General features: G+C 46.2%; 1 protein-coding gene across 6 annotated transcripts; it reads right to left on the bottom strand.

The window, feature by feature from the left end:
* Positions 1 to 10,247: 10,247 nt before the first annotated feature.
* MAP2K4 (mitogen-activated protein kinase kinase 4) lies at positions 10,248 to 223,404 on the bottom strand. Of its 6 annotated transcripts, XM_014598221.3 has the most exons (14): positions 223,230 to 223,404; positions 177,995 to 178,027; positions 123,703 to 123,805; positions 105,249 to 105,363; positions 93,966 to 94,006; positions 86,958 to 87,132; positions 75,035 to 75,154; positions 54,394 to 54,513; positions 47,427 to 47,478; positions 44,028 to 44,155; positions 21,578 to 21,655; positions 19,802 to 19,950; positions 14,648 to 14,693; positions 10,248 to 13,393 (listed from the first exon to the last, which is right to left on the bottom strand). In XM_014598221.3, exons 1-14 carry the CDS (start codon positions 223,327 to 223,329, stop codon positions 13,280 to 13,282), a joined length of 1,374 nt encoding a protein of 457 aa, XP_014453707.1. In that variant the 5' UTR covers positions 223,330 to 223,404; the 3' UTR covers positions 10,248 to 13,279. The 6 variants fall into 6 exon arrangements, with proteins under 6 accessions (XP_014453707.1, XP_019337402.1, XP_014453716.1 ...); XM_019481857.2 differs by lacking the exon at positions 105,249 to 105,363 and having other exon boundaries at positions 93,966 to 94,058; positions 223,230 to 223,403; XM_014598230.3 differs by lacking the exon at positions 177,995 to 178,027 and having other exon boundaries at positions 223,230 to 223,403.
* Between the last annotated feature and the right edge of the window lie 18,880 nt (positions 223,405 to 242,284).

Raw genomic sequence — 242,284 nt, 5'->3', positions numbered from 1 at the left:
TACACTTCCCTCTCTTTCGGGGCTCCGTCTTTGGAAGCTCCCTCTTCTCCCTTCAGTGAAAGGCATCCGCTGAAAAATCTCTCACCCGTTCCGCCCGCCTGGTGGTAAGCGATACACGCCTCCAGTTCCATAAAGTTTTCTACTTGGCGTTTTCCACTGCACCAAGGGCAGTTCTTAACTAATTCTAGCTCCAGCGTGCCTTCCCCTGATCCCATCCTCGTTGCCATGTGCGGGCCAGGAGCGGTCCGAGGCCCTTGTGGGGGGGTTTTCGCGCAGCGGGCTGTGGCCAGCAGCCCGGACACTCCGGGTCGGGGAAGGCAGGCGGCACGCTAGAATTAGGCACAGACGCTTAGTGGTTGATTTAAGATTATTTTACTTACACCGAAGATGGTCGCGGTGCAGGCAGGAAAACTTGCTTGAGTTGCAGTTACAGACAGAAAAGAAGAGAGGCGGACTAGAGTTCCTTCCTGTGAACCTTCTAGCCCAATCCAGTTGAGAGCTCTAAACCGCGAGCCCGTAGTGTCAACTGAAGAAAGTACTCGAAGCAAAGAGCTCTGAATAGACTCACACGAAGTTTGCTAGGCTCCGTGGAACTTGTGCGCAGGGAAGGGTACGTCGAGGGATCAGGCGGCGACGGGGAGAGGCGAGAGGCTGATCAGACCCCTATAGCCTTCTTGAGATACACGCTGGGTCCGATAGGCTCTGCAGCGCTTAGAGATCTTCACGAGATGTGAGGTTCTCCTCCTCCCGATAGTCGTGGAGTTCTCCAACTTGGGCGGAAACCACTCAAGTCTCTTATACGGCTAGCAAGCCAATCGCTAGCCGCCACGTGGGAATAATTTAGAACTGGCCAATAGTGGGACGCAAATTTGAATACAAATGGCGGGAACTCCTTGCACTGTGCATTTCTCTTTTGCAACTAAGAAATGCACCCTGCAAAGAAAGCTACGAGTGGCGGGAAATAATTTAGCAGTGCCGAAGCGCACACAAACAAAAATCACACCCTTGGGTTGTGACGGGGCCTAATGCTTGCTAGCCTGCTGGCTACTGCAGAGAGCCGGCAGATGGGCAATTTCCCCAGCCATGCCGTCTCTTCAGCTTCCAACCAGCTGGGGAGGCAGCATAGGGGGAAACCTTCCACATGGGACCCCCAGCCGAGGTCTCTCTGGCACTGGAGAAGGGGGGGAAGTCCCCAGTGGGGCATTTCTCCCCTTCTCTGCCATGTCTGGAGCTGGTTTCCCTAGCCATGCCCCCTTCTCAGTCCAGGTGAGCTGAGGAAGCGGTGTGGGGGGGACCCCACCTCCCACCCTGCACCAGGCCCCCAGCCAGGGTCTCCATAGTGAGACGGTAAGGAGGGGAAGGAGAAGCCCCAAGCGGGGCTGTGAGCACAGTATTATTTCTAAGTCAATTATAGGGAGAAAAATTTTCGATTCAGAGTTTCTCCTATGTTTTACTCATCTACCACGACTTGATGGGTGTTTATTTTGGAAAAGAACACCCATCCCACTCTGTGTTGTGGTTGCAGTTGGAAATTAATCTCTCTATTTACTCTCTTAGTGCATCTCTGTGACCAGAGATCAGCTCACTTCACAATAGGTAACATGGTTCAGGGCATTTATGTACACATCTTATTTATAGTTTCATCGCCACACTTCAAACCCAGTAAGAAACACCAATTTCTTACTAGTGTATGCTATTGGGCTTTCCTCTTTCTGTACTTTTTGGAACAATACTGTTCCCATGGCACACCCTGATGCATCAGTTTGTAAGAAAAATGGCTCCTGAAATTTAGGCATATATAGAACGGGTTCCTTACAAAGTGAACTTTTAACCTCCTCAAGAGTTTTCACTGCTTGATCCAACCATCTTAATTGCCTGGGCTTACCCTTCGTCATATTGGTGAAGGGTGTCATGATTTCGGAAAAGTTTCTAACAAGTCTCCGATAATAGTTAGCAAAACCTAGGAAGTTAGCTGCCTCAGGGTCTTGGGTATTTTGTATCCCCTTATTGCCTCTACTTTGTCCGCTAGTGGCCATCACCTATTATACTCTCTAAGTCTATTTCTTCCTTCTCCTCTACACTCAGCCCTTGCCCTTGAAGCTTCACTCCCACCAAAACCTCTTCCACTTGCTGCATATAATCACAGGTACTCAGTTCTCCCATCGCCTTCGCTACAACTTCCTGTAAGTGGTGCCAACCTGTCCCCAAAAGCATCAGGCAGGGCAGAGACTTGGCTAATCCTACCACAATTTCTTCCATTCATTTTAACACTGTCAGCTGTAATCTCCTTCTCTGATATGTGTATGAGGCTCCATGTATACAGACCATGTCTTTGGACATTCCCAACTCTCCCATAGGAGGCGAAATTAAATCCGATCTTAACATGGTTTGTGTACATCCTGAATCAACGATAGTGGGTACTATTGTATATCCCATTTTCACCTCTACTATGGGTTTGCCCTTGCACTCTGGTCCTTTATGTTTCTCAAAACTGCAATACATTTGCTCTTCGTGTGGGAAATCATAGACCCATTCCCTCACGCCTTTCTTATTGTAGTATCTTGCTATGTGGCCTCTCTCTCCACATCTAAAACAAATCACTTCTTGTGAGTCCCAACTCTTCATTCCCTATTGTTCATTCTCCCCACTTCATTCCTCCAACCCTTACAGCAATTCTCTTGTCTCCCTAGTGACCCCACATTCCCCATAGTCTTCGGCTACTCTTAATGCCCCCTTTCCCTTTCTGTCTCTGTCTGCAAAGCTTCATTCCTCAGTCTAGCTGCAGATCCCTTCCCAATTCAACTTAACTCACAATCTTCGACTATCCCAGGATGCTGTGCAACCCTGGACTGTGCTCTGTTCTCCAGCAGAACAGGGCAGCCCCTCCCCCAGCTGTAGTATCCCCGGCAGCCCAGACCCCGGCGGATTCCCTTGGCCCTGCCACCTCCTCTGCTGGGGGAATGGGCCTGGTGTCCAAATCCTTTCTGTAGTAGAGGGCCCAAAACTGAACACAGTACTCCAAGTGTGGCCTCACCAGTGCCGAATAGAGGGGAAGAATCACTTCCCTCAATCTGTTAGCAATGCTGCTACAAATGCAGACCAGTGTGTTGTTAGCTTTCTTCAGAACAAGGGCACTCTATTAGCTCCTAATTCAGCTTATTGTCCATTGTAACCCCAGGGTCCTTTCCTGCAGAGTTTCTGCTTAGCCAGACAACCCCCAGCCTGTACCAGTGCATGGGATTGCTCCTTCATAAGTGCAGGACTTTGCACTTCTCCTTATTGAACCTCATGAGATTTCCTTTGGTCCAATCCTTCAATTTGTCAAGGTCTCTCTGAATCCTAGCTCTACCCTATCTACTACTCCCCCCAGCTTGATGTCATCTGCAAACTTGCTGAGGGGGCATTCCATCCCATCTTCTGGGTCATTAATAAAGATATTGAACAAAAATGATACCAGGACTGAACCCTGGGAGACTGCTTGATACTGGCTACCTACTTGACATAGAACAATTATTCCCCTCTGAGCCCGGCAATCCAGCCAGTTTTTTATCCACCTTACAATCCATTCATCCAGCCCATATTTCCTTAGCTTGCTTTTGAGAATGTTATGGAAGACTGTATCAAAAGCCTTGCTAAAGTGTCACATCCACTGCTCTTCCTGCATCCACAGAGCCAGTCATCTAATCATAGAAGGCAGTGAGGTTGGTCAGGCATGACTTGCCCTTGATGAATCCATGCTGACTGTTCCTAATTACCTTCTTCTCCGACTGCTTAGGAATGGATTCTTTGAGGACCTGCTGCATGATTTTTCCAGGGTTTGAGGCGAGGCTGACCAGTGTGTAGTTCCCTGGATCTTCCTTCTTCCCTTTTTAAAGATGGGCACTATATGTGCCCTTTTCCAATCATCTAGGACCTCTCCCAACCACCATGGGGTTTTAGAGATAATTGCCTACAGCTCTGCAATCACATCAGCCAACTCCCTCAGCACCTTTGGGTGTATCACATCCAGCCATATGGATTTGTGCACATCAAACTTTTCTAAGTAGTCCCTAACCTGTTCTTTTGCTATTGTTGGCTGCACACCTCTCCAAACCATGCTGCTGGGTACAGTAGCCTGAGAGGTGACCTTGCCTGGGAAGACTGAGGTGAAAAAGGCATTGAATACTTCAGCCCTTTCTACATCATCTTTCACTATGCTGTGTCCTGCATTCAGTAAGGGACCAACAATTTCCCTGATCGTCCTCTTCTTGGTGATATACTTGTAGAAACCCTTCTTACCCTTCATGTCCCTTGCTAGCTACAGCTCCAATTGTGCTTTGGCCTTTCATCCCTGCATGCCCAAGCAATACTCTTATACTCCTCCCTAGTTGTTTGTCCAAGCTGCTACTTCTTGTAGGCTTCCTATTTGTGTTTTACCTCACTGAAGAGTTCTCTGCTAAGCCATGCTGGTCTTCTACCATACTTGCTAGTCTTCCTGTACATTGGGATGGTTCATTCCTACAAACATAGTAAGATTTCTTTAAAGTATAACCAGCTCTCCTGGACTCCTTTCCCCTCTCAGATTGGCCTCCTAGGGGATCCTGCTCATCAGCTCCCTGAGGGAGTTCAAGTCTACTTTTCTGAAGTCCAGGGTCCTTACTCTTCTGCTCTCCTTCCTTTCCTCAGGATCCTGAACTCAATCATCTCATGGTCAGTGATCCCCAAGCTGCCATCCACTACTACATTCTTCACCAATTCTTCCTGGTTTGTGAACAGTTCTCCAAAAAAATACATTCTCCAAAAACTTCCTGGATTGCCTGTGCTCTATTGTCCTCCCAGCCGATGTCAGGGTGATTGAAGTCCCCCATGAGAACCAGGGCCCATGATCCAGAATCTTGCACTAGCTGTTTGAAGAAAGCCTCATAAACTTCATCCTTCTGGTCTGGTGGTCTATAGCAGATCCCCACCACCATGTCACCCTTGTTGCCCTCCCCTCTGACCTGAACCCAGAGACGTTCAACAGACCTATCTCCAGTTTCATAATACAGCTCCAAGCAATCATACAGCTCTTTTACATAAAGCACAACTCCTCTTCTTTTCCCCTGCCTGTCTTTCCCCAACAGTTTACACCCATCCATGACAGTGCTCCAGTCATGTGAGCTATCCTACCAAATATCTGTTATTCCAATCATGTCATAGTTTTGGGACTGCAGTACGATGGCCAGAACCAAAGGGGTTAATGAGGAACTTATAGCAAAAAAAAGGATCTGCTTTTTGAAAGTATCTGGTAAAAGCACATAATAAATATTGGCTCGGACAAGGCTTACAAAACTGTTTCCCACAGACGCATCCTGTCTGTCAGAATCATAACTGTAACGTTATATTTAATTGTTCATACCAGTCATAAGACTAACGTAAGTTTCAAAAAGCAGAACTAAAAAATAAAACTGCAAACTTAGCTGATTTAATAAATTTTTGCTTAAAGGTCAGTAAGATTGACAAACCTAACCACAAGGTATAATTAATGCATTTAAAAAAAAATTCCAAGTGGGTTGAATTTAGGCAGGGAAAAATGCTAATCTCAGACCCCAAAGTGATGTGGTATAATTTGCTTATTAGGTAAACCCAAGCTTAGGCACTAACCTATTATAATAATTTTGAATACCTTTTAACCCCATAGGGTAACAGCTGTAGGGTAAGATTGTGAGTGGCTCTAAAGCCAACAGATTAGCATAGGACAGGATATAAAGGAACACGCACATCAGGTGACCAGTAGGAAGGAGAGAACAAAATGGTCATTGCTGTTCTAAGCCCAGACCCCAGACTCCCAGTGTGAGTGAGGATCAGATCCTGACTGAGGGATCTTCCCCGGTGCTCCCTCCGACAGCATGGATTGGGGATGCCTGATTGCGCTGAATCAACTTGACATGTATCTGACACTGAGGGACTATCAATAAGTTGCTAAACAAGTGGGAACTCTTTGTCAATTTGTCTGTCTGTTTTTATTATTACTGTCAATTTTTAACTTTTATTGTTATGTTGTCTATTTATTAGCTTAACCTTTTTATTAACTGTTATACATGCAAACTATATTTTTTGCTGCTTAAACATATTTTTGTTGCTATAAGTAAAATTTATCTTTACTGTTATAAGTGAAAATTGTCCTTGCTCCATTCCCAACTCCACCTCCTCGATCCTGAACCAAATAGCCCAGTGGCTGATAGAGTTGCAGCACTCAGTCAGCCTGCAACTAAATTGATACACTCACAGTGCCCAGCTGGCCTGTGACACTGCGGTAGGACTTCCGATTCCTCTTTCTCCTTTGTTAGGTTCCACCTGCTTCCCAACTCACCTCAGGACTTTGTTCTCCTTCCCCTGGTGAACTTAGTTTAAAGCTCTTCTCACGAGGTTAGAAAGCCTGTCTGTGAAGATGCTCCTCCCTCTCTTTGACAGGTGGATCTCATCTCTTCCTAGCAATTATTCTTCTTGGAATAACATGCTGTAGTCAAAGAAACCAACACTCTGCTGGTGACATCACTTGCACAGCCATGCATTGCTCTGTAGGATGCATCTGCTCTTGCCCAGGCCCTTTCCTTTGATTGGAAGGATTGAGGAGAACACCACCTGAGCCACTGTGCCCTTCCACCTTTTGCACCCAAAGCCCTCTGGTCACTTTTTATCTGCTCAGGGTCACCCCTGGCAATATCATTGGTGCGCACAGGAATGAGTAGCATGGGGTTCCACCTTCCTGGAAATCCATGCCCTCTTCCTTCTCTAGCGCTGCCTTTGGCAGTCCTTCCTCTGTAGTCCTAGAGGTCTCCTTCAGCATCAAATCTAGGAAGCCCTCATGGTGGATACTTTGGAAATTTACCAGCCCCTCCTGTAGCTCTCTTGCCTGCTCCCTGAGGGACAGCACCAGGAGGCACCACTCACATCACAGGCACTCCCCTACCTGGCAGTCACTTGAAGAAACCTGCAAGCCACAGTCCCAACACCAGAACCTGGGTGGAAGCCTCAATGGTGAGCGGTCCTGCCTGGAAAGACACCTTACAAGTGCAAGCAGAGGAAGAGCTAGCAGTGGCAGTGGCTCTGGCATTGTGACATCCTTCAGCCAATTCTCTGGGACTCTTAATCCACCCCCTCTGTCTTCCTGCCTCTTTCCAAGCAGACCTTCCCTAGCAAACTCCCCTTTGGTCCCAAAAGGTTCCTTTTGCCCTGCTTCCACTCACCAAGCTTACAGTGAAGGAAGATGAGAGAGTTTCCAGGCAAACTCCCTAGTGAAATCTACTTAGGCAAGGGGCTTAAATATTGGTCTAACTGATGAGTTTTGGCTACTTAAAATAAATGTATGTAGGTTAGCTACTCTTAATTAAAAGAAGAGCTTACCTTAAGGGCTCCCCTGTAAAGAGCAGGGGTGGCAAACTGACTTATGAACTCCAGCAAGCTGACCTGTTTGCTCACTCAGGGCCAAGGGTGCAGCATTTGGATAATCTCAGCCTGGGCCCATGTAGTCCCCTGACTCCAAGACCCTGGAAGGGCTCCATTTGGTTTTCATCCCTCTATGACATGGAGTACCCCCAAGCAACGCACCTCTGGTCCTTGTATCACCTGTTAGCCACACCCAAACCTCTGGTCTTCTGAATTTCCAGCTCCCAGTCCTCCGTCCAATGGCTCCCTCCAGCTTCCCCAGATGTCTGGGCTGACTGGGTCCCCTGCCTTATCAGCCTGGGCTTTCTGGAATTCTTCCCTCCCTACAGATCAGGGCCAGACTGTCCCTCTAGCTCTGCAGCTAGGCTTTAAGTATACTGGGCTCCACCCCTTTCCTGTCACCTGTCCTCTGACTGATTGAGAGGGTTCTGCTCAGCCCATTACTTATCCTGCTTTGGTCTACTGCAGTCTGCCTAGTTGTCTTAGCTCCCTATCTGCTTACAAGACTACCTCTATGGCTTATTGCAGTGCATCTTGTCTCAGGTAGCTGGCTGCAGCTCTGTAACTCTTTTCTGTATCTTCCCTGGTACAGCTGCCTATATCACATTGCTGCCTTCTAATATTGCCCTCCTAGTCTGTAGGTAGCAGGGGTTAGGGGACCTTGCTATAGAGAATAAACAAGATGAGGTGGAAACTACAGCCTGTGAAAACAACTATGATCTGATTGGTATCCCAGGACACATCTACATGACGCCATATGGTGATGTTGCTACGGTGTTGTGCTTTAGTCCTTCCTTTTGGAGGGCATAGCCCCCACTCCCAGCACCTTCCATCACCGGCTCGGAGTGCAGTGCGGTGCAGCCTCAGCCCCACTCGCCCCATGCAGATCCAAAGGCACATGCCCCCCCCCATGCCCTCCTGGACTGGTAGCGAGAGCAGTAGTGAAAGCCACTGGATGAGCTGTTCCTGGACTGGTGATGCGCAGCGCCAGGAGCCGTCCCTCACTCTCCCCACCCCAGTCAGGCAGCTTTTGCCCCATCCCTTGTCCCGGCCCCAGCCCCAATTCCTCCCTTGCTGTGGGGGCATTGATCTGCCCCCTTCCCTCCTCCTCACAACAGACTTACCAACTGGAGGCAGCTGTGTCAAGTATGGCAAAGGAACCAATCCCCCTTTTATAACATTGCTCCTATTGGAAAATTGGTTCCAACTTACAACGTTTTGACTTAAGACGTAGTTTTCAGGAACCAATTGCATTGCAAATCTGAGAACTGCCTGTATTTCCAACAGCACTATGCAAATAGAGCTTGTGGAAAGAGAAGCATCTGTGATATCTGGTAAGAGCTAGAAAGCACAGAAGATAGGTCTGCAGGAAGTTTCTCAATTGATTAGAAATCTCCCAATATGGTAGCAAATATGTAAAATGAGTCTTGGAGCAGGGCTGGCAATTTAGCATTTGACACAGGCTTTAATCAAGTTTACAGTTAAAATCATTAGAATGAACCCCTGTGCCAAAGCGCACTCTTGCTTATGCCCAAGTAAATTGGGTCTAATTCTGGAAACATTAGTAGAGTTACATCAGTGTAATCCTAAAGTAAATGAGATTAGGATTGGGTCACTAAACATCAGAGGAATGCATTGTTTCACTGGGAAGTATTCATGGTTGCTATCAAGTGGGTCTTTAATTACAACAGACTGTTATATATCTGGTTTAGGCCAATGTGCAGGTTGGGACTGAATGGAAGCCCTTCTATCTAGTTATAACTAGAAACACTAAAGTCATACTCCTAGGCCAGGAGTTTTCAACCTTTTTTAAGGAGTGTATCCCCCCTTCTAGGTACACTCCTGGTGGAGAGGGGGGGTGGCGGCAGTAGCAGCCAGACGCAGAGTGGGGGTTGCACACAGCTGCAGCAGCGTGCAGCGGTGGACGGCAGCCACGATCGCCACATGCAAACTCCCCCCCACCACATCCGGCTGGCTGGGCAGCCTGCAAAGGGGAGCTGTTGCCCTCCCCCCCGCCTCCCCTCCCAGCCCTGCTCCTGAGAACCGGCAGCGCAGGGTGGTGGGTGGCGGTGCTCCACCCCCGCCCACCCATGCGTACCCCCTAGCTCTTTTCCAAGTACCCCCCGGGTACACATACCGCTGGTTGACAACCCCTGCCCTAAGCATTGGGCTGCATGGCCAAGCCTGAGCAGGGGGTAACTTAGTGAATAAAACTGTGGGATCATTGGACAAGCTGTGGAGGGAAGAGGCAAAAGCCACAACAAGGAAGCAGGAAGCAAGAGAAGTAGCAGATGGTATGGTCCTGTGAGGAAGCAGAGACACGGTTCTTTGGGTACAAAACACTTGAGGGGTTCTGAACAAACAAAATGCCTACTGGTGTTTGTTTCTGTTGCACTATAAGAAATAAGACTATATTCTTTATAAACATCATTTCTTCCTTCAAATGTAACCAACTCTACACAGCCCTGAATATTGGTTTACTGCTCAGGCTACTGTTATGTCCCTCAGCATGGCCTTTACCATTTGCCATTCTCAATAGCATATGCAGTACCTAAAGAGAGTAAATTGTCTGGCCTATGCAGCAGAGAGTTTCTTCAAGGAGCCACGTGCTTTAAAGTCCACCTGAGCACCTGCTATTGCAGGAAGTGGAGGAAGACAGCAGTCTTCCCCACACCCTTTTATTTTTACTCAAGAGCAACACATCAAGAAACAAATGCCGCATGACTCCTGGTGGATGTCCCCAGGATCTGGTTATATGAAGGGGATGGAATTTGTGTACTTCAACAGATTTTATTGAATTTTCCCATTGTGTTTGACCTTACAAAATAAAAATAACAAGGTCACAGTCGCATCCTAGTTTTATTACAACTGACCTGCAGGCAAAAGAATAGAACTATTACATAAACACTCTGATTCCATGTATAATATCTTAAATAGAAGAAGTCAAACTAGAATATAGGATAAAATATTCTGAAGCTCTTTGAAGCAGTTATGTTACTGAGCTCCATTTTACAGACAATAAGGCAACATCCCTGCACATCAGCTTTTTGATAATTTTTATACATTTTTCTATGGTACAAGAAAAAAAATAACCAGAGCTCACAATGTACAGTTCTTATACTATTTTCACAGCTTCTGAACACTATACACCTTTTTAATAAAGATACATTGTAATAAATGCTGCACCCTTAATAGTTTATAATAATCTATGATTAATACACTAGATCTGCTTTTCTGTACAGCCATCTACACCACAGCACATTCTGAACCTGGCTTTGACATCAGGAACTCAAAGCTTCTAATTTCCATTTCCCACCAACAGAATGGAAACTCAATTATACCGCTGAAGACAATAGAATGGGGCCAGGGTGCAGGAACAGCAAAACTTAAATCAGGTGTGAATGAGGGGAATAGGAAGGCAACAGCTGTTTGCAGAAGAAGGCTTTGGATATAATGAATCACCAAGTCAACAGCTGTAAATGTCCAGGTCTGAGGGACTGAGGAAGAATTACTGCATTAGTCACATTTTGTCATGAACATGATGCCAGGGTGGCAGCATCAGATGATTCAGCACATATTGTTCTCCAGGTGTTTTGAATAGATAATACTTTCAAATTATCTTAATAACTGCAACTGTAGGAATCAAATTCATTAGTTAAGAGAATCTGACTTTGTCCTTGCTGGCCTAGACAGACAAAGCTTTTATGCCCCATGAAGGTCTGGCTACAAATGACAAAAACAGGGCTTTCTGGGATACAATACATTGTAGGCCAAAGCCCATGGGGTCCTAAGAACACTAATTTCCTATCACTTTTGGTGTCAGTTGAGAGAACTCGGTGCCTGATAGGATCAGGCCTAGCATGTTTGGCTGTGAATGCTCTGTAGCGTCAAATGGCAATTGTGTAGGATAAGTAGGAACAAAGTGAGTACCTCAAGCCTACACACAAGTAGAGCACTGTAGAATCTGGAAAAGTGCCATGAGCATATAGCAACAGCATAGAGCCCCTGTTTGACCACCAGGTTTGCTTCACCCCTTCTCAGCTCAGATGTTATAATATAGTGTAGGGCCCTTGCACCATACCCAGTGCTCTCTGTATTGTCACAGCCTTTGTGTTTGGTAGAAATTGTGGGAAACTTTCTACACAATGTAATTAGTGCAGCAGCATTTCCCTTTCCATTGGGTTTCTAACCCGCTGGGATTTGTTTTCTAAATTTTTCAGAATTATCTCTGAAAATGGAACATTCAGTTTCTGACAAAGCCCCAGCTACTTACTATGAGACTAAGCCAACCAAGTAAACACTACCAAATGGAAACCAGAAATCACTTTGCAGGTCCCCACAAGCTCCAGTTTGTCAGTCTTTGGAAGATATCTAAAAATAGATTATTTAAAAAAAAGCTAAATGTTTCACTGAAAAACTATGTTTGAACAAGTCCAAATTAATGGTATCTGATCAGCTCTAAAGTTCATGTCAGCCAGAAGAGTACATCTTGAATGGTTTTTCTAGGACAAGCTAAAGGTCAGTCAGAAACCACAGATACTTTCTAATGTCCTGGGTACCCAGACTACCATCATGCACCAGAACAATTCAAGTGCAATATGGACCATGATACAACAATCAGGACTGTTCAAGGATCACAAAATAGGCTGAAATTACATACAAAAAATGAAATATTAGACAAACAAATGAGAACATCCTATGTGCAGCAATGAAATTTACCACAATGAGATAGATCCAAGGTAAGGGGTAGGAGGCAGAGGATCCCACCATCCTCATCAGGGGGGATAGAATCAAACACACTGAGATTTGGTCTAGTCTGATCACAGGCAGTGCTGCTAGGCCAGAATTGGTTGCCCATAAGAAAGCAGAGATACTGAACTTTGGATAAAAGGGGTTATGAATGTTTTTCAGTCGATAAACATTGACTGAAAAATTGTGAGTGATTCAACTGTGTCTTATCAAAAACAGCTGTAGATTTTGCACACTGCACTTACGGAAGTAAAAGCAAAGCCATTGTGCAGCTATAAATCAGGTCACAAGCAGACTAAATTCAATTGAGTAGTTTAATAATTCTTCAAGTCAAGGTTTTATCTTATCATGTAACAATTTACAGGACACCTAGTTATAATGAAGAGTGGATGGCTTGGTAAAGGAGAGAAGAATACATTATGTCCCATCTTTGAATATTTTAATGTTAGCCTCTTTCAATGCAACATATTTTTGGTAAAGACATATTCACTATATTTAACATGATCTCTCTTTAAACAGGAAGTTCAGCTGAACACACTGTCCCCAGAAAATACACTGTGACTGTAAAGCAACAGAATTTCATAGCAGTAAATCTATTGCACTTTGTGAAGAATAAAATCCTCCTTTGCCTTTTAACTCCAGAAGGCAAAGCATCGCGTTGGTTATGCAAGTTCTTCTCTCTCCAAGCAAAGTCTCTATGTTCAGAGAGACAATGCCTAACTTGTGTTTGTTTTTATTATTACTTAAACAATAATTGGAAGAATTTGAGAGAAAAATCTTTCCAGTAGCTGCTGAGAAGCCTCTGAGTTTCGAGTCTAGAAAGGAATTTTAGGTGCTATCCAATCATGGTCAACAAATAAATGTACTTATTTCCACATTTCATGAATATGTCCACAAAAGAGCAAGATGAGGTCTCTCTTTGACCAACACTAACACTGTGTGATCAGGTATTACAGGGATGCACTTTATATGTGACAATAATATACAGACATGATGGAAATAACACCAATATTATTGCACATGGTGTCTGGGCGAGCATTAAAAACACTGCAATATGTGATGAAAATTCTTTACAGCTTGTTTCCTCTCAGCCCTTTTTCTAGAGTTTGATGTAGCAGCAATATCAATCGACATACATTGGAGAGCTGGGAGTTGTGGGCATTTGATCCAGGATTTTACAAACATAGCATGCAACATCCACTGTACGCTCTTCATACATCAGAATGAAGGGATGTTTCTGCAAGCCAGAAAGGAAACAAGGTTAACTTACATTTTTATGCTACTGAGAGCTTGCCAATAAACATGGCCAAAGCATATGTCACATGCATGCTCAGCACCACATTAAGGTGGCTAAAATGCCTTGTTTTGGGGAGCTGGAATGTGCAGAGTGGAAGCAAATGAGTGGGACACATTTTGCTGTTTTGTCTAGGCAAAACCAACTGACAGACAACAACTTCCTCTGGGTCTCCCAAAGAACATGCTCATGTTTGCACTTTAGTGCCCAATACCTGGGCAGAGTGCTGAAAGCACTGTGGAGATTTAATAAGTGGCAAAGTTTGCCAGCCAACTGACCTAGCTTGCTGAGTGCAGTGGTCTGAGAGGAGTGAAGGCAAAGAGGGGTAACAATGACACATTTCTGTCCATGCCTCTGCATCGACTTATGAGTTTGGTTAGCTGATGTGCTGTCATGTAACAATTCTGTGTGTTTTAATATGACAAACCTGAAAGGGGAGCTTTTCTGCCTCTAATGCTCCTGTATGTGTTTCATGCTTAGAGAAGCTGTTTGGCTTGATTACTCTCTGGGGTTCTTACACTGAGGGGAAATCTATGTGATTTTTACTGAACAGAAGTTCCGGACACTCCAGCTCTTTTATGAATTGACCTGCTGAGCTCAGCTTTTCTAAGCACCATTTTAACTTGCACCTTAATATTTGTTTGCCAATTAATAATTCAGGTCCTGACTCAGCAAGGCTATAAACACAAGCCTTCTCTGACATGTGCCCCATCCCTCAAACTTTAACTACAACTGGTAAAGCTAGGCATGTGCTAAAAATACCTGGCTGAATCACACCTTTCAGTCCCTTCAAGCTTGCTCCAGAAGTGTCAGGGATGGAGGGAGTCATTGCCACAGAAGGTTATGTCCTGGATGGAGATGGAACCTGGAAGCCATCTTGTGTTCCCAGGTAAAAGGAGGAAATCCCTGCCACTGCTAGGGGAGCTGTGAGCTTGTATTGCGCAGCTTCTCAAAAGCTGCTGTGAAAACTGAAGTCGCCAGTTATGGAATGTTAATTCCATCCGGGGGCAGTGATGGCTCAAAGGGTGTGTTGCCCAGTGAAGCACACACTGCATTGGCCACTTGAGAAAACAGGAGTTTCAAACCCAGATCTGCAGTTTTAATTCCATTGTGTCCAATATCACACAATTACAATTGCTGCAGCGTGTTCCCCACCATCCAACCCACCTCTGGTGCCCAACCATGCTCCATACTCACCAGAAGCTCTTTATACTTTGGCCTTTTAGACTCGTCCTTTGTAAGGCTAAAGAAATCAGAAAGATAATTAGGAAAAGGCAGATATGTAAAAAGTGGTCCAAAGAAATTAAATGTTAGCTTTGTATGGGACAAGAAACAGAAAATCACTGTAGCGGAGCTAGGGCCCAGGGTCTGCCAAGCTGTACTGGTGGTCCCATTCACAATCCAACTCTCATTTGGAGTCCAGGAATTTGGCTCCTGGGGAAAAAGACAGGATATTTTCATGATCTGTAGTGCTGCATGAATCTTCCTTCCTTTGCAATGTGGGTGAAGTGTGTTGGGCTTGGGATAACTCCCAGGATTGTTGTTTGCCGGAGAAGGAAGATTTTGCTTCCTAATTTGTGCAGCACATGTTGATGTGTCCTAGGGCTCAGATCCAGGGACCTGTGTCCCTGAACAGTTGTACCTATCAGATTCTCAGGCCTGAAGTTACTATTCTGTTCTATGGTTCATTTTTCTTGGGTTAGAGGAAAAAAAGTGGAGGGAAGGAGGTATGGAGAAGGAAGTATGCAAGTGGATGCTGTCAGGTGGGCTTTGCTCATGGTTATTTTACAAACGGGGAGAGGGGGACTGATGCACTTTAGAGCACAACCATTCTTCCAATCCAGCTGGAAACAGAAGGAAATAGTGATACAGCCTCCCTGGGCTTCTTATACAAGCTGTAAAGCTTGAATGGCTCAAATCACCCTTATGTGCTCTCTCTAGCCCTGGTTAACGTGGATTGACTCACCCCCATGCATCTTCCCTTTACATCCCTCCCCTGCCAACAGTCTGATACAGAGCAGTCCCAGCTGGATAAAAAGGCAGATGGGCACAAAAGCCATCATTTTTGGGGAGCTGGTTGTTCAGACTCTCACGGCACCAGCCAAATTACATATACGCCAAGAGGGCTTGAAAGAATCCTGGGGAAAAGGGACTACACAAAGCAATAGCACTTGAACACATGCCCTGCCACAGAAAGGGTTAATGAGGTCAAGGGAGCTACATACAAAAAAAGAGTACAGTACTTGGGAGGGGTAGGAAGCAAGTGGGAGCAAAAGAGACCCTACGACCAAAGATGCACACTGTCCAGCAGCACATGAGCTGAAGGCTAACAGACTGATGTCTAGGGAAAGTGAACAAGTGTCTCATCTCAATAAAACCCCTTCAATAACCAAACTGCTTGGAACCGGCAGGTGGCAGCAAAATCCCCAGGAAAGCAAAGCAGAGCATCTGCCATAGCAGAATGAGGGAGGATGTGTGCTAGGAAGTGTGGCTACAACAGTGCCATGAACGGGGAATAGAGACAGCTCTGAGGATGAGGAGAGGGTAGAAAACCTCATCAAGGATACCCTATAGTGCTGTGTGACGCTTTGGTAGCTGATTTGATTTGGAGGAGATTTGGCAGTGATTCGGCGGCTGAATCACCAAATCCAAATTGAATCAGGAGACCCATGAAAATGTCCGAATCGAATCGGAAGCTTCTGAATTGATTCGGAGGGGTTCGGCCATAGACTATACAGGCAGTCCTGGACAACACTGGACACAGCTGCCTCCAGCTGGTAAGTCTGTTGTGGTGGGCGGAGGAGGGAGGGAAGGGGCAGATCAATGCCCCCACAGCGAGGGAGGGATTGGGGCTTGGACAAGCTGCCCAGCGGGGGCGGGGCCCGAGATTTGGAGAGGGGGGCTCCTGCCACTGCGTGCTACTGGTCCAGGAGCTGCTCTTCTGGTGGCTCCTCTGGTGGCTCCAACTGCTGGCCCAGGAGGCCATGAGAGCACGCGTGTGCCCCCGGATCTGCGTTGGGTGGGCTGGACCAGGCTGTGCTCCAGGTTAGCCCCAGCCACCTGCTGCTGGGCTGTGCTCCACAGGGCAGGCAGATCTAGGGTTGCGCTCTGGGCAGCAAGCCCCTGCTGCTGGGCTGCACTCTGCAGGGTAGGCAAAGCCAGGGCTGTGGTCCAGGAGGCTAGCCCCAGTCACCTGCTGCCGGGCTGCACTCCAGGGGGCAGGTAGAGTCAGGGCTGTGCTTTGGGCAGCTAGCCCCAGCCGCAGCTAGGAGCACAGCCCTGGCTCTACCCAACCGGCAGAACACAGCCCAGCAGCAGGGGCTTGCAAACCAGAGCGCAGCCCTGGCTCCACCCACTCTGCAGAGCGCAGCCCGGCAGCAGGGGCTTGCTACCCAGAGTGCACCCCTGGCTCCCCCCACCCCATGGAGCGCAGCTTGGCCCAGTATAGCCTAAGGCCAAATCTCTGAATTGGTGCTGAATCTCCAAATCCAAATTGGGACAGTGATTTGAATCACCGAATCAAATCACTGTCCCTCTGCATCGGCTGAATCCAAATCCAATACTTGCTGCTTCACACAGGCCTAATACCCTGCATATGTCTTCCTGTGTAGTGAGTTAAAGGATTGCCAAGAAACAAAATGTACTTCACATGCATTAAAAGCTAGTGTGGACCCCACAGCTATAAATACAGCATTAAAGATGGTATATCCTTATGTTAAAGCTCCTGCTGAGGACAGTGTGTCCTAGCTGCTCAGGGAAAGGACTCTCTTTTGGGTCCTGGATTAGGTTAGACTATGAATTGTGGAGACCCTAGCAGAGCTCAAGCTGAACCATCTAGATCAGTAACCACAAGCATCAGAGCTTGGCAAATAAATGCTTTAAGGACAAGGTAGGCAGGTATGGCCAGGAACTGAAATCACTCAGTACCTTTCCTCTCACAAAGCTATGCTTCTCTGGCTCTTTTCTAATTCTCCCATACATGTGTGTCCCTGCAGCTTGCAGATTGTAACCACGACTAGAGAAAGAGAGGAGGAACTGCAGAGGGTTGTTCAGGTGGGAGAGAACTTTGGGTACACATGGCATCCAGGTGTGAGGGTAGTCTATCAGGCCAATTCATCTTTTGTTTCTATTTCAGTATTTTGTACCTGGAAGATACAGTCTGGGAGGGACTGCTTTCACTGCATGATACACTTACACACGTCTTTCTCCCGATTACAGCAAAAGGAGGGAAACTGCACAGCAGGGTGGGGTTTTAAGGTTTTATGGCCTTTCTAAGTAAGATACATGAAATAATGTTGGTACCCAGGTTGATATTTCTTGACTTCCAATTGAAGCTTTTAAGGTAGTAAAAATATAATAATGTACCATATCTAATTACTTCTCACCTTAGCTTGAATTCCAGGCACAAAACATGAATTTCATTCAGTGAGATGGGCATTGCGCTGGGAGAGTAGGGACCCTACATTCTCAGCTCTGCTCCTACCTCCACTGCTATCCAGACCAGAAGTATAACTAATAGGGATAACCAGGACAGCAGCCCTGAGTGCTGCCTTTGTTGGGAGGGGTCTGATCACACCACCATAGTTGGCAGCAGCCGTTGATGACCCATGCATTGCGACTGGCCTGGTACATCTCTCATCCAGACATTTTATCTAGTGACTATTTCATGAAAAGAAAAGAAACACCACTAGGAGTAGACCTTCCCTTCCAGGGAAGTACTTAGTTGACTAAGTAACTGAGTCAGGTTCCTTCTGGCCTGCTCTTCTCCTGCCCCTGCATTTCTTCCCCTTTTGGTTGCCCAGTGAGCTAGCTGCAATAGAAAGAGAAAAAGGTACTTCTGACCCTGCCTAGCCCTTGGTCTGGTGATTGAGGCATTAGACTAATAAGTATCAAACATGAGTTCAAACCCTCTTGGTCCTGGGCAAGTGTCTTAACCACTCAGCTATTAGATTAAAAGGAGGGAAGAACCTCTTGACCACACTTTCAGGGATATGCGTGCAATTAGGCATCTATCTGAGCCAAAAAAGACTGCTATAGTGCATACGCACCACAGTGCATATGCTATAAGTAGCACTTAGATGCCTTTAAGAGAAAAAGGGTTTAAACCATACTCTACTCAAAAGAAAAAAAACTAATATTTCAAATGTCTTATTTTTTATAGTGAAAGGTTATGGTATGAGGAAAATCAGTGGAACTAGAAGAGAACTAAATAACACGGAAGAAGAAATCAGTTGCTCTATGTCCCTTTGGTACACTGTCATGGATCTTGACTAGAGCTGGTTGAAAGTTTCACATTTTCATTATGTGGAATTTTTTTTTTGTGGAATTCTGGGGAAAAAAGCATTCCTGCTCTGAACCTCAGCTCTGCTCCCTGCTCTGTGGCAGGAAGTCTGCTCCCTGCTCTGTGGCATTTCCAGCCAGAGTCATCAGGACTCAAAGGATTTCTGCTGCAGAGTTGGGAGTCAAGTCCTGTCTAATGAGGGTATCTCTCAGTTCCTGAGGCTTGATATGGAAACTGGAAGCCCTGAAGGCTGTGATATGTGACATTTCACCAGGTGGGGCTGCCCTGCAGCTGCAAATTCTGGAAGCTTTGACTCTCCAGTAGACAACTAGGTGAGCTCACAGGAAACAGTAGTGCTGATGGAAATCTTCTGATGTTCTATTACATCTGACAAAACTATATTTCTATAAACTATTTCAGGTTCAATGAGCTACAATTTGCTGAAGAAAAACTGCTTTTTAGAGAATTCCCAGCCAGTTCTAGTCCTGATCCCACCCTGCATACCAACTGATTGCTTTGGAGCCCAATGGTTGTCAGACAGACAGACTGATCACCAAAAGGCCTGGACCCAACCCTGCCAGATGGGCAGACTGATCTTTGTAATACAGAAAGACTACAAAGGATCTCAACTCCCACTGTGAACAAAGATTGACTCCCACCTGCCCATTAATACCCCCTGCAGAAAAACAGATGCTCCTGGGCCCTGCCTTAACCATGCAGACAGATATGCTATTTACCTGGGCCCCTGACCCAAGTCATGCAGACTTACTGCCATGGGTAATATCCTGCCTTCCCTAAATAAAAACTATTATGAATCTTCTCCCTATTGCTTCCTAGAAAGAAAGTCCCATAGGCCTACCTTCCACCCTTCTGCCTGGATATAGATTGTCATGGATCATTCTTTGGTCTTCCAAAGACAGAATGCAAGGGGAATTTACTCTAATATTGCAGGCCTAAAACACTCCATGTACATAAAATTGATTTGGAAAGATTAGGCATGTAACTCTTGCTAGCTCTATAATATTAACATAGCTAGCCAATTGCAAATGTTTCAAGTAGGAAACACTTACCACAAGTTGACAAAGTTGATGAAACTTGGGGAGAATTCCCTTTCCTCTGAGTTACTCAGCTGTGGTGGGTCTCCTTTTACTACTTGTGTCAGCTGATCAAATACACTATTCCATTTGGGATATGGGAATCGCCCTGTGGCCAACTCATACTGGAAAGAGACAGCAACAATGCCAGATGGGTAAGAATAAGTAATACAAAGGATCTGTTTAATCAGGAAAGGACAATTTATGCATCATCCTTGAAAATGTACAAAGCAAGGGTGAGTTAATTCTTCAGCTCCTTACTCCCTTCCACAAACCTGAGTTTTTAGACCAAAATCCTATTTCATGTTTGCGTACCTATGTGATGTTTAATTAGTTGCATAAGTGCAACTTTTGGTACTTACACAGATTTTAGATTCTGTTTCCCTCTGTGACAGCATAGTATCATACAGGTACCTGAGCAACAGCCCAAAACAAAACAGAGGAGAAAGGGGAGATCCTCCTGTATTTTAATCCATGAGTCTACTGGTTAGGCATTTGCTAAGAATAATGCTATCAGGATTTAAAAACCCCTAACCCAGAGGGAATTTAAACCAGAACCTCCCACTTAACAGCTAAATACTCTAGTCGTCAGGCCAAGGGCTGGGCACTGCTCACAGCACCCTCCCTGTGAAGCTGGTTCACTCAGCAGCCAAAAGGGAAACTGTGGGGCCAGGAGAAGTGAAAGCCAGAGGAAATGTGACTTAGTAAAGTGGACATTATCCTGGAAGGTGGGGGTGGGACTCTGGCTTCTATACCCAGTGACTTCTGCAGCTTGCCTTTAATATTTGCTGGATAAAATGAGTAAAAAGCAGTGGGATGGCTTTTGCTCCACTGGAAGTGGAGGCCAGAGCCAGAGTTCTGGGAGTAATGCTTGTATCCAGGCAATCCTATTCTACCACTGTGTGGCTATAGTGGAGTCTTCTGAGCATGCTCACAGGGGAAGTCCAGGGCAAGTAGAGCTAGAGAAGTGGGAACAGAGTTTAAAATCTGTGTAAGTGCTGAAAATGACACTTATGTGGCTACGTAAGTAAGGTGCATGCATGCACTGAGGCCTATAAAGGTGAAATAAGATTCCCCCCCTTAGTGTCCTAGAGTCCCTGTGCAACACTGATATTTTCCTTTGGGAGAATGAAGGAATGAACATTTCAAACATTGAGGGGAAGAGAGCATGTTAGCAGTAGCTCCTTATATAGACACTTCCAAAATTTTTTCTATTTGCTTTTAACTATTCACTCCTCAACTCCCCAGCCTAAGAATAAAAGAGTTTTCCAAAGATATCAGTGCAGGCATGTAGCAGTGCCAAAGTTAGAAAGGGACCAGTGTCTAGGATTTGTTGCAGGATTTGTTAAAGTCCGCCTGAAGCTGGGACTGTGAATATGTTATTCATGCAGCCCTGGTGCCATGGCTCCCTAGTATATCATACTCAGCATTCTCTACACGTGAATTTTTAAAGAGAAAAGTCCTTCAAAATCCATGCTCTTTCTGCTGATCATTTTTAGGCTGCAAGACATTACTTTTGATCCACAGATCTACATTATAAGGAACTGAATTCTTTAGTCTTCTGTAGGTGTCTATTTACATCTTGGTGTGTAAATGGGCTCTAAAGCTCCCACTCACAGCAAAGGGGGTTGAATTTTGCTATAATGCATTCACTTCGGAAACATGGCCTACTCTATTACCTTGTAAAGTGAAGCCCTATGATACCTGATAGGAAGCCTTGTTTCACAGAACATCATAACACCACTCACATACCAATGTAATTCCCAAACTCCAGACATCTGAGCGGACATCGTAGCCTTGCCTTGATGCACTGGGGTCTATCCTTTCAGGCTGAAACAGGAAGAGGAAGCATAGTCAAACAATATCCAGCAAAAGGAGTAGGAAAAACACTTCTGCAAATATCTTTATGTTTGCTAGTACCCATGGGGAGTGGGCTAAAGCATCCCTAGAGGTAGTCTTTATGACAGATGTCCAAGCACCCTGAGAGCTAGGCTCCAAGTTGACACGGAAACCAAATTTTTAATGGGGTTTGGTCCTTTCTTGCTGTTAAGGGTTATTATTAATTTTCTATTTTTTTCTACGTCAGAAATCTTGTGTTGCTACTCATTTTCTATTTTGTTTTTCTGTGTCAGAAATCTTGTGTATACAAAGTCTTGCCTTCTCTATTTTTCAAGAACTTCTTAGAGAAATAGAGAACCAGAAGGAGAATGTTCTTATCCCTCAGCAATGCAGGGGAGTGGGGGACAGGAAGGGAATCCCCAGCACAGCCCCTCTCTGCCAACTGTTGAGTATTTAGAGTGAAATGGATATTTTCAGAAAAAAAACAACAAATGAAGGGTTTTAAATAAAGTTCTTCTCTCTCAGTTACTCAAGCCTCATTTCCCAGACAACTGTCAGATCACAAAGCAATTAGTCCTCCATTCACCCAAAAAAGTCTTCCAAAAAAAAACCAGAGTACAGATGGGACCAGACTTATTCATGAGCAGAATCACACATCCAGAGAAAAGAAATACATACAAACCTGTTATTGATCTTTGCATATCACCTTAATGAAAAACCCCTGGCTGTGATTTTTAATATATAATTTTATTGAGTTATTTGAAAGAAAGAGCCCTTACCTAGATTCCACCACAAGCAAAAGACTGGGAATCATTTCCACCTGAACAGTGATAGGTCTGACTTACATATTTATTATTTACAAATTGAAACATCAGAGAAACTAGATCAAAGAATCTGTCTGCAAAAGGAAGACAAGGTATAGATCTCAGGATACAGAAGTGGGAGCAGACCTAAAAGGTATCGCTGTATAGTCAACGCATGTCTAGATACCAAGGGCTTGTTCTACAGCTACTGCGGTTGTTATGAAACTTCCTGTTAGCTTCAAAGAACCTAAACAAAGAAGCACTCAAATTTGAGCCATGTTTGGAAATACAGGCTTTGATCCACCTGTGTGCAAGTTTCCCTTGCTGCAAAATGAAGAAAAAAAATCAGTCATAATTTTTTTGTGAAGATTCATTGTGTAATATGCTCAAAATGAAGTTATTTGAAATAACTATTTTTAATCTCTACTTTGCACACCTAAGCATTAGTTTCTTTCTCTAGAATAACAAACTATAGGAACTGTTTTGTTTCTCCTTGTTTAGATGCTTTTGAAGGTATTGGGTCTCCAAGAGATTTACAGACTGAAGGTGCTCTGAAGCAGCCCAATGAAGCTGGGACACATCCTGGCATGCTGACCCATTCATTTGGTGACATTTGTTTATCATAGAATCATAGAAGTAGGGTCAGAAGGGACCTTGTAGATCTTCAAGTCCGACCCCCTGCCTGGGCAGGAGAGAAACTGGGCTCAAGTGACCCCAGCCAGGTAGGTATCGAGCCACTTCTTAAAGACCCCCGGGGTAGGAGCCAGCACCACTTCCCTTGGAAGTTGGTTCCAGATCCTAGCCGCCCTAACTGTGAAGTAGTTCTTACGGATGTCTAATCTAAACCTACTCTCCAACAACTTGTGGCCGTTATTCCTTGTTATCCCAGAGGGCGCTAGGGGAAACAAGGTCTCCCCCAAACCCTTCTGGTCCCCCCTAGTGAGTTTATAGACAGTCACAAGGTGCCCCCTCAGCCTTCTCTTGTGAAGGCTGAACAGGTTCAGGTCCCATAGCTTCTCACTGTAGGGTCTGCCTTGCTGTCCCTGGATCATGCAGGCGGCCCTCCTCTGGACCCTCTCAATGTTGTCCACATCCCTCTTGAAGTGTGGTGCCCAGAACTGGACACAGTACTCCAGCTGTGGACTGACCAGTGTTGCATAGAGGGGGAGGATCACCTCCTTGGCCCTACTAAAGATGCACCTGTGGATGCACGATAAGGTCCGGTTAGCACTGCCAACCATGACCTTGCACTGTTGGCCCATGTTCATTTTGGAGTCAATGATGACTCCAAGATCCCTTTCTGCCTCCATGCTCTCAAGAAGGGAGCTTCCCATCTTATAAGTGTGCTGCTGGTTACTACTGCCCAAGTGCAGCACCCTGCACTTGTCAATATTGAAACGCATCCTGTTTTTGTTAGCCCACCCCTGCAACCTATCCAGGTCTTTCTGCAGCCTTTCCCTCCCTACTAGCATCCCACCTCACCCGAAATTTTGGTATCATGAGCAAATTTAAACAGGTTGCTTTTCACCCCGTCGTCCAAATTGCTGATAAAGAAATTGAACAGCGCGGGCCCAAGGACCGAGCCCTGGGGGACTCCACTGCCCACTTCCCCCCAGGTCAAATATGACCCGTCCACCACCACCCTCTGAGTACGACCCTTCAGACAATTTGCAATCCATCTGACCGTGTAGGCATCGATGCCACAGTCACCTAGTTTTTTAATGAGGATGGGGTGGGAGACAGCGTCAAAGGCCTTGCTGAAGTCCAGAAAGACTACATCCACGGCAACACCTGCATCCAATGCTTTTCTGAGCTGATCGTAAAAGGCAATCAGGTTGGTTTGACATGACCTGCCCCTAATGAAACCGTGCTGGTTGCCCTTGAGCATCATCCCCGATGCCGGCCCATCACAGATGTGCTCCTTGATGATCTTCTCAAAGAGTTTCCCCAGGATTGAGGTAAGACTGACAGGCCTATAGTTGCCCTGGTCCTCCCTCCTCCCTTTTTTAAAGATGGGGACCACATTGGCTACCTTCCAAACATCTGGCACCTGGCCCGAGCACCATGAGCGCTTGTAAAGCCGTGCCAAGGGCCCTGCAATGACCCCTGCTAGCTCCCTCAACACCCTGGGGTAGAGAGCATCTGGACCTGCTGACTTGAACACGTCCAGCCCCTCCAGAAGCACTCTAACCCAGTCCTCCTCAACCTTAGGTCTTGAGGCGTTCCCCTCGAGTCCGTCTTGAAACACGGTGGGGGAGTCCCGGTCCCTGCACAAGAAAACGGAGGTGAAGAATTTGTTAAAGAGGTCTGCTTTCTCCTCTGGCACAACCACCAGATTGCCCAGCGCATCTTGCAGGGGCCCCACATTTCCGGGTGCCTTCTTCATCCTCCCTATGTATTTGAAAAAGGACTTTTTATTATCTTTGATCTTGGATGCTAGTCCTAGCTCTATGTCCGCCTTAGCTTTCCTAACAGCCCCTCTACAGGCCCGAGCGGTGGAGGTATACTCCTCTTTGGAGACAGCCCCCCCCTTCCACCGGGTGTACGCCGCCTTTTTGGCAACCAGGCATTCCTGGACGTCCTTGGTGAGCCAGGGGGGCTTTTGGGCACTCCTGCCCCCTTGCTTCTTGTTGGGATCGTCACCCCTTGGGCCCTGAGTATCATCTCCTTAAGGAACAACGACTTATCTTGGGCACTGAGTTCCCCTGCCCTCGAGAACCCCAGCACCTCTCCCACCAATCTCAACTCATTGAAGTTGGCCCTCTTGAAGTCTAGGGCTACCGCCTTGCTGCAGGCCCTTGTCACCCTGCGCTGGATGATGAATTCCAGCAAGCGATGATCGCTATCACCCAGGTGGTCAAGGACCTGGAGCCCCCTTACCAGATCATCGCCTGTGGCCAGGACCAGGTCCAACAGGGCATTTCCTCTGGTGGGACTGTGCACCTCCTGGGTTAAGTGGAGGTCCTGTATCTCTGCCAGGAACCTCCTGGAACAGTTCGACCTGGCTGACTGCTCCTCCCAGCAGATGTCCGGGTAATTTAGGTCACCCACGATAACTACATCCCCTGCCTTAAGTGCCTCTGCAAGCTGGCCTGAAAATTCCCGGTCCAGCTCCTCCCCTTGGTTGGGGGGTCTGTAGCAGACCCCCACCGTTACATCCCTCTCCCCACGACCCCCTTGTATCTTGACCCAGAGCACTTCAGCTTGTCCCTCCCGACCCCATTTTGCTGGCAGAGGATGTGTATTGCTCTTTGACATAGAGCTCCACACCCCCTCCCTTCCTTCCTTCTCTATCCCACCTGTAGAGTCTATAGACCCTAATGCTATCTGCCCAGTTGTGGGATGAATCCCACCATGTTTCTGTAAGCCCTACTATGTCTGGGTTTGAACTGGCTATTCTGAGGGTGAGTTCCTTCTGTTTGTTTCCCATACTACGAGCCTATAAGGCACCTGTTATCCAAACCTGATACATAACATACTTATTCAGATAACACTGGTAGAGAAAAAAATGTAAATGGTATTACTTTGCTCAATGTGACGTGGTATTCAAAGCTCATGAGCCAATAAAGAGGAGATGCAAACTTGACAGACTCATTCTTGCGATGTTTGGGCTGGCTGTCAGGTCTGGATGTATGCTTAAAAGGAAAGAAGCCCAGTAGTTGACTTCTGGAGGGTATGGGTGCCTTCAGTGAATATATGGAGGAAAGAGAAAGTCAAGATATCCTAGGCTCATTGTAAGAAGGGTCCCTAAACCCTGTGATTTTAAAGAGAAAAGACAATAGCTAACTGAGGGCCAGCTGAGAGAAATAGGCAGCCAAAAAGATAAAAAGAGTAATAGCTCCAAAGCTCCAGGCCACTTACCTGAACCAAGCTGGTAAAAGGGCTGCAGGGCTGGACTACAGAAAGTGTGTTAAAGTGCAGTTGCAACAGAGATGAGCATGCTGCCAAAACTAGGCAAATGAGTAGATTGGACATTAGGAAGAACTTCTTCACAGTTAGAGTGGCCAGGGTCTGGAACAGGCTCCCAAGGGAGGTGGTGCTCTCCCCTACCCTGGCGGTCTTCAAGAGGAGGTTAGATGAGCATCTAGCTGGGGTCATCTAGACCCAGCACTCTTTCCTGCTTATGCAGGGGGTCGGACTCGATGATCTATTGAGGTCCCTTCCGATCCTAACATCTATGAATCTATGAGTACCCTCTGCTACTGAGTGTACAGCCAAACAGCAGAATGACAGGGCTGCAAGGCATTACGGAGGGCAGCTTACAAAGAAGCTGGCTTGGCCACAAGGTGGCGCAGAGAATGCTTGATTAGAAGAATCTGGCTACAGGGCTGTGAATCTGCTTACTGAGAGGCAGGTGGCTGAGAAACAAGCCTGTAGATTCATTAATGGGAAACCCATGTGCCTAGCTCTGAGACGCAGGGATCAGGTGACTGGAAGGGAATGCAGCTAGTAGGTATCTAGGCGTGGCTTCAGGGCTAGGGAGTCACTCTGCACCTGAGTTATGGGAAGAAATGCTCCCTGAAGAGAGAAATTAATAGAGTAATAAGATACCCCAGATAGGCCAACTGTTAGGGCCTACTTTTTACACAAGCAATCTGTGGGCTAAGCCCACTCAGAAACTGCAAGTCCCTCCCTGTTTCTGAAGAAGGGGCTCTAAGTGTATAACAAGTGATTTCATGGGACAAAAAATGTGAAAACAGAGATGGGAGCGATGATCATATGTTCATAACAAGTGCTCCAAGGGGGGACATTGAGCAGACCATACTGGCTAATGCCCACTGGCCCTCAAACAAATCCAAGGAGACAGTGGACGCTGCCCAGTGAAACTCTGCCCAGAGACATGCATGGATGAGAGACAGGAAGACAGCCTCACAGTCACCAGTGGTCTCTGCAGCCCTAGCCTCCTTCCTGGTCAGATAGATGGCAAGCTTGACTACAGCCAGAAGGAGGCTGACCAGGAGGACCTGGGATTTGGTGGGGCCATGGACGAGGAATGCATAAACAAAAAGATGCAGGGAGTAGTGAAGCCAGAAACTCAGCAAGAAGTTCTTGAGGAGGTGGTGAAGGGTTTGCAGCCTGGATCACTCAAGATGGGCATGTACCAGGATCTCCCTCTGCTGACAGAAGAGGCAGGTGTCGGGGGTATTCATAAAGTGCACCAGATACATGTGCAAGGCAATGGCTCCATGGAGTCATTGCTAGCTGAGGTCCCCAGTGGCTTATGGGATGAAGGTAGAATACAGGCTGACTCACCAGGGATGCTCAGCCTCACTATGGGTGTCCTGTCACTTGGTGTCTGGGTGGGATGTGAGGACAAGTTGGTGGAGTGTGCAGTCCATGAACATGTAGAGCTGGTGGCAATGGGCTATATGAAAGCAGACTGTTTTTTTATCCCCTCGCCTGCTGATGTGGTACAGTGGGACCTATTGAGGCACAGGCCCCATGACCAAGCTCCAGGGGGTGCTGGGAGTTACCGTAGGTGGGGTCTGCCCTTATGCAGGGCCTGTTGGATGTAGGTGAGGGCAGTTTCTGCCAGGGAAGCCTTGACCTCCTGGAGTAAGTGGCAGGGCATGCACACTGTGGGCAGCTCCATTAACTGAGCCAGTGCAGAAGGATCTGCCCACCCCTGCCTGGAATAGTCCAGGAGGTACTTGATATGAATGATGTTGGCCAGGATCATCCTCCAGCACACCAAGGGAACCCCAGCTGCCAGCACCACCACCTGTGGATTTTTCAGCATGGCCTTGGCTAGGAGGTCTGTGCCCTGGGCAACCGCGTCTGGGGACCTGGAGGCAAAGATGACATTCCATGCCCTGCGGAGGTATTGGTAGAACTGGGGTCTCATGTGGGGAGGCCTTGCATGTAGAAAAGCTGTTGATCATATCAGAACCCTCAAAGGCAGTAGAGGAAGGCATGTCCTACTAGGCACCACGCCACCTGGTTATTGATACGGTAAGGTAGCCTCTGTAGGACTTGAAGGTGGAAGGTGTGAATCTGGCTGTAGAGGCAGACCAGACCCTGCTCACACTTGCACAAGGAGGGGCTCAGGACACTTCCAAAGACTCAGTGTTGTCTTGGCTGGAAGAAGCCCTCTGCTCATCTCTAGAGACTGGCTAGAAGATACATGGTCACAGGCAGCATCTTGAAGTGGTGCCCGAGCATGGACAGAATGAGCTGGTTGATGAGCAGCACCCTCCCATGGAGGGAGAGGCAAAGCAGCAGCCCTGCCCATGTCTGCAGCCAGTCAAACACCCTGACCTCCCACTGGTGCCAGTTCCCTGATGGGGAGGGGTGACTGGGAGACCAGGTACAGCAGTGAGTCCGTACTCCAGCAGATGCCCTGGGGCACAGGTGGGAGCAAGCCCACCTGCCACCTACTGTCAGGCCTGAGCTTGTCCCAGATAACACAGGCAGAAGAGCCTGATGATTAGATGAACTGGCAGGACTCCACCTGCACCAGGCCACTCACATCCTAGACAAGGAGCACATAATTGGCATATGTCAAAGGGACCGTTTATGGCTTGGTCCTGGAGCACCAGGCCTGCTGTCTGCTTGAGGGCAATGTCATAGAGCTAGCCTGATAGAGGACAGCCTTGACATACTCCTCACCTAAATGGGATGGGCTCCATCAGTCTCCTGTTGACCGTAACCAGATACTCTGAGGAGGCATACAGCACTTGGAGGATGCCCACAAAGCAAGGAACAAAACTGAATGCCCTCAGTGTGCTGGTGAAGTACCCCTGAGCTATCCTGTTAAACGCCTTCTCCAGGTTGAGGGACATGAGGACAAATGACAGGTCATCCCTAAGAGCAAGCTCAAGGAGGTCCTGGACCAAGTACATGTTGTCAAAAATGGTTCATTCCAGCACCGTGTAGGGCACACATCTGCCAGCATGGACTTCAGGAGCAGTAAAATGACCTTTGCTACAACCTTGTAGTCCATGCACAGGAGGGAGACTGGGCACCAGTTCCTTAGGTTGTGGTGGTGATGTCAAGAATGCTGTCCCATTTCTTGGGCAGGAAAGTCAGCACAGACCTTCCCTGTCCTCTTTGGACTTGGCCCAGAAAGCAGTAAGGTCTGGGCTGAGGATGTCCCAGAAGGAACAGTAGAGCTCTATGGACAGCCCATCATGCCCGGGGCCTTGTTGGTGGAAATCAGGTGGGACTGGAATCCAAGAGCTCAGACAGGATGAGAGGACTCTCCAGCCAATCCCAGTCTGTGGCAGGCCCTCCCACAGAACCTGGTGGGCCTCAGCATTTGTCAGATTTGGTGAAAAGAGTGCTGCATTAGAAAGCCTTTGCCCTTGCATGCAGCTCACCAGGATCCAGTAAGGGGGTTCTGTCCTCTGCCAGGAGGCAAGTGATGTGTTTCTTGGTACCTTCTTCTCCAGAGCCTAGAAGAAGTGGGAACCATGGTTCATCTCCCGGAGCTGGATCCACAATCATATAAACATGCCATGAGTGCAACAGTCATCCAGAGCCTAGAGCCTTTTCTGCTTCTCCCAACACTTTCCGCAGAAGGATAGGTTGTCCAGGTTGGTGGCCAGGTGCCTCTCCAGCTCCAACACTTCCCTCTTGAGCTGCTGCTTGGCCTCCTCCTTCTGCCGGGTGTGCCCTTGGGTGAAACCAGGCAAAAGACATGGGCATGCACCTTCCTCATGTCCCACCACCTCCACACTGAGGGAAAGGTCTGCTGCTGCTTGTGCCAGGCCAGCCAGAAATCCTGGAAGGCTGCCACAAAGCCCAAGTCTTCCAGCAGGCTGCTTGTTAAAGTGTCAGTACACTGGCCCCAGGTGCTTGGGTAGCAGAGTGACCCAAGCATAGACAAGGTGGTGGTTGCTTAAGAGAGCCAGCCTGATGCCAGGGGTATGAGCTTGGGTGGTTTTCACTGTGGAGACATAGATCTTGGCCAACACCAGGAGTGGTGCATCTGATGTTCATCCATCCTGACAAAAGTGAACAGGGTGTGTTATTAGGATGGCAGGCATGCCAAATATTCATCAGGGAGTGGTCAGAGATGACCTCCCTGAGGACATCTGTGGTGGCTGGGCTCCACTCCCTGCCCATGCAGCGCTGTGTTTCTAGGGCAATGTTAAGGTCCCCATCAAGGACCAGGTACATGTGAGGGCTAAGGATACTAAGATAGGCAGCTGCTTGCCAGTCCAGGACATCCCTGAGCCCTGCACAGGGGTGTAGCATGTTCAGGAGAAGCCCCTGTACCTAGAGATGGAGCAAGCTGAGTCCAGTCAGGAAGAATATCACCTTGGTAGACTGGAACAGATCAAGGCAGCCCCGTGATGCAGAGCACCCAAGGCTTATTTTGGTACTCTGAGGGCAGACTTCCAAATCCATATTAGATTCATTTATCATCAAAAAGAATGGCAAGCCAGGAAAAAGCAGTAGGATGGGAGACCAGAGTGGGTGGGGCAGGATCAGTGCAGTCACCAGCGAGTGCTGTGCCCACTCTCAGAGGTGGATCCTGCCATATCCATAAACACTCCTATGCCTCCCAAGAGGCATGAGACCATCACAGAAACAAAATTTCACTTTAGCTTCTTAACAGCCAGAATGATGTAAGCTGCTTTAATCTGTTCTAAGATATCAGCCTTTTCTACTGTTTTTATTTCTCTTCTATGAATCCATTTTGTCACTGTACTTTGCTAATGAGATACCAAATACTAAACAAAGTATTCCAAAAGCAGTTGTAGCACAGGTAAGAAAGTTCTTTTGCTGATTCTCTTTGTATCTCCAGAGAGCTGTTTTTGTCAGGCAGAAGGTAGAGCAAGGTGGGAGTTTAGAGACTAAAGGGTTCAGAGTTAGCCTGAAATAGGTTGTTGCATACAAAAGCTCATGTCTTTCTGAACCATTGGTCCTAAAGTTGCCAGTCTGTCCTGCCTTCTGCCTTTCTATATCCAGATTCTAAAATGGAAAGAGAACAACAGAGCAAGTAAAAGCACAAAGAGGGTTCTTGGTGAACACTTGGTCCCTACACAAATTTATTTATTAGGAAAGGAAGGAACTAACAGATAAAGAACATCTAAGACCTAAAAAACGTATTATTTGCATACAGAGGAGATGTTGGCAGAGTAGTGTCCCAACGCCCACATGTTCCAGCAAATAAAAAAAACAGCATTCCAAAGAAAGAAGCAAAAATGCTTAACAAATTGCTGCTGATGCATTGAAGACAGTCTGATATGGAAAACATTGAGGGCCAGAGTCTATTCAACCCATTAGGCACAAAAGTGGATTTAGGCTTCTAAGTGTAATTCTATTCTACTGTGAGTCCCTAAAAAAAATGTGCAAAGAGTAGGTGGGTCTGCCTTCTTCTTACAGTACTTTCCCCACCTTTTTCTCAGTCTTAAGGGTCAGTTGATGGTGTTTTACAAAAGCAAATGCAACAATCGATTTTTCAGGGAATTGAACAGGCGGAACAGAATCATATTAACATGCCTAAGTCCACTTAGACACCCAATAGGTAAATAGAATCCGACTCAAAATGTTTCTTTTATAAAGGATAGGCAAGAAGGGTATATAACAGGCAGCATTCTATTTCCCTTTGGACGCTTGAAAGGCAGTTTCCTAGCGTCATACCTGGACATTTTTGGCCCTGCCGCTATAGTGTGATTACATGTGTAATCCAGCCATAGATTCAAAGACATCTCACTTAGGAGTGATGGTTATGCATTTAAGATATCTTATAGGAACATGCAATCCTAAAAGCACACACTCTTGATTTTTTTAGTAGTTAAACTATCAAGGAATGTTACACTGCACTGCACTCACTGGAAGCTCAACAATCTTTTTACTTGACTTAAAATGGTATAACAAACTCTCCTCTCTAACTAATCCATCAGTATTTTGAAACAAAAGAAAATAAATGGAAATAGGAGAGTAGGAAGAATCATTAGAAATCTCTGAAATGTACTGATACCAAAGCAGGAGTAGAGCTGTAAGTGAATAAAATAATTTTAAACCTCTAACTTCCTTATATGGGAAGAGAGAAGCAGGAAATGCAAGCTGTCAGCTCCTCTGAGATACTCCTCAGGGAGATACACAGCACATGGTTGAAGAACATATCAATTGAAATTTAGGGACTTTGCTGCTGATGTTGGATGACCAGATAAAAGTAAAGTCCTACATGCTGAGAACTATAGTCTTGCAGGCCACAGCTGCTTCAAGAGCTGTTGCATGTCCACCTGTAGAATTATTTGCATCAAACCTGGCTTGCAATTCAATTCTAAACTGAACTAGCATGAATTATTACAAGAACTCTCTTCTGTTCCAACACAGACTGGGTACAAGCCTGATTCAACAAGCTGGCATGCTAGCTATGCTATTATATTGCTTCTTTTTGTTGTTGTTTAGGAGATTATTAGAACAAAAGTCTTAAAAATCTGCTATGGGGATTACTCATTTAACATGACTTTACCACTTGAATCATTGCATCATTCAAAGAGTTTCAAGCCAGCTCCTGTAGAAAAGCATTTATCATTGTCCAAATAAGTCAGCTGTCTAAAAGGATTCCAAAATGAAGTGACAGATTGGAAGGGGAATGATATTCCACAGATGCAAACTGAAGGATTATGCAACATGTAAGAAACCACTTTGAGAACCCTGAATAACTATTTCTGGAAATTATATTCAGCAAAGTACTGTAAGAAAGTACCATCACACATGCTTTTCAAAATATAGCAATCTATAGTGTTGTATTGCTATTAAATGTATAATAATATATTGTTATATTAATATATAATACAATCTGTGATTAGGAACAGTCAGCATGGATTCACCAAGGGCAAGTCACGCCTAATCAAGCTAATTGCCTTCTATGATGAGATGACTGGCTTGGTGGATGCGGGGAGACCAGTGGATGTGCTTTACCTTGACCTTAGCAAGGCTTTTGATGTGGTCTCCCACAACTTTCTCACAAGTAAGCTAAGGAGGTACAGGTTGGATGAATGGACTGTAAGATGGACAGAAAACTGGGTGGATCATTGGGTTAAGAGGGTAGTAGTTAATGGCTCAGTGTTTAGTTGACATCTTTGTAGCTTATTCCTTTTTATCATGCCATTAATTGAATGAACATGTGGCCAGGTAACCACTTAAGGAATGATTAACTGGTTAATCACACCTTAAATTTAACATGTTAAACATTAAATTTAACAGGGATTTGGTGGTAGGGGTGCTACAGACCCCCACACCAAGGGGAAGAAATAGATTCGGGGCTCCTGAGGCAGCTTTCAGAGACCATAAAAGCTAAGGAGGCGGTAGTCATGGGGGACCTAAACTACCCAGACATCTGCTGGGAGACGCAGACGGCAAAGTCCCACCGTTCACGCAGGTTTCTAACCTGTGTACAGGACCTCCACCTGACACAGGAGGTACACGGTCCCACTAGGGGGAATGCCTTACTGGATCTGGTATTGGCAACAGGGGATGACATGGTAGGGGACCTACAGATCGGTAGCCATCTGGGGGACAGCGATCACCTAATAATAGAATTCTTCATAAAACGTCAAGTGGGTAAGGTAACTAGTAGGGTGAAAGTACTAGACTTTAGGAAAGCTGATTTCAATGAACTCAGGTGATTAGTCAAGGACGCACTGCAGAGTAGGAGTCTTGAAGTGATGGGAGCCCAAGAAGGCTGGCTGTGCCTTAAGGAAATGATCCTTCGGGCACAAAGCAAGACGATCCCGATGCGAGGAAAAAGAGGGAAAGGGGCCAGGAGGCTTCCTTGGCTGACCAGAGAAATCCAGGGCAGCCTAAGGGCCAAAAGGGGAGCACATAAAAAGTGGAAACAGGTAGAGATCACCAAAGACGAATATACCTCCTCTGCTCGCGCTTGTAGGGAGGCAGTTAGACGGGCCAAAGCTACCATGGAGCTGAGGATGGCATCCCAAGTAAAGGACAACAAGAAATTGTTTTTTAGATATATAGGGAGTAAAAGGAAGGCCCAGGGAGGAATAGGATCCCTGCTAAATGGGCAGAAACAATTGGTGACGGACAGGGGGGACAAGGCTGAACTCCTCAACGAGTTCTTTGCCTCAGTGTTCCTAAGCGAGGGGCATGACAAGGCTCTCACTGGGATTGTAGAGAGGCAGCAGCAAGGCGCCAGACTTCCATGCATAGACCCTGAGATGGTGCAGAGGCACTTGGAAGAACTGGATGCCTTTAAGTCGGCAGGCCCAGATGAGCTCCATCCGAAGGTACTGAAGGCACTGGCCGACATCAGTACACAGCCACTGGCGGGAATATTTGAATGCTCGTGGCGCACAGGCCAAGTCCTGGATGACTGGAAAAGGGCCAATGTGGTCCCCATTTTCAAGAAGGGGAGGAAGGAGGACCCAGGCAACTATAGGCCAGTCAGTCTCACCTCCATCCTTGGCAAAATCTTTGAAAAAATTATCAAGGCTCACATTTGCGAGAGCCCGGCAGGACAAATTATGCTGAGGGGAAACCAGCACGGGTTCGTAGCAGGCAGATCGTGCCTGACTAATCTAGTCTCTTTTTATGACCAGGTTAAGAAACGCCTGGACACAGGAGTAGGGGTGGATGTCATATACTTAGACTTCAGGAAGGCCTTTGATACGGTATCCCACCCCATACTGGTGAACAAGTTAAGAGGCTGTGACTTGGATGACTACACAGTCCGGTGGGTGGCGAATTGGCTAGAGGGTCACACCCAGAGAGTCGTGGTGGACGGGTCGGTTTCGACCTGGAAGGGTGTGGGCAGTGGGGTCCCGTAGGGCTCGGTCCTTGGACTGATACTCTTCAATGTCTTCATCAGCGACTTGGACGAGGGAGTGAAATGTACTCTGTCCAAGTTTGCAGATGACACAAAGCTATGGGGAGAAGTGGACACATTGGAGGGCAGGGAACAACTACAAGCAGACCTGGATAGGTTGGACAAGTGGGCAGAAAACAACAGAATGCAGTTCAACAAGGAGAAATGCAAAGTGCTGCACCTAGGGAGGAAAAATGTCCAGCACACCTACAGCCTAGGAAATGACCTGCTGGGTGGCACAGAGGTGGAAAGGGATCGTGGAGTCCTAGTGGACTCCAAGATGAACATGAGTCGGCAGTGTGACAAAGCCATCAGAAAAGCCAATGGCACTTTATCGTGCATCAGCAGATGCATGACGAATAGATCCAAGGAGGTGATACTTCCCCTCTATCGGGCACTGGTCAGACCGCAGTTGGAGTACTGCGTGCAATTCTGGGCACCGCACTTCAAGAGGGATGTGGATAACCTGGAGAGAGTCCAGAGAAGGGCCACTCGCATGGTTAAGGGCTTGCAGACCAAGCCCTTTGAGGAGAGACTAGAGAACCTGGACCTTTTCAGCCTCCGCAAGAGAAGGTTGAGAGGCGACCTATAAGTTCATCACGGGGGCACAGAAGGGAATTGGTGAGGTTTTATTCACCAAGGCGCCCCCGGGGGTTACAAGAAATAATGGCCACAAGCTAGCAGAGAGCAGATTTAGATTGGACATTAGGAAGAACTTCTTCACAGTTCGAGTGGCCAAGGTCTGGAACAGGCTCCCAAGGGAGGTGGTGCTCTCCCCTAACCTGGGGGTCTTCAAGAGGAGGTTAGATAAGCATCTAGCTGGGGTCATCTAGACCCAGCACTCTTTCCTGCCTATGCAGGAGGTCGGACTCGATGATATATTGAGGTCCCTTCTGACCCTAGTATCTATGAACCTATGAATCTATGTAGATGGGGCCTATGACTAAGAAGAAACCTCTCCCTTGGCATGAGATTCTATCAATGACCATTCTGGAGTTTCATGCAGCATCTTACGAGGTACCTGTTCCTAATCACATATAGAGACAGAATACTGTACCAAAAGGTCCCTGGTATTGTTTGCTGCAGGGAGTCAGTTTGTTTTAGGGGGTAAAGTACTAGGGAGAACTGTATTCTGCTCTTGGCCTTGCTCTTGGCCTCTGCTAGACTACCTTGGACAAATAACCACTTCTCCTCCTCTGTGCTTCTGTTTTCCCATCTTTAAAATGAGAACAGTTATTCTAACCTCTTCTGTAAAGTCCTTTCAACCTGAAAGATAAAAAATGGTATATAAAGGGCTAAACTACTGAAGTTTAACCCTACATACAGAGAGAAAGCATGCAGGTAGTTACTACAGAAAAGCTAACATCCAGTAAATCCCTGCCCTCTTTTTCCCTGCAGTAAATACCCTCAGAGATGGAACATTATTATAAAAATTCTTATATGAAATTGTACTGTTCTTAGCTATTCTACCCCAACAACTGCTCCTTGATTTCCTGCTTCTATGTAGGTCAGCAATGAGTTTTACTGGTGCAGAGTGATTATCAGCAGAGATAACATTTCTGAAAATGGTCTCTCCTCCCCTACCATTTTCTTCACATATTTACTTTAAGAGGATTCTTCATTTAAAAACTTGTCCAACAGAATTTTTTAGGAGACTGCCTTCTGTTTACATTGGAATACTGTTCCTTGAAGGGTGCGCTTCTGGAGGAGTCTGAATGAAAAGGTCTAGACTTCTATGGTAGGAGAATCCAGGCAAAATAATGAAATAGCTGATATGGAACTCTAATAACTGAAGGATGTGCCAGTCACCTTAGTTTAATGAAAAACTGTTTTTGTTACATGATGGTTGTTTGAGGAGTTCTAGTCTAGTTAACAAAGGTGCCTGTGCTGATTTGATATACCTTGACTTGGTCCTGCATAGCATTCTGATTAAAGAAGACAGTATATCTTGTGTCAGATGGATTAGAAAGTAGCTAATTGATAGATTTTAAAATGTAAATGGTCTTGGGAAATCTCTATCCAGTAAGAAGATGAGTATTTACAGTGCAATCTTTTCTGGGCCCAGTGCTATTCAAAATCTTTAGGAGTGATACTGATATCAGTGCCTCTATGGGCATAAGAGCAGCAGGAAATTGGTAGAGTATGCAGACCTGACTCTGCCACATTATCTCATGTCATCTATAAACAATCTTTGACAGGGGAACCTGCAGGGCTGACACAGAGTGGTACCTGCCTTGGTATCTGCTGAGCAGAGAATCCACCTGCTTGAGCCTTACAGCCCTTTGTAGCCAATGGTTCCAGTACAGTTCACCCCACATTGCATAGGCAACAGAGGTAAGCTGCTTTGTGTAGGAGGCCAAGCTGCTGGGAATTTTGATTAATTTAAATCAGAATTGTCAAAGATATGGCCTGTAGGCCACATGCAGCCTGCAGAGTTGTATCATCTGGTCTCTTGTGCTGCCCATGTATCTTAAGTGGACCCACAATCATGTGCGGTGCACCAGATAGCCCTGTACTCTGCATGTGCTACCCACCCCAGCTGCTCCAGAACCATGCGGTGCCTGCTCCAGTGTGTATCCACTCCATGCTGTATCCAACATGTGACCTGAAGCAGCAACAAGCTAAGGAGGTTTGTTGATGAGGCCCTAAGGGGCCATGACTCAACATGGAGCAATCCTGAAAGCAAAAAGGGATGACCATCCCATCTCAGATGAAAGGTAGCAAAAGGACACAGAAACCCCTTTGGCTCAGCAGAGAACTTGTGGACCTCCTACTTCTAAAAAGAAAGGCTTATAAAGGATGGAAGAGAGGAATCACTACAAAGGAAGAGTATTCTGGACTGGTCTGCACCTGTAGGGAGCAAACCAGGAAAGCCAAGGCTGCAGTCGAACTCCAGCTGGCTACACATATCAAGGACAATAAAAAGCCCTTTTTCAGATATGTGGGGAGTTGGAAGAAAAGCAAGGGTAACACTGGACCCCTGCTAAACCAAATGGGACAACTGTCAACCAACACCCAGTAAAAAGTATTTTGGTAATCTGCTTAATAGGTACTTTGTGCTGGTTTTTCACCAGCCCAAAGGGACCGCCCTGCCTAGCATGACGTGGGAAGGCCAGGGTGCAGGTGAATTTATACCCAGCATCAGTGTAGACCTTGTAAAGGAACATCTTGAGAGGCTGGACATCTTCAAGTCACTTGGTCCTGACAGCTTGCACCCCAGAGTATTTAAGGAGCTGGCAGGCATCATAATCCAGCCAATGGCAAGGATATTTGAGCACTTGTAGTGCTCAGGTGAAGTAACCGAAGCTTGGAAGCAGGCCAATGCGGTGCCCATTCTCAAGAAAGGGAGGAAAGTAGATCCGGGGAACTACAGGGCAATCAGTTTGACCTCAATCCCTGGAAAGATTTTGGAAGAAATTATTAAAGAGACCATTCTAGACAAGCTGGCTGATGGCAACATCCTGGGGGACAGCCATCATGGGTTTGTTGCAGGTAGGCCTTGCCTGACCAATCTCATTTCCTTCTATGACCAGGTGACATATCATCTGGACAAGGGAGAAGAGACTGGCGTCATATATCTGGACTTTTAAAAAGCCTTTTGATCTGGTGTCCCGTGAGCTCCTCATGGAAAAACTGGCTAACTGCGTGCGGCCTTGGCTACATCACAGTCCGATGGCTGGGGAATTGGCTCCGAGGTCGTACCCAGAGAGTGGTAGTCGATGGAAGTGAATCATCATGGCACTCCATGACCAGTGGTGTCTCCCAAGGCTCTGTCCTTGGACCCATACTCTTCAACGTCTTTATTAATGATATGGACACTAGTGTCAGAAGCAGACTGGCCAAGTTTGTCAATGGCACCAAACTTTGGGGTAGAGTATCCACACCTGAGGATAGGCTGGTGATCAAGGCTGACCTTGATAGGCTTAGAAAATGGGCAGATAAAAAACTGATGACATTCAATACAGATAAATGCAAGGTACTCCACCTCGCTGGGGAAAAAAAAAACGCATCACGCTTATAGGCTTGGCAGTGCACCATAGCCGAAAGGGACTTTGGGGTTATGATTGACCACAAGATGAACATGAGCCACCAATGTGATGTTGCAGCTGGTAAAGTGAACAAAACTCTGGCTTGCATCCATAGATGTTTCTCAAGCAAATTTCAGAATGTCATCCTCCCGCTGTACTTAGCCTTGGTGAGGCCACAGCTGGAGTACTGCATCCAATTTTGGGCTCCACAATTCAAGAAGGATGTGGAGAGGCTTTACAGTCCAGAGGAGAGCCACGCACATGATCAGAGGGCATGAGAACAGGCCTTATGAAGAGAGGCTAAGAGTCATGGGACTCTTCAGCCTGAAAAAACGCAGGCTCGGGGTGACCTGATGGCAGCCCTATAAGTATATAAGGGGTGGGCATCAGGATCTGGGGGAACGCCTGTTCACCAGAGCGCCCCAAGGGATGCCAAGGTCCAACAGACAAACTCCTCCAAGACCGTTTTAGGTTGGACATAAGGACAAACTTATATACTGTCCGAGCCCCCAAGGCCTGGAATAGACTCCCTCCAGAGGTGGTGCAAGCACCTACTCTGGACACTTTTAAGAAACGTTTGGACACTTATCTTGCTGAGATCCTTTGACCCCAGCTGACTTCCTGCCCCTGGGCAGGGGGCCAGACTCAGTGAAATTCCGAGGTCCCTTCCAGCCCTAATGTCTATGAAATCTATGAAAATCTATTAAATCAGGCACCACATGCACTGGATCCAGCATGGAGAAGATGTGCTAGAGTGGGTGCTACATGCAGCAGTCCTGGAGCAGCCAGAGCAGATGCTGTACTCAGTGCAGTCCTGGACTGGCCGGTTTGGGACTGTGCTATTTGCAGCACCCACTCATTGGAAGCACTGTGTATGGATGTGGCACCTACTCTGCCTGCTGCGGCAGTATTCACTGGATCCATCATGAAACGGATGCTCAATGGAACAGGCACCACATGCAGCATGGTTCCAGAGTGACCAGTCCAGGGCACATGCTGGATCTGACATGCAGGACTGATCTGTGGCCCTGAGCCAACCCATGGACTGGCCCCATGTTACTCTTCTGGCCCACAGGACCAGACAAATTTGCCACCCCTGATCTAAATGGGCAAGATGGAAAAGTCATTCTTGTCTCTCCCACAGAAAGAGAAAAATGGGGTTACTGAAACAGACACAACCTCACTGCCTGCAGTGGAAGCTGTTCAGCATATTCAGTGATGTAATGAGCTAACTTTAGAGAGGAAAAGTCCTACACTGGCTTAACCTCATAGACATTTTTAGCTTATGAATGAGTAAGGAGAGGTATGTTCCCAGCTGAAACCACTGAAGTATGTGAATGACATCACCAGCATGCCTTTGATAGAAGGGGTTTGTTCAGAGCTCAGGCATCTCTGAGTTATTTGCTATGCTGCTTATGTCTGACTCATGGAACCATGCCATGTTGCACTGACTGTCTCCTCCTAAAGCTATTGCACATGCATCTTTGTTTCTCTAGAAAATCTGTTACTTAATCATAAAACTATTACTGTCTGCCAAACTTTTGAGAGAAAAACAACTGTCATAATTCAAAAGCCTTTGAGAGGATTTTAACTGCATGTAGTTTGATCCAGAAACAGTCTAACTGTTTAGTTAAATGACTGAGCCTCATGAGAACTAGGGCACAAGATCAGAAATATAGAGCTGGTGAATATCAAATGTAGCCTTGCTGCTACTCAGTCTGTATGAAGGGTTCACACAGCTCAGACATTCATGCAGTCTCTTTCACACACACTCAAGCAAAGTCAGGAGAAGCACACAGTATAGGGGCTTTATTATTATTTGTTTAGGCTTTCTCCCTTTCAGTACATGCTCTAAATCTAACACAACATTCGATTTTTTTAATAGTGACAGGATTTTCAAATGGCCAGGAAAACTGGCTCCAGGACTGTGTTTTTTCTTGCTGGGAGAAAAATGAGTTCAAGGTAGCAAGCTAGCTTTATCTCACTGCAGTGTCCAAGTGCTGCCTTCACTCCCACTAGTGATGCAAACTAACTGGAAAAGTAAAGTCCATGCAAAAAGCCAGAGATGGAAGTTCCAAATCCAAAAAGTCAGCTCTTTATCAAAAACCTCTAGCCAGTCTGCTTCCACTCACACTATTTCAATTGCCTCTTAGTTGCAAGAATTCCTCTGCATATCACTTGCCCTTGGTGACTTTGCAACAAGCAAAAGCATCTGAAATCAGATGTCAGTGATGCTCTCTCTTAACACAGCACAATCATGGCAATCCCTTGTAATCAAGGATAACTGTCTTCCATGACTGCCTTATCTGTGGGTCCAGAGATGGCTGACAAAGCCAAACTGGGATCAACATGTTCTATTGCAACTTGGGCATGTGCAGGGCGGGTGGCTCTGGATTCTTGGTTCAGTCAGTGATACGCTGTTCCTGTTGCTCCCACTTTTCCATCTCCTGTTGTCATTGCGAGATTTCAAAGTACTGACATCCTTGCAGTAAACTCTTCCTTTATTTGGGCAGACGTGGGTGACAGTCACCTATGAGCTGATGTTGATGTTGCATTTTTTCAAGTTGGCCTTGAGGACATCCTTAAAGGGCTTTCTCTTCCCACCCCTTGAGCATACACCTTGACTGAGCTAGGAGAATAATTTGAGAGTCTGAAGTCAGACATCCAGATGTGGCTGGCCCAGCAAAGTTGATATCAGATGATCATTGCCTTGATCATCATCTCAACACAAGCATGACAATTGAATCAGGCTATCAATAAATTGTGCTTGATAAAGGATTGACATAGGATTGGTACACTGGAATTAAGAAAATCAATTCTTTCTTCCTTTTAATCTTGTGGGGCATGGTGGTAGAACAGTTCAGACATCTTGCTATGGCTCTGGTTAGGCCGCAGCTGGAGTACTGTGTCCAGTTCTGGGCGCCACACTTCAGCAGGGATGTGGACAGCATTGAGAGGGTCCAAAGGAGGGCCACTCACATGATCCGGGGACAGCAGGGCAGACCCTATGAGGAGAGGCTACGGGACCTGAACCTGCTCAGCCTTCAGAAGAGAAGACTGAGAGGGGACCTGGTGGCCATCTATAAACTTACTAGAGGGGACCAGTGGGGAATGGGAGAGACCTTGTTCCCCCGAGCGCCTCCCGGAGTAACAAGGAATAACGGCCATAAGTTGTTAGAGAGTAGGTTCAGACTAGGCATTAAAAGGCACTACTTCACAGTCAGGGCGGCTAGGATCTGGAACCAACTTCCAAGGGAAGTAGCGCTGGATCCTACCTTGGAGGTCTTTAAGAGGAGGATTAAAGATTACCTAGCAGGGGTCATTTAAGCCCAGTTTTCTCTCCTGCCCAGGGCAGAGGATTGGACTAGAAGATCTGCAAGGTCCCTTCCAACCCTACATCTATGAATCTATGAATTCATGCCCTGTTCTAGATCTGCATCAAACGCTGCCCACAGGTGGTCCAGCTATAAATGGGTATCGGTCATTCAGACACAGGAATCAAAGGCAGCTTGATGCGATGCTGGTTATTTGCTCCCTTCCTTGTGTGCCAGTGGCTAAGAAACTGGTATTCCTTATAAGAAGGAAAGGCTAAGCTGGCATATTATTTAGGCTAGGGTTTGGTAACTGAAAATCCACAGGCTGGATCCAGCCTGCAAAGCCCAAATACTGGTGGCATCTCAGAAGAGCAATAATTATGTATGAAAACCAGACCCAAGAGCCATAACTCAGAAAAAAATGTGGACTGAGATTTTTCAAGAAAATCAGCAAATGGAAAACATGCCTAAGCCTAGAACCAGACATCACCTTTGTGCCAACATAAACATTTTTATGGAAGCACGAAGGCAAGCAAACAGATGTCCATGCACCTTGCTACATCGCAAATGTTCAAAATGTGGGGCCATGACAGGTGGTATGATTCTATACTACTATTTTACAGCAGATCTCTGTTATGCTTTAAAGTGGGAGAACACAGGCAGCCCAGAGCTGCCTGCATTCTCCAGCCTCCCCAGACAGGCACTCCTGGGACTTTCGGGGCCCAAAGCTGAGCACCTCAGGAATTCCCATTCCTGGGGCACACCCAGAATGCTGTCTCACAGGATCAGGCTTCAGCTCCTGGGAGTAGCAGGGGCCTGACCCTGTGGGACAATAGACAATGTCAATGAAGTGAGACAGCTATGCCGGGACACATCCTGGTACAGCTGATCCGCTTCACTTGATGACATCTGTTTATACCCTAAATCTCTCTGACTACTTTGAAAATCACAATCATGGCCTTAAGCTGTGAAGAAGATAAGCAGAGCTCCAATGTTTCAGAAATTACTGCACAGAAACTGAGTGATTTCTTCTCTGTTGCTTTTGGCTCCCAGGCGTATGTATTCCTGACGTAAATTATAACACAATTTGGAAACATGGTGTCAGGATGAGTGAAATTCTGTCCCCCACAGGAACTGCAACACTGGCAGCAGCGGTGTAACCTTTGCTTCTGTTACCTACTGCTGAAGGGAGTTCAGTTTTCATGGCCTGTTTTATCCAAACTGATCCCACCAGTGATCTCTATTGTTCTTGTATTTTATTTTTAGGAGCTGGACATGTGCTCTGAGGAAATGGACTGATACCTTCAACTTAGCTAAGAATGTGGAAATCCCTTTTGATCTGGGCCAAATCTGAACCTGTGAGCTAGAGGGTGAATCATTCCATACTCCATGCCACACACAGCCCATTTGAGAGGACTGCTAATTCCTACTTACTGCCATGTATGGTCTGCACCCAGCATCTCTTGTTTTGGCAATGGAGTCGACGAGCTGTCCACTAATGCCAAAGTCACAAAGTTTAATATTCCCATTTCTGTCCAGAAGAATATTGGAAGGTTTAATATCTGTGAAAGAGAGAAATTTAAATAAGTACATAATGGCTGAAGGCTTCCACTCCAAAAGTCAGTATTGTTGCATAGTAAGAGACATCAGAAATCAGTGCCAAAATTCAATACTGTGTTACCTCTGAAGTATGTGCAATCAGTAGCAGGGGACCCAGAGAGATGCCTCTACCTACAGGATCATGTGGGGTGCTCTGCAGACCTGATTTTCCTTTTATATCCACCACTGGAAAGCTTTTCCAGTTTTTCAATTTTTATAAAAATATGAGGGTTCTGCCCACAGATGTCTAAAATATTCCCTATAAACATCTCCTGACAAAGAATGTCTTACATTTGAAAGCTTATCTAATTTTGGATCAAGTGTGTGGGTGGGATAATAAAAGATATCACTCACAAAAATCATTGCCTCTCATGAAATAGTCCATGAAATTTGGATTTGATCAGATGTGTTTCAGAGCTGGTGTGTTACAGACAGGGAGCATAGACTTGTCTTTCAGCAGTATGTAGAGTTTCTCTCTTCTTGCCTATCTAACACACATCAGAAAACCTATCAGAGGCAAGCAGCAGGTGGTTCTTACCCCAACGTAGCCAGCTAAAGTCATTGCTATACCCCCTCCAAAGCGGTGGTTTGCTACATATCACTAGCACAGTGGTTGCTTGTAAAATTCAAAGCTAAAAAGGCATGTCAAAATTGAGGCTTCTTCCATTCTGTTAGTAACACATTAATTAACAGTCTCACTTAGCTGCTCAATGCCTAAGTAAAAATCCTCATCAACTGCAATTCAGCTGCTAAAAATTTAGCATTTAAGCAAATAAAAAATGAAATGAAACCTTTAAAACATTAGAAATCCTGAATATACAGAATTTAAGAATTCTTAACAGCTCACCAACTCTGACAATTCAAGTGTGTCATGACACAATTAGTAACTCAGACAATAATAACTCTGTTTCCACAGCACTATACAAAGACGACAGAGAAACCACAGCAACCTGATCTATTCATTACACCGGCTGCTCTCATCAGAGACAATCATTAAAATGTTTAAAAGTGACTACACAGAATCAGCCATATGCAGCCTTAACAGAGCAATATCAGTTCCAAAGCAGACACACAACAAACTGAGGGCATGCATGTTAGCATTCTGCAATATTTTATCTATTAGTCAGATGACACAAGAAAATGACACACCTAACTATAGAAACCTCCTAGCTATCACTAGGGTATTATGATATTTAACTTACAAAAGAAAAGCACAGATTAGTGGGGTTATGAAGCACCACATCATACTAACTACTGGGCTAGGGACACAGATTACACATAAACCAGTTTAAGTGATCAGAAACTGGTTTAAACCTGTAACAGAACATAAGTTCAATGCACATAAACCAGTTTCAAAATGGCCAAAACTGATTTAAGATATACCTGGTTGAATGTAGTATCAGACTTAACTGATCTGGGTCAAACCAGTTTATGGACCTTCTGTCCTAGACCCCTTCCTGATTTAAGTTCATAGATTCATAGATGTTAGGGTCGGAAGGGACCTTAATAGATCATCAAGTCCGACCCCCTGCATAAGCAGGAAAGAGTGCTGGGTCTAGATGACCCCAGCTAGATACTCGTCTAACCTCCTCTTGAAGACCGCCAGGGTAGGGGAGAGCACCACCTCCCTTGGGAGCCCGTTCCAGACCTTGGCCACTCGAACTGTGAAGAAGTTCTTCCTAATGTCCAGTCTAAATCTGCTCTCTGCTAGCTTGTGGCCATTGTTTCTTGTAACCCCCGGGGGCGCCTTGGTGAATAAATCCTCACCAATTCCCTTCTGTGCCCCCGTGATGAACTTATAGGCAGCCACAAGTTAAACCAGAGTTCCACAGCATCCCAGCATGCTCTGCAGCCCTGGGCTTGGCTGTGTTTCTGTTCCAGAGAACAAGGCTGGCCCTGCCCCTCTGCTCTCTAGCCCAGGGTGGGGACGTGGCCAGACACCAGCTGGCATGGTCCCCTGAGGCAAAGGGAGCAGGGAAAGGGTTTATTTCCCCCCTCCCCTCTTCCAACTGGGGGACTGCACCTGAGGTCTACCTGGCCAGGGTGGAAGCAGCCAGTCAGGCATTCACCCCCTTCCTCACTTCAGCAGCAGGGGTGGGGGCATGGCCAGAGCTGGCCGCCAGGGCACTGCTATCTGACCGCCTCACCTGCAGCTGTGAGGCTGGGGCTGTGGGCCTGAGCCAGGCCGGCCCACAGGCGCTGCTGAGGGTGGACGCACAAGGGACGGGCCCTTAGTTTGGGCTGCGGGGTATGGGTGGCTGGCCAAACAGCAGGCTGCCCAGACCAGCTCGGAGGCATTGTCAGGTCTGGAGCCTAGCAGCTGCCTGTTGCAGGGACCCAGAGCCCCCACCACACCTGTCCTGTGCAGCATCTGCTGGCTGCAGCCACATCACAGGCTGTGCACTGGCTGGGGCCAGTGGGGCTCTTTTGCCTCTCTCACCTCCTGCTCTCACCTCCAGTGGGTGGAAGCTTTAGCTCTGCAGCTTTTGCCCACACAGAGCTCGGCTCCAGCTCTGGACGCTTTCCACCCTACACCCCCCACAGGGGCTGCTCATTGCACTGGGTGGGCAGAAAGCAGCTGGAGCAATAGCACTCCAGGTGGTGATGGTAGCGGGTAGCTTTAGCCTGGTGGCCTCTGCTCAGACCAGGGCTAAAGCTTGGAGTGGCAGGGGCAGGAGTGGAAATGGGAGGGTGAGGAGCCGCTGGAGGTGAGGGGAAGCTGCACGCTGGCTGGGCTTGGCTCCTCTCACCTCCAGCTGTGGCTACTGCTCCTGCCCCACTGTGCAGTGCCGCTATGGGCAGGTGGAAGCTTTAGATCAGTGGCTTCTGCCCAGTGCCTGGAACTTGCTCTAGCTCTGGCTGCCCTCTGCCCACCTGGCGTGATAAGCAGCTCCTGCAGGTGGGGTGAGGGAAAATAGCCAAAGCTGGAGTGGCACAGGTAGCCTCTCTGTATGGCATGCAGCAGATAAGGGAGGAGGCAGGCATCACAGCAGCAGGCAAGGCAAGAAGAATTCATTTTTTGAACTTTAGATGTTAAAATAACATGGAAATCTTTGAAAACAATGTGTAAACAAATATTGTGAACAAACATATTTACAGGCTTTATTTATATAACTAATCTATTAATGGCATACAATTTATACTTCTACTTAAAATAGGATCTACATGTGCATTTCTGATTTTTTTTTGTAGGGAAAAATTGTTGATTCTCAGAAGAGAAAGATTTAAACTTACCTCTGTGAATTATTTTCAAGTTTTCTTTTAAGTGGTTTAGTGCTTTCACAGTCTAAAAGAAAAGAAGAAGGTTATGGACCAACTGCATAGTTGTGATAGACACTATTTGAATGCAATAGATTCTTCTTTTGATCTGTTTTTTTTTCAATGAACGTTGCTTTAAAACAAAAACAAAAAATAACCCCAATTTTTATGTACACAGGGAAAGTGAAACAGAAGAGTAAAGTGTTATAATTTATCAGGACCCAAGCCATTAACTATTGAAAAGATTAAACTATAATTATCTTAATAGCTAACTCATGGCCCAGCTTGGCCAGTGTTCAATTTATGTTGAAGATTATTAATGACCACATCATTCCACTGATCATTTCAGTGGAACTAATAGATGAGTAAGGGACTACAGAACACAAAAAAGATACAAGTCAGCAGAAGCCAATGGGAGTTTTGTCACTGATTTCATGGATGGAAAGACATCAACAGAAAATTTTTAAATGACTGAAAATTAGTAATATTTTCTCACTTAGTTGTTTGCTGAATAGATTATCAAAATGATGTCCCCAAATTTGTATTAAAAATATGTTAACAGTATATAGCTGTTATACTGTTAAGCACTCAACGGATGATGTGATCAATAAAGTACAACAGTTCTCTGAAGAATGATTCTTACAAATGGCCCTTTTTTTACTTGTCAAAACATTTGCCTCCCAAAAAGGAGAGAATTAGATCTCCAGACTCTAAGAACCAAAATATGCTTTAATGCATTTTACTCCCAATTAATCCTGCAGAGCCTGCACAGTGCAGAGCAGGCAAGATAGTGTCTCTTCCTTCTTGTGTGTCTTTAAAAATATTATTTTCCAAAATTTCCATCAGACTGATGCATTTCTCTCTAAGCTATGGAGCTGCACAGCTGTTTGCTAGGTTAAAATCTGGCCTAAACAAATCTGATTTGTGCATAAAAAAGGAAGAATCCAGTTTGATTCTCAAGTGAAAGCTCATTTATAGTGATAGTAGCCAGGGAAAAAAATATCCTGTGTGTTCTTGGTACGTTCACTTTAAGTATTTGACACCAATACATATACATTATTTTCTCTACTGTTCATGGGGACTTTACCACAGCAGTAGGGAAAAGGAAAAAAAAATGACGATTATAAGATCAGGTAAATCAGCATGGGGTTTAGCCTCAGGCATAATGTCTGAGCTACTTCTAATCTATTTTTTAAATTGTTTACATGTCTGCATACTGATGCAGCCAAGGTAATGACCTGGTAAGTTATCTTTTCTCTAAGAGGTACACTTTTTAAAGCTTAATCAGAAGCCACTTACTAAGCAATTTCTTTTCAACTAGTATCACCTGATTCCTGAAGTGCAACTCCACTTCACATTCCATTCCTAACATAACTGAAAACTTGGGTAGCCTACATCATGAAACTTTCTTAATAGCCTCTGTTTTTAACCAAACTCAGTGTCCATGTTACTAGAGTTTATGGGTAATTTTGATGGCTAAGGTTTTTGAAAAATGTGTGCCTGAAGTTTTGATCCTAAGCCATATTTAGGCATCCAGATAAATGGCCTAATTTTCCAAAGTGTTGAGTACCTGAAGTGGAATTCTGTTATCCTTTGTGTACCTAAATGACAGTTTTCCAACCACAAAAATGGCACTTAGACACAGTTTACAGACATATATGCATATATAATTATATTGCCCATACTGGGTAGGCTATGGACTGGCTGGGCATCTATGCATCTATATAAGCAGGTACACAGGCATAAGTCCCAGAAAAAATGGTGGAAGAGAATCACCATATATCCACATTTTAGCCCCAATAACTGAGTGGTTAAGGGACTTGCCTAGGACATGGAGTTCCCCCACACCCAGAAGGGACTTGAACCTACAACTCTCACTTCCCAGCACTATGCTCTGACCATCAAAGCAAAGGGCAGATATTAATGCTGTCCCAGGGTTGCCAAATGTCCTTAAAAACAGGCTAAAAACTCTTGTCCATATAGTCCATAAAAAATTCAGTCATCCATAAAAAAAAACTAACAAAGGAACTGGTAGCTTGGTTGAAGATCCCTCATCAGAAAGAAACTGGAGATCAGTTTGATGAACTGATAAGCCTGGTGTCTAAGCAGAAGCACAGTACCCTATAGGGAGCTCATGGGAGCCTGAATAGTCCCCTCCCACAGAGCAATCTGCTGCTGCATGTCAGACCATGGTTTCAGACCTGAAGCTTTGGCCTGACCAGTACAGCTACTCATCTTGGTCTGCCATCCTACAGCTGGCCATTCAGGATAATCAAGGCTGTTCTGAGGCTTCCAGAAGAGTCTAACCCAGGGGTGGGCAAAAGGCGGCCCGTGGGTCGGATGCGGCCAGCCAGGCCATTCCATCCAGCTCATGGGACCCCAAAAAATTTTAGAAAATTAATATTTATCTGCCCCTGGCTGCCTGTCATGCGGCCCTCGAAGGCTCACCAAAACTCAGTAAGCGGCCCTCCGCCCAAAATTGCCTGCCCCAGTCTAACCCTCTCACTAGCACAAGAATGGCTTGACAGGGTCAGCTAACCCTCTACTCCTCCATATAAACTCCAGACCCAGAACAGAAAGTGTCTAGGCAACAGGACTCAACTTGATCCTCTGTTCTTTGCCCAATCTCCCATCTTTTCAGTGTAGCTTGCTCTCTGACTGTACTTTCTGCCTGATCTCCTGGCTTCTTGATTTGGTCCATAGCCAGGGTTCTGCTCACTTCTTGTGACCCTAGTTGGCACCTCAATCCCTGAGTGGCCCCAGATCTGGCAACCCACAACGTCCCTATCTATGCCTGTTTGTAACACTGCTCGCCTCACAGGTAGGCAGACAGTTGTGCTTCTTTGGGGGCTCGTGCTGGGATGGTGGGATGGGGCTGGTGGTGATAAGGTTTAGGGTAGGCTAGAGGTAGCATGGAATTGGGTATGGTTGGAAGCATCAGGGTGTGGGGAGAGTAGAGGATCCCTGGGGTGAAGGCAGCATGATATGAAATCACTGCTATTATCAAACAGTGTTTCTGACCCAAGATTTGTTTTTAACTGATAATCTGTAAACTTTTTACTGACAACCAAACTTTTTTACTATGGTTGATGGGTGATGTGGTAGATGATTGTCCAAGGCTGGCATAAGGGTTACATGTATATTAAGTAAAACATATGTCAACAAAAACATTTGACTGTCAGTAAAAAAAAAAATGTCTTGAGCTAGCAACCCTGTACAGTCTCCTCTTTAGATTCTATTCTGATATTGAGATACTTTCGAGTTGAGCAGCATGCTTCTTACCAAGTGACACTTGCTCTAGGTTGTTTGCTTCCTACTAGCCCTCTTCTGGCTGCCCTGGGAGCCAGTATTTAAAGCAAGCACTTTTGGGGCTAAAAAATGGAGGCACCTTTCTTCTGCTGCTTCTCCATCCATGCCTCTAACCCTGTTCACTAGTCACGATTTCTTGTCCAGTTACAATTTTTTAAATTGCGCACAAACATGGGGTGTGTATATGTGGCTGCACAGGCTACTAACATGCACAGTATACATATGGATGTTTATGTATCTACACTGCAGAGATAATAAAACAGCAAACTACGTATGAGTGCCAAAAAGGCCACTTAGGTGGCTGGAAAACTGTTATTTAGATCAGTGTTTCCCAACCTTTTCCAGCCCACACTTACATTAATAAAAATTGTCTGCAGCACACCTGTTAAGGCATTCCCCATCCTCAAACCCATTGTAGCACATTGTAGCTCACTGCCATGGCAAAATTCCGTGGCACATCTGTTCATTTCTGATGACACACTTTTGTGCCATGGGACACTGGTTGGGAAACACTGTTTTAGATACCCAAAGTGTAATAGAATGGCCCCACAGAGGATCCCAATCATTTAAAATCTTAAACCATGTAGATACATGTCAAGAATTATTATTGGCACACATCAAGGATTGAAAAGTGCAATATTAATGTTCTATTAGGATTATTTTAAATGTTGTTTCCAGGTTTGTTTGTTTTTTGTAAGAGAAAAGATGACAGAAAAGAAAATACTACAATATTAAATTATCCAGTCAATGTCCGAAATCCTTTGCAGCTCACCTTATGGGGAAGTACTTCCCCATGAGCTTCAGGGCCCAGATGCTTTTATTTTATAACACAGTGAATGAAGCAAGTTTTGCATTTAATTAACAGACTTATGATTTTCCTAACTGTGCTGCTGACATAAGCACATATTTATGGGCAATAAAGCTAAAACACTAAAAACATATAAACTGTAATGCATATATTTCACGTTCAGTTCTCTGGGACTTATAACTTGGTCAAACCTACACCAATTTCGACCAGAATATTCAAAGACACATTCTTTCACAAGGGTTATTTCTCTGTCAAACTTCAGATTTCCATTTTCCTTCAGAGTTGCAAAATTTGTTTTAAGAAAATGTTTTCACTCTCCTGGAGGGTTGGAGTTCTTTTAGGAGAAGTAGGCATTGTTTTTAAGAAATTGCTTTTGGACAGAGACCAGATCTGAACAATTGCTGCTCCAAATGTGAAGTTTTGGAAAGATAACAATTATTTAGAACAAGGATTAACCAGTTCAAAATCCTTCACATCTCAGCTCTCCTATTACAAATGATGTTATAGACACAGCGGGTACATCTACATGAGTGCCTGATTGTGCAGTTGTTACTGTGCAGTCATTTAGCATTTGTTTTAGCAAGTACTAAAAGTCTTAACAGTAACTGCTGTTACTGCGCAGTCCCAGTGGTGAATGGGTCATTTGCAATCCTACTGCACAGTAGCAATTAACTACTGTACAGCAATGAGCTACTGTACTTGTTGCTACTGTGCAGTAGTGTTGGCATCACGGTTTGTGACCACTGATGCTACGTTGCTATAGCAATGGGCTATGTTGCAATAGTTCATCACTACAAAGACATATCATCTCCTGTAGATGCACCCAGTGAAAATGTGGCACTGTCCTACAGTGAGTTGGGGGAATGTATGTTTTATATTTGGTGAGAAAGCAGGTGCAGCCATCTAAGAGTTGTCATGGAGGGCTGGACAGCCTGTTTGTGTATGGCTTTTCTTATCAGTAAAGAAGGCTCTTGCAGAAGAGGGATTTCAATTCTTAGACCTTTGTTAAAACCAAAATAACTTGTTCTCCTTTCAGGCTGTCAAGGGTTTACCCTTGAGTGGGTGCATCTACACATGGCCCCCCATGGCACAGTTGTTACTGCGCTGTCATTTAGTATTTGCTTTAGGAAGTACTAAATGATGGCACAGTAACTGCGCCATCCTGCCAGCGCACGGTTATTTTTACCAGCTCCATTGATATAGTGGAACACTGTAGCAAGGTAGCTTGTCACTACAGCGAAGTTGTGTTGACATCACAGTTTCTGCCTGCTGATGCTACATCACTGTAATGATGAGCTACATTGCCATAGTGCTTCGCCACAGCAACGTAGTGTCACGTGTAGACACACTCAGTCTGGAGGTAATTAAACACATCTGAGAAACCCAATCTAAAACAAATGCAAACCACTAGCATGTCTTCCTTCCCAATGAAGCACCAGGTTTTATAGACTATTACATGGTAACAAGAGAATGACAATAAGTTTTATATGCCCACCTTTCCCTTGCTGTACATAAACAGTTCTAGTTCAGTTTTCAAACTCGGTTTCCTAAGGCTTAACCCCTAACCCTGTGGTACACAAGAGAGGATGTTTTTCTGAACCCAGTTAATCACGTAAGTGTTCATTTACGTAACTCAAACATACCTATCTTTTGGAACTCACATTTAAGAATTGTCCGCTTAATTGCTGGAGGGGGAGAAAGATTTACTTAGAATGAGTAATTTATCTGAAACGTCAAAGGGTCCAGTGCTGACAGCCACAGAGGCAGCAGGTTACAGTTCATCTGCTTTTTGACAAACAGATGTTAGCACTAGAGGTGGACGAGAAGGGGGCATACTGGTGTTCCAGCTCCCTGGTTGGAGCATTACACACATGCCTCAAAGGCCCTCTCTCCAGCCAGGGGGCAAGAGGGTTGTTTCTTGGGTTTCCACATCCCCAGAGAAGCCCAATCATTGACAGCTGCCCTCTCCCCTGCTAGGTAAAGCAGCAGCTGCCAAAGACAGTCCCTTGCCTTGCAGGGGTAGCAAGAGTGAGGAGGACTGCTTTCTTCTCTCCTCTGCCCCTCTCTTGCCAGGTGTGTAAGAAGGTGTGTAAGGAGATGGGGTGGGGGTTACCTGCTGGGGCTCTCCTGACTTGAATGGCAGCTGCTGCTATTTCTTTTGCTCGCTCCTAGGAACATGACTTTGGGCTGCCGTCCTTGAGGTGCAGGCAGCAGTTCGAGCTTCTGGAAGCTGCTTCTGGTGCTCCCCTTTGCCCCCCACCCCCAGAAGCATGACTGTACCTCCCACAGCAAAGCCTTTGCATCCTTCCACCCTCCTTTCCCTCCAAATGCACCACTAGGCACAGCACTTCCCCTGCTAAGTTGCGCCAACTTGGTTCCATGCCTGTCAGGAGAAAAACTCCTGGGGGAAGGGGACCAAACTGGTGCCCCCTCCAAATCAGTGCCTGAGGCTAGTGCTCTGTTTGCCCCAGCCAAGTTATGCTACTGCCACCCATGGGCATTTCTGATGCCTGAACAGTCCCAGAATTCCCTAGAACTGTTAAAGGGGCAATGAAAATGGGCTCCACCACTTGAGCAGTCTCAGATTGTAACAGGCTGCTAAAGTGGTATAAGGAAGCCAGCCCCAAAGATTATTAAATACATCTGCATTAGATAATAAACCCATGTGTAAGGAAATAGGTCTTGAGCATAGTAAAACAATGGTATAATATTAGAAAGTATGAATCAACCAATTCATTCATTATCAGGGGGAAATGATCCCCAAAAAATCATATGCAAAACATTTAAGTTATCTTTAAAATGTTATAAAATAATTAAAATACTTACAGCTAAAGTGATTTTGCCTAAGATTTCTTCTGGAATAACGTCATCTAATACACTATATACATATTTGTAAAATTTATCAAACGAGGTAGACATGAGCTCCATACAGATCCAACAGTCACCCTAAAAAAAATGAATATCTGTTACTGTCCAGCTGAAGTACTGCACAAGAAAATGTGCTAAATGCAGAAAGGACTTTCATATTTGATCAAGCCTATGAGCCATCAGCATGCATTATCCTCCAAAGACACTCAGTTTGGCAGGGTTCAAGCCATATGGAAGAGTGGGCCCTTGGATGCACATACTAGCGCATCCAAAGAAATTAAAGGATTTTTTTCTCAAGTCATGACAATCTGTTTCTCCTAGAAAAGAGGGAGAATTATCAGCATGGGAGACATCTCATCCCTTTCTGTGACAGTGGATCCCAAGTAAAAAAAGAAAGAAAGATAATAGTTGCTAAAATCCAAATCAGAGCTACTGTTCATAATTTACGTCCTTTTATTGAAAAGCTATAAAAGGAAAAAAACCCAACAAATTACACTGACCAATATCCAGATAAAACTAAACTCTGAGTTAAAGTAAACTTTACTGAGAGACTACCATCCCTTCTTTTCAAATTGTGCCTCCCCCTTAACACTTTGGCATGTACACAGACCTGTGGGAGCCAAATGCTGAGCCTCTTGAAATGTTATCTACAAATAATTTCATTTTTTCATATATATCCATCATATCCAATATAGCAGGAACTGCACAATGTAATCATAACTGTATAACAGGAGAGTGTCTAATAAAATGAAGCATTTTATGAAGTCATAATTAAACATTTAAGTAAACTTAAAATCTACATGTATTTATGTAAAACTGATGGCAACTTGACTATAGTGATTAAATTAGCTCTTTACTTATATTAAAACCAAAATCAACTATAACTCAGGCCAAACTAAGGGCTACTGTATCTTAGTTCATGATTAAGATTTGAGCTGCTCATGGTAGACTGGGATACCCTAAAAGGGCATACTTTCATTATCAGAAATACAATCATAATTTAGTGTCAGTTTTTTTCTCAAGAGACACACTGCATACTTGATCCTCAACATGTTGCAACATAATTATTCCTTTAAGCATCTATACGCAAAATGTCAAATGTAGGGGTTGCGAGCTGAGATGACTAGCTTGACATTCTCAGTCTGACTACCACCTAGAAGACATATGGTAAAGGTTAGTACAAGAAAAGTGCAAATTTATGTCTGTTTCTAGGAAGAACAGCTGATAATATAGGTTGCATGCAGCTCAGAATTAGAAGGTGTGTAGAGAAGACTTCATAATATAAGATTTTGTTCATTGGTAAGTGTTGTGTATTAATGTTTCAAATAAGTGTTGTGATGTGAGAAGGCTATGACCCTTTTTTTCCGATTCAGATCCGGCAACCATTGTCAATGTGCTTGTAAACTTAAGGCTAGATGACTGCAATGTGCTCCATGTTGGGTTACCCTTGAGGACTATCTGTTGCAGATGGCACAGAATGTGGCAGCCCACTTTCTGCCTGGGGTTGGTGGCTGGGAACATATTACTTCAGTGCTTCAGAATCTACACTGGCTCCTAATAATCTAGTCACAATTCAAGGTCTTGACCCATAAAACCCTAATGTTGTTGGTTTATATAAATCAGGTGAAATTTGAATCACAGGTGATTATAAGCAGGGAGCTTTGTTTTCCATTCGCTAAGGAAAAACATGGATTTTCTCTTTTAAAGGAGAAAATCACAGATTTTCCTCTTTAAAGGAGAAAAATGTGGGAAATTATGGGTTCTCCCTTGCAGGCTGGCAGGGGGCTGCAGGGAGCAGGACTCAGGAGGTACCATGTGCATGTGTGTACACGCACATGCATGTGGCAGCTAGGCAGCGATTGAGAGCAGCTCCTGCAGCTCCCTCCAGGTAAGTCTATGGGGGCAGAGGGGAGAGGGCACAGGTGCTGCGTTGGGGAGGGAGGAGGCACAGGCCACAAGGCATTGGGGTGGGGGAGCACAGGAGATGTGACAGTGCAGCACAGGTGATGCAGTGTGGGGGGTGGGGACGGGACAGGGTGACAATGAGATGTGGCAGGGAGGCACAAGACTTCTGTGCCCACAGCAGGGCATGGGGCTGCAACCAGGCCAGACTACATCTGGACAAGCTGCCTCTGCGACCCAGCAGGCAGGACTTGGCGCAGGAGGGAGAGTTGCACTGCCATGGCCACCGAGGTCAGGGTCAGCAGTGGTGGCGCAGAATTATGTCCTCCACGGCTGCTGGGTGGACAGGGGGCACCTCACCTTGGTGACCATGTCAGTGTAGTGCTTCCTCCTTGTGCTGTAACCTGCCCATTGGGCTGCAGAGGTGGCTCCTCTGGAACTGGTCCGCCCTGTGTCCTGCCAGATTGCCTGTGCCCTCCCCATCCCCCACATGTGGCCTGTGCCCCCTCTGCCCCCCCTCCCCCTCCCCCCAGCACATTGCCTGTACCCCCACGTCACCGTAAAATTCAAAACTGCCACTATTAGGACCTGGAGAATGGCTGTTAGGAAATTTAATGCTACAGTATCAGGTGACATTAGATAAAACATGGGTTTCCTGAGGAAAATGAGGCTTTTTTAAAAATTGAGAAAATAATATTATTATATCCATCCTAGATGCCAACAAGCTCATATTAAAAAAGCAGAAATTGAACTGGGAGACTGGAAATGTTAGAGTTGTAGTCACAGAGAAGTAGGGCTAGAAGGGACTCCAGTGCTCATCCAGTCCAACTCCCTGCCTAAGGCAGGATCATCCCTATCTAAACCATCCCATACAACCATAATCAACTCTACATTAGACTACCCTCAGCCCTGATGCAACACAGACCCAGCACCCTAACCTGCCACATGTAAAACAGAGGAACCACAGCAGCCAATGTTCTGCTTCTATAAAATGCTGACAATATATGCTCAAGGGTAGAGGGTCCTGCCTCTTGCAACAAAGGAAGGCAACACCCCCTACAGTCCATACCAATCTGACAATGGGGCTAAATTTCTTACTGACTTCAAATATGACAAACTGAAATCTTTATCTCTTGGGTCCATCTAATAATAAGTGTGAAACAACTGTGGCTAAGTAACACTTTGTAATATTCCACAAACAGATCTATGTGAATTTGGGCAAGACTTTTCCACATGTTCTGCATGTCTGACAAATATGAACAATTTAGTAATCTAAACTGTTGTGAATTCCTTCATCCCTACAGCTTTGAGGTGGCCTTTTAACTGATCAAAGTCTGAGGCTAAGATTTTCAAATCTACCTATAAAAACTCAAAAACCCAGAAGCAGAAACTGTTGGGAATATCTGCAGAATAGAGTTCAGTGTGGGCAAACTTAAGCAGTTTCTCTGTCTATAACTTCTGATGAGCTCAACACTGTGTTGGCTATACTACCACTTAGTTCTTAGGCTCTAGTTTAAAACATTGTGTAAGTGTTTCTACAGACTATAGACATATCTAAAAAAATAAAGTTACTCATCAGTAACTGGAGTTCCTCACAGTGTATTATCCATATACACAATCATCTCTGGGTGTCTTGCACCCCTAAATTTCAGAGTTCTTGCTTTAGCAGTCCCTATAGTGTGTACTCTAGCCCCAATCCCCCCATGATGGCTGGGAAGAATGGGGGAATGAATGGAATGGGAAGAATGGAAGCAGGGTAGAATGAGAATGTGTATATGGTCAATACATCTCAAAGAACTCCTGCTACTGCTAAGTACCTTCATTTACTTCTCCAAACAATGATTACAAATTATTTCCTATAAACATATACACAACCTAGTAGGTTATTCCAAAGTAGTGCCCAAATACTGGAGGTGGGTCTCAGAGTCCCCTAAGGTAGCATTTCCCAAACTGTGGGGCATGCCTCCCTGGGAAAGTGAGAAAGGTTCCTAGGGAAGGTGTGTGTGAATCACAATGACAATCAGTAGCCACTACTTTAGCCACTGTCACAACCCCTTACCTTAGTAGTTACTATTTCTTCCTCTCACCACCACTTCCCATCAACAACAGGAATCAACAGCAATCGGCAGTAGGGGCTGTGGCAGAACGCCACTTCTGTTTCTCCCCAAAAACTCTGCTCTGTGACAATTTGGTTAGGATGGGCCCAGCAGAGGATACACACCTTACCTTATCTCTTTAGGTAACCTGAGCTGGATACATTCTTGAGGGAGGGGGGAAACCTGCTCCCTCTGCCTACGTGAATAGTATCACATACCTAGGTGAGGGGCTTGGGCACCCTGATGGGCTAGAGACTGCCAGTCTGCCTAGCAACCAGTGATGCATTTCAAATTGGTTGGCTGACAGCCAACAGGTGCTGGCCTCCATTGGACCAGGAAAATGAGCTCATAAGGGCTATATAAGTTAAGGACTGCCCAGGAGGAAGGGGCAGCAGCTATGAGGAAAAATCAGAGAGAGAGGAGCTGGACCATCTGAAACTTGCTCTCTCTCTCAAAACTCATGATCAAGGAACTGCCTGCCTCCAGAGGGAATCTCCACCTGCCTCTGGATAACACTTGAGTAACTACCTGAGATCTAACTAGATATATAGCTTGCAGTAACTCAGATGCGTGATCAAAGACTACTCCAGCCACCTTGTTTCCTCTATGGGATTTCTCTGATACTACTCAACTCTGTACCCTATTCCAACCCCACTCCTTGTAAGCAATACAGTTCTCCTTTGTACCTAGTGTGGGAGACTTATTGGGAGTGGGTCTAGATTATGCCTTGGGGTCCCCTTGGTTCGGATGACTAAGGGAGACCACTACTTGTGCTTCCAACTGAGGGAAGAACCCCAAGTTCTTGAAGTGAGTCAAGTACCCTCAAGGGCTACTAGACCTGTGTTTCCCAGGGGGCACAGAGCCAGAATCAAGCCCATCCCTGGGTGGTGGCAGCTCTAAACCCAGGCTAGCGGGTGTGCTCCAGGAAAGGGGTCAGCCAGACGTAAGACACCCCCAGGGAGGCACTCAGAGCCTGGAAGGTGGTCGGGCACAGTGAGGAGGGTGGCTCAACGCAGGAGCACCCTCTACTGGCCCACTACAGGGGCAATCAAAGGCAGCAGCTGAAGTAGGGAGGTGCAAGACTGCCTGACTTTACTACAGTGAGATGTAAACTCCCAAGATTTGGGGAACACTTCTCTAGGGGAATAACTAGTTAGGACTACTCTACAAAGTGCAGAATACTGGAGGTATGAATGGAACTCTGGGTGGCAGCTCTGGAGGCCTGTCTCTGCTTCAAGTAGGTTTTTGCATGAGGGAGACAATGCTTCTAGTGAGTATAATGTGGCTCTGGAATTGTTCAAGGTGAATGACATCTCATTTGTTTTAGAGCAGACAAGCTCCATGTCCTCAGAAGAATGCTCCTCAGTTGCTGATCAGAGTCCTTTAGGGAGACCTGAGCATCAAACCACCGACAACAGTACACTGCCATTGCCAACATCACATGGATAATTAAAAGAGCAAAAGTGTCCTCAGCCACATAAATCAAAGCAGGACAAGGAGGGAAAAAGCAGGACACTATACAATGAAGATAGGGGTGAAGACCAAAGATAACCTTACAACCCAGGTACGGAATACAGACAGTCCTCGGACTTACGACACAAATGGTTCCTGAAAATCATGTCTTAAGTCGAAACACTGTAACTCGGAACCAATTTTCCCATAGGAAGCACTGTTATAAATAGGGGATTGGTTCCTGAACCAAGGCCCAACACCCTGTTTTCACCAAAAATAACCAAGAAGTTTGTACTCAGTCAATTATAGATGTGCAATATAGCTACATTAATGCTATATGTAAATAGCAATCATATTGATTTGGAAGGACTTCTTTGGTGACTTGCTGGACTTTTTGAAGGGCTCTTGGTTGGACTTTTTGAACGGTTCTTGGCTGGAGTCTTCTCAGGATTCTTGGCTGCAGGTTTTTCTGGAGTCTTGAACCTGTTCGCTGGCATGGAGTCGCATCAGATCAAGCGTTGTAAAGTTGAAACTGACGTCATAAAGTTGAAACAGGGTGTCAATTTATAAACGTTGTAAGTGCGAAACGTTGTAACTCAAAACGTTGTAAGTCGAGGACTGCCTGTAAATAGTTTGCCTCAGTCCTCAATAACAATGTAATTGAGGACAATGATAACGTACCAAATGTCAATGAGGATAGTGTTATGAAAATTACTATGTCTGAGTTGTAGATTAATTAAGAACCCAGATACTGAAAAAAACAGCATATGAAATAGCAATCTTTTTGTCTGACTAAATAATAATACATCAATTCAGGGACAGCGCCTCTGACAGGAGAATAGCAAAAGTGACAGGCTTACTAGTTTGACTTCAATATTTTACAAGATCTTGGAACACATATTGAAGGAATAAAATGATCAGGGATATGGAAGTAAACAGAAAATGGGACAAAACACATCGTTTTATCCAGGGAAGACTGTGTCAGACCAATCTTACAACAGGAAAACTGTTTTTTTAGACAAAAGCAATGCAATGGACCTGACCTATCTAGATTTAAGCAAAGCTCTTCTCAGCCAGACTGGTTGACCTGCTCCACTGGGCTTTAAACTAAGTCCGCTGGGGGATGGGGGGACTACCGCCACTGCTGGCCCACTGAGCAACCCTTGCAAAGCCAGCAGGCCGAGGCACTTAAGGGAGCCCACCCCTGCCCTAGCCCTGGTACAATCTGTGGTCAAGACAAGAGCCCCCAAGGGGACACTTGTCTGCCTGTACACAAATGCCAGGCGGTTGGGGAATAAGCAGGAGGAACTCGTCCTCCTGCTTAACACAAATAATTACGATGTCATAGAGATAACGGAGACCTGGTGGGACTCCACCCATGACTGGACCACAGGTATAGATGGCTATACCCTGTACAGGAAAGATCAAGTAGACAAAAGGGGCGGGAGTGTAGCTCTATATGTTAAGGAAAGCTACATGTCCCTGCAAGCTGATATTGGTGACCAGGGTGGATGACTGGAGGCCCTCTGGGTTAAAATCCATGGGGAACATGGCACAGGGGACATAACGGTGGAAGTCTGCTACAGACCTCTCACCCAAATTCAAGAGCTTGACCAGGAGTTTGCCCGGGAATTGGCTGAGGCATGCATACGCCAGGACCATGGTTGTCATGGGAGACTTCAACTACCCAGACATCTCGTGGGAGGATCACTCAGCAAAATCTGAGCGGTCGCAAAGCTTCCTATCATGCATGGATGACCTCTACCTGACTCAAGAAGTCTACGGGCCAACGAGAGGTAAAGCGCTGCTCGACCTGGTACTGGCAACTGGGGATGACCTAATCGGTGACCTAGTGATTGATGGGAAGCTGGGTGACAGTGACCACGAGCTGATCACCTTCACCATTAAGTTCATCACGGGGGCACAGAGGGGAATTGGTGAGGTTTTATTCACCAAGGCGCCCCTGGGGGTTACAAGAAATAATGGCTATAAGCTAGCAGACAGCAGATTTAGACTGGACATTAGGAAGAACTTCTTCACAGTTAGAGTGGCCAGGGTCTGGAACGGGCTCCCAAGGGAGGTGGTGCCCTCCCCTACCCTGGGGGTCTTCAAGAGGAGGTTGGATATGCATCTAGCTGGGGTCATCTAGACCCAGCACTCTTTCCTGCCTATGCAGGGGGTCGGACTCGATGATCTATTGAGGTGCCTTCCGACTCTAACATCTATGAATCTATGTGTCACAACCAAATTAATCAGTGCCCATGTCACTAACAAGTGATGCACACAGCAGTCAATTAAGGGTTAAAGAAATCTCTGTCCAGAAGTTCCTGGGAAAAAAAAAAAATCCAAGCAAGAAACTTAAATTTATGCCCACATCACAACCAAGAAATGAAACTTAGGCGTGATTTATGATTGGTCAGAATAAAACGGGATAGCCCTGTCATAAATCCCTGCAATTGGTCAAGAAGCAAGCTCAGACCCCTCTCACGTATCAGACAGACCTGACCCACTACCTTGTAACCTGATAGCAACCTGAGAGCACAAAGAACTGCTGCTTGCCAGATAATTAAGGATTCCACATAGCAGTCCATCATTGGACACCTCCGTTAGTTACCTCTGTCTATAAATAGTTTAACAACTTCCGCCTAAATTGAAGACCTCTGAACACAAGCATCAGAGTAAATTGGTGACTTGATCAATCATCAATCTCTTCCCGTCAACGCGGCTCCCAGACGTACCCCCAACCCTCCTGCAGGCCCGTGCGGTCGTTTACGGTATCTCGTTTGTCATATTCACGGTCGATTATAATCTAAGCCATGCTCAAATGTAAACAACGCAAGTCTTCTGCCTGCGTCGTACTTCACTATACGGGCGACGTAAGTAAACAATCTCCTGTAACCAACACGTGTCTATGCCTGGTTAATTTCACCCCATCCATCACTACCCGCCTGTTGAGGCAAAAGGTTTATGGCCCGGCTCCGGGAGTCAGCAAGCAGCTGACCGGCCGCTGCTCTGATTCCCGACACTATGAACCATCTGCCGTAAAGCTGGCAAGTCAATCAGCAACACTGAAGTCCTTGACTTCAGGACAGCTGACTTTGACAAGCTCAGGAGGCTTGTCAGTGAGACCCTAAGGGACCACAACTCAAAGGGGAGGGGAGTTCAGGAAGGTTGGTTGCTCCTCAAAGGTGCAATCCTCAATGCACAAACTAATTCTATTCTATCTCAGAGGAAAGGCAGCAAGAGGGCACAGCAGCCCCCCTGGCTCTCCAGGGATCTAGCAGACCTCCTGAGGCTAAAAAGAAAGGCCTACAAAGGATGGAGGATGGGATTCACCTCCAAGGAGGAATATTCTGCACTAGTCCAGTGCTGCAGGGAGCAAACCAGGAAAGCCAAGGCTGCAACTGAACTCCAACTAGCTTCAAGTATCAAGGACAATGAAAAGTCCTTTTTCAGATATGTGGGGAGCCAGAGGAAAAGCAAGGGCAACACTGGACCCCCTGCTAAACCAGATGGGACAACTGACAACTGACATTCATGAAAAATCCAACCTATTAAATAGGTACTTTGCGTCGGTCTTTCACCAGTCCCATGGGACGCCCATGCCCACTATGGGACAGGGAGGTCCAGGTGAGGGAGATCCCCTGCCCTCCATCAATGCTGACCTCATGAAGGAACACCTTGAGAAGCTGGATACCTTCATGTCAGCTGGCCCTGCCAATCTACACCCCAGGGTACTCAAGGAGCTGGCTAGCATCATAGCTCAGCCCCTGGCACAGATCTTTGAGAACTCCTGGCGCTCTGGTGTAGCGCCCGAAGACTGGAAGAAGGCCAATGTGGTGCCTATCTTCAAGAAAGGGAGGAAAGTGGATCCGGCTAACTACAGGCCCATCAGCCTGGCCTCTATCCCAGGGAAGGTCTTAGAAAAGTTTATTAAAGAGGCCATCCTTAATGGACTGGCCAACACCAACATCCTGAGGGATCACCAGCACGGGTTTGTTGTGGGTAGGTCTTGCTTGACCAATCTCATTTCCTTCTACGACCAGGTGACCTATCACCTGGACAAGGGAGAAGAGATTGATGTCATACATCTTGACTTCAAAAAAGCCTTCAATCTGGTATCCCATGATCACCTCTTGGCGAAACTGGCCAGTTGTGGCCTTGGGTCCACCACAATCTGCTGTCTGGGAAATTGGCTCTGTGGTCAGACCCAGAGGGTGGTGGTTGATGGAAGTCAATCATCATGGTGCCCTGTGACCAGTAGGGTCCCCCAAGGCTCTGTCCTTGGACCCATATTGTTGAACGTCTTCATTAATGCTGTGGACATTGGAGTCATAAGCGGACTGGCCAAGTTCGCCGATGACATCAAACTTTGGGGAAAAACATCCACACCTGAAGACAGGAGGGCGATCCAGGCTGACCTGGACAGGCAAATGGGCGGACGAGAACCTGATGGTGTTTAACACTGAAAAATGCAAGGTTCTCCACCTTGGGAGGAAAAACCTGCAGCATACTTACAGGCTTGGCAGTTCTACGCTGGCTAGCACTACAGAAGAAAGAGACTTGGGGGTCATCATTGACCATAAGATGAACATGAGCCTTCAATGCGATGCTGTGGCTACTAAAGCGACCAAAACGCTGGCTTGCATCCATAGATGCTTCTCAAGCAAATCCCAGGACGTCATTCTCCCCTTGTACTCGGCCTTGGTGAGGCCGCAGCTGGAGTACTGCGTCCAGTTTTGGGCCCCACAATTCAAAAAGGATGTGGAAAAGCTTGAGAGAGTCCAGAGAAGAGACACACGCATGATTAGAGGTCAGGAAAACAGACCTTATGACAACAGGCTGAGAGCTATGGGGCTCTTTAGCCTGGAAAAGTGCAGGCTCAGGGGTGATCTGATGGCCACCTATAAGTTTATCAGCCACCTATAAGTTTATCAGTTAAGGGGTGACCACCAGTATCTGGGGGAATGTTTGTTCACCAGAGTGCACCAAGGGATGACGAGGTTGACTGGTTATAAACTACTGCAAGACCATTTCAGGCTGGACATAAGGAAGAATTTCTTTACTGTCCGAGTCCCCAAGGTCTGGAATAGCCTGCCATCGGAGGTGGTTCAAGCACGTACATTGAAAACCTTCAAGAGAAAATTGGATGCTTATCTTGCAGGGATCCTATGACTCCAGCTGACTTCCTGCCCCTCGGGCGGGGGGCTGGACTTGATGATCTTCCGAGGTCCCTTCCAGCCCTAATGTCTATGAAATCTATGAAATTTAGTTGACCAAAATGTTGAGAGGGGAGATGATTATATTTTATTAATGCATTTGTGACATGTATATCAGATAGGGAAGAGCATTTTAATTTTAAAATCAGTAGTGGGACAAGTCTGAATGGCTACAAGCTGGTTAAAATTAACAAACTGTTAAAAGTAACAATTAAGGGAGGTATTTGGTAACTGCTAGCTAGGAGGCAAGAGTGTACCCAGGCCTTAACACCAGATGTTACTTACAGAGATCTTTATGGAGAGAGGATAATGGTGACAGAGTCAAGAACATATACTCTCTGCAACTTTCCTGAAATTTGCCTATCTCTGTCTAAATAACAGCTGTGGTTTGAAATGCACGATGGGAGAAGTCTGCCAAAAGACAGTCTTCACACTGCTGCTAAGACTCTGACTGGAAAGGATAGCTATAAATGGAAGCAATATTTTTTTGCTTCTCTCCTCTTTGATGGACAAATGAAATATTAAATATTATAAAATGTAAGCAGTTTTCCTCTTTCACTTTTCACCTTAGAAGTACAAGGAATATATAGTTTGGTGCCTACTGGGTTTGCTGGAGGATCTTGGGGACAAATATCAAGATGTGTGGGAGCTTTCATATCCTAATGAAAGGTGTGAAGGAACTGAAGCATTTATGAAGAAGCCACCTCTCTAATGTGTTCATTAGGAAATTGGGTCAGGTGGATGCTGAAATTCCATTTAGTTTTTAACAGTCCAGCTGAAAATCCCTCCCTCTCATGTGCTCATAGTTCTATCTCTTCTAGTGCTGTCATTTTCTGTCTCTACACACAACACAGAAATACTGATTCAAGCAACCTTGTTGCATCACTGGTAGAATACCACTGCTGTGGATGAGAGCTATAGCGGAGCATGGTGGGACTAGGTACAGAGGAGGCGTACTCCTGTGTGTGTAGGTTACAGGGGAAGGGATGAGGCTAGGTGAAATTAAGAGGGCTAGTTTTTCCCTCATTGTCACAGTTGATGGGGGAAGGGGGTGCAATGGGACTGAGGATATACATTAGTTGTAAAAGATCCTAAATAATCTGTTCCATTACTGTTGCCTTATGGAACTGTGCGACACTTCAGTAGCTGATTCGATTTGGAGGAGATTTGGCCCAATTCACGGACTGAATCTCCAAATCCAAATCGAATTCAGAGACCAAGTAAAAGCTCTGAATTGATTCAAAGCATCCGAATTGATTCAGAAAACCTTTGGCCGATTCGGAGATTCAGCCATAGGCTAAACAGGCAGCTGACAGCTGTTTCCAGCTGGAAAATCTGTTAGGGTTGGAGGAGCGGGGAGGGAAGCAGTGTGGGGGAGGGAGGGATTGGAGCTGGTTCTGGGACAAGCTGCCCAGCCAGGGTGGGAGGTGCAGGAAGCGGGCACGGCAGCACTGGGAGCAGGGGCTCTGCCCTGCTGCTGCTTGCTAAGCCAGAGTGGGGGGTGGAGGGGAAGCGAGTGTGGCTCACTCCAGGTAGAAGAGGGCAAGTGGCAGCAGGGCAAGTGGCCCCCTCTCCCAGTGCCACTGCGCTTGCATCCTGCATCCCTCCACACCAGCTGGCAAGCGGCGACAGGGCAGAGCCCCTGCTCCCAGTGCTGATGCGGGCACAGCAGTGCTGATAGTGAGGGCTATGCCCTGCTGTCACCCAGACCGAGCCGTGCTTGCATTGCACCTCCCCACCCCCGTGTGCCAAGCGGAAGCAGGGCATAGCTCCCACGGCTCCCCCCACCAGGGCAGAGGCAGACACAGCTGGAGGAGCCATGGGAGAAGCCCCCATTGCTGCCCTGCCTGGCCCCATCCCTCGCCCGTCCCAGCCTCGGGCACTTTAAAAAACCCCCGCACTCACCAGCTCTGGCAGTGCCAATCTGGGGCCTCTGAAGGCTCATGGCAGAGCCCCTCCCCCCCCAAAGCATGGGGCAGTGAAGGGAAGCAGGGTCCACCCCCCCCATGCTTGGCACCCGCACGGCAGCTGCCCCATGGCACAGGTGCAGCACGGCTTGGCAGGGTGCTGCACACTATCTGGGAGCTCGGGCGGCTCCACATGTCAGCCAGAGCCTGGCAGCGCTCAGCCCAAATGGCCCCAGGTCCCAGGCAGTGTGCAGTGCCCTGCTGAGTCATGCTGTACCCGTGTCATGGGGCAGCTGCCGCGGGGGTACCAGGCGGCAGGGGGGGTGATCACCGCTGCCCCATGCTGAATGGGGGAGCTCTTCCATGAGCCCTCAGGGGCCCCAATTGCCACTCCTGCAGCCAGTGAGTATGGGGATTTTTTTTTTTTTAATTGCTGGGATGCTGAGGTCAGGCGGGGCATCCATCAGGAGCAGGGCTAGGTGGGGTGGGGGAGATCGGAGAGCAGGGGCTGTGCAGGCGGGCTTTGTCACCTGGCCCCAGAGCCCCCACAGCCCCTGCTACTGCCGGTGAGTTCGAGGTTTGTTTGTTTGTTTTTTGATTCCTGGACAGCTGGGGCCGGGTGGGGGGACCATCAGGGTGAGGCCAGGAGGAAGGAGTGATCAGAGAGTGGGGGCTCTACCATGAGTGCCCAGAGGCCCCAATCACCACTGCTGCAGCTGGGACTAAGCTGGGACTGGGGCTCAGCAGAGCAGCCATGGGGGGTTTTCTCACAGCTCCCCCAGCCTGGGGAGAGGCGGGCTCAGCTGGAGGAGCCACGGGAGAACCTGCTGCTGCCTGGCTGTGCCTGCCTCTCCCCAGCCCATCCGAATCACCGAATCTCTCCGAATCAGCACTGAATCTTCCAAAGCTGATTCAGCTGAATCGATTCAGGATAGCGATCCGAATCTCTGAATTGAATCACTGTCCTCCAAATCAGCCGAATCCGAATTGAATACTTCCCTATTCACGCAGGCCTATGCCTTACAATAATCTTAAGTACACAGTATAATGGCAATGGTAGCCTTAAGGGTCAAGAGAGCACAACCATAACAATCTGTTTAAAGATGGGGTCTGGGTCCACAACAGCCTGAATGAGTGAGCCACATAAGCTTGTTTCATCTTTAAGCCTGCTGGAGGATGACACAGCCAGCCTCGTGAAATGGCAGAGTGCAGCTGAGTTCAGTTTGGTATTTGTGCAACTGGAAATATGAATCAAAATATCATGCTGATTACTGAAGATTTAGAAGTGGCAGGCACACAAAAATAGCAAGACAGTGCCTTAGCCAGAGACCTGTATACAAATCAGTTGGTAAGTTGCTTAGATAACTTTCTGAATTACAGTCATGCTTAGGATGCTTCTACTGAAATGAAGGCCCTACTGTGCTCAGAGCTTGTAACACCTGAATGATAAAGATGTAAAGGTTCACTTGTCCATAAATTTTAAATAGATGAGACAGACAGAACACAGGAAAAAAAGGCATTGTTCTCCTAATTTTACAGATGAACTACTGAGGCCCAGGAAATTAACTAAATTGACCAAAGTCACACAGGAAGACTTTACAAAACCAGGAAATGAACCTACCTTTATTTTTTTGTCACTTAAAATAAATACCTTAACCAGTAACTACTCTTTTGCCTGGACAGCTTTGTGGTACTGCCCCTTATACTTGTCCACTGACTACCTGTAGTGTTAGATATCTTGCAAGAGGAAAACAATTATTAAGTTGCTTGTCTTCCCCTCCAGGCATACAGGGATGAGTTAGAGTGGTGAATGAACACAGTCAAGCCTCTATCCCTACTGTGTCAATCTAAGCCAGGAACAGTCAGGAACAATCTGCACTAGCAAAAGGGCTACGGCAGACTGCTTTTCTTCTAGAGATGGGGCAGCAGTGACCAGGTGGTGGCAGAAAACAGGGTAGATATGCCTTGTATAACTAAATAAGATATAGAGAGAGCATAAACTTTCATGAACTCAAGCTCACTTCATGAGATACTGTGAAAGGACAAGCATACTACAGCGTATAAAGTAGAGTGAGTAATTTGAATACAAAAGGTAGGAAGCGAGGAGGAAGGGAAGTGGGGAAGGAGAGTAGCAAAAAAGAAAAGAACCCATAGGAATGAAGGGATAACAAAAGCTTATCCCAGTAATAAGATAACGATTTGCAGTCCCTGTTTAAACCATACTTAACACAGTCCAGTCTACGGATGATTTCTTGTTCTGCCACTTTCTGTTCAAACTGTTTTTTAAAATTTTGCTATCTGAGAACAGCAGTCCTGAGGTCAGCAATGGAGTTTTCCAGGGAGGTTAAAGTGTTCTACCACAGGCCTTTGTTTCTTTCTGCAGCTGATGTCAGATCAGTGTTCATTCATTCTTACACAAAGAGATCACCCCATCTGTCTGAAGCAGACAGCAGAGGGGCACTGTAAGCCAGTGATGGCACACACAGCCTGACCATAAGGAACATCTGGGACTTCTAGAACACTGCTTCCCTCCTGCCCCCCACTCACCCAAGTTAGTGGCACTGTGGCAGACAGAGGTGCCTGCTTAGCCACCTGTCTGGTGTGCCAGGCTGCTCTGCCTCCTCACCAGACTGAACCCTGTACCCCTGCATTTTAACTCTCACCAGCTGGCTGAGACCGGCCTCCGAAATCTGGGACTGTCCTGGCTAAACCAGGATGTATGGTCACGCTAGGCATATATGTCACAGATAGAGTTGCAGGTGAATGAATTTAGGATGTTATACTCCTTGTTATCTGGTCCATTGATCATGTGGTCTGTATTGATGTGGAGACACAGCAAGCATTCAGGTCCATTGCAAGGTCTGGTGCCTCAGTGAGGATGGGAGTTGGTCTGTTGCTTGACAGATGCCATTTGAGGTTGGCAGGCAGTCTGTAAACAAGGAAAGGTTTGTCCCTGCTGGTTACCTTGAGATGGTCATCCTTTTCTAGTAGGGACTGGAGGTCATTAATGATGTCTCTAAGGTGTTCAAGCTGTGGGCTGTAGGTGATGACCAAAGGGATTCTGTTGTTCTTGTCCCAGGACTGGTACTGTAGCAAGTTGGAGTAAGGTCTAAGTCTGGTTTTGTTGATTTGAATGGTTATGGTTTTCGGATTATACTGTAACTGTAGGATTCCTTGCTCCAGAGCCTTAAGGTGTTTATCCTGGTTACTGGGATCAAAGGACATAAAACTGTAACATAGTGCTTGGCTGTAGACAATGGATCTAGTTGAGTGCTTGAGATGAAAGTTGGTGGTGTGTAGGGTAGCTCTTGTGGTCAGTTGGTTTCCAATACAATGTGGTGGTGATGTGGACACTGCAAAACTATACTGTAGTGTCTAGGAAATGAATCTGCTGCGTTGAATATTCCAGAGTCAGTTTGATGGCGGAGTGAAAATTGTAAAAGTCCTAGTGATTTTTTTTCGAGAGATTCCATTCCATGTGTCCATATTATGAAGATGTCATCAATGGACCTGGACCTGAGGTATATCAGGGGTATTGAGAGGGCAGGTTAAGAGGAGATGGACTTCAAAGTTTGTCATTCATATGTTGGCATACTGGGGGGCAATGTATGTGCCCATGGCAGTGCCATTCATTTGCAGACATAGAGTCCTCAAATCTGAAACAGTTGTGTGTGAGGACAACACAGGAGAGCATAATGGAAACAGAAGTTCTCTCATTAGGGATAATGTTTTTTATGGTTTATAATCCATCCTCATGGCAGATATTTGTAACAGAGATGTGACATCCATGGTAGCTAATATGGTGAGTGGAAGCTTATCACTGGAGCCCAGTTTCTTTAAAGAAATCTGTGATTTTTTCAAATAGCTGACATTCAGTGACAAATCTGATTCCCACCCTCCCTTTGTGCTGATGGGCCTGTGTGATTACTGTCCAGTCTTGTTTTGCATTGTTGAATTCTATCTATTGTTTTGACAGGAGATCCCATCTCCAGTTTTCTCCTAACCTGAATATAGCGTCAGAGCTCCATACATGCTGGACTACCTTCTCAGTGTTTTTTTGTGCACATTACAGGCTGGATGACAGGTACAAAACCTTCTTGCTGTCTCACTCTGCTCAGATCTAAAGACAGCAGTACATTCCTCAAAGACAAAGAGTCCATCAAAACTGCTGGAAGGAGCACTACCAAAGGCTCCTGAACTGAGAATCAACAATAACTGATGAAACCAATGAATCCATCCCACAGTATCCAATAAGATAAGCACTTACCAGACCACCAACCTTGGAAGATGTCCACCGGGGAATAAGACAGATGAAGAACAACAAAGCATTTGGCCCTGACAGCATACCAGCTGAGGTCTTCAAAGTTGGTGGGGGAACTATGGTCAACAAGTGCCAACACTATTTCTTAAAATCTGGAACACTGAGGAAATTCCCAATGACCTAAGGAATGCTAATACTGTCACCATTTTTAAAAAAGGAGGTAAATCTGACTCTGGAAACTATCGAGGTGTTGCACAGGTCCTCTCCATTGCTGGGAAGATCCTCAATCAGATTCTGTGGAAATGAATGTTCCCTCTTGCCATAGAAATCCTTCCTGAGTCTCAATGTGGCTTCAGACCATCCAGATGTGCCATGGACACGATCTTTGTGGTCTGGCAGATCCAGGAAAAATGCTAAGAACAACACCACGGACTGTGTATGGCCTTTATTGATTTGACCAAAGCTTTTGACTCTGTTAACTGTGAGGCTCTATGGAAGATCTTATCGAAGTTTGGCTTCCCTGGGAAATTTATCACCATGCTAAGACCCCTTCATGACCAGATGACTGTCTCCATCCTATGCAGTGCCTTCGCTATAGAGCCCTTTTGCCATTTGAACTGGTGTCAAGCAGGGCTATGTGATTGCACCTATTCTACTTCCCATCTTTCCTGTGGTCATCAAGATGCTTATCCCTGACCATCTGCCACATGGCATCGAGTACAGGAGGGCTGGGAACCTTTTCAACCTTTCCTGCTTCCATGCCAAAAGCAAAGTTACATCAGGCTCAATTGTGGAAATTCAGTACGCTGATGATTCTGCTGTCATTATACATTCTGTGAAAGACCTGTAAATGGCCCTTAATTGCTTCTCTCAAGCATACCAGTGCTCAGGACTGACTTTTAACATTGAAAAAACAAAGATGCTTCACCAGCCTGCTCTGGACCAATCAACTCCCCCTAGCAGAGATCCTCATTGATGGACAGGAGCTAAAGAATGTTAAACACTTTGCATACCTTGACAAAGAAGGTCAACATTGATGAGGAGATTCAGTATAGGGCTCAATGTGCCAGCTTTGCCTTTGGAAGACTGTATCATTGTGGGTTCAACTATCACAACATCAGGACTTGAACAAGGCTCCTATTATATAAGGCTGTGGTAACCCCAACTTTTATCTATGGGTATGAAGCTTGGGTGACCTATAGGGACCACCTGAAAAGCCTGGAACACCTTCACCAGTGCTACCTCCAGAAGATCCTTGGCATAAAATGGGAGGATCATTGCACAAATGCAGAGGTTTCACTGATGCTACACTACCATCATGGAAGCATTGATTATTTAACATCAGCTGTGGTGGACAAGGCATTGTGTGTGCATGCCTGATGTACATTTATCAAAACAATTGCTACAGTCCCAACTCAACCAAAGACAAAGGACACGCGGGGACCAAAGAAAACGCTTCAAGGACATCCACAAGGTGAACAGTAAGACATGTAGCACTGATACCATAAATTGGGAAAAACTATCCTGGGACAGGGCTACACGGCCTTTTGGGAGAAAGTATATCTTAATTTGAGGAAAACAGTCTCACCCTAGAGGCAGAAAAACAAAAGAAAGTAGGGCTGCGCTGATAGAGATTTGGGAGGCCAGCACCGATAGCCAAATTTAAGGAGGCATGTCAGCTGATATCGATCCGATTTCCAATACAGCTGAGTGCAGCTGGTAAGTTTGTTGCGGTGGAAGGGGAGGGAGGAGGGAAGGGGCATGGTGGGGCAGGTCAAGGCCCCTGAAGTGGGGGAGGGAGTGGGGCAGGTGGGCAGGGTGGTGTGGGGTGGAGCTGTGGATTGCCCAGGGGGTGTGGGGAGTGGCTCCCTCCGCTGCGCACACCTCGGGAGACCACGGGGTGGGGTACCCCTGGATTTGTGCAGAGCGGGGCAGGCTGCAGCTGTAAGCTCTTCCCAGCAGGGGCTGGGCTGTGCTTGGGGCAGGCAGCAACGGCACTGGGAGGGGGACTATGGGAAGGGGGCTGTAGCCACCCCAAATTTCGCTGTAGCCCCCCATAGGCCCCGCTCCCTGCATTGCCACCACCCACCTCTCAGTCCCAGCCCTCCCCCACCATGCCAGGAAGAGCCAAGTTCAGCCCCTGGCCCCAGCCCACAGCTGCAGCCAACCCTGTCCGTGCCCCTGAGCAGATCCGGGGGCACCCCCCACATCCACCATGTCCTCTTAGGGTGCATGTAGTAGTGAGAGCTGCCCCCTCTCCCTGTGCCCCCTGGATAAGCCATGGCTCCATTCCATGCCTGCCCTACCCCAGCTGGTCAGCATCTGCCTCAGCCCCTGCCCCACTCCCTCTCTCACTGAAGGGGGAAATGATCTGTCCCCCCATTCCCTTTCCCTCCCCTTCCATCAAAACTGACTTATCAGCTGCACACAGCTCTCCATGCTGTTGGGCTGTGCTTCTCGCTGCCTACGTGCTGTGCTGCGGCTGCGTGCATGCATGTGCATTTATCAGCCAAATGATCGGCCACATCGGGGTGCTTTTCGATACAATCAATTTTCTTTATATCGGTGCCAATCCAGTATCAGACCAATGTATCAGTGCACCTCTAGCAGAAACAGAAGGAAATAAAACAAGACTGAGAAATCCATGGTCCAGTCCTCCCTTTAACCACCACATGTGGTGTCTGCCAGAGTCTTTAACTCTTGGATCAGCCTTCTTAGCCATCTATGGAATCATCTACAACCCTTTACTTGACCCGTGAGTAATCATCCTCAACCATGAGGAAGCGCCACCACCTCTGTTGCTGCTGCTGCCAGTCTGGGTTGCCCTAGCACTTGGTGATATATGAAGATGTTACAAAGAAACCCTTTTACATTTTTTGTCCTTGTCTACACTGGGAAATTATGTTTTATTTAAACATGTGTATAATTGTAAACACTTAATGTAGACAAGGCCACGTGATATTGAATAACATGTCGCCTGGTTATGCTTAACACTATGGTCTCCACTAGAGTTATCTACAACCAGCTGATATAACATTAAACCCAGCAGGCCTTCTCTACAAGAGTGTTAATTTATTATTAGCACTGCTAATCACCACCCAATCTGTGCAAAACTCTGACCGGACCTAGTGCTATCAGAGCCTTGAGGTACAAACACCCAGAACAATGAAAGGGACTTGTTCAGCAGTCCATGGCATAGCCATGCTGCAACATGTATGCCAGGTAGCTGTAACAGAAACTCTACCCCTTGGGGTACCACTTGCCCCTTGTTGCAAGTGTCTCCAGGGATTCTGCAACCCCAACCTGTCCCAGCAGAGGGCAGTATATGCAGGCTATAACCTTTTTAAGAGCTAAAAGCTAAATCATATTTGACAGTTCCTGTTGTAAAAATTTGAACTTCACATAAAGTATTTCCAGAGAGAAAAATTTAAAAAAAAGCCTGAGTGCTTTACTTTAGAAACTGCCACAAATCCTAGAGGTGAGTAGAAGGAAAAGATAGTAGGAGGACAGGAATGAACACAAGACAGGTCTTATGAATGAACATAACAACAAATATATGCACATGCACACACATACACACATATGCATGTGTACATATGAGCAATTACACATCAGAGTTTCTTCCCTTTAATTATAACTGAAGACACAGAAAACCTGCAGTAAATTAACTCCCTCTTACTATAAATTAGATATTGCCATGAAATATTTTTCCTGTGTAAAGTAAACCCTCTAATACAAATAAAACAAGGTCTAAGTTCCCACCTCTCTGAAGAGTGCTCCATAAAATTGAACAATATATGGGCAGTCACTGCTTCGCATCACTACATCCAAGTCCATCAGAAGCTGTTTCTGTTCTTTTTCATCCACCGTTGACCGAATTCTCTGAAAGAGTAAAAGTGGCAGACGTTTTATTGCTAATCCACTGAGACTGTATCATCATAATTTAATTCTGAAGAACCCTGTCAGTGCTCCAGACACTATGCTAGACCCAGATTCTTACAGACATGGAAACAACATACTCTAAAAAAAAATCAGACCTTGATTTCACATGACACTAGTAAATAAAAAGTACTAAATACATGTAGTTCAGATTAAGAAATCCTTGGCTAAACTTTACTTTAACAAACTCCAGCATTATTGGTGGAGATTCATAAAAACAGGTGAAGAAAATGAAATAATAGATTTTCCTTACTCTCCTTAAAAGCTACAGCAAAATAGTATTTGGGGTTGCTTTCAGAGCTCTATATAGTGAGTTAGCTCCACACCTTCCATTCATGTTAGGGATGAACACAGCTCTGAAATTTAATTGTTAAATATTATATTTACATTTTATAAGAAAGGAATTTAAAAAGAATAGCCACCAGGATGTGCCTATGTACTACAGGACTTAGAAACAGTCAGTACTTTATACCATAAAGCAAAAATCAAAGCCCTAAATTCATGCCTTGCCTGACAGAAATCTGTCTAGTAAGATATCTGCTAAGTTGAATTTTAAACATTACAACCTTCCAAAACTGTCTTTCAGAATATTTTTTTCATGCTTGGTCTTTAATTGAAGATAATATTTTGTTTTTTCAAAGTTTCAGCAAAAATAGCTCAGCTGCTTTGCAGCATGAGAATGGTGGGAGAGACACTTACCATTAAAAACAAATTCTAACAAAATCCTGAACATTGTTTTATAAAAGCAGGCATATAGCTGAAATGGTTGATGTGAAAGATGTAACTTGACATAGAAATAACTTTCAAAGGGCTTATCTACATGTGCTATTAGTGTGCATGAATAAATTACAAGCTTATTGCTCCAGAGTTTATTGCTTCCTGGTGCTGAATTCACACATGCACCCAGGAGCACAGCACATTGAGCCAAGTTGGAGCAGCCCCAGCTGGCAAGGGGCCCAGAGGGTCAGCCTGCAAGTCCGGGGCTGCACCTCTCCAGCTCAATGTGCTACAGAGGGGCTGGCTAGGGCACAAAGGTGCTTTAATATGGGACTAGCCAGCAGGCAGCCCCTGTGCTGAAGCACCCTCGTGCCCCAGCCACCTGGGGCAGTGTCTACATGTGTACTGCTGCAGAGTAAAAAACTCCACAGCAGGAAAGTACTTGTATTTACAAATACTAACCTTTTTGAGGAGTTAATCTACTCTGGCCTACTAGGGGCACACAGGTAGACGTGCGATGTTTACCGTGCAGCTAATTAGTCAAATGAGTGAACAGCTCATGTAGACATGCCCAGAGGGGAGCAATGTACTTCCCACATCCTAAAGGAAACTGGTTTGGCAAATTAAAGAATTTTTTAAACAACAAACTGAGCTTCACTGTAGATATTATATTACTGTGATTATTAAACAGACAATACAGTAAAATACCAGTAGTTTTTCCTATAAGCTTACAGGCATATTTAGCATCTTGCAGTAACTAAAATTATTTTCCTGAATTGCATGAAGGAAAAGCTGTGCTGATGACTACAAGGAAAATATAAAGTATATTGGTGCTAGAAAAATTATCAAAACACAAGAGTGTTTCAGAAACTAATGGCAAAATGGCTGGCCATGCTGGCTATATGAATGTCTGCAAAAAAGTGGGAAATTACAGTGGGGAACACTGATGGCAGCATTATTGAGTGCACTCATTGTTTACAAAGTCTTGCAGTCCAGTAAATGATCATTACACACAAAATGGTTTTATGTTGACATTACCATTACTTTTTGAAACACCGTTGTACAATATAAAGAAGAGATTTTATAATGTAAAGAGTTAAAATCAGAAATTTCAGGACCCATTCTGCCAATGGATATTGGATAATAATACAGAAGGGGGAAAAAAAGCATTCCAAGATGCCATATATGTATGTATTAGGTTGTGGAAAAACCTGTGTCATGTTAGTGCCTAATCTTGCCAATACTACTTAGCATAGTACTCATGGGCATATATACACATGGAATTAATGCGCAATAATAAACCCCGGAGCTTACTGCTCTGGACTTTTTTGCTTCTGGGTGTCCCGTTTGAACGTGCACCCTGAAACAAAAAACTCCAGAGCATGTTGCTCCAGAGTTTATTCATGCGCAACTTGTAGAGACTGGTCAGAGCAGCCTGGGATGGCAGGAGACCCGGGGCAGGGGGGGTCAGCCTGCCAGACCAGGACTACTCTGATCAGACTCTATATGCTACAGAGCCACTGGCTTAGGCACAAGGGTGCTTCAGTATGGGGGCTGTCTGTTGGTTAGACCTGCACTGAAGTACCCTGTGTCCCAACCAGCGGGGACAGCTTCTACATGTGTGCTGCTGCACACAAAGTCAACCCCAGGAGGGTGCTGTGCCCAGGGCAAAGCAGCCTGTGTGAGGCCCCCTTCCCTGTCCCACAGCACACTTACGCCAGGGAGTGAAAGCCCTGGCACACTGGACGCGGAGGGACAGGTGGCAGCCGGAACAGACAAAGAGCCACCCAACCTGTCGGGTGGGTGAGCTAAACTACACCCGTGGTTTCTCCGCCCAGCTCTGCAGGTCACCTCAAAGCGCAGGGCACTGGGCAGTTGCCCCGATTTGCCCCCCACCCCAGGGGCAGCCCTGGCTGCACATGAAAAAACTCTGCAGCAGGGTAGTACTTGTATTTTAAGCATATGTATACATCAAGACATTTACTGCGCAGTTATTTAGTCAACTGAGCAGTAAACATCTCGTGTAGATGAGTCCAGTGCTATTTAGAAAACTGCCATTAGCAGTGACACCATTCGTGTGACAAAATAGTATGCCAAGTATTAAGAGTATGCTTTCAGGATTGGGCCCTTCTCTTGTATTATTTGAAAAACCACATATGATCACATACTTGAATATTATTTCTGGATGATATATACACACAAGGGAGCAGGTGCATCTGCATGGTTGTTCTTACCTTTGGAATTCCCTGATATTTTGAGTGCTTCACCATTCACTCTTAATGTTCTAGTAATTTACATTTCAGCCTAGAACAATAATCATTGCACTTAAATAGAATGTTTCCTGCCCAAAAGATCCTACAGTAATCTGCAAATCTTACAAGCTACTTGCACAGCACAGACAGAAAACACATCACCCACCTCTCCAATGCAACTGACTGGGTAGAAGACAATCATTGTGGGCAGAAAAAATGGATGGCTCATGGGCTCAGTAATAAAGCTACAGAGCTTTTCACCTCTAGGTCACTGGTTCAAAGTTATCTGATGGTAGTTTGGTGTATGTGAAAGTAGTTTTGGGTGCTTGTTCAATTCTTGTCAAATGCACACATAAAAAAAGCACAGCTACCACTGATAATATCCTAATCACTTTTGGGCTCTCTCCAAAGATGCCATGGTCGGAGGTAGTGTAATGTTTCTCTCCCAGCAAAGATGAAGCACACTGACAGGTGATGGAGCTTTGAAGGCATTTGTACCACCTCTGCTCTGACTTCTAGCTCAGGTGTGAAAAAGGATCTTGGTGTGTAAGGATATCAATGCAACAGCTGTTGGGAATACCAAGTGTATACCAAGCTCTGCATGGGCAACTTCACAATTCAATGAACTATTTTTGAAAACAGTGTCATGCCTTTGGTCTGTGTCTACCTGGAATACTTCACAAAACAGATGAACAGTAGCAATTCTGAAATGAGCTTTTCTCCAGCCTGCAACCTTGACATCGGCCTTACCTCCTAAGCCTTCTTTTCTGCCTAATCTCCTTTCCAGAGCACTCCTTCCACTCCACATTTGGTGAAACCCTCATCCATCACTACTTCTTCATTCACTTTCAGTACTAGAATGGTCTGCTCTGTGGCTTCATTTATATTCCTTACTCCAGTCTACACAGACTGCTGCTACATGTCCTTCCCCTCATGGAACAATCTGTAGCTGCATCATCCTGTTACCAAGCAAAATTCTTGAATTCTATTAATTTCTGGATCCTAATAAAAACATCTCTTCAAGTTTTTATGATCTCTCATGGATTCTCTTTAGATTTCTTTCTCTCTCTCTCTCTCTTGCCTGCAGGAAGCAAGATCTGCCCGGCCAATTTCAGGCTGAGCCAAGCCAAGATGGTGACCCTGAAAAGCCACAGAAACCTGCTAGTAGGGGCCGGATCCAGTGATGCCCTCCAACTCTTCTGCTTCTTGGTCTGGGGGTGGATTGCATATGAGTTTGGGCACCTCATCTTACAACAGAATGTGGACCAGTTTGTGTCATGCTAAACCATTAACAGAGCACTGGAAAGTGGGAGATGGACAGTTAGTCCTAAATGTGTAACCCCATGAAGAAGGGGTTTCAATTTCTGGTGATATGAGTGTTTCCATTACCAAGAAATGATTCATGTTCAATCCTGGGAGGGCTATGCACTTTCACTCTTTTGCTTTTAATATTTTTATAGTAAAATTTTAAAAGTAAAAAATGTGTCTCTTTCTTGCACAAATGCACACATATGCATGTGTACACAATCTGGTGCTAGCCTCCTCATCTCTCTGCACAATCTCCTCACTGCTATTGCAATAATCTCCTCCTTGCACCTCCTGCCATGCCTGTTTCTGTGCCTTGTACTTCAGGCTTCAGCCAAAAGCACTTAAGGATACATTTTGTAAAACAAGATACTATTACAATAATAAACTGAAATGAAAATTGAGACTAAGAGCAAATCACTTTTCCAAATACAATTTCCCCAGGGAGGGAGGAAAGGACAGAGTGTAGGGTACAGGTTTCTGTTATAGTAGCAAACTCCTTCAAGCAAACAGAAGAGGTACAAGAACATCATGGAAGCCAGCATGGAATTCTCAACTAATGCAACCTCAAGGTGTTGAAAGAAAGACATGATGTAGTCCTGTAGAAGATTGCTAAAGACTGAGGATACATGACCCCAAGACTGGAAAAAGAGAACCTACATTTTGCACAGCTGCAAGCTTATAGAGGAGCATGGCCAGAAAAAGAGGGCTTTATTTAGAGTATGTTACTCTGCCATATCCCAGTGACCGTAACAAAGACAAGGAAACTATTGGGTCAGAGTCTTGAGTGAACAGTTTTCCTCACCCAAACAACATGTGAGGAATGAAAGGAGATGCTGCTACCTAATATTCAGTGTGCAAGTGCAACATGCAGTAGCATCTAATCTGGAAAGAATTCTACCCTCTCATCACCCCTATAATGCAAGAAGTGGAGTGGAGAGAAGTCACAAGAAAATCCCACAGCCTTAGCATGCCATTTGGGACCATAATGACATAAAAAATCCAGTTCAATGCAGAGTCCCAGCACGTACAGCATATTCTCTTGCACTTTTGGCACTTGGCCAGTAAGTCCAGTGGTACGGGGGAAAAAATCTTTATAACAGTAAATTTAAGGAAAGTTTCATTTTAACACTTTCCTGCTTGCCTTCATCTGAATCAGTCACTTTGCAGAGAACTTCTGACAGTACTTCCAGTGGCACACTGCCGCAGACAAACTCAGGACAATAACCACTTATATCAAAGCAGGAGTCCCCAGAATACTCTAATGCAGTATCAACAGAGGTCAGCTACCTCATGTGGCACAGATAGGTCTCAGCACTAAAGAGGTAATAACTGAGAAGCAGAAGTCCAGAAAGAAGGAACTTCACCCAGTCTTAACATACAAATTAAAATATTTAACTGTGCTGAATAGCAAACAATAAATAGAGCTGCATTTTCCAATTAATCAAAAGCAAACACACTACAGGTTTCCCTCGATTTATGCAGGTTCTTTATATGAGACTTCACTCTTATGCGATGAGCTTATTTAGACCCATAAATCGTTATATGCGAGGTAAATTCACTCTTATGCGAGGAGCAGAGGTGAGTGGGGACAAGCGGAGGCCAGGCACAGGGGGCAGGTGGAGCACGGTGCAGCCCAGCGATTGCAAGCAGCTGGCACCAGCCACTCCCGGGGCCGCTGCAGCCGGGGCTGGGCTGAGTGCCGCTCTGTTCCCTCTGCTTTGCTGCCTTGTACTACCCTGGGAGCGGCACCCCTCCCCTAGTCCCAGCCTCACTCCCTCTGTCCCTCACCGCCATGGGAACCTATCCATATTTGTTACATTTTAAAGTGGGTTTGCTTTACGGGAATTTGATTTATGCAGTGTTCTCCGGGAACGCATGCAACACATAAATTGAAGGAAACCTGTAAACTGAAGGAAAACCTGTGCTATTCTGGCCTTCTACAGCCACCTCAGCTAACAATGGAGACAAAGATCATAAAAACGCTCACACCAAGGTAGTGCATGATTGCAAGGATCTGAAGTGCCATCAGCTCACCAGTCATACTGGGCCTGCCTTTTAGGACTGGGGTGCACTGTGATGCCTTCAATCAATCCATAAAACTACTGGGCGAGCAGAATCCTTGACATAACTTGCTGCTTCCAGAGCTAAGATTTACTTATCGACACATTATTTTTTCTTGATCCACTACAACTGAACTCTATTGTCTCAACTTCCAAGCATAAAGACTCTACCCCATCTTTATTTTTTACTCTACTTTCAAAGTAGTGCCCGTAGGGAGAGCTGGTCAGAGAACTGACTCCTAACACCCAGCCAAGCTGAGAAGTAAAACTATAAACAGTGGTTAATAAACATTACCTAAAGCTAACCATCCCCATGCAGGACTGCTTATTTATGTTTTATACAAAAGTGGAAATAAATGTTTACAGCAAAGCTGGATCCTAATATAAGTAAATAACAAGATTTCTTTATCTTCCTGTAGGAATGCTCTACATCATATAAAAGGAAAGATCAAGATATTTCCTCTAAATGTGGATTTTAATACAATATTGGTGACATCTTGGGTAAGGTCTCACTTAAGAGAAGGAAAACTTACTGATAGATAAGTAAATATTTGGGAGGCACTCAACATAGAAACCAGTTTCTACAAATGGGAAGAAAACTTAAAGCAACTGTTTATAGGTTGGAGGACAGCATAAATAGACAGAAGACCAGGTAGTTATTACACAAAATTGCATGAATGGTACATTTTGCTGCTCTGCACAGGAAATGGCTACATGCCTGAGTGAGCATTTACTGAAGGAGAGTAATCTTTTATGAACAATTTGTAGGCCGAGAAGCTACTGAATTAGTCCATTTGAAAAACATAGATGTTGATGCCTTGCACCCCTTCTTAGATTTCTCAAACAATCCAGAAACAGCCTCGGATCTTCTTCAAGAATTAATCTGTATAAACACATATTAGATAGCCTGACCTCATCTAAAGTATACACGACTCTCCTAGTTGGGGAAGGACACACGACGAAAGAAAATAAACAGAACAGTGCAAGTGATCAGTAGTGAAGGACAGAAAATTCTAGTGGGACCTGAGAATCAACTTATCCAGGGAAAAACTACACTTTAAAGAGGTCCTCCAACTTCTAACAGGGAGTTTTGGGGGGGCTTGTTTTGTTTTGTTCTGTTTACCAAAGAAGAAGTTTGGGAGATTTCTTGAAGTCTATCTCATTCTTCCAGTTTCTTGACAGGGTCTCTTGACCCTGATGAAGAACTACCAAAAGAACTACCAAATATGATGCTGCCAAAAACAACTAAAAAGGAAACTGCACCAAGCCACTTAACACCAAGGCTTAAAGCTAAAAAGAATCCCAGTATATCCCTTGCTGGGATAGCATTTCTTTTCCTTTCAGGACTGCCATGAATATCAGTTACTCTAAATCTTAAGGAAAGCTCAAACTTGTAGATATTTTTTAAGCAGGAAAGCCATGAGGTCTCCTAAAAAGTTATGCTCCAGAAGATAAAATCTCTGGATCTCAAGGGTTGGGAAGTTTAAGGATTCTGGAATAATAGCTTCTCTTACTCCAGAAAGTTCAAGGATGCTGAACTGACAGGTTTAAGAATCCAAGAGAATATGCATTCCTGACCCCTCACTTCTATTAACTGCTCAAAGACATAGTTTTCATTTGCATGTTTCAAATTGGCACCTGCTTAGTCTGTTGACCTGTAGATTGTTTGTTAGCTCAAATATAGGTTATTTTAAGTATTATATGCCATATGTTGTGAGCAACTCAAAGCAGACAGATCTTAATGAGGGTTTGAGAAATATCTTTATTATTGTAGTGTTTATTTACAATACACAACTTCCTGTTCCAGTTTCATTCAGTATTTTTAACCTGTGCTTCTTTATTTCAGTACAAGAGTACAGGTATTTCACAGAGGCTCTTCTCTTGATTTCACACTAATAGCAACCAATCCAAAATCAAACGTAAGGGTACAGAGATCAATTTTCTTACCTGCATGTAAAGTCAAAGAACTTACTCCATCAACCTGTCTGAGACAACCATTTAAGTTGAATTAAATGAGGCCTATCTTAGCTCCGTCAGTGATATAGAAGATCAACTGGTTCCCAACTCTGGCAAGTCCAGTGACTGACTGGATGTTCTGTGACATACAGAGGTTTATAAGCACTATGGAAAAGCTACTACCTCCAGTCAGTGTCACACAATGTAAATGGAGACCCTGGAGGGCAAGTACTTGAGGTGATCTTAGAATAAATACAAATTTTAAGTTCTTTGGACTAGAATCAAGAGAATCCCATACAGACAGACCAGATCCTAAGGCATCCTTCTAAAAATAGCTGATGAAACCTCTAAAGAAGATCTAAGGAACTTGAACAGTCAGAAAGATCAGAATTCAAAGATACCTCTTGTAGGGCTGGTCTATCAACAAGTCACCTAAGAACTTCGGATCATAGACTGGCTATAAGAAATCCCACGGGCTTATGAAAAACAAAGAACAAAAGACAAAGTCAAAAGGCACTGCCTGAAATTGTAAATGCAGCAAAGTGCAAGTAGCACTGATGACACAGGCAAATGAACACATAAGGATGGATTTCTTTTTAGGAAAACAAGAAGTTGAATTCTGCCAGAAAGGCCTGGAATCCATACACAAATGAATGTTGAACCCCACTACTCATCTTGGTCAGAACCAGTACTGTACAAGATTTATTTTCTTCCCTTTCTGGCTGGCCTACCACACCAGATAAATATCCAGGAAGAGAGTTTTGTTTCTAGTTAAATGAGATTTGCAGTGTTGTCTTTTACTGTTTACTGATTAAAAGGAGGGAGAGAAACCTAAATCTCTCTGATCATTCTGGAAAACCATTTGCTGGTAGTGTATTTTCTTTTTATTTGTTTTGGAAAGCTTGCAAGCTTTGGAAGAAAATTCTGCTTTAAGGGGGGAAATCTAGAGAACCCACACGTGTCTTTTTCATTTGACTTTCTTTTTCTTACCCTTTTTCCTCCGACATGCTCTTCTTCCTTTTTCCCCTCCACCCTCCTTTTATTTTGGTCACCATACACTAAAGTGTCATGGAGGTCTCCCTGCACTTACATCACTGGCACCGCCTGGTAGCACACCATGGAACCTACCAAGCTATTTAGCTTCACTATGGTACAAATAACTGCTTCCATGGCAGCTTCTTTCCTGCTGCCCCGCTCTTTGACCTACTTTTGAAGAAAGAAGGGGATGATACAGAATGAGGAGAAGAAAAGGATCACAGCTGGGCATCACATACATATGCCTGGAGATTAAGAGAGAAGAGGCCTAGGGGAATTTTTCTATCCTTGCACAGAGGCAAGACACTGGGAGTTCAAGGTGAGACAGTACCATCAGCAAGCAGTACAATGTAGGCTAGAGAGGGGGAGTGGAAGAGAGAGAGAGAAAGGAATCTTGGAAGGTGAAGAGGGTAAATATAATCAAAGCAGATCACAGAGCACCCACAGGTGAGACTGGGGTGGAGCTGGGCCAAAGCAATTATAACCCAGTCTGCGCAAAGAGCCACAGAAATCAGAGAAAGGGGCCACATCTAGTACATCTTTTCAGCAGCTAGTTCAGGATCAGTTTGTCCTTAAAACACCCCAAGGGACTATGCCAGTCAGACTACCAGCCCCATGCTGGGGTAAAACTTTCAGTCTGAGAAATCACAGACATTATTCCACCCACATTTTTCTTTGCTTAATTTAATCCTTTTTATATCCCCTTGGACCCTGTCTCCCTGCTGTTCCTCCCCTTCCAATATGTGTAAACAGACTCCCTGACTCCTAAAAACTCACCCAAGAAAATAGTACTTCTGGTTAAACTCTGCATGCCCAAGGGAAAAGGTATGCCAAGAGGACAGCAGGCAGAACCTGAGACCCAGAGAGGGGTAAGGGGTAGCAGCTGGCAGTCAAGACCTGCAGGACAGCAGCCAAGACCCACAGGGGAACTATTTTTCCTTTTATATGTTAAGTTTCAATCACTAAAAAAACACAGAAAACTTTCTTCTAAAAAGTTGGACCCAGTCCATCTTCCACATGCAGGGAATGTCAGCATAATGCCTCACTGCCAGGCTGGTGGCAGAGGATTTTGGTACATATCCTCCAACTAAGCCCAAGGACAAAGAGTGGCTTGCAGAACACTACAGTTGCTTCTTCCATCTCCTATTCATTGGGCTTTCTGAGGCTGGGAGTGTTGGAGCAGCAGCAAGCCCTGTCCAGGCTCTGTTCCACTATGTCCCTTCAAATAACTCAGGATGGCCCAAACAGCCATCCCTTTGCTGTCAGAAGGTCACCCGGTATCTAGGGACGTCAGAAGAAAGCTTCTGAGGACTCTAGGGGCATCTAGCTCTACCTGTGAAAAGCACAGACAAATCTGAATCAGTTTAGCTTCATCACCGTCTCTGCAGTATGGAATGATTGTCAGCATCAGAGCCTTCACAAATTAGCCCTAACCTCTGCAAAGCCTCTAATGTGGGAGTTCAGAGAGTATCCCAAAGAAAGACAACAGAATAGGTTTACAAGGGTGACACATGGTCCTAGGGAGTTCAGAGCTCACTTCTCCTCCACTGAAGGTAGTAGAGCATGCATCACTATTTTGTATTTATAACTAGAGATAAAAGTCTGATGTCATTATCCAGCCACCAACAAAAAACAGTGTACGCTAAGCCTTCAAAGTGAAACTCCATCAGTCACCTTTACTCAACTGGGCAGTTAGTGTTCCTTCCAAAACCCTCAACAAGTACCTCTGTCATGGCAAAGTCAAAGATTTATTTAGATTACACCAAGTTAGGAAAATGAGATTTACTTTTTTAAGTGAATTTGTTGCTCGTGTAAGGTATCAAATAGATAGTACAGGAAACTGACAACCTGCCCTCCACAAAACTAGTTCAGCCTGGGTAGCACAATGCAAGGTATTCTGTACTAATAAATCACTACAAGAGTCACAGCAGTTTACTTTCTAAAACATACCCACTCTGCTCCTGTTTCCTTCCGGTGAGGTTGTCTATAACTGAGCCATTGGCATGTACCCAGTAGGAAACAGTCTCAAAACACTATCTCATTTTACAAAGGACACCAAACAACCATTGGATGTTAATATGTGCTTACAACTGACCTAGGCTGGATGTGAACCAGTGACCTAGAGGTGAAAAGCTTCATATCCCATTACGAGTCTCCAGAGTCATCCGAGCCCCCCAAATCAGTTGATTCCTAAGAGAAAGAGTCAGTTTTTAAAGGGCACAAGCAAGTTAAAAAAGCTTCACAAATCACTTGACATATATGCCCATTATACACTGTAATTTCAGCAAAAGCAGCCTTTATACTAGCAAGAAATAGAACAGAACAGTAGATGAGTGATAGATGGATGAACATTAATTCTCCATCATGCTTCCTTCTTTAATGGATTGAAGTACAAACATAATTATGGGCATCACCTACTTTAACTGCCATAATTTGCCCACTTGGTTTGTGGACCATTTTGTTGACAGAACCATAAGCGCCTCGTCCAATTTCTCCAAGGTCTTTCAAGTCCTCTGCAGTAAAATCCCAATGTTGTTCAGGGGAAATCTTCAATTTTCCTGATGATTCAATGCTGTGTGTTCTCAGTCTCTCTCTGTCAAAAATATTGGGAAGCAATTTTTCCACATTTTAAATAGTTTGTAACTTTCTCTTTTCAGCAGCACTTGATTAAACATTAGAAGAGAGGGGTTCATATAGACTACAGCAACAATGATTCCAAGGTGGACTCTGGTTAGGAGTGCAAGATTGAGGGATATACTAGATTGAAAATTAAATACATTAGCTCACAGCTTCACATTACTTTAAGTTTTCTCAGCTGCGGTATAAGGCTCAATATATCTCTTATATTAGAGTCATTCTAATCACTCTCCTACACAGTTACTTTCTACTTTTGCACAAAAATGCAATAGGCTCATAGATGGACTCAGAATAGCATGCAGAATCAACAGTTTGAAGAGTACTTCCCAGGCCCTTATATACAAGGCTACATGTGCCATTTCCACTTCTCTGCAGTGAATGCAGCATTACACTCTATAGTGACTGACTGTATTACTTGTACTGGCCATGACACACAGGGATTTTAGCAGGAGTTTTATGGAGACCATATTGATCTTAATGAAAATTTGTAATTTATTTCAAATATGGCATAAATGTCTTCCTTCAGTTGAAAAAAATGCATGAAGAGCCATTAATTTCTTTTACATTTATAAAATACAAATTAATCATAACTCAAGAAACTACCAGCCCACAAGCTTCTTGAAAAGTAATTCCTGACAAAGTGCCTCATCCCGGAGTCCGTGGGCACAGATTGCTCCCACTAACCTCAACAGGAGCGTCTCTGTGTAAGGAGTATAGTGGTATCTATGGTTTAGAGTAGAAAAGTAACAGATTTCCACGGTTATTTTAAGGTGCTTCCTATTACTTATTCCTATGTATTTTCAACACTTTTTTCCTACTAAATAACAGTGCTTACCTTAAAAAATCTGTGAAAGTTTCCAGTGAATCTCATACATTAATCGTTGATTAGCACTTGTTTTGTCATAAACTATGCTAGGGACTGGGCTCCTGCTTTAAGTAGCATTAATAAAAAGCCAGCTCTCACTGGGTACATCTACACATGCAATTAAGGCAAAGCAATAAACTCCGGAGCACTTTGAGCCAGTGTGTGCTGCTCCTAGGCACAGTGTCTACACAAGCACCCGGGACCACAGCACTTTCAATCAGGGCAGAGCAGGCCCAGGCGGGTAGCAGGCATGGGGTAGGTTAGCCCTAGGCTCCGGGCAGCAGCATCAGGGCTGGCTGGGGCATAAGAGTGCCAAAAGCATGGAGCTGTATGGCTAGGTGGCAGGCAGCCCCCACACTTTAGCACACTTGTGCCCCACCCACCCTGTCACCATCTACACGTGCATTTCATTGCACTTAGTTACTCTGCCATAAAATAGTACTGTCCCTGACAGGACTATCTTACAGCAGAGTTAATTAATTTACTGCACCCTAATATCGGCACACATGTAGATGAAGCTGCTTTACTGCGGAGCTAATTAGTCAAATCCACACTAAAACACACATGTAGATGCACCTATTGAGAGGCATCAGCATCATGGATTTATTAAACCACCGTTATTTGTATAAACCACATAAGCAAGGGATTTTCTGTCAAACTAATCGCTAATCATATTTGTTTCATTTGGGCATATGACAAAGCAACTGACATTTCCAGCATTTGGTCAAATGAACAATAACAAGGACTAGACATCTGATCAGACATTTAAAATGTCTTGTTACCAGCCAAAGGAGCCAATATATTACACTTTATTCCAGTTTATGCTGATAAATACAAGAGGATGCCATCAGCCAGCAGCAGCAAATGACACCTTGTCTGATATTATAATGGGCCTAATCCTAAACTCTTTTAGGTTTCACTGGAATTTTAGACTTTTAAAGGCAGAGGTATCCTCCATTAGGCACACAAAAGCCTGCAAGAAGCAGAAGTGTTCTTCATTATTCAGCATTCCTCAATTCCTGTGTGTTTAATCCCACAACTAAAATAGCTGCATTAATTTAGTTTTGGATAGAATTAAATTAACAATAAGCAAGGAATGGAATCAAGGAAATAGAAGAAAAGAGGCATTTTTTTTTTTTAAAAGAGCAACTAAAACTAAGAATAGAATAGAAAGCCCTCTGACTTTGCCCACTGCCTTTACTGAATATAAAAGGCAGTCCACCTAGACAGCAGAGTGACAATAATAAGTTCCTGCCTTGCTGGTTTCACATTTTGACTTATCAGTAATCAGAAAATAGTTCCACTTTTTCTGGAAGAAGCTAGTAGGGGTGAACCACTGCTCAGAAAGGGCATTAAAACATAGCATCTCCTGCATACTCTTCTTAGCCAGAGTAACAAAAAGAGAGGTTGATAAATAGCCATCCAGGGCAATGAAGAGAAAACCTGTTGATGGAAACTCATGCTGGACTAGATGATCTCATAAGGTCCATTTGAGACCTACTTTCCTAGGATCTTATATTGTCGCTGCAACATGGGGGAGTAGAGCTGGTCAGAAACATCCCATGGAAATGTCTCAATTTCACCAAATTTTGTTTCAGAGGGAGGGAAGAAAGAAGGCATTTGAATGAGGCTGAAGAATTCATCATCATCATTTTCTGAACAAAATGTTTTGATTTTTCATTTCAAAAGGCCTTTTCATGTTGATTTCTTTTACTTTAATTCATAAAAGTACTAAACATGCAGAAACAGAACTATTCCACCAACCCAAAATGAATTTTTAAATGTTGTTGCATAGAAAATTTGAGGGGGGGAGGTCCATTCCAAAACATAAAATATAAATAAAACTCACAGAATTTCCTGTGAAAAAGAAAATCCTTTTCTTTTCTAGACCTTATCTGAATGTTAACTCAATCTGCAGGGCAGAAAACTAAGAGAAAGGATGAAGGTACAGTCCAGGCTCTGCCTGTCTTCCTACAGATGGGAAGTCCAATGTACTGAATCTGGTGTAAATCTGGAGCATGAATCCCAAAAGAATAGGTTCTGGTCATAAATACTAACACTACTCATACAAGTTTCATTACATTGTTGCTTGATTTAATTTCCTTTTTCATTAAAAAATATATTCTCAGTTGCCATCAGAGCTTCAGTCACCTTTCCAAATGTCCACATGAAATGGTCATTTGGCTAAAAAAGTTTCATAAAGATTATTTTAATTTAGGCAAAGTGATAGAAGACAATGTTGAAGTTTTCCTGTGAGAAGCACAGAGTGATTTATGTAAGTTTTTATAGCTGAATTTCTTAAAGAGAAAGATAATGTAGGACTTTCCTACATTAGGGATTTCTACATGGGTGAATCTGCACAAGAGTGCAAATCTCAAGCATCAGTGAGCGCTCTGCACTGGTATAAAACTAAGTTCAGTCATACCAGTGTAAATCCCATCAGCACCATGCATTTATGGGTTGGTTTGCAATGATATAGCTACACCAGTGAAAAAAACCCTAACACAGACAAGCCCAAATTAGACTGAACATATTTAAATGTTGCCTTAAGGAATTAGATTGCTGAACAGTAAAAGAGCAACTCTGGAGTACGATACTCAGATAAAGTGAGAAATAGTTAATGCCCAGTTCCTGCGTCCTTGCTCCTGTGTGCCAATCAGAGTTCAATCATTCACAATTAGTACTAAATTAGTCTTCTCTTACCCTTTTTCCCTTTTGTTTTCTGATTATGCAAATCAAAGTTATCTAAGGCTAAGAATGTAGGTACAAAGCCATTTCATCTGCAGGACATATGTATTTTAGAACAACAAGAAGCATCCAAGGAATAACCCAAAACCACTTGGTGGGGGGGTTTTAAGGTTAAATAGCATACACTAACAGCAATATAACTTTTAATATATATACAAGTGGAGCTTGATTAATATTCTCATCCTCAAACAATTTAAAGATGGAGTTTTCAAAGGGCCGTCAGGATTTTGGTGTCCAACTACCATTGACCTCTCTGGGATTTGAACTTTTAATTTCCTTCAGTATCCTTGAATATCCCAGGTGAGAATGTTGAACCAAAAATTATTAGAGATGTCTAAATCCCATGGGGCTTGAACAGATGATGAGGCTGATACTTTATGTAACCACTATTATATCTGGAAAACACCAATATATGGGTCTTATAACAGACAGTTGCTTATAATGGCAGCTATATTGCAGGAAGTAGGAACATCAAGTAAGATAATTATTCTTTCTTTCTAAAGAAAGAAAAATGGTTGCGTATCCAGGTTGGCAGCAGACCCACAGAATATTTAAATCTGGTACCACAACTAGGCCAAGGACAATGCCACCCAAATTCAGGATGTGAAGCTGCTAATAAGTTTGGCAAGCCAGATTCTTACAAGGAAGCTCGTATCTACACAGCACACAAGATGTCAAAAGCCTAACCACAAAGATATTTGGGTTTTAGATATGATAATTGTTGCTTTATTATTCACTGTTATATTTTTTTCTTTAATCCCTACTATTAGCACCCTGTCCATAGGGATATTAATGCTTTAAAAACTTTTCACATGAAAAAAGTCCTGTGGGGGCAAAAAGAAAGATGGTAGAAAATTTCAAGCAAAACTTAGCCATTAGGAATAAGACCCTATGTAACAGATCAAGACCAGAAGAAAAAATAGCTAGGCAAACTGTCTACATCTTCAATGATCTACTTTGTGTCCTTTAGCTAAGTGGTGCTTGCGAATTTCAGAGGAAAAGGGACTCAGCACTACAGTGGGTATATAAAACACAGATTGTGCATTGTTTGAGAATTCATCATACAAACTGTACTTTACAAACAGGACTAATCTAAGATCTATGAGGAAGTCACTCTTTAAGGCTTCCACTTGCAATGATATTACTAAAAATATATTCCAAATTTACTTGTTCCAAACCTTGGTAAAAAGATACTGTACAAAATAGCATATGAGAAGCCATTTTGTGATGAACAGGCTGGTAAGTCAAATAAATGACGAAGGTAAATTCATAGAAAAAAAAGGCTTTCATGCCAAGATCTCTGGCTTAATAAGGACTTTTGTATTGTTTACCATTCCAAAATAAAATTAGGTTTATGATTTGGCTAACAAATCTAGATCATTTATTTGAACAGTGCAAAATTTCCTTAGGCTTTTTGTTTAATTGTGGTCTTTATAAAATAATCTGTATAAGTGGAAGCTAACCAACATTAATAAAACAGTAACCCTATTTTACATTTCACAGAAGGGGGGTGGACTTTTTAGCAGCAAAGTTGCAATAATTTCTAGTGGTTTTAAAGTATCAGCTCCCTGACAAAATTTTGACAGAATCCCAAAAAAATTTCTCCCTTGCAATAACCAGGCTAACAAAATAATAGGAATTTCTGTTCAAGGTATAATACCTCTTATTTGCTATTTGTACATCTTTCTGACATTTATTCTCATCATCTGTTTTTAATACATTCAGCATCCCTCAACCAGTAAATCTCAAAAACAAAAGCCCATTTCTTTCTTCATCAAGAAATGACAGAAGCTCCATTTAGGCTGATTTTGGCTTTTGATAGTCTTAACAAATTTTCAAAGACATTTCTGCAATGCCCAGGTAACGGTGCAGAATGTCACAGCTCTCAGAGCCTGATCCAAACACTCATTCACAGCCAAGAAATGTTTCCAACCAACTTCAGCAGGGTTGGATAAAGCCTTTAGAAGTTCCAACATTTTCTTTTGACAGACAGAATCATTCTTTATGTACTAAAGGATTATTATAAAGAGGAAGGTGATCAATTGTTTTCTGTGTCCACAGAGGACAGAACAAGAAGTAATAGCCTTAGACTGGAACAAGGAAGATTTAAATTAAGTATTAGCAAGAACTTCTAATTATGAAAGTTGTTAAGCACTGGAGCATATTACCTAGAGCAGTGGTTCCTCCTTAGAGTTGAGGCACCTCTCAGAAAATGTCAGCTGTTAGTTTTCTCTCTTTTTTTGACTATGCAAAAAAAATAACAGAACAATTCTTCTGTTGCAAAGAACTTAGAAAGACTACAACAGGTCAGAATGTTTCTAACACTACAACTTCCTATTTGAAATCGACGAGTTTATCTTGTGAATCATGTGTGCAGACCTAACAGTGCTAACATTGCATGGAACCTGACAAAGGATCTTATGGCACCTCAGGGTGCTGCAGCACCCTGGGTGAGAATCACTGACCTAGAGATATGATATCTTCTTCATTAGAAGCTTTCAAGAGCCAGTTAGAGAATCATTTGGCTGGGGCAGTTTAAGCAGGAAATGCCTGCCTTGGGAAGGGGGCTGTGCTACATGACATTCTTGGGTCTCTTCCAGTCCTACTTTTCTACTCTATGAATGAATGCTCCAATTCTATAATTTTGCCCTCAAATTTATGCCAGGGTAATTTAGATTCAGACCAACCCTGTCCAAAATAATGGAGTCCTTCTGATCTGTTACTCTGGCCCCAGGCATAAATCCCTAGACCACCACACTCATCTTTGTTTGAAGGGGACCATGCAGCCAGATCCATTCACCCAACCTATCAGGGATAGATATTTTAGGCTTTTGTTTTGATTCAAACTTTATGGAGTAATGTCAAAATCTTTGAGTTAGTAATTTTAACAGCCCTTCTAAAAAGGCAGACTGTTTTCTGAAAAACATACTTCCTCAGCCAGTGCCAGATATCAGTGAGAGAACAGGAAACAGTGACATGAGCACATCATTAAGTATAAACATCAGAATATATTTTAAATAATTTTTAAAACCAGTATTAAAATGTAGTATCATTATTACTATACAGAAATAACTCATGGAATGACTGCATCACTGAGAAAAATTCTGTTAGTTCATAGATGCCATTTTTGCTGATATGGAAATATTTGACAATGGCTAACAGACAGTTAAGCTTACTGTAGCCTGCTGGAAAGTTTCTGGATGAGGTCCGCTTCTCTCTTGAAAGTGAACGGGACAATGTGATTACTACTCAGTGTTGCTTGTGTATCACTTCAGCCAGGAAAGAGTTGTGAAAATGACAGGAAAACATGGTGCTGTTATCATATGACACAATAATGTATAACACAATACTCATCTAGACACACTGTCTGTGGAGTGGCTAGCATAAGAAATTAGTTCACTTTATTTTTAAGCCTATCTAATACACCCCCCTTAAAAGGGAGCAATGCACTAGAATTACTCTTAATGCATCATATTATGTGCGTTTTGTTTTCTTAGAGCAGTGGACATTTTATTTTCAATTGTAATATTATTATAAATACCAATCATTGAAATCAAATCTACTAACCAAAATAACTACATTAACACCACCTTACAGCCTTATGGCAGAGATTTACCATATGATCATCATCATTTATTTTCCTCTTGTGCTTTGAAAAAGGAGAATTTCTTACCTTAAAAACTACTGGCTTGGATCCACCCAGCTAGAACTGGTAGTCATTCCAATTTAGACCTGTCAGTGAAGGTAGGTCAGCCCATCCCCTACTGAATAATGCTGTAAATCTTGAGAGCACTACATTCTTTCCTTTTATTTTCAGACCTCCGCGGCTAACAGAGGAACCAAAGGTTGGCTACTAATCCGTATAGCGTGACTTGTTCGAAAATAAAAATAAGGCTCTGAATATACATTTCTCATATACATTTCTGGTGAGAAACTTTTCTTTCCTATGGCTAGGTTCCATTATTTAAGAATGGATGGGCTCTGGCTAGTAGAACCCCTTTTAAAGCATTTTGGGAAGATAGACAAAAAATGATCATTCAAATAGTTCTGCTTACAAGCATAGCAACCATGAAAAATGATGTTGAGAAACAGCTGCATGACTGCACAACTCATTCTTTGCAAACAACTCAAGAACTAGAACTCCTTATGCTAAACATCATCATTATATTCGTCATATACAATTTCTCTATTATGATTGTTCTTAAAGCCATTTTGCTAATGTAAACCTTGCACTTTGTTAATATTGTTAAGAGAAACAATTACCAGATGCAGAGTTAAATGCTGGGAAACTTAAAAGCCTTTCTGACCTCTAGATTGTTTTAGTCTTTTAAAGTGTGTGGGGGACAAATTCTGGTACTGATGTGATTAATTCTGAAATTCACTGCAACTTTAAAGGGACACCTAGTCATGAAAGGAACACCTTTGTATCTATTTCAGGCAAGGATGCATCTGAAATACAGGAATCATCCCACTAGAGCAGTGATTCTCAACCAGGGTGTTACGCTATGACAGTCTTTGAAGGGTGCTGCAGAAAGAGAGGAGATAGGCAAGATAAGTTTGAGGGGATGACTGTAGGCTCTTCCCTTCCAGCTGCTTGTCTTCCCACAACTCACTTCACTGTAGGCTCTTCCCTGCCAGCTGCTCTTCTACCTTCCCCCAACCCCTCCGTAAGGAGATATGTACTATAACAAATAAATTAGTTTTTGATGGGGTAACAATTCACAAAATTTATGCAGGGTGCCTCAAGTCTATAAAGGTTGAGAACCACTGTCATCATCAGCAGTCCTTCAGTACAAGAAGGACAGACTTCCAATAGATAGAGAAGCCACTAGTGAGTCCTTAGGTGACTGAGGAAGCCGATATGTGACCCACGTGTTTGGCTGCCAACATAGCAAATAGTTCTGGGAGGAAGGACTAGACCCTGGTAACATTGGGTTACAGCTCTTTTCCTTTATCTCTGTCATCTATATACTTTCATAGTGAGATGGGTTTGCTAGAAATGACCATACAGAATGCCACTGGGGATGACTCAGTGCTCAAGTCTCCCAGGTATCGATGTTAATATTTCATTTCTTCATATTAGCTTTCAAAGTGACCTGGAATCTCTTTTGCCCGCCTCTAGAGCAGTGACCATCAGTGAGTTGGGGGTTCAGGACCTGCTTGGGATTTGGTTGTCAGGCATCCTTATGACATGTCTTGTCCAATGAAGATTGTGCTGCATAAACATGGCTTCAAGGCTGATAGTGCTTGCTGGAGTCAAAATGCTGGTCCTTCAGTCCTTCCAGTTGATATGGAGGATTTTCCAAACATATCAGTGATGGTAACATCCCAAAGCTTTCAGGTGTTTCTGATATATTGTCCAGGTTTCATACCCATACACCAGAGTAGGAATGACAACAACTTCGTAGACAATAAGCTTGGTTTGGTTTCTGATGTCATAATCAAAGACTCGATTTTGGAGATGTCCAAATGCAGCACTGGCAGATTTTATCCAGTGTTGAATATTGTCATCTAGGTTTACTGTTTGGGACTGGTGCCTATTCAGGTAGCGGAAATGCTCAACATTCTCCTAAGATTGAGCTCTAATTGTAATACAAAGAGGAACAGCTAGATAGTTTGGGCTAGAAAGCTGACAGAAAGTCCAAGCATTTCGTACGCTTCACGGAAACAGCAAAGAGTGACCTAAAACTCTTCAAATCAGTGGGCACATGTGACAACTGTCAGCATAATGAAGATCAGTTATGCAGATCTTGGTTATCTTGGATTTGGAATGTAACTAATATTAAAGTGATTCCTGTCTGTGCAATACTAGATGCTGACTCCAGATGGAAGTCTATCAGCAACGAGATGCAGAATAGCTACAATATAGATGGAAAAGAGTGCTGGTGCAACCACACACCCTTGCTTGACTTGAGTTCTAATAGTGAAAGGGTGCGTTTCCAAGCCATTGCTTAAGATGGTTGCCAGGCAGCTGCTCTCAGGAAGAAGTGTGGTAATGGTAACAAATTTTGACAAGTAACTAAATCTTAACAGGATCTTCCAGAGGGCCTCTATGCTGATTGAAGAAAAGACCTTAGGCCAATAAAAGCCATGTCAAAGATCTTGGTTTTGCTCCTGGCATTTCTCCTGCAGCTGCCTAGCAATTCTTTTGTACCCCTGAGTGATCTAAAACCACACTGGGACTTGGGTATAATCTCCTCATTAAGGAAAGTGAGTTTATTAAGGAGATTGCAGGCAAGGATCTTCCTAGCTATGAACAGGAGTACCATAATATGGTAATTGCTGCAAAAGAATTCTCTTTTCTTGAATATGGTAATGATTCTGGCCTCTCTCAAGTCACAGAAAATCTGTTCATGTTTCCAGATTTTCATAATAGTGACACGTAGTTGAAGAGAGAGATTTTTCCCACCCTGCTTATAAATTTCAGCTAATATTCCTTCAGGCTCACATGCTTTGTTGTTCTTCATCTGCTTAATAGCTTTCAAGGCCTCTTGGTTCTACAAGGCAGTCCTTAATAGGGTGTTGTTATATGGTTTCCACAGTATTGTCTTTATCCAAAACCTCTTGCAAGTGCTCCTTCCACTGTGGGTTGATGGTGAAGTGCTGTTCCATCTGTTGAGAGCAAATTCAGGCCTGGATCATGAAACTCTATGTTAAGTAGGTCAGCAGATGACCTCTACCGGACCCACCCTCTGCAGAGTGATGTCAGCTACCTGCAAAGGCCCTGAATAGAGTGCTGTGTGCACACCTGCGTGCTGAGTGCAGAGCCTTGTGAGTGGAGTGCACTACCTGTATAAAACCTCATTTTGATTGACGGCTCCATGTGTGTGACTGGGCACACTTGAGCTTGGTGTGTGTGAAGGTGCGTATGTGAGTGTGAGGAGGGGAAGAAGTGACAGGAAGGATATGATAGATTGGATGAAGTGAGTGATTGGGTGAAAGGCGGAACACGAGCGGGACCACAGCGTGGAGCGGAGATTCCTCTCATCGCCGGGGTTCATCCATCGCTGAGGCTGCCTTGAGTCAGGAAGGAGTCGGCTCACTGACAACTCCCTGTCAGTTGCACGACAGTGCTATGGTAGCGGCTCCCCTTGTTCCGGTGTAAGTATCGCCCCTCCTAGGTGGGATTGGATCCAGGCTACCACTGTCCTGAAACCCTGTAAGCGACCAGTAACCCACACAGAAGTAGGCAGGCTTTGGGTACTGGGGCAAAGGGGAGACAGAGCTGAACGCTGGCGGAGCCTTCAATAAATGAATCTTTCTTTGAATCTCTGCTCTTCGACAAAGCTCGGATTCACAGAATTTTCACTGTGTGTGTTTATACTTTGTAGTTAACTTTACTGTTGTTTCCAAAGTGTGTTAATTAATAAACCGTTTTATTCATGTACCGTAAGCAGTTCTCTTTGTGATTATTAATTTTAAATCAGCGATAGATATGGACAGGGCGAAGACCCACCATACCTTTCTGGGGAGAGATCCAAGAGGAAGGAGCTGTTTGGGCCTGCTTTATAAATTGGTTTAAAAGAGTGACCACCCCCTGCCCCCACCCCTGCCACATCCTTGGATCTCAGAGGGATGGCTCAGTGTGTGCTTGGCCCATAGATAACTCTGGTTGTGCTGAAGAAACCATGGAGGCAGTGGCTGTTGACAGCCTTTTGAATTTCTTTTGCTTTGTCCTTCTTCTTTTGCTCTCTAATTTTCTTTTGGGTCTCAGCTTAAATGTGGTGATAAGTGTGTTGCTTCTTTTTGGAGCGGATGTCATTCTTGCCAAGGTCTGAAGACTCTCTTTATTCTGTCAGTGAAAGCTTGTATTTCCCTATTGTTCACCTCAAACCATTTCTGATGTTTGTTTGTGGAGACGCCTAGCGATTCTTCACACACCTCACAGATACCTTTCTTGAGGCTCTCCCAGTAGTCAGCACGGATCCTGGTTTTCTTTGATTTAAAAAAATCCCCAATTTTTGGTGAAAAAAAAGTAACCCCAAATCCACATTTTCCTGTGATTTAAATGAAACAAGACTAATCTATAGATAGATAGATAGATATAGTGGTGTTTCATTTTAATCACAAAAATATGGACTTGAGCTTACTTGTTGTTTAACTGAAAATTGGGATTTTTTTTTTTAAATCAGAGAAAAGCAGGATCCCTGGTAATCAGTGGTATTGAGATGTTAGAGAGTTTCTCACCGAGACACTTCTGGAGATGATTACTTTTAGCAGGGTCTTTCTAGCACTTGATATTGAATCTCCTCCTTGGTAGCTTCTTTGGTTTACATCATTTGGGGCAACAAAAATGAACATGATGGAACATATCACATGATGACCTGTCCAGCAGTTATCTACACTGGTTACAGCTCTGGTGATACAGACACTGCACATTCTAGGCACACCCTATGACACAGTCAATCAGGTGTCAGTGTTTTGAGCGGGGGTGCATCCATGATGTCTTCCATATGTTGCCTGGGAGAAATAAGAAGTTTGTGATTATTCTGAACACTTGTTCAGAAGAGTACCGTTGGACTCTTTCCCCACTCCACCCCCCCCCCCCCACACACACACTCCTGCCTGCAACATGTCAAGGTTTTTTTTTTAAGCCTTTCCCAGAGGCACTGGGTTTTGACAGCAGCCAAAGCTAGCGATTTTGACCAAGGTGTGCCAATGCTCCTGCTAGAACATAAACCCAGAGGTTCCTGGCTAGAAGGTCTTGTCCCTCTACTCAGGGTCAGATCAACCACTGTATCTGGGGTCAGGAAGGAATTGGTACAATGGTCAGACTGGTACTGACTCTGGGGTTTTTGGCTTCCTCTGTTGGGGTGGGGAGGCAAGGCATGGCCCTCTTCCTGGGATCTTTTGAGTGTATATTAACAACCTTTACAGCAGCAGAGCATTGGTCATCGTGGTCCTCCTGCTTTACCTTTGGCAGATTAAGATGTTATGTCTTGTGTTGTGTCAGTGCTGACTATGTAGTTTTGCTAAGAGATTAGACTGGAGTTTTCTAGGATGGACTGGATAGGGATAATCCTACCTCAGGCAGTGGGTTGGATTAGATGACCTATGGAGGTCCATTCCAGCCCTACTTCTCTATGATTATATGATTTCTTACACCTTCTTTTCCATAGCTCAGAGTCCCTATCCACTCTAGCATTGAAATCACCGAGAAGTATTCTCTTATCTTCTTTGGGGACAGAAAGCAGGACTTGATCAAGTTTACAATATAATTTTTCTTTGTTTCTAGACACTGATGACTGTTGCATGTGGTCTGTTGGTCAGTTAAAAATGAAACATCATGAGACTCTCATTGATCCACCTGGATATTCTACCATCTGAGTAATAATCTTGGTCGTGATAGCAAAGCCATTGCTGTGGATATGTCTGTGTTTTTTGGCTTTTCTTTTCCAAAGAAATGTTCAGCCACCACCATGCTCTGTGACTTGTCCCTCTGCTGTGTGTCTTCTCACTAAGTGCAGCCATATGAAATCATGCAAGTTTTCTGCACATAAGTGCTGTCATTGGGTGAAGGGCAATGGGGGCAGGTGCCATTCAGGTGCAATGGGCATTGGAAGCAAGTGCTGTTCTTGGGCAAGTGGTAGGTGCCAGTGGTTACTGGGAGCTCCTAGTCATGGACCTACATGGAGGTAATGATTATATGATAGTCATTTTGTAATTGGAATGGAGAGAGATGTGATATCCGGCAGCTGCAGTCATAACTGAACACACCTACTTAGGATCCACTCTGCTCACCCCACATGGGGAAGCAGCTAGAAAAGGTGCCCTAAACATAGCCTGTCTCATTTCACCTGACTGGAAAAATGTGTCCAATGAGATCACTCCATCTGCAGTCCAAATCAAGTAATGAAGTTTGCAACCTGGAATGTTTGCAGCCTGATGGACAACCTTAACAGTGACCAACTGGGGTAAAAAACAGCACTGCGAAGGATATGTCTATCAAAAAACATCATGACCCAAGAAGAGGCACAGCAAAATTAAATGGATTAACTAGAACATTCTGCCACAACACAAAACAGGATACACATTTTGAAAGCACCCTTCACATAACAGACAAATAGATTCTCCCAGGACAATAGAGGTGATGATTAAATGTACCAGGGCTCAACCCCCAAGTCTACTGCTATTGTGAAATAACTGTGCTGCATAATCTTCATTTACATTTAGTCAAATTACATTTGGCTAAGCAGTTAAAGCAGTAGTTCTCAATCTTTTTAGATTTAAGGCACCTCTTGGAAAATGCCAGGTCACAGTTTTCATTTGTTTTTTAACTACAGAAAAATAATAGGACAATTTTTCTGTTACAAAAAAACTCTGACCACAACAGGACAGAATGCTTTTAACACTACATATTCCTGTTAGAAATCTCTGAGTTTATAATGTCAATCATGTTTGCACACCTAACAATGTTAACATTGCATGTCACCCTGTGACAGCCTTGAAAGAATCTCTGGTCACCCTGGTTGAGAATCACTAAGTTAAAGGAAGGTTTTTTGGAAAAAGATTAACTCCTACTAGAAAAATCACTTTTTCTTTCTTCATTTGTAAGGGATAGACATCCATTTAGAATGTTAGATAGAATGAATATACTCACTGGAGTACAAAGGACCCCTTTTCCTTCAGAACGATGGCAATTCCCCTAAACAAGGGATCCTAGCATGGTAATTAGAAGGTATGTTTGTGATCTTCCTTATATTTGATGCTGACTGCTTGTCACAAAAGGAAAATGAACTGTCCGGTACTATTTCCATTATTCTAGACATTTTCCAAAGGAGAGACTAGATCTCTAGGCCAAAAAACAAAAAATCTATTCAATTCCTTAAGTGTTTGATATCTATGTGCTGCTTTATTATGGCAGTGGAGCTTCTTTACATAGCATTTCTTGATGAATCCCGATACAATTGTAGATTGTTCTGGGTAAGTGCCATCCATAGAGCCTGGACGTTCTCCATATGAAGTGAAATGACATTTATGCAAAGGAGAGAAAATGCTGATAATGTCAGATTGCAAGGTTGAATCAGTCTTTGAAAGTGCATTTTTTCCTCCTCTTATCCATTTTCTGATGCTTAGTAAAAGTTCCAGGAGACATGACAAAGAAACAGTCCATCAGTTCTGAAGCAGGGAATCAGAGAATTCAAAACTGCTCTCAGTAATGAGGCAAAAAAATGCAAGCTTCTGTTCAGCTAATAAGAGAGGACTTTAACACCCAAAGATCAATGCATTTGCTTCCTATTTTGAAGAAATGCAGCAGGGTCCTGAATATCTAGAATATCTATGACAAATGTTTATGTTTAAAAAAATGTCTAAAAATGTTAAAGAGGAATTTCATCAAGTAACATGATTCACTAGCCTTTCATCTCTGAGGCCCTGGGTTTAAGCCCATCTTAGGTCATAAATGTGCTACCTTTGGGATCCATACTTTATCCTTCTTTGACATTTTTCCACATCACAACGAAATCATAGCAAAAAAGAAATGCCTGCTGTTGACCGTCTCATATCAAGTAAGGCCAAGCAATGAAGGCAAACGCAGGTCGTAACTGAGGAAACTGTTAATGCTGTATAGCTAGGCTTCCAAGATACCCACTTTTAACCAGTGCTATTAGTTTCAAGCTTAAAAACATTATTATTGCATTTACTCAAATCCAACACTATTTTTTAATCCATTGAACATGAGGGGGAGGGGAAGGGAACAAAAAAAAATCTTGGATTTAAGCACCAGTTCAGGCCAGGTGGCTGTTGTGGTTTTGGCTCTGACCCTGGGATGAAGCCAGAGCCACAGTTGCAACTGCTACCTGCAGTCCAGCCATGGTGTCAGTGGGTGTGGACTCAGCAGCAGTGACACATTGTGGATCTGAGATCAGTGGCGTGGGTCAGGGATCAGGCGGCAGGCCAGGTCTCAGTCCAGGTCCAAGGAGGAAGAAGGGGGATAGGCGAGGGGGGGAGAGGGGGAGGCGCGTGGGGTAGTCACTGTAGGTTAGGGCAAGGGCTCCCAGGGCAGCAGAGGGGCTGGGGGGAAAGGGGAAGCAGTCAAGCTTCTTGCCTCCCTGCCACCTGCCCCTCCCCCACCACTGCTTTCCCTACCACAATGGGGGGGAAGAGGGGGAGGGGGACAACAAATTTAAGATAATGAAATTCTCTATGTGAAAAAATATAACAAATTATAATTTTCCACATATAAAATATAGTTACGGGGGGGGTCATCTTAAATTCAAAGTCATCTTAGATTTGGACATGATAGCATTCACCCAATGTGTGTTTACTGCTAAAGATAAACAACTGCATAAACTCAGCCACTGTTATATACTGGGACAAAGTTGAACCCACTGGAAGCAGATTAGGTATACAGTTCTTGGTCATAAAAGAACATCCATCACTTTTGAGAGCAAATAGATCCATTTTGATTGGTTCTAATAGCATCATTAAAGAAAGCTCAAAGGCAAAAACACTTTATGCTTTCTCTACCATGTGTGAAGCAACAGTTTTTTTTCATGGCCCAGAATAGTTTGCCAGGAGACAAAAGGTAAAGAAAGCTGTAAACAGTTAATTTGTACTGTAATTAAATAAGTGGACTTAAATGTTATTTAAAATGCAACATGAATAGAGCTGCATTAATACATTATATATTTTTGCTCCTAATCTTTCAGTTAGGGAACTCATGACTACAGAAAGGAGGGACAGCTTGAAGTTGATTGTGTCCTAAGAGAGCCGCCATTCATTCCTTTTTCATCCGTGGTTCTGATCATTGCTTCCAAAGTATCCACAGCAGCACCTTATTTGTGGTTTATACAGCAAACACAAAGAAATGAACGCACCAGATGTGCGGAATTAACAAGCAGCATACAGAACCACCTGGATTTATCAGCCATTTACCAAAAGGAGATCTTTATATCCAGCCATGAAACTTATCACATAACACTTCCACTCTTTAAGAAAAATGAAAGAAGGAAAACTTTTCAAACTTTTATACTACAACACAATCCATTACAATGTCATCAGCCTCTCCAACTACACTCTCATCCCACTGAGGTATCTGTTTCCACTATGCAACCCAATAGATGCAGCTGTATGGAGACCCCGAGGCATTTTCCTACCACCTAAGACTAAGGAAATATATCCAGCACACAGAGCTGTACAATAATCCCGACCTCTACACAGGGGAGAAGGACAACTCCTGGACACCACCTGAGGACTGCAGCCTGACTGGATCTGTACATAAAATGTTTCCACCCCCACGCCAATTCTGAGATTGCCAAAAAACAACGCTTATGTTATAACTTCAGTCCTGTGGAATGGAGAGCCACATTTGGCCTTAAAAACAACCCTGATCATAGAATGGGCTGGTTACGGGGTGCACTGTAGTCACAGACAAAACAACATACATACAGGAGTTGGGAGACAACTTTACAGCATGGAGTTTCACAAACTCCTGACTAAAGACACAGAGGGAAAATACCAGAGGGAATTACACAACCTCTTAAAGACATTACCTCTGGAAATCACAGAATAGGATTGATCCTTCCACCTCATAGGAATCCAGACCAGGAGACTTTTACTTATTAGTATTACTGCTAAAGATAAACAACCACGCAGATTCAGCCACTGTTATATACTGGGACAAAGTTGAAGCCACAGGTATCAGATTTTTTGGAGTCTCAGATCAGCACAGGCTCCCTATGCTTGAAGAAGGGTGATTGCACCTGAAAGCTTCCTAAGAACTTTTTCCAACAACTCAGTTGGCCTAATAAAAGATATCACATCTACTCAAGGAACCTTGCCTGGTTTCAGATTAGGTATATGGTTCTTGAAAAGACCATCACTTTTGAGCTGGCAACTGAGGATGCCCCACTGTCTCTGGCATTGGTACTATCATGGAGGGAGTTTACAGCTGCATTGACTCTGTCCCATTCAGACAATGCCACTAGAGCTGCCATTTTTTGAAGAACACCACAATTTTCCTACATAAATTAGGCTCTATTGACAAGCTTCCAGCAAATACCATATTACTATATTTACCTGAATCCAAGACAACTTTGAATTTAAGACAAATCTCCCATTAATTCGATTCTATACAGGGAAAATTAAGAATGTATTCTGGTTTTCCATGTATAGGATCTATTTATTGGAGGATCATCTTAAATTTGTCCCCCACTACTACGGCAGGGAAAGGAGGACAGGGACAAGGGGTCAAGCTCCTGCCCCTTGCTCTCCCTGTCTGCTTCCCTATCCCCTGCTCCCTCATCCCTTTGCCTGCCCTGTTGCCATCTCCCAGCCCTACTGCTTGCCTCCACCCTCCTGCCACCTGCCCCCCACACCTCTTGTTCCCCACCTGTGCCTGACCCCCGATGTCTGTGAATGCTTCCACCATTCCCTGCCCTCCCACACCTTGCTCCCTTCTATCACCTGTCCCTCTCGTGCCTGCCCCCTCCCACCACTTGCATGCTTCCAGTGCTCACCTCCTGCTGTAGCTCTTCTCTGGCTCCGGGGCAGTCAGTGGTGGTGGCCCCAGCCCCGTCCAGCCAGGCAGAAGCAGCAGCAGCAGCTCCAGGCCAGTCCAGGTCGAGGCTAGAGCTGAAGCAGAAGGTAAGCAGCAGAAAAGGGCATGTGGAACAGTGTCCACTGTGCTCCCTCCGAACCGCACACACAGGTCTTCCCTGCACTCCCTGCACCCCCATTTTGTGATCTCCCCCCCACCACATGAGCCCCCCTGGCCCAGGGCTACTGTTTGCCCCAGGCCAGTACTCAAATCTAAGAAGAGGCTTATTTTCTCCCAGGTTATTTGGGGAAACTTGGATTTAAGTAAACATGGGAGCTACAGTGAGTATCAATATCCCGCATGTGAATGGATTACAAACCATAAGTAACATTATCCCTGACAAATACAGTTTCTTTTTCCACAGCACTCTCCCAGTTTGCCTTCACACACAATTTTTTCAGATTTGGGGACTCCCTATACCTACAAATGAATGGCAATGCCACAGGCACACACATGCCCCCTAATATATGAATATATTTATTATGACAGACCTTGAAGTTCACTTCCTCCACAAGGACTCTCTCATCCCTAGTATACCCATGGTACATCAATGACATCTTCAGCATATGGACACGTGGGAAGAAATTTCTAGAGAAATTCCAGAATTTTAATTACTGCCACCCCTCCATCAAACTGACTCTTGTATAATCCACCCAGCAAATTAATTTCTTGAACACCACCATCAAACTTTGCAATGACTACATCATTACTATAACATATCAGAAACCAACTGACCAGTACAGCTACCACCAATCCCTCTGACTGGACAGCACACCTTAGGGATCTGGAGCAGGGATTCCTACACTTAAATTATAATACCAAAACTCAAATCAACAGAACCATATTCACACCCTACTCTGACAGGTTACAATACCAACTACAATGACAAAAGAGTCCCTCTTGTTGTCACTTACAGCCCCCCATTTGAACACCTTGGATACATCATTAATGATCTCCAATGACTCCGGGAAAATGACAACCATTGCAAGGTAATCTTGGGGAACAAGCTTGTCCTGGCTTACAGGCATTCCCTCCTAGCCTCTCTAAGTAACAGACTACCTAGCTCCAATTCTTACTAAGCCACCAAGCCTTAATCAAGACCCAGATGTGGTCTCTTGATGAAGAGAGACAGACCCAGATGTCTGCTGAGACACAGACATTTGGGTCTGTGTCTCTTCATGAACCCAGACCACAATATCACTGGAGCAAACAACACAGATGATAACTTACGTGGTTCATTCACCTGCTCTTCTAATAATGTCATATACATAACCACCTGCTTATAATACCTGTTCGTTGTCTACATTGGACAGATAATGTGATCCCTATGTGAAAGAAAGAATGAATATCAATCTGACAGTTCCCAAAAGACATGAAGGCCTGTGGCAGAACATTTTAACTTCCCTTGACCTAACCTAATCTCAGAGAAAATGTTCTTAAACAACAGAACTTTAAAAACCAACTGGAATGTAGAACTGCAAAACAAGAAATCACCCACAGACTGAACTGTGTTAACCACAGTCTCAGCAGAGACTTATCCAATTATCTGGACTAGCTTTTAACTCCTGTGTCCCTCCGTGGATTAAATTATTTCTTTATCATTTTTGATCTCTTCAACACATCTTTGCCTGTTTCAGCAGTGCCCACTCCCCTTACCCTCTTCACCCCTTTTCCAAGCCTTTGTATTTAAATGACTATTCTTTTCTAGTCATTCTAGTACACCTTTTCTAGTACCCCTGCTCTCTACAAGTCAATTCACAGGAGCTGATGAAGCAGACTGTCACCTACAAACACATATGTGTTTCTGAATGAGTTAAGTCTCTCAGGTGCCCTCCCCAGCCTTCTGCCACACCAGGACAGTCAATCCAGGAGGAAAAGTAGAGGCTTTAATTTGGCGTTGCTGCTTTTAATACATTGGACTCTTTATATACAACATATCTGGACTTCCATCTTACACCTTGTCTGTAAGCACCCTACAAATGGGGAAAATGTATTCAGGGGTCTTTATACCATGAAGCACACTGACCCCAGGGGAGTAACAATCAATAACAAGATGAAAATCTTCTCGCATGCCAAGGGTATTCATTTCATTTAACCAGATGTGCTAAATGTAAAAGCTAAATTGTGTCTCTTCTTGCTGTCAGGGATGGAATACCTTTTCTAACTACAACTGCCCATTCACATCAGGTAACAGTAGCATTATTATAGTGCACTGGACACACACTAGACAATGTGATTCCTGTTTGGAATACAACTACAGTTTTGGCAGCAGAAGCAGCGAGTGTCATTTACCAGAAGATAGTCCATTAAAGCAAAATGTATTCTCATGCTAAAACTTCACTGTAACAGGAAAGAACCTATCTTCAGCTCCCTTCTTCAGCTCAGAAGTGGATGGTTGGGCTTTTTGCTAATCCAGAAACTACAAGAAGCTCTGGTACCTTGTGTTGGGAAGGAGGAATCTCAACATTTTTAAGCATGGGTTCTTATCAATTTAATTCTCATGTGACTATCCGATAGATTATTATAATCACAATGAATATATTTCCCCCCCTGTTCTCTCCCAGTTTATTTAGTTTAAGTGAAATTCGCAAAAGATAATGGTAACAGAAATATAGTTAACAGTAGATGCTTTTGAAAATCTCATCCTGTGTGCCTTTTGCAACACTTTGTATAAGATCATATATACCACTGTCACATATGATCATCTCCTGTGAGTTTCAGCCACTAACAGAAACAAGGAAGAAAACAAGAAAAGGTACTAGTACTGTTACAAAAGTAGGTATAAAATACAGGCTGATGCAGAACTTGAGACTACTTGTACTTTCTTTGTCATAGTTAATGGTGCCCCTTGAAAATTTATCTTTGACAAATTAGGAGACTGCTTTACATCTAAAAACCTGACAACCTATAAGAGTTACAAAACTGTGATTACTTATCTAACTTGATTTACACGTTCCTTCTGCACACAAGCAAGCAGAGGCTTACAAAGCAGAGGTATATTTTTAAAAACTATTTTAAACACTAGTTTCCATTTTTGTGAAGTCTTAAATTATCTTTAAATACAAAAATGCCTCTCACATTTGATGCACTATGGATTCTTTTCCTCAGCCCTGAAATGCTGAAAGGAAAATTCCCTAATCTTCATGTGAAACAGACAGTTCGCAGATCATCTTTTTCATTAGACAACACAAGTTTGTGACAGCAGCATTCCCTTAGAAAGAAAGCAGGTGCTAACACGGAATATGATAGAAGAGTTCCATGTAAACAGACATCCAAAGGAGGCAAAGCCAGTCCAACTGTTGGTTGTTGTGTGCAGCTCTGAAGTGGACAATATACAAAAATAATTTCACTTCTATTTTTTCTTTTCTTTATGAATATAATAAACTGTCAGCCTACAAATTTGCCCCACAGTCCCTTTGGAAACGTTTGTTTTCTATCTAGTCTATCTCATGAGTTGTCCATCAGTGTTTTCTACACAGAATGTGTATACAAGACACAGTTTTACACCAAGTACTTGTAAAGCCCAACCAACCTATTGCAATGCTTTATGAGAACTTTCTTCAACCCACCATTCATAAACTCATTAAACAGGCAAAATCTGGAGCATGCTATTGAGAACAGATCCTGGATGAAGTAGGGATATCAATTTTCCCAAACTTGTTTCCAGAAAGAACAATAAGTAAAGTTAGCTGTGTGAGTCTGACATCAGGTAGAAGGTAGGGCAGGGTAGCACCTTAGAGACTAACTGGCTCAGAAAGACGTAAGTTTTCGTATGCAACAATCTCCTTCACTGGATACAACAAATGGACTCCATTCATAGCATCTGATAAAGGAGACTTGCCTGCAAACACTTATGCCTCTCTGAATCAGTTAGTCCTTACAGCTGTAGTTTTTAACCATTTTAGATTCAGGGCACCCTTTGGAATATGCCAGCTCGTCGTTTTCACCCATTTTTTGACTACAGGAAAACAATAGAGTAATTCTTCTGTTGCAAAGAACTCTAAATATCACAATAGGCCAGAATGATTTTATCACTATGGATTACTACTTGAAATCTCTGGATTTATCTTTTGAGTCACATTTGTACACTTAACAGCGCCAACATTTTGTGGCACCCTGTGGCACCTTTGAAAGGATCTCAAGGCACTCCAGGTTGCCACAGCAGCTTGATTGAGAATCACTGCTTTAAGGTGCTACCCTGCCTTTAGAAGGAACAATGATAATGAAGTCAGTATATAGGCTCTTAAATGTTTCCTTTTCCAATACGCTAGGGCCTAAGGAAGCAGCATGAAGAATTGCATGCCAAGCCTTTAACAACAACAACAAAACGTTTTGTCAATTCACTTAGATTACTGAAGATGAATTTACTTATAAAATTGCTTGGTCTTCCTCTCTCTGACAGCTAAAAGTAACTTCACTTTACTTCCTCTACTATCAGACACAATCAGCTTCAACTTGACCAGTCTAACACCTATTTAACTGTGCAGTGAAGTGAACAGAGTTCCCTTTAGCTCACTACATCCTAAACTACATAGTAAGTAATTTAGTTCAACAGCTTCACTTTTTTCTCCAAACCTCATGTATTCCTTTGGTAATGAAAGAGGAAACTGTATCAGACACTTCATGAGTCAATAAGTACTCAATTGTCTTTCACCTGGCAGAAATGCCAGGGTTGTGTCAATCCCCAGGACAAAAATGGGATTAATGCTACATTCTACAACCTAAAACCAAGGTATTATTATTTAAGATAATCATTGGAAGTCAAAGTTCCACCCATGAAATATCTGAGTTTTGACTTCTGTGATAGAGGCTGACTCCTTCCTACTGTAAAAGCATGCCACCATTTCCAGAATAACTGAAAGAAAGATTGTACGGTCCTGAGATAAAGGTTGAAGTCTGAGAGTTAAATGGTCCAAGTTCATTTTGCTACCTCACCACAGAATTCCTAAGGTACAAATGTACAAATGAACAAATCCTCTAGCCTTTATGACTCAAGTCCCCATCTACAAAATGGGATATATACTTCCTTAACCCAGTGCAGTTTATGAGGATAAGTAATCTAATGACTGTGAAACACGCAGATGCTGTGGTAATTGGAATCAGATAAGTATCTAAAATCAGATTACAGAAGATTTGGGCACCTAAATATAAGTGACCTGATTTCCACGAATAGTATTCATCCATGAATCCCAATGAAGTGAACAGAGGCTGCAGGAGCTCAGCACCTTTGAAAATCAGTTCATACTCATCTGCCTAACACAGATTTAGAATCTTCAAAGCTTTGTGACCATGAGAAAAGATAACATACAGGATATCTTTCACTTGACTGGATGTCCTGGACAAAATCGCTGGAACCATGAACCGTGCAGTGGGCAACATCTCCTAAAACGCAATTAAGGTTATCCAGTCCTTTAGCAATAGGTCTAGATACTGAACCTATAACAAGTAATAATACCTGCTAGTATCAGAGAAAGCCCATAACTCCCATCAGTTTAGTTTTGTGACACTAAAAAGAAACTATAAAAAAACTGAAAAAAGAAAGTCAATCAGTGCACAGCTGAGAGCTGGAGATATATGGGACCAGAAGAAAGAAAATAAGCCAGAGGATGTCGTTCAGTAAAATGGCTGCTGCCCTAGAAAAATGGGGGTCCTGTGTTTTAGCCTGGACTCTTGCTCCCAATGCGGAAGAAACTTCCACACTTGTCTCAACCTACTGTATCCAATGAATATTTAATGCAAGGTGCAGTGGCTCAACTTCAAGGCAGTGGCTGAAGAGCTGACTAATTAATCCCTAATTGTATAGACTAATAGTATGGGACCTGCCTATGAAGTAGGATCACAAAATGTAAGCGCTAAAAATAGCAGTTATGTGGCTGGATAACTGCCATTTGGACATGTAAAGTGAAACAGGATTCTGCACAAAGTGCTACTGAATGTGTCTAGGCTAAAAAAATAATACACTTCAGAACAGATATCAAGGGTTACTCAGTTTGCTAGAGGACTAATAACACTTACGGCAAACTGTTGCCAGCCTTGACCACTTTCAGGCTAAGCTACAAAAGTTCTTCAAAGCCTGTTTCTGAGCGACCAAAGAGTGAACCTTTGCAGATGTTATAACTAGCCTGGTTAGCAAAAGAAAGAAAGCAATTGCCATGTCCAACTGCTAAACCTATAGTGAGATCAAATTAAACACGCTAGGGGCCCATCTATAGGAGACGCCGCTAAATGCACAGTAGCCTAATTCTACGACGCGCTAGTGTGCCACAGCAAAAGCCATGCTAATGTGCAGTAGTATTAGTCTACTGTACATTAGCATCACTAAAATACTGTATGCCAGTGCTACTGCACAGTAGTGCTGGATATTGCACATTGAGTTAGTACCTGTTATTACAGTATTGCAGTAACAACGGCACATTAATGCATGTGTAGACATGCCCTAGGAGGCCTAAAAGCAGATCTTAAAGATGGCCTTAAAATATATGAAGCCAGTATTTTAGATACATATAGAGCAGGGGTTGTCAACCAGGCATGTGTGTACCCCTGGGGGTACTTGAGAAGGCTCTAGGGCAGGGGTGGGCAAAATGCAGCCTGCCAGGCCATTCTATCCAGCCTGTGGGGTCCCTAAAAAATTTAGAAAATTAATATTTATCTGCCCCTGGCTGCCTGTCATGTGGCCCTCGATGGCTTGCCAAAACGCAGTAAGCCAGAAATAATTGCTGGCCCCTGCACTAGGGGGTACACATGGGAGGGCAGGGATGGAGCACCACCACGCATCATTCTCTGCTACTGCGCAGCCGCTGCCTGCCCAGCCAGACATGGAGGAAGCTCGCACATGCGCATCCACCACTGCTCTGCATTCAGCCATGCTCTACTCTACCCCTTCCCCCGCTGTGTCTGTCCACCAGGGGTATACTGATCCAAAAAGGTTGAAAATCCCTGATATAGATATACACGTATACATATATAAATATTATAGCTTAGCTTATTTAGCTAAATTAGTAGTTGTTGTAACAGGGGCTCAGGCGAGAACCCTGTTACTGAGATAGTTCCAGGCAAGGATGACCTGAGAATGCACCCAGCCAGGTGAAGGGAGTTACACATCAGAGGAGGGGCAGGGTGATTAGCCCACCACAGCCAGTATAAATCCCTCAACAGGGCAAACACATTTCGCCTTCAGGCACTGGAAGATGGACAAGGGACCATTGGGACCTTGGAAGGAGGAAGAAGAGAAGCCTAATTTGTGATCTAGAGGGAAGTAGGAACCTCGGGGCTCCAGACAACACGGCCGGTTGGCTACAAGCCGCAATACTCCCCTGGGAACCACAACTACTCCGGTGAGTGTGGGGAAAGATGGTGGGGCTCCGGGAAGTGGCCCAGCAGGGAACCCTGAGAGGTAGAGAGGGAGAGTCTGCAGGACCGGGCTCAGGTGGCAGGAGCTAGACGGGGGCCACCGGCTCATCAGGACAACTAAGACGCCAAAATAAGCGATTCAGATGGTGAGGGAGTAGCGGAGGCAGCTTCCAGCACAAGACACGAAAGATGCGAGGAACGCACTCTGTCTGTAAGGCATTTAGCACCACAGACCGCAGTAATTACAAAGTGTTCCCCAGGCATCTGAGTCTCCTTATCAGCAGCCAAATGCCTCGCTAATGAGGTAATAGCGAGGATATTGTTACAATACAGACTCCAGCTGTGCAAATAAAGGCTACTCTATGACAGTTTACTACCTGGGTGGCACTGGTGATTCCTTGCTCTGATATCATCATTGAATCCCTGTCCTTTTTCCTTTCTATCTAAGTTGTGGCAGGAAAGTCCAGAGGGAAATGGAGCTAGGCTTGACCCCCCTCTCACAGTTGTGCTTGATATAATCAAATTCATTAAACATAGCTTTTTCTATATTTGTGCTGCTGCTTAGATAAGTTGTAAAAACAAAGCAACCTTGTCAATGAAGTCCAAAAACCAAGGCAAAAATAAGACAGGACAAGTGGCAAGCAACATTCCACTATGATGGGGGAAGAAGATAAAAAATTTTCCCTTCTAAAACTCATTTCACAAGGGTATTAATCCTGTCTGGTTGCCACTTCCCAAGAGCATAGAACTAACTTATTCCTTAGGAACAGGAAGACATTAGGGCAAGCAGGATGGAGGGAGGGAGGAGCAAGGAGGAGAGGAGGAGCAAGGGGTGAGGAGAGACTAGTACCTCTAGCTAGTCTGCTCCCTCTTCCAGGACACCAGCTGCAGAGAGCTGGGAAAGCCCATCGCCCCCTGCTGCTGCCCATGGCTTCACATGGGCTGTGCTGTCTGATGGGGCTTGCCTCTGCCTCCTCCTTCCCCCCACCCCCTATAAAAACCACAGGGAGGAGTTCCCAATAGCAGCTGTGTCCAAGTGGGTCCTCATAAGGCCCCTGTCTCCCTGCACTGCTCCAGGCAGGTAGCTGCAGGTCCTCCCCCACAGTGGGGCAGAGTAGGGCAAAGCAGCTGCCAGGAGGTGCCCTCTCCCATCCCCATTATGGCCTAGGTATGTGTTATTGGGTAACCTTTTAACCAATATAACTGGAGGAGTTTAAATGGATAATTTTAATACTAGATTTAGATCCCTAATATCTAAATCACTACATTTAAAATTATTCTCCTAAATTTATTTAACTGAACAATTCCTTTCTAAAAACTCTAATGAGAGCCAAATGTAGTGCAGACAAATGCTATGCAATCTCCTTCTACACAGGGCTGTCAATTATGGCTTACAGCAGTCTTCTTTATATTACCATTACTTAATCTTTAAAAAAGTAAATAGTAATAGTAAAAAAAGTAAATACTGAGATGGATCTGTAGGAGAATCACTTGCAAGTCAAGGAAAAAAGATATAAAGAAGAATGCACTATTTGAAATCTTTTCTAAGTATCTCAGCCATGAAGCTGGTCCAATGAAAGATATGACCAACAAAAATTCTTGCCTCTTGCAAGTCAAAGGAAGTAATTTTTCCACTCTGTTTCAGCACAAGTAAGACCTCACCTGGAGTACTATGTCCCAGTTTGGGCAGCACACTTCAAGAAATACATGGACAAATTGGAAGAGCGCAGAGAAAACCAGAAATGATTCGAGGTCTAGGAAACACGACCTATAAAGAAAGGTTGGAAGAACTGGTATTTAGTTTAAAGAAGAGAAGACTGAAACGGATTTGATAACAGTCTTCAAATACCTGATGGGTGATTATAGAAGATGGTGATAGAGTATACTCTGTGGCCACAGGGATAGAGCAAGGAATAAGTCTTAAATTACAGCAAGGAAAATTTAGGCTTGATATTAGGAAGGAATCTCTTACTATGAGGTTGGTTAAGCATCGGAACAGATTATATACAGAAGTTGTGGAATCTCCATCTTTGGATGTTTTTAAGAGCAGGTTAGATAAACACCTGCCTCAGATGGTTTAGACAGGGATCCTGTCTTGAGCAGAGGGTTGGACTGGATGACCTCCCAAGGTTGTTTCCAACCCTACTTTTCAGTGATTCTATAACTAACAAGAATTTGGGTGAGTCAACTAAGCTAATTTGACATGTGACCTAAATCCTGTTTGAATACAGAAGATAAAAGCATCATCCTTTTCATTAGAGCTCCACTTATAAATGATTTAGAAAGAGCAATTAAACTGATAGTTAAATCCAGCAGATCAATAAGTTATAACCAGCTTATAACCATCCTTTTAAATTATTTTGAATGGGCTAGGTTAGCACAAGCACTGAGGCACATGGCTGACAGTCTGGAGGTTGCAAGTTTGAGGCCATAGCAGAAGTACTCACAATGCAGCCTATCAGATTCCAATGAAATCTGTGAATTCTGCTAAATACCTTAACACAAGGACATGAAAAAGGAAAGGAACTATTTCTAATAGATCCTACCAGTGTGGTTATAACAATCCGTAACACATACTACTACTTCTGTTTCTACCATACAAATGATATTAAATATTTATCAGCCCTTCATAAGACAGTAATATAACCTTAACATGAAGTGTATTTGTAAAAGAATTGTGTACTGCACCTCTGGATCAATACATACTTCATCCATAATCTCCACTATTTGTCTGCTTCAGGATCTCCATTCAGGATACCACTTAATATGTTTAAAGTGAAATATGTTGTGCTCAAATGATTTCCTGAATTTGGATGCACTTAAGAAGACATTTGAATGATTTCTTGAATTGGAGCCTCATCTATCACTCAAATGATCTACCGATTGTGTCTTTCTAACAAGAACTTTATTCCCAAGAAGCAGGAAAGCTCTCTCTCATGTGTGGATGAGCTCTATCTTATGCAAGAAGTCTACGGGCCGATGAGAGGTAAAGGACTGCTCGACCTGATACTGGCAATGAGGGACGACCTAATCAGCGACCTAATGATCGAAGGGAAACTGGGTGACAGTGACCACGAGCTAATTACCTTCACTATCCACCATAAAGCTGGCAAGTCAGTCAGCCATATAGAAGTCCTCAACTTCAGGAAAGCTGACTTTGACAAGCTCAGGAGGCTTGTCAGTGAGGCCCTAAAGGACCACAACCCAAAAGGGAGGGGAGTTCAGGATGAGTGGCTGCTCCTCAAGGGAGCGATTCTGGATGCACAAGCAAAGTCTATCCCATCTCAGAGGAAAAGCAGCAAAAAGGCACAGCAACCCCCTTGGCTCTGCAGGGAACTAGCAGACCTCCTACACCTAAAAAAAAAAAAAGACCTACAAAGAATGGAGGACTGGATCTACCTCCAAGGAGGACTACTCTGCACTGGTCTGGACCTGCAAACCAGGAAAGCCAAGGCTGCGACTGAACTCCAGCTAGCTACAACTATCAAGATCTTCAAGAACTCCTGGTGCTCTGATAAAGTGCCTAAAGGTTGGAAGAAGGCTAGTGTGGTGCCTATCTTCAAGAAAGGGAGGAAAGTGGACTTGGCAAACTATAGGGCCATCAGCCTGACCTCTATCCCGGGGAAGGTCTTAGAAAAGATTATCAAAGAGGTAATTCTTAATGAACTGGCCAATGGCAACATCCTGAGAGATAGCCAGTAGGGGTTTGTTGCGGGTAGGTCTTGCTTGACCAATCTTATTTCCTTTTACGACCAAGTGACGTATCACCTGGACAAGGGAGAAGAGATTGATGTCATATATCTTGACTTTAAAAAAGCCTTTGATCTGGTATCCCATGATCACCTCTTAGCAAAACTGGCTAACTGTGGCCTCGGCCTCACCATGATCTGCTGGCTGGGGAATTGGCTCCGTGGTTGGACCCAGAGAGTGGTGGTTGATGGAAGTCAATCATCACGGTGCGCTGTGACCAGTGGAGTCCCTCAAAGTTCTATCCTTGGGCCTATATTGTTCAACATCTTCATTAATGATGTGGACATTGGTATCAGAAGCGGACTGCCCAAGTTCGCCGACACAAAACTTTGGAGTAAAGCGTTCACAGCTGACGACACGAGGGTGATCCAGGCTCAGGAAATGGGCAGACAAGACCCTGATGGTGTTTAACACCAAAAAATGCAAGGTTCTCCACCTTGGGAGGAAAAACCTGCAGCATTCTTATAGGCTCGGCAGTACTATGCTGGCTAGGCACTACGGATGAAAGGGACTTAGGGGTCATGATTGACCACAAGATGAACATGAGCCATCAACATGATGCTGCAGCTAGTAAAGCGAGCAAAATGCTGGCTTGCATCCATAGATACTTCTCAAGCAAATCCCAGGACATCATTCTCTCATTGTACTCGGCCTTTGTGAGGCCCCAGCTGAAGTACTGCGTCCAGTTTTGGGCTCCGCAATTCAAAAAGGATGTGGAGAAGCTTGAGAGAGTCCAGAGGAGAGCCATGCGCAGATCAGAGGTCAGGAATGCAGACCTTATGATGAGAGGCTGAGAGCTATGGGACTCTTCAGCCTGGAAAAGCAAGGGTGATCTGGTGGCCACCTATAAGTTTATCACGGGTGACCACCAGTATCTGGGGGAATGTCCGTTCGTCAGAGCGCCCCAAGGGATGACAAGATCGAATGGTCACAAACCCCTCCACGACCATTTCAGGCTGGACATAAGGAAAAATGTCTTTACTGTACGAGCCCCCAAAGTTTGGAATAGACTGCTGCCGGAGGCGGCTCAAGAACCTACTTTGAACATCTTCAAGGGACATTTGGATATTTATCTTGCTGGGATCCTATGACCCCTGCTGACTTCCTGCCCTGGGGCGCGGGGCTGGAATCGATGATCTTCTGAGGTCCCTTCCAGCCCTAATGTCTATGAAATCTATGAAAATTAACTGAAGAGTTCCATTGGACAGACCTAGCCTTGCACAGCGAACTGTATTTATATATAAAGAAACTGTTTAACTATAGAAGACAAAACTCATCACAGTAATTACATTTGATGGTATTGGCCATGGATAAACATACATTTGAAAGACTACAAATTCCCTCCAATTTCACATGCTTCCAATTTGGAGTGGTTCAGAGCTGCAGAGATGTATGGTCTCCGTTTCCAGAGCACTGCAAAATTGACACAATGGCATACAGCAGCCAGGAGCCTCACTATAGGGTTAATCAGACCTACAGTTTCATTCCCTCTCACCACCAAATGAGAATGGGGGAGAACAGGGAGGACACCCAGTTAGTGTTCAGCCGGTGTGCTACTGATTCAAGACTCCAAGAGGCTTGAAAGGAATACTTCTCTCCAGCCCCATGGCTTGAAATCAGGAATCCTTGCCTCCAGGTCTCTGGAACTAGGAGTTTACAGAGACGGGAGCTTAAGAGCCTTGCTGTGATTCCTGCTTTCCAGCCTTGCGGCTGACTCTCCAGCTCTGGAGACTGTCAAGGATGGCCAAGTGAACTGGAGAGCGCTATGAAATCTTGGAGAACCAAGCAACCCCCCCATTCAAGAGGAAGTGCTTTAAAAGACAACATTCCTCGATTTGAGGGAATCATTTTGTTAAACTTCAGCTACTTTAAGTACTTTTATGGCTGTGAACATCTGTACACCCACTGTTGGGAGTTCTCCAAAGGTGTGTGGAGTGTTTCAAACATTCTGTACAGGGCCTTACTCTGGTTCAAACATTATATCTGTAAAAGGCCTTACTCTGCTCTAAATAAATCACATAGGAACTTATTTATTCTGACAGGGCTGGCAGCCGTTCAAAAGCATAAGAGAAAAACAACAGTATACACCAAGATGTCCACATAAAGCTCCTAAAATGGGTATGATAATCATGGTCACTTTGGGGGTTGAACAAACAAACAATTCTTCTGAGGCTTCATTAAGTGGTCAGGCCCCTGCTCCAATACCTAAATATAGTAGTCAGAACTTCCTTGAGAAATTAGTCATAAATCCTGTATACTGAACTCCATCATGGAATGCTACACAATTGTCTCCCCCAACATGGGACATCCTATTAAAGTAGCCACATACATTATCTAGAACAAGGTCAGGTACTGGACTGATTTCTCAACAGTCCCAAATTCAGAGCTACAGGCCCTTTATTCAGGAGGAAGTACATTTTACAATATCTATAGAGCAAAAATAAAGACAAAAGTCCATAGCAATATCAGCCCATGGATATACAATTCAAACAACTGATACCTCTAACAGCAACCACCTACTCTGTCCACTTACATTACAGAAATCTGACAGATGAGCCGCACACTATGACATAATGTTTAAATCTAGGTTCTGTTGGACTGAGTAAGGTCTAGAGCAGGGGTGGGCAAAATATGGACCACGGGCTGGATTTGGCCTGCCAAGGCATTCTGTTTGGTCTGCAACAGGTCCCTTGGCCCGACCTGGCCCAGATATGGGGGGCAGCCTGGGCCATGGTGGGGGCAGCATGGCAGCTGGACCATTTCCTGGCAGGCAGGGAGCTGCATCTGGAGTGGGCAGGGCTGGAGATCAGCACTGCAGGGCAATGACAGCATGGGGCTAGGGCACAGGGCAGAGCCACAATCTGCTCCCTGCCTGCCCGTATTTGTAGAACCAGTGCACATCACAGGGACGTGTTGGGAGTGGATCACAGCTCTGTTCCTGGCCCCAATCCCATGCTGTCACCAACCCCTGATCCCCACCCCTACCTGCCCATCCTGCTCCTGGATACCACTTTCCACTCACCTGCAGCACCAACCCATCTGCCCACATGGGTCCTAGTTGGTTTCCATAAAGACCCCAGTATTGCTGGGTGGTGACAGCATGGGATGAGGCCTTGCACAGAGCCATGATTTGCTCCCCACAGCCCTGCAAGCAAAACCAGCAGCTATCACAGGGATGTGTGGGGAGGGGATCGTGGCTCTGCCCCAGGCTCTGGCCCTGTGCTCTCACTGCCCCATGATCCCGATCCCAGCCTTGACCCTGGCCCCACCCATCCTGCTCCTGGATGCCGCTTCCTGCCCACCTGCAGCCCCATCACACCCATTCACGGGGGCACTTAAGGAATTTTGGTGAGCTATTGTTGGGGGGGGGGGAAGGGGAGGAGGCTGACCAAGCCCATGAGCGCTCACTACAACTCCCTAAGTGGCCCTCTGGTCAAAATAATTGCCCACCCCTGATCTGGAGCAAAGGACCTTCTGATGACTGCTATTAAGGTAGTGTTATACCATGATATCACAAAGAGGTGGTGTTTTACAGAGCCAGGTCCAAATTAGTTGTGGCTCCTGTTACTAAATCTCAGCCAAAGCCACCCTGAGTCTGTTTCCTATTTAAAGGCCATCTAACCCCCCCTGATTTTAATAGACGCTCTAATTAAGACAATATTTGAAGTAAAATTCTGGCTCCATTCAAGTCAATGGGAATTTTGTACCAATAACAGTATGGCCAAGATTTTACCACTGTTTTTCTGAAGTCAAGAATTGCCCTTGTCCAGTGAGTTGGTATTCTTGGTGTGTTAGGGCTTATGATCCTGCTGTATCAAATTTACACTGGGAAGTAGAAGAAAGTTTCTAAACACCAGATCAGAGAGGTTCTGGAATGGCTTTCCAGTAAGAGATACAGCAACAAAAATAATTGGTTTTATGATGGAGTTTGGTAAATGTGAAGGGGCTTATATAATATGCTGCCTTCAGTAAAGCAGGAATGGACCTGACAAAGTAATGGGTCCTTATTTTCCTAAATCCCTATTTAGGGGCCTTTGACATCTTTCCTGAAATCACATAATGAAGCTCTCTTCCTCCCCCCACAAAACTACCCTAAAATGAGATGTTTATTTAGCATTATACAAAATGAATGGTAATAGAATGCACTGAAGCAAGCAGCTTTGTGATTATTGTGGAAGTCTGACTTGGTCAGATATGCAAGTGCACCTCAATGCCTACTTCCGAGTGCCTCTCCCTGATCCTGTTCAGACCATGAGCCTGCTTCTCCTCTGCCTCAGAACCTTAGAAACTAAAACGGCCCCTGGCTCAGGTTCAACTCCAATGGCATTTTTTACACTAATTCCCTTTTCTACAACAGAAAGCATATTATTATCTTTTATTAAGATAACAGAAATTGCTCACAGGCATACAAACAGCACTAAAGGGATCAAAACTCTGTATGACTGTATTTTACTTTGCCAAGCAGCATGAGACCACTCCTATTTTGGATGAAATGGAATGGCTTTCAGCCATCCTTATATTTAGGAGAGTTGTGGCTGCCAAAGATTGCAAGATTCAAGCAGCAGTTCAGTAGCAGCATTTGGTTCAATACTGAGAATATCTCTCTGCATTACACATGACAGTGACTGAAAGCCAAGTTATGAAATTCTGAAGGTCATTTTTGCCCTGTGGGACATACTTAGGTCATCTCTTCCACAGTGGTTTCTCTGTATCAGTAGCAGAATTTCTATGAAGACTTCCACCCACCTAACTAAAGACCTAACAGAACAGAATGTCCCATTTTATTATTCTGCTCTTCACTTACATAATTTAGAAACCACAATTTCTTACCTGAAAAATCCACCAATCCAGCCTGATCAGTTCCCCGATCATAACCTGTCAATCAAGCAGAATACAGCTAATAGGCAATTTACATCTTGTGACATCAGTTTGGTCACTGCTAACAGCTTCCTCTCAGCTTCCCCTAAGTTACTTCCAGAGAAGAAAAAGGCAAAAGAATAATTTGACAACCACAAATACTGCCCTTCAGGAGACATACAATGGGACAGCCTCCGGATTGGTGGATCCAAGTCACAGAAACCTAAATTTCATGTAAGAAATTAACTTCTCTGTATCTTCAGATCCACCCATCTGGACCAATGGGATCTATTCAACATATTCATCAAGGATAGGGGGGTCAGCATTTCTGTGCTGAGCCAGAGCTTAACACTTCAACCAAAGACAAAGCCCCAAAAAACTAAACCACTCAATTCACAGGGCTGGAGGAAGAGGAAGTAACTTAGTAAAGATAGAACAACCTGGGTTCGAAACAGACATCGATGTGCCTGAGCCAGATGGTTTGAAATATCCAGCTCAAATCAATCACCCAGAATGGCTTCTTGCCAAGAGAGGAAAACCATCCCAACTCATCTCAGGAACCAGAGGGAGAGTTAAAAGTCACACCAACATCTAAAGAAGCATGGATCTGTGGGTAAGGAGTATGATTCAAAGACACGTATGCTGTCTTGAGAAACAGTACCCCAAAAGGACAACAATAAAAAGCACAAGGGTAAAAAAATGTATCTGAGCTTGCCAAAACTCTGCATAGTAGGAAACAAACCAGTCACACTAATTAAATGAGGTAAGGCTATAGAAATGAGCTACTCCACCCTTCAGAGATAGCTATTGTGGCTTCTCTCCTCCACGAAGAATTCGTACGCATTCACATCACACCATCTTCACTCTTTGCTAATTTAACAGGTACTGTATCTGATTCAGAGCTTTACCAAACTCACTGTGCTCCAGAGAGCCAATTGCCCTAGAGAATGCCCCCGTCTCCAATCCCTGTCACAACTGTAGATCCCATGTAATCAGACTGGCGCTTACTAAAGAGCAACGTCACAAGTCACTTGAATAAATATAGATGTTGTTGCTTCTGAAAGAAGATTCCTCCAAGACAGAGACCACTAGAGGTAGATACATTGTGTAAAAAAATTATGCCTGAGGCTAAATGAGCTAACTAAGACTAAATTTCTCAAAACTGGGGGAAGAGGAGGAAAGAAGGATGGGGAATTTGAGGGAGGAAAGGCTCCAAGGCACAGCCCTTTGGAAATAGTTTGAGGGAGTAGAGAAAAACACTGACAAACCAGAAAATCCTGAAAACCACCAGTCAAGGGAAACAACCTGTGTTTAAAGAGAGACAGTGACTCCCTATATGAGGGACACTGGAAGGAGAATGTGTTGGAAATATTAATAGATCTGGGAGGATGGTGGCCGTTAGATCTGCTGAAGTGCTCACATGAACTTGTTACATTTTGTAGACATGAGCACTGAGGATGTGGGTATTGGAAACATATTTATAATTCAGTTAAAACTTGTCTGAAAAGCTCCAGAGCAGGGGAGCTACCAGAAATAGGAACTAAAAAATACATTCTCGGGAAGCAGAAAACATTGAGCTGAAGGAATATGTCATTAACACATATAGCAAAGCAGCATACTAAAACCAAGAACACCACCAGAATGTAAGAGCACCACAGACAGCTGGAAAAACATCATGAGGGAGCTCTCTAAGACTTGCTACTGGCAAAATTCTTTTAAGGTCTGGTAAGGAAATCTGAAGAGGAAAAATTGTCACCGTAACTGGGTTTTGCCACACAGACTGTGGATGGGTCACCCATCAATCTAGATTGGTGGATCTGAGGATACAAAGCTAATGTTTTCTGTGACGTTATATTATGTTTAATGTCAGGAACATGTAAATGTATTCCATTTACATTCACACTTTACACAGAACTATGCCCAACTATCTTGCTTGGAAATTCAGAGAGGCGTAGTCACTAAAACTCCATGAGTTCTAGATTCTGACAGAATTTTACACTCCTCTGTCGGTTATTTTTCATTTTAGTGCTAAAAGATGCATTATAGTTACACATCTTTCACAAGCACACACAGAAACAAGAAACTTATTTCTAAAAAAGGTACTAAAGCCTGAATAAAGAGACAGAAAAATGGCAGTGAATAAGTCTGGAAATTAAGTACAGGCATAATGTGTGCATCAACCACAAATGACCACTCTCTACATTCAATTTCGAAATGCAGCAGCCTTAGCTTATGATAGTAAGAGTCCTAAGCTTATCCTCTCCTAATTTAGGAAAAATTATATGGAAGTCAAACTAGCATTTTTGAGCAGTCTACCATGTAAATGTAGTAATGAAATTGCTTTCAAAACAACACTACGTTCTAGATGAATAATTGCAGAATTGTGCCATTAATGGAGCCTTTGGTTTTATACTCACATGTGTGGGTTTTGGAAGGGAACTCCAGAAGTATTCAAAGTAAACCTTGCTGTGGACTTGAAAGGTGGGTTTGCAAAATTCAATTTCAGCGCTTTGCGTTTACCTGGGAAGCAATGAACACAAAGAAAATATTTCGTGAACAACAGAATATCCTGGTCTGACAGCATCTGGAATTAGCTGGAAGGTAGAGGAAGGAATATAAGAAAGGGGAAATGTGTTTTACATTAGCATTAACCATACTATAACACAACTGCAGTGAAAAGAGAAGTGGGTATAGTCAGGGCTGTTGGTGAATGAGAAGGTATAAGAGGGGATGCATCACTCTACACATGTTCTGTTGTTCCTTGAAGCACCTACTACCTGCCACTGTCAGGGAAAGAATACTAAATTAGCTGCACTGTTGGTTTAACCCAGAATAACAGTTTGTACAACTAAACTGAGCATCGTAATCCTCAACAACCATATTTTCTCAGGTACAATATGCACCCTTTTTCATTTAATGTTATGCTCTGTAGAAGACATCAGAACTGGTCAGCACACTATGGCCCTTGACATGTTACAGTTAAGATGTGATTAACAGGTTAATCCTGCCCGGCCACACATTCAATTTAAGGCATGATAATACAGTAAACACACCACAAAATTATTCCACGTGCAGTATATAGTGTATAACCAACTTTGTGGTCCATTCGTATCATGCCTGAAACTGAACATCGGCCAGGTGGGGCTGGCCCATGAGAGATCCTGACCCTCAGATGAGAATCCAGCATGGGGCTGGCCCCAGGGTCTGGAACACAGCTATCCCCTATGCAGGTGGGCTGAGGGCAGAATCAATTCCTAAAACCCAGGCCCCCACCTGAGCCTGGAGGCAGATAGGGAGCACAGTAAGCTCACATCAGGGAAAGTCTTACCAATCTTGGGCTCACTGCACCCCAGGCTGCATGTGCAGGTGGGCTGCACACATGGTTTCTAATATTCTGAGTGCCTGAAAAACTCTGGGATCAAGAAGTTTCTCTCTGATTTTGAAGTCACATGCATAAAACTGCCTAACTGTACACACAGTTTTTAAAGGTCCCAGCACAATGGGACATCAGGTTAGGGGAAATGCTTCCTGATCCCAGGGTCCCTGTGCTCTGTGTGCCATGTGCTGCCAGCTGGGCACCATACATAGTCTCATAGGTCCCTGTGTCTAAGGATGAGTAAACACCACTTCTGACCCTCAGCTGGGGCCAGAGACCAGAATGGGGCCAGCTCCAGACCCCAATTCAGTCCTCAACCCCAAATAACAATTAGCTGATTACTGGCAACTTGCTGGGGGGGGGGCAGTCGGTCATCATCATGGGTCTCTTTGGCATCGGCAAGTAAGGCGTGATTGGGATCTAACCCCAATCTCAAAATTGCACCTCCTGCTGTGGTGTAGCAGGAGGTCCAAATGTTTGCCATCTGACACCTCCAGGGAAGGAATTCTACCTGATCAACATATCAAAGAGCTACTCAACACAGCTCACAAAGACACCCTCATGGACCCAGAGGGACAGCCTTCCATCTTCAGCTCTCTCTGTGTAAAAATGGAGTTTATTTCCTACCTGTGGGGACTTTTCACCATCTTGTACCATCTAGACTTTTTCCAGAGCCTGACGAAGGGACTTTGATCCCGAAAGCTTGCAGAAAAGGACAATTTTCTTGCCATTTTCCAGTTGGTCTAATAAAAGGTATCATTTTGGAACCAAGAGTTCTAGTTTTTTGTATGATTAGATCCTATTACATTTTAAACTGAATGCCTGTCAGTGGCCTATGTCTTAGTAGAACAGTTGGGCAGAAGCTTTCAGTGCCAGAGTATAAGTTAGTGATAAAACATCAGACCAAAAACAACACAAAAGAGGAACCTGAGGAGTTCTTCCATATGCTTCAAAAGCACTGAAGGGGTGGATGCTCAAGAACCAAGTGCTGTTACTAGTATGCTTCCAAGCTTTAGCAGGATTTTCACAAGGCCACAATTTCTTGGAGCCAGAGGGATAAGGAAAATTTGACAAGCATCTCTCCTTACATCTCCCCCAAGGAACTATCTTTGGGTTTTCACTCACTACAGAAGGATCCTTCTCTGGTACAAACATCAAAGGAGGTTCTCTCAAAAGGAATCTTGTGCCCTTGAGGGTCTTCATCTAGCTGAGTCCTGTGCTCCAAATCTGAGGCTGACCTCAAAAATGTACCCAGAAGATAAACCTAGGGTGCCTGCACACATCCAGAAGTTTAATCCTCATTAAATTAAATAGGTTTATAACATTTAAACTAGTTTATTTTGGAGTGTTGCATCACTGTTTGCATGCATTAGGTTTTTGAACAAATTAAGACCGGTCCCCAGCCAGCGCTGCAGGAGAGTGGGACAGTCCTGCGCTGCCTCCCTGGCCAGGGCTCCCCACCCCGTGCCTTTCCATGCAGTTGTGGGAGCAGGGAGCTGGCACACAGCACAAGAAAAAAAAGAGAAAAAAAAGCAGAAGCAATTCAAAAGCAGCAGCAATTCGAAGGGGTGAACTACAAAAAAGTTGCAGCACCACCTGGTGGACAAAGGCTCATTACACGTCTTTGAGTGCCTTTGTGTTTGCACACAATGAATCCATGGATGCAACGCTTTAATTTGTGATGAGCCATACTAAACTACGTCTGAGAAGTGTTAGTTTAATGCACCAGAAAGATTTTTAAAGTGTCCGGAAAACCTGCTTGTGCAAACAGTCATGCCACAGCAGCACAAGAAAGGGCAAAAAAGTGACATGTACAAATGCCCCTGGAGTCTAGCCTCATAGGCCTTCTAGGCCAAGGAAATGAACAATTTACAAATCTGCACATTTTCCTGGAGATGCAAGTCTTTCCTAGATACCTACCATGTCAATTCATCATAGGCACAGCCATGGCACAAAAAAGACATCTTGAAATCAGGCAACCTGGAAAAAACCATGCCAACTTTCAAGTGAGCCTCACTGAAGTGAGGAGGAAAAAAAAGGAGCCTTACACAGCTAGAGAAGCTATGTGGCACTGACCAAGGGAGCCCTGGGTCTCAGTGAGAAACTGATAGACACCAGAACAAAAAAGGAGAAGAGTAATAAGCTAAAATTGATTTTAAAATATTGTTTCCATACACATTTCCCAAAGACTTCCAAAATAAATGTGAGACTAATTATTACAGCATATTATTAACACTGAGACTTTAGCAGTACTCTTAGGAAAATTAGAAACCTAACTGAATAATAAGAAAATTCAGTAACAATAGTTAACATTAATTTTTGGAAGAGATATACATCTTTCTCCTAAACTAACTTTCTGTTAATCAATAGGGCTAGGATGAGAACCTGATGAGGAAACGCTACCTATATCTGCTTGGTGCAGGAAGTTGTTACACTTTTCTTTGAAGCAGGTAAAGGGTAGTAATTGATGGAAGTCAATCATCATGGTGCCCTGTGACCAGTGGGGTCCCCCAAGGCTTTGTCCTTGGACCCATATTGTTCAACATCTTCATTAATGATGTGGACATTGGAGTCAGAAGCTGATTGGCCAAGTTCGTCGATGACACCAAACTTTGGGGCAAAGCATCCACACCAGAAGACAGGAAAGCGATCCAGGCTGACCTGGACAGGCTCAGCAAATGGGCGGACGAGAACCTGATGGCGTTTAACACTGAAAAATGCAAGGTTCTCCACCTTGGGAGGAAAAACCTGCAGCATCCTTCTAGGCTCGGCAGTGCTATGTTGGCTAGCACTACGAAAGAAAGAGACTTGGGGATCATCATTGACCACAAGATGAACATGAGCCTGCAATGTGATGCTGTGGCTAGTAAAGCGACCAAAATGCTGGCTTGCATCCATGGATGCTTCTCAAGCAAATCCCAGGACGTCATTCTCCCCTTGTACTTGGCCTTAGCGAGGCCGCAGCTGGAGTACTGCGTCCAGTTTTGGGCTCCACAATTCAAAAAGGATGTGGAAAAGTTTAAGAGAGTCCAGAGAAGAGCCACACGCGTGATCAGAGGTCAGGAAAACAGACCTTACGATGACAGGCTGAGAGCCATGGGGCTCTTTAGCCTAGAAAAGCGCAGGCTCAGGGGTGATCTGATGGCCACCTACAAGTTTATCAGGGGTGGCCACCAGTATCTGGGGAAACGTTTGTTCACCAGAGCGCCCCAAGGGATGACAAGGTCGAACGGTTACAAATTACTGCAAGACCGATTCAGGCTGGACGTAAGGAAGAATTTCTTTACTGTCCAAGCCCTCAAGGTCTGGAACAGCCTGCCATCGGAGGTGGTTCAAGCACCTACATTGAACACCTTTAAGAGTAATTGGATGCTTATCTTGCTGGGATCCTATGACCCCAGCTGACTTCCTGCCCTTCGCGCAGGGGACTGGACTCGACGATCTTCCAAGGTCCCTTCCAGCCCTAACGTCTATGAAATATGTAATGGGCCACTCCTGAAGACAAGATCCAATCCAGCAACTGTTTATGTTCACATACTACTCCAACAGTGTAGGAGTGAACTAAGATTTAACAATAGTGTCATTTTGGTGTAACCTGCCAAAAAGACATTCTCAATCTTAGGCCACTGACTAACTGATTTTGCAATTATAAAACCTCTTTTGGCTTAATCCTAATAATTTCTCTCTTCTTAAACATAACAGAGACAACAGCTTCCGTTCTCACTACAGAAGCTCCAGGGACTTATAGTAGTTTCAGTTTCATAGTAGCTAGGGTCAGGAGGGACCTGAACAGATCATCTAGCCTGACCCCTTTCCACAGGCAGGAATGAATGCTGGGTTCACAAGACCCCAGACAGGTGATCATCCAACCTCCTCTTGAATTTGCCCAAGGTAGAGGCAAGGACCACTTCCCTGGGAAGTTGGTTCAAATGCTTAATGTCCCTGTAGGCAGATAAGGTTCCTTGGGTGAATCTGATATTTTTTTGAAAGGTCACCAAACATTTTAAGACTTTCCTTATTTATGCTCTTCAGGTTCTGCCCCTTCCATTGTGTGTGAGCATACCTGGGTGTTGATAGGTACTTAGCAGATACTTTCTGATAGTGAAGCCTTAGTTCAATTTCCTGTAAATGGTGCCTAAAATCTGTTTTTAAACTATTATCTATGCTATCATACTTTTTATAACTTCGTAATTTAACAGAAAAGTATCAGAAAGACCTACAATGCTGCAAGTATTGCTTCACAAGAATCCTGACAAGTGCTTTCTTCAGTTTTACCTTTCCCATTTCAGTGTACTAGATTATAACAACATAACTGTAACGTCTTAATTTCTATCTATAATAATTGTATATCTGAACATAACATTTGTCTTTGAAAGCCATCATCAAATACAGAAGATGCACAAGAAAGTACTAACATCTATCACACAACAACATCTCTTCTCAGCAGTAATTCTTACAATCTCGGTTATTTATCTTGACACTAAGATTCCTCCCACTCCACTCATATCTTAGACTTTTCCTTCATGTACTTCACTTAAATTTCATTCCACTGATCTCTATTTTGATAATTTCCCAAAACTTGCTAGGATTTTTTTAATGATCTTTCATTAGCTCTTAATTTTCTGGGAATTTGATTAATGTAGGAACATAATCTGCAATATTTTTAGCCATCATCCAGAAGGAGAATCAATTGGATTTCTACAACACCTTAGATGCCAGGACAAAGAACGTGACAAAAAAGCAAAATATATCATGAGGAATGCCACAGGATGGAGAAGACTAAAGGTATAGATTAGAGGTTCCCAATCTCCAGACCACAGTCCAGTACTGGGCCACAGTGGCGATGTGTAGGGGGTGCACGTTCACAACCTGAGAGCGCTGGTGCACCCCCCTGACAGCCAGCACTCCCCGCTTAGGCGATGGCGGAGGGGCTGGCAGGAGCCCCGGCGCCCCCCCTGCAAGCACCGGCCGGGGAGTGGGGGTGCCAGGAGAAGCACTGCTGGCATTTCCGGGAGCACCACTGGCACTTCTGGGTGCCCCACTCATGCTTCCTGGTGAACATGCACTTTGGTGTGGGGCAATTTGTGTCACTTGGGGCAAACTGATCCTGCCCAGCTCCTCCTAAACCTGCAGCCAGGGGAAGCTAGAGGCTGGGGCTAGCACGTGTGCTGGCCCCAGCAGTATAAAAATCTGCCCTGGTAAGCAGTGCAGAAGCTTCAGAGGCTCAGCCAGTTGGTATCTGGGGACACTAGCCCCTTGTGCCAGCTAGACTGCTGAAGCAGCCCTAACCTAGAGTGGCCCCTGTACCCTCTACCCCCTGCAGCAGTCTGGCAGGAAGGACTGCTGCCTGGCTGTGATCTACTGCCACCTGTAACAGCATCTGCCCCTTTGGACCTGCAGCGTCATGGCTGCATGCCTCCCAGACCCAGACGGGGACCACACAGCTACCTGGGCTGTGGTATGGGCACTACAGCACAGCCTCCTGCACTTCTGGGCCAGCTGCTAGTGAGCCATGTCTGCACAGTTGGCCTTTGTGTGGAACTGCTGTCATGTTTTCTGGTGCCCCCACTCTGCCATTTGGGCAGCTATTGCCCAGAAGATATGCTCATTGCAGTAGCCCACTTTGAACTGTCAAAGCATATCCTGGCCACAAATGGCCAGGTCAGCCACCCACCCCGCAAAATTCTCTCATTAAAATGCTGAAAATCCGTGTTTTTCTGCAATTAAAATGAAATGCCACTATATAGAGAGAGATCGGTTGGGCAATGTTTTATTCATATATTTACATTTTTCATACAATTTGGAAACCTATCAGTGCCTCTATCATCATAATAAAATGAATTCTAAATATCTATATACTTTTGCACTTGATTTTGGCTTATAGAAAAATCAGAGCTGTCCCTGCCCCCTTTGCTCACCAGGATGTGGGGTGCCCTGCTCCTGCTTTTGCCCCTCACTCCCAACCCACAGCCCCACCAGTGCCCCTCACTCCTGATCCACAGCTCCTGCCTGCCCCCACTAGCTCCCTCCCAACAGCAGCTCCATCCCAGCACCAGGACGAGTCCAGCTGCAGCTGTCTCACCTGCTGGCTCTAAGCAGCGCCAGCCCTTACTGTTCTGCTCCCTGTGCCTGTGCTCAGGCCCAAGCGATCCCTATGCCATTCCTGAGAAGCCCTTACCTTGGGCTCAGGGACTGGGCTTGGCAAGCCCCTTCCCTTCCAGGCTGGCCTCCCCCTGCAGAGACTATTTTAGGGGGACAAGGGGGCTCTAAGCCTGGCTCTGGCAGCCTGTCCTACCTGAAGTACTCCCCTATCCCCGACTCCCATTCCTCTCTCGCACACAACCGCTGCTGCTATCTCCACCCCTCCCCCAGCCCATCACATACCCAAGTGGTTCCTCGGACCAGGAGTCCCTCCCCACCCAGGCTGGGGCCATATGTCCCAGCACTGATGTGGATGCAGGGCAGGGCTTCAGTGTGGCATTTGCCCCTGCAGCTGGGGCTCCTGCCAGCAGGCCCCGTCCCATCCCGTTTGGCAGGTGGGCACACAGGGTGTGAGATTTGTGGGGAGATGTGGGGTTTGGGGGGAGGCATGTGAGGAGGGGAGGTGTTGGGTTTGTAGGGATTGTGGGTGGGTGTAGGGTGTGTGGGGGGCATGGGGTTTGTGGCAGGATATCCGAGTGTGGAGTTTGTGGGGGTAGTTTAGGGTTGTGGGGTTTGTGGGTGAATTGCGGGGGGTTTTGTGGATGTGAGGGACTATGTGGGCGACTGTGGGGATGGGGAGGACTGCTCAGGAGGGGTGGGTCCACTGCCTGTCTCCCCACACAGTGTACAGCCCCCCCACCCCACAACAGCAGCAGCAGCAACAGTTGCTGGGGTGCTTATAGCCCACTACTGTCAGAGCCCCCCTGCAGCCTGGCCCTAGCCACCTGGGACCCGGCACCATTTGTGCCACATGGAACCAGCACAAGCCATCCCACTGGTGTGCGCCCTTGGGCAGAAATGGGCTGCTCTTCCTGTCACCCAGGGTTCTGGCACCACACACAGAAGCTGTGCACCCTTTGGCCCGGCTTGGTCCTGCCTGCATGCAGCTGGTCTGACCCAATGGCGCACAGGGCACATGGAGGCAGGACCTGGCCTAGCCCAAGGGTGCACAGCTTCTGCCTGTGGTGCCAGGACCCCGGGTGAGAACAAGAGCAGCCCAGTTCTGCCCAAGGGCACAGGCCAGTAGGCCGGCCCGGGCTGGCTCCATGTGGCACAGGCAGTGCAGGGTCCCCAGAGGCTAGGGCTACACCATGCTGCGGGGAGGCTCTGCCAGTAGTAGGCTACAAGCACCCTGATGGACACTGCTGCTGCTGCTGCTGCTGGGGGGGGGGGTTGTGCACCATGTGGGGGCAGACAGGGGACCCACCCCTCCCAAACAGTCCCCACAACCCCCACAGCTCCCCTCCATCCAGTCCCTCCACTCAGAGTCCCCCCCACCCCCACTTACCTGGGACAAAGCCTGAGTTCAAGCCACTCCTGCAGCCTTGCCCCGCTCCTATTTGCCCCAGCATACTAAGACAGCGTGCTGCAGCAGCAGGGGAAGGAGGCAGGCAGGGAGACACTCTGGCTGGGTGCCAGAGCATCTCTTTGCAGGACCAAGCCTCTGGTTGCTTCAGGGCATGCTCCAAAAGTGTACCCTGTGCTGCTTTTTCCCAGCATGGTTTTTTTTGTTTGTTTTAATACTGGGATTTCCTGGCATGAAAATTAGAGTCTGCGCTGCAAATATGCAGCACAGGGAACATTTTTCATTTCCAGCGTGCCTCTTGTGACATCTCAAACTGCTTTGAGAAGCTGCAACAGGCAAGTGCTTGCTCATCTGGATGTGCCCTCCGAGTTTATCTTGTGAATCATGTTTGTATGTCTAACAATGCTCATGTGGCAACCTTGAAAAGTTCTCAAAGCACCCCCATTGAAAATCACAAGTACACACAGACAGTTCGAGTGTTAAGGGCAGAATCCTATTTCACTTTGCACATCTAAATGCAGCTACATACCTGCAGTTTTTAAGCACTTACAAACAGTTTAGGATTCTTTTTCGCCCTGAAGCATAATAGCACCACTCTCAGTATAAACCTGTTGGAAATAAAATGAAGGTCACCCCATATTTTAGGGATGTTTATGGCACTTGCCTAGGGAGTAGGAGACGTACATTCTAGGTCTTCCTCACATCAAAGGGGTTAAATCTGCATTTCCTGCTTTCTAGCTGACTACCAGACCACAGGCTAAGCATTATTCAAGGGGCCTCTCAGTCCTCCTCTTGAAGCTGATCCACTGTATCCTGCATTTAATATTCATTGCATAAAGTGGACAGATAGCAATGGGGAAATTTTGGCCCCAGGGTCCAAGCTAGAACACAAGGCTCCCTCCCATCCAGAGCATCTCAATAAACCACACACCCTTCAGCTTTTTCTCTTCCTTCCTGTCCCCATATGTTTCTCTCTGTTGGCTGCTCAGTCACCTAACTTCAAAAAGACAGTACTGGATAATGTCTAACCTGTGGTTTGCAGTTTAAAGCACTTTATTAAGAAACAGGAGATTGAGGTTCAAACCCATTCTGGGTAGGAGGACAACTCTTTCTTGCTGAGAAAATGGTCTCATGACTAAACCATGGCTGTGCAACTGGTGGGTTGAACTGGGCTAAACTAAAGTGCTCCATCCCTTCCACCCCCATAACTCCCTTCTGGGTGCTGTTTCCCCCATTGCTCAGGCAGCTGCTGCTTCCCTTTTAGGCTCCCTTCCCTCCTCCAGCATGCGCTTCCTGTCCCTGCCCCCAGTGGCAGGACTCCATATCCATGGAGCCTGGGGATCCAGGTGGCCCCATGAGGCAAGGGAGGAGCTTCCACAGCAACAGGAACTCCAGGTGCTGAGCATGGGGTGGAAGTAGCCCCTGTCAAAGGATAGAGGGTACACAGCAGGGGGAGCACAGGGAAGACCGTGCAGCAGGGGTGGGGGTGAGGGAAGCCCACATACTGCGTAGTCCATGGGGTCTTGTGGTCCATGTGGATGCACACCCCAACAGCTGAGAAGTTGGACAGCCATGAGTTAAACCATAAGAGGGCCTGCTTCACCCCCTCTTCCTCCACCTGCTCCAGCTTTTTGCCTGGCTACAATTCTGGGACTTAGGCAGCCTTGAAACATATGTCGCTGCATACCTGTCCTTTCACAGCAAAGCCCTTCCTGAGCATGCTCAGTGGGAACTTTCAGGTGTGCATGCCCAGAACTGAATCACAAGCTGTGTAATTGCTAAAAACCACAGCTACATGTCTGCATGCTTGCCTGTTAGGCACAGCAAGTGAAACAGCATGCTGCCCTGTCTCATCAAAGCACTACAAAAACTGACAGATGACAAGTTCTAAATACACTTTAAACCACTCTAGATGTGCATGCTTCTTTAGACCTGTTTAAACTTCCTGGGACATGTCAAAACCACACCAAGAAAATCTAGTACCATTTTGAGCCAGTTCTCTTTGAACCAGTTCAATGTTTTGTGTAGACACAGAGCATTACATATCTAGTGTCCGGTCAGTCCTCCAGGCATCCCAGACTAAACCACTTCTCATCCTTCAAATCTACACAGGGCAATGGGGCTGCTCATGGATGGATGCACAATGAAACTGCCCAAAGATCAGTTGCTTACAGAGACCACAGCCCCAGGCGGGGAGGAGGAGGAGGAGAAGGAAGCAGAAAGCTTCACTTCCCTGGACCCTTGGTGGGACCCCAGTCCCATCTGAAGTGACAAGGGGTGGGTAGCCAGGTTTTGTGAGGAGGGTGGTTATAGCCCCTTTTGTGATGGGTGGGTGGATGGCTGTGCCCAACAGTAAATACCTGTTTACTTGAGGGGTGGGGGGGGAAGGACAACAGTGTCCTTGCACAAGGGGCATTTATTAACTGTTAATTGTTCCTTACCCTCCCCTTCTGCACTCTTACAGCAGCCCTGCTTGGCAGGTTTCACCCTGCACACATCTCTATGCAACTGCTGGTGATGCAAGGTACCTGCGTGATTGGAAAAGCCAGGGAAGTTCTGGGAGAGGGCAGGAGAGGACCAGAGCACCTGGACCCTTGGGACAACAAGCAAGGGTCCACACACACCTGGCAACCCCGCCACTGCAACCTCCTTCCCCAATACAGCATTGCCAGGTCTTAAGTATGAAATTATCATATTGGAAGCTCAAAATTATTGCATTTACTGAAAAACTATCCTAAAATGAAAACGTATGCAAATCAGTTTTCTTCTTTATTACTTCATATTGCTCACTGTACCATGCCAGTGAGTGAGTGAGAATTGGGTCATCAAAGTTGAAGCATTTCTTTATCTCAAGGCAACCAGTGATAAGGAAGTGCTGACAGCAAACCCGGAAGTCAGTTAAGACTCCCTGAGAGTGACTTTGGTTTTGCATCAGCTGCGACAATTAGCTGCCTCAAAAACTATCATACATTATGAATACTTTTACAATTCTTTATTGTACATCGTACAAGGGTTGAAACTATGGTACAAATACAAGAATTATGATATACCTGGCAACACTGTCCCAATACAAGTTTCCTCCTGCTCTAGAGGAATCCTGGGAAAACTCTGGACACTGATCCCTGGAAAGCAGAATGGTCTGGGGACTCTACCACTCTCTCTGGTGGCATTCTGACAAAAAATCAGTCCTTAAAAAATAAAGGTTTGCCTCAACCCTTAGCAGTGAGCTACTAATTAGTTTCTTGTCCTCAGTTGTCAGCTTATGGCAACTCTCCAGGGTTGTTTGGGGGTGGGGGGGAGGTGTTTTTTGTTGCCCTTTCCCTTTGCAGGTGGAATCCATCATCCAAGTCCTGAGCAAAACAGTGGGTCTAACAGCACTACCCAACACTTTAGTGCTTGAAGCAAAGAAGGTCTTATGACCAAAAGAAAACATAATGGATATCTAGGGGACGTAAAATCTAATTATTCAGATAATTTATCAGGACACCGAAGGTGAACATTCCAACTTACAGAACAACACAAAGAGCCTGATTACAAGTGACCATGGCCTTGGTTTTAAATGCTGAGGCCTGTTGCTGTTTTCAGGATGGGAGGTAGGAGAGCTAAGAGACCTTGGTTTGGGTTTTTTTCAGTCCATGCTGGAGAGTAGGACAGGTGTACTGGAGCCCCCCACCCCCCAAGGTGGTGGTGGGGGGAACGGACTCCAATCCACCCATCCACCCCACCCTCCAGCCCCAGCTGAGGAGCCCCTAGAATAAGCTCCCTCACCTCCCTTTACTGAAAACTTGAAAGTTGGATAGAAACCAACTCTATAGATGATTTTTATCCAGCTTTAATTGGCAGGTGTAGCCAGTCCTTTAGAATCCTATCATCTGTACTGGGTTTCAGTTCAGTCCCAGGAGTCCTCATGAAAGAATTCTGGTTTAAAAAATTCTGTTGTAGGCTTTCTTTCTACACACAAAAAATCATTTCTAATTATTGTCCCATAAACAGCTGTAAAGTGCCAACTTCATCTTGACAGGCATCTACTCTGGCCTCATTAAAGAAACATTTGGATGCTTATCTTGCTGGGGTCCTTTGACCCCAGTTGACTTCCTGCCCCTGGGGCAGGGGGCTGGACTTGATGATCTTTAAGGTCTCTTCCAGCCCTAATGTCTATGAATCCTTCCCCTCTTCCCATTCTGAAAAGAGCACAGACTTTCAGGGAGGAGGGGCCATTGCTAGGAGAAACAGGTTGCAGGCTGAAAGCCAGCAGCTAGATTCCCCTCCCTGCTGGAACCAACAGTGAACTTGTGTTTGGTCTGGAGGATCATTGCAACTCAGAACACTTCCTGCAAAGCATTGTCAGTTACAGTGGGGAGCTGCACTTCTGTTTGCACTCCAAAAGAGTATTTCCTACATATACAGTGTCTCAACTTCATGAGGAAACACTGCTCAGAACCAATTCAAGAGAAGAATAGCATCACCAAAATTTTCTCATTGGGGTTATCTTGGAAGTTTCCCACTCCAAATATTTATTCGAATCCACCCTTGCTATATCTAACAAATGAACAGGCCTAATGTATACTGCTACCGACTTTTGTTAATGTAATTTCTCTACTGTTTACAAATCCAATACCAAGGTTTGCAACTGCAAAACTATCCCAAAATTTATCACAGAAAGAGCCATTTGATGCAAGTATAGCGTTTTTAAAACAATGTTACTAATGTAACTCGTGTAACTCCAGACACCATTATCTATAATCCTAACCATGTGTCCAAGACTTAGAGAACATTATCTGAGGATTGTGCTGCACTGCAGGAAGAAAAATGTGGCGAAAAAAAATTCCTCATATTTCTTTATAAAAAGGCTAACATGTAAGCACACTGGCTGAGTGACTTTACATTTGGAGATTACAAGAACTGAGCTTAGCTGCTTGCTAATGAATATACTGAGTTCAAACTAAATTTAAAACCAGGATCACCATACTTTTTAGCATGAGTGACTGGTGCCTCCTGAGTTGGGGCAACCAAGTGATCCAGGGGGGAGGGGGGTGTCCCCCAGCAGCTGGTCACTGATCATGCCAGCGCCATGGCTGCGGCAGAAGTGCAAGCATTTCTGCATGTGGCACAGCAGCAGCAGAAATGCTGGCACTTCTGCCGCCAACGTGCTGCTGGCGAAGCCAGTTTCAGGAGGGGGCACTAGTGCTCTCCGTGCCCCCCTACGAGCTGGAGTGCTTGCTGTCGGGGGAGCACCAGCACTCTCAGGGGGTGCACGTGCCCCGCTTCCCCCCCGCACCCTCCCTACATGTTGCTTATGCTTTTCAGATTGGTTTTATGGCTAGGGAAAAATGTAAGTATTGAGGCAGCACGTAATATTGTGCCTCATTATGCTGTGCACTACACTGTAACAGAGAGACAGCTACTGCCTAGAACAGCTTCTTCAGTGTTAAAGCTTTATTGAAAAAATGTATTTAGTTTTAATTTTTATCTTTTAGTTCTACTCAATTTTGAGATAGTTATAAAAAGGCTAGTCTTGGCAACTAGTGATTGTAAGGGTAAGGAAGAACAATTTTAATACATCTTGATACTGCATACATAAACGGTATCTGTACTATATTCACCTTAACCAAAGTGAAAATAGCAAAAGATGGTCAAAAAAGTTCAACATATAAATGGCAGTCAAAAAAACAAAAGAAGCATATTTCCTGCAAACAGGTGCTCACAAAACCTGAGAGACCTTGCTAAGATATCAATCCAATTTGTGTTACAAAGCATTGCTCCAGGCTGATGAAGAAGACATCACTGAAATAGCAAAGGGATAGCAAATGACTTCTTCAGATGAACTATTCCTGATCCTTTAAGCCAGATCCAGACCTGCAGGCATGTGTAGTTTGTGTAAAGAGATTCATGCTGCACCTGGCATATTGAATCATGACCTGCACTGCAAACTTGCAGTGGGGGAGCAAGGGGAGGGGGGACCAAAATATGCTACTGGGAAATCTCGGTGGCACAAAAAGTGGCATAACACATGCCAAAGGAGTATGTGTCAGCAGACAAAGAGACTCAGTCCTCCTGGGAGATGCTCTGGCTGCCAGCCAAAGCATCTGCCCTCCTCTAGTTTCACAGTCGGTAGGGTCGGAAGGGACCTAAGCAGATCACCTAGTCTGACCCCCTGCCATGGGCAGGAAAGGATGCTGGGGGTCAAATGACCCCAACTAGGTGGCTGTCTAGCCTCCTTTCGAAGACCCCCAAGGTAGGGGCGAGCACCACTTCCCTTGGAAGTCGGTTCCAGCTCTTCAAGGCGCCCTGACTATGAAGTAGTGCCTCCCGATATCTAGCCTGAATCTACTCTCAGTCAACTTATGGCCATTGTTCCTTGTTACCCCCAGTAGTGCTCGGGGAAACAGGGACTCTCCCACTGCCTGCTGGTCCCCCTTGGCAAGTTTATAGGTGGCCACCAGACCCCTCTCAGCCTTCTTTTGTGGAGGCTGAACAGGTTCAGGTCCCTTGGCCTCTCCTCATAGGGCCTGCCCTGCTGCTCCCTAATCACGCAAGTAGCCCTCCTTTGGACCCTCTTGATGCTATCCACATCCTCCTGAAGTGCGACGCCCAGAACTGGATGCAGTCCTCCAACTGTGGCCTGACCAATGTCACACAGAGGGGGAGGATCACCTCCCTGGACCTGCTCGTGATGCATATATGGATGCATGACAAAGTGCGGTTAGCCTTCCTGACTGTGTCACCACATTGGCGGCCCATGTTCATCTTGGAATCAATAGCGATTCCAGGATCCTTCTCTGCCTCTGTGCTGACGAGAGTCCTTTCCTCTAGTTCCTGGAGTGCTGGAGGAGCTGGGAAACAGCAGTTTCCCTGAAGCAGGGCATTTTGCCCCACACCAAAGAACACATACAGAGGAGTGTGCAGCAGTAAAAAGTAGTGGGACAAATTTGTGTCGCTACTTTTTTTGCCACTGCAAGCACAAGCTCCTTCATGTAGGGACATGCACTAAGGGTGCAGACAAACATAATGCTTGAACCATTCCAAGACTGTCACTGGTTGAGGCTGGTCCACACGTACACTGCTAAGGGCTGTAAATAGAGCCATCACCTTTCAGGGACTGTACTGCTGTCAAAATGCCACCAGGAGGTGGTAGAGTCCCATGCCTTCCAGAGGTCCCAGACCACCTTGCCTTCCAGAGGTCCCTGGAGACCAACTGCCCAGCTTGTGGCAGAGGGGTGTAGTGGCAGGGTTGCCAGGTGCTGGAAGGCTGGGTGGTCTCTTGGTTGTGGTGCCAGGGGCCTGGGTGCTTTGACCCCCACAAGAATTTCCCTGCTTTTCTACCCCTGCCCTGGAAAGCCATCTGGTCTAATTCATCTTGTCTAGTTCATCTCCCTGCTAGAGATCCTGAGCAGTGGAGCCTCAGACTCAATTGGGAGGGGTGGGGTTGGAGGAGTTGCCAAGTGTTTCCTGCCCCGAGTCTGGGCACTCACCATTGCTCTCTATCTAATCCACAACCCATGTTTCAGTTTCCCTCCATGCCTCATCTTCACAGCCCATGCCTATATTTACTCCTATATTATGGAACTCTCCATAGTAGTACCCAAACAGGGGGTGACCAAGTATGTGTGTGTGGGATAGGGGGCCAAATTGAGGGCCTCGCTTCTTCATACCACAGATTAGTTGCTCTGGGACTTCACACAGTCTCTGCCTCCCACTGTGGCTTCAAAAGAAGTGGGGAAAAACCCCTTGAAAGCCACTCAAATACCTTGCATTTGCAATTGCATAGATAGAAGAGAGATGTGTGCGCAGGGTGGAACCTGCGGGATGGAACCTGCAGGGCAGGGCTGGCTGGGAGACTGAAGCACAGGGGATGCTTCACTCTTGCAGTTGACAATTAACTCTTGCAGTCTAACAATTAACAGTTAGGCTAGAGACAGACATTCAAAAAGCCGGATTCTAAATTGATTCAACCTTTGCAGCTTACTCTAACCTGCCTAGGCTGAACTGGTTCGTACCAAGACAAACATTCGCTCTGGACAATGCAGGCCTGCAGTTGCTCAGGCCAGGCGGGGAGCATGGCCAACAGGAGTTGAATTGGCCAGAGAGGGGTTTAATTCCCCCCCCTCCCTCCCCACCAGCAGGGACCAGAGCCAGGTCTGCTCAGTGCTCCCCCCTTGCTGCTGCAGCACCCGGTACAATGACCCCTGAGGCAGAGGGGACAGGGAGGAAAGTTTGTTTCCCCTGTACCCCCACTGACAGCTGGGTCTGTCTGCTGTCCCCGCAGCACTTGCTTCCTGCCTGGAAGAGGCCCCCAGCTGTTCCCTTGCCAGAGGCCGGAGGGAGGAAGAATAACCCGTCCTTGCTCCCCACAGCTTCAAGGGGCCCTGCCTGGCTGTGCCTCCCTCAGCACTGCCGCACACCACAGCAGCTCTGCCAGCCCCACTGTGCGGCCCCTCCCCGCCAGGAAGGGGCTCTGCTCTGGGAAGCCGTGACGGGCTGCTGCCTATCACCTCACTCACCACTGGCTGCTCCAGCTGCGGGGCAGGGCTGGGTCCCGGCCCCAGCCACTCTTTCTGTACTAGAGCAAGTCCCCTCCCAACAAAAGGGGGCTTATTCCACCGCTGGCCCCAAGCGCTTGCAGTCCTGGAGGGGTTAACTTGCAGCACCTGGGCTCCCAGCCGGTGGCTGCTCCCCCAAGCTTCACCTGCGACCAGGCTGGGCAGACCCCACTGCAGTGCCAGCAGTTGAATAAGCCCCTTCCTGTTGGGAGGGGGCCTGCCCCGAGCACAGACAGTGGGGCCTGACCACCCAGCTGCAGCCACCACTTGGCCTGTGCTCGGGACCAGTGGCTGAATAAGCCCCTTCCTGCCGGGAGGGGGTTTGCCCCAGCACAGAGAGGTGGTGGCAGCTGGGCAGACCCCAATGCAGTGTGAGCAGCATCTTTCTGCTGAGAGCAAGTCCCCTTCCAGCAGAAGGAGGTTTATTCAGCTGCTGGCCCCTGGCACCACAGCGGGGTCTGCCCGGCTGGGCTGCCACCACTCTCTTCCTGAGCAACGCCCTGAGCATTGCCTCTGGCGAGGGGATGGGCAGGGAGCAAGTGCTGTGATGACAGCAGGCAGACGTGGCTCTCAGTGGGGGTACAGGGGAAATTAACTCTCCTCCCTGCCCCGCACTGCCTCAGGATCCATGGTGCCTGGTGCTGCAGAAGGAGGGGGGAGACTCCACTCAGATCCCTGCTGGTAGCACAGGGAGTGGGGAATTAAAACCCTCTCTGGCTAGACCCCTGCCCCTGCCTGTCCCTTCTCAGGCTGGGGAGCAGAGGGGCAGGACCAGCCTGGCTGGGCTAGAGCAGAGAGTCCTTTCCAGCTCAAACAGCATGCTGGGAGGTCTCTGGTTTACCTTAAACCAGCAAGGGGTCTGGGACCGACATTGCATAAGCTGGTTTGAGACAAGTCAGTTAAGTTTGATACTACATTCAACCAGGTTTATCTGAAACTGGTTTCAGCAATTTTGAAACGGGTTTACGTGTACTAAAGTCTGTTCTGTTACAGATTTAAACCAGTTTCTGATCACTTAAACCGGTTTATGTGTAACATCTGTCCCTAGCCTTAATGGACTAATTCACTTCACATTGAGCATGGAATGTGGCAGCCATTCTATTCTATTAAGTGCCTCTTATGCAATAGCTCCATTTCCACCCCCACCACCCAGAAATTGACAGGTGTTTACTGTTTACAGGCAGAGGGCCACACAGCCCCTGTAATACCTGGCTACCTACCCCCAGGGTAATACTGGCCTACCCACCCCCACCCAGGGTCCCTAGCAGGCAAGTGAAACTGACACAGGCTTTTTGCTTCCCCACCTCTGTGAACTGTGGTCTTGGTAGGCCAGAGGTGGGCAATTATTTTGGCTGGGGGGCCACTTAATGTCTTCTGGTGAGGTGTCGAGGGGCATAAAGGTAGCCCCGTCCCTTGACAGGAGCTCTGCCCCCTGATCACCAGCTTGGGACCAGAAGTCCCACCCCTAATCCAACCTCTCAGTTAAGTCTAGAATCTCTTGAGGTTCTAAGCATTACGTCTGTCCACACTCTTGAGGGTCAGTGACAAACAACCAGGTGAAACCTATTTTCTATCTACAAAAGTACAAGGCCAATTGGCAGGGCTCAGGCAGATTTCAGAATTCCGTCTCCCTTTGTTTACATAATTCATGCGTCATCCAAATGGGAAAAGAGGGAAATTCAGTACTGCAACAGTAAAATCGTAGCACTGTCACTTCAAGCAGCATGATTAATAAGGGGCTCACTTGCAATCCATTATTCTTATTGTCCCAGGCAGCAGTTTTTTTCTAATGGACACAACAGACGCGTCCACACATACAAGCATATGGTGCTTGCAGCAGCTCAAGCAGAAGTGGTACAAATTTGAGCTGGGGCTTTTTGCCTCAGTGCACGTGCCTGGACATGCACTTTAGTGTCGGGCAAATTGTGCCACTTGGCACAAAATAACCTGCCTGGCTCCTCTTGGATCTGCAGCCAGAGGGAGCTAGAGCACGAGGCCAGCATCTGTGCTATCCCCAGCAGTACAAAAAGCTGCCCTGTCAAGTAGCTCAAGGCTACTCGCTCTCAGGAGCTTTAAGGGCCCAGCCAATTGGTACCTGGGGACACTACCCGTTGTGCCAGCTGGACTGCTGAAGCAGCCCTGAGAGTTCCCTGCACCCTTTACCCATTGCCGCAGTCTGGCAATGGGGGCTGCTGCCTGGCTGTGACCTGCTGCACACCTGCCAGACCTGGATGGGGACTGCACAGCCAGGAGAGGCATCTGCCCCTCTAGGCCAGCTGCCAGGGGACTGTGGCTGCAGAGTTGGCCTTTGTGTGGCACTACTACCATGTGTGCCCCTGCCCAGCCATCTGGGCAGCTATTGCCTGGAAGATATTCCAGGTGTCGAGGTCTGCTTTGAACTGTCAAAGCATGTCCTCCTGGCCGAATTGGACTCCAGCTGGGTCCAAGATGCCAGCTCTGAGCAGGCTTCTCTGCCTGGGTCCTGCCACTTGCCTCCCTAGCAGGAATTCTGGTGTTCCCTATTTGAAAACTGAAAAATCCCTGATAAAAAAAATCCCAAAGTCACTTTGTAAAATACCCTGAAATCCATGTTCCTCCACAATTAAAACAAAAGACCACTCTCTCTCTCTATATCTATATATCTATATAGATATATAGATATAGAGAGAGAGAGAGAGAGAGAGAGATCAGTGATCAGTTGGACAATGTTTTATTGATAGATCTACCGTGTTAAAGCAATTTGGAAGCCTACCAGTGTCTCTATCATCATAATAAAATGAATTCTAAATACCTATACATTTTTCTACCTTCCCACAGGACTACAGCCCCCCAACAGCCCCCCACAGGAGTTACAACCACCGAACAGGGGCCCAGGATGGAAATTTCACAACTTCTTTAGGTAGCCTGTTCCAGTGCCTGACTACCCTCATAGACAGAACGTTCCTCCTAGACTCCAACCTAAATTTCCCCTGCTGCAGCTTGAGGACATTGCTCCGAGTCCTGTCCCCTACAGAGAAAGTCCCATCTCCATCCTCTCTGTAATTGTTTTTCTGATTGCTATCTAATCACCCCAGGTTTCTCTTCTTTGGACCAAATAATCCTAGCTCTTTTAGCCTTTCCTCATAAACAATGCTTCTCAGGCCTCTAATCATTTTGGTTGCTCTGTACTGGACTCTTTCCAATCTGTCCACATCCCTCGTGAACTGTGAGGCCCAAAGCTGGACACAGTACTCCAGGTGAAGCCTCACCAGTGTTGAGAAGAGAAGAAGAATTATTTCCCTTAATTTTCAAGTGACATTCCAGTTAATACAACGTAGTACATTCTTGGCCTTTTTTGCAACAAGAGTACACTATTGTGTAAAACCCCTTGAACCACTGATGACTTGCTAAACATGATGATCCAACCAGTCACATATCCACCTTAGAGTACTTTCATCTAGTCCACATTTCCTTAGCTTGTTAATCAGAATATCATGAGAAACAGCATTAAAAGCCTTGATAAAGTCAAAGTATCTCACATCCACTGCTCTCCCCTATGCACAGAGCTGGTCGCATTGTCATAGAAGGAAATGAGGCTGGTCAGGTATGACTTCTGCTCTTGGGGAATCCATGCTGGCTGCTCTTGCTCATTGTAACAGGGAACCCTGGCGCTGTTACTGGAGACCTGTGCGGCCCCTTTAAGGACAGAGTCTTCATAGCACAGCCAGCCAACAGAGCAGGGGTTAAAGGACAGCCCTGCAGTCAGGTCAGCTGACTGCGGGCATCACGTGGCCAGTATAGGGCTCAGGCCAGAACTATATAAACCCTGGGACTGAACCAGTCAAGAAGGCCAGCCCTGAGAATTGGGGAGTGTGGAGCTCTTAACAGCAGCACAGGAGGGCCCCAAATCTATAGAGGGGCTGAAAGAAAGCAGCTCTGAGAACAAGGAAGAGCTACCCAGGGCAGAGAGAGAGAGATTCTCATTATGCAGACGTGTGGCAAGGATTTGGGTGCCTAACAGGAGGCTGATGTGTTTTAAGTTACACCAGTGGCTTGGGTTTGGGACTAATGGGGTGGCTTTCATAGATTCATAGACGTTAGGGTCGGAAGGGACCTCAATAGATCATCGAGTCTGACCCCCTGCATAGGCAAGAAAGAGTGCTGGGTCTAGATGACCCCAGCTACATGCATATCCAACCTCCTCTTGAAGACCCCCAGGGTAGGGGAGAGCACCACCTCCCTTGGGAGCCCGTTCCAGACCTTGGCCACTCGAACTGTGAAGAAGTTCTTCCTAATGTCCAGTCTAAATCTGCTCTCTGCTAGCCTGTGGCCATTATTTCTTGTAACCCCCGGGGGCGCCTTGGTGAACAAAACCTCACCAATTCCCTTCTGTGCCCCCGTGATGAACTTATAGGCAGCCACAAGGTCACCTCTCAACCTTCTCTTGCGGAGGCTGAAGAGGTCCAGGTGCCCCAGTCTCTCCTCATAGGGCTTGACCTGCAAGCCCTTAACCATACGAGTGGCCCTTCTCTGGACCCTCTCCAGGTTATCGGCATCCCTCTTGAAGTGCGGTGCCCAGAATTGCACGCAGTACTCCAACTGCGGTCTGACCAGCACCTGATAGAGGGGAAGTATCACCTCTGTGGATCTATTCGTCATGCATCTGCTGATGCACGATAAAGTGCCATTAGCTTTTCTGATGGCTTCGTCACACTGCCGACTCATGTTCATCTTGGAGTCCACTAGGACTCCAACATCCCTTTCCACTTCTGTGCCACCCAGCAGGTCATTTCCTAGGCAGTAGGTATGCTGGATGTTTTTCCTCCCTAGGTGCAGCACTTTGCATTTCTCCTTGTTGAACTGCATTCTGTTGTTTTCTGCCCACTTGTCCAACCTATCCAGGTCTGCTTGCAGCTGTTCCCTGCCCTCCAGTGTGTCCACTTCTCCCCACAGTTTTGTGTCATCTGCAAACTTGGACAGAGTACACTTCACTCACTCGTCCAAGTCGTTGATGAAGACATTGAAGAGTATCGGTCCAAGGACCGAGCCCTGCGGGACCCCACTGCCCACACCCTTCCAGGTCGAAACCGACCCATCCACCACGACTCTCTGGGTGCAACCCTCTAGCCAATTCACCACCCACCGGACTGTGTAGTCATCCAAGTCACAGCCTCTTAACTTGTTCACCAGTATGGGGTGGGATACCGTATCAAAGGCCTTCCTGAAGTCTAAGTAAACGACATCCACCCCTACTCCTGCGTCCAGGTGTTTTGTAACCTGGTCATAAAAAGAGACTAGATTAGTCAGGCATGATCTGCCTGCTACAAACCCGTGCTGGTTTCCCCTCAGCATAATTTGTCCTGCCAGGCTCTCGCAAATGTAAGCCTTGATAATTTTTTCAAAGACTTTGCCAAGGATGGAGGTGAGACTGACTGGCCTATAGTTGCCCGGGTCCTCCTTCCTCCCCTTCTTGAAAATGGAGACCACACTGACCCTTTTCCAGTCCTCCGGGACTTGGCCCGTGTGCCACAAGCGTTCAAATATTCCCGCCAGTGGCTGTGCTTGTGGGTCCCATTAGTGTCCTAGGGGCATGTGATTGTCTGAGCCATACTGGGGGCAGGTTCACAACAGAGCAGGTGTTGAGTCTGGAGCAGGGCAGAGCATAGGGCAACCAAACCCAGAGCAAGGTGGAGACAGGGGCCAGGGCTCAGCACCTGAGAAGAGCAAGACTAGGCTTGGGGTCCAGAGGCCAGGCCTAGAACAGTGAGACTTGGCTGTGGGACCAGCCAGAGGAAAAGGGCGGAAGCCAGGAAGAGGAAGGAAGGACTGAAGTGGTCTGGAGACATAAGGACAAGTGTCCTGAGGGCTACAGATTGTATAGAAAGGACAGGTCGGGGAAGAAAGGGGGGGGGGGTTGCACTTTATGTCAGTGAGCAACATACATCAACCCTCATCAAGACAGAATCCGAGGTTGAGGAAGTAGAAGGATTGTGGGTTAGGCTACATGGGGGGCAAGGAGAAAGGGATTTGCTGGTAGGGGTCTGCTACAGACCTCCACACCAAGGGGAAGAAATAGATGCGGGGCTCCTGAGGCAACTCTCGGAGACCATAAAAGCTAAAGAGGCGGTAGTCATGGGGGACCTAAACTACCCAGACATCTGCTGGGAGACGCAGACAGCAAGGTCCCATCGCTCACGCAGGTTTCTAACCTGTGTACAGGACCTCCACCTGACACAGGAGGTGCATGGTCCCACTAGGGGGAATGCCATACTGGATCTGGTATTGGCAACGGGAGATGACATGATAGGGGACCTCCAGATCGGTAGCCATTTGGGAGACAGCGTTCACCTTATAATAGAATTCAACATAAGATGGCGAGTGGGTATGGTAACTAGTAGGGTGAAAGTGCTAGACTTTAGGAAAGCTGATCTCAATGCACTCAGGCGATTAGTCAAGGAAGCACTGCAGAGTAGGAGTTTTGATGGGATGGGAGCCCAAGAAGGGTGGCTGTGCCTAAAGGAAACGATCCTTCGGGCACAAAGCAAGACGATCCCGATGCGAGGCAAAAGAGGGAAAGGGGCCAGGAGGCTTCCATGGCTGACCAGAGAAATCCAGGGCAGCCTAAGGGCCAAAAGGGGAGCACATAAAAAGCGGAAACAGGGTGAGATCACTAAAGATGAATATACCTCCTCTGCTCGTGCTTGTAGGGAGGCAGTTAGGCGGGCCAAAGCTACCATGGAGCTGAGGATGGCAACCCAAGTAAAGGACAACAAGAAATTGTTTTTTAGATATATTGGGAGTAAAAGGAAGGCCCAGGGAGGAATAGGACCGTTGCTAAATGGGCAGAAACAATTGGTGACAGACAGGGGGGACAAGGCTGAACTCCTCAACGAGTTCTTTGCCTCAGTGTTCCTAAGCGAGGGGCATGACAAGTCTCTCACTGGGGTTGTAGAGAGGCAGCAGCAAGGCGCCAGACTTCCATACGTAGATCCTGAGGTGGTGCAGAGGCACTTGGAAGAACTGGATGCCTTTAAGTCGGCAGGCCCGGATGGGCTCCATCCGAGGGTGCTGAAGGCACTGGCCGACATCATTGCAGAGCCACTGGCGGGAATATTCGAACGCTCGTGGCGCACGGGCCAAGTCCCAGAAGACTGGAAAAGGGCTAACGTGGTCCCCATTTTCAAAAAGGGGAGGAAGGAGGACCCGGGCAACTATAGGCCGGTCAGTCTCACCTCCATCCTTGGTAAAGTCTTTGAAAAAATTATCAAGGCTCACATTTGTGAGAGCCCGGCAGGGCAAATTATGCTGAGGGGAAACCAGCACGGGTTTGTGGCGGGCAGATCGTGCCTGACCAACCTAGTCTCTTTCTATGACCAGGTTACGAAACGTCTGGACACAGGAGGAGGGGTGGATGTCGTATACTTAGACTTCAGGAAGGCCTTCGATATGGTATCCCACCCCATACTGGTGAACAAGTTAAGAGGCTGTGATGTGGATGACTACACAGTCTGGTGGGTGGCGAATTGGCTAGAGGGTCGCACCCAAAGAGTCGTGGTAGATGGGTCGGTCTTGACCTGGAAGGGTGTGGGCAGTGGGGTCCCGCAGGGTTTGGTCCTTGGACCGATACTATTTAATGTCTTCATCAGCGACTTGGACGAGGGAGTGAAATGTACTCTGTCCAAGTTTGCAGATGACACAAAGCTATGGGGAGAAGTGGACACGCCGGAGGGCAGGGAACAGCTGCAAGCAGACCTGGATAGGTTGCACAAGTGGGCAGAAAACAATAGGATGCAGTTCAACAAGGAGAAATGCAAAGTGCTGCACCTAGGGAGGAAAAATGTCCAGCACACCTACCGCCTAGGGAATGACCTGCTGGGTGGCACGGAGGTGGAAAGGGATCTTGGAGTCCTAGTGGACTCCAAGATGAACATGAGCCGGCAGTGTGACGAAGCCATCAGAAAAGCCAATGGCACATTATCGTGCATCAGCAGATGCATGACGAATAGGTCCAGGGAGGTGATACTTCCCCTCTATAGGGCGTTGGTCAGACCGCAGTTGGAGTACTGCGTGCAATTCTGGGTGCCACACTTCAAGAAGGATGCGGATAACCTGGAGAGGGTACAGAGAAGGGCAACTCGTATGGTCAAGGGCCTGCAGACCAAGCCCTACGAGGAGAGACTAGAGAACCTGGACCTTTTCAGCCTCCGCAAGAGAAGGCCGAGAGGCGACCTTGTTGCTGCCTATAAGTTCATCACGGGGGCACAGAAGGGAATTGGTGAGGATTTATTCACAAAGGCGCCCCCGGGGGTTACAAGAATCAATGGCCACAAGCTAGCAGAGAGCAGATTTAGATTGGACATTAGGAAGAACTTCTTCACCACGAGCTGATCACCTTCACCATCCGCCGAAAAGCTGGCAAGTCGGTCAGCAACACGCAAGTCCTTGACTTCAGGAAAGCCGACTTTGACAAGCTCAGGAGGCTTGTCAGTGAGGCCCTAAGGGACCATGACCACAGGGAGAGGGGAGTTCAAGAAGAGTGGTTGCTCCTCAAGGGAGCGATCCTCAATGCACAAACTAAGTCTATTCCATCTCGGAGGAAAGGCAGCAAGAGGGCACAGCAGCCCCCCTGGCTCTCCAGGGACCTAGCAGACCTCCTGAGGCTAAAAAGAAAGGCCTACAAAGGATGGAGGATGGGAGTCACCTCCAAGGAGGATTATTCTGCACTGGTCCGGTCCTGTAGGGAGCAGACCAGGAAAGCCAAGGCTGCAACTGAACTCCAGCTAGCTTTGAGCATCAAGGACAATAAAAAGTCCTTTTTCAGATATGTGGGGAGCCGGAGGAAAAGCAGGGGCAACGTTGGACCCCTGCTGAACCAGATGGGGCAACTGACAACTGACGCCCAGGAAAAAGCCAACCTATTAAATAGGTACTTTGTGTCGGTCTTTCATCAGCCCCATGGGACGCCCGTGCCTGCTACAGGGCCGGGAAGTCCGGGTGAGGGTGATCCCCTGCCCTCCATTAATGCTGACTTTGTGAAGGAACATCTTGAGAAGCTGGATACCTTCAAGTCAGCTGGCCCTGACAATCTTCCCCCCAGGGTACTCAAGGAGCTGGCGAGCATCATAGCCCAGCCTCTAGCGCAGATCTTTGAAAACTCTTGGCGCTCTGGTGTAGTGCCCGAAGACTGGAAGAAGGCCAACGTGGTGCCTATCTTCAAGAAAGGGAGGAAAGTGGATCCGGCTAACTATAGACCCATCAGCCTGACTTCTATCCCGGGGAAGATCTTAGAAAAGTTTATTAAGGAGGCCATCCTTAATGGACTGGCCGACGCCAATATCTTAAGGGATAGCCAGCACGGGTTTGTTGCGGGTAGGTCTTGCTTGACCAATCTCATTTCCTTCTATGACCAGGTGACCTATCACCTGGACAAGGGAGATGAGATTGATGTCATATATCTTGACTTCAAAAAAGCCTTCGATCTGGTGTCCCATGATCGTCTCTTGGAGAAACTGGCCAATTGTCGCCTTGGGTCCCCCACGATCCACTGGCTGGAAAATTGGCTCCGGGGTCGGACCCAGAGGGTAGTAATTGATGGAAGTCACTCATCGTGGTGTCCTGTGACCAGTGGGGTCCCCCAGGGCTCTGTCCTTGGACCCATACTGTTCAACATCTTCATTAACGATGTGGACACTGGAGTCAGAAGCGGACTGGCCAAGTTCGCCGATGACACCTAACTTTGGGGCAAAGCATCCACGCCAGAAGACAGGCGGGTGATCCAGGCTGACCTGGACAGGCTCAGCAAGTGGGCGGATGAGAATCTGATGGTGTTCAACGCCGATAAATGCAAGGTTCTCCACCTTGGGAAGAAAAACCCGCAGCATCCTTATAGGCTCGGCAGTGCTATGTTGGTTAGCACTATGGAAGAAAGAGACTTGGGGGTCATCATTGACCACAAGATGAACATGAGCCTGCAATGCGATGCTGCGGCTAGTAAAGCGACCAAAACGCTGGCTTGCATCCATAGATGTTTCTCAAGCAAATCCCGGGACGTCATTCTCCCCCTGTACTCGGCCTTAGCGAGGCCGCAGCTGGAGTACTGCGTCCAGCTTTGGGCTCCACAATTCAAAAAGGATGTTGAGAAGCTTGAGAGAGTCCAGAGAAGAGCCACGCGCATGATCAGGGGTCAGGGAAGCAGACCCTACGATGACAGGCTGAGAGCCCTGGGGCTCTTTAGCCTGGAAAAGCGCAGGCTCAGGGGTGATCTGATGGCCACCTACAAGTTTATTAGGGGTGACCACCAGTATCTGGGGGAACGTTTGTTCACCAGAGCGCCCCAAGGGATGACGAGGACGAATGGTCACAAACTACTACAAGATCGTTTCAGGCTGGACATAAGGAAGAATTTCTTTACTGTCCGAGCCCCCAAGGTCTGGAACAGCCTGCCGCCGGAGGTTGTTCAAGCGCCTTCATTGAACACCTTCAAGATGAAACTGGATGCTTATCTTGCTGGGATCCTATTACCCCAGCTGACGTCCTGCCCTTTGGGCGGGGGGCTGGACTCGATGATCTTCCGAGGTCCCTTCCAGCCCTAATGTCTATGAAATCTATGAAATATGACAGTTCGAGTGGCCAAGGTCTGGAACGGGCTCCCAAGGGAGGTGGTGCTCTCCCCTACCCTGGGGATTTTCAAGAGGAGGTTAGACGAGTATCTAGCTGGGGTTATCTAGACCCAGCACTCTTTCCTGCTTATCCAGGGGGTCAGACTTGATGATCTATTGAGGTCCCTTCCGACCCTAACATCTATGAATCTATGAGTCCCATCTGATCAATGAATCAAAACACCTGTGAGGCATGGGACATGATTTAGGGAAGGAATGGAGCCATGCAATTAGCCCTTAAGGCATTGACACCAACATCTGTCATGACCCTGACACATTAATGTAAGATCAGGGCAGCCTACAATGCTTTAATAACCAATTACATCAAGGCAGGGTGGATGAAAGTGTGGACTGCCCCAAGAACAGGGTGTAAGGAATTTGCTCTGCTTCCAGGGGCTTCAGAGCCACCCCTGGAGATGGTGCCCTGTTACACTCACCTTGTTCTGCTCTACACGCTTCACAATAGATTCTTTGAGGACCTTGCTCCATGATTTTTCCAGGTAAGGAAGTCATACTGACTGGTCTGTAATTCCCCAGATTCTCTTCCTTTGTTTCTTAAAGATGGGTATTATATTTGCCCTCTTCCAAATATTCTGGGACCTCACCCAGAATATCACAAGTTCTCAAAGAGGATAGTTTATGGCTCTAAAATTACCTCTATCAATTTCCAGTACTCTAGGTGCATCTCATCCTACCCTGCCAACTTGAAAGCATCTAGCTTCTCTAAGTAATCTCTAACCTGTTCTGCCACTAATCTAAGCTGTTTGACTCCTTCCCTATCTTTGCTGCCAACTGTATTTGTCATCTTGTAGCTGCCCCTAACTGTGAAGGGTGAAGTTAAAAAGGCATTAAATACTTCAGCCTTCTCTGCATTATCCATAGTCTTCTACATCCATAAGGAAACTATGGCATCTTTGGTCTTCCTTTTCCTTGTGACAAACTTGTAGAATCCCTTCTTATTGCCTTTTATGTTCCTTGCCGATTGCATCTCAAATTGTGACTTGGCCTTCCTAATTTTCTCCCTGTACACCATGCAAACTCTTATACTCTTCTCTAGTAATATGACCCAGTTTCCAGTGAAGCTAGACAGAAATTAAACCTTAGCTGGAAACTTTGATGCTGCCATACTTCAAAAAGACAGTTTTTTTCCCTGTTTAGCTATATTTCTCAGTTACAGTGTGAACATGAAACTTCTCTTGCTTGCTGTCTCTCACTCACTGGGTACTAAAATCAGTCTTTTTGTCTACTAACAATTTTCTAGCTGGCTGCTACAAACAAAGTTGCCAGGAAAAGCTGGACATGTACAAATCCATGGGACTGGATGGGATGCACCCAAAAGTGCTGAGGGAGTTGGCCAATGTGATTGCAGAGCCATGGGTATCAGGAGAGGTCCTGGACAACTGGAAAAAGGAAAATGGCACCCATCTTTAAGAAAGGAAAGGAGGAGGATCCAGGGAACTACAGACTGGTCAGCCTCACCTCAGTCCCTGGAAAAATCATGGAGCAGATCCTCAAGGAATCTATTTCTATTTCTAAGCACTTGGAGAAGAAGGTGATTAGGAACAATCAGCATGGATTCACCAAGAACAAGTCATGCCTCATGAACTGGGTTACTTTCTATGATAAGACGACTGGCTCTGGACTGGCGGGGAAACCAGTGAATGCGATATACCTTGACTTTAGCAAGGCTTCTGATACGGTCTCACACAACAGTCTCACCAGCAAACTAAAACAGTACAGGTTGGATGAATGGACTGAAAGGTGGATAGAAAACTGGCTGGATCATTGGGCTTAGAGGGTACTAATCAATTGCTCTATGTCTAGTTAGCAGCTGTTACCAAGTGGAGTGCCCTAGGGGTTGGTCCTAAGGCAGTTTTTTTCAATATTTTCAATGACCTGGAAGATGGGATGGAGTGCACCCTCAGCAAGTTTGCAGATGACACTGAGCTGGGGGAAGTAATAGACTGGAGAATAGGACAAGGATACAAGATGCTACTGTGTACTTAGTTAGTATTTGTATAATCAAGTACTAACTAAACCCCCAGTAAGTGGACTTACTGCACAGTAGTGCTAGTGAATGCCTTTTTTTTTTGTGATGCAACTGTGCAGTAGCCAAATAATCCTGCACAGTGGCATATCAGCACTGTTGGTGTTGTGATGCACTACTGCGCAGTATTATTCAGCTACTGTGCAGTTAGCATCTCATGTAGATGTGCACAGTGGACAATAAGTTGAATACGAGCCAAAAGCGTGTCCTTGCTGCAAAGAAGGCTAACAGCATACCAGACTGTATTACTAGGGGGTGTTGCCAGCAGACTGAGGGAAGTCATTATTTCTGTCTATTTGGTAGTGGTGAGGCCTCATCTTGAATACTGTGTTCAATTTTGCCCCCCCACCCCGCACGGCAGAAAGTATGTGGACAAACTGAAGAGAGTCCAGTAGAGGGCAACAAAAATGGTCCGGAGGCTGGAGCACATGGCTTCTGAGGAGAGGCTGAGGGAACAGGGCTTATTTAGTCTAGAGAAGAGAAGACTGAGAAGGGATTTAATAGCAGCCTTCTACTACTCGAAGGGGGACTTCAAAGGGGGTGGAACTAGACTGTTCTCAGTGATGGCAGATGACAGAACAAGAAGCAATGGTCTCTAGTTGCAGCAAGGGAGGTTTAGGATATTAGAACAAACTTTCTCACAAGGAGGGTACTTAAGCAGTGGAACAGTTTACTCAGAGAGGTGGTAGAATCTCTACCCTTGGAGGTTTTTAAAAACCTGGCTAGACAAACCTTTGGCTGGGATGATATAGGTGGGCCTGGTCCTGCTCCGATCAGGGGGTTGGACTAGATGACCTCCTGAGGTCCCTTCCAACCCTAATTTTCTATGATTCTATGAAAGTCACTGTTCACTGAATTGACAAAAAAAAAGGAGAGGGAAGGGAGGGGGAAGAAGAACAAAGACAGAGCTTAGGTTGTGAAAAAAGCAGAAAGGTGACCAGGAAAGTTTTTAAAATTGAGCTAGTCCCCTTTTTTCCTATTTATTTTCCCAAATAAAAGATTTGAGGTTGGAAGGATTTTTATTTTGTTTTAATTTAGAGGGAAGTTGATGCATCTTACTGCAATTTCCCCCCCTCCTGACCTCAGAACCTGCAATAACATTTGGCCTGGTCTTTTCTGGTTTTGCTAAAGGGCCACCAGAGTCTGAGTTTTTAGTTTAACTAAAAGAAAACAAGGGTTAAATCTTTAATAAAACATTCTCCAAAATGTTAGGCATTATTTTATACAAAAATCATACTGGTTGGTCTAAAACAGTTTTTCAGATCACTTTATTTACATTGGTATAAAACACAAACCTGTTTACAATGGGCTTAAAGAAGTTAGCTTCCCCAGTAATAGTGTTAAAGGTCTGCTCAGTTCTGCCTTCAGCTTCATCTCTTGTAACATCGTCACTCTGCTAGCCATGCCATAGGCCTAGTTTAGGTCTGTCTACCTGGTAGCCTGTGAAGAGTTAAGTTGTAGCCAGGACTCTTCCTATCATTATGGTTGGAAGAGCAGCCAGAGTCTCCAGGCTCCCCCTCCCTCCTCCAGCTTCTGCTCCCAGTTGCAGTGGTGCACAGTAGAGCGGCAGAGGTGGAATGCACTGTTTTGCTGGTGGCAAGGGGAGTATCCATTCAGTGTGCAACCCAGGGGCCCATGACCCCCACTGGTGCAGACCATAAGGCATCTGTTCTCCACTAGTATAGCCAGCAGGGCATGCAGCCCCTATCTACTTAGAAATTGGACAGCCCTGGCCTAGTCTAGAAATACTGAATTCCATTAAACTTTTTCAGAAATTCTACCTCTTAGTGAAAGAAAGCATGAAAAGTGACAGCTCAGAGAACAACATACTGCTGGAAGTTTGAGTGAAAACATGGAGTAGGAATTTCAGATTAAACAATTTAACAAACTTTAACAGCAGCAACTCACTTCTAAAGTATATGTTCTCAATGTGTCTATCTGTACTTATTAGTGGAGATGTATTCTCCCTTTAGTGTGCAGGCACACACGTGCGTGCGCACACACACACACACACACTGGCCTTCATAGTAGAATGGACAAGTTGGAGGAGTGTTAGAATTCAGATACAAGATAAAGATTTTACTCTCCATAAATGGTTTCAGGGACATCATTCCTTTGTGCGTAAGAAGTGACTTCACTGGAAATAATATTTTTTCTAAACTCAATCTGCAACCATAAGTTGCTTCTTAAACTTCCATAATATAAAAATAAAGAAAGCCAGGCCAGGCAGGAAATATACAAGAAGTGAGGGAATAACTTTTACTGGAAAACTGAATAGTTGGGAGATGCTGGACAAGCCTTCAGGCACAAAGGCTGCTAACAGACATGAAAAAAATGAAGCAAAACAAAACAGCACTTTACTGGAAAAGGAAGCACGTTAGTTTGATTCGGCTCCCCAGCATCTATGTAGATCAGGCACTTCAGCAGGGCTTTTTGGCACTTTTATCTAAAGCTGATTCAATCAGCTGTTAGATAAGAGCACCAAAAAAGCCCTGCTGAAGCATGTGATCTATACAGACGTTGGGCAAGCTGGGTCCAACTAACACAAGGCCTCTTCTGGGCATGTGCTGGGCTTGGTCCAGGAGCGCCAAGCTGAAAGTAAAGCACTGCTTTTTTTCACATCTATAAGCAGCCAAACTGCCCTTCCTCAGGACTGGGAAAGACCAGGAGACAGCTTAAGCTAAATACCAGATAAATTATCTGCTTCCACTAATCTCTCTATATTCACAGGTAGTAACAACCCTCTTCCCTTTTGAATGGTCTTATTCTTTTATGTAATGAGGTTATCTAGTTCGTTTGCCCTTCACCTCTTTGTAGGTACTTCTGATAACTTCTCTTCCCTTCACATTTTATGGTCCTCTTCCAATTCTTTAAGTGACTATTTTCACTTATCTAATGGCATTAAACCCAACTTACTATTATATCTAGTGTTTAGCTTAGGCTGTCTGCTTCCCCCCAGACCTGAATAATAAATAACATTTTGTGCCCAAAAGCTTGGTCTACTATCTTTCCCTAAATCCCTCCCAGTTGGTCCAATAAAATACATTACCAATACATAATCAAACATTTACTTTAAATAGGGAGTATCAGGCTCCCTGGATGAGGGGCACAGGGCTGGTCCACAGGCCGGACTGAGCCCACAGACTGGCTCTGCACACTGCCTGTGGTACAATACATTGGGTACGTGGGGATCAAGCCATCATACATGCTGCGCAAGGGGTCAGTCCAAGGTGCATGGTGCATATAATGCATAGGGCTGGGCTGGTGTGGGTACTGCATGCAGTGAGCACCCTGGACAGGTTCCACATGCTGCATGCAGCACATATGCTGGCTTCAGCCCTACGTGCCACATACAGTGTCATGTAGGGCTGAAGCTGATGCGTGCTGTCTGTGGGGCTGCTCTGAGACCCACAAGCAGCACTGCAGGCCAGATCATAGGGCTAGATCACAAGGCCCCTGCTCTAAAAACTTCATTGTTGCAGCAGAGGCTTTTCAGTAAGGTAACAAGAGATAGGGGATAGACATATAGATGCCCTCAGCATCAGAAGATTTACTCCTACATACTTCCAAGGAATGACTTATGTGACTTCTGACAGCACTTGTAATAGCTTCTATAAATGACCCAAAGTAGAAACTTGCCCAAAGTAGTGTAGTCTTTAAGTACAAGAAATTCCAGTTAGATTAAGACTGACATCCTCAGACTGAAATTTCCCAGCAGCAAAATTATTAAAGCAGAAGAACGGAAGGGAAGACAGTGTGTTGCTCTCTGGACTATGCTACTCAAGCAGGGAGCAGAACACACCCCTCTACAATCTTCACATTGTGCTGCAGGGAAACAGAGGCTGACTATGGACAGTCTAGGTCAGACAATCAGGGCTGCCCTATGCCCTGTTGCCATCTGTAGCCAGGCAGACTAAGGGAATCTGCAGAGTGGGCTGAGATGTGTAGCCGGAGGGTGGCCCTGTGCACACAGTATCAGCATTGCAAGCTCTCCAGTATTCAGGGACTCAGCATTCAAACGTCTGTATATGCGACTTGGGTAAGTTTTTCTACCAGGAGAACAAACGTCTGAGAATTCTCCCAGATTATCAGAATGTGTGTATGCAGCCAATATTAAAGGAGATGCAGAGATCAAATACCTGTATCGTCATATATCATGCCCTGAATATGATGTTTTACCTAAATCCTTTTATTTGGCATAATAGCAAGCTATGAAAAACAGTTCTTCACTAGCTTAGTCAGAGCTCTGCATTCCCAGAAACCAGAGAGCAGACACTTTCTAGCAAATGACAGCATTACTAGTGTACCAGGTTCTATGTTCATCCAGAAAACTTGAGCAAGATACACTGAAATGACAGAATTTGGAGGAATATAGAATAGTAACTATTTAATCTGCTTCTCAGGTCTGTCTAGGTTGTAGACACAGTGCTGTTCCCCAACATCACTTCAAGCAAGCATTTTCAGAAGGGGGCAGAACTACATTAGAAAAGAGGTCTATATGCAGGGAAAGCTCAATTAGATTATGTGCTTATGGTTGGCCTCTGGAAAAGGAAGAATGCCCCAAGAAGTTACCCCTATGGATTAGGAGCCTGGTGTTCTGAAAGAAGAATCGGGAGCTAGAAGAGCCTAGGAAGAATAAGAATGTAGCTCAAGCCCTCAGCAGGTAGAGGCTATTTGTGTTTTATTTATTTGGGATTCTTTTTATTACTGCAGGGACTTACATGAGCAGCATTGGGTCTTTTTACTTTGAAAAGAAAGGTGGAAGTGAAGAGAAATCCAGAAAGAAAAAAATGATGTGGTATTAAGGACAATCATTTGAGACATTTGACATTCAAATACCAAGAAGGAGAATACTCCCATATCTTTTTAAAATAGTTTTTCAGGGACTCTAGCAAAGTGCAATAGGATTGCACCTAGGTGCCTTGTTATGGAACAGGGTCAGTCCCCTAATGCTTTAAGCACGCTAGTTTCCTAAAACTAAAAAAAAAACACTTTTATTAGAAAACTTGATTAGTTTATGAAAGAGATCCTATGATATCATTGCCCAGGAGGAACCACTTCCAGCCCTATGTACAAATAAATAAAATAAAATGCCTAATGCAATAATACAAGCAAATCATTATTGCCAGAGTGAATCCAGAGATTTGTGGCACCAAAAATCTCTCTTGTTTAGCAACACTGCATTATGACAGAGCAAAAGTGAAGTTACTATTATGGCTGCACCAGGGAATTGGTGCTAAATTGAAGAAAAGAATAGCAACAACCATTAATATGCAATTCAAAGGGGGGAAAAACATACTAAAATATAATGTCGGGGGGCTTTTAGTCTCCTCTGAACTTGCAATGTCTAAGGGAAATAATTTTGGGGAAAAAATATGTTTTTTGAAATTGAGTTTGTAGTGTTTCCTTTTTTCTCAAACCCTTCTGAAAAGCAGACATACAGATGCTACACTAGCTCTCCATTATTTATCACTTCATATTTATACAGAAGGCAGGGTAGGGTGCCATTTTACAGACTAGCTCTTTCAGATAATCTATGAAGTACTACCCTGCCTGGCTTTCTGCCTAGTTTCAGACTAAAACAGCTAACAACCTCTGTTCATATTTAGTTACACAAATGCTACTTTTGTGGTTTTCCATTTTGGAATTTGAGAAGAAAATTATTTGTGAAATAGCAAACTACGTGACTAGTAAATTAAATTCCTGCAGCCACATTTACTGTAACAACAACATGGATTTTAACAATGCCAATCTAGAAGCACATAAGAAAATGCTCTAAGTCATGCCCTACCTTCCACATGTGAAAGAAGATTCACAAAGTTGCAGTGGCTGCCTTCTGTCATAGGTTGACAGTTCACGCTAGTGAAATACAGTACATGGTACCTTACAAGCCGGTATGCTCTATTAACCAGCATGCCGGCTTGTAAGGTAAAGTGCAGCCGGAAGTACCCACCGTAGCACTTCCAGTTTCTCTGCGCGCCCATGGCCCAGGGCAAAGCAGGCTGCGTGGGGCCTGCCACTTTGTCTCTCAGAGTCCGTGGCAGGGTTGGTGATGCCATGGGAGAGGAGGCGACACCCTGGACGTGGCAGGAGAAGCGGTGGCCCGAACAGGCAAAGACGCCTGTTCAGGCTGCTCAGTTAACCAGCATATTTTGTTATCCGGCACCCCCCATTGCCCATGGGTGCTGGATAACAAAGCTTTTACTGTACTTACACATACCTCACATTCTTTGCTATATTTTCATTATTCTTTGTGGAGTACCATGCTTTATTTTTCCACTTCCAATTTACTGAAAAAAAAGGGAAATCAGCAGATATTAAGGAGCTTTTCTTCCAGTAAAAGCTCTGTTATCCAGCATCCATGGGGAACAGAGGTGCCAGTTAATCAAATATGCTGGTTATCTGAGAGTTATACTTATCTCCAGCCTGGCATCTTTGCCTGTTCGGGCTGCCACCCCTCCTGCCACATCCGGTGCACCAGGGCTTTCACTCCCTGGCTTCTGTGTGCCAGGGAATGGGGGGGGGGGGGGGGGGGGGGGGGCGCGCAGGCTGCTTTGTCCTGGGCTGTGGTCCACGAGGAAGACGTGGGACTCGGCTCAGTGGCAGCAAAACTGGAAGTGCCATGGTGAGACAGATGCTGGTTGATAGAGCATTCCAGATGGTAAAGTGCCGGATAACAAAGCTTTTACTGTACCTTTATTCTACTTGCAATATTTTCCTTCTGCTGGAAAACTAGCACATAGACAGTTAAGGTAAATAACTACTCTGTGTCTATAGTTGTGCCAATACCATATTTTAACTCCGACTTGCATATAAGAAAAAATGGCTTCCTTTTAGCATCATCTGAGATTTCTTGAATAAAAAACTTAACATACATTTTTCATATAGATATTGAAACTCAAAATTTGCAGAAATGTATGAAGCCTCAGGTGTTAAAAACCCATTATGAAAGAAGAAAATACCTAAGAGCAAGTGAGTTTTACAATAGTACAGATAGAGAAACAAGTGTGGCTATAGATCTTAACCACATATGTGCTAACTTTGCATTTCAAGCAAATATACTTTAATTAGAATAGAGCAACCTTGATGAAAATTTAGTGACTTTTTCTCTGCTTTTACAAAGATATCCAGAAGATCTATCCAGAGATACTACTCAGCATTCTACAGAAATATGATAAGTTATTTGTTTGCTTCCTGAAGTTACTGGATGACAGAAGATACAAGTCTAAGGCTTAACCTCTACACTTTTTATACAACTATAAAACAACTAGCCAATTGTCTGTCAAGAATGACACGGGGGGGGGGGGGGGGGAGGGGGCAGCTGGGCATGAAGTACCGCCATCTAATGCCCCATGCTGCCGCTGTTCTGCCTCTTGCAAGGAGTGGGGTGTTTCCGTCAGCCAATCAGAGTGCAAATAAAGCGTTACGGAAGGACAGACAGACAAACTTAGGGTTTTATAATATTAGAATATTCTGAATATCAATAGTAATTCCCATTGTTCTTCAGCTGCAATTACTGGTAGTCAGGATATCAAAGAGATCTCCTTCAGCTGAAACCTGAATAGCATGATAAATTTGTCTCACAGATTCATAGAACGCACGCCGGAAGGGACCTCGGAAGATCATCAGATCCAGCCCCTTGCATCAAGCAGGAAAGACAGCTGGGGTCAGGTGACCCTAGCCAGGTGACTGTCCAGTCTCCTCTTGAAGATTTCCAGGGTAGGTACCTGCACCACCACTGGAGAGAGTTTATTCCACAGTCTGGACACCCTGATTGTGAAGAAGTTTTTCACAATGTTGAGCCTAAATCGGTCTTCCAGGTGTTTGTGGTGATTACTCCTGGTTTTCCCCTCAGGTGCACTGGTGAACAGTTGTTCACCAAGCCCTTGATGTACTCGCCTAGTGTAGCGGTAATCTGCTACCAGGTCCCCTATCAGCCTTCTTTTCCTCAGGCTGAAGAGTCCCAGATCCCTCAGTCTTTCTTCGTATGGCTTGCTGTGTAAGGCTCTGATCATACAGGTGGCTTTTCTTTGGACTCTCTCAAGCTTGTCCATGTCCTTGTGGAAGTGTGGTGTCCAGAACTGGATGCAGTACTCCAGCTGTGGTCTCACCAGTGCTGAGTAGAGCTGAAGACTCACCTCCTTGGCTTTGCTAGAGATGCATCAATTGATGCATGCCAGAGTATTGTTTGCCCTACTGGCTACAGCATCGCACTGCCAGCTCATATTCATACTGTGGTCTATGATTACCCCCAGGTCCCTTTCATTCATGGTGCTAGTCAGTTTGGTGTCACCAAGCCTGTAGATGTGTTTGGGGTTTCTCTTCCCGAGGTGAAGCAGTTCTCTCATGTCACTCTGTTGACTAGCACTGTGATGCCCTAATCCAGGGATGGCCAACCTGCAGCATGAGTGCTACAAGAGGCACAGGCAACCTCTGTGTGTGGCATGTAGGGCAGAGCAGGAAATTGGCCAGGGAGCACAGAGCAGGGAACAGAAAGCAAAGCAGCAGATCAGACAGGAAGCAGATTGAAGTGGCAAAACAAACAGCCTGGGGGGACACAGGGATGATTTGAGGCACATCTGCCAAAAACATTAGCCCACACTCCACTAAAGAAGGTTTTTAGATTCATTTATATGTGGTACAAAAGGAATCAGAAATGGCCTGACTTTTCAGAGACCCTGATTTCAAAGGTGCTAAGCTTCTACAATTTCACTGAAAAATCAGACAAATAAAAATTCAGAGTGTTTAGCTAGTACATGGTACCCAGAATTGGTTCATTTTAACATACCCCTTTAGCTTCCTCCTGGTTTTGTGGTGGCTGATTCCAGGCATTTCATACAGCTTAACACTGTTAAGGATGGGTCATTTCTAAATTTTTGCCACTGAAACCATTTGTAGCAAGTAGGTTTCTTTTAGGCTAGGGACAGACGTTACACATAAACTGGTTTAAGTGATCGGACACTGTTTTAAACCTGTAGCAGAACAGAAGTTCAGTGTACATAAACCAGTTTCAAAATGGACAAAACTGGTTTAAGATAAACCTGGTTGAATGCAGTATCAGACTTAACTGATTTAGGTCAAACTGGTTTACAGAACTTCTGCCCCATGCCCCTTCCTGGTTCAAGTTAAATCAGAGTCCCCCAGCACCTCAGCATGCTTTGCAGCCCTGGACTCAGCTATGCTGTCTGTTCAAGCAGAGCAGGGTTGGCCCCATCCCTCTGCTCTCCAGCTGAGCAGCGATGGCTGGCTGACAAGGGGGTGGGAAAACCAAAACACAGCCCCACTGCATGAGCATCCAGTGGGACAGAAAGCCAGGCAGACTCCAGCTGGCATTCCTGTGTTGGTGGGAGAGGGGGGAGACAGAGAAGTTTAGTCCCCCTCCCTGCCCCCTTCACCTGAGGCTGCTACCTGGGCCAGCTCTGGCCATGCCCCACACCATGTGAGCAGTCAGTGGAGTGGAAAGCCAGGCAGACCTCAGCTCGAGTCCCCATGCTGGTGGGAGACAGGAGAGTTTAATCCCTCACCCTGCCCTCCTTCACCCAGGCTGCTGTCTGGCTATGTGCCCCCCAACCCCATCCTTGGGGACAAACCTGGGCTTCCCCCTTCTCCCTCCAGCTACACCCCAGCTGGGGTTCCTGCAGGCCACGGTGGAGGTTTAAACCCCTCTCCAATCATACTCAGCAGCCTGCCAGGGCCTGGCCAAGGCCCAACCAATCAGCTTCCCTTCAGACTTGTGGCTGCTTCTGAAGGGAGGGCAGGACTGCTCTAGTGCCCCCCGGCTTCTAGCCTGAGCCACTACAGGCATGTGGCTGCTTTTCCAGAATTAAAAGTGAATGTCTATACACTTGCAAATCAGTTCAATCTACCCAGGTTAGATTAGCCTGCAAAGACTGAATCAATTCAGGCTCAGGCTTTTTAAATGTCCTTACTTAGCCTTAAAGGCCTTGCTATATTATGTAAGGCCAAACTGTTGTTTTGCTTTTCATGTTTCAGATTGAAGCCAGACTTTGTTGCATATCTGCAAAGAGCTGGCTATTCCCATTTTCAGGTTCATTCCCATTTTCAGGTTCAGGGAAGGTTTGCTCCAATTTTGTTATTATGTTGTTATTTTCCTTTCAAATAAACTAGGTGAAGCAGATAGCAATTGCAAAAATATGCATGTACCTGAAAAAAAACAGGACCAAACTCAATTTCTGGTCACATCTCTCGCCCAGCTGAATTGAGTTCTCTTGTCTCTTAGTACAAAACCAACAATGAAACAAAAGAAACTGCACAAAGTGCTTTAATGCTACAGCAACAGATCTGTAAAAATTCCTGCCGACATCTAGGGTGAAGCCTCCTGCTTCCTGTAAATCAGGAGCACATAATCTATTATCCTAATACACCCGCTACTGTTCCTAACAAAGATATTTTTACTGTTGAAAAAGTTTAATTTTAAAATCTTTCCCAGAGGAAACTAAGGAAGCAAGCAACCAATAAATGTTCTCAAGCAATAATATATACATTATTTAGCTTTGAATGGGTGGACAAATCCTTCATAAACCTGCTTATTCCATACCAAAGTGACTTGCTGCAACATCATTCTTCAGAATCTACAGGCAGGCAGTTCAAAGGATTTTGCTTATACTATAGTTTTAATTTGTTTGCTTTCTTTTTCTTTCCCTCGAACAATTAGAGATTATGGACAAATTAACAAATTATTAATTAAAAGGGGACTAAGTCCTACCCCACACCAGCTGCTCACTAGTACTTTCCCACATCCCTACTCTTATTCAACTGAAGCCCTCAGTGAAAAAGGATTAAGCTACCAGAGCTCAGCGCTAACTTAACTGTAAGGTAAGTTACATGGCCCATTACCGCTGAGCAATAGATATGTAATAAATCATCATCCACTTTTAAGTCATTGCAATTTATTTTGTCTACTTCCTGAATTAAATTTGCAAGATTTGGATTCAAAACTCTGGGCAGAAGCAAAATGGACAAGAGAGATCAGTTTCATTCTCTGCTTCACAAAGCTTCATAATCTACTGAATTAAATTTTCATTAACATTTCAAATGGCTCTTCAACAAAGCTTGTAAATAACAATTTTCCAACTATTTAGTTGGTCTAATAAAAGATATTACATTTACCCAAAGAACCTTATCTGCAACAACCGGGCATCTGAAAATCCTGAAAATCTTGCTACTAGGTAACATCCATTTTTATTCATGCTCTCAATATAAAGTGTATATATTGTAGAATGTTTTTTTCCCCCCATTAGAGATAGGGATATATTCCTGGTTAATGACTATACTTAAAAATATAGAGAAGAAATATAGGGTATTTAAATAAATACATTTAATGTAGTAAAACAAAGCTAACAAATCTAGTAAGTTAATTTCATGAAGACAAACAAATTGTGCCAAAAAGTTCCAAATCTAAAGTTATGAAAAACACCATTTTGTGCTCATATGTAGTCAAATGATTAGAGAAAAAGCAAGCAGAATAAGACCTTTAACCTGCAACTCTGCCCAAGCACTCTTGGCCAAGCTATATGCAGAAAGTCTGGAAAACAGGCAAGTTTATGGTAGACTGCATTCTACACAGTACAGTAGACAGAAAAATTTGGCGCACTGATCTTCATGGATAGCCTAAACTTATCATGTAGGTCTTGAGTTCAGATTTTTTTTAAATCAGATCCATAACAATCACAGAAAAGTATGGTGGGGATGGGCCTCTGGAGGTCATCTAATAATCCAACCCCCTGTCTGAGGCAGGACCATCCCTATTCAAACTAAGTGTTTGTCTAAACTATTACTTAAACTGCAACAATCAATCCCACTACACACTGCAGGCAGGCATAACACCTTAACCTGCCAGAGGTAAAGCAGAGGGATAACAGGGTCTGTATCCTGCTGCTGTAAGGGTTGTTAAAATATGATCAAGAGATCCAAGAGAGACTTGCTCTCTGCTACAGAGGATGGTAAAAACTACTTCTAGATCACAGAATCATAGCAAATTAGAGTTGGAAGGGACCTCAGGAGGTCATCTAGTCCAACCTCCTGCTCAAAGCAGGACCATTTTCAACTTTGTCAAGCCTGATCTTAAAACCCTCCAAGGATGGAGATTCCACCACCTCTCTAGGTAACCTTTTCCAATGCTTCACCACCCTCCTAGTGAGAAAGTTTTTCCTTATATCCAACCACTACAACTTGAAACCATTGCTCTTAGTTCTGTCCTCTGCCACCACTAAGATCATCCCAATCAATCCTTATGTAACCTCTTCTTCAACACCTCCAATGATGAAGATTCCACAACTTCTCCAGACCAAAAGTTGGTGACCCTTTCAGGCTATGGGCTGGATTGACCCAGTCTGGGTCACACACAGGCTGGCAAGTGGCAGGTGGCCCATAGGAACTAGTCGCCACAGCCAGGATTTTTCCCAGAGGCTGCACTGGGAAAGTGCCCAGAGCCACCATTTTTTCCCAGAGCAGCATGAGGTGAGTGCCCATAGCTGGTGCTTTTCCCTGAGCCAGTGGGGGGATTTTGGCAGCAGCTGTTTTCCCCTGTTGCTGCAGAGATGAGTGCTGGCTGCAGACACTCTCCATGTGCAGCTGCTGGGAAAAGTGGCAATGGCAGCAGCTGGATTCTTGCACCCGCCCTACGTGCACCTGCCCACCTCAATCCCAAACTGGGTCAATCTGGCTACTGAGGGCCCCACCATCCACAGACTGGATCAAATGGCTCCACAAGCCAAATTTGACCCATGGGCTATAGGTTGCCAACCCCTACCCTGGGCAGTCTATTCCACTATCTCCTTGTTCTAACAGTGAAGTTTTTCTTGATATACAAGCTAAACCTACTTTCTGAAACTTGTACCACTGGTCCATGCCCTACTCTCTGCAGCAACAGAGAAAAGGTGTTCTCCCTCTTCTATATGGCAGTCTTTCAGATATCTGAAAACTACTATCATGTCCTCTCTTAATTCCTTCCACAAGCTGAACATGCCTACTTTCTCCAACCACTCTCTCTTCATATGACTTATCTTCTAAGGCCTTTATCATTTTAGTTGCCTACCTCTACATCCTCTCTAACTTTTCCACATCCTTTAAAAATGTTAAGCCCAAAACTGCACACAACACTCCAGACGAGGCCTAACCAGTGCTGAGTAACAGACTCTATTCACCTCCTGAATCTTGCATCTAAGGCTCCTATTGATACAGCCCAAAAATCATATTTGCCTTTTGTATCACTGCATCACCTTACAGATTCATATTGAGTCTATGATCCACCAAGACTCCCAGAACCTTTTCCATAGTGTTGTATCCAGGCAGGTGCCTCCCATTTTGTTGTTGGGTTTTTTTGTTATTATGCTTCCCAAGACATCAACATTAAGATAAGTTTCCTGGCACAATACTCTCACATTTAAAGTGGCGGGTGGATATGGAAAGACAGGTAGGGCTGCTTCAGCCCTTGCATTTTTGGGTTCTCAGCAGGCTGAATAGTCCAAGCATTGCCCAAGGATTCTGCCTCAGGCTGCAGCTTTAAGTCTTTCCCTAGAAAGCCACTTCATTATTTTTAATTCACGCTCCTCCCCACTGCACTGCATGGTTGGTGGGTGGCTGGCCTCCAATGGTAAATACAAATCTTTGTCTTTTGTTGCTCCGGTTGGGGTGATGGACCAGCTGGGCTGGTTCATCCCCAGGGACTCACGGAGCCAGTGGGATTCCAAAACTCTCTGGGGGACATTCCTTATGACCTTGGTTGCTATTCTGTCAATGGCCTGGTTGATCTGTGGAACAGCATGCTGGCTTTGGCTATAGACACAGTAGTACCAGGGCATTCATTCCCAACACTGTGGCAGCACAGGTCTCCCAAGTACACAGGGGAACTGAGGCAGCTTAAGGTGGAGGGAAGGCAGATGCAGCACAGTTGGCTCTTGACCTGTGCACAGCCAACAGACTGTGGCATAGACTTTTTCCTAAAGGACTATGGCATGACAAAGGCAGCAGCAAGGACGTTTTTCTTCTGTACTGCTACTGAGTCTGCAAAGTGTTGTCTGGAGAACTGTTTCAGATGGTGAATGGCTTGGTTAATCCAGCTCGTTTCTGTCCAGAAACTAAGCGTCTACTTCCATCTGCTGTGGTGAGTTTCCCATCTACCCTGCAGACAAAATTTGTATCCGGCACAGCTTGAGGACCTCCACTGTTGCTGCTATCAGAATTTGGGGTTGAGGAAACCTGGCTGTGTGCCATTTATATACATTGTTTTAAATCGCTGTCATCTACTAGTGCAGAGGATGTTCTTGGATGGATGAGGGTGACCAGCTGTGAATGGGACCTGTACCTGTCCAGGCTTGTAAAAGCCAGATGGATATACAGGGGCAACTGATAGCAAGGGTTGTCAGTACCTCCATTCAGGAAGACTGGGCACTGGACACTCTTAAATCTACAATTGTCCAGTCCCTGCTTGAGAAACCATCGTTTGATGCTGACTTCCCATTCAGTTAGCAACCTATCTCCCCTTTTGGGGGAATGTCATTGAATGGGTAGTAGCCTGACAGCAACATGTGTATCTGCATGCCATCTGTTTCCTGCACCCTTGTCATTCTGTCCTTTTGTCCTCGTCATAGCACAGAGACTGCACTCACAGCCTTGGTCAATGATCTTCACCAGGAGAGTAACAGGGGAAAAAGTGCCCTACTGATCTTATTTGACCTTTCGGCATCCTTTGATACAGTTGACCTTGAGATGTTGATAAAGCATTTACATGATCAGGTGGGTATCCACAGGGCAGCTCTAAATTTAGAGGTTTATCAATACATCAGTCCATATCGTAATTGCACCGATAAAAGATAAATTGAAATTATCGGCAATCAGTTTTTTTTGGCCAATGTGGCCAATAATGATACCAATAAATGCTGTGTGCATGTGAGCAGCCCGGCAGCTTGGAGAGCAGCGTCCAGCCGGGAAGTCTCTGGGGAGAAGGGACATGGGGGAGGCAAGGGGTGTGGCACAGGCAGATCAAGGCCCCTAAAGTGAGGGAGGGAGTGGGGCTGGGGCAGATGCTACCCAGCCGGGGAAGGCTGAGGCGCAGGACAGAGCCATAGATGGCTCATCCAGGGGCCACAGGGGAGGAGGGAAGAATGGGGAAGGGGATGTTGGGGGGGGGGTAGGGAGGGGATGGCTCCCACCACTGTGCGCACCCCTGTGGGAAACATGAGAGGCGTCATGTGCCCCCTGGATTTGTACGCGGGGCGAGGGCAGGCTGTGCACTGCAGGCTCGGGGCTGGGGGCTGCACCAGCCTCTTCCAGGAGGCGGGGGCTGGGCTATGGTGGTGCTCAGAGTGGGCAGGGGTGGGGTGGGTGGTAGCAGCTGTGCTTTGAGGCAGGAATACGGAGAATTTTGGGGTAGCTGTAGCCTACCCCGTAGCCCACCTCCTGGCTCCACCACCCCGACCCCTTGCCCCAAGTGCATCCCCAGCCCAGATCTCAGAAGCTTTCATATAGGGTCACCTGTCCTATTCAATGTATAGATGAGGCTGCTGGGTGAAATTGCAGAGATCTGGAGTGAAGGGTCATATGTATGCTGATGACACCCAGCTCTACCTCTCCTTTTCTGACCCAGGTCCTGCACTCTCAATCCTTTCCCAGTGCCTGGCTGAAGTTGGGAACTGGATATGGGTGAAGCAATTGAAAGGGAATCCAAACAAGACCAAGAAGATGATGGTAGACAGATAACTTAATTTAGGAGGGACTAGAAAACCTGTCATTGATGCTGTGCAGCCTCCTCTTGCTACTCAGGGTCACAGCATTGGGGTGCTCCTGGATCCTCTGATGTACCTGGATCTTTACGTGGTGAACATGGTTAGGATCACTTTTCATCAACTCAATCTAGTGAGAAGGCTGCAACCCTTTTTTTCAGACTCTTATCTGGCCAGCGTCATCTGTGGCTAAACTACTGCAATGCTCTTTACATAGGCCTTACCTTGAAAACTGTCCAAAAGCTGCTGCTGGTGGCCTACCTTGTTATGGGGGTGGGGGAAATCACCAGGAGCATATAACTCCAGTCCTCTGGCATCTGCTGTAGTTCCCAGTAGCTTTCTGGGTGCAATTCAAGATGCTAAACTTGACCTATAAGGATCTAAATAGCTTGGGCCTTACATGACTTCTTTCTTACACCCCATCACAATCCCTATGGTCAGCTGAGAGAAACCTCCTGCAAGTACCAACAGTACATCAAGTCCAGTTGGTAAAAACATATGGGACATTAATCTCAGCAGTTGCTCCTCAGCTCTTAAACTCCCTCCCCCTTGAGGCCCACCAAAGCCCAAGAGTGGTCATCTTTCAGAAGCACTGCAAGACCTTTCTATTTAGGTAGGCATTTAGAAAGCAAAGCAAGGCCGAAATGTTGTTTAATGAGTTCGTGCTTTATTTTATTTTGTTATTTTGTCTTATTTATTCTAGTTGCCCTTTTAAGTTGTTCTGTTTCTCCTACTGTAAGCTACCCTGAGACTTTGTTGGGAAGGACTGCATAGGAATTGTATAAAATACATACATACATACCCATCAGTTGCTGTCAATTCCATGCTCACTTAGTCAATGTGAATTGACCCATTAATTGTTCCTTATCCTCTGTGCTGTATCCCTTCAGAATGCCCTTCCCTAACCATTACCCTGCACAAACATCTTTATGAAATTGTCCAAGTGTCAGCAATGCAAGTTAGCTGAGCTGCTTTCAAGCACAACCCCAACCAGCTAAGCACCTCCCCACTTTCACTGCTCCCACAAAATCAGCCTGGCACACGAGGGACCAGGGTGAATTGCATGCAAAAAAAGTAATTTAGCTGCTTAGTGGGAAAGTCTTTTTAAAGCCACAGTATGAAGTAGAAGCCTTGAGCACCACCCCAAAAGACCAAACATCCTAGGAACCCGGGATGTTTATCCCGACTCAGCTGATCCCCTCCCCCTAGACCCCTTCCACACCAAATCAGCCTGGGATGCCACAAGACCCCTGTCCAGTGCAGGCAACAGAAGTTGGAGCAGTAGAGTTCTGGCTGCATACCAGAGCAGCAACTTTGGGGAGGGGAGGGGAGAGGAGGGGAGGGGAGAAGGAAGAGGGAAGAAACAAGCAATGCAGCATGGGGTGCCTGGAAGACTGACCAGAATTAGTCATGGCTTGGCATCATGGCTTGGCATGAAGAACCCACTCAACATAATACCTGGTTATCTAGGTATACCTTTAAAATATTCCAAGAGCTTTAATTGATTCTAAACTGATTTCTATGCCTGGATGCTTATGGTTTAAGCCATATTTAAAATTATCTAAGTCTTACACGTGTCCATACATTTAGACAAACTTTTGGGTAGAAAATGCACTTCTTCTGGTCTCAGAAAGAAACAGGTACAAGCAAAGGTTAATACCAAGTTAAACATTGATTTTTATCTCCATTATAAAAACAGTTGTTTAAGGAGGGCAGTAAACATATGGAACAAAGATAAGTTATCAAAAGTAGCTACAAACCAAGAGAAAAATCAGCTGAAATAGGCAAAGCTAATTATGTAAAACAAGGGTGTCAAAGATATGGCCTGCAGAGCCACATGCAGGGTCAGTCAAGGAAACCCACCTAACTTGCTGGAGTAGGCACTGCTTGTGCGGAATAGGTGCTGGGCGATGTAGTCCTAGACCAGCCTGAGTGAGCACTGTGGGTGCTGTATCTGGCATGTGGGCGGAGAAGGGTGAGGCTCTGTGAGGCTAATCCAGCCAATTTCACCCTATCCATAGAGCAGTCTCAGGCCGGGGCCAGATGAGTTTGACAAACCTGATATAAGAGAGTAAGACCGTTCAAAAGGGAAAAGCATCATTATTACCCTCTAAAGTATAAAAAGTGTGTGTGTGTGTGAATATGTAGTCTCACATCTTTACAGACCCTAATATTCATTGCTGTCCACTTCTGTTTTATCATTACTTTTAGTAGGATAGGGCCCAGGCTATTTTTATACATGCCTTTTCTGTTAACCATTGTTTGCCAATAAGTGTGCATGTTGAATGGCAAAAGTAATACATTGTTTGTCTTCAATAGCCAGGATCATAGTGTAGCTGAGGGAGTGGGTAAATTGGGAACAAAGATTATTAAACTTCCTGGATGTTAAAAACCATGGACTGGTTTCAAGACTCATTACAACTTGGGGGGCGGGGAGTGGGAATTGATGCCCCCATAGGGAGGGAGAGAGTGGGGGCAGGGGCTGATGCCCAGCTGGGGCTTGGGGCACAGGGCTACAATACATGGACACCGGGCCCCAACGGGGAGAGGGATGGGGCTGTGGGCAACTCATCCAGGGGGTGGGGCCAGCTCCCCATTGCTGCGTGCAATCTCAGTGGGGAGGGGGAACCTGTACCCCTCAGATCTGTGCATGGGGTGGGGGTGGAGCAGGGTCCCCACTGTTGCGCACACTCCCAGGAAGCAGAGGCGACTCATGACCCCTGGATCTGTGCATGAGGTAAGCACAGGCGCATGCTGCCTGCTTCAGGCGTGGGCTCCTGCTCTGCTACCTTCCCCCAGGGCCTCCATAGCGCAGTGGGTGCAACCTGGCTCTGCAAAGAACAGAGAGGCCACGCAGGAAAGTTGTTTGTCACTGCGAGCTCCATGCTGCCCTGGCAACATGTCCCTTGTATGCAACCTGTGTTGCCACCCCCACAGGGTACACGTTGCCAAGGCAGTGCAGAGCTCACAGCAGCAAGCAACTTTCCTGCCCGCTGTTCTTTGCAGCGCTGAGTTCCACACACTGGGCTGCGGAGGTCCCGGAGGAGAGCAGCAGAGCGGGAGCCCACAGTGGACAGCATGCAGCCCCCGCCTGCACACAGATCAGAGGGGTACAGATTCCCTGTCTGCTCGGAGTGCATGCCATGGTGGGGATCTGCCCCACTCCGCCCAAGTCCAGTGTAGGCAAGCAGCAGGAAGAGAGGCGGGCTCTGCTCTGCTGCAGCAGCCACCACCTCCTGCCAGTGGCAGGGGGCTGCAGACCTGGGTTCCTGGCCCCAAAGCCCTGGAAGCTGGGGGCCCCTCCGGCAGGGCTGGGAGAGCAGGAGCTGTGGGTGGGGGGCTAGGGGCAACAGCAGGGCCAGGAGGGTTGTGGAGGGGACCTTTCATTTCAATCACAGATTTGCAGGGGGGGGGTTATCAGAGAATTTGTGATTTTTATCAGAGTGCTCTGCTCAGGTCTCAGAGGACTGGGAAAGAGCCATTGTGCTCCCTATTTTCAAGAAGGGGAGGAGGGGGGAACTGGAAAACTATAGGCCAGTTAGTCTTATCTCTATCCTTGGGAAAACTCTGAAAAGAATCATTAAAGATCACATCTGTGGGAGCCCAGCAGGGGAAATAATGATGAAAGGGAAATCAGCACAGATTCATTGCAGGTAGATCCTGCCTGACTAACCCTTTTTCTTTTTATGACCGGGTCACAAAATGCTTAGATGCAGGAATCGAGGTAGATGTCATCTACCCAGACTTTAAGGCGGCCTTTGATCTCATTCTGTTCTCGTATATAAACTGACAGGCTGTGATGCAGATGATCACATGGTCAGGTGGGTGGCAAATTGGCTTAGGGGTCACACCCAGAGAGTAGTGGTAGATGGGTCGATATTGACCTGGAAAGATGTGGGCAGTGGAGTCCCACAAGGTTCAGTCCTTGGACCAGTGCTATTCAATGTCTTCACCAGTGACTTGGACGAGGGCATGGAGAGCACCCTGCCCAAGTTCACAGATGATACCAGATTATGGGGTAAAGTTAACACACCAGAGGGTAGAGAACAGATCTCGGTAGATGTGGACAGGTTGGAAAAATGGGCAGAACGAAATAGGATGCAGTTCAACAAAGACAAGTGCAAGGTGATGCACCTTAGCAAAAAGAAGCACCAACACACATACAGGCTGGGGGATGACCCTCTCAGCAACACAGCAGTGCAAAGGGATCTTGGAGTCATAGTTGACTCCAAGATGAACATGAGTCAATGTGACGAAGTGATCAACAAGGCTAACCACACTTTATCATGCATTAGCAGATGCATGATAAACAGATCCAGGGAGGTGATGCTTCCCCTCTATGCAGCACTGGTCAGACCACAGTCAGAGTACTGCGTCCAGTTTTGGGTGCTGCACTTCAAGAGGGATGCAGAGAATCTTGAGAGGGCCCAGAGGAGGCCCACTCGTATGGTCAGAGGCTTGCAGGCAAGGCTCTATGAGGAGAGACTGAGGGACCTAGATCTCTTCAGCCTTCACAAGAGAAGGCTGAGAGGTGATCTTGTGGCTGCCTATAAATTCATCAGTGGAAGGCAACAGGGAATAGGAGATGCTCTGCTTACTAGGGTACCCCTCAAGTAACTAAGAACAATGGCCACAAGCTGACAGAGAGCAGATTTAAGTTGGACATTAGAAAGAACTTCTTCACAGTAAGGGTTGCCAAAATCAGGAATGGGCTTCCAAGGGAGGTGGTGCTCTCTCCTACCTTCGGGGTCTTCAAGAGGAGACTGGGCAAACACCTATCTGGAGTCATCTGACCCCAGCGCTCTTTCCTGCCCAGGGCAGGGGGTCGGACTTGATGACCTACTGAGGTCCCTCCCAACCCTAACATCTATGAATCTACGGGTAGATCGAGGATTTTGAAAAGGGGGGTGCAAATGGGATGGCACATCATAACACCACATATTTTTCTCTAGTTAAAGGGAAACTAGATATTGGGGATTAGCACTATATTATGCAGTCTAAGATCAAAACAAGAACAAATATAATTATTAGGATGTGCTCTCATTTACTCAATTATATATAAAGTTTAAAGAAACCCAACAAACTAGGCAAAAAAATAGTCAAAATAGTAAAAAATATTGCCGTCATTAGCCCTATAATCAGTATAGTTAAATGCACATTTCTTATTCAGACTCATAAAAGAAAATCTAGCCTTCCTGAGCATCTTGGCAGTGCCTCCAATACTTCACTGTCAGTCACTTCTACACCTGAGTTAATATTACCACACCTAAGTCAGGTTTTTAGCTAGAGCTAAAAACAGTTTGCAGGGCTGAGAGAGAGAGAGAGAGAGAGAGAGAGACTAACAGGAATGGCTACCAGCAAAATTGCTGAAGAAAGGATTAGAGATGCGCTGATATATTGGTTGTATATCACATCACCACCAATAAAAGGAAAATTAACTCTGTTGGCTATCGGCTTTTTTTGACCGGTGTACCCGATAATGTTCACCAATAATGTTCAGCCGATAAATATAATGTCTTCTGATGAGGGCCCCAAGATGTCATGTGCATGTGCGCAGTTGCACTCGTGCACGTGGCCAGGAATGCAGCCAGGCAGTGTGGAGAGCAGCGTCCTGCAAGTAAGTCTGTGGAGGGGAAAGGGTGTGGGGGAGGGAAGAGGCATGGGGGTGCTGCAGATCAAGGCCCCCACGGAGAGGGAGGGAGTGGGGTAGGGGCTGGGGGCACTGCCCAGGCAGGGTAGTGAATGGGACCCGGAGCCAGGGTGAGGAGCTGGACAGAGCCACAGGCGGCTCATTCAGGGGGCGTGGGGGGAATCGGAGGGGGAGTGGCTCCCCACAACTGTGTGCACTGCCCTGATGAGGCCTGAGGGGGCATATGCCCCCCCCCAGATTTTTGAATGGGGCAGATGCAGGCTGCTCACTGTGAGCTCAGGGCTCTCCACTCTGTTGCCTTTCCCTTGAGAGCCCTGCACCAACGTGCACTCCCTCCCCACCTGGCTGCAGTGGGGGCGGCGAGTTGTGCCTCCCACTGCTGGGTGGGCAGGGGGTGTGCAACCAGCATGGGGTTCCCAAGGGAAAGGCAACAGAGCAAAAAGCCCCGAGTCCACATTGAGCAGCCCGCATCCGCCCTTGCTGCACTTGGCTCGGCTCCAGTTAAAAGCGTTCCCACACTTTAAAATGGTGGCAACGGTGCCTGAACTAAAGCTCATTCAACGAGCTTTAGTTCAAGTCCTCCCACTGCCATTTTTAAGAGCCAGAATGCTGATCCCCTGGATGAACTGCCCACAGCTTTGTCCTGATCCCCACCCTGGCCCCAGGTCCCATTCACCAACCTCGTTGGGCAGTACCCCCAGCCCCTACCCGACTCCCTCCCTCACTCTGGGGGCCTCAATCTGCCACCCCTCATGCCACCTTCCCTTCTACAGACTGACCTGCAGGGAGCTGCTCTGCACACTACAGAGCTGCATTCCTGTAAATCAGTTATTGGCCAATATGGATAGTTAATAATGGGCTATCAGTGTCAGCCAAGGAAATCCTTATCAGTGCACTCCTAGAAAGGATCATTAAAAAGGCTAGAGGATCATTGATACCTGTGGAGTGGAAAGAGATGGGTAGTAATCAGGGAGATGATAATAAACCATGAAGTCAACTGACTCTCAGTACTGCCTGAATAGAAATGCTGCTGCCCCTACCAGGCAGTTGGTTTTAAACATTAAGTGGGGCAGGAATCAAAGGGGAGTATAGAATCTTAGAAAATGAGGGCTGGAAGGGACCTCAGGAGGTCATCTAGTCCAATCCCCTGCTCAGAGCAGGACCATCCCCAACTAGATTATCCCAGTCAAGGCTTTGACTAGCCAGGTCTTAAAAACCTCCAAGGATGCAGATTCCACCACCTCTCTGGGTAACCTGTTCCAGTGTTTTACTACCCTCCTAGTGAGAAAATTCTTCTTAATATCTAACCTAAACTGCCTTTGCTGAAGCTTGAGACTGTTGCTCCTTGTTCTGCCATCTGCCACCACTGAGAACAGTTTAGTTCCATCCTCTTTCAAACCTACCTTCAGGTAGCTGAAAGCTTCTATTAAACTTCCTCCCAGTCTTCTCTTCTCCAAACGAAATAAGCCCAGTTCCCTCAGCCTTGCCTTAGAAGTCATGTCCCCAAGGCCCCTCACCATTTTTGTTGCCCTCCTCTGGACTCTCTCCAATTTGTCCACATCCTTTTGGGAGGCCCAAAACTGAACACAATACTTCAGATGTGGCCTCACCAGTGCTGAATAGAGGGGAATCATCACTTCCCTTGACCTACTGGCAACACACATACCAGTGCAGCCCAGTATGCTGTTAGGCTTCTTGGCAACAAGGGCACACTGCTGACTCATATTCAGCTTATTATCAACCCCCAGGTCCTCTTCTACATGAATCCTCCAATTTGTCTAAGTTACACTGAATCCTAGCCCTATACTCAAGCATATCTACTACTTCCCCCAGCTTGGTGTCATCTGCAAACTTTCTGAGGGTGCACTCTATGCCGTCTTCCAGGTTGCTAAAGAAGACATTGAACAAAACTGGGCCCAGGACCAACCCCTGGGGCACTGCACTTGATACCAGCTGCCAACTAGACTTTGAGCCATTAATTACTACTCTCTGAGCCTGATGCTCCAGCCAGTACAGTAGAATACCAAAATGCACAACTGCGCACCCCCTGGATCTGCCCCTGTACTTGGGAGATCCTTTCCTCCACCCCCAAGGCTTTGTACTGAACTATTTGTAATACATCTTTGGTAAAACTTTCCTAACAGAGCAGCAGTAATCTCTAAATAGCAGTGGACAAAATATAAACAATCACCATACAAAAGAGAATTCTCTACTTATAGCTTCTAAAAAGAAATGAATCCATCTGGACAGTTCATACACTTGTTATCACATCTTAAAATCTCAACATATCATTTACTGAATATTAGCAAACGTCTCTACAATTTTTGGAATTCATTCAAAATAAATATGCATATAAATAGAAAGTAGAAATATATTTAAAAAATGCAAACTGAATGAGATGTAGAGTGCATTTTCACTAATTTACCAAACAAAAATTAGAGAGACCATTTAAACTGTACATTAATCTCCAGGGAAACTCCACTAACTCATGACAGGCAACTGTGAAGGGTACTTTGAATGGAGTGACATAGCAATGTAAAGAATAAAAAGCCATGATAGAAAATGAAAAACAAAATCCTAAAGAGCTTCCATTAGTCATCAAAAATTGCTTTGCAATGACAAATTTCAGTCTCACTTCCTGGGAGTCTAGATTCAGATCAAATAGGCAGCCAAATTACACATGCTACTACTCCCTCCTCCCAGAGGTGCACAGGTAGTAACAAAGGATGATCTAAACCATTGAATCTGATCATTATTGGAAGAAGAAAGTACTTTGTGCCCTTCATTTTCTCTTTCACATAAAGGTATTTGACAAGCAAAACCTGTTCTTTGAGCAGCACTCTTAATTTAAAGCATCTGCAATTCAAACCAAATCATACTTGTTTCTTGTTTCATAAGAACTTGGAAGACTGAAAAACTGCAATGTCCCCTCCACCTGAAGAATGACTAATACGACTATCTGTGCACCTCTAATTTATTGGTCAGTTATTACAGACGTGTAAAAGGCATAATAAACTACTTTTAAAATCAGTGACCTAATTAAAATGCATCTTAATTTAGCTTTACTTTTTAAGCAATATGAAAAATGAAAGCTCTATTGACACAATTGCCATGGTTGGTTAGTTGGAACAAAAATGGATGCATTCTCAGTACCAGGACTGACAAAAAAAATATAAAAGTTGCATAATACTATAAAATGTGTAGCTTACTTTGTGCCTTTTCACAGAAGTTTATCTGAAAGCCTAAAGCAAAAAAGACAAGTTCTAGTTCATTCACTGGAAATCACAGAATTGCATAACTATTAAGAGTCACATGTTGCGTGATATCAATATTCATTATTACTCTAAAAACATTGAATAAACCTAGTCTCACGGGTACAAATTTAGTCTGAAATTCTAACATGGTGCACTGTTATGAAATTTCCAGTCATTTCACCTCCCTCACTTACATCTTATACAGTTTCTGAAAGAGATTTCACTATTCAAATACAGGAAAGGAACGCAAGTCCAAATCAGCACAAAAGGGAATCAATTTAATAAGAGTGTTAGTTTCCCTGTCACACTAATAACCTAAAGACAGTGATATTTCTTTGATGCTTTTGCAAATCCATTCACATAATTTAGTTAATATAGGTCTTATGAAAGTTTTGTGCTAACAGGTCATAGTCATAAAGCTTAACATGCTAAGGAGGTTATACTGAAGCCAAAAAATTTAGTTAGTTCTGCTGATATAAGGTTATTAGAAAATATTTCACCTCATCAAACAGTATTTTACCATGCTATTTCCCACCAAACACCATTAAGCTAAGTAACACCCCCACAACAAAAGTGGACTTTTTAAAATATGTGCACCAATAAGAATATCAGTCTACATAAAATAATTTCTCAGCAAGGATAAAGTAAATTTAATTCATTTTAATTTCCCAAAACAGATACTGCTACCTCTAGTTTTGACTGCAGAAAGTAATATACATGTCTAACATTCCCATCATTCTTGATACTAAGCACTTGTATCCTATTTCTGTTTTTCAAGATGCTTTTCTAGGCAGGCAGTTACAGTTTTACTTCTTCCTCCCTTCCCCCCCATTTCCTCCCCCAGCCATCTCCTTCCCAACTACAGTTCAATTAGGAATAATTATCCTGTAATCTGTTCAGTTGCTTTGGAAATAAAATGGAAATAATTTTAGGACTCATTTAACTTCTTGGAACCGAACAGAGTAAATGGCCAATATAGTACAAGTAAGTTACACACAGGAGAAGGCAGCATGGCCACCATTGTGCACATGCTGACATTAATTACTGAGACTATAAATTATGGAGCTACTTTAGTGATCTTGTTACTTTTCATGCTGATTAGAAGTACACCGATACATCAGTCCCATATTGGATCAGCACCAGTATAAGGAAATTTGACAGTATCAGCAATCAGCTTTTTTTGGCCAATAAATGTGGCCGATAAATGCCCGGCACAAACACACAGCCGCAGCACAGCATACAGACGGCCAGGATCACAGCCCGGCAGTGTGGAGAGCAGTGTCAGGCTGGTAAGTCTGTTGTGGGGGGAGGGGGAGGGCAGGGGCATGGTGGGGTAGATTGAGGCCCCTGCAGTGAGGGAGGGAGTGGGGATGGGGCAGATGCTGCTCAGCCAGGGTGGGGTGGGGCACAGGACGGAGCCATAAGCAGCTCATCTGGGGGTTGCAGGGGAAGTGCCTCCTGCTGCTACATGCACTCTGGGAGGACACAGTGGGGTGTGTGTCCCCGGATCTGTGTGTGGGGTGAGGGCAGGCTGCTAAAGCTGGCTGGGGCTGCGCTTGGGGCAGACGACAGAGGCACTGGGAGTGGGGACTATGGGGAGGTGGCTACAGCAAATTTTGTGGTGGCTGCAGCCCCCCCCCCCCCAGCGTTTTCTCTAAGCTGTGAGGTGTGTACAGCCATGCAGGTGCACCTGGCAGTGTGGCATGAGTGCGCCTGCACGGCCGCACATGCTATACAGCTTAGAGGGAATGCCCACCCGCCCCCCACATAGCTCCCCTCTCGGTGCTGTCACTGCCTGCCCCAAATGCAGCCCGGCCCCAGCCCCCACACCAGGAAGAGCTCGGTGCCGCCCCGGATCCAGTCCGCAGCTGCAGCCTGCCCAAGCCCCGCGCACAAATCTCGGCGCGCACACCTCCCCGTGCCCTCCTGGGGTGTGCATAGCGACGAGACCCGCCCTCCCCTCCCTGAACCCCTTAAATGAGCTGCTCGCAGCTCCGTCCTGTGCCCTGCCCCGCCCCAGCTGGGCAGTGCCTGCATCTGGCTCAGCCCTAGCCCCAGCCCCAGCCCCTCCCTCACTGTGGGGGCCTCAATCTGCCCCCCCATGCCCCTTCCCTCCCCCATTATAGACTTACCAGCCCAACACCAGGCTACATATCGGCAATTGCATCGGTATCAGCCAATATGGCTCGTTAAAAATCATCCGTCAGTATCAGCCAAAAAAATCTCTAATGTTGATAGCTCAAAGCATAAAGAGATCCAAGTTCTGTTACAATGGTTAACATGGCAGATTCTGACATCAGAGCACGCCTTTGCCATCACCCAACAAGGTGGACCACTGCTTCCTACAAGAAATCACAGAGCTTTTGACATGGAATTAGGAAAGGGCCATCTCTACCATATCCTACCAGTAGAAAACATACGCACAATATTGTTCTGTAATCAGAAAAGCTGACTGTTCTCAAGAAGTCAGCCACAAGTCTCTACAGCTCTGATTCTCAATCAGGGTGCCCTGGCACCCGGGCATGCCTTAAGATCCTTTCAAGGGTGCTTCAGGGTGCTATACAATGTTAGCACAGTTAGGTGTGCAAACATGATTCACAAGATAAACCCAGAGATTTCACTTAGTAATCTACAGCATTAAAAACTATCTGACCTGCTAGGATCGTTGCAACAGAAATCCTACTCTGTTATCTTTCTGTATCTTTTAATTCATTTTTTGACTATGAGCTAACATTTTCCACAGGATGCCTTGCATCTAATGAGGGCTGCCTCGAATCTAAAGGTTGAGAACCACTGATCTACTCATGTCATGCTGCCAGGCGCACCTGCGTGGCTGTGCGCACCTCACAGATTAGAGAAAACGCTGGGTGGGGGGGGCTGCAGCCACCACAAAATTTGCTGTAGCCGCCTCCCCATAGTCCCCCCTCCCGAGGGTTGCACCAGGAGTGAAAGCTTGCCCCATTGCATAAGCTTATAAGCTAAAAAAGATCTCTCAATGTCCAGATATTACAGGGCAAAACTTAAAAATGGGAGGCAGCATAGCTGGTACTTGTTCTGGTAGGGTTGGCTCTGCTGATCTGGAACAAGCAGGGTGTAGGGCCCTGCCCTGGCTCAATCCCACGCACCCAGGACATGAAGAAGCTGCTGTTGCCATCAACAGTGGCAGCAGGGGGTGAGGAGTAGCAAGCAGCCAGATGCAAAGCCAGCGGCGATGCAGAGTTGCCATGGCCGCTCCACCTAGCTCTGTGGGGCCCCCAAAGCATGGGGTCCGGGGTGGTCACCCCAATTAACACCCCTCCCTCCCCCAGGACAGCCCTGCAGATCAGTACCACCCAAGTAACTTTTCACAGCTAAAGGCACTTCATATTCAGGATTCCTCTTCAAATGTCTTTGCAGATGGTGTTTCAATCAAAGAGCTAGGTCATGTGGAGCAGACTTGTATTTTGCTCTTGATTTGGTCAAGGGAATATAGCATGTCAAGAGGCCTCGCATCTCAAATCTCTTTTGATTGCCTGGAAGAAGGAGCAGAAAAGTGTGCCTCAATCATTGCAAGACCCCCCTGACTGTTGGGTTGTCCAAGATGGGTAAAAGGCAGGGTAGCTTTGTACCTTATAAACTAACTAAATCAGAGATGTATAGCATAAGCTTTCAGGAGCCAGAACTCCCTTTATCAGATGCTGAACAAGTAGAGTTATGCAACGGTAAATGTCAAGTCATTCAGAAATGTGTTATGATTGCATGACTTATCCTCTCCAACAGTTTTGAAGTCAAAAAGTAGTCTGCTAAGTTCAATAAGGAGTTTCCCAACTATCAAACAGGCTATAATGGTCAGAGTCTTCAACAGTCAAAGCAATCCAAATCTGGCTTTCCCCAATATGACTATGAATCTTCTCAACTGTAGAATTGTAAACTATGTCAAGATAATTTTTCTGCACAATTCATTCATTTTGAACATGCCAATCTAAGCATTTTTTCCCCAAGGATGGATTATTTAGCTTATTCTAAGGAATGGTGCAGCATGCACATGGGAAGTGGGCAGAACAGAATAGGATGCAGTTTAACAAAGATAAGTGCCATGTGTTGCACCTAGGGAGGAAGAATCAGCAACACACCTATAGACTGGGAGGCACCATTCTAAGTAGCACAACTGCGGAAAGGGACAGTGACCACGAGCTGATCACCTTCACCATCTACTGTAAAGCTGGCAAGTCAGTCAGCAATACAGAAGTCCTCGACTTCAGGAAAGCTGATTTTGACAAGCTCAGGAGGCTTGTCAGTGAGGCCCTAAAGGGCCTCAGCCCAGAGGGGAGGGGAGGGGAGTTCAGGATGAGTGGCTGCTCCTCAAGGAAGCAATCCTCGGTGCACAAGCAAAGTCTATCCCATCTCAGAGGAAAGGCAGCAAAAGGGCACAGCAGCCCCCTTAGCTCTGCAGGGAACTAGCATACCTCCTGTGTCTAAAAAGAAAGGCCTACAAAGAATGGAGGACGGGATCCACCTCCAAGGAGGAATATTCTGCGCTGGTTCGGAACTACAGAGACCAAACCAGGAAAGCCAAGGCTGCAACTGAACCCCAACTGGCTACAAGTATCAAGGACAATAAAAAGTCCTTTTTTGGATATGTGGGGAGCCGGAGGAAAAGCAAGGGCAACATTGGACCACTGCTAAACCAGATGGGACAACTGACAACCGACACCCAGGAAAAAGCCAACTTGCTAAATGGGTACTTTGCATTGGTCTTTCACCAGTCCCAAGGGATGGCCCTGCCCATTATGGAAAAGGAAGGCCTGGGTGAGGGAGATTCCTTACCCTCCATCAATGCTGACCTTGTGAAGGAACACCTTGAGAGGCTGGATACCTTCAAGTCAGCCAGCCCTGACAGCTTACATCCCAGGGTACTCAAGGAGCTGGTAAGCATTATAGCCCAGCCCCTGGCACGGATCTTCAAGAACTCCTGGTGCTCTGGTGAAGTGCCTGAAGGTTGGAAGAAGGCTAGTGTAGTGCCTATCTTCAAGAAAGGGAGGAAAGTGGATCTGGCAAACTACAGGCCCATCAGCCTGACCTCTATCCCAGGGAAGGTCTTAGAAAAGATAATCAAAGAGGCCATTCTTAACAGACTGGCTGACAGCAACATCCTGAGAGATAGCCAGTAGGAATTTGTTGCAGGTAGGTCTTGCTTGACCAATCTTATTTCCTTTTACGACCAGGTGACGTATCACCTGGACAAGGGAGAAGAGATTGATATCATATATCTTGACTTTTAAAAAGCCTTCGATCTGGTATCCCATGATCACCTCTTAGCAAAACTGGCTAACTGCGGCCTCGGCCTCACCATGAACTGCTGGCTGGCTTCATAGTAGGACCCAGAGAGTGGTGGTTGATGGAAGTCAATCATCATGGTGCGCTGTGACCAATGGGGTCCCTCAAGGCTCTGTCCTTGGGCCTATATTGTTCAACATCTTCGTTAATGATGTGGACATCGGCATCAGAAGCGGACTAGCCAAGTTTACCAGTGACACCAAACTTTGGGGTAAAGCGTCCACACCCGAGGACAGGAGCACAATCCAGGTTGACCTTGACAGGCTCAAGAAATGGGCAGACAAGAACCTGATAGCATTTAACACCCAAAAATGCAAGGTTTTCCACCTTGGGAGGAAAAACCCACAGCATGCATTTAGGCGCGACAGTGCTACACTGGCTAGCACTTCAGACGAAAGGGACTTGGAGGTCATGATTGACCGCAAAATGAACATGAGCCTTCAATGTGATGCTGCAGCTAGTAAAGCAAGCAAAACACTGGCTTGCATCCATAGATGTTTCTTGAGCAAATCCCAGGATGTCATTCGCCCGCTGTACTTGACCCTGGTGAGGCTGCAGCTGGAGTACTGCGCCCAGTTTTGGGCTCCACAATTCAAAAAAGACATGGAGAAGCTTGAGAGAGTCCACAGGAGATCCACGCGCATGATAAGAGGTCAGGAAAACAGACCTTATGATGACAGGCTAAGAGCTAGGGGACTCTTCAGCCTGGAAAAGCACAGGCTCAGGGGTGATTTGGTGGCCACCTATAAGTTTATCAGGGGTGCTCATCAGGATCTGGGGGAACATCTGCTCACCAGAGCGACCCAAGGGATGACAAGATCAAACAGTCACAAACTCCTCCATGACTGTTTCAGGCTGGACATAAGAAAGAACTTCTTTACTGTCCGAGCCCATAAGGTTTGGAATAGACTGCTGCCAGAGGTAGTTCTAACACCTACCTTGAACGCCTTCAAGAGACATTTGGATATCTATCTTGCTGGGATCCCGTGACCCCTGCTTACTTCCTGCTCTTTGGGCAGGGGGCTGGACTCGATGATCTTCTAAGGTCCCTTCTGGCCCTAATGTCTATGAAATCTATGAAATCTCAGAGTTGTAGTCGACTCCAAAATGAACATGAGTCGCCAATGTGATGAGGCAGTAGGTAAAGATAACTGCACTCTTTCTTGCACAAGTAGGTGAATCACAAACAGGTCTAGGGAGGTGATACTTCCCCTCTGTGCAGCATTGGTCAGGCTGCAGCTGGAGTACTATGTCCAGTTTTGGATGCCACAGTTCAGGAGGGATGTAGATAACCTGGAAAAGGTTCAAAGGAGGGACACCCGTCTGGTTAAAGGCCTACAGGAAAACCCTACAAGGACCGATTGAGGGACTTTGAATCTCTTCAGCCTCCACAAGAGAAGGCTGAGCAGTGATCTTGTGACCATCTACAAACGCATCATGGGGAACAGCAGGAAATAGGGGATACAATGTTTTTAGGATGTCCATCGGGGCAACTAGAAATAATGGCCCCAAACTGAAAGGCAGCAAATTTAGATTGGACATGAGGAAAAAATTCGTTACAGTGAGGGTTGCCAAAATATGGAATACGCTTCCAAGGGAGGTGGTGCTGTCCCCTTCCTTGGAGGCATTTAAGAGGAGACTGGACAAACACCTGGCTGGGGTCATCTGACGCCAGCACTCTTTCCTGCCCAGGGCAGGGTGTCGGACTCGATCATCTAATAGGTCCCTTCCGACCCTAAAATCTATTACATCTACGCATAGCTCTACAGAGGTCATCAGCAAAACTATTAGGCTCTGCAGGACTAGGTTTGTCCAAAGTGTTTAAATGCTTTTACTGTTTCTTAGCGTAGCTGCTAAATGGTTGCTAGTCTTCACATATTGCTGGATCTGGTATTGTTTTCTGCTTCTCATATGCCTGACAAGAAGTGATTCTATCATGAATTGTAAAGTTAGCATTAGCTGTGATCCACTGCTGCGATAGTACATTCTTGCTAGATTTCAATTTTGACAGTATTAACAGTAAAGAGCTAGCACTAACTGAAAACTCTCAAATAACTTCATATTAAAAAAACACCTCTCACATAAACAGCATTTTGTATTCCCACCAAGACAAATCTGCCCCACCACCCAAGGATACTAGTGCTGTAGAGGGTAAACAAGATAACACCAAGTTACACAAACATTCCCACAAAGACGGTGGCCTAAGGAAGACCTAAGGGAGAAGAGTAGCCCCTCCCTGAGAGTTCCAAGGGGATGGAAATGCAGAAGGGTAAAACCACACTATCCGCATCTGTGGACAGCAAGGGGGTCTGAGTGGAAGGGACCAATGGATAAACCTAAACAGACCAATGGATAAACCTAACCTTAATCTGTTATGCAACATCAGGGCCTTTGCAGTTAGGTTTGGAGCAAAGTTTGTGGAAAGACAACGTATATAAAGTTAGGATCACATACACATGAGAAGCAGGCATAATGAAGTGCAAAGTTTTATTTTTCTTGTTTTGAAAACCCTTGAAAAGAAAAATATTTTCCTTCAAAATGAAAACGCATTCCTTTTTATGCATTATCATTGACATTATGCACCAAATTTTCCACCACACAGCTTTATGTACTATAAACCATACATATTTGGAGCTGCATTGATACAAATGGTGTTTTAGTCAATGGTCTTATGCCCTGTACACCCACGAAAATAATATGCATTTGCATATTAATCCCATGTCTAGTCATAACCAACACTGTCCATATATGCAGCTGATTATGGTGTTTATTTCTCAGAAATTCAGTGCAACCAACTGTAGATTTTACCTTTGATCTTCCAATTATTTCTGGCAGACCTAGCTTCTAATGTCTCCTGAATAAGTGAGAATCACAGCTTCATTTCTTAAAGATGCTTTAGGTCTCATGGCTGCAAACAAAAACTGAAAAGGGTGCATCTATACGTAAAATTAATGCAATGCACCGAACTCCAGAGCAATTCATGCCGGAGTCAACTGTTCCCGAGAACAGTGTCTACATATGTGCCCGAGACAGCAGCAAATTGAGTTGGGGCAGAGCAGGTCCCCAGCTGGCTGGGCTGACTGGATGCAATGTACACCCGCACTGCAGCTGCATGTGCGTTTCAGATCAGTAAAGTACTCCACCATAAGACTGTCCCCAACAGTACTATCCTACAGTGAAGTTAATTAGTTTACTGCACCCTAATACCAGCACACTTGTAGGCTGTGATGCCTTACTACAGAACTAATCAGACAACTCTGCGGTAATGCACACGTGTAGATGAACCCAATAATGCTAAAAGCTCAAAAACTCCAGAAGGAAAATAAAAGGAACATAATACTGTTGGTTGTTTTGGGTTTTTTTTAAATCTCAGTTTTGGGGGAAGGAGAGTTTTAGACTTATGGGCTTGCATGGTCCTGGCAAAACTACATCTCATGTTCTCTAGGTTAGTGTTTTAAAACTCTCATTTAGAATGCAAAGCCACATTCAACAAGCAGTGAATAAACTAGGAATCCAGAAAAGGTCTATGAAATACTGAATTCCAGTTCTGTATGAAACAGTGGCAACTAAAATAACTCATAGGATTCTATTGGTGCCAGCTTTATGGTTATTAAGAGAAATTCTGGTAAAAAAAATAGATACAATTGTATTAGCAAATCAAAACATCGCATCAGCCTATGACCTACCCAATACTTAAAGGCATGGAAATAAAAAATGGAAATAAAGGCACTGCACATAGCTAATTATTTCACTTCAGTCTCCAGGAGATGCATATGTCCCAAATTCAAACTCACATATCAGGCAAATCTAAAGTCAGTCCACTTCACATGCTCCAACCACAAATGCTACAGTTCCCACTTTTTACTTTACTATAACATAGGCTGTTTTTATTCTTCCTATATACATGGCCTTTGCCAGACTCTTGCTCGAAATGTATTTCTATAGTCTCCCAAATCTATGAAAAGTGCTCTGCAATTCAAGTTTGTAGGCTGCATACAATGCTTTCAGCTTGAAGACTGTCAGTCAAAGCAACCTATCCATATGATCTCTCCAGTCCATTATAGGGTTAGTCTGCTATAGCTGTAGGGCTACTGCTATCACCTTCACATGCAGCTTGCATACCAGCTCCATTTTTCTGGTGTGAGCACAATACTACATGCTCCTGGAAGCTCATCAGCAGGGATCAAAGCTGAACCTTCTGGATCCAAAAGCATGATCCTCAAGCCAGAACTGTAAGCCAACTCTGGGTTCTACAACCGTAGCAGGCTCTTTAGCCATTTTATGTAGCCCAGTCACCACTAGAGAAGAACAGAACACCACTTTGACCAAAGAAAGGTAGCTGTGTTGGTCTGAAGTCAGGTAGAAGGCAGAGCACAGTGGTACCTTTGAAACTAATTTGTTACACCAATTCAAACTAATTTGAAACACCTTTGTTACACCTGATACCACTTCTTTGGTGACCTAAGTTGCCCATGTTGAAAAATCCAGAGGCCCAAGCTCATCCATTAATAACTGCCTTGACCTCCACCTGACAACTGCTTGTTTTTAAGCCTCATGGTCACATACCATATTTCCATGGATAGTGTATTGGTCTGCATTCTGTGCTCTTGTCTCTTCTGCCCCTCTGTTGCTATCTGAGACCGAACTGTGAGAGGTTGCTGGCCGCAGGCTGCAGCTTATATTTCTTCTCTTACTAGCTGCTCACAGGTACCCACTTTGCTTTCTCCTACTTCTTCCTATTCTCTCCAATCTAATCTCAGCTCCCAAATTTAGAGAAAAGAGTGTAGAAGATAATAGAAAGGGAAGTTCTGGCTCCCCAGTTAGGATGTGGGATGCAGTTGTTTGCAGTTCCCATGTTGCACTACAGAGTGGAGGGAGTTTGATTATACATGTTGGATAAATGTGGTGTAGATAAAACTACTACAAGGCGGATAGACAACTAGCTGGACAGCTGCAAGCAAATGGGTAATTATAAATGGATCCATATAAAAATGGCAGTCTGTCCTGGGCCTCATGCTGTTCAATGTATTTATTAATTATCTGAATGCTGGAATAGATAGCTTCCTCAGAAAAAGGGGAGACACAGCAAAACTGAGAAAGACTAAGACATTAGAGGACAGGAGCACAGTTCAGAAGGACACTGACAGACCGGAAAACTGGGCCAAAGCTAACAGGATGAAGGTCAATACTGACACATGCATGGTGCTATGGATCAGGAAGATTAATTAAACATACAAATACAAAATAACTGGATAGTAACAATACAGATAAGAATTTAGGAGTCTTGGTAGAGCACAGGCTCAACATGAGTCTACAGTGTGACGCAGCTGTACAAAAGGCAAATGCAGTTTTGGACTGTATCAACAGAAGCATTAGGTGCAAAACACAGGAGGTGATAGTGCCTCTACTCAGCACTGATTAGGCCTCCACTAGAGTATTATGTGCAGTTTTGGGCTCTGCATTTCAAAAACGGACATGGAGAAGCTGGAGAGGGGCCAGAGACAGGTGACAAAAATAATAAAGGGGTTGGAAGGCAAGTCATACAAGGAGAGTCTGTAGGACAGGGGTTGTCAACCGTGGGTACATGGTGGTGGTGCAGAGAAGCGGGGTTACTTGGGAAGTGGTGGCGCAGGAGGTGAGGCCTCCACCACCACCATCCATCACTCCGCATTGCTGCCACGTGCCTCTTCCCCACACCCAAGTACCCCTGCTTCTCCAGGCCGCCAACTTGCATCTGGCCAGCAGGGGTCGGGGGCAGGGGTTACTCACAGCCAGCCAGATGCAAAGCCAGAGGTGTAGAGAAGTGGGGGTACCTTGGAAGTGGTGGCATGAGGGGGTGAGGCACCACCATCCATCACTCTGTGCCGCTGCTGGGTGCCATGCGCTGCTTTCCTATGCCCAAGTATCTCCGCTTCGCCATGCTACTGGCTTCACGTGTGACCGGCTGTCAGCATCCCCTCCACCCCCAGTGTGCGGTGGCGCTAGGGTGGCTGCTGCATGAGCTCCCCACACTGCTGCCATGTTCCAGTGGGTAAGGGGGTGCTGACAGCCACCTGCACATGAAGCCAGTGACGCGGAGAAACAGAGATACTTGGGCACTGGAAAGCAGCGCCCAGCACCCAGCCGTGACACAGAGTGTATAGATGGTGGTGGTGGTGTATGAGCTCCCTGTCCCACCAGCTTCATATCCGGCTGTCTGTCAGTGTACCCCTGGGTCTGCACAGGACAGGGCAGGCTACTGCTGTGGGCTGGGGCCGGGACTGCACCATGCTCTTCCCGATGGGGGGCAGACTACGCTGGGGAGGGCAGCAGTGGTGCTGGCAGGAGGCTGCAGCCACCCCAAGATTTGCCATAGCCTACCTAATGCCCCCTCCCCAGCACTGCTGCTGCCCACCCAGAGCGAAGCACAACCCCTGCCTAGGAAGAGCCCAGCACTGCTCCAGCTACAACCTGCAGCAGTAGCCCATTCTGTCTCGCATAGATCCAGGGGCACATGTGCCCCATGTCCTCCCGAGATATTTGCAGCAGCAGGAGCTGCCACCCCTCCCTGTGCCTCCCACTGAATGACCCGCGGCTTTGTCCCATGTCCCGCCACAGCTGTGCAGGGCCTGGCAGGGCAGACACGGGGGTCCCACAGGCTCTGTCCCCTCCAGCCCGGCAGCACAGCAGAGGCTGGCCCCGCTCTGGCCCCCGGCTGGGGGCCCCAGGCCGTGAGGGGCTGGTGCTGGGGCAGGGAGGTAGCTGGGGATGACAGATTTGTTGGTGGGGGGGTGCCAGCACCGGGTGTGGGGGAAGGGTAAGCGCAGCAGGCCCCGGCCTGATCCTTGGTCCGGCCTGGCTTTGCTCCCTCCCTATCCCTGACTGGTCTCAGTCCCACCTCCCCTTTCTCCTCCCTTGCACTTTCCCGCAGACAGCCAGAACCCCCATCCCGCACACACACACTGCCCGGCCAGAAGGGGGTACAAGTTCAGAAGGGGTACACTCTTTAAAAAAGGTTGAAAACCCCTGGTGTAGGAAATAGCAGAGAGGATAAAAATCAATTTTTTTTAATTAAAAAAAAATTGATTTTTTTTATTTAAATCAGATTTTTTTTTTAAAGATGCTTTTAAAAAAATAAGCCTATATTGGTTTAATTTAAGATATGTTAAAGCTTAAAGATATCATCATGGACTAGGGATTACAGCTTCTAATTATATACTATTTGAGACAATATATCAGGGGTGGACAAAATATGGTGCACAGGCTAGATCTGGCTTGCGGAGGGGCTTTGTCTGGCCTGCAGTGGGTCCCTCAATCCCTCCTGGCCCAGGAACCGCCCAGCCATGGCACATTCTGCTGCCCCCTGGACACAAAGCGGGGCTGGGGTGGCTCCACGGCTTGACTGCCTTTCTAGGCAGCCCAGGTGGTGGTGGCTCCTTCCAGATGCCACCACTACTGATCCCAGCCCCACGGTACTGGCGGGGACCTGCGCACAGCCCCAACCCACCCATGCCTGCTGTGGACTCACCTGCTCACACTGAACAACTACAGCAGCAGCACTGGCAGGGCAAAAGTGTGTTCAGCATGGGGGAAAAGCAGCCCCTCCCCCTTGCCACTGCCCAGTACTTCCTGCAGCAGCTGTGTGGAACTCACACTGGGCTGCCCTGCAGCTCATCTGTGCTGCCCCTGCTTGGTAGCCTGGTTGTACCAGTGACAGCAGTGAAGACGCAGGGCAGCCCAGTGCAGGCTCTGTGCAGCTGCTGCAGGAAGCGCTAGGCAGCAGCGAGGAGGAAGGGTCGGTTTTCCCCTGCATGAAGCATGCTTCTCCCTTGTTGCTGCAGCTGTTCAGCGTGAGCAGATGAGTCCACAACAGGCATGGGGCAGGCTGGGGCTGAGCGCAGGTCCCTACCAGTACCGCAGGGCTGGGGCCAGATGCTGTCACTACCTGGACTGCCTAGAAAGGCAGTCCAGTTGAGGAGCCACCCTAGCCTCGCTGCGTGCCCAGGAGGTGGTAGGACGCACCACGGCCTGGTGGTGCGGAGCAGGCACAAAGCAGGCCAAGTTGGACCTGTGTGTGCATCTGGATGATCCACTCCTGCCCGGGTGAGTCCAGCGCAGTTACAGGGTGCACTGGGGCTACGCACATTTCGTAGTGGCAGGGAGGTGCCACAGGGCACGTGGGCTGTTGCAGGGGGAGAGCAGGGACTGACTGGCTCAGAGGTGTGCGTGAAAAGGTCTCCCATGCACACCCCACCATACCCACAAACCCTCCTGCACAAACCCCACAACCACACCCTCCACCACACACAATTGCAAACCCCACAAACACTGCACCCCCCACACCCTTCCCCATATGCACCCCCCCCACACACACACCCCTGTGTGCCTCTGAGGGGCATCTCCACTCACTGCTACCCATACATGCACCCACCTCCCCCACACACCCCATACCCAGCCCCCCACACCCCATACTCACCTACACATCTCCAAAAATATCCCCCCCACAAGCCCCCATACCCACGCACATCCACACTCACCCTCATACCCCCCCACCCCTCCACAATATATAAGAGTAAGACTTCATTTTGAGCTATTATGCAATCACCTCTATATACAGAGTACAAACACATGAATCAGGACCAAAATATCTTTTAAAATCAAATTGAAACATGTTATTGTGGATGTTTGATTTTTAGTACATTAACTTTTTTTTTTTTTGGTTTAAAGATAGCAAACCTGCTTCCCCAAAGGAGTACTTCTGGGACAAAGGGACGGACTTGTGATGGCAAAGGTTAGGGGTTAGGGGGCAGGACTTCCAGTCCCAAGACGGCAACCAGCGGGTGGGGTACCTGTCAAGGGGCAAGACTACCCTTGTGGCCCTCGACAGAACGCCAAAACTCGTTAAGCAGCCCTCTAGCCAAAAAAATTGCCTGCCCCTGCAATATATTCATGTAACCTTTTTTGAAAATTCTATAAATCTCAACGAGTCATGAACTATATTAGGGGCCCAATCTTATGGGGCTCCCAGAGGTCCTCTATAGATTAGTAAAAATTCAAGAAAACTACTCTACCCAATGGGACTCAGTGCTCAGTCTAGAAGATACCATTAAGCATCTCTGCAATGCTTAGTTTCAGTTCTCCAGCTGTGGATTTCTCTCTCCAGAGATAACATCCTTGTTAACAGCAGTATATGGAGATGAGAGATAACAGACCTGATTACCTACCCATGAGCTCTGTTGTCTCTCTGCAAGTTATGTGTACACAGAGTCAAGCCCTTACCTCTCTCTAAAAGTGCAAAGTTTCAAGAAGTTAAATGAAACTTCCTGAGATGCCAGAGCAATTATTAGCTTCTCTGTGGAACAGATGCTTGAGAAACTTCATATACACACTTTTCCAGGGAATTACACAGCTGTTTCCTAAGCAAGAGTCAAAAATCGGATATCCAACATTCTGAATTCTGTCCCTGGCTTTGGGAGGACAAAGCAGTGCACTGCCTAACATACATTACACTGGGGGGGTGGTAACAGGAAGTATGTCAGAATGGTCACATTAGAGATCAGGGTTCTAGTCCTAACTGAATCTAAAGCAACTTGTGTAACTTCTTTAGTTATTTGTAACATAGAGTGGATTTAAAAGCCTTTTAAGGCTGGAGAGACAGCCCACATCGTTACCATATTTATCCCTGCCCTTTGCCTCCGCCCCACCCGCTGCCAGCTACACCCTGTAGCACCTGCCCGCCAACAGCATCTGTGCCCCTGGGCACCTAGCTCCAAGGTGCTTGCACCCTCCAGCACCTGCATCCCTGTGGTGACTGTGACCCCATCCTGTCACTTGTTTCCCCCACCACTGCCCACCCCACTCCACTGGCTGCAACCCCACAGTGCGTGCCCCCCCAACCACTTGTACTTTCCCCATGCTCACCCTGGATCACAAAGCACACGTTGGCTCCAGCCCCAGCGACAAGGGGTATGGTAACAGCAGCTCCAGCCCCAGACCTAGGTTGGAGCCAGGGCCAGGGCCAGAGCTGTTTCTACAATAGCTGCTGCTGCCAGGCCAGGCAGGCACTGGAGCCGTAACTGAGGGTAAGCAGCAAGGGAGAAGGAAAGAGGTGATGGAGGGAGGGCAGAGGCTGCGGCTCTGACACTGAGCACAGGTTCAGGTTGGAGATGGAGCAGCAGCCTGCCCCCTACTGCCTTATATTCTAAATCTAAACTGAGGGTTTTGTATCTCCATGCTGAAAGGGGGAAAAATTTGTTTTTGATCTGAGTAAATACAGTTATTAAGATGGTAAAGTGCACAGAAATCAAAAGCTGTAGTTAACAGAGGTAGAGTCTGAGGTCTCCCAATTCCCAGAACAGGAAAATATGCTCTGTGCCACAAGCTTATTGCATAAAGCAGGGGTATCAAACTCACCCCACATCCCAAGTAAAATCTGGACCATGGCACCCCTTGTGGGCCATATCTGGAATTGGCGGCAGCACAAATTGAGTTGTGTTGGCATAGACACTGCTCACCCCCACTGCTGCTGAAGGCCATCCCCAATGGAGCCCCATAGCCCCAAATTCTGTGACAGGCCTTGCCCATGAATTCCCAGGTCTTCTAGGAGACCCGTCAGCTTGAAGAAATAGCTGTGGGCCAGATACAGCCCATGAGACATGTTTGACAGCCCTGGTATAGAGTGGTGTGTACACTTGCCTGTCAGTAGTAGCTGTACGCCATCAACTAGCAATGGAAACACTGCTATCCTGTGCAAACTGAGCTGTCCTCTGAATTGCTTTGGGGAAGACAAGTGTAGATAGTACTTAAAATCTCATTAGGGAAAACATGTTCTAAACTGAAAAATTTAAGTATTTGAATTTCCATTGCTATGTTTTGGGGCACTTGCTACTTTTAAAATATTCCTTGAAGTGCCTATAACTAGAGGTCTACTTAATTTGCAGTTTCCATGGAAACTGCAAAAAGTGGCATTTTGTCAGCTAGCACCAGGAAATATCACACTGGCTGCAATTTCCCATGGAATCAACCTAAAACAAACCCAGCATATTATTCATAAAATCCGCTGTTTTAGAATGTCCCAATGCTTACCACAATACCAAGAGAACACAATAACCTCTGCAGCCATCAATCACCTGATTGAAACTTACTGTCTGCTAGTGACATAGACTAAGTGAAGGTGCCAGTCAGCGAAGTGAAAAGTTTCTATTAAGGTTAGCATTAATTAGTATTTCTAAACTTTTTGTAGAATGTTACATATAATAATATATGATGATGATATAAGCTACAATTAATATTATATATAATATATTCATAATATATTTAAATTTAGATTTAAATTTAATATTTAGATTTATAATATGATAAATTATATACGTTTACTTTCCATAGAATTTACTATTAAATTATACAATATATGCCTCTGTCATTCAGTGGAAAGAAGTGGGGCTTCCAGGAAATGTCTGCAAAATCAGCTCTTCATGCTGTGACCAAGCAGTGAAAACTTTTATTTTGCCGTGAATTAAGTAGACCCCTACCTATAAGAACTCTGATGCTACATGAAATGGGGTACCATTATACTTTGGCATAATTAGGCACATGCACTATTATGTACCTATTCACATATTTAAAAATATAATTGCTGGATTTACTTTAGTTTCCAGTGCAAACACATGCTGAAGGTTAAAAGAGTACAGTACATGCAAATATTTAAGCGCAAAAAACAGAAGTAATCTGGGACCACATACAAAAAGTAAAAACAAGCTCTGAAGTTCACAACTGAAGCCTGTGCCTTATCACCTGCTCCAGGTTGCAAACACCGTGACTCCCCTTACTTGTGGTTTACTGCCCTTCATGGTTTTTAATGCTGGGCACAAGCTTAACACAGTCACCACCTCTACTGTATAAAGCAATAATGGAAAAAATTGTTAGGTCCTACAACTGGATAGCATTATGACAGTACTGACATAATAAGGTGCAAAAATGGTAGTCCAAAGAAAGTTCAAATCCCGTATCTGTCACTGTATTTCTGCCAAGACCATGACAGTGTCTCAACTTCCCCATCTAAAAACTACTACTAATGTTCCATGGAACGTGTGCTGCAAAATTAAATTGCTTTTCATTTCCACAGAGATCCCCATCCAGAAGTAATTTAGAAATGCAAAGTTGTGTTCTTCCACTAACAAAACAAAACAAATATAGATAAGGACTGGTACCAACCATCACTGAAACCAGCCATTTACCTTTTCCCTTGGCACAAAAAAATGAGTCTTATTGTGTTAAATTTTCAGGATCAATTCATGAAGATAGAGAAAAGTACATTGGAGAGACTGAAAAGCCTTTGAGCTACACAAAAATAATTCTTCAGGATGTCAATCATAGGATTTTTCTACAGTAAAACTTAGCTAATTCATCACTCTAGAGGAGATCAGTAATGAAGACTAATTATCCACAAGTGACAGATCATCCATAGTTAACCATTTTCAACTTTTTAGGAGATGTATTTTGCATGCCATAGCAGGAGAGTGAAGAATGACTTTTGATGTTCATAATAAAGCAAATGCAAGTGCCAAATGTAATTTGTATGCACTGTTCCTCACTATGTAAAAATTATATCAGGGATGGGCAATTATTAGGGGTGCACCAATAGAGATTTTTTGGACCAAAACTAATGGCTGATTTTTAACGAGTCATATCGGCTGATACCAATCCAATTGCCAATATGTGGCTCAGCAGCTTGGAGAGCAGTGTCTGACTGATGTCTGTTATGGGGGGGGGTCAAGGCAGATCAAGGCCCCCATGGGAGGGAGGGAGTGGGGCTGGTGCTAGGCCTGGAGCAGGGGCAGGGGCTGCACAGCCGGGCCAAGGCAGGGCACGGGACAGAGCTGTGGCTCATCCGGGGGCGGGGGGGGGGGCCGCAGCTCTCACTGCTGCATGCACTCTGGGGGGGGGGATGGGGGTTGTGTGTCCCCCCAGATCTATGCACAGGGCAAGGGCAGGCTGCTGCTGTGGGCTGGGACCAAGGGTGACACCAGGCTTTTCATGGCAGTGTGCTTGGACCAGGCTGCCCTAGGGGCAGGCAGCAGTGATGCTGGGAGGGGAACTATGGGGGGGGATACAGCCACCCCAAAATTTGCCACAGCCCCCCTCCCAGGGCCACTGCCACCCACCCAGAAGGCAGACCAGCCCAGCCCCCCTGCTGGGAAGAGCCTGGCACTGCCCCTGGCCCCTGCCCATGGCAGCAACCCGCCCTTGCCCCACACACAGATCTAGGGTGCACACATGCCCCATGCCCTCCTGGAGTGCATGCAGCAGTGGGAGATGCCCCACTCCCTGTGCCCCCTGGACAAGCTACTCACAGCGCCATCCCATGCCCGCCAGCTGTGCAGTACCTGCCCCTGCCCCGGCACCTGTCCCAGCCCCACACACACCCTCACCACGGGGGCCTTGGTCTGCCCTACCCACACCTCTCCCTTCCCCACAACAGACTTACAAGCTAAACATTGCTTTCCACACTGCCGGCTGCATCCCTGACCGCCTGCATGCTGAGCTGCAGCTGCTTGCATGCACATGACATTTTTTAGTGACATTATCAGCCACATCAGTCAAAAAAAGCTGATTGCAGATAATGTCAATTTCCCTTTTATCAGTGCCGATACGATATGGGACTGATGTATCAGTGCACCTCTAGCAATTATTTGGGATGGAGGGCCACTTAAGCAGTTTCAGTCACCTCTTGCGGGTTGGGGGGGGCAGTAAAGGGAAGGAGTGGAGTGCAGAGGGGCAGTGCCAAGGAGGGGGGGAACAACTGATCCTATTCAGCCACGGGCCCATCCACCCTGCACCCACCACTGGGGGCACTGGATAGACCAAGTGCGCAGGGTCTCCAGAACCCAGCCCAAGACCCCTGCAGGCAGGGCACGCTCAGCCAGGCAGATGGGACACGGCCACAGGCAGGTGTCAGGTGGCATCTGGGAGCAGGACAGGCAGCTGGGGCCAAGATGATGGAGGCAGTGACAGCACAGGGCTGGGGCCCAGGGCAGAGCTGCCATCCACTCCCCTCACATCCCTGCCTGCAGAACCAGTGCCTGTTGCAGGGACATGCAAGGAGCAGATCATGGCTTTGCCCTGGGCCTGGGCCCTGCACCGTCATCACCCTATAATTCTAGCCCCACCTGCACGTCCTGCTCCTGGATGCTGCCCTCTGCCCATTCGCAGCCCCATCCCATTCATGTGGCCAAGCGCCCTGCCTGCAGGGGCCCCAGGCCAGTCTCTACCCTGCCTGCTCCATCTGGCTCCCCCAGCAGTGGGTGCAGGACAGGCTGGTAACAGTAGCTGGGCAAAGTGAGCTGCCACCACAGGGGCTACTGGGAAACTAAATCCTGCTGCCACACTGTCTCCAGTCTGCCACACACCCAGGAGTAGCGGGACCAGTCACTCACGCCACAGCCCGGGCTGCCCTGTGTGCCTGAGCTGGGTGGGGCTGAGACACAAACCATGGGCCAAATATATGGTCAGCCAAGAGATTTTTTTGCCTACACCTGAATTATATAATATACAAGTAAAAATTTAATGTATAATTTTTATTTTAAAAAAATCAGAGTTGGTTACTATATAAAAATTGCATGATAATGAGAGTGTAACATAGTCAATGAGGTTTGCTTTGTATTTTAATGTGCACTGTCACAATAAAAGATAAGCTAAATGAAATTATTGATCATCTATATCTCGTCAGGAAAAGAAAAGCTGATGAGACTCTAGTGCTTTGTGAGCGCCCATTGGATTGAATAAGATGACTAATTATCAGAAAAAAATTCCACTGTGATTTAGCGGGCATGTACATTTGGTAATAACTAATTACACTTTAGCAGATGATGAACAATATTTTGTGTACAAATCACTAGGACTCTGGCAGGGATCCAGAGCACTAATAAGACCACAGTGATGAATTATCCCTGTGACAGGCTGACCAAAATTCCACTGTATTTTTTGAAGTAACAAGTAATATGTTAACAAATAATATTGGCATAAGAATATCAAGCCCCTCAGACTTAGGCCACTGGTTCATATCTAAATCAGTTGAGACTACAACCTAATCACATTAAAGTAATTTATCATACCCAGAAACATGTTCTGTCTCTCAAGTGAAACGCACCTCATTTTGACACATGCAATCAAGTTAATTTTTGTGAGACAAGAATGTGAAGGAGCCTGTCTGAGTATGGACAAACCAACATTTGCAGTGGCTTCAAATGGGGAGCAGGGCTGCTGGTGCTCTTGGTGCCTGCAGCAGTTGTTAAGATGTAGCTGTTATATGTGCATGATCCTGTAGCCATATAAATGAGCTAAACTGACCCAATTTCGACCTTACACAAACATGAATTTGGAGTGATTTTGCTACACTTGTAATGGAAAAAGGGTCTAATAAAAAATTCAACACATGGATCTTTCCCAGTTGTTTCATCTTGCTTGTTTCTACTTCCAATAGCTGTCTTCTTTTCTTCAAAGACACTTGACCATTACATTTCAAAGCAGCTAAAGAGAAATTTTGACTCAGCAAGAGAGATTTATGAAGAATATTAAAGGACATCCCCTGATACAATTAAGAAAGGGCCTGGAACTTGTTTTCTATAGTTCAATATTTGGTGTTTAGACTCTTTCTTCACCCTGAAGTCAGCGCAGAATATTTTGCTTTTACTGAGCAAGCTCAGATGCAGTCATTGCACGTCACACTCTGACATTCAGCTCCTTCCAAGCAGAATTGGGAAGAGATGGAGAATGACAGACTTGAAGCTGATTCTGAGTCTTTGTACAAAGATAGGGACCTTTCTCCAAATGCTGAAGCTTGGGAAACCAGTATCAGAAACCAAATTCAAGTTAGAAAGTGGTGTGATTTACCATATATTTCACTGCTTACAAAAATCTAGGCCAGCAGTGTGCTTTGCCTGATGCAAGGTCTGAGTGTGCAAAGCAAGCAGCTTGTAGGCTACAGAGGGAGGTTTCTATGAGAATGTCTGTACATTTATGGCTTGATTTCAAAAACTCAATAACCCCCTTTAAGCCAGTGAAACACAATGATTGCTTGGCAAAGTCCATTTTGAACTTTCCAATTTAACCAAAAGAAAAGCACAAATATATACATTTGAAATATTATATACATTTGATCATTTGCAGTTTCACCAATTAAGGAAGTTGGCTTGAAACCGCAGTCACCACAGCAGCGAGCCCATGAATGCCAGGAAAAGCACACTAAAATATTTTACCATCTTTCCCTGAGCCTGAAGAAGGGCACATGAGCCTGAAAGCTTACAGAAAAAGCCCAGATGGAAAATATGTAGGAGAGACCAAACAACAGCTGTGCACCAGAATGAATGCACACCAGAAATCTATCAAAGACAGGAATACCCAATTACCTGTGGGGGCACATTTCTCACAAGAAAACCACTCTTTCTCCAATCTCTCAGTCCTGATCCTCAAAGGAAACTTACAAAACACTTCCCAGAGATGAGCCTATGAACTCCACTTCATCAACCTCCTGGACACTAAAAATCACGGACTAAATACAGACATTGGATTTATGACACGTTATAACCTGTCCGACAGCTGACTTCCCAGGTACTTCTCCACTATTCATCTCCCTTCTCTCCCCCGCCCCACACAGCCAGTCTCTCACCCATTGACTCCTCAATCTACATTTTCACTGACTGCCTGTTGTTTGCAGACCAGCACAGTCTCTGGCTTCTTTACTTTTCATTCCATCCAGGAAGATCACACACCAACTGCTGAAACTTCCTTAGCCTGACAAAGGGTTTTTGAACCCAAAAGCTTGCTTAAAAATTGTTCTCCAACTATTTAGTTGGTCTAATAAAAGATATCAGATTCACCCAAAGAACCCTGTCTGCCTACAGAAAAAGATTTTTTTTGCGATTTCTCAGTTAGTCTAATAAAATGTATCATTTTGGAACCAAGAGTTCTAGATTTCTGCATTTCAAAAAATCTGAAGACTTACTGCTGGACAGCCTGAATGCTACCTAATTAAAGGACGTGCTGGATGTAAAGAAGCTTGACAGCATCATAAAAAAGCTGTTTGCAAACAACTTCAAAGCTTAAGACAGAAATGCAATATGCAACCTGATCCAGCTGTTGGAATGATACAAAACACTGCACACACTGCACACTGAACTCAGATGCTTAAGCAAAGGGTGGCCACATTATAAAAAAACACAAACTGAATTTGGCTGCCCTAAGATTATTTAGTTTTATCTACTTTGATTTTAAAATGGATTCCTGTTGTGCTATGAGCACACAAACAAAAATTATATGTTTACATCCGACTGCCCAGCCCCTGGCTTCTTCACTTTTCATTCCATCCAGGAAGAGCACACAGCACCTGCTGAAACTTCCTTAGCCTGACGAAGGGTTTTTGAACCCGAAAGCTTGCTTAATAACTATTCTCCAACTATTTGGGTTGGTCTAATAAAAGATATCAAATTCACCCAAGGAACCTTGTCTGCCTATGTTTACATCAATCAACTCAAAAGAGTCTTCCAACTCCCTACAAATTTCCTCATACCTTCACAAAAAAATATTCATCACTCCTGCACCTCCAAAAATAATCTGGAGAAGGCGGCAACCAAAACAATCCTTATACAGCAACCCAGATATCTGAACATTTGGGAGCCAATGAAATGGGAAGCCACACAAGTCTAAGCCAGCACTGTAATAAATTAACGTGATTTTGAACAAAGACAAATCCCTTATTTTGAGACAGGACTAATTTAATTTGATCTAGCTTAAACATGTTCTTACACAAACTAAATTAAGAATGTTCACACAGGGTGCATCAACACATGCAATTAATGCACAGCAATAAACTCTGGCACAATAAGCTCTCAGGTGCAATGTTTGAACATGCACCCAGGACCGCAGCACGTTGAGCCAAGTCAGAACAGCCGTGGCTGGCTGGGGGCCCTGAGGGTCAGCCTGCCAGCCCCAGGCTGCTCCGACTCAGCTCAACTTGCTGCGGAGGGGCTGCCTGTTGCTCCCCCGTTCTCATGCCCCAGCCAGCCCTGTCAACACCTACATGTGAGCTACTGCAGAGTAAAAATCTCCACCATAGGATAGTACTTGTGTTTACAAGTACTAACCTATTGCAGAGTTAATTAGTTTACTTGATCCCAAGAGCACTGCACGTGTAGACGCCAAGATGGTTACAGTGGAGCTAATTAGACCATGTACAGATTCACGCAAGTTTAGGGCTAGAAGGGACCTTGTGAGATCATTGGGTCTAGCCACCCTGCTCTGGGCAGGAAAGACTGCGGGGATCAAACAACCTCAGCAAAATGTGCACCCAGTCTCCTTTTGAAGATCTCCAGGGTAGGTGCCTGCACCACCTCTGCTGGGAGTCTATTCGAGAGTCTAGTCACATGAACCGTGAAGAAATTTGTCCTTATAGCCAGTCTGAAACCTTCTTCTAGGAGTTTATGACCATTGCTTGTGGTTTTCCCCTGGGGCGCTTTGGTGAAAACTATTTGGTGAATAGTTGTTCGCTTAGCTCCTGATGCTCTCCGCTGATATACTTGTAAGCTGCCACCAAATCCCCCCCAAGTCTTCTCTTTTCTAGGCTCAACAATCCCATATCTGTCAGCCTTTCTTCATATGGCTTGCTCTTCAGGCCTCTAATCATACAAGTGGCTCTTCTCTGGACTCTCTCAAGTTTCTTTGCATCCTTCTTGAAGTGTGGCACCCAGAACTGAACCCAGTACTTCAGCTGTGGCTTCAACAATGCCAAGTAGAGTGGGAGAATAACTTCTTTAGTTTTGCCCAAGATGCATTGGTTGATGCATGCCAGCATACTGTCTGCTCTGCTAACTGTATCATCACACTGGTGGCTCATATTCATTTTATGGTCAATTATGACCCCAGGTCCCTTTTGGACATGGTGCTAGCTAGCATAGTACCACCAAGCCTATAGGTTTGTTGTGGATTTTTCCTCCCCCAATGGAGCGCTTTATACTTCTCAGTGTTGAACAGCATCTGGTTCTGGTCCGTCCATCTAACTAATCTGTCTAGGATTGTCATTTTACCCCAAGGCATGGCCACACTTCCCCACAGCTTAGTGTCATGGGCAAATTTTGCCAGTGTGCTTTTCATCCCCCCCATCCACATCATTGATGAAGATGTTGAAAAGCACTGGTCCAAGTACTGAACCCTGGGGGACCCCACTGGCTTCCTTCTGCCAGCTCAACACAGATCCATCTATTAGTATTCTCTGGGTCCGACCCTGCAGCCAGTTTCCCACCCATGTGACCATTGAATTGTTGAGCCCATAGTCCCCTAGTTTTTCCTTGAAAGCCTCATGGGACACCAAATCAAAGACCTTCCTAAAGTCCAAGTAAATGACATCAAGGAGTCACAGCTCCCTTATCTGAGTGGTGAGTAACTTGGTCATAGAAGGAGATGAGGTGAGTCAGACATGACCTACCCAGGACAAAACCGTGCTGGCTGTCATTCAGAATTTTGCCTTCTACTAGCTTATTGCATATCAACTCCTTGAGAAATTTTTCCTGGGATTGACGTCAGGCTGATCAGCCTGTAGCTCCCTGGGTCCTCTCTCCTCCCCTTCTTGAAGATGGGCACAATGCTGGCCTTCTTCCACTCATCTGGGACCTCTCTTGAGTGCCAGGAATTCTCAAAGAGGTTTGCCAATGGTCCTGAGATGACTTTGGCTAGTTCGTTCAGCACTCTCAGGTGGATTTCATCCAGTCCTGCTGACTTATAGATATCCAGCCTCTCTAGCTGTTCTTTTACCAGCTCTACATTGACTGTTGGTAGGTGATCATCCCTACTGTGACTATTCTTTCGTATTTGCATTCAGCAGGCTATCACTCTTAGACTGGTGGAATACAATGTGAAGTACCTGTTCAGGAGTTCAGTTTTCTCCTTCGTGTCCCACACATCCACTGGTTTTCCTCCTGTTATTTACGTACCTATAGAAGGATTTCTTATTGTCTTTGATTTCAACTGCTAACCTGAATTCAGTCCCTGCTTTTGCTTTTCTAATCTGCCCCTTACAGGTGTAGGCCAATCTTATATAGTTCTCCTTGGGGTCTATCCCTAGCTTCCTTCATTGGTAAGTCTCCCTTTTCTTTTTCAGAAGATCTGCAACTTACCTATTGAGCCAAGATGGCCTCCCGGCCCCTGGCCCACCTTTTTTGTGTACAGGTATGGACAACTATGGCCAAAACTAAATCTAGGAACACATTTCCTCTGGTCGGCCCATATACTTCCTGAGACAGGTAAAGCTCATCAATATAAGTCAGGAATCTATGCAACCGGTCAGATCTGGCCAAGTGTTCTTCTCAGGAGATGTCTGGGTAGTTAAAGTCAGCCATGACGACCATACCCCATGCTCCCGCAGCCTCTTCCAGTTCTCTGGCGAATTCCAGGTCTAGCTCTTCATCTTCATTCAGAGGTCTGTAATATATTCCTACAGTTAGGTCCCTTTCGCCATGTTTCCTCTGTATCTTGACCCAGAGGGTCTCAAGTTGCCCTTCCTTCGTACCAATTTCATCTTCCAAGGAAATGTACTGCTCCTTTACATATAGAGCTATATCTCCACCCCTTTTTCCCTATGCTATGCAGGGTGCAGCCCTCTATAGCTACAGTCCAATCATGGGTAGAGTCCCACCAGGTCTCTGTTATCCCTATGATATCGTAGTCCCAATTGGAAAGCAGGAGGGCCAGTTCCTCATGTTTGTTCCCCAAGCTCCAACTCCACAGTAACTGTCTCATGTAGACATGTCCACAGGGTTTTACACCAATTTAACTAAACCAGTATAAAAAGCACACCTTAAATTAACTTTGTACCACTTTTCATACAGACAAGCCTTTAAAATTGAGGAGGCCTATTTGCACCGTCTCCACAATTAAACTCGGGGACATTGGTTCTAATATCTCAGATAATCTCTAAACCTATGCTAGGACACAAGATGACAGGCGAGTTGCTAAACAATCAGGTTCCCACCCATTTAAATCTGTAGTGATTAAAACCTTCACCCTCTCACTCGCTGGACTAGCATTTCCAAAACACAGTGGGTAGTCTCATGCACGCAATACTACTTTGCTTATTGTCAACTGCTGTCCCTGGCAGTAATGGGCAACAGCAAATATGGCAGCAAGAGAAACAGTGGCTCCAGCAGGAAAGGACAAGAGGGTCCTGATGCCTAGCTGCTGCTGCTGGCATCAGCCTCAGGACTGGGGGAATGATGGGGGAGACATTCTGGTTCTCCCTCTAAGATGGCACCCAGGGATGGTGTTCCACTTGGCTACCTCTAGTTACAATACTGTTGTAACTATACCAGACAATAAACCAGCAGCCAATTCAGGTCCTGAAAGGCAAAAATATTAGGCTTCTTATGACAAATATTCATTATACAGGCTGCTACACATCACATTACATGGAACTTCAGAGAAGGCTTTAAGGTAACTTGAATTGGACTCTGCTTTTTTTGTTGTTTTTCATTTCTTATTAGTTTTTTTAAGTAATACTTATTTTCCAAGAAGAGTTTTCTGCTTATTCTCCCTAGAAAATAAAGTGCTTCTTTCCTTTGGAAGACTCTGGTTGGGAAATTGAAAGGGTAACAATTAAAAGCACCATTAACACATCTTATCACACGCAATCAGTTTCATTATTCCATTCACAATCACATCACTCTTGCGCTCTTGAGATCAGCGGCATACACTTTCTCACCTTATGCTAAAATGCTTTCCAGCAACAGCAGAAGCAAATCTAAAACAGATCAGGAACATAAGATTTTCCTCTCTCGAATACCCCAATTAGCGATCAGAACAATGGAGCAGTTGGTACATGTTATTAACATTAAAACAGGAAATAATACTGGCCATGTCTATACTGCTCAGTTAGTGTGTCAAGCTGCACCAGACTGAGATGCCACTCCACTGCTCCATCCATGCTGTCTAGCAAGCTGAAGTACTGGAAGTGCAGCACTAAACACACAGCTACTGTATCTGCACCACAGAATCATAGAAAATTAGAGTTAGAAGGCACCTCAGGAGGTGATCTAGCCCAACTCACTGCTCAAAGCTACTGCCCCAACTATAACATCCCAGCCAAGGCTTTATCTACCCGGATCTTAAAAACCCCTAAGGATGGAAATTCTACTACCTGCCCATTAATTGAGTCGAAGTCTGCTCTTCTGAAGTCCAGGGTCCTTCCTCTGTTGCTCTCCATCCTTCCTTTCCTCAAGATTCTGATTTCAATCATCTTATGTTCGCTGCTGCCCAAGTTGTCATCCACTACTACATTCCCCATCAATTCTGCCCTGTTTGTGAGCAGCAGGACAGGAAGAGCACGACCCCTAGTTGGATTCTCCAACACTTGCACCAGGAAGTTGTCCCCAGCACTCTCCAAAAACTTCCTGGATTGCCTGTGCACTGCTCTATTGCCCACCCAGAAGATGTCAGGGTGCCTGAAGTCCCCCGTAAGAACAAGGGCCTGTGATCAGGAGATTTCTGCTACCTCTTTGAAGAAAGCCTCAGCAACCTCATCCTCCTGGTCTGGTGGTCTATAGCAGACACTCACTACAACATCACCCTTGTTGCTCTCCCCTCTGACTTGAACCCTAAGATTTTTAACAGGCCTATCTCCAGTTTCATACTGGAGCTCTGAGCAGTCATACAGCTTTTACATAAAGCACAACTCCTCTTCCTCTTCTCTCCTGCCTGTCTTTCCTGAACAGTTTACAACCATCCATGACAGTGTTCCAGTCATGCAAGCTCCCACCAAGTCTCTGTTATTCCAATCACGTCATAGTTTCATGACTGTGAGAGGGCTTCCAATTCTTCCTGCTTCTTTCCCAGGCTCTGTGCATTTGTGTACAGACATTGGAGGTAACTAGCCTATTGCCCTACTTTCGTAGGAAGAATAAGAAGACTCCCCTCTCCTGCCCATGCTTCCTCCAGGTCACCCACTTCCACATTTACCTCAAGGCTTTGGTCTCCATCCCCTAGCAAACCTAGTTTAGGGGTCTCACTAGGTTAGCAAGCCTGTCTATGAAGATGCTCTTCCCTCTCTTTGTCAGGTAGATCCCGTCTCTTCCTAGCAATCCTTCTTTTCAGAACAACAGTCCAATCATTGCAAAATGTGGTATTTTTCCCCATTCATCATGCAGAAATTGAAGCCTCATCCTAGAATTGAGTACCTCAAGGCAGCATAGGAATCACCACTGGGTCTCAGGGCTGCTCTCAGCTCCAGGCTTATTCCTCAGCTGGTCCCTGGCTCTCCACTGGTTCCTGCATTGCTCTTTGGTTCTCTGCCAAGTCTGGGAGCGAGGAGGAACCCAGCAGAGAGCCACCCAGAAGCAGAGCATGAAGTAGTGGAGGGACAGGTGTGGGGGGCAGGAAGCTGGGAGCTTGCAGGGGAGGGGAGGGGGGAGTCAAACACTAAGGGGGAAGGTGCAGGGGGAGGGAAGCAGGCACGGAGTGTGGGGGGAGAAAGCAAGTGGCATGGAGGCAAGTTCCTGGGGCTAGGCTGCCTGCCCCCCTCCCACTTGCCTCCCCATTGCTGGCCCCCATTGCTGCTGCTTTCCCTGCTGCAGCAGTGGGGGGGTCGGGGAATGGGACAGAACGAATTTAAAACAACCCTCCAAAAATTAGATTATTTACATGGAAAAAAATAAGAAATTTATAATTTTCCATGTATAGAATCTAATTATTGCAGGGTTCAAAGTCATCTTGGATCCAAGTAAACTCAGTATTAGCTTTGCTGCTCTCTACTCAAGGCATGCATGCAGTGTTACACTGAAGCAGCAAAGCAGCATGGGCTCTCCCACAAATAACATTGCCTGGCACTGTAATTGAGCAATACAGACTCAGCCTATCAAGTACTCTACATAGGATGGCATCACTCCCAGTTTCGAAATGAGAAAATAGGCATATTAATTAAATGATTTACCAAAAGTCAGGCAGCAGATCAGTAAGAGAGACAGAAACAGAATATACAATAATAGAAAATAAGGATTGGGAGGGACAAAAGGAGATTATCTAGGGATGGCCAACCTGCAGCATGCACACCACAGGTACCAGGGGCAATCTCTATTTGGCACACATCAGATTGGGAAGGGGACAGAGAACAGAGCAGCAAATAGGGCAGAAAGCAGACAGCAGGGCAACAAATTGAATGGAGAGCATAGGGAAAGAAGCAGAAAGCAGAGCAACAGATTGCACAGGACAAAGGGCTCAGAGTGGCACTTAGGGAGATACACAGCTAATTTGCAATGTGCCTGCCAAAAAAGGTCAGCCATCACTGAATTTTCTAATCCAATTTTCTCCTCCAGGCAGAATCATCCCTATCCAAACTATACCATGCAAGTGCTTGTCTAACTTAGTGATGCTCAAACTTTTCACCCCGTGGGCCAGAAGAGTTGCCTGGAGCCTGTCTGTGGGTCAGATCAGGCTCTGAGACCCAGTGCCATCCCCTCCCTGCACTAGGATTGACCAACCTAGTCAATCATGACCATACCTGACCAACCTGATTGACTTCTATGACAAGATGACTGGCTTTGTGGATGTGAAGAGACCAGTGGATGTGATATACCTTGACTTTAGCAAGGCTTTTGATAGTCTCACACAACATTCTCACAAGCAAGCTAAAAAAGTATGGGTTGGATGAATGTACTGTAAGGTGGATAGAAAACTGGCTGGATCATTGGGCTCAGAGGGCAGTAATCAATGGCTTGATGTCTAGTTGGTAGCCAGTATCATTGGCGTGCCCCAGAGGTTAGTCCTGGGGCTAATTGTGTTCAATATCTTCATCAATGACCTGAAAGATGGGATGGGGTGTGCCCTCAGCAAGTCTGCGGATGACATCCAGCTGGGGGGACTAGTAGATACACTGGAGGATAGGGCTGGGATTCAGAAAGACTGCAAAAAATTGGAGGACTGGACTAAAAGAAATCCCATGAAGTTCAATAAGGACAAGTGAAAAGTCCTGCACTTAGTATGGAACAGGTCCATGTACCAGTACAGAATGGACTGACTGGCTGGGCAGCAGCTCTGCAGAAAAGGACATGGGGGTTACAGTAAACAATCAGCTGAATAGAAGGCAACAGTGTGCCATTGCTGTGAAGGCAAATGGCATACTGGACTGCATTAGTAGGAGTGTTGCCAGCAGATCAAGGAAAGTGATTATTCCCCTCTATTCTGTACTGGTGAGGCCACTTCTGGAGCACTGTGCCGTTGTGGGCCCCCCACTACAGAAAGGATGTGAATGGATTGGAGGGAGTCCAGCAGAGGGCAACAAAAATGGTTAGTGGGGCTGGGGAACAAGACTTCTGAGGAGAGGCTGAGGTAACTGGGCTTATTTAGTCTGGAGAAGACTGAGAGGAGATTTAATAGCAGCTTTCAACTACAGGAATGGTGGTTCCAAAGAGGATGGATCTACACTGTTTTCAGTGCTGGCAGATAACAGAACAAGGAGCAATGGTCTCAAGTTGCAGCAAGGGAAGTTTAAGTTAAATATTAGAAAGAACTTTCTCACAAGCATTGAAACAAAGGTGCTGTAGAATCTCCACCCTTGGAGGTTTTTAGGACCAGCTAGACAAAACCTTGTCTGGAATGATATAGTTGGGAATAGTCCTTATGCTAGGATTGTGTCCCAGGGAGATGGCGCTGCCCCCTTCCCATCTCAGTGTGCCAGAATTGTGTGCTGGGGGTTCAGCACCACCCCCTCCCAGTCTCCCATACCGAGACCAGACCCTGAGGCCCAGCACCACCCCAGCCCAGCTCTGCAAGCTGAGATCAGATGCCAGATAAAGCACACAGGGCTTAGGACAAACCAGGGGTCCATAAATTTGGCAGCAGGGGTATGGTGCCATCTCCCTCCCGCCAAATTTCTGGACCAGTGAGGAGCCCTACAGGCCAGATGACACAATGCCATGGGCCAAATCTGCCCTGAAGGCTGGAGGTTAATGCCCCTAGTCTAACCTACTTCTAAAACTATGCAAGCACTTCTGTTGCACAACCACAAGGAATGCTACCCACAGAAATCAAAAGCATCCCAACCTTCAACAGGTAAAAACAGGGGGACAAGGACTGTAACTGACCTGCCACTTCAGTGGTTGTCAAAGTACGCTCAAGAGATCCAAGGAAAGGGGATATAGCCCTGTTACATAGGAGGTAGCCCCCCTTCCCCCATACCAAACTCCTTCCTGATCTCAAATGTGGAAAGCGGTCTGCAGGAACCTCTGGTCCAAGTGTTAGTTCCAGCAAGAGTACTGGCACACATTAGTCAAAATCCCAAACTTTGGCTGCAGCCAGCAAACACCCACTGTTTCTGAAGAAAGTGAAAAGAAAAAAAAAACAAACCTCTGCAATGAAGGGAAAAGATTCCTTCCAGGCCTCAAGAGGCAAACAGCAAAGTCCTGAATCATGGGAAAAATCTAACACTGTTCACTCTGTTCTGTAATCTAGGGACAGCAAGTGTAACCCAACATATCACACCCTCAACTTGCAGAGCCAGAACTCCCCTTTCTGTAATCTTATCCCTTCCACAAACGTATCACAGCTCCTTTAATCCTCTTTCATAACTACGCTGGTTGGGGAGTTCTGCTGCATACTGCTAAACAAGCTCCCATCCAATACCTACCTACTCTGAATTGTAGAGCTCTTCTCATGATCTCCCAACAATCTCTGTACTTAGTGCTCTTGGGCTTCCAATCCATCGCTCTTTATAGCGTCCTCCAAATATGCTATACAGTTTTCTCTCTTGTGCTTTCTAGTTCAGCACAGTTTTAACTTAAACTTGGCACAAAGTTAATGTTTTGGTTTTGTTTAAAAAAATCCAAACAAACCCTAAGAAGTTATCAAGCCCCAACCCAATAGAAAATTCCTGAACTGAAAATACCAATCATTAAAATTACAAAATTGTTTACATCGGTTTAATACAGTGGTTCTCAACCCTTTTACATCCAGGACACCCTCCAGAACTATTTTTTTTTAATTTGGTAGCACCATGGTTAGCATACCTCAGCAGCTCTTTACCAGGGCGCTGCTGCTACAACCAGGTGGAGCTATCCCATGCCTCCTGTGGAGCTAATCTGGGAAAGCCAGCAGCAGAAGGGGGCACTCCTGCCTCCATTTGAGTTATATGATAAGCATAAAGCAAGCAGGAGCGTCTACTTCTTACCTCAGCCCTTCCAGGTCTGGCCCCCTAAATTCTTCCCTAAAACACAGGCCTGCAGGACAGTTCCACCTGCCCCATGTGCCTCAGTTTCTGGGAGATGCCATGTAGGGTCAGACCTAGAAGGGCTGCAACAGGAGCTGTTCCCATAGGACAGATCCACCTGGTCATGGTGGTACTGGTGCCCATGTCACAGGACCCCTGTAAAGGTCTCACTCCATCTCCCCAGTGGCAAACTACTGCTTTAACAATTTGGGGGCTATATTTTAAACAAAGCAGATTTTCTTCCCTATAAATGCTGTAGCAGTATCATAATCATGCTCCCAAGCCCTCCTCATTCCACATATATATGCATTTTAAACACATGTAATTGTGTATGTTCCACTAAACCTGCTTTTCAAAAGTATAGAGTCTCCTTTGTTCTTCCTCTTTTTCCACTCAACTTTCTTCCCCTGGATGGCCTTTGCCTTGACAAGCAGAAAGGGTGTGTTTCTCAATACCCTCAGCTCATTCAAGTTAGCATAATACAATTTAACAAAACTGTTAGCAGCTTTTAAGATACAACCTAACATGTTTAGGTCTTGCCTTTTCTAGGGAAAAGGATAATTATTAACCTCATTAATTGACTGTAGGTAAATCAAGTTTTAAAACTACAAATGCAAAATTATACACTAGTTTACATATGTATTACTTCCTGCATGTTGCTGAAAACCAACAGCTGCATGCAGAGAAACACCAGCTCTGCTGTCTTTATCTTGCTGGGGTTGTAGCTCACATGAAAACTGACAGATATGCACAAACTGAGAAGTATACCTGTTTGCACACTCACATACAAAGATGCCTTTTTTACATATGTTGTGGAAAGTAGCAAGCATGTCCAGACACGTATGCCTATGTCAACTGGCATGTATGTATGAATATGTGTTAGTTTGCTATACCTGTCTAAACTAATACATAAAATTGGGCCTACAAACTTCTACCAAATGAACTCAAGTTTTGTCTACAGAAGTTGAATGCATCTACTCATAAAATTTCTCTAAAACAGCCAACCACTTTTTTCTGCTGGAAGTAGTATATCACACCTCTGAACAAGGAAGGTCCTCTGTTGCCTGAGCATTTGCTAGTTTTAGCAGTCCTGTCGCAGTAATCCCACATTCCTTGTGCTAACAGTTCTGGACAATGAATTTGGCCAATAGAGTTTAAGCCAATCTGACCAGAAACTTGACTACCTTTAAAAAACAGCCTACCAGGTTGGAAACTAATTCCCTGCTTGCATATGGCTGAGACAATCAAGCATGTCTAATATAAGTGTCATAATGGATCAGTCCAGTATCCTGTAAGTCTCAGTCTCAAAGCAGTTTCCCTGGGTGATGTCCACAGGTTCCTTAAATATGGGGGTGCTAGCTGGAGGGGCAGTGGGCGCTAGCTGGAGTTCTCTGTTCAGTGCCCTCCCTTGGCACCCTAGTTATTAACCTTTGACCTTGACTTCAACTTCTGGTCTTTTACCCACTCTCCCAAGTATTCAACACATGCAGTGGCTTCCCTCTAACCAATGAGGGGGCCTTGCAGTTTCCTGGTAGGCCTAGGCCCACCCTACCTGGACAACAAACAGACCGATAATTAAGGACCTACTCAAAACAGCAGTTTCCACAACTACCACGAAAACCAGTGGTTTCCACGATTTTGCATCAAATCACTGGAACAAAAAACTTACTAAAAATAAAATGCTGGCTCCTCACTGGGAACCAGCAGTCGCTATGGCTCAGCATCATGACCTGCTGTGGCAAGCGGTGAGGGGAAGGAGGGAGAGCTGCCGGCATGAAGGGGAGCAGCCGAGACAGCAGCTGCTCCCTCCACTGCTGACTGGCCAAGAGGGCTACCTTTCGTGCAGCCCATCCACTTTCCACCAATCAGCAACAAGCGGCAAGGCCACACAAAAGGCAGACCTCCCCACCGATCAGCAGCAAGGGGTGGGCCACAAGGGCCCCTCTACAACCAGCTTTGGTGGGGGAACCACTGTGATAAGCCTGCTATAACGACAGCCAGCACCATGACTGGCCTGCAAAAATGCCTTTCTGCCACCTGGATTTAGGTAGGTCCCAGCCTATAACACTCTGACCTCAAGAAGCTTCCCTGGGTGGTGTCTGCAGGCTCCTTAGATGCACTCAAGCGGCCACGGGCAGTAGCTGGAGTTCTTTGCTCAGTGTCCTTCCTTGGCATTCGAGTAATTAATCTGTACTCCTCTTCCTGCTTCCTCATGATTTGTCCCATGGAATTAGTTTTCATATATTTAGCAGCCTCCCTCCAACCACTGAGCGGGAGCTTTTAGTTCCAGGTGACCTAGCCCACCACCAACGTATAACAAATGCCAAGGGGTCCTGCCTATATGCTCTTACATAGACTGATCTGTCCCCTGCTTCTTTTTCCTTCCAGATTCCAGCATTTTACTTCTCAATACAGGCTTGCAACCAACACCCTGAGCTCCCATCTAAAGCAGAAGCAAAGTATGGCATCTCCCCATTTTGGGGTTAAGAGGGCTAGCCAATCCCAGTCCTGTGGCAACAGGAAAAACTGTTGTTTATAAGACATTGGCCAGTGCATATGAGAGGAGCAGCACTCAGCATCTGGCCAAAGAAAAAGATCTTCAGCTGGCATACTACCCGGTGGCCCCCATGATGTGCCCCTTCTTTGGGGAGCTGCAAGCCTTCTTAGGCAGGGAGACCACAACAAATCCCAGCTTAACTGTGGATACTTCTAGGTGTCTGTAGCATCCCATGGGCAGATCACTGGCAGTTTATACCAAAGAAGGCTGCTTACAGACATGGGAGGACAAAAAAACCCAGCACTTTACTTTCAGTGTGGTATGCCCCCACACTGAGTGTAGTGCATGTCCAGAAGGGGCATCAGGTTAGTTGGACCTGGCTCACCCAACGTCTATAGACTGCGCTTCAGCAGGGCTTTTTGGCATTTTTACCTCATAGCTGATTGAATCAGCTTTAGATATAAGCACCAACACCACCCTCCTTCCCCCCAAACACCTGATAGAAACAGATGCTGGGGAGCTAGGTCAAACTAATGTACTTCCTCTTCTGGTAAAGTGCTGGGGGGGGGGGGGGGGGTCCCATGCCTGTCAGCACCCAAAGATAACAACCTCTCTGACAAAGAGGAGGCAGATGGGACTCTGATACTGACATATCCAACAACCAGTTTCTGCCTGAGAGCCAAGATACCCAAAACCAGGGGCAGTCCCAGCAGGAACTCCAAAACAAGCTCTGATAAGCACTGCAATCAATGCCTTGTCAGTTCTAGAGCCTGACTGTTCTTCCCCAGCATGTCTTCTCCAACCTGTTTTCATCTCACACCTTCTCTACCAGCACTGCATGTTTAAAAGGGAAAGCAGGGTTTGCAGAAACTGCTTTATTGCCCACTAGTTGCCCAGACACACAAAAACACACAAACAAAAAGAGAGAAGCGCTGCCTGACAAAAAGCTTTCCTTTTTTTGTCACAGATGGCTGTTTCATGTCTCCTGGTCTCAGTGGTTGTTTTATACCTCGTAAACCACCAGGTGCTGTCTGTAAGTATAGTAGATCCATAGATGCATTGCTGGTTGGGAAGAGAGTAGGGATATGAATGGTTAAACATTTAAACAATAGGAGTATTTATACCAGTAATGCATTACCAGTTAACGGGCCACAGCCTAGTGAGGCAAGGCAGGCAGGAGGAAGGATGGGAAGAAGGAGCAAGGAGGAGGGGTAAAAGGGGACTAGTAAGTACCCAGAGCTAGTCTACTCCCTCCCTTCCAGTGCACTGGGGAGGTGCAACAGGTTGGGAAAGCCCCTCACCTGCTGCTGCCACTTGCTCCCCACACTGCTCCAAAAAAAACGGCTGCAACCCCTCCCCTGTAGCAGGGCAGGCACAGCCTGGGGACTAGGTATGTGTTATTGGTTAACCCAGGGGTTGTCAACCGCGGGTATGCATACCCCTGGGGGTACTTGGGAAGCCCCCACAGGGTATGCGGCAGCAGCATGAAGAAGCGGGGGGCACTTCCAGTTTTGCCAGCGGCACTTCCATTTTCGCTGCTGGGGCTTCTGGTTTCGCCACGAAGGACCTCTCCCTCCCTCTCCCCACCATCTCTGCTCACCAACCAGCTGGGGCCAGTGGGCATACACCAACCAAAAAAGATTGAAAACCCCTGGGTCAACCATTTAACCAATATAATTAGAGGAGGTTAAACAGATTATTTTTTTAATGATATTTACATCTCTAGAAGAGAGATCTTGCTGGGAAACTTTTTAAGCACAGTGTGGTCACAAGCTTTTAAGTATTAGCACATCACTGGTAGAGGTAAACGAAGGAGTTCTATCAGGAACCAGAGGCGAGATCAAAGTCTCCATAACTTCAGGTCCTTGTCCTCTGAACAGATATGCTGTTTCTCCAACTTGCAGAATGTTGCAGAGAATCTTGCTCACCTAAACAGAATATATGTGAGCATTGTGTACCCTTCCCCATCAGCTAATATTAATGTGCATAAAGCAGTCTCTGTGACCCACAAGTCCCTGAATCACCATGGAAAAATACCTTTTCTTGTGGACATATCCAGAGGCTAAGTGGAAGGTGGTATGAATAAGTATACAAGTCATATATAGGCCCAACACTGCTTAGAAACCCATTGCCTCAAAACCCCTGTATTATGTCATTACATGAGGGTACTCCTGAAGTTATTAAGAATAGATTAGACAAACATTTGTCTAGTATGGCTTAGATCAGGGGTGTCAAACTCACCCAATGGCCCAAGCCAGAGCCAGACCACAGGGCTCCTCACAGGCTAGCTGTGGGGCCATCAGCTGTAGCACTGGTTGTAGGGGTGGTGGCAGAGGCAGCAACAGTGATGAAACTGGCCATGGGGCAAACAGTGATGGGCCAAGGGGTGGTGGTCCCAAGTGTTTGCAGGGCAAGTAGGCCTCACTCACCCAACTGCCATTGACAGCTATGTCCAATGGGGCTCCAGGACCCAGAATGTGCAACATGGTTTATAACCAAGGACTCAATCATGCTAAAGAACCCTTTGAAATCCATGTCAGGAACAAGAAAAGGACCAGAGCAAGCAGCAAGCACTAAAAAATAGCAGGCTCAAACACAAAAGAATCAAGGTAGGCAGAGACAAATATATTGCGGATAAAAGATGCTGCTTACCCAGCACTCCCTTGGGATGGCCTGTTCACCTCCACTCCCAGTACACTGGTTTGGAAGTTGCAATGAAGGCCACTGGTGATACCTTCCCAGAGCACACTTCAGGTTAAGCCAGCACAGCTGCTTGCAATAGAGACAAAGTGCCAGCAGAGGTATGGTGATACGTACAGCCACTCACAGCTTAGTAGTGGTGGTTGCTGTATACTAAGGTGGCCAACCTGTGGCACACATGCCACAGGTGGCACCGGGAGCCTGCATGTATGGCACACGGCAAATCAGGGAGGGAGCAGGGAACACACCAGCAGACAGGGCAGGGAGCAGAAAGCAGAGCAGCACATCAATCAGGTAGCACAGGGCAGGGCAGAAAGCAGAACGACAAACTGGGCAAGGGAAGGGGACCAGAGTGACACTCATGAAGTGTGCCGTGCCTACCTCATGGCATGCCTGCCAGAAAGGCTGGCCCCCACTGCGGGACACCAACAGAACTCTGTGGTGTAGACGAGGTAAGGTTAACTATCGTTCTATCAGAAAAACACTTACTTTGAAACACGAGTTTACTCGAGTACCTAATACTTTTTAAATTGTGACTTGCTTTTTCTATACCATCATATAGACAGATTTAATATTTTTTTTTTAAATATAGTTTCTGATGTAAAGGACTAGTTCTTTCTTTCACTTTCTCTCCACCTCTTCTCACTTTTAATATGTTCATCTGTACCTGCATGTCCCTCATGCTTCCCTACCTGATTTATATTATCCATTTTCCCTGGCTTTGTTACTTGAATTTCAGGAGCCCTGATAGCTCTTTTATCAGCAGCCAATCTAAGAGACAAGTTTACAGGCAGACTGCTTACAACCCCAAAATACAAGCTGCACACTTGTGGACAGCCAGATACACACTGAGGCAAAAGTACAGTATAGATTCTCACCTACACCACCTACAGAAATAGCAAATTCCCTCACCTACTTATACATCTCCATTTCAGTTAGTGTATAAGATGCACCTTCACCCTGCCTTCAGCACAATTTCAGATTAACACATTACTACCTCTCTATTTTCTGTTCAATTTATTCCCCTCCTAAATCATGACAACTGATTCTCTTGAGTTTTCTTCCTTAGAATGATTCTGGGAGCTGTCTCTCAGCACTAGCTGGGATTCATCTCTCATACCTTCTCATTTCCACTCTGGACCCCAATAATAACTCAGACTAACTAGTCAGTCTTCTAGCCTCCAGACCCCAAGGCCATCCTATGATTTCACTAGTTCAGTGTTCCTCAGCCTGTGGGTCATGACCCAAAAGTGGGTCACAAGAATATATGAAAGGGTTGTGAACAAACTTTAAAAATAGATCAACAAACTTTAAAAATGGATTCTCCTTTAAAAGAAGAAAAACATGGGAAACCCTGGCTTTTCCCTTGAAGGCTGGCAGAGTTCCAGCCTGCAAGGGGCTGCTTGCCCCCCTACCCCTGGCCCCACACACTGGGGAGCTAGAGCCTGGGTGGGGGGCCTGTGGATCCGGAGTGAGGGGCACCGGGTGGGGACTGGCCACTGATGTTTACAAATGGGTCCCGATACAAAAAGGTTGAGAACCACTGCTCTAGTTCATCAGACCCAATTCTGGCTCCCATTCATTCCAAGTTCTGCAAACCCCCATGGGGCCCTTACCTCAGAAAGGTCATCCATACCAGCTTAAATTCTCCTCAATTCACAAGCTTCCTCATTAAGAAAAGCTACCATCCTGTACTGACAGCACCAGTCCCTAGTCTCCAGCGGAAAAGTGGAGCAGCCAAGGCCTGTGAAGCTTCCCTGCAGGCTCCCTTGTGCTAGGAGGAGGGAAGAACCAAAGCTCTTGACCAGGTCATTAGGAAGCAGGAAAGAAGAGACAACAGGAGCGACAAGCACCTTCAGCAGCAGAGAAAGATTAGTTGCTTATGGTAGCCTGGCATGCACAGAGGGAACAACAGAGAGTGGAGGAAGAATACAGGAGAGACTGTCCCCTTTACTGACATCCTGCAACAAAGAACCAAGCATGTGTGCCTGCAACTAGCCTCAACATAATATTTTGTTCCATACAACACCATGCAAGATAGCTATTTCCTGTACAGAAGATAAAATGGGTTTTGTAGTGTGCCCAAGGGCACAATATACATCAGATGCTGAACCAGGCTTACAACCAAGAATTCCAGGTACGTGCCTATTCCATTTAGCCACAATGCTAACCAAAGAAGTCCACCTTACTGTGTCTCAATATTGCCATCTGTAAAATAGGAACATGACTTCACAGCCTGCTAAGAGCTCCTTGCTAGCAAAACAATTTGCAGTAATAGTGGCCCTATTTTGTCTAAAAATGTTTGCACAATTGCTACTACCTAAAACCTGCCCTGGATCACCAATCCCAACTGTCCTTCCTGCCTACCAAGAAAACTTTTACACAAGAAGTTCCCTGCACGGAACCAAGGTCACTCTAGCACAGGAATGTTGAAGATATGGCCTGAGGGCTAAATCCATCCTGTAGAGTTGTATCCATTTGGCCCACAGAGTTGGAAATTTGGTGGTTGGCTGAGCAGTAGCAGCAGTAATTGCTACCACTGCTCATCCCACTGCCAAATTTCTGGCTCTGTAGAGAACCCCATGGGATGGATTCAGAGCACAAAGCTTCCTCATCTGGCCTATGGGTCTAGAAAATTGGCCATGGGAAGAATGGCAGCTGCCACAGCTTCAGAAGCCATGGCAATTACTGGTAATGCTGACACCACCGAAGTCCAGCCCTACAGGCCAAATGATATGGCTCTGCACTTCAAATCCAGCAAGCAGTCCAGCCCTGAAGGGACAGCTGTTTGACACCCCTGCCCTAGCACATTTCCTATCAATGCAATTGATTAGAAAACAAAATTAAAAAAAATACTAAGGCAGCCACAGTAACATCCACAGTAACCTGAGTTCACAAATTACCACAACAGCCACATGCAGTTTGAGCCTTCACAGCCGCAACCAAATTTCCCTTTCCAAATACCATCTAAAAAGTCATAACATCTACATAAGCTTGTTCAAAAATGTGTACTTTTAGGTAATAACATACATGCTTCCACAGGGAATACATGCTTATGGGTGAAATATCTTTGCTTCTGAGGACAAATTTAAACTTTTATGTGCAGTGTAATCTAAAAGAATTGTATGCTTAAAAAAAACAAAAACTTCCTTTTTTCTCCAAAGGCATAATGCTGATGTTGCTATGTTGCTGCAGATGCATGTCCAGTACAGTATATACCTGTCAAGTAGGGGTACAGAACAGACTCTCAGCACTGAACACAAATGGAGCTCAGGAGGACAAGTGATACAGGACAAGTAGAGGAAAGGAAAAAAACACAGGAAACTCTTGTTATTCACAGGCTCGGCATTTGCGGTTTCAGATATTCGCGAATAACAAACCCGCAATGTAATACACTTAAAGGAGCACCTTGGGAGCTCCGCGCTTGCTACCGCCGTGCTCCACCGCCACCAGAGCAGCCGTGCCCCCCTCCCCCCCCAGCCGCCAGAGGCGCTGAGTTCAAACACAGACAGCGTTCATGAACGCAATGCCTTATTCGCGATGTTGCCATTAGCATGGGATACAAGAATATATCCCCCGCAAATGGCAAGGATTACCTGTACAATATTACAATTATATGGGGGATTATAACTGCCATTCTTCTCATACTTCACACTTCTGTTTTTATTTTAATACGGGGCTGTCCAACTGCCTGCCCACGAGGGGTTAAATTGTGGTCCCTGAGCTCCTGCCAAACCACTGCTCCCCCCATGACTCTGGCTACAACACTCCAGGCTCCCCCTGCCCCACAACTCCCTCACTCCCCCCTTTCACCACCTGCCCTCACCTTAGGAAGCAGGGCAGCTTGTGGTGTAAGGGGAGCACGAGATGAGCCTGGGAACACACAGGCATGCAGTGGAGGTGGATGGCAGACTACAACAAAGGCAGGCACACCACGCAGCAGTATGGGGGAGGGAGTTGTTGCAGGTGTATGGCGCAATAAGATGGCGAGGCATCCAGGGTGCACAGTCCAGGGGTCTCATAACTCACCCTGGTGCAGCATACGTGCATGCGGTTTTCTCCGCCTTCCCTTCCCACCCAGCATGGGTGGGGGGGCTGTCCCCCAGCCATTTAAAAGCTGGACTGCCCTGAAATGTTTCAAAACATGCTGCATAACAACATTTTAAACACGACTTTGCACTTAGTGTAGACAGGGCAGGGTGTGCATGTTAACAGGCTGTGGTCAATCTCGGAGGAGACTCCCAAGTCAACCAGAACTAGAAAACATGCTTTTAAACACTTATCTTTGTGCCATAATTCAACAGCCTAGACCAGGGGTCAGCAACATTGTAGCAGCCTAGGCTGCTTGAATGGATTTTAGCTCCAAGCATGGGCTGCTTTCACCCCTGCTGAAGTCAGGAGTCACCTCTCCCTGGCAGCAGGGCCACTACTGCTTCTCCCTGGTGCCTGATGGCTGCACAAAGCCCTCCCACAGAAGACAGGCCACAAGAGTCCCCAGCTCCAGGCCAGTTTCAACATGCTGGCTCTAGCTTGCTGATCCCTGACTGAGGCTCTTTCAGGTTTGAACTCAAAGATCCTCAGCCTTAATCACTCTGCAGTTCTTTGCTACTTTATTATGCTTGCTTCTTTTGTATCTTCTAGTCTCTCTTCTCAAAGCAGATGTCTAGGTGATATTTAAATGATTCATATGTGATTAAAGCATTATCCTCTTATTTTGGCTTTAGCTAAAATTTAAGATACTCTTAAAGTGTTTGGAAAAAAAGACAGCACAATTTTTCCAATCAATACATATTTTATTTGGAAGATTTTTGAATTTTTTAAAGAGTAGCTTATATAAAAACTTAGCATCTAGGATGGTTTAGACAGCGACAATTCTACCTTAAGCAGGGGGTTGGACTAGGTCAGCATTTCTCAATCTGTGGATCGCAACCCAAAAGAATATACAAAAGGGTCACGAACCAACTTTAAAAATAGATTCTCCCTTAAGAAAGAAAAGTGTGGGAAACATGGCTTTTCCCTTGCAGGCTAGCAGAGTGGGGGGGGGGGGAGGGGGCGGGCAGCAGGTCAGGAAGGAAGGGCTCTGGGTCAAGACTGGCCACTGATGTTTACAAATGGGTCCTGGTACAAAAAAGGTTGAGAACCACTGGACTAGGTGACCTCCTGAAGTCCCTTCCAGCCTTACTTTTCTATGATTATCCTTGTAAAAATACTGGATTCTTCTTTAAATGACTATTTTAAAACTCCACATGTATTGAAGAAGTTAAATATTTGACAAATAAATGCTACTAGTAGTGCTTAAGATTGCTACAGACTGAGAGGACACTGTTTTCATACTGCAGTAACACAACAGAAAAAAAAATGCCACGTGCTCTTTGAGATCTTGTCTTCATTTTTTTAAAGAAAAAATAAACCATTGCTTTCTTTGTGATGGTGCAAATAGAGCGGGATATAATAACAAGACATCTGTGTGTCATTTTTCTCCAGTAATAGTTTCTACAATAATAATTTACTATCCTATAAATGGTACTGCACTTAAGTTGTGGGAAGAGATGTGGTGATTAATTTGGTTAGCACAGGGCTGTCTAACATCTATGCCACGGAGGCCACACATTGCCTGGGCATGCTGTGTGGACACTACCCCCCACCACATGCTGGTCCACTAAGCAGGTACACAAGCACCAAGATCTGGGGGAGCAACTCTTCAGGAAGGCACCCCTGGGGAAGACAAGGACCAGCGGTCACAAACTAACAGAGGGAAGCTTTAGACTGGACATAAGGAAGAACTTCTTCTCCGGAAGGGTAACTATAACCTGGAACACACTCCTGGCAGAGGTGGTGCTGTCGCCATCCTTGGAGGTATTCAAGAGGAGGCTGGATAAGCGCCTCAACCAGCTAGTTTGAGCTCATTATCTTCCTGCCATGGGCAGGGGACCGAACCTGATGATCTTCCAGGTCCCTTCTGGTCCATTGATTCTATGAAGCACAGCTCCTCCCTGCAACAACACATGCCCACATAGGAGCCCCCCTACCCTACTGCAGCCCACAACCCTGTTTCCTTCCCCCTCCCCCCTTTCACCCTCAGCTCCTTGCTCTGCCTCACTGCCCCACCCCCCGGGGCAAAGGCAGAAAGTGGCAGCTGGAAGAGGGAGAGGGAAGCCTTCAGCTATGATTACAGCCAGAGCAATGGGGAACAGCAGCTGGGTGAAACCCCAGGGTCCCGCAATGCCCGCTGGCCAGCCCTTGGACAACCCTATTTTGTTAGGTTGCACAACCCTCAGAAAGTGACAGCTGGCCAGAGACAGCCATGCGCTTACAAAGTTTAAACTTGTGCTTACAATGTTTAGCTTTCCAGGAATGACACTTCTTACAACAATGGACATCAGCCACTATTAATCTGAACTTTGATTAGGAAACTGGCTTCTAAATCAAGTGGCATCTGAGATCTGCCCCATCGCTTGGCCTGACTTGCTGTTGGAAAATGAGCAAGACTTTAAGTGTGGCTACTCCCATTGCTATTGCACATCTATGCTGGGGGGACGGGGGAGGTATTTATCTGCATCAACTCCTTCCAAGCACAGAATCTGCCCAGTCAAGATGGGGCTGGAAACCCTCCCGGAAGTCACTGCCACCTGAAATCACACAAGAGAGGGCAACCTGGCACTCTGCCTCTGACCAATGTCATGTCCTGGGACCAGCAGGAACAGGCCCTGCGAGATGAGTCACGGGCCAGGCAGGGACCCGCCGTGTTCACACAGCGGCCGGCCGGCTGGGCGGGCGGGCGCTGCTGCACGAACGCGGCCCCGGCCCCGGCCCGGCCCGGCCCGGCCGCAGAGCGGCGCCTCCCGCAGGCGCTCTGCTCGGAGGCGGCGCCCGCAGCCAGGCCCACGGCGGCCCATGCAGCCGCCACCCCAGCCGCCCGCTCCCGAGCGCCCAGCAGCAGGCACCCGCTGCGGGCCGGGCCCAAGCCGCCTGGCCCCGGCTCCGAGCCTGCGGGGTCGAGCCAGCGCCACCGCGCACGGGCCCCCGGCGCTCCCCCGGCCCGGCCGCAGCCCCCACCCCGCCCCCGGCACACGGTGGGGCCGCGCCGGGCCGCCCCCCCGGGCACTCGAGCTTCGGGCCCCGGCCCGGCCGCTCCCTCCTCCTCCTCCCGGCTCGGCTCGGCTCGGCCCGGCCCGGCCCGGCCCGGCCCGCAGCGCCCACACGCGCAGGCCCCGGCCTGGCCCCACGAGCCGCCGCTGCCGGCCCGAGGAGGGCCCAGGAACGAGCTCGAGGCCTCGGAGCCGCATCTGGGGCCGCCGCCGCGGGCAGCGCGAGCCTCCGCGCCGCAGCCCCCGGGCCCGGCCGCACCGCTCCGCTTTGCCCCGCCGCAGCGCCTTGCCCGGCGGGGCCTGGGGCCGGGGGCCGGGAGCCGGGAGCGGGGCCGGGCCGGGCAGGCGGGGCCTAGCGCGGAGCTCGCTTACCCTGCATGCTGCTGACCGCCGCGTGCGTCTGCGAGCCCGAGCCCGGCGTGCTGCTGCCGCTGCTGGAGCCGGAGCCGGAGCTGGAGCTGGGAGTCGCCATTGTGCGCGCCAGACACGGAGCAGCGCCGCGGCTGCAATGCAGCAGGGACCCTCCCAGGCAGGACACCTAGAGCCCCGACTCCGTATAGCAGCCGCGGAGCCTCGTCCGCCCGCCCGCCCGGCCCCTAGGCTGGGGCTCCCAGCTTAACCCCTCCCTGGCGGGCCGTGCAAGCCCCGTCTCGCCACCCCCTGCGCGCTCGGGCCAGGACCGGCCCCGCCGCCGGCTCCCGGGGCACTTGCCGGCTGTCCCTCCGCCGCCAGGCCCCGGCCGGGACCGCAGGCGGTGTCACCCGGGACAAGGCGTCCCCATAGTCGGACGCGCCCAGCCGGGAAGGCTCCAGGTTACTAGCCGAGGGGACTGCTTGGTCCAGATCCCGCCGCAGGACAAAGGGGCTGCCGCGTCTTGCATCTCACCGGCCACCCCCTTTCCTGGGGCTCAGCCCTGCCCCGAACACGGACTGCGAGGATACTGGCCCTTTAAGAGGCTTGCACCGCTGTCATCGTCCCCCTCCTCCGGACCTAGCCGCGCTGTGGGTTAGGAGCGAGGGCTCCGGGCGGTGATCTGTGGAGTTGTCTCCCAATTATATCCCTCTCCTTTGCTGATTGTTTTACTAAAGGCTAACCCCTTCCTGGAATCTGACAAGGGCTCCCCTGCTGAACACACAAGTGGCAAGTGGGACCAGGTACAGGTTGAGGGATGGGACAGATGAGAGTCCCTAGTGCAGCTGAACCTCTCCAGAAATGCTGTAGAAGACTGGAAGAGATTCAGGTAACAATTTGAATTATTCTTGAAAACAAGTGCAGTACAGAAAAAAAGTGAGGAGCAGAAGGTAGTCAGTTTTCTGAATATTAGAGGGACAGATAGGTAACTTTGTTTAATAGTTGTATACTGACTACAAGAGAGAGCCAGTTATGAGACCAGGAGCTTGCCAAGTCCTTAATAAGAGTCTAGGCATTATTGGGAATTGGAAAGCGGAGAATTAGAAGAAGAGCGCTGAAGGAACCAGACTTCGATTTGGCTGAAGCAATTAGAATGTGCCAGGCTGCCAAGCTCATTCAGTGCTGAACATGAGGAAGGAAAATGAAATCCAGCTACTGCTGACCTGCTTAGAAATCAAAAAAAGTTGCAAACAGCGGAAGGTAAGCATGCAGCTTCAGGCAAGCAAAGCTGCTGCTCCAACCAGAAGCTTGTCAACTGCAGGAAGAATGCAGGCAAATTCTGGCAACATCAGTGACTACAGATGCTGTGGAGGAAAGTACACATCTGGGCCATGTCCTGCCTGTGGACAGAAGTGTCATGTATACCTAAAGCTGAATCACTTTTCTGTGCTCTGCAGCCAAGGCCAGGATATTCATAGAAAGAAACAAGGCATAGGCCCCTGGCAGACATTACACTTAAATTGCAATTAGGCTGTTAATCACAGTTTAAATAGTAACCTGACCATGTGTTCAGGGAATTAATGACACCACAAAAAGGGAAACCAGCCAGAAACATATTATACAAGGTGAACATCTCTAGCCAGGCCCAGTACAATCCTGATCCAGCGCATGATCAGTGATCCTTGGTCTGCCTGGGGAACTACAACAGGCCTGGTTGGAGCCCTGGTGTGGGCCTGGAGCCAGCCAACAGTCATATATCCAGCTTTCAACTTGCCAGTGTAGGCAGCCTAAGATCATGATCCCAAGCTCTCCCTGCACTGGCAAAGAGGACACAGTTGGGATCCAACACCTGATTCCAAAATTGTGTCTCTTGCCATGCACTTGTGGCATGATAGGAGATGCAGTTATTAGGACTGAAGAGTCAGATCCCATTGCGCCTTTAAATGAATGTCTGTCAGCAGCTGTATACGTGCTTCACACTGCAGAAGGAAACAGCAGCACAATGCACAGAAAAGGGTGCAACAACACTGACTTCAGAGAAGAGAATTTCTTCATAGGAATTATGCAACGTGAAGACATCTCTAATGATTGGACCATTACGATGAACACAGATGGAACTTTTATTGCCTATATGTTAGATATTGCTCCACAGGTGAATGTAACTGCAGAGTCTGTCACTAACAGTCTGAAGGTAAAAACCTACCCACATTGAGTTGAGACAGGTAAATCAGGTAAATGTTAAATTATATGGTGGGGAACCAATTCTAGTAAAAGGTATTTATGAAATAGAGTTAAAACTAAATATGTTCATAGATTGTAAGGCCAGAAGGAACCCTGGAAGATCATTGGGTCCAGCCCTCTGCACCAAGCAGCAAAGATAACTGGGGTCAGGTGACCCCAGCAAAGTGACTATCTAGTCTCTTGAAGATTTCCAGGGTAAATGATTGCACCACCTCTGGGGGGAGCTTATTCCACAGTCTGGACACTCTGACTGTGATGAAGTTTTTCCCTGAATCAGTCTTCCAGGAGTTTGTGGCCATTACTCCTGGTTTTCCCCTCGGGTGCCCTGGTGAACAGTGTCTCGGCCGGGCTGAGCCGACTCGAGGTGATTTAGAAACTGCTCATTCGTCAGGGCGGGCTGGCGAATGGAGAGGCTGACAAGGTTTAATGGTTGTAAAAACGTTACTTACGTCGCGGGTGGCTGCGACGGAAATGGTCCGGTCGTCTGAACAACAATGTGAGTTGCTCCAGCTGGCGAGGCCAAAGCCAGCAAATCCGTCCGTAACTTAAGCCGGCGGGAAAAGGGTACGTCTGGGATTGCGCTCGGCGACGGGAAGAAGGATCGATAGGTGATCAATCTATCGACCAGCTAGCCACAAGTCAGATCTCTTTAGAGGCACTCTGCAGCGTGCTCAAAATTCTTCAACTTGGGCGGAAGTCACGCTAATTTTTAAACGGCCAGCAAGCCAATTACCAGCCGCCACGTGTGAATAATTTAGCACTAGCCAATAGCGGGACACAAATTTGCATTCGAATAGCGGGAATTCTTTGCACCGTGCATTTCTGTGCTGCAAAGGGAAAATGCATCCTGCAAAGACAGCTGCAAATTGGTGGGAACTCTCTCCTGCACGCGGGTTCTTTATGCAGCAAAAAACCTTGCTGTGCAAGAGGCTCTCATGTGACAAGAAAATTCCATAGTGCCGAGGCACCAAAATCACTGGGTTATGACAAACAGTTGCTCACCGAGCCCTTGATATACTCCCCTGATGTAGCGGTAATCTGCTACCAGGTCCCCTATCAGCCTTCTTTTCTTCAGGCTGAAGAGTCCCAAATCTCTCAGCCTTTCCTTGTAAGGCCTGCTGTGTAAGACTCTAACCATATGGGTGGCTCTTCTTTGGACTCACTCAAGCTTGTCCATGTCCTTATTAAAGTGTGGTGCCCAGAACGGGATGCAATACTCCAGCTGTGGTCTCACCAACGCTGAGTAGAGTGGAAGAATCACCTTGGTTTTGCTGGAGATGCGTCGATTTATGCATGCCAGAGTATTATTTGCCCTACTGGCTACAGCATCGCACTGCCAGCTCATATTCATACTGAGGTCTATTATTACCCCCAGGTCCCTTTCATTCGTGGTGCTAGTCAGTTTGGTGCCAAGCCTATGGGTGTGTTGGGGGTTGCTTGTCCCGAGGTGGAGCACTTTACATTTCTCAACGTTGAACTTCATCAGATTCTGATCCACCCAACTTGCTAGCCTGTCTAAATCTGCCTGTATCTGTAGCCTATCTTCAAGAGTGACCACACTTCCTCATAACTTGGTGTCATCCGCGAACTTGGCCAGTGAGCTTTTCACTCCCGCATCCAAATGGTTAATAAAGATGTTGAAAAATATTGTACCAAGCACCAACCCCTGCAGGACGCTGCTGCCCACTTCTCACCAGGATGACACAGATCCGTTCACTACGACTCTATCCTGCAGTCAGTTTCTCACCCACCTGACTGTCTTGGAGTTAAGCCCACAATCCTCCAATTTTCTTGCGAGAACATTGTGGGATACTAGATCAAATGCCTTTTGGAAGTCAAGGTATACAATGTCAACCTGCCCTCTCATGTCCAGGTGGCAAGTTACCTGCTCATAGGAGATGAGGTTGGTAAGGCAAGACCTTCCTGTGACAAAGCCATGCTGACTATCATTCAGAATCTTACCTTCTTCAAGCTTATCGCAGATAGACTCCTTGATGAGCTTTTCTAGGATTTTCCCTAGGATGGAAGTTAGGCTGATTGGCCTATAGTTACCCAGGTCCTCCCTCCAGCCTTTCTTGTGCATGGGCACAACACTGGCCCTCTTCCAGTCCTCAGGGACTTCTCCAGAGCGCCATGAATTGTGAAAGTTTCGCCAGAGATTCTACAATGATTTCAGCCAGCTCCTTCAGCATTGTTGGATGAAGATCTCCGGTCCCACTAACTTGTATATGTCTGTTTTTTTTAATTGGTCATATACCAATTCTATGGCAATAGCAGGAAAGTGATTATTCCTACCATGCTCATCCTGTACTCTACCTGGCACTGTTTTCCCCTTGGTTCAATGAAAGACCGAGGCGAAGTAGTCATTCAGGAGTTCAGCTTTCTCTTGGATGCTGGTAACCAGCTCTCCTGAGTTATTGACTAATGGCCCCACACTCCCATTTCTTTTCCTCCTGTACCCTATGTACCTAAAGAAGGACTTTTGTCCTTGATTCCTGTTGCTAATCTAAGTTGGGTGGCCCCTTTAGCCTTTCTTATCTGTTCTCTGCAAATGCGGGTCATTGTGGAATAGTCCTCCTTGAGGCCAGCCCTCAGCTTCCATTGTTTATAAGCCTCGTTCTTCTTTCTTAAGAGGACTATGATTTCCCAGTTTAGCCAAGAGGGCTTCCCAGCCCTTCTGTTACCTTTTCTCCGTATAGGAATGGACTTTATTTGTGCTTCAAGGATCGTGTCCTTAAGGATCGCGTCTTCAGGGGCCTGAACAGGAACTTACCTTTCCTCATGAGTCGGGATCCTGGTTTTCTCTGATTAAAAAAAAAAATCACAAATTCTCTGACAAAACTCCCAAAATTTATTATTAAAATTAAAAGTCCCCTGCAGCATTCCCCCATGCCTGCTGGTGCCCCTCACTGCCCCAAAGCCCCCCCCAGTCCTGCTGGTGCCCCTTACCCCGAAACCCCCCCCCCATCCCTGCTGGTACCCCTCACTGCCCCAAAGCCTCCCCCAGCCCTGCAGTTGCCCCACACTGCCCCCACAGCAGCCCCCTTGCTCTACTCATCCCTCTTGCCCCCACCCACAGCCCCTGCCCCCCAGCCCTGCTGGAGGGGCCCCCAGCTGCCAGGGCTATGGGGTCAGGGACCCAAGTCTGCAGCTCCCTGCCCCCAACAGCAGGCAGCTTCAGCAGAAGCAGCATGGAGCTGGCTCCCCCACTGGTGCTGCCTGCTTGGGCAGGGCCGAGGCTGGTTCCTGGCTCCCCCCAGCCCTGCCGGTGCCCCCAGCCATGCCAGAGGGGCCCCCAGCCCTCTGCAAGTCACATTTATGCACAGGCTCCAGGAGAGAGTGAGGCTGAGCTGAGCCAAGCATAGCAGTGGCTATTTCTGTTTCCCATTTTACCATGGGAAACGGAAAACCCGGATTCCTGCTCACGAGGTGGAAGCCATTCCTTCCCAAATAACAAACCTTGAAAAAATAAGGTTTGTAATTGTAGCTGGAACTTGTCATTCAATATTGGTGTTGAAAACTTGTCAAGCCCTAGGTTTAATTTTAAACCTGTTCAGCCTGGAGAAGACTAAGAGGGAACTTGGTGGCAGCCTGTAAGTACATCAGGGGCATATATCAGGGCCCGCGGGAACATCTGTTCACCAAGGCCCCCCAGAGGAGGACAACAAATAATGGGCATAAACTGACTGAAGATTTCTTTTAATTGCTTCAGATTAGACATAAGAAAAAATTTATTTACAAGTCGAGTGCCGAGGGTTTGGAACAGGCTCCCCCCAGAGGTCGTACAGTCACCCACCCTAGCAATCTTCATAATGCATCTTGGTGCTCATCTTGTTGGCTCATCTGACCCAGCAGTCTTTCCTGGCAAAGTGCAGGGGGGCTGGACCTGATGATCTGTAAGGTCCCTTCCAGCCCCTAACATCTATGAAACTATAAAAGCTTATACTATAGAAGGCAAAGAAATTCAGGGAGTTACTACTACCTCTGCTCACCCCCCTTTTGCAGTTACTGACTGCCACCAAATTTTCATTGCCAGTAGCAATCAAAATCCATAAATTTGAAGTCAGAAAAAAGAGGTGTGAGCAACAGTGGTGTTAATACCCTGGGCACTGGCCCTGCCAAAAAGGCAGCTCTGGCAACCCCAGCAAGAAGCCCTGTAGGCTGGATGACCCAGTTCTGCAGGCCAACAGTAGCTACCAGAAAACATATAAGATATATTCATGTATAGGAGACCAATATCTTTGTGACCATTAAAAGGCTTGTCAAACATGCCTATCAGTTACAAATATATTATTTGCAATCAGAATACAATCTAGAAAAGCTTTAGTAATTGCTGACACTTTCTAGAGCATGTTAAGGAATTGAAGCATTCAGTACTGAGTTTAATATAATAGTGTATGTAAATGTAACCCTAGCCACGGTGCTACCCACAGCCACATCCGGATTCAGGGTCCTGGGGTGTCAAATAGCCTCGGTCAACCTCCCAGCCCCTAAGGCTGGGGTCACCTCTCCATGGAGTGCTTTCTTGTGGTTTCCACACACACTGGAGTACATACAGTCTAACTATTTACACACTTTATTATTTACAAAACAGTCAACATATGAATGAGGTTAATAGCAGGACAGGCTATCAATAATCTAATTGTTGAAGGCAGGTATCAATGTACTAAAACACTCTATACAAAATGAATCAGACACCCTCAGTATAACTCCCCAGCTTAAACCTTGAGCTCCAGTGAATTTCAGCAGGAGCACACAGGGTTAACAAGACATTAGCTCTCCTTTACACTGGCAGCACAATAACCATGGCTGGTGCTGCTGCTTTAGAAAGTCCTGCTCTCTGCCTGAGCCCACATGGGGAAGAGCTCTTCTAAGGTCCACTGGCCTGTGATATCTGCAAAGAAACACACACTGTCCCCCCTCCCCAAAAACACCTTTCTCCAATTCCCAGACACAGCCCCTTATGCTGATAACTGAAACAAACCCTGGGTTTATCACACAGGCTGGTTCTCAGTTAACTCTTCCCAGAGCCTCCCAGATCAACACCCTGCCCCCCTAGGTAAGTCTACCTTACCACCCTTTTTCCTCCACACAGGTCTCTCTGCCTCACAGAGGGAAAAAGGAGATCAGGTTATCTTCTCCCCATCACTAAAGCACTAAAGGCAAGTTCACTTCACAGGCAAACTGCAGAATAGTTTCTCCCCCAGCTCTGTGGTCCCACAACTCCTTCCCTTCTCCAAGCCTGGTGGAGTCCCCGCCCCTCTTCTGCCTCAGGAGCCAATCAAAAGCATGCATATGGTCTTGCAAGCAACAGCTTTCTGCAAACTTTCCCACTCTGCCTTTGCAGGGATCCTGAGTTCTGCTGCAAATCCAGCAGCTGTTACATAAACCTGCTTAAAAATTGAGTCCCTGTGTTAGGTAATATGTGGCCAGTAATAGTTGAGCCCACAGCATAACATAAAACCTTAACTGCCTGGATTACATTTTGTACTGCTGGATGGCTTACAGAACGCATGCTTAGACCATACAACAATTTTCCATGTATACTATATGTTTTTGACAGGACGTTGTTTAAAGGTACCAGAGCCTAGAAATAGAAAATGTTAAACCTTACATTACACAAAGGACATCTAAATATAGAAAATGCATAAGGCAAGCCAGAACTGTTTTATTCTGTCAGAAACACAAATTGTCTAATAAATCAACCTATGCTTTTAATACAGGAAATCTTTGGGTGTCTATATGCAAGAGTGGAGGCTGCTCCGAAGTGCTGTAATTACACTCAATTAATAGAGTCTGCTAGAACATGGTAATCACTGTGCTCCAGCAGCGTTATGTGTCTTGTGTATCAGCATCCCTGCCAGAGGTGACCTGAGCAGGGCAAATCAGCCCATGTGGGGCCCCGCCCCACTCCGACCCTGTGGACCTGAAGAAACTGCCGCTGCCATGAGCAGTGGTGACAGCGGTGGCGGGTGGGGGGCGGTAGTGACTGGCTAGATGCAGGGACACTGCTCCATCCAGCTCCACACCACCGCTACTCCGCCCAGCTCCACGGGGCCCCCCAAAGCATGCGGCCTGAGTCAGTCGCCCTGATGTACCCCCCCGGGAAGGCCCTGATCCCCACATTTAAAAATAGTGGCGGGGCCACTTGAACTAAAGCTCCTTGAATGAGTTTTAGTTCAAGTGCCCCTGCTGCCATTTTTAAGCACAGTGACATTGATACACGAGATGCTGTGACACTTTAATTAGAGTGACTCTCAGAGCTGCTAGAATTAAAGCAGCGCACCCCCCCCCCCCCGCCCTGGAGCACGTGTAAAAGTGCCCTTTGTTATCTGCTGAAGAAAAGATCTATATAAGAGTTATGAATCCTTATTAACTTACTCCTACTATCATCTTCTACTCTTGCCCCCATGTTTCTAAATTTTTGTGCATACCTGCTTAGGTCAGAGCAAAAATTTGTAGACTTGCACTAATTTACACATATTAAAGACATTTGCATCATCAGTGGCAAACACTAATGCAGAGAAGTTGGGAAGATATATATAAGAAAAGAAATTGCAGGAGGAGAGTAGAAAGGAACTGATCTGAGGGGCAATATAGGTAGAAATTATTAATTTTGGGAGGGGTAGGCATGGAATTGATTGGAGTGGGCTGATAAAGAGAGAGATCCTCTCAGACCTGGGTAACAGAGACCTCACAATCTACATCTTTTTTCTTTTCCAAACTTTGTGTGTGTGTCATTGTCCCTCATGTCCATTATTTGCTCCCTGTCCTCCCCCCCCCGGAATAATGTGTGGGTTTTGAAGGAGGAAGCAACCAGAGGGACAAATTTGTCAGCTGGTGGGAAGGGATATGAGGGAGCAGAGGTACCTATGGCATTCCTCTCCTTCCCTTCCAATTCGAAACAGCAACATTCTCCCTCTCACTTTGAGTCCCTCACTAAAATGCCCTTTGTTTATTTGCCATCTTTGGCTTCATCCTTAAACTGGTTAGCAGCACACTCTTTTTGTATAACTAGGAGGTAAAAGCTAAATGCTGTGATCTAGAGGGGGCCAAGGAAAGAACTGTTCAGCTTTGCCTCAGTGGGGAATGAGTGATGGAGCTGGGGAGGGCAAAGGCCAGTTTTGGATTGTTTTGGATGAATTTGGCCATCCTGAACAGGGAGGGCCTTTGCTAAGGCAGGATGGCCAAACCTACCAGGTGCTGGAAGGGAAGGGGATTGTGACATGTATGTTGTCAAGCTTGAGAACTGATTGGTATATTCCTTGTTCCTGGTCATCAAGCAACATCCACTTTGGATGGCTCTGCTTGTAAGGATACATTGATTGCTTCTGGTGCCAGCACTAAAGGTGCAGACAGAAATGCAGCTCCCCAATCTAATTCATGGTGCTTTGCAGAAAGTGTCATTAGTTAGATCCTCCTGAGCCAACAGACATTAACTGTTGGGTTGGGAGAATGGAGAATTGGCTTTGATTTGGAGCTGATTCAGGAAGAGAAGCTGCATGCCTAGAGCCTCTCTCCTCTAGCTCTGTCCCCACTCTCACAGCTCCAGTGCTGTCTCAGGATGGGTGGGGGAGAAGGCAGGGGGGGGGAGATCCATTCTGGAACCCTCGGGGCGGGGGGGCTCCAATCCATCCCCCCCCCCCCACTCCAGTGTGGCTGGGGAACCCCAAGAATGGACTTTCCTCCCCTGTCTTATCCCCACTCCCATTTTGAAAACACTGCTGGAAGCAATGCTGAGCTGTGTCAACCCAGCCCTGCTCCTGGCGATTGCAGATAAAAATTAATGAAGGTGCTCTATTTTGTTGCACCTTCATCTGAACCTTCATGCAATGATGGTTCAGAATGTCACAGGATCAGGCCCTTCTAAAGCAGTTTGCAGTTGTGAACTTGTGTTTGGTCATGGCTGCAGACCACTTTCTGGGGCCATATCAGGCAAAAATTGTCATATTTGTCCATGCCTTTAGTTTCCTAACATGGTGCTTGGCACCTGGCTCTCATGCTATCACATGGAACTCCTGCAGACATGCTCTTCCTCCAGGGCTGAGTCTCATACTTGCCCAGAAGCCTCATGTATCACAATGTTGGATTGCAGAGGGTTCCACAAGGCCTCACAATGATTTCAAAGCAGAATAGGATGGTTCCGTCAGGATCACATATCAAACAAAAGAAGGTGCCCTTGAGGTGGTCCCACTGGGGACCTACTTCCACAGGAGTATTTCCTTGTTCTAACAAAGGCACTGGTTGTCCTCTGGCAACACTTATTTCCCTAGGGACCCCACCTTATTGACAAAGATGCTAAGCATTTGAGGTGCATATGCATTTAGAAGTGTGTAAAAACCCCCAGAGCACTAAGTTGCAGAATTATCTAAATAGGTGAAGCACTGAGGTACATTTAAAGATCCTACCCTTTGAAAGCTGCTTACAACTAACTGCATGCTCCTCTGTACCATTCTGAGGCACCAGCACTGACACACATGGAAAAAACAAAACAAAATGGCACTTTACTAGAAGAGGAAGCACATTAGTTTAAACCAGCTATTAGATAAAAGTGCCAAATCAGCTATTAGATAAAAGTGCCAAAAAGCCCTACCAAAGCGCTCTATCTATACAGACATTAGATGAGCTGCATCAAACTAATGTGATGCCTCGTCTAGGCCTACACTGTGCTTGGTGCAGGGGCATGCCAAGCTGAAATAAAGCTCCAGGATTTTTCCCCCACATCTGTAAACAGCCCAAGGCACTACTTCTTTAAGGCACTGTGCTAGTGACTTCAATCTGGAGAGCAAACTGGTACAATGGCACACAAGGGGTGCATCTATGCATGCAGGCATGTGTGCTTGCAGCAGCTCAAATAGCAGCAGCACAAATTTGTGCCAGGAATTTCTGCCTCAGCACACGGGCCTGAACATGCACTTTGGTGTGGGGCAAATTCTGCCACTTGGGGCAAACTGACCCTGCCCATCTCCTACCAGATCTTCAGCCAGGGGTAGCTAGAGGCTGGCACCAGCACCTGTCCTAGCCCCAACAGTATATAAATCTGCCCTGGCAAGCAGCTCAGGGAACTTCTGAGGCCTGGCCTGTTGGTATCTGGGGACACTAGCCCCTTGTGCCAGCTGGACTGCTGAAGCAGCCCTAAACCAGAGTGGCCCTTGTACCCTCTACCCACTGCAGCAGTCTGGCAGTAGGGGCTGCTGCCTGGCTGTAACCAGCTGCCACCTGCAAAAGCATCTGCCCCCTTGGATGTGCAGCTTTATGGCTGCCTGCCTCCCAGACACAGATGGGGACCTCACGGCCATCTGGGCTATGGTATGGGTGCTGCAGCAGACCTTCCTGCATCTCTGGGCCAGCTGCCAGTGGGCCATGGCTGCACAGTTGGCCTCCAAACGGTACTCTTGTCATACCTTCTGGTGCCCTCACTCTGCCATCTGGGCAGCTGTCACCTGGAGGATGTGCTCCTTGCAGTGGCCAACTTTGAAATGTTGAAGTGTGTCCTCCTGGCCCCAAATGCCCAGGAGATCAGCCATCTCGTCTGCCCTCCAGTGCTGGCCCTGGGCAGGCTCCTCTGCTCAGGTCCTGCCACTCACCTCACCAGCAGGGATCCTGGAGTTCTCCATTTAAAAATGGCAAATTTTCTGATAAAATAACCCCAAATTCTCTCATTAAAATACTAAAAATCTATGTTCCTCTGTGATTACAATGAAATGCCACTATACAGAGAGAGATCAGTTGGGCAATGTTTTATTGATGTATTTACAATTGTAAAGCAATTTGGAAGCCTACCAATGCCTCTGTCATCATAATAAAATGAATTCTAAATATACTTTGACATTTGCTTTCAGTTTTTTTGTTATAGAAAAATCAGAGCTGTCCCTGTCCCCTTTACTTACCAGGATGAGGGATGCTAAGCAGCACTGGGATGCCAGTGCTCTGCCTCTGCCCCTGCCCTTGCCCCTCACTCCCAACCCACAGCCCCATCAATGCCCCTCACTCCTGACCCACAGCCCCTGCCTGCCCCTACTAACTCTCTCCCAGCAGCAGCTCCATCCCAGTACCAGGACATGAGTCCAGCTGCAGCTGTCCCACCTGCTGCTTTGTGGCTCTGAGCAGTGCCAGCCCTTACTGTTCTGCTCCCTGTGCCTAGGCCCCAGCGATCCCTATGCCATTCCTGGGAAGCCCTCAACTGGGGCTCAGGGACTGGGCTGGGCAAGCCCTTTCTCTTCCAGGCCGGCGTCCCCCTACACAGGCTGCTCTAGGAGGGCAGGGGGCTCTAAGCCTAGCTCTGGTGGCCTCTCCTACCCTACCCCATCCCCCAACCCCCATCTCTCTCTCTCCCTCCCTCTTACACCCCCGCTACTACCTCAACCCCTCCCTCCAGCCCACTGCACACCCACGTGGTTCCTGGGCCCAGGATCATCCTCAGGCTGGGGCCGCATGTCCCAGCACTGGTGTGGGCATGGTGCAGGGATGCAGTGTGGCAGTTGTCTCAGCAGCCACGGTTCTCACCAGCAGATCTCATCCCATCTGGCAGTTGGGCACACAGGGTGTAAGATTTGTGGAGGGGAAGTGGTGTGGGGGGTGAGTGTGGGGTTTGTGGGGAGGGTTTGAGGGTATGTAGAGTTGGGTGTAGGGTTTGTGGGAGTAAGGTTTGTGGGGGCGGTGTGGGGCTTATGCAAGGGCTTGGTGTGGGGTTTGTGGGTGTGGGGAGAGTATGTGGGGGTGAGAGGGGACTGTGGGTGTGGATGGAGTGTATGGGAGTAGGGGGGACTGTGGATGTGGGGGGGGGCTATGTGGGAGAGGTGGGTCCCCCCCTGCCTCCTGCATGGTGCACAGACCCCCCACAGCAGCAGCAGCCATCGGGGTACTTATGGCCAGTTCCTGGCAGAGACCCCTGGAAGCTTCATATAGTGCATGATGCCAGCCTAGCTTGCTGGCATGCATCCTCAGGCAGGATTAGGCCAGCTCTTGCTGTCACCTGGACTCCTGGCACTGCATGCAAGAACTGCGCACCCTCTAGCCAGGCCAGGTCCTGCCTCCATGTGCCCTGTGTGCCCTCAAGCCAGGCTGGCTCCATGGAGGCAGGACCTGGCCCAGTCCAACAGCACCAGGCTCTTGCATGCAGTGCTGGGAGCCCAGGTGACAGTAAGAGCCAGCCTGGTGCTGTCTGAGGGTGTGCACCAGCAGGCCAGGCTGGCGTGTGTGCCATGTGCAGCTGCTGGGGGTCTCTGCCAGGAGCTGACCACGAGCTCCTCAATGGCCACTGCTGCTGCTGCAGGAGGCTGTGCACCATGCGGGTGGGGGGCCCACCCCTCCCATGTAATCCCCCCCAGCCCACACTGTACCCACCTCCACACAGTTCCCCTCACCCACAGCCCTCCTACCCCTACATCCCTACTTCCTGGGGACAGAGCCTGAGTCCAATCTATCACTGCAGCCTTTCCCCACTCTTGTTTGCCTCAGGATGCTGAGGCAGCATGCCAGAACAGCAGGGAGATGTGGCAGACATAGAGACATCCTGGCCGGGTGCTAGAGCATCTCTCTGGAGGACCCAGCCTCCAGTAGCCTCAGGGCACATTCCAGGAGCATGTCCTACACCACTTTTTTTCAGCATGTTTTTTTTTTTTTTGATATCAGGATTTCCCAGTATCAAATTTAGAGTCTGTGCTGCAAATGTGCAGCACGGGGAACATTTTTTCATTCCCAGCATGCCTCTTTCAGCATCTCAAACTGCTTTGAGATGCCACAGCAGACACATGCTCACTCATCTGGATGCAGCTAAGGTGTTCAGGATGAAGTGCAGTTGACTTCTGTTCGGTCCTTGTACTGGCAGATACAGTGCTGTAACACAAGATGTTAAAGAAAGGATTCCCTACAATTGTAGTCCTCGCCTTTCTTTCCATTGTGACAAGAGCCTAGGATATCTGGGTCTTCCCAGAGATACACTCTGCCCTTATGTAAATTGATTGGTCCCCAGCTCTGCTGAATGGGTATGGCCAGGTTATTAATTTGCCCAGAAATCACAGTTTACCATGGGTACTTTGATAAAGTAACAGAAAAACAAAAGGGTTTATTATGAGGAAGAACAAATGGTATAAAAAGAAAGAAGTAATCATAGATTTCACAGATTTCATAGACATTAGGGCTGGAAGGGACCTCGGAAGATCATCGAGTCCAGCCCCCTGCCCAAAGGGCAGGAAGTCAGCTGGGGTCATAGGATCCCAGCAAGATAAGCATCCAGTTTGCTCTTGAAGGTGTTCAATGTAGGCGCTTGAACCACCTCCGGTGGCAGGCTGTTCCAGACCTTGGGGGCTCGGACAGTAAAGAAATTCTTCCTTATGTCCAGCCTGAAACAGTCTTGCAGTAGTTTATGACCATTTGACCTAGTCGTCATCCCTTGGGGCGCTCTGGTGAACAAACGTTCCCCCAGATACTGGTGGTCACCCCTGATAAACTTATAGGTGGCCATCAGATCACCCCTGAGCCTGCACTTTTCCAGGCTAAAGAGCCCCAGGGCTCTCAGCCTGTCGTTGTAGGGTCTGCTTCCCTGACCTCTGATCATGCGCGTGGCTCTTCTCTGGACTCTCTCAAGCTTCTCCACATCCTTTTTGAATTGTGGAGCCCAAAACTGGACGCAGTACTCCAGCTGCGGCCTCACTAAGGCCGAGTACAAGGGGAGAACGACATCCCGGGATTTGCTTGAGAAGCATCTGCGGATGCAAGCCAGTGTTTTGGTCGCTTTACTAGCCGCAGCACCGCACTGCAGGCTCATGTTCATCTTGTGGTCAATGATGACCCCCAAGTCTCTTTCTTCCTTAGTGCTAGCCAACATAGCACTGCCGAGCCTATAAGGATGCTGCGGGTTTTTCTTCCCAAGGTGGAGAACCTTGCATTTATCGGCATTGAACACCATCAGGTTCTTGTCTGCCCACTTGCTGAACCTGTCCGGGTCAGCCTGGATCACCCGCCTGTCTTCTGGTGTGGATGCTTTGCCCCAAAGTTAGGTGTCATCGGCGAACTTGGCCAGTCCGCTTCTGACTCCAGTGTCCACATCATTAATGAAGATGTTGAACAGTATGGGTCCAAGGACAGAGCCTTGGGGGACCCCACTGGTCACAGGACACCATGATGAGTGACTTCCATCAATTACTACCCTCTGGGTCCGACCATGGAGCCAATTTTCCAGCCAGTGGATCGTGGAGGACCCAAGGCAACAATTGGCCAGTTTCTCCAAGAGGTGATCATGGGACACCAGATAGAAGGCTTTTTTGAAGTCAAGATATATGACATCAATCTCTTCTCCCTTGTCCAGGTGATAGGTCACTTGGTCGTAGAAGGAAATGAAATTGGTCAAGCAAGACCTACCCGCAACAAACCCGTGCTGGCTATCCCTTAAGATGTTGGCGTCGGCCAGTCCATTAAGGATGGCCTCTTTAATAAACTTTTCTAAGATCTTTCCCGGGATAGAAGTCAGGCTGATGGGCCTGTAGTTAGCCGGATCCACTTTCCTCCCTTTCTTGAAGATAGGCACCACACTGGCCTTCTTCCAGTCTTCGGGCACTACACCAGAGCGCCAAGAGTTTTCAAAGATCCGTGCTAGAGGCTGGGCTATGATGCTCGCCAGCTCCTTGAGTACCCTGGGGGGAAGATTGTCAGGGCCGGCTGACTTGAAGGTATCCAGCTTCTCAAGATAGTCACGAAGTCAGCATTAATGGAGGGCAGGGGATCACCCTCACCCGGACTTCCCCGTCCCGTAGTGGGCATGGGCGTCCCATGGGACTGATGAAAGACCGACGCAAAGTACCTATTTAATAGGTTGGCTTTTTCCTGGGCGTCAGTTGTCAGTTGCCCCATCTGGTTCAGCAGGGGTCCAACGTTGCCCCTGCTTTTCCTCCGGCTCCCCACATATCTGAAAAAGGACTTTTTATTGTCCTTGATGTTCAAAGCTAGTTGGAGTTCAGTTGCAGCCTTGGCTTTCCTGGTATGCTCCCTACAGGACCGGACCAGTGCAGAATAATCCTCCTTGGAGGTGACTCCCATCCTCCATCCTTTGTAGGCCTTTCTTTTTAGCCTCAGGAGGTCTGCTAGGTCCCTGGGGAGCCAGGGGGGCTGCTGTGCCCTCTTGCTGCCTTTCCTCCGAGATGGAATAGACTTAGTTTGTGCATTGAGGATCGCTCCCTTGTGGAGCAACCACTCTTCTTGAACTCCCCTCTCCCTGTGGTCATGGTCCCTTAGGGCCTCACTGACAAGCCTCCTGAGTTTGTCAAAGTCGGCTTTCCTGAAGTCAAGGACTTCCGTGTTGCTGACTGACTTGCCAGCTTTTCGGTGGGTGATGAAGGTGATCAGCTTGTGGTCACTGTCACCCAGCTTCCCATCGATCACTAGGTCGCCGACTAGGTCATCCCCAGTAGCCAGTACCAGGTCAAGCAGCACTTTGCCTCTTGTTGGCCCACAGACTTCTTGAGTCAGGTAGAGGTCATCCACGCACGAGAGGAAGCTTTGCGGCTGCTCAGATTTTGCTGAGCGATCCTCCCACGAGATGTCTGGGTAATTGAAGTCACCCATGACAACCATGGTCCTGGAGCATGCGGCCTCAGCCAGTTCCCAGGCAAACTCCTGGTCAAGCTCAGGACTTTGGATGGGAGGTCTGTAGTAGACTCCCACCATTGTGTCCCCTGTGCCGTGTTCCCCACGGATTTTAACCCAGAGAGTCTCCAGTTGTCCACCCTGGTCGCCAATATCGGCTTGCAGGGATGTGTAGCTTTCCTTAACATAGAGAGCTACACCCCTGCCCCTTTTATCTACACGATCCCTCCTGTACAGGGTATAGCCATCTATACCCGTGGTCCAGTCATGGGTGGAGTCCCACCAGGTCTCCCTTATCCCTATGACATCATAATTATTTGCATTGAGCAGGAGGATGAGCTCCTCCTGCTTATTCCCCAAGCTCCTGGCATTTGTGTACAGGCAGGCAAGTGTCCCCTGGGGGGCTCCTTCCTTGCCCACAGATTTTACCAGGGCTGGGGCAGGGGTGGGCTGGGCTCCCTTAAGTACCTTGAACTGCTGACTTTGCAAGGATTGCTCAGCGGGCCAGCAGTGGCGGTAGTCCCCCCGTCCTCCAGCGGGCTTAGTTTAAAGCCCGGTGGAGCAGGTCAGCCAGTCTGGCTGAGAAGAGCCTCCTCCCTAGGGGAGAGAGGTGGAGGCCATCTCTTCCCAGCAGCTTGCTGCCTCTCTTGCCAAAGAGCAGGCTGTGGTCATGAAAGGCAAAGCCTTCCCGACGACACCAGCGCTGCAGTCTTTGGTTGACCACGTGGATCCTCCTCTCCCTCCTCAGCCCATAGCCTGAGACTGGGAGTATCGACGAGAACACCACCTGTGCCTCCAGACCCTTTAGCCCCGCTCCCAAATCCCTGTAGCGCCTCATGACCCGGCTGGGAGCGCTCCGAGCCGTGTCATTGGTGCCCACATGAATAAGGAGCATGGGATAGTGGTCTGTGGGTTGGAGGAGCTTTGGGATCCTCTCCACAATGTCCCGGATGCGGGCCGCTGGGAAGCAGCTGACTTCCCGCGCTAAGGGGTCGGGGTGGCAGATTGCCCCCTCAGTCCCCCTCAGAAGGGAGTCTCCCACAACAAACACCTTATGTTTTGTCTTGGGGAGAGCAGGGGCGGTAGCTGCAATTGGGCCCATGTTGCCTGTGGGACCTGACAACTCAGCAGGCTCAAATCAAATGCTTTGACAATAGAAGACAGTAAAACAACATTAAGAAAATCCTTCCCCTATGTTCTAACTACCATCTAGCCCTCATAAAACATCCTGTTAAAATCTCCTGGGGTCAACCTCCAATCAGTCACAAATACCTCTATTCTCCCTCTCCTCACAGGGAGCCCACTCTCTAGCCACCCTCTAACAGTCACTGCCTCCATCACATTAAGTACCGTAGCAAGGGGGCACGAGCAGGGTGACTGCCCTGGGTGCTGAAGCGAAGGGGTGCTAAAAAGCACTACACAGCTGGGGTGAGGCATGGGACAGAGGGGTGTGGGGATGGGAGGAGGGCAGTTCCCGCTGCTGCGTGCACTCCTGGGCAAGCATGTGGGTGTGTGTCCCTTGGATCTATGCATGGGGCAAGGGCGGGCTGCCGCTGCAAGCTTTGCCCCGGGTGCCAAACTTGGTTGCTATGGCACTGAACATATTCCACACAGCCTCTACCTGTCCTACCTTCAGGGGAGCCAGATAATTTTCTAGAGTGTTTCTGTCTATGAATCTGTAACATCCATCCTTGGACCTGCTTTCCACCCTGTCTTGTGCCCTTTAGCAACATTGGTATGGTAGGACAAGCCCTGCAACTCCTGATTGCAGCCCCACTTTAGTAGCCAAGGCTAAAAGTCTCAAGTGCCTACAAGCTTAGTGAAGCATCTAACTTTCCCATGAGAGAGGATTTCAGTATCTAAAGGTAGATGTCTATGATGCCTATACAGAGCATAGGAAGAAACACCTTAGAAAGGTGATCCAGAAAGCTCACATGTTGAATATATAATGACTTAGAGCAGGGGTTGGCAAACTTTTGCCTGCATGGGTTGCACTTTGCAACCTGGCCCTGCTGTGGACCATAAGCCTCCACCCCTAAAGTGGTCAGGCCTCTGTGCTTACCCTTGTGGCTGATCCTTACCTCCTCTGCAAACAAGAGTAAGTGCTGATGCAGTGGAACAGCAGGCTCTGCAGCAGAGAAAAGCACTGCAGGGGAGATGGGAGCACATCTGCTGCCATTGATTTTCCTGTGCCAGATTAGACCTTTGATGACTAGAAAATTATATTTAGAGATTTGCTTTTAGTAATTGGC

The sequence above is a fragment of the Alligator mississippiensis genome, chromosome 8, assembly GCF_030867095.1.
Source record: "Alligator mississippiensis isolate rAllMis1 chromosome 8, rAllMis1, whole genome shotgun sequence".
NCBI lineage: Eukaryota > Metazoa > Chordata > Crocodylia > Alligatoridae > Alligator > Alligator mississippiensis.
The sequence above is the reverse complement of the archived record's forward strand: the minus strand, read 5'-3'. Positions and strand labels throughout refer to the sequence as shown.

Excerpts from the sequence above, each read along its gene's own strand:
- MAP2K4 (XM_014598221.3), bottom strand. The coding sequence starts at position 223,329 with ATGGCGACTCCCAGCTCCAGCTCCGGCTCCGGCTCCAGCAGCGGCAGC. Across the intron at positions 123,806-177,994 it reads CTTCTGTGAAAAGGCACAAA|GTAAACGCAAAGCGCTGAAA; the intron begins GTAAGCTACACA and ends ATTGCTTCCCAG. Across the intron at positions 19,951-21,577 it reads GGAGTTTGGGAATTACATTG|TATGAGTTGGCCACAGGGCG; the intron begins GTATGTGAGTGG and ends GTCTCTTTCCAG.